Genomic DNA, 257855 nt, shown 5'->3' on the forward strand with positions numbered 1-257855 from the left:
TCATAATTCCAGCTCCAGGATCAGTTAAAAAAAAAAAGAGGTGTGGTTCAAGTGGTAGAACACCAGCCATGAGTAAGAAAGCTGAATGACAATGTTTGAGTCTGAGTTTAAGACAGAATATAATAATAATAATAAAAAACCCCAAACTAATAACAACAAAATAAAACCACACCTCTCAGAGTAAGAGAGAATATAAATGTTCACATACTTTAATCATATAAGTGAAGTGTTAACTTGTTGTGTTTTTCCAGTGTATGCTTGAAAAATCTTCTAAGAGTAAGAAAACTTAAAGACTTCTGTAAAATTCTATCCATAAGAATATAAAAATAAGGCTGAGTGTGGTGGCACATGTCAGTAATCCTAGCTACTCAGAAGGCTGAGATCAAAGCCAGCCGAGGCACCAAAGTACTTGAGACTCTAATCTCCAATTAACCACCAGAAAACCAGAAGTGCCACTGTGGCTCAGGGGTAGGGCAGTAGCCTTGAGCTGAAGAGCACAGGAACAACGCCCAAGCCCAGAGTTCAAGTCCCACAACCACCAAAATAAAAAAAAAAGATATATAAAAATAAGGTCTTTAAAGTTAAAACTGACCTTAAATGAGAGGCTCCTATGAGGAAGGAAAGATGAAAAGACACATACCTGTGGTGAAGACTGTTGAATATATCCCTGTTGTTGGAGCACAGGCTGGCTAACAGGATGAGCAGAGGCAGGATAGGCAGCTGAAGGAATTGGTTGCCCAGGAGGTAGTGGGGGAGGAGGAGGTGGAGGAGGATGTGGTGGGGGTGCTGCTGTCATGATGTAACCAGACTGTTGGGGAGACTGAAGAACAACAGTGGACTGGAACATTGTGGCATGAGGGTCAGAATTATCAGCAGATGGCTGGCGGGCAAGACTCATGTGGCTGAATTGAGAACCAAGGTTATCCTGCTAAAAAAAAAAGGGAAAAATAGTTAATCAATAAGCCTTTGAAACGTAAACCAAATTTATTAGAAAGTATTTACATATATATTTTACTGAGTTGCAATAAATAGTATCATCTGCACATATAACAGATAAGCTGTAACAGAAGACCAGGTTCAACAAAAAGTTCTAAGACAGAAAAACAGGAATATTGAATTGCTATTATAACATATTTAGAAAATATACTTAATTGAAATGATAGCATGCAGACAGATCAGGCTACATTTATATAAATATAATTAAATGTAATTATGATCTGAAAGTAAAATGGGAAATTTTTTATTCCATAATTAACTTTTTCTATAAGGATATCAAAGATTACATAATAAAAAGTGATCATTTGGGGCTGAGAGTTTTGCCTAGTGGTAGAGTGCTTGCCTATCATGCGTGAAGCCCTGGGTTCTATTCCTTGGTTACCACATATACAGAAAAGGCTGGAAGTGGTGCTGTGGCCCAAGTGGTAGAGTGCTATGCTTTGAGAAAGCTCAAGGACTGTGCCCAGGCCCTGAGTTCAAGTTCAAGGAGTGGCAAAAGAAGGTGATAATTACTCCTTAGACTATTTCTTCCCTTCCCAAAAGGTAGGATTTCATTTCTCTGCATTTCTGTATCCCTTATAATCAAAATTCAACCAAACAGTTCCTTATTCTAATCTCTCAAAGATAATGTGCCCATAAATTCTGTTTTTTCTTAATGCTACTGAGGCTGGATAAATATAATGAAAGCAATAGTTTTCCACAGCTCAATGTTGCTTTGACTCTAGGGTAAGTATAGGCTTTTATTGGTCTAGAAAAACAATACTGATCTGACAGCACAGTCATAAGACAGAAATTACCCTACTTCCAGAGACCTATAGACTGACAACATGTATGTCTTTTTGTAACAAAGGTCTACAATGAAAAGAGCAGCTTGAAAAGTTGAAATCAAGTTGTCAGATCGAAGTTGATAATGCCAGCAGTTTCTGGAATCTGTTGGTTTTACAAGTAAATTAAGGCTTTAAAAAAGTTAAAGGTCGAGCTGGGAGTTTAGCTTAGTGGTAGAGTGCCTGCCTAGCATGCACAAAGACCCGGGTTCGATTCCTCGGTACCACCTTTACATAGAAAAGGCCAGAAATGGTGCTGAGGCTCAAGTGGTAGAGGTCTAGCCTTGAGAAAGCCCAAGAACAGTGCTCAGGCCCTGAGTTCAAGGCCCAGGATTAGCAAAAAAAAAAAAAAATGTTAAATGTCTGAAAAGGTAAGCTTGACTTAATGACTTGGCTTACTTTTCCGCAAAAGACTTAGCGATATACTCCAGTATAACAAATTAACACAAATGAGTTTTAAAAGAAAAAGAAAAAAAAAACAACAACAAAGCAAAGTACCTCAAAAACAAAACAAAACAAAAAACTAAACTATTGGAAGTAGCACTGTGGCTCAAGGGGTAGGGGGGTAGCCTTGAGCTGAAGAGCTCAGGGACAATGCCCATGCCCAGAGTTCAAGTACCATGACAAAAAAAAAAAATTCTACTAGTTAACTAGTAGTTAACAGGTTACTAAGTAACATGTTCCAAAATTTTTTTAAATTCATATTTGGAAAATAGTTCAAGAGGTTCAGAATTTGCCTAGCATGTACAAAGTCCTAGCTAATAAGAAGTTGGTCAGAGGACTGAGGGGAGTAAAGTCTGTGATACTCTATCTCCAATTAACCACCAGAAAACCAGAATTTGTGCTATGGCTCACTTGAGCAAAAGAAGTCAGGGACAGTGCCCAGGCCAATTCAAGCCCCCTTCCCCCAAACAAAAAAAAACAACCAAACAAAAGACTACCTCAAGGCTGGGTGCAGTAGCTCTCGCCTGTAATCCTAGCTCCTCAGGAGGCTGAGATCTGAGGATCAAGGTTCAAAGCCAGCTAGGGCACAAATGGACCAAAAGGACCAGAGACTCTTATCTCCAATTAACCCCTAGAAAACGGGAAGTGGGGCTGTGGCTCCATGGTAGGGTGGTAGCCCAGAGCTGAAAAGCTCAGGGACAATTCCCAGGCCCAGGGGTAGGGTGGTAGCCTTGAGTTCAAGGACAGCACCCAGGCCAAGTACCCAGGCCAAGTTCAAGCCCCATGATCTATCAAAACACAACAAAACAACCCCCCCAAAACCCCAACAAAAAAACTGCTACATCAAAGCAAAAGCACAAAGAACAAAAATTATAAAAAGAGAAAGATTCTATAACCACATATTAATCCTAGAATCACCTTCATAAATTTCTTATTCCATTGGAAATTTCCAAATATATGAGATAATTTTTGCTATTCTTTGCTCAATTTTTTAAACCTTCTTCATACTGTCATAATTTCTTTTTTGTTCAGGCTGTAAGTGATTTTTGAAAATTATTTCAAGTTAAGACTGCCACAGCTGAAAAATCAAACCATTGCCAGTCCTGGAGCTTGAACTGAGGGCCTGGGCATTGTTTTGGACACTTTTTCTCAAGGTTAGCACTCTGCCACTTGAGCCACAGTGTCACTTCGTGATTTTTACTGTGTATGTGGTTCCAGGGATTCAAACCCAGGGCTTCATGCATGCTAGGTGACCACACTATTACCAGGCCACTCCCAACCCATACATTACTGTTTTTTACCACCTAGTTCAGAATGGGTACTAAGGAAAGGTATTTTATATTGTTTCGGGGTCACACAGCCAACACACGGTAGCATGACTCTGATATCCTTCTGAGTTATAACTTGGGGCATATTTTGTATGAAAGAAGGTACCACTATTTTAGCCTGAAATTCAACATCTAAAGATCTTTGAAAGTATAGCTGGAAGTATGGCCTAGTGGTAGGGTGTTTGCTTAGCACACATGAAGAACCGGGTTCGATTCCTCGGTACCACATCAATAGAAAAAAAGCAGAAATGATGCAGTGGCTCAAGTGGTAGAGCTCTAGCCTTGAGAAAGCCCAAGGAGAGTGCCAAGGCCCTGAGTTCAAGGCCCAGGACTGGCAAAAAAAAAAAAAAAGAATAAAAATAAAAATAAAGTATTATTCTACTTTGTAGATGTAAGCTACAATTTATCTAATATAACTGTTACTAAGCCTACTGGACAGAGAGAATAGAAATTTGACCCTATATGGAAGCTGCCATGGAAAAGTAGCTAAAACATCTCAAGTCAAAACAGGCAATCTGAAGGGTATCTTAGTTAGAAAAAGCAGAAAAGATTAGGGTATAAACAGTGACTATAAATAATAAGCTAATAAAACTAGCTTTATGGAAGAAAATTATTACTAATGTGGATCAGAAAACACTTCTGTTACATACGCAGCTGACTTGAAGAAAAAAAAGTCACAAAAGATCACATCACACTGATCACGTTCTTAAGCATTCATCACACATCTACCCACAAAAACAACCAGGAGGTCAATAGAGATATAGTACCACGGAGTACTGCTGGGTGGGTGAGACTGGCAGGAGCGGGGATGGGTAAGGGGCTGTAGAGCACTGAACAGGCTGAGAAGAGGACTGCAGAGGACGAACAGGCTAAGGAATAACAGGTGGGCAAACAAGTGTTAATGTCAGAATAAAATGTTAGAGAAATGCATAAATGGAAATTGACACATTTTGGGCAATAGATTAAACAACATTTTAAAAGTAATTTAAAATACAGCATTATAGAAAACGATAAAAATACCAAATGAAACTGTACACAGTAAAATGTGAAAACATACTTATGCCTAAATTCATTTCGTAGAGTATTTGTGATAAAAATGTTTAAAAAATTAGACTAATGAAAACAGGTATCTAGCCATTTCAAATTAAATTTTCTAACAAGAGCAAAACTTTATTTCCTGGTTGTTATGAAGGGGCTGCTCTATTTTGCTCTAACACTAAATCTTTATTCATTATCAGACAGTAAGAACCTACACTAATTAGCAATTTATCTATTTGATTAAGTATGATTACATATTGTTTTAGGGCTTAAGTTCCTTTGGGTACAATTAATTATTATAGCATCAAGAATAACACATATCAAAACACAGACACATGTCCATCCATAGACATTTATCTTTTATATTTTCCTTGTAACTAAAGTGTTTTTATTATTATTTTTTTAAGAATACATGTTAAAAGCTTAAATACTAGTTACTAGAAATCCTTAGCTATTAATGAAATACTTTATATATCAGAGAAAAGTTTCCATGTTTCCAAGAGGCACTCAAAAAGATGCTATATAAAAATGAGCAAGGGGCTGGGAATGTGGCGTAGTGTTAGGGTGCTTGCCTAGCATGCATGACACCCTGGGATTGATTCCTCAGCTGGAAGTGGCGCTGTGGTTCAAGTGGTAGAGTGCTAGCCTTGAGCAAAAGAAGCTCAGGGATAGTACCCAGGCTCTGAGTTCAAGCCCAGGACTGGCAAAAGCCACAATAACAACAGTAGACAAACAAAATGCAAAACAAACAGCCACAAAAAACCCTAATAAAAACTGCCTTTTTCATATATATATTAATTTACTTTATTGTTATTATAAATGTGATGTACAGATGGATTACAATTACATGAGTCAGGCAATGAGTTCTAACTCTTGGGAATATAGCTGATTGCCTGTAAGCTAACAGTGACATCTAATTTCCCAACCCTATGTATTTGGCTTAAATATTATCGTAACCAACTGTACAGATGACAATCAGATTAAGTGACTAATAGAAGGCCAGATATATAAACAGATGAGGAACCTAGAGACTCTTACCTGATGAAAATTCTTACTTTTGGTCAAAATGTATATGTGTAGCTCTTTGCTCTACCTTTTACCACGGCATTAATTTGTTTACTTGAGAAACCATGAATGGTTGTCTTAGGATACTTGTTGGCACTGTTTCTTCATTTTCTGTTTCTGTATTTGATGATGCCATACTTAAAATGGTGGCAGGAATATCAGCTAGGAGTTTAAAATAAATTTCAAGACTTCCAGTCATAGTTCATTATGGATTTTTTTTGAAATTACAATTTCTAGACCATAATTTAGGAATACCCCTATCTAACAATTTTTTGTTAAGGAGAACTCAAACAGTTCTACATAAAATTTAATATTTATTTGGGCAATCTAAATTACATTAGTGAACTTAGTCCTAAATATGTGAAGGCTGGTAACAGCATTATATAATCATGGATATGTATACCTGTGAGAAAATGTGATTAGCTGCTGGTTGTTGAGGTGGTGGGGGTGGCAGAGGTGGCTGTGGAGGTCCAGGCACTTGGGCTCTAACTGGTTGTTGAGTCATAGGAGGATTATACACAACTGGACTCCCATCTGGGTTTATGAAGGGCTGACCTGAAAAAGTAGAAAAGTCAATTTATAACAGAGATTGAAATAAGTCATTTTATTAACGATTTATAAAATACGCTCATAAATCGATCAGCTATTCCGAAACTCTCATTAAAAGAATAAAAGATTTTCTTTGATTTGGAAACTGATTTGACATGAGCTATTCAACAACCTTCATGTTTCCTAAAGTTAAATATTCAAATGCTTTACATCTATATTTTGTGATAGTGTATTTTCCCAGACAGACCCTACAAAATTAATGTTATAATCAAGGTAGCTTCTGAAGAATCTTGAGTCATAAAACAAATTTTGCCCAAGATACTCAGTTACAGGATTGTGGTCTTGTAAGGCAAGAACATTTTCAGCTCAAAAAGAAAATGCTTGTCTTTGGGATACTGGAAATTTATTCAGTAGCTTTAAGGGGGATGGAAAATGGTGTCACTTATAGACCATACTGCATATATTCCAATTAAAAATAAACACAGGATGAAAACTTTAACAGCTTCAAGCTTTGAATTGTGAATTTAAATGGCAGTGTCCTTATTTTACAAGTTTAATTTGTTAGAAATTGAAAGTAATTACTTTTGGTGGGTAAATTTGTAAAAACCACTTTGTAAAATTTCAATGAGCAAGAGATAAAACCAGGGAGATTTTTAGTACTGACTCTTTCCAGATGCTGTTCTTATTATTTGCTAAATACCAAGAGGGATAATGAATAATTTTAGAAACTGAGTACAATACTCTCCACACATATTTTAAACTTCTAATTATACAATGCAATGTTTTATTTTTGAGAACTAACCAAGAAATTGGGATCAAAACAAAATATTTTTACACAGCTTTATAGTTAACATTGTATACCTTTCTAGATTTTAAAAAACAAAATAATAGATTGAATGATTGGTATTTTTCTGTACTATGTACTGTTTATAAAAAAGTGAGACACTATGAATATCACTTAAGAGTAGGACAAATACAAAGATCTGTTTAAATAATATCTTCTTTTACATAGATAAGTATCACCAGCAGTTTCATTCATGTTGCCAGCTAAATATTGGGAACCACATAAATTCCCCTCAAGGTTGAATTACTACTTGACAATAAAAAAAGCATATTATTTAATTCAGACCTGAAACAACTAGTATGAATCACCAAATGTATCCTAAAAATGTCTTAAAACTCTATATGTGTAGTTATGACCAGAGTATGAAAAGATATCCAAAGACCTAAGACTGTTTCTGTTTCCTTGTCAAATATCATGGCTATGTTATTTTGAATAGAGTCTAAGATATTCTGTGATCTCTTTCAAAAAATTAAATTTTCTATGGCAAACTACACAGCAAAAAGTATTGATTATGGTTTCCTTCTCTTTTTGACAATCAATTGCCTTACCTGTAAATGGGGACTTCATCTACCTAATAGACTTGTTATAAAAATTATAAATACTTAATATAACACATGGTAGTTATTGTATTTAAGTGTATGGAATACCACATGGATTGTCAATATTGGTTCATAATCACCACTACCTTTTTTGGTGTCAATCCTGGGGCTTCAACTCAGGGCCAGAGCATAGTCCCTCAGGGTTTTTTTTTTTTTTTATGTTCAAGGCTAGCACTATACTATTTGAGCTACAGCTCTACTTCAGATTGAAAATTTTTTTTTTAAATTGTATTCTAAAGGTGAGGGGTTACAGTTATGTAAGTCAGGTAAGGAGTAAATTTCTTTTTCTTTTCTTTTGTTTTTTCTTTTGTCAGTCATGGAGCTTGAACTCTGTCTGGGCCTGGGTACTGACCCTGAGTTCTTCAGCTCAAGGCTAGCACTTTATCACTTGGGCACAGCGCCAACTACTTCCAGTTTTCAGGTGGTTAATTGGAGATAAGAGTCTTACAGACTTTTTGTGCCCAGGCTGGCTTTGAATCGTGATCCTCAGATCTCAGCCTCCTGAGTAGCTAGGATTTCAGGCATGAGCCACCAGCACCTGATTGTAAATTTCCTTTTGGACAATGTCCCCTTCCCTCACTGTCTCCTAGCTTTTCCCTCCTCACTTCTGATGTTTAATTGAAGATAAGTATGTGGACTTTCCTGCCTAGGGTGGCTTTGAACTGCAATCCTTACATCTCAGCCTCCTGAGTAGCTCAGGCATGAGTCACTAGTATCTGGCTACCACCTATTTTACATTAATGAAAACAGTCACTATTACATTCTGAAGGGCAATTAGTGATAGTCCATTTTTTAGACTTTATTATGATTATATAATGATCAAGAGCTGCTTACTCGATTCTGTTATTTTTTTGCCAGTCTTGGGGCTTTTTCTATGTATGTGGTACCAAGGAATAGAACTGAGGGATTCATGCTAGGCAAGCACTCTACCACTAGGCCACATTCCCAGCCCCTTAATTCTTTTTCATAAAATACATACTGTTTCTCTACAACAAAGCTGTGGTATCAAATAAAGTTTTCCTTTTCAGAAATTAATTGTTCTTAAAAATGTTTTCCAAAATAAGTCTTTTGAACATTTTCTAGCATATTTAAATTTCTCAGACAAATGCTAATCAATAACAAAACATTTAGAACACATACATAGACAATATGTTTTAAAAATTTTCAGATAATTCCTCTTATTTCTGCTGAAACAAACACTTTTTTCTGAATACCAACCTGTTTGTGGGTTGATCAGAATACTGCCAGGTGGTATGCCTGCGGCTTCCAAGGGAAGCAAAAAGAAGCTAGTGCTAGGAGATGCAACTTGCCCATTTAGGCCACCATCAAAGGAAAGAGAACTATGAGTGCTGACAGTTGGATAGATGACAGGTGCGCCATGAGAAGACTGGCTGAGAGTTGTACCTGGAAGAGGCTGCTGGATGTGAGAAAGAGAGCCCGTAGATGACCCTACACTACCAGAAGACTCAGAACCTAGGGAAGGAGTAATGAAAAATATGGATTTTTTAAACCTCATATAAAAACATATGTTTTAAAAAATTTAACAATAAAATTCACATTACATAACATGCAGTTACCACATAAAAGCAATGGCTATTTTTTATTTACTGTCCAATATTCTTACCCTCCCAAACCCAAACAAGTTTAATGCAGCAAACAAATCAGATAAATTGTCAGAAAAGTCATAGCCCAAGCATGCAACTTAAGCAAGTTTACAACACCAGCCACAAACAGCCACAAAAAAAGCATATTACCCACATTTTCAAAAGGACAAAATTATGTACATTTTACCTTTTAGATTAACACTTAGGAATATACAGATTACAATTTCCCCCAGGAAAAAGAACTTAGCACGGCAAATGCTCAAAACCTCTTGTATCAGAAACCCTGCTCTATAAGAATACAGAAAGATAGGGTAGGAAATAACACAAATGACAAATTCTCTAGAAAGAGAAATATTTGTCAAGTATCATTGTAGAATTTCATTTCTCAGTTTACAATCATAATATCCTGTAAACTCACTTTGAATTTTTTATTAAAGGCAGTAACATGAAAAATATTTCAGATACTAATATTAAAGATTAAAATTTCTCAATGAATAAATTTGACAATTAAATTTTCACTGCTTTTTTTTTTTTTTTTTTTTTTTTGCCAGTCCTGGGCTTGAGCTCAGGGCCTGAGCACTGTCCTTGGACTTTCTCAAGGCTAGAGCTCTACCACTTGAGCCTCAGCACCACTTCTGGCTTTTTTCTATGTATGTGGTACCGAGGAATCGAACCTGGGTCTTCATGCATGCTAGGCAAGCACTTTAACCACTAGGCCAAACTCCCGGCCCATTTTCACTGCTTTTATGCCAAGTCTTTTTCATTTTTTTATTATACAGGATCTAAAAGTGTTCTTAAATTTCAGCATGAAGGCTAACAGTATAAAGACGATGAGACAAGAAAGAAAAAGATTTCAACAATGTACACAGTTAATTAGTTTTTGAATCAGAGTTGACTCTGGGACAGAGAATCTTTTACATGTGAAATAAACAATTCTGGCATTCTATTACCTTCTCAAAGATAGATTCTATTTAAGTTGAAAAATCATTTTTGTTCAGAATTCTAGCCACTGACTTTCAGAATTAAACATCATTTTTCCCTGTTGAAAGGATTACAAATATTTGTTTTTTGGCTCTGAAGATAAATAATACATGTTTTAAAAATTCTTTCAAGGCCGGGAGTTTGGTCTAGTGGTAAAGTGCTTGCCTAGCATGCATGAATATCCAGGTTCAATTCCTGGCTATAAAAAAAAAAAAAAAAAGCCGGAAGTGGTGCTGTGGCTCAAGTGGTAGAACTCTAGCCTTGTGAAAGCCCAAGGGTAGTGTGCACAGGCCCTGAGCTCAAGCCCAGGACTGGCCAAAAAGCAAAAACAAACAAACAAAAAAGCCCTATACAACTTTCATTTGGCAGTGTGTCTGAATAACCTACTCATGATAAAGACATAGTACTTTTTATGCTATGATGATCAAATGGTCATACTTCTAGTTAATGTGTATTTGAGATATGATTTTTCAAGATTCCAAAAAATTTGCCTATCGTTAGCACCACCTTATCATAGCTACTAAGAAACATTTGCAATATATGCATATTTTAAGTGAAAAGGTAACAACTGCAGTTCACAAGCCACTAGCATATTAAAACACTAATTATAATCAGGTAATTAAAAATACCTTCCAAATTTTACATATAGAGTATAAAATACTATGTGTAGTCTAACGCAAATATGGCAGAAAGAAATAGCTATTTCTGACTTCTAGGCTTATTTTGGGATAAAAATAAAAATCTATAAAAGCCCTAAAGGACCCGAGATTCTTCAGTTGGTAAAAATGAAAAGAGAAACTTATTAAGAAGCAATGTAATAATCCCATTATTTTTCTTTGGTTTTTGAATTCATCAAAACTTTGTCAGTAATTTCATTGAGATTAGAATGGTCAATTATCATGGAAAATGCAATCAATGTTAAATGGATGTGCTTTCCAATCACATCTGGGCACTCAAACAAGAGACTATGAGTCATTGAACCTACCTGATTTAAGTTCATGTCAAAGACAGAAATTTTTATCTATCCCTATGACAGGACTATCAGTAAATATATTACCCTTTCAGTCATATAATGGTAGGTAGTAACTATATTTCAGGATAATTAAAAGCCATATGATCAACAGATAAGACATTAGGCAAACTAATGTTGGACAACATAATTCTAGGAAGACAATCATACCTGTTTTTGAAAGCCTGCCTATACTTTTGCTGCTTCCAGAACTATCACCTCTTGTCAGGACTGAGATTCCACTAAAGCTGCTTGCTTTGGTTACAGCAGGCTTCAAGTTTCGGAGGGAGCTATCTGAATCTGTGCTGCTCCAAGGTCGTGGTTCTGAGTATTTCAACTCATTCTCAGTGCTGCTTTGATGGCTGTTTGTTGATCTTCCTGAAGCATCTTTATTAACTCTGTAATTAAAAAAAAACAAAACTTTCAAAAGCTTATGGGGGAAGGTAGAAAGTAAAGAAATGCTTTAATTTTTCCAAGACTACTGAAAACACGTTTCCAATACCTAAATATCTGGCGCCTCTGCTGGGTGCTACTAGCATCCTCGTCTTGGATTCTGTTGGCATTGTAATAAGACATTTTTATTTTTATTAGCATCAGTTAGAAAGTCATCAAAATATATGTTAAAAATTCCCTCACCTTTTGTCAATAATATAATTCTCTTGGGAACACAGGGACTAGAAAGAAGGAAGAGATATAAAAGTTGAGCTTCTGTCAAATACATAATGCCATCTGTAAATCAATGTTTACAACAAAACTCAAATGAAGTATTTAAAAAGTACCGACACACAAACGTCCAAACTGATGACAAGATTGAAAAAAATGATAATGGAATTTATTTTTTTTTGTGCCAGTCCTAGGGCTTGAACTCTGGGACTTAGTGTTGTCTCTGAGCTTTTGTGCTCAAGGCTAGCACTCCACTTGAACCATAGCTCATTTTGGCTTTTTGGGTGGTTGGTTAACTGTAGACAAGTCTTACAGACTTTCTTGCCAGGGCTTGCTCTGAGCTGTGATTCTCAAATCTCAGCCTCCTGAGTAGCTAGGATTATAAGCATAGAGCCACTGGTGCCCAGTAATAATGGAATATTTTTTGTGATTTAGAAATATTATGGCTATTTTAAAGCATATGAAGCTATTCCTTCTATGGCCCAAATTAATTTTTTATATATTCTCTTTTTTTTCCGGCCTGTCTTGGGTTTGGGCTCAAGGCCTGTCCTTGGGTTTTCTCAAAGCTAGAAGTCTACCACTTGAGCCACAGCACCACTTCTGGCTTTTTTCTATGTATGTGGTACTGAGGAATCGAACCCAGGTCTTTGTGCATGCTGGGCAAGCACTCTACCACTAGGCCAAACTCCCGCCCTGCCCCTGCCTCTTTTGTGTTACTTCTTGGTTGAACTCAGGGTCTGGGTACTATCCTTGAGCTTCTTTTGCTCAAGTCCAGCTCTCTACTACTTAAGCCACAACTCCACATCTGGCTTTCTGGTAGTTTACTGGGGATCAAGAGTCTCAATAAGTTTTCTGGGTGGACTAGCTTTGAATCACAACCCTCAGATTTCAAGCTCCAGAGTACTAGAATTACAGGTGTGAGCCACTGTTGACCAGCTCAAATATTCTCTTTTAAACAAACAACTAATCTTTTTTATTATAGTGAAGGGATTTGTTTGCAGATTCTACTTCATTCTCTTAAATAATACATCACTAATAAGTAATGATCAATAGTCCTTAATAGACCATATAACTCCACTCATCAATAGTCCTTAATAGACCATAACTTCACTCATTTGTTTGTATTATTATCAAATTTTCTAAATGGTTTCCCAGGTACCCAAATTTCCCTCTTAATTCATTTTATAGAAAAGAAGTCAGATCTAGAAGGCTTCTCTGAGAATGTTGAAAGCGTGTCACTGTTCAAGATGTACTCACTCTATTTATAAATTGCTTTGTTAAATGGAAATTCTTGTTGAAATGAATTATACAACTTGTGGGGACAGAAGGGAAAATTATGAGGGAGGGAGAGAAGGGGTGATATTGTCCAAAAAGAAATGTACTTTTCATCTGACTTATATAACTTGTAACCCTTCTGTGTATCATTTTTTAATGATAACAAAGAATTTAAAAAGAAAAGAAGCCAGAGAAATATCTCTAAAAAGTTAATTGGGTTACACTCCTTTCACATTGTGTAACTTATGGTATTTCAGTAGAGGAAACTACAGCCTGTTTCAGGAAACAAAGTTTTAATGGAATACAGTCATGACCTTTTACCTGTGTATTATTTACTGCTGTTGTGATACTGATATGCATTGATATGCATCAGATCTGAATAAATGTGATAAAGTTTATGTAGCTCAAGATAATATAAAATATCTCTTATATGTTTTTTCTTTCTCTCTTCCCCTCCCCTCCCCTCCCCTCTCCTCTCCTTTCCTTTCTTTCTCTAACTTGGCTTTTTAGCTCAAGGCTGGCACACTTCCACTTCCAGCAATGGGAGTTAAGAGCCTCATGGACTTTCCTGCCTAGACTGGCTTTGAACTGTGATTCTCAGAACTCAAATTTCTGAGTAGTAAGGATTCAGACATGAGTCACTGACACATGGTTTGATCCTTCTATTTTATGGTTAAAAAAAAAAAGACTAAAGAAAAAAAAAGTCTAGCTTTCAGTCATCTGGTTCCTGATTATTTCTCATATCTAAACTTTCCTTTCTTGCTTCCTATACCAAGCTGTACTATGGCTATTCTAAACAATTAATTCTTCACATAAAAGTTCTCCTTTACCTCTGGCTTTATTTACTAATCCTGTACTTTGAGCTTTTTACTTGTGTAGGGAAGTTAAGTTCACTCTCCCAATCTTCCCTGATTCTGGTTTATGTTGCTTCTTTACTGTTTCCTCTAGTACACTTGAATTTCTCCCTACAAACCACATACCAGATTGCTTTTATCTGACTACTTATCAAGGACAGAGAAATTTTCTAGTTTAAAAACTAGTGACAAAAATATGAACTTAGTGTAGGCTTTGAGTTCAGAAGATGTAGGATGAAATCTCAACTGCCACTTTTAGGTGTATGTTCAAACTGATTGTTTTGCTTAGCTTCCTGGTGCTTCCATAATAGAAAATAAGATGAAATACTGACCATGTAGGGCTGTTTTTGAGACATATTATTTTTAACTGCCCATAGATATATTCTTCTGTGCCTAGCATAGTACTTTCTGTAAATTATTATTTTTGCCAGTCCTGGGCTTGAGCTCGGGGCCTGAGCACTGTCCTTGAACGATCTCAAGGCTAGAGTTCTACTTAAGCCTCAGCACCACATCTGGCTTTTTGCTATGTATGTGGTACCGAGGAATCGAACCCGAGTCTTTGTGCATGCTAGGCAAGCACTTTACCTAGTGCTTTTCTAGGCCAAACTCCCTGCCCTGCCTCCCCACTTTTAAAGTCAGTTGTGGGGCTTGATCAGGGCCTGGGCACTGTCTCTGAGGTCTTTTTGCTTAACACTCTACCACTATGAGCCAAGGCACCACTTTGTTTTTTGGTGGTTAATTGGAAATAAGAGTATTATGAACTTTCCTACTTAGCCTGGCTTTGAAGTGTGATCCTCAGATCTTAGTCTCTTAAATGGCTAAGATTAAAGGCATAAGGCACTGGCACCCAGCCAATGTTATAAACTCTTAACTGCTTTTCTAAATTTTAATGCTATTATTTTTTTTGAGTCATGGGGCTTGAACTCAGCCTGGGTGTTGTTCCTGAGCTCTTCAGCTCAAGGCTACTGACCTACCCTTGAGCCAAGCTCCCCTTCCCATTTTCTAGAGGTTAATTGGAGAGTCTCAGATCCTTTTGTGCCCAGGCTGGCTATGAACCATGATCCTCAGATCTCAGCCTCCAGAGTAGCTAGGATTATAGGCATGAGCCATTGCGCCTGGCTTCAATGCTAATTTTTTTTTAGCATAGCAAATATTTCTATCTGTGATGGCGTTAATGCATTATATACACCAATATAGTCTTGAAAATTATTGCAAGGAATAAGTGCTTAACAAATTTTGGTAAATCCAAACTGATTCTCTTCTGGCAAATAGATAGAAAATAACAAATCAGAAACCTCTCATTATCATTTATAAAATATGAATGATTGTTAACCTAAAAATTATGTACTATACACAAGCAGTTTAAGAGTATATATTCTTTAAAGCTATACATGTCTCAAAAACCTTACGCTGTCAGAAGCCGTTAAAATTATAGAAATATATACTCAGTCCACTCTTCTTTCTTGTAGTCCACCTGGATTGAACTTTTGTAAAAATTTACATTTTGTTGTAAAGTAGTATTATGGTTCTATATTATTAAGTTTTTTCAATGTGGTATTCTAACATGATTATTTTCATAATCAAGACTTAATATTTCTAAAATATGACTTCATCTGTAACAAATGTGGTTAAAAGTCAATGTGATCAACTGATTAATGGATGCTTGAGATCCTACAATGCAACTCAAGTGTATTCTAATATGAAGTCCTAAATATAAGTCAGCACATACATCTTGGGAAAATATTCGATCTCTAGCTCTCTGGTATTCTTCTTCTCTTTCTTCTATAGATTTGCTTCTTCTGTCATCTTTCAAACGTATTCTCATCTAAAGAAAAGAAAATAATTCTTGGGAAAATGAGCTATTAGTATAAGCCTTACATTATAAAAACGCCATTTGTTCTTGATTACCTGGTTATCATCTTTGTCAAAGCTAGAGTTATCTCTCTTAAGGATATATCGTTTCTGAAAGTCTTCACCTCTATCATCCTTAATATGTTCATTAAATTTCTGATCAGGTCTAAAAGAACAAAACAAAAGAAAAAATAATATATAATATTAACATCTTATGAAAAGTAATAAAAAGTACCACTTGTTAGTGTCATTAAGAAATATACTTGTTATCTTCTTTCATGCTAGCAATAATCTCATAAGAAGAAAAAAATATTCCACATAAGGACTAAGGCTACATGCAAGCAGCTCTAGAATAAGACTGTGTGGGTTTAAATATCCAGCACGAATGGCTTTAGGACTTACATTAAGATAATTAACCTTTGTAATCCTATTTTCATCAGTCAAATGGGAATTTCACTGTACTCACCTAATTGGGTTGCTATAAAGATGAATTACCATGGAAACAACACTTAAAATGGTACAGTCACACACACACAAAACATTTAACTACATCTTTTGACACTTACATTCTTGTATTGCTTGTTTTGTTTACTATGACAGACTTCCCACTCTGATCAACATTGTGGTCTAATCCAAAGTAAGCGGCTACTCTATGTAATAGCATCCTATGGTAAGATGTCATAGGGGGAAATTTTTTACGTGGAGACCTAGAAGTAAAGGAAAAAACAATTAGTAAAGTCAAAGGTAATTGTGATGGGAATTTCACTGATTTTTATTTATATTTAATTTTTGTCTGTCATGAGGCTTGAAGTCAGGGCCTGGGTGTTGTCTCTGAGCTTTTTCACTCAAGGCTAGTGCTCTACTACTTTGAGTCACAGTGCCACTTCTGGTTTTCTGGTGGTTAACTGGAGGTAAGACTCTTACAGAGGGAAGGGGTGGGAAGAGGGAAATGGGACAAAAACATGAGAAGGGTATCAATGTGTGAGAAGTAATGCACCTGCTATCTGGTGAATGTAACAGTAACCCCTCTATACATTACCCTGACAATTAAAAAAAAAAGTTATACAGGAAGTGGCACTGTGCCTTAAGTGGGTGAGTGTTAACCTGAAGCACAGAGGCTCAGGAATAGCACCCAGGCCCTGAGTTCATGCCTCACAACAGATAAAAAAAAAAAAAAGAGAGAGAAAGAAAAAGAAAACAAAAAGGCCTCATGGACTTTCTTTCCTGACCAGGCTGGCTTTGAACCACAATCCTTAGAACTCAGCTTCCTGAGTAGCTGGGATTACAAGTGTGAGCCACCAGAGCTCAGTTCTTTTATTTTTAAATGTCAGGACTTACTCATTATTACCAATGAAATCTAAAATTTCTTGTTCCAATTTCAGCAGCATCATTCTGTCCCTGAAATAAAGTATGAAAACTCGTAGGTAAAACTTAAAACTAAAGCAATCCAATGTCACTAGGTTAAATGCACAGCTACTTTGTAACTTAAAAACTGCATATACTCAAAAGTATAACAAGCTTAATGCTAGAATATCGACAGGCTTTCAAAAAAAAAGTTTTAGAAACAATTTTACCAATTTAATGTTTGTCCTCTGGAAAAAATTTCACATACAGCAATATATACAGAGAATAATGTAATGGACCCATCAATTTTAATGAGTATACTAGATTTTATTTCCCCTCTCACCCCCTGAACGTCATGAAGCTTGAAACTCAGGGCTTGGGCACTGCCCTTGAGCTTCTTTGCTCAAGGCTAATGTTCTACCTCTTGGGCCAAAGCACCACTTCTGGCTTTTTCTGTTTTTGTGGTATTGAGGAATTGAACCCAGGGTTTCATGAATGATAGGTAAGCATTCTACCTCTAAGTCACATTCCCAGCTGCTAGCTTTTCTTTCTGTATTAAATAAAGCTAAAAGGCAACAGGAAAACATTTTTAGTTAAGGATATAACTTTGTTACACTGAACTCTGTAGGAACAGTCCTCCAAAGAACTTATAATACTAGTAACAACAGAAACACTACTATGAGATTCCAATGCTAGTATACTACTATTTCAGAAAAGAACTCAAACTCATTGTAAGTTGTAATTCTGTACTCCTTCTCCTTCTGCCCCCCCCCCCACCCCGTCCATTTGTGTGTCCTGAGGCTTGAACTGAGGGAATCTTTTTTTTTTTTTTCCTTTTTAAACTCAAGGCTAGCACTCTACTGCTTGCGCCACAACTCTACTTCTGGATTTTTAGTGGTTAATTGGAGGTAAGAGTCTCACGGATTCCTGCCTGGGGTGGCTGTGAACAACAATTTTCAGGTATCAGCCTCCTGAGTAAGAGTATTTTGCATGTGCGTCTTAGGGTTCTATTTAGTATACTTAGGGTATAGCAAATTAATGATACTGCTCTGCAAAAATCCTCCTTGTAAACACCAAGAACATAACTTTGGAGCTCTATATTCATGAAAATTTTATGTGCACATAAAGTAAAATAACTTACTTGAATACTCCAAATTTTACAGGTCAAGAAAATGACTGTGATAAAAAGAAGCTCAGGAGGGAAAGTCTGTGAGACTCTCAATTCCAATTAACCATCAAATTGCTGCAAGCTGTGCTATGGCTCAAATTGTGGAGCACCTTGAGCAGAAATGGTCAGGAACAGCACTCTAGACCTGGGTTCAAGCCCCAAGACTGATACGAGCATATGCTTTTCCTCTTTCCCCCAGGGTGCATGTGCAAACATGTGCCAAAAAGGTAATGATTCTCCCAAATAAATGGTGCCTATTCTAATTTTCTTATATTATGTAGAAGTTAGTAGTTTCTGCTTAGATCATCTGAAAGTCTATGACTCAGTTTTGAGTTTGATATTCTGAATACACTTCAAAAGTTTTCATAAAATGGAGAAACACCTTTCAATCCATCCACTTAATAGAGATTCAAATGTTTTTTATACTAATTTTAAAAATTAAAAGAAAACCAAGCCAGGTGTGGTGACTCATGCCTGTAATCCTAGCTACTCAGGAGGCTGAGATCTGAGGAGCCAGGTTCAAAACCGGCCAGGGCACAAAAGGACCTGAGACTATTATCTCCAATTAACCTCTAGAAAATGGAAAGTGGGGCTTGGCTGAAGAGTAGGGCAGTAGTCTTGAGCTGAAGAGTCCAGGGATAGGGCAGCGTTCAGGCTGAGTTCAAGTTTCATGACCCCCCCACACACACAAAAAGAAAACCATAATTGTGATTTGATTTCAAATCCTAAGCTGAAAACAAGATTACACTTTCTTTCCTAACCTCAATGTGTGTGTGTGTGTGTGTGTGTGTGTGTGTGTGTGTGTGTGTGTGTGTGTGTGTGTGTGTGTGTGTGTGCGCGCGTGCGCCTGTCCTGAGGCATTAAATAAGGGGTAGGCGCACTGTCCCTTAGCTTTTTTGCAGAAAGCTAGTTTTTTACCACTCGAGCCACAGCTCTATTTCTGGCTTTTTGGTGGTTAAAGTTGAGTTTGAGACTTTCCTGAGCTGGCTTTGAATTGAGATCCTCACCCTTCTGAATAGCTGGGATCACAGAAGCCACTAGTGTCGGCCTCATCTCAATTTTTACCTCAGATCTTACTCTCCTTTAGTCCAATATTAGTAACACGCTAAATGCATAAGCAAATAATTTGTGTGTGTATGTGTGTGTGTGTGCTGGTCCTAGGGCTTGAACTAAGGGCCTGAGTATTGCCTATGAGCATTTTTTGCTCAAGGTTAACACTACCATTACAGCCACAGTTCCACTTACATTTATTTTTTTTGTTTTTGTGCCTGGCTTGGCTGGCTTTAAACTATTATCCTCAAAGTTAAGTCTCCCGAGTAGCTAGGATTACAGCTACCCTCTTTCCCTTCCTTTCAAAACAGGGTCTCACATATAGGCACCTAAAGGTTATGTTAATAAATGTAAGCCTGGCTGGTCACTAGTGGCTCATGCCTGTAATCCTAGCTCCTTAGGCAGCTGAGATTTGAGGATCGCAGGTCAAAGCCAGCCCAGTCATGAAAGTCCAGGAGACTCTTATCTCCAGTTAACCACAGAAAAAGAAACAGAAGTGGCACTGTAGTTCAAGGGGTAGGGTGAAAACCTTGAGCTGAAGAGCTCAGGGACAGTACCCAGACCAAGAGTTCAATCCCACAACCAACAATAAAATTAAAAAAAAATTAAAAAAAAATAAATGTAAGCATGGTGAAAGTTCCTAGCTCTAATTTAGTAATGACTGATGTTAATAAGGTCAATGAAAATACCTCTTGTCAACAGGAACTCCTGGTACATCATTATTTAACTTGTTAATAAGATACAGGAGGATTTAATAAGGTAAAGAACAATTTTTAAATAAAAATGACCTATAATATTCCTTTATATGCTTTATCATAAATAAATGAAAGTATGTATCTACTTTAATTCTCCAGGTAATGTTCAGTCCCAAAAACCTTACTGAAAATTTACTGAACTTAGTTCTAACTTTAATCTGCCACATCTACTTGGCATTTAGCTATCTGTTTCGTTGAGAGAATGCTGAACAATTATCAAGCAAACCTTATTTCTCATAAAATTTAACATTAGCTTCAAATTCCAAAACCCACAATATTTAGCTGTTAAGTTATATATTAGCCATTACTTGAGTTATTCTCTTGTATATTTGTTTCAGTAAAAATGTATTCACAGTAGAAACAAAGTATTAATATACAGTACAATGGGGAGGGACATTGAAACCATCACACTAAATGAGTCAGTCACAAAAGACAATATAATGTATCACTTATATGATATGTACAGAACAGGGAAATCTGTAGAAATAGAAAAGAGGGACTAATCTTCTAATTTACTATTAGCACAGTAATAACTAAAGGGTACTAGGATTGTTTTAGGAGTAATAAAGTTCAAATAGCTATCCAGCTGGGTGATAGTGGCTTGAGTCTGTAATCCTAGCTACTAAAGAGACTGAGATATAAGGATCACAGTGGGAACTCAGCCTGGGCAGGACAGTGTGTGAGATGCTTATCTACAAAAAAAGCCAGAAGCAGAGTTGTGGCTCAGTGCTACCCTTCAGCAAAATAAATTCAGGGACAACATCCAGGCCCAGAGTTCAAGCCCCAGGACTAGCAGCAGGAAAAATAAAAGTTCTAATGACAGTCATGTTAATGGATAAATATACAAATATTAAGCTGTATACTTAAAAATTGGGGCAGATACATTTAAAAAGCCATACACTTATAAAGGAAAACAGAACTGTAAAATAGAAAACTAATTTGGAATGAATAAAAATGGATTCCTAATTTTTGTCTCTTATATTTTTGTTTTTTTTTAAAGGCATAAAGATGCTAAGTCTGGATTCTTGGCACTGTGCTGGTGCTTGTAATTTCTTGCATTAAGAAACTGTCTCATTTGCATTCAAAGATTTTCTAACAGTTAATTCAGACTGCAAGAAGAAAAAAAGCTGTTTTGACAACTAATTTGGAATCCATAAAAATGAATTCCTAATTCTTGACCCTTATTAGTATTTTTCCTACATACTTAAAGGAAATGATACTTCTGCCTGTCGAAGATTCTTATTTTCTACCTAAATTATCCATACATTTCCTGGCTTCTCACTAATGTCTTTCTCGAAATAAAACGACTGTTGTAGCCAACAGCTTTCTAATTTCTAAATCTAATGGATTATTTTTGGTACTTGTATTAATCTTCCTGTTACTTCATTATTTGTGAAAAACTCCCTTTTGGTTGATTCCATATTGACAGTTTCATAACTTTTATGCTAACTTCAGGAAATCCTTTTCTTTTCACCTACCTTTTGTATGGTTTGGAGAATTTTGTCCATGTTACTTACTCTCGTTGGGCAACCCCACAGAAAACAAACTTTATCCCTGTTGATGACCCTTGAATTTATCGAGCTTAAATCATTCACTTGAAAACCAGAGCCATGTTGGGAGCCAGAGTGGAATCAAACTGTACCTTGATTTGCATCAGACAATGGCTTTATTGTCTTATTGTTTTCTGGCCTTATTCTGTTTAAATGATCTGAGATTTACCATATGAATGTAACACCTGGAAGTTCCCTGGGTCTCAAGAAGGGAAGAAGCTGGAGGGGAGCCTTTACCTGGACTGCAGACATCCCGGACCCGGTGTGTCTGTCTCTCTTCTATTTCTTCCTACTCCTTGCCCCCTATTTCAGGAACCCCAATCTGCGAACCCTGGTTTGCTGCCGGCTGGCCCCGGCAGAACCATTTAAACATCCATCTTCTTTATTGGATACTTCTAACTAATGTCACAATATATTATAATCCATTCGTGCTTGTCCATTATTTTCAAATTTATTGGGTTGTTAAACCAGCCAGAAACCTAAGGGCTACTCTCATTACTCTTCAATGTACAAATAATCATCAAGATGGATCATGTCATTTCCTAAGTATCTTTCAAATATATCTTTCTTCTCGATAAGTCATTATGGTCTCCTAACTACCCTCTAAGGGCCCAATGTCAAGACTCTTTTTTTAAATTATCAAGTGATCTTTTCTTTACTAAGATTTTTATTAGCATATATTTTACTAAGATTGTTTCATTAGTATTTATTAATTGTGCAAGGAGGTATTTCATTGTAGTATTTCCACACATATAATGTACCCCAATCAAATTAATACTTTCTATCCCTTCCCCTCTTATCCTATGCCTGCTTTTAGAAATAATTTCAACAGGTTGAACTGTCCCACTTTTATACATGCATATAAAGTAGTTAGACAATACTGATTCTCTTTTGCTGGTTTTAGTTTACTGGGATTCTAATTAATCATTCTTACAAATGTAAATCTCATTATGACATTACTATATGTAAAATCCTGAAATTACTCAGCACAGTATTTTTAATGGCACATGAGTAAGACAGTTTATCGTGAGAAAAATAGGGTTTCATTGTTCATTGATGTCATATATAGTTTTATTGTTTTTTTTTTGTTCTTTTGTTTTTAGCATTCTCTACTTCCCAATATCACTTTATCCTCAATGGAATAATAAAAAGACCCTACACATTACCATATCGTCTTATGGTGTTGGTTAAAGACAATTAAAAATGGTTTGTGCTTTATACTTTGTCAACAGCTTCCTTATCCCTTTCTAGAATATATATATATATATATATATATTACTTATTATTTTTGTTTTTGGTGGATCATGGGGCTCAAACTCGGCCTGAGTCCTGTACCTGAGCTCTTCAGTTCAAGGCTGCTGCAACCTACCCCTGGGCCTGGACTTGGGCTTTGTTCCTGAGGTCTTCTGCTCAAGGCTACAACCCTACCCTGGAGCTAAGCCCCACTTCTTGTTTCTAGAGGTTATTTGGAGATAAAGAGTCTCAGGTCCTTTTGTGCCCGGGCTGGCTTTGAACCTTGATCCTCAGATTTCAGCCACCTGAGTAGCTAGGATTACCAGTAGAATAAACTTTACATGACACCTGCTAGAGCCAGAAGGTATAATTTTGTCCTTTCTTGGACACAACACTTCTTACAGGCTGTGCCTTGGCACTGCAGTTTGAATCTAGCCCAGGCAAAAACTTAGTTATATCCCATTTAATGGGATCATCATGGTGATACTTATAGTCCTAACTATGTGGAAGGTATAGTGGGGAGGTTTAGTCAGTAGCTGGTCCTATGCAGAAATATCAGAAAGTATCTAAAGAGAACTAAAGTATAAAAAGGGCTAGAAGTTCAAGTGGTGGAATATCTGCCATGTGTTCAAATCTCAGTATTTTAAAAAAGGAAAAAGAATCTCACTATACATGAATATAGTGAGCTCTTGGTTGGGATGTATTATGCCAAGATATCATTTTATTTTTTCCTTCACAATCATGTTACATTTGAACTCGTACCAAGAATATGAATTAATTTTATATCATAAAGACATGCATAATGCAAAAGCATTTTACATGTATTGCAGACTGCAACATCTTAGCCCCCCTAAAAAACTAAAATATTTCTGGTGTACTTCAAATACCTTCAATCTTATTCTAGTACTCTGTTTTAATAATGAAAATATATATAGCAAAATTATGGAACTCTAGAGCAATGTAAGCCTTATAAATTTTAATTTTTACCTGGGATTGTTTTTTAATGTATTTACTAAAAATTCATGTAGATCTATGCCAGTTGAATCAGTGTATTCTTGACTGGAATCTAAAAAAACAACAACACAAAAACCCAGTATAAAGTTGCTTGAAAACCAATCCCTTTTCCTTTTTCACATGATATATGTCTTATATAAAATGCCACATCCTACAATGTAAAACTAAACTGACAAAGCAGCAAAAGGGAATTTATTATGAATTCAGAAGACCATAGTTTTTCATCTCTCAATGCTAATAAAATAGGTTAAAATAAATACACATATTTGTACATTCTTCAAAAGTTAATGTCTCACAATGCCAGATTAATTTATTCTGAATAATTTGAAGATCTTTTCAGAGACATATCAAACTTTCATCTTTTTCTTTTTTCTTTCTTTTTTTTTTTGCCAGTCCTGGGCTTGAGCTCAGGGCCTGAGCACTGTCCTTGGAGTTTCTCAAGGCTAGAGCTCTACCACTTGAGCCTCAGCACCACTTCCGGCTTTTTTTCTATGTATGTGGTACCAAGGAATTGAACCCGGGTCTTCATGCATGCTAGGCAAGCACTTTAACCACTAGGCCAAACTCCCGGCCCTCAAACTTTCATCTTTAAATTGCCTCCTTAGGTTTAAAAAGAAAACAAACATTCTAATGACTAAGTAACTCTATTTGTAGAAATTAAAACAACTTGGTTGACTTATAAGAATATAAGTAGAGGCAGTAATCTGGAGGCAGATGATAGAAATTTTAGTTCAGAAACATTGTACTTATTTAACTATGATTCTATCAGGTTTATTACCAAAGATTTTTATTCAAAACAGTGTCTGAATACTCTTTATTTTTCCCCTTCAAATGCAATATTCTTATGCTGTTCATAACACTGGCCAATAGGCTATTATGCTTCTAAACTTAATAGAGCATTTTTACTGTTTTCAGGGCCTGGGTGCTATCCCTGAGTTTTTCGTGGATTTTCAACTTGAGCCATAGTTCCATTTCTGGCTTTTTTAAAAGTACTTTAGTGGGAATGAGTCTCACAGACTTTCCTGCCTGGGATGGGTTACTATAATCCTTAGATCTCAGCCTCCTGAGCAGCAAGGATTACAGGTGTGAGCCATTTGCACACAGCATATTCTGTTATGTTTAATATGAAAGGCAGGTCATTAAGTAATAACCTTAGTTATTATGGCACAGCAATTTTTGTTTGAAATATCCCACTAATGTATAGCTCTATGTCAAACTGCATGAGTAAATACTATATCGTCCTTGCAGACTGTTCTGTGCTGTTCTCAATATAGATAAATTATGCATCATTATTTCAGGACTAAAAAATAGAATTATTAAGAATAAAACTAAAATTTTGCTTAAAAAATAAATTGCAAACCTCTTGATAACATTTTTCTGGGTAACTTATCACTGGCTTTTTCTTTATCTGCTTCATCTCTTGAGGGCGTCTCCTCTTTTTCAAATGATTGTGTTAACTGGATCTGAATTTTTTCCTGTTGGAAGGTAATATTAGTTACTAGATGTAAATATAAAACAATTCATTTAACATGGCATACAAATTGCCTCAATGACACAAAATGTATGAAAAAAGGGAAGATTTTTATTTTATAAAAATAGATTTCCAGAAGAAGAAAAAAATGCTTAATATTTTATTACTTTGTATCGAAGTCTTGAGAAAAAGCTTAATGTTTTCATCTATCAGTTGAAACATCCTCTCAAAATTATTTTGAAGAAAACAAATGCTTCCAATTAGTTTTAGTGCACTTTTTTTGCTAGTCCTGGGCTTGTGCTCAGGGCCTGAGAACTGTCCTTGGACTTTTTCTCAAGGCTAGAGCTTTACCACTTTAGCCTCAGCACCATTTCCAGCTTTTTTATATGTATGTAGTACCAAAGAATTGAACCTGAGTCTTGTGCATGCTAGGCAAGCACTCTACCTTTAGGCCAAATTCCCAGCCCCTAGTGCATTTATGTATAAAACCCTTGAAGGATGTAAGAGCTAGGTCTTCTTGTTTTCTCATGCAGATGCTAAACAAAAGCATGATAGTTATTAACAATCAGTAGGAATATATGAATATAAAGTAAATGTTTAATCAAACTTACACATTGCTTTCACTCTGTTACAATAAAAAATATAAGTATAAATAAGTTCCCAAACCATAGGGATGTGATTTGATTCCCTATTTGAAAATTATATGTAAAATAATTTACATATACAAATTATCTGTGCTCAATTTCATGTATATCCCACAAAGTCTTTTCAGAAAGGTTTTAAATAAGATGTATTCTTCCAGATAGGTAATGTTTGACTGTAATCACCTCTTATATGAAGAAAACAAATTATTTTAGATTTTATTTAAAAAATGTCATTACAGTCAATTACTGTCACAAATGAAAATTTAGAACCAAAAGAGATTACTGGAAATTAACGAACAGAAACTGAAAACGTAAAATTCACGTTAATGTCTGCTTATTCACACAAAATTACAAAGAAAGCTGAAATAAATTTCAGGACAGAAGTGTAGGCTATTTTAAGAATAAATTACATGTATACACATACATACATGTATAAAAAGCATTTTTTTTTTTTTGCCACTCCTGGGCTTGAGCTCAGGGCCTGAGCACTGTCCTTGGACTTTCTCAAGGCCAGATCTGTACCACTTGAGCCTCAGCACCACTTCCAGCTTTTTTCTACATCCGTGGTTCCAAGGAATCGAACCTGGGTCTTTGTGCATGCTAGGCAAGCACTCTACCACTAGGCCAAACTCCTGGCCATCTAGCAATTTTTACATTATACTACTTTTTGACCCCTACGTATTATTTTTTTCTCCATATCTCAGGACTGAACTCAGGGCCACTTGCCAGACAAGTGCTCTTGTATTGAGCTAAATATCCAACATACAATTTTTTCCCCAAAATAATCTTTAGCAGAATTTTTGTTAAATATACTTTTTTTTTTTTTTTGCCAGTCCTGGGCTTGAGCTCAGTGGCTAAGCACTGTCCTTGGACTTTCTCAAGGCTAGAGCTCTGCCACTTGAGCCTCAGCACCACTTCTGGCTTTTTTTCTATGTATGTGGTACCGAGGAATAGAACCCGGGTCTTCATCATGCTAGGCAAGTACTTTAACCACTAGGCCAAATTCCCGGCCCATTAAATACACTTTTAATTCAGTATAATTCTTACCTGTTATTTTATCTCTTCTGAATTTTTTCTTCCCAATTTACTTGAGTTGTAATTTTTACTTAAAATTATATACCTAACAAATGCTAGGTTCTGACAATTTTTACCAGAAGAATGGACACTTGTTTTATGCTCTCTCTGCTTTATCTATTATCTATCACACAGTGGCAATATTCAATTACCAGTAATTCTTCTCATTCATTTACTTTCTGAGGCTTTTTCTCGTTTCTATATACACACACACACACACACACACACACACACACACACACACACACACACACACACACATATTTTTGTGCCAGTCCTAGGGCTTGAAGCCAAGGCCTGGGCAATGTCCTTGGGCTTTTTCCTCAAGGCTAGCACTTTGCCACTTGAGCCACAGCACCATTTCTGTTTTTTTCTATATATGTGGTACTGAGGAATTGAACCCTGGCCTTCATGCATGCTAGGCAAGCACTCCACCACTAGGTCTAACTCTTGGCCCCCCCATTTTTTTTGGTGAGTCGTGGGGCTTGACCTTGACCTGGGTGCTGTCACTGAGGTCTTCAGCTCAAGGCTATCACCTTACCTTTGAGCCAAGCCCCAATTCCCATTTTCCAGAGGTTAATTGGAGATAAGAGTTTCTTCTGCCTGGGCTGGCTTTAAACCTTGATCCTCAGAACTCAACCTCCTGAGTAGCTAGGATTGAGCCACCGCACCAGGCGTGACCCACTATGCCAGCTTATTTCCATGAAAAAATTTAAAAGAGGGTTGGGAGTTCGAAGACTGGAGTTCGATTCCTCAGTATTACATACATAGAAAAAAACTGGAAGTGGTGCTGACGCTCAAGTGGTAGAGCTCTAGCCTTGAGAAATCCCAAGGACAGTGCTCAGGCCCAGAGCTCAAACCCAGGACTGGCTAAATAAATAAATAAATAAATAAATGATATTTGGAAATAAATCCTAGAATCACTTTTTTTTTTTTGCCAGTCCTGGGCTTGAGCTCAGGGCCTGGGCACTGTCCTTGGATTTTCTCAAGGCTAGAGCTCTACCACTTGAGCCTCAGCACCACTTCTGGCTTTTTTCTATGTATGTGGTACCGAGGAACTGAACCCAGGTCTTCATGCATGCTAGGCAAGCACTTTAACCACTAGGCCAAACTCTCGGCCTAGAATCACTTTTTAGACATAAAATATTTCAATTTTCTTGGACTTGAAGCTTTGTTTCTTGTTACTCAGAAAGATACCTAATAGCAGTTAGAAAGAAAAAGAAAATTCACATTACCTCTAAGACATTTATTTAAAGAAATCTCCAATGATTAGAATATCTGATTTCCATGTACTCACCTCAAATACATATGTTAATTATAGACACTAAGTTAGTTTATCATGATGAACTAAAGGGAAATCTTGGGCCTTTTCTATAATTGGCCTATTTTTAGTAGTAAATAAACAAGACTTTAAAAATGCTAAACTATTTATATGTAAATCTTTTTAATATTGAGTTTTCTTCCACATGAATTTCCCCAGAAGTGCCTCTGTAATCAAGTATTAGATGCTAGTACATTTCACTTATATTTCAATTTCCATTCAGGTGTAACTTAGTTCATTCAAGGCATGGAAAAAAACTATACTAAAAGAAGTACCTTTTTTCTAGATGGGTAAAGGAAAAAAAAACCCTCACAAAACGATATCTAAGAGAACCACTGTATTAAGTGGAATAATTAAATTCTGGCATAATCATCTCATTCATTATGAAATTCTAACCCAAATTATATGTGATGCCTAATGTATACATTAACATATAACATTTACCCTGTATGCTAAACTTTTCCTCCTATGAGTTTTCACTGGTTTGATTTATGTAGATTTCTTCCCTAACAATTTCATATAAGGTAAAATATACTGAAAAGAAAAAAGATCAAAATAGTTTTTCTAAAAAAGCACACATTTTCTGTATTAACCAACATTTACTTTTTCAACTCTCTTGATTATGTCACAAGGCTAAGATGACTGGTCAAAGAATGAAGAAACGGTTTTTCAAAATAAAAAAAAACAACAACAACCAGTCCCACCCACCATATTGATCTACAGGAATAGGCTTATTCTTCTTCTCTTTTTATTTAGTACTAGGATTTGAACTCAGGGCTGTGTACTTGTTAGACAAATTATCAACCACTTGAACCCCACCCACAGCCCATTGTGGTTTTTTTTCTGGGTATGTGGTACCAAGGAATTGAACCCGGGTCTTTGTGCATGCTAGGCAAGCACTCTACCATTAGGCCAAACTCCCAGCCCCCAAGCCCATTAATTGACTTTTTTTTTTTTTGCCAGTCCTGGGCTTGAGCTCAGGGCTTGAGCACTGTCCTTGGACTTTCTCAAGGCTAGAGCTCTACCACTTGAGCCTCAGCACCACTTCTGGCTTTTTTCTATGTATGTGGTACCAAGGAATCGAACCCGGGTCTTTGTGCATGCTAGGCAAGCACTTTAACCACTAGGCCAAACTCCCGGCCCATTAATTGACTTTTTAAACATGCTTTTGCTCAGGCTCAGCCTTATATTGCAATTCTCCTGCCTCTCTGGTAGCTGGAATTACAGATGAACACTATCAGTTGTTTCTTCTTTGTCTCCTTGAGGAAAAAAAAGCTCAGGGACGATGCCCAGTTTAAGCCCTAGGATTAACACCTCCCACAATCCCAAATAAACACACTTTCATTTTTTTCAGAGTATGTAGTAACTTTTAGCTTTTAGCTAATACTTGAAAGTATTGTCTAGATCATAATACTTAGTAGAAATATTTTAACTACAATTCTGCATCTTCCAAACAGGATATGTTTTGCTGTGGTTCAAATAGCCTTGAGCCAAAGAAGCTCAGGGACAATGTGTCCAGGCCCTGAGTTCAAGCCCCAGGACTGACAAAATAATAACAATAATAATATTTATTATTATTATGAAAATTAAGTCATGGTTTCTTAAATACACATTGCTTTGATTCTTTGGAAACCTAATGGTGGGGTTCTTATGAAGCAGGACAAGTCACTGGTGCTCAAGTTATCACATGGACTAAAAACCATTTATGTTCATATGTCCAAATTTAACATGAAACAAAGATCAATAGGAAATTATTTTATAATTATAATAATTATTTTTTGTGGTCCTGGGCCTTGAATTCAGCCTACCACCCTGCCTTTGAGCCATGCCCCATTTCCTGTTTTCTAGAGGTTAATTGCAGATAACAGTCTCAGGTTCTTTTGTGCCTGAGTTGGCTTTGAACTTTGATCCTCAGATCTCAGCTTCCTGAGTAGCTAGGATGACAGGCGTGAGCCACCACACCCGGCTTCAACAGGAAATTATTTGTCTCAGTCATTACATTAGAGTATAAAAAGCAAAATGGACTGTCTGCTTAACTCTCAAGCATTAATTTAATGAGGAGACAAGAATTAGAAATATTAGATAACTATTAAAGCATCACATGAAATGAAAACTGGCTATATATGCATTCAGATTAAGTAAAATAATATTGTACAGTAAGTCAAAATAAGTATATGACAAATTTCTACAATTCAAAAGTAAAAAGGCACATTTCATCATAATTATATCTAGAATTATTACCTTAACATTTGATTACTTTTTAATACTAATTGATTACTATTTACTTATTTTTTTGGTGGTCATGGGACTTGAACTCTGGGCCTGGGCAACGACCCTGAGCACTTCAGCTCAAGGCTACCACTCTACCTCTTGAGCTGCAGCAGCACCACTTCCGGTTTTCAGGTGGTTAATTGGAGATAACAGTCTCATGGACTTCTGTGCCCGGATTGGCTTTGAACTGCGATCCTCAGATCTCAGCCTTCTGAGTAGCTAGGATTACAGGTGTGAGCCACCATGCCTGGCTTAATTTATCACTCTCTTAAGGCCACATTGTACAATCTCAAAGTTTTTCCAAGAGTATTTTGAACTCTGTACCTGTATCTTCGTTTCCAAGTATTATCAAACCAGTTTTACTTCATAAAAATGAAACACACACTGATTTACTTATTCATTGGCAAAAAACATCTCCAGTTCCACCATGTCTCCAAACAACATTTTTGAGGGAGATTTTTTTTTTTTACCTGGTTCTCCTGTGATATCTCTGCTGCAGGAGGTGGTGGAGATTCTTCACACACTGCAAGGCTCCGAACTAGCTTTAATTTTGAGCTTGACTAGAGAGAAGTATTTAAAATTAACACTACATTTCATAAATCTAGGGCATATCTATTCAAAGTCCCATGAATAGTGTTTGCAAATTTCTTTATAGCTTTGACATATATAAAATTGGATGAAATGTACCAGATAAATATATCATTAAATACTAGTAGAAACCTTTGTTAACAGGAAAAACAACAGATGGCATCTTGAAAATTATAGCAATAAGCCAGAATGAGAATAATTCCAACTTCAAAACCAAAGAATGGTGAGAAAGCGATTACTCTACAGAAATACCAAAGATTAAAAGCAATGCATAAAAGCAACTTGGCAAGACAAAACCCCAAATAAAAAAAAAAAAACAAGCGTTTTGCTCCCCCCAAAATACAAAAAATAAAAAATAAACTAAACTGAATGTAGTGCCATATGAAAACAAGGATTCATCAAGCATGAAGGAAGGCCCTTGGCATGCCAGCACACCAAAATATTTACAATACCTTAGACCTTTTTCCTGTCTGTCCAAATGACTGCAGTGGCCGCTGAATATACAATAAGAAAGATTTTTATTAAATTCCATACTGAGACAGAAAATTGTTCTTATTTGTAAATCAAAACCACAGAAAAACTAACTTTGCACAAAGTATGCAAAATGAGGAAATCAGAGTAGGTTCTCGAGTAAGTATTGGTTCTTCCCCAAAGGACACTTGTAGATTCTTTAAAATCCTTCTGTGGGTTGACATTTTTCTTTAGGTCAGCAAATGGCCACAATTTCTGTTAACTGAACACAAGGGAACTTGTAAAGTGACTTGTAATAGCAAAATAGAACACATTTGTTCAGTCTTTTATATTAGCCAGTGTTCAGTGTGTGGAGGAACCACACTAAACAACTCAACAATTGTAAACATCTGAGTTCAGAATATTCCAGTCTTAGTAAAAAGAATGATTCAAATGTACAGTCAGAATTCTAGCAAACACATACCAACTAAGCGTTTTTGACACAATTAAATGTACTCTACCAGTTTTAGTAACAGAATCCTACTCACTGGGATAGGTCAATAAAACAGAAACAAAGGGGAAAGACAACAGAAATGTTTAAGCATGACCAACACCTAATGAGTCCCCAAATCTGGGAACCCAATAAGACATTCAGGCTATAGTTTGTGAAATCAAGTGCCTGTAACACAAAACACTCTTCCTACTTCTATCTCATTTTTCTAACTACAGCCCCAAATAGTGTAGGGTCTATCAGTTATACTCAGTAACATGAGGGAGCCAGTTTGATAATAAACATAAAATATACTCAAAGTCCTTCATCCTTAGACTAGACTACTTAAAAAAGAAAAAAAAAAAAGCCTCAGGACCAGGAGCATAGCCATAGCCCAGTGGTAATGTGCCTACTTAGCATGAACGAAGCACTGGGTTTGATTCCTAGGTACGGCATACACACAAAAAAGCTGGAAGTGGCTCTGTGGCTCAGGTGGCAAAGCACTAACCTTGAGTAAAAAGTATCCAAGGACAGTACCCAGGCCCTGATTTCAAGCCCCAGGACTGCGAGGGGGGTGTGGGAGGGAAGCCTCTATTTTAAATATACCTTAAAACCATTTCTTTGGAAGCCAATGGAAACAAAAGTCCCTAGTAACTATATCACCATCCCTATTTTGAGCATAGTAATCTGAGGATTTTGACTCTGTATCACCAAATTGATGATAAAGGCAATGAAAAGGAGGAGGGAGGGGGGAAGGGAAAAGGGGAGGGAGGAAGTGACTCATGCCTGTAATCCTAGCTACTCAGGAGGTTGAGATGATGGTGGTTCGAAGTCAGTTTGGGTAGGAAAGTCTGTGAGACTCTTATCTTCAATAAACTACTCAGAAGAAGCTGGAAGTGGCACTCTGGCTCCAGTGGCAGAGTGCTAATCTTTTATACAAAGAGGTTCAGGGACAGTGCCCAGGCCCAGGACTGCCAGGAAAAAAAAAAAAAAAAGGAAAAAAAAGTTCTGCTTCTTACAAAGAAGAAAATGATATATATATATCATATATATGATATATATATCATATATATGTATACATACATGTATACACATGTACTTTGTAGTGATGCAAAAGGGCTCTCTTCTTTAGCTATATGGAAACTTTTCACTGATTGTAAATTGCATCAATAAATAGAAGAAAAAGAAGTTGTAGTTAAGGACTAGTGACTCAGTTCTGTTAGTCTACCTTCTCAGGAGGCTGAGATCTCAGGACTGTAGATCAAAGCCAGCTCAGGCAGGAAAATCTGCAAGACTCTTAGCTCCAGTTAACCACCAGAAAACCAAATGTAGAGTTGTGGTTCAAAGTGGTACAGCATTAGCCTGAGTGAAAAAGCTCAGGGACAGGCCCTGAGTTCAAGTCCCATGACTGATAAAAAAAAAAAAAGTTATATAGTCAGAGTGAACACTCAAAAGGAAAAAAGTGGGAGAAAAGTAATTGATGAAAACTAGGAAAATGTACATTGACTAAGGAAGCAGAAGAGAAAAATAGTGAATTACCCTTTCATTTCTTTAATCTCTTATAACTCTAAATATTAATTATATAAATCTATAAACTAAAAATGCTTAAGAGATCATTAGCTGGCAGTCAATGCTGTATCCATATGCAGAACAACTAGATTTAAAATCGTAACTTTGTTTCTTAGGCAATTTATTTTTCAGTTTGCCCTTAACTGTACAAAAATTCATACTATTTGTATTTCAAGAATAGGGTTCTTGAAAATGTTCACTGAAAGGATAGGTTTTTTTTGTTGTTGTTGTATTGTTTGTTTTTTGTGGGTCATGGGGCTTGAATTTGGCCTGGGTGTTGTCCCAGAGCTCTTCAGCTCAAAGCTACTGCCCTACCCCAGAGCCAAGCCCTGCTTCTCATTGGTTAACTGGAGATAAGAGTCTCAAGTCCTTTTGTGCCCAAGCTGGCTTTGAACCTTGACCTTCAGATCTCAGCCTCCAGAGTAGCTAGGATTACAGGCTTAAGTCACTTCACTTGGTTGTTTTTTTTTTTTAAAGTGACTATAAACTCTAAATCACTAAACATGAGAAAACCAATTTTCTACATCTTTAAAGGCCAAGAAGTTTTAAATTGCTTAAGCATCAGATATTAACATTTAAAAATCTATAGAATGAAGGTAGAACTGAATGTTGTTCCTACAGCAACACAATATTCAGAGACTTACACATGTATATGCTCAGTTTTAATTCATAACAAGCCTGTGATCAAGAAGAAAAATGACATCAAGTTCTTACTGTATACCACATACTGTGCCAGTTACTAAGGAACTAAAGACAATGCCCATTCTCAAGAATATGATGTTACTAAATAGCAAACAATCAGCTGGGCACTTCAAGAGGCTGAGATCTAAGGATCTGGGTTCAAAGCCACCCTGGAAAGGAATGTCCGTGAAACTCTTTATTTCTAATTAACTACTGAAAAGCCAGAAATAATTAATTACTGGCTCATATGATAAGAGTGCCTCATGACTGATGCACGCACGCACATGCACACGCACACACACACGCACACGCGCGCGCGCGCGCGCACACACACACACACACACACACACACACACACACACACACACACACACACACACCTAAATAACTTAGGAGCCTTAGAATCTTAGTACAATGCACTTTACTCTTATTAAAAAACAAAAACAAAAACCAAAAAGCTTTCTTAGCCAGGTACCAGTGGTACATGTCTGTAACCCTGATTGTTCAGGAAACTGAAGTCTGAAATTCTAGTTCAAAGCCAACTCAGGCAGGAAAGTTTGTAAGATTCTTATGTCCAATTAACTACTCAAATGCCAGAAGTTAAGATATGGCTTAAGTGGTAGAACACTAGCCTTGAGCACAAAAGGTCAAAGCCTCAGGACCAGCACAAAACCAACGAAAGAAAGAAACAAACAAAAAAATCTTATTGTAACTTACATATTCTTGTGGTAGACAGAATTTCAAAGATGGTCCACAAGACAATACAAATTTAGGTGCACCTTGTGTATGCTGAAATTTTACAGAATTAACTAAGCCTCATGTCCACACAGAGATTTATAATGAAGGCTTCAGCCTTTTAAGACCACAAGTGTTTCTGGTTTGGAAATAGGACAAGTCAAGAGAAATTAAAAAGATTCAATATAATACTATTAGCTTTGCAGATAAGAAAGTTCCTTTTTGGTCTGTGGGTAGTTTCTTGGGGGCAAAGAGCCTGAAAGACATTCTAGAAATGCATACTCAAACAATATGGGAACAGCTGAAATGAGCCTTTAAAGTAGGGCTCAGCCTAGGTGACAGCTTTGATTTTTGTCTTGTTAATCTAAACCCTCAGTTCAGAACCCAGATGAGTCTATTGTGAGCTCATAAACAACTAGTGCTTTATGTCTCTCAATTTGTGATAACGTGTCACACAGTAAGAGAAAAGAAATATATTACTACAGAAGTAAACCATCAAGAAAATGAAATCATATAACATATACCAGAAAAATCTGGCACACACATACATATGGACATACAATAAAACAGGAAAAACTAGCTATTTATTTAATATCCTTTATTTCCTACTTTTGTTATCAGTTTGGCAACCAGATTTGGCTTTACACAGAAATTCTTTCAAATGATATAATCTTTTTCTTTGTGTATCAATCCTGCGGACATTGTCCCAAAGCTCTTTAGCTCAAGGCTACTGCCCTATGCCTAGGGCCACATCCTTACATCCCATTTTTCTAGTGATTAATTGGAGATAAGAGTCTCAAGTTCTTTAGTTCCCTGGCTGGCTTTGAACCATGATCCTCAAATCTCAGCCTCCTGAATAGCTTAGTATTACAGGTGTGAACCACAGTGCCAGGCTGTGGCTTTGTTTTAACCATTCTTAAGGTCTGAGACTTAGACCTGTGGAGTCAACCTTGTGGTGTATGGCCCACAGGTTTAATAGTGGAAAAATAAAATTAAGTACTGTGTTTTGTTGCTGTATTAATTTTTCTTTTTTAAGTCAGTTCTCTTGACTCAGGAAACTTTGTTGATGGTGATAGTTTCCCCATGACCCACAAATAAACAAACAAAAAACCTAAGCCACAGACTCTTTGGTTTAGTTATTTTGAATATTAAATAAAGATAAAGGCTAGTCCCAACCTGTTGGTTATGTGCATGAATATCACCCAAAGAAGTAAAGCTAGTATAATTATTTCAATATCAGTAATAAATAGTAGCCATCTTTTTCCATCCTATAGTAAAGTACAGTGAAAGCAAACTATATGGGCTATGTATATGATCCATGTTCAACGACAGAGTATCAAAATCTATAAGTAATTTTTAAAAATTAAAATGCATTTGGAAAGTGAATTGAAAGATTTAAACAGTTGGGCATATTGGATGTTAATAAAATAATAGAACATTATGTAGGGTTAATATACACAGTCATTCTATTGAAATCTGGTAGAACATATGGCAAGAAATAAGCTTTGCTGCTGGGTGCGGCAGCACATACCTGTAATCGTAGCTACTCTGGAGGCTGAGATATGAGATCATGGTTCAAACCCAGCCCGGCACTAAAGAACTTGTGACGCGTGACTCATATCTCCAATTAATCACTTAAAAAAAAAAAAAGGGAAGTGGGGCTGTGGCACAAGGGATAGGGGCAGTAGCTTTGAGCTGAAGAGCTCAGGGACAGCACCCAAGCCCAAAGTTCAAGCCCCATAACCCACCAAAAAAAAAAAAAAAAAAAAAAAAAAGAGAGATGGGATTATATTATGTGAACTTTCCTGAGGACTTCTTTTTTTTTTTTTTTTTGGTGATGGGGAGTGGGAACAGCTTTATTAGGTTGTCATTGCTTCATTGTTCCCTCTCCATTTATTTATTTACTTATTTTTGCCAATCCTGGGCCTTGAGTCAGGGCCTGAGCATTGTCCTTGGGCTTTCTCAAGGTGAGAGTTCTACCACTTGAGCCACAGCACCACTTTTGCCCTTTTTTCTATGTATGTGGTACCAAGGAATTGAATCCGGGTCTTCACGCATGCTAGCAAGCACTCTACCACTAAGTCAAACTCCCAGGGCCCCCCGCCCCACACAAAGCTAACTTCAGAGAAATTAGATGTAAGATTTCCATCTTAATTATCAAAAGGTTTATTATATAAATAAGAATATTCTAAACATTTTCATGAACTAATCTTGTATATAAATAATTCACATATACACGAGCAATTATTTGTGTAACTCTAGCAAACAAGGTCTACCTGTTAAACAACAACCACAAAAACAGCTCTATTATTTCCTCTAGAACACTGTTTACCAAGACAACTTACACAAATTTCATTAGCCCTGTTGTCAATAATGTGTGGTAGGAGGGGCACTGTTCTAATACAATATAGATAGCATATATATATATGTATATATATATATAAAGCCTTTGAAAAATACCTTGAAGTTACTAAAGACAAATGTCTAGTAATATGTTAGAACATGCAACTCCGTATGATTTTGACAACTGTTACTGCTTTTATTTTTTAGTGTCTCACTATGTAGTTGTTATCCTGTCAGAAGCTTCTAAGTCACTAGCTCACCATACTATACTAACCAGAATTATTATTTTTTTACACAAAACAGCACATTGATGTTCAATATTATATTGATGCAATATACCATATTCTTTGTTGATGCTAAACACAGTTGACTTTTGCATCATTTTAAATGGAAAAAAAAAAGAAAGGGAAAAATTACTTTTTAGTGTGTGCTGGTCCTGGGGTTCTCCAAACTAGGGCTTTTCACTCAAGGATGGCGTTCTACTACTTTGAGACACAGTGCCACTTCTGGTTTTCTGGTGGTTAATTGGAGATAGAATCTCGTGGTCTTTTGTGCTGGGGCTGGCTTTGAACCTTGATCCTCAGATCTTAAACTTCTGAGTAGCTAGGATTACAAGCATAAGCACTGGTACCCAGCTAGAAAAATTAACTTCATAATTTTATCTATGCCCATTCTCAATTTTCTATTACTTGAACCTGTCTAAAGAAGTTATTTCACTGCAGTAAGACCTTTACCATGCCCCTCTGATGGGGGTAGGGGGTTGGTTCTTTAAATTTCCTGTAGTCTAAACAATTGACTATCATGTGATCATAGTCATTAGAATGTTCTTATGCTAAGTATCAAGGAGCAACACAACAGACATACCAGAAAACGAAATAATGCAAGTTAAATAATGCATTTGTTCATAAGCGTGGTCTCCTATAATGTAGAAACAGATTAAAAGGAAATCTTTCATCATTTCAATCACAAATGCAATAGAATTTTAGCCAGTTTTCTCTAATGAAGTCAGGAGACTGGTATATAACAATTACTGAATAGCAATAGTTTGATGTTTTAAAAATACTAATCCCTTGGTTATCTCATATTGTTACAATATTTCACCTTGTTATTTGATATATTTTATATGTGCTTAATTGGTTATTTGAAATTGGATAGGGAAGGGGGGAAATCAAGATAAGCAGGGGGAGGGTGGGAGGGAAATGAGGACCATGTCATGAGAAAGAGTATTAATGTTTGTGAAGTTATGCACCTTTTATCTGGTGAATATAATGTAACCCTTCTATTAATCACAATAAAAAAAGAAAAAAATACTATTACTAAAAATGACTACAATATGGTTTGCTCCTAATTTCTTAGATAAATACACTTGATTGTACTTAATCAGTTGGGTCTGATAGCTACAGCTGAAAGTGGTTGAGAGCTAGCCTTGAGCAAAAAAGCTCAGGGAAGGGTCCAATGCCCTGAGTTCAAGCCTCACAACCACCTCACCTCATCATTATCACCACCAACACAGCCAACAACAGCAAAAGAATCTTACAAACTCTGTTGCCCAGGCTGGCTGTAAATCATGATCCTCAGATCTCAGCCTCCTGGGTAGCTAGAACTATAAGTATGTGCCATAAGCACAAGGTAATCTAAATACTTTTTATAGCTACAGAAATTGCTATCATTGTGCAACATGGTAACTGATACCTAATTGGGAGCTAAATAGTTTCTGAATGAAAGAATAAACTTTGAAGGTGGTTGCTTCACTTTTCATCTAAAAATAAAGTACAGCTATAATTTTTTGTTTGTTTTTTGCCAGGCCTGGGGCTTGAACTCAGGGCCTAGGTACTGTCCTTGGATACTTTTTGCTTAAGTCTAACTCTGCCACTTGAGTCACAGTACCATTTCTGTTTTTTTTCTGTGTATGTGGTACTGAGGAATCAAACCTAGCGCTTCGTGTATGCTGGGCAAGCCACTCTACCACTAGGCCAAACTCGCAGACCCTAAAAGACTTTTTAATTTGTTTTTAGTTTTCATATATACATAAAGTTCTCAGTATTTGTATGAGTCCAGTATCAAAAGCCTCTAGCAACATACCTCTGTCCTTTCCTTCCCACATCCTCAATCTTTCTACTCAGTCATGGTTGACTGAGCAGTTCTTGGGTTGTTTCTGTCAATAAGTTTTCTGAATACTTAACTATATTATTTTCTTCTCTTCTAACAGCATATATACTAACTTCTTAACTCTCAGCACTGGTAGTTAGGGGAAAGATAGAATCACAAAGCAGATAAAAATCTACTGGCTACACACAAACCAAATTATGTTACAATGATAATATACATACAAATCAATAGCTAAAACACAGGAACCAAATCCAGATGACTCAAACTTAAGAGTCCAGAAGGAAGCCGGGTGCAGTGGCTTATGCCTGTAATGCTAACTACTCAAGACACTGAGACCTGAGGATCTTGGTTCAAAGCCAGCCCGCACTAAAGTCCTGGAGACTCTTATCTCCAATGAACCTCTAGAAAACCGAAGTGGCTCAAAGGATAGGGCAGTAGCCTTGAGCTAAAGGACTCAAGGACAACACTCAAGTCTAGAGTTCAAGCCCCACAAGAGTCCAGAAGAATCAGTTTAACCCTTTGAGAATTCTGGAGTGAACTTTATATGAAAAGAACCATAATCAAGTAATATTAGTTATTTTGTAGGCATGAAGAAAATCCTATTTACCTGCAAATCAATATTGTTGTCAATACAATGTTCATTCTTCTCTGCCAAAATCTTCCCATAGTTTTCTGACTTGATAAGATTTTCAACTCTGGTGGTATCTTTCACTTCTGCCTCCAAATCCTTCATTGTTTCAGTTTCATCTTTTATAGTAACAGTATCAGACATCCTCATTAGCAAAGGTTATTTTAGAATTCTACAGGGAACTTGAAGCCTTAGTGAGAAAAGAAAAATCTTAATTAGGCTTGAAATTCTTTTACATTAAATTACTATACAATATGGACTTCTATGTACCAGGAATTGATACTAAATATATATATACAAAAGCAAGACTCCCACTTTCAAGAACTAAACTATTTCGTGCTTCATATTTAACAACAACAAAACAATCATAATGCAATGAGAAAAGAGCTCCAATAAGGATATGAACTGATTTCAACGCACAGGTGGTTTGTGAAAATTAGTAAGAGTCAGATTAAGATATAAGGTATGCCGGGAGTTTGGCCTAGTGGTAGAGTGAGTGCTTGCCTAGCATGCACGAAGACTTGGGTTTGATTCCTTAGTACCACATACACAGAAAAAAGCTGGAAATGGTGCTGTGGGTCAAGTGGCAGAGCTCTAGCCTTGAGAAAGCCCAAGGACAGTGCCCAGGCCCTGAGTTCAAGCCCCAGGACTGGCAAAAATAAATGTTAGATGAAAAATTTAAAAAAAAATGATAGAAGGTAATGATTGGATAATAATATATGTTTTTAAATGACTTTACAAGTTTTCACTAAAGAATTACATTATTCAGTTAAAACAAAATTTATAAATTTCATCTGTTTTCCCAAAATTCTAAGTACCTTAAAATTCCAGAATTTTGAAAATGGCACTCACAAGTGATCACAGAATGTCAATATATTTAATGTCATTAATAAATTTAAGAAAAACATTGGTGGGGCCAGGAGTGTGGCCCAGTGTTAGAGTGCTTGCCTAGCACGCACCAAGACCAGGATTCGATTCCTTGGGACCATATACATAGAAAAAAGCCAGAAGTGGTACTATGGCTCCAATGGTAGAGCTCTTGCCTTGAGAAAGCAGAAGGACAGTACTCAGGCCCTCAGTTCAAGGCCCAGGACTGGCAAAAAAGAAAAAAATAAAAACAAAAACAAAAAACATTGGTAACTTGAAACTAGTTACCAAATTGAAATGTAGCAGAAATTAATCCTGAAGATAGCTGTCATTTTATGGCATGTGAAAAATGTACCAAGAACTAGCAGAATTTGATGTAAACATTTTGAAACAACAACAAAGAAAGTTAATCAGTGAGTACATAAAAAGACAGATGGAAATAGGTAAAAGTACGAAAGGCAAAATGTAAACAGCAAAATCTCGGGGTGATTATATTACTGTTCATAGTAACTCCTCTGTAATTTTATTTTATTTTATTTTTTTGCTAGTCCTGGGCTTGAGCTTAGGCCCTGAGAATGGTCCTTGGGCTTTCTCAAGAATAGAGCGCTACCATTTGAGCCATAGTACCACTTGGAGCTTTTTTCTATGTATGTGATATCAAGGAATTGATCCGGGGTCATCTTTATCTTTGTACATGCTAGGCAAGGACTCTATTACTAGGCTAACCTCCAGGCCCTTAATTTTTTTTTAATTTCCAGTCCTGGAGAGTGAACTCAGGGCCTAAGCACTGTCCTTGGGCTTTCCTCAATGCTAGTGTTCTACCACTTGAGCCCCAGTACCACTTCTGGCTCTTCTATGTATGTGGTACTGAGGAATTGAACCTGGGTCTTTGTGTATGCTAGACAAGCACTCTACTACTAAATTTTTTTTTAAACCTCAGTACTGGAGCTTAATTCAGGATTTCATGATATCACTTGGATATTTTGTTCAAGTCTGGTGCTCTACTACTTGAGTTACTCCTTCACTTTTGTTATTTGTTGGTTAACTGGATATATAGAGTCTCATGGACTTTTCTGCTTTCCTTGGTATTTAGGTATCAGCTGCCTGAGCAGCTAGGATTATAGGACTGAGTCATCAATACTTACCTTTTTAAAACATTTTTTTTCATAGTACAATTTTGTTGTTGTTGGTGGTGGTGGTAATACTGGATTTGAACTCAGGAACTATACTACTTGGCTCTCAGACTTTCTTGCTTGGTTATGTTTGAGATAGGGCTTAACATTTTTACCTGTTGTCGTATAAATCACAACCCTAGCTAGCTAGCTAGCTAAGAGAGCTATAGCACACAGCAATACTACCTTTAAAAATCAAATCAATCAAATAAACAAACAAACAAAAAAAACCCCAAGGAAAACAACCAAATCATTAAATAGCTGCACAAAGGTGCTTCAATTCGTCAGTTTATGTGTATTATGCATCTTCATCAGTGTCACCCTCTCCATCACTTGCCCATCTTTTCTTCTCTATCAACTTAACCCATACCCTCATGTTTTCTGGCTTTATTTTCATACTGTAGACTGAGTACTCTGACTGTATTTCTCTCTTGACTTCCCCTGCCGCTATTTCTCTCTCTGTTCATCCTGTGCCTCAATCCTGGACTGTCCTTGGCTAAAACATAGTTCCGCTTCCTGGTAATAATTTCTTAAATTGTTAATTGTTTGAAGATGTTATACCACAGAAACCCACCATTGTGTATATCATACTTTAGTCAGTTTGATCATGTATATATGTACGTGACTTTATGTATGTTTTATATGACTATATTTTAGGTATAATTTCTACATATGAGAACATTTATGCCCTTAATCTCTTTGAGCTTGCGTTACTTCACTCAACATGATTTTTTCCAGGTCCATTCATTTGTTTACAAATGACACATTATTCTTACAAATAAATGAATTAAAAAAAATTCCATTGTGTATATGTATGTGTACGTATGTGTGTGTGTGTGTATGTGTGTGTGTATGTGTGTGTGTATTTCTTTAATAATCTACTGGTTGTAGGGCTTCTGGGTTGTTTCCATAACTAGGCTATGGTGAATAGTGCTGCAATGAAAATGTTTAGGTACCCTTATTATACCTTTTAAAAAAGTTTAAGAATTGTTTTTATTGTCAGGGTGATGTATAGAGGCGTTACAGTTACATTGGTCAGGTAGTGGGTACATTACTTCTTGAACATGGATACCCCTTTCTATGTTTTTCTTTCTTTCTTTTTTTTTTTGCCAGTCCTGGGCATGGGCTCAAGGCATGAGTACTGTCCTTAGGTTTTCTCAAGGCTAGAGCTCTACCACTTGAGCTACAGCATCCCTTCTGCCTTTTTTCTATGTATGTGGTACATACATAGAGTGCTAGGCAAACACTCTAACACTAGGCCAAAATCCCAGCCCACTTCCCATGTTTTCTTATTGTATCTTGATTTGTAGTCTTCTGGATAAACTCCCAGGAGTGGTATTGCTGAATCATACGTTAGTTTTATTTCCCATTTTTTTGGCGACATGCTGAACTGTTTTTTATAGTTTTTGCACTCATTTACCACCAATAGTGTGGTAGAGTTGCATTTTCCTTATATCCTACCTATTGTTTTTTGCTATCTGTATTCCAGATGATGGCCATTCTGATGGGAATGAGATGGACTTTCAGTGTTGTTTTGACTTTTGTTTTGGACTATAATGTTATCTTGCTAAGAAAAATAATGAGCATAATTTATCTTTTCTTTATCAATTTGGAAAATTCAAAAGATCTTTCCATAAAAGAACTTTTATAATTATGCTGACTGGCTCAGATCATCCATATATTCCTAACTACTAAAAAGCAGAGATGAGAAAATGGTGTGCCTCAAGGGGTAGGGTGGTAGCCTTGAGCTAAAGAGCTCAGAGACAGCACTCAGCCAAGAGTTCAAGTCCCACGACCGACCAAAATGGTTAATCTCCTATTGTTACTCTATTTGACTTTGTTACCTGGTCTATTATATATATGTTTATTTGTTTGATTGAAATAAGGAAGGAAACGATGATTGGGAGGGGGTGGGGAGAGGAAAATGGGGAAAAAAACATGAGAAGGGCTATCAATGTGTGAGAAGTAATACACCTACTACCCGAGAATGTAACTGTAACCCCTCTATACAGTATACAGACAATTAAAAAAAAGCAGAGATGGAAATGGAGGGACAAAGGGTGAAAAAAATGCAGCAATAGCACTTACTGGACACTATACTGAAAATGAATTATATAAAAAACATGTGGGTGGGGTATGGGAGGGAAAACCTGTGTAAAAGCAAGGAAAGGGGTTACATTTGTCCCAAAAGAAATGTACTCTTCAGACGAGGAGCTTGCCTACCATGCATGAAGTCCTGGGTTTGATTCCTTGGTACCACATACATAGAATAAGCCAGAAGTGGTGCTATGGCTCAAATATTCTAGAGTTCTAGCCTTGAGCTCAAAGACAGTGCTCAGGTCCTGAGTTCGAGCCCCAGGACTGGCAAAAAAAAAAATAAAAATAAAAAAAAAAAGAAATGTACTCATGCCTGTAATCCTAGCTACTTGGGAGGCTAAGATCTGAGGATCGCGATTCAAAGCCAGCTCGGGCATGAAAGTCTGTGAGTCTCTTATCTCCAATTAACCACCAGAAAAACTGGAAGTGGCACTGTGGCTCAAGGGGTAGGGCGGTAGCATTGAGTTAAAGAGCTCAGAAACAGCATCCAGGCTCAGAATTCAAGCCCCATGACTGACAAAAAAAAGTACCCTTTATTTATCTGACTTATGCAACTGTAAAATCCCATATATATATATATATATATATATACATATATATATACATATATATACACACACAAAGTTTGAGGCCAGCTTAGGCATAAGATTCCATTAATAGCTAGACAAGGTGGTACAAAGCTGTTACCTTGGCTATGGGGGGAAGTGTAAATAAATTGGCAACAGTCCAGGTTTGCCTGGGCACACATTCAAGACTCTATTTGAAAAAAAAAACAAGGCAAGAAGGACTGGAATCATGGTTTAAGGAATAGAAAGCCTGAATAGCAATCACAAGATTAAACTCCCAGGTCCACAAAATAAAGGGTATGTTTTAAAGTAAATATACCTTAGGAATTCATAAGTAATTTTGAAAATTGGAAAAAAAAGTCCAAACCAAAAACCCCAGTACTGGTGGCTCACATCTATAATCCTAGCTACTCAAGAGGCTAAGAGCTGAGGGTCACAGTCCAAAGCTAGCCCATACAGTGAATTATCTGAAAACATTATCTCCAATTAACCACCAAAAAACCGTAAGTTGTGCTGTGGCCCAAAGTGGTAGAATGCTAGTCTTGAGCAAAAGAGCTCAGGGACAGCATCCAGGCTCTAAAGCACCATAACTAAGTAAAAAAAAAGTAAAGAAAAATATATTCTTCAGGTCAGAAGTGTAGTTTAAATTGTAGAGTGTCAATCAATTGAATGAGCAGAGTTAGTATAAGACTCTGAGTTCAAACTCCAATACCAGACACACACAAATGTAAAATCACAGGTAGACAATTTGAGTTAAAACAAAACCAAAATTAAGTCTTCCTTATGCTGGGCTATATTTCCAGCACTTATGACAATGTAAGGGTAGGATTAGTTTCAGGAACCCAGTAGGATCTAGTCTCAAACAAGAAAGGGGGGGGAACCCCAAAACACAATTATATTTCATATCAAAAGTTGATTGGTTCATTCTGATAGCAACAAGATTGCAAAGGAGAGGGCAGAGTTTCCAAAACAAGAAATGTGTTTTGCAAGAGAGAATGAGTATTACCTGATGTGTCTTATGGATCTGGGATTGTGGTGTTCCACAAAAGTAAAATAAAATAATCCAAGGTTCCTTTTCACAGCTGTCAGCCAGGATGTCAATTGTATTGAACCACCTAAAATCTGGCAGGAGGAGTCCCATGTCCTTGTCACCACTGTAGATTCCTGGGCTGAAATGGACTGTCTTGGATCAAATATATCATATCTTCCAGTGGCCTAAAATAAAAGCAAAAGACATTTGCACAAAACAGGCAAGGGGAATAGAATAGTACCATTGGTAGTTTTATTATTTTTTTGTTCTAAACAAGAGTCAGAACACTTGCAATTAATGGACATGTGTTAGTTATGTGAACCTAAATAAGCCACTAAGGCTAATAGAGGTATCAGTAAAGGGCCAAGGAGAGGAAGAAAACCAATATGTAATCAAAAGTCAGTGTAGTAAGAGAGATAGCAGTTACTTTTATATATTTTTTTAATTAAATAATTTATTAACATTGATTTTTACATCATATTTCAAATGACATGTTTAGCAAACAGGTGTTCAAGAAGGGAATCTCTATATACAATCACTGGCACTTCGTTTTTAGAACTTAATCAAGATTAGGCTTAGGGTTTGTATATCACAGATACATATTAACTTTTGAAATAAAACATTATGCCTATAGAGTCTTAGGTTTTTATGTGATAGCAGTTACTTTTTAAAGAAAAAAAAAAACGCCTAGCGAAAACAAGCAAGAAAACTTTAACTCCGAGAAGCATAATTTCTGTAGTTTTTATTCAGAGTGACAACTCTATGGACTTAGGACAGATAGCCTGAGGTGGAGAGAACTGAGATAGACGGAGGGAAGAATGATAGAAAGGTGACATTGATCAAGATGCATTATACCCATAAACTGACATGTTGAATTCAAACTCTTATACAACTACACAAAAACTGAGCTTACATGAATAGTCATATGTATAATATTTTCAAAGAAACTCACATTGCCTGGTAAACTGTCTATAAAGACTGGAATAAATTTTAATAACATCTAAAGAAAACCCAAGTGTTTGGTCTCTCTTACACAGACACACACATACACAAATTTGTTTGTTTGTTGGTGCCAATATTGAGTTTGAACTCAGAACCTGAGGGCTATCCACTAACTTTGTCTGCATTAGGCTAGTGCTCTACCACTTAAGCCATAGCTCAACTTCTGGCTTCCTGCTGGTTAACTAGAGATAAAGAATCTCATATACTTTCCTGCCTGGGTGGCTTTGAACAACTATCCTCAGAACTCAGCCTCCTGAGTAGCTAGGATTACTGGTATAAGCCATGGTGCCTGTTTATGTAATTTTCAAAATCAGTTTCATCTTTATATTTATTTGGCATAAGTGGAAGCCTCATAACAAGTAAATAATTCTAAAAAAATCATAATTCTAAAAAACTCATATGGTTCTTCCATCTTCCTTTGATACTTCCATTTTCAATAAACAGAATAATACAATTTAAGGTTAAACAATTAAGCATAATGAGGTCTACACATCAAGGGGTCTACTAAAGAAGCTATGTACACATCACAGAATGACTCATATTTCATGTTAACTGTTTTGCAATATGGCATGGCATAACTTCACATTAGTTTTCACATCTTCGATTCCATACATTTGACTAAAGGATAATAGAACAGACATATCACAAACAAATGTTGAAGACTGCTTTTTCATATTTATCTGACCATTCTTTGTTGGCCACTAACTCAAATGATTTTTAAAGAATTAAGTAAGTTCCACTAAAACAACAACAAAAATTAAGTACTTTTAACATACTTATTCTCAATTTCAACATTTTTTTTAAATAAAACTGTAGACACAAGGTGGCAGCACTCACTAAGGAGCCAAATTCTTTCCATGGGTTTTTCCACCCCCTATAAAGTAACTGTTTGAACCATGAATATTTTAAATTTGGAATTTTATAAAAGATCCCAGTCCATTTATGATACAAATAGGGCAATGGATAGCTCAACAGCTTCAGGAAGAGAGGAAAGGAGCATTTGAAGAGGTGAATATCTTAAAATCCTCTGATGCTATGGAACCCCAGAGAATCTAGAAGGGTACCTAGTCCAAGTTAATTCACTCACAAATGATTAGAGTTCACATAACTTGTCCAAAGTTGCATAGGTAATATTTGACCAAAATTGATAACATGCTTGACCAGGAAATAAATATATCCATAATTCAGTGACCAAGGATAGTATGTGGAAAGGAGGCAATGGCATAATACAAAGCCATGTGTTTAGCTAGGTGTCTGTGGCTCCTGCCTGAAATCCTATCAATCCAGGAGGTTGACATAGAAGGATCCTAGTCCCAACCTAGCCCGTGCAGAAAAGGCAGTGAAATTCTTACCTTTAATTAACCACCAAAGAGCAGAAAGAAGAGCTTTGGCTCAGGTGGTAGAGTGCTAGCCTTGAGCAGAAGCTCAGGGACAGTCCAGACCCCAAGTTTGAGCCCCTGGACCAGCATAAAAGAAAAAACAAAAAATGAGGTTAAAACAGCCATGTCCATCAGATCCTTGGGAAATTAATCTTTGAGCTACTGTTTTCTGACCTCTGAATTGGGAAAGAGAGTATTTGGTTCACAGTTTGGTGAGGAGTAGCTGATTAAATGTAAACCACCATCATATCTTTTCCCACCATTGTGTTTGAGGTATAAACCCAGAAGAGGAGAATAAGCATTAAAATGAGTGTGGGATATGTTTATGGCAGAGAAGGCTTATTCAGGCATCCCTTTCATTTGGTATAAAGGCTACATTCTTTGGATTACCAAAGTAATAGGAAACCTCAAATTAACCAAGGCACATGTTGTTACAACTACAATATTTTGAAGTCAATTAAACAACAAATATTATAAATAGTTAAATTAATAGTTAAAGTAATTATAGAACTTACACTAAGTATCTATAATAGAAAGACAACATCTGGCTGCTGAAGAAGAGGGAATAATTGGATACTGGAGTTTTATGAGAATATGAGATAAATTACTTTTTGGGGCTGGGAGTTTGGCTTAGTGGTAGAGTACTTGCCTAGCATGCATGAAGACCCGGGTTCACTTCCTTGGTACCACATGCACAGGAAAAAAAAAAGCCGGAAGTGGTACTAAGGTTCAAGTGGCAGAGCTCTAGCCTTGAGAAAGTCCAAGGGCAGTGCTCAGGCCCTGAGCTCAGGCCTAGGACTGGCAAAAAAAAAAAAAGGGTGTTTTGTTTTGGTGGGACATGAGGTTTGAACTTGGCCTGGGCACTATCCCTGAGCTCTTCAGCTCAAGGCTATTTCCCTCCCCCTTTAGCCACAGTGCCACTTACAGTTTTCTAGAGGTTAACTGGAGATAAGAGTTTCACGGACTTTAGTGCCCAGGATGGCTTTGAACCATGATTCTCAGATCTCAGCCTCCTGAGTAGCTAGGATTACAGGCATGAGTCACTGCATCTGGCTAAAACAATTTTTTTATGGAGAGGTAAGGTGTTATATAAATATGCTATATTTTGAATGAAGAAATAGAAAAGGAAGGAAAAAGATTCAAAGAATGTGAACTACTAGGGTGAATACAAAAACTTGATAATGCCTATCCTTAATATGTGGTTATTAGATCCAAACAGTACAAAAGCGAGGACTCAATATTAGCATACCCAATGCTATGGACATGGTATTGGAAATATAAACACAACTACATAGACATAAAAAACTATGACTCTATAGACATGTTTTATTACATAAATTAATATGTATCTATGATATACAAACCCTTAGCCTAACCTTGATTAAGTTCTAAAAACTAAGTGCCAGTGATTGTATACAGAGATTCCCTTTTTGAATACTTGTTTGTTAAACATGTCATTTGAAATATGATGTAAAAATCAATGTTAATAAATTCTTCAATAAAAAAAGAGAGGGAGGCTGGGAGCATGCCCTAAGTGGTAGAGTGCCTAGTATGCATGAAGCCTTGGATTCTTGGTACCACATACACAGAAAAAGCCAGAAGTGGTGCTGTGGCTTAAGTGGTAGAGCACTAGTCTTGAGAAAGCCCTAGTACTTGCAAACAAAACAACAAACAAACCAGAGACTAGAAATTCTTGTACATTATAAATCCACTTTAGCAAAAAACATGTGGCAAATGAAGTTTCTCATATTCTGTAATTTTGCAACTCAGTATCAAATGAAATTTAAATTTCTACATTCTAAAGAAAATCATACATGCACACAAAGGGATGTGTATAAAATGATTCATTGAACTGTTTTAGGAGAAAAGTGATTTAAAGAGTAACTGTGATTCTCATGTAACACTACAATATATAATAATTAAAATAGATGAACTGAAGATAGATATAAGACCTTAAGTCTCAAGTAGAATGTCAGAATGTTTAGCAAAACAGAATGATCTTTACCATGGTTATTAAACTTTTTAAAACCAGAAGCAGGAACAGGAAGGGCCTGTGGATAATAAGTATACTTTATGCTAGTAATTATATATGATATATTTCATATACAAAATTACTAGGTCAAAGAAGATAGAAAAGAGAAAGGGCTTGAGGGTTAAGAATAAAAGAGTAAGAAGAAAATCGTAAGTGGGAAGAAGTGAGAACATGGAGAATGAGTAAGAGAACAAGAGTAAACAAATGAGAGAGACTGACTATGTAAAACAACTGGTTGTGGAGGTTCAGGCCTGTTTAATCCATCTATAGAGGAAGTACTTGTCTTCTCCACCAGAGAACCAATTTATTTTGCCATATTGTAGAGCCCAATAGGAGTATTGTAGTCCAGGCCTGCTTGGGCACAGAGTCAGATCACACCTTGAAGACAACCAATACAAGAAAGAAGTAGAGCATGGCTACTAGTGGTAAAGTGCCTAGCAAGTGACAGGCTCTGAGTTCAATCCCCAGGTCTTCTACCCTGCCCCCATCCCCCAATCAAATGAGGTGACTCATGGTAGGCCTCCACTTTCTCATTAAAGAGATGATTCTGGATGGAAACTAATAGGCTAAGCATATGATTAGAAGATTGGGCTTTGAGTCCTAGTAAATAGTCTGACTTTTGGAGACAGAATTGTGATTTGACAATGAATCTAACTGTGAAGCTAATAACCCAATCAACCATACTTATTAAAGAAATCCAACAAAAATTCTGCATACTACAGCTGAGTGAAGTTTCCTGATAGACCATATTTTGCACTTTGTCACCCACTAGTGTGTGAAAAAGATAAGGAAGTAAGAGAAGTTTTATTTAGGACCTTCTCTCCCTCCCTTCCTTTCTTCTTTTTTCTTTTTTTGGTCATGGAATTTGAACTCTGGGCCTGGGCGCTGTCCCTAAGTTCTTAGCTCAAGGCTGCTGCCCTACCCCTTGATGCACAGCACCACTTTTGGTTTTTCTGATGGTTAATTGGAGATAAAAGTCTCACAGTCCTTAGTGCCCAGACTGGCTTTGAACCGCAACCCTCAGATTTCAGCCTCCTGATTACAGGAGTAGGCAACTGTGCGCGGCTGTCTTTTCTTTTGAGTAGTTCTAATTTGCTATACAAAAACCCTAATCCTAAATTTAACACATTGCTGAGTTGAGTCATTCTAGAAAATACCAAACATGAGAAAATATGAGTATACCCAAATTTGTAACCTGCTGGTGTAAAGTGAGGATAGCTAGGTGTCTGATGTAAGAGCAATCTCAAATAGGATTTGTCTAGCTTAACACAAGGCTAGTTCACTTCAGTCATCAACTTGGGCATTGTATCCACAATTACTACTAGTGTTGTCTAGCAAAATTCCTACTATCTACAATTCATAATTTATAAATAAAGGTGAATATCCTCCTGAGCGCACAACATTCCTTTCTTCTTTCCTCCTCCCGTATGTATGTATATATATAATTTATGTTATATATTTCCAGTTTTTCTAGAGTCTCAAACTGCTGGGTGCTCACACCTGTAATCACAGCTACTAAGGAGGCTGAGATCTGTGGATTGAGGTTGAAAGCCAGCCTGGTCACAAAAGACCACCAGACTCTTATCTCCAATTCATCACCAGAAAACCAGAAGTGGCGCTGTGGCTCAGTGGTAGAGCTCTAGCCTTGAGGTGAAGAGCTGAGGGACAGTGCTCAGGCCCAGAGTTCAAGCCCCATGTCCCCCCAAAATAAAAAGAGTCTCAAAGAATCTCAAAGAACTCTTTCTCCAGACTGGCTTTAAACCTTGATTCTCATATCTCAGCTTTCTGATTACAAAAGATTATAGGCCTGATTCAATAGTGTCTGGCATATGCAACAATTTCTTATGCCATTACTGATTAGGCCTTATAAACATGAAACTATAGCTATGTCTTTATGATAATTTAGCTAGACTCTGATGTGGTATTCTCATTACACTTTCAAAATTCTTTATCACTAAATATTGTTTACTTTGAACTACTAATAAAATTAAACACATTTATCTATATTTTTTTCCCTTGGTGGTGGTCCTTGGTCTTAAACTCAGGGCCTAGGCACTGTCCCTGAACTTTTTTGCTTAAAGCTAGCATCCGACCCCTCTACCACACCTCTGCTTACAGCTTTTGGGCACTTAACTGGATGGATATAAGAGTCTCATGGACTTTCTGCTAGGGCTGGCTTTTAACCTTGGATCTTCAGATCTCAGCCTTTTGAGCAGCTAGAATTACAGGCCTGAGTCATGGATGCTGCGATATTTCCTTTTTTTTCTTTTGGCCAGTCCTGGGGCTTGAACTCAGGGCCTAGGCACTATCTTTGTGCTTTCTCAAGGCCAGCACTCTACCATTTGAGCCACAGGGACACTACTGGCTATTTCTTTTCTTTCTTTCTTTTTTTTTTTTTTGCCAGTCCTGGAGCCTGTTCTCAGAGCCTGAGCACTGTCCTTGGACTTTACTCAAGGCCAGTGCTCTACCACTTGTGCCACAGCACAACTTCTGGCTTTTTTCAGTGTTTACGATACAGAGGAATTGAACCCAGAGCATTGTACATGCTAGGCAAGCACTCTACCACTAGGTCAAACTCCGGGCCCCCACTACTGGCTATTTCTGTCTATGTGGTACTGAGAAATCAAACCCAGGGTTTTGTGCATGCTAGGCAAGCACTGTACCACAAGGCCACGCTCCCAACCCCTAGTTACATTTTAACCATCATTAGCAACCTTTCTCATCATAAGGTCCCAACAGAAATCCTTGGAAGCTTTCAAAGATAAAAAGCTCCATCACCAAAGAATCTTAGCAAAATTCATGTTGAGAATTTTTCCTCCCATGACTATGACTTAAACTCAGGGCCTATGTTCTAGCTTGGCTTTTTGCTCAAGGTAGGTGTTCTACTACTGGAATCTCTTCCTCATTCCTAGTTTTTTGCTTGTTAATTGGAAATAAGATGCTTGAGTTTGCTTAGAACCACACTCCTCAGATCTTGGACTCCTACATAACTAGGATAACAAGCAAAAGTCAACAGAGCCTGGCCTCTTGATAAATCTATCCAATACATGTAAGGTTCCTTCAGGTATTTTATCAAAATGTAGAACTTCTATTCTCTAGCATTTGAATCAGTAAATCTATCATGACCCACTTCCTTCTAAAGACGAAAAGTGGATTCCTTCATGATTTGCAGATATTGTTTCATTACTAATATGCTTGAACTGCCAACTGTATTACTTTTAACAGTATATCACAGCGTTTTCTTAAGAAAGCTCCAAGATACAAAGGTTTTTAGTTTATTTTTAATCAAAGAGAACTTTGTGATTAGTAAAAATAGCTTAAAAACAGCTTGACTTAGGACAAGTGGTTGCCATCATCTACCCTCATACATTATAAAAGGATGTATATAACAAAGTAACAACAACTTTATATCTTTTCTTTTCTTTTTGTCAGTCCTGGGGCTTTCCTCAAGGCTAGCACTCTACTACTTGAGCCACAGCACCACTTCTGGCTTTTCTATGTACATGGTACCCAGGAATGGAATCTAGGTCTCACCTAGTGCTAGTCAAGCACTCTACCACCAGGCGAAACTCCAGTGCCCAACAATTTTATAACTTTTGAGACATTACTGTTAGAATGAGTGAACACTGCTAAACAGCTATAAGTTTCCTAAAAAACCAAGTCTCTAAAATTTCACTATATGTAGAGCTAACAAATGTAATTTCTCTTCAAAGTACCTACTGTTTTGTTCAATTAACTGGCTCAACTTCCTATTATGGTTTTGCAAAGCAAATTAATGAATTCTTAATACCTAATCTGTTTTGGATTTCATTTGTTATGACTTTCCTTCAGTATTTTCTAGACTACCATGTTAAATAGCTTTAGTAATTAACAATCAATGTATTTCCTCTGCATTTGTTTACAATTGCCTCATAGAACCATGCAATTTTTTGTTGTTGTTGTTGTTGTTAGTCATTGTCTGTCTGTTAAGGGAAACCTTGGTTTAGCAACTGTTTTTATTTTGTCAGTTGGGGGCTGAACTCAGGTCCTGGGTGCTATCCCTGACCTCTTTTGCTCAAGGCTAGTGCTCTAACACTTTGAACCAGAGCTGACAAAAAAAAAAGAAAAAAAAAAATCACATAGGATACCTATGTGTTTACAGATGTACATTAGCTAAGCATATAAATACCACAATGAATATATGCACTTTATTATAAAATACATACAATATATTTATATAATCAATGGATTTTATAATATGTATAACAGAATTATATAATTCATACTATTTTATAAGCATATGTATAAAATAAGGGTTGCAGGATATATTTGAAATAATAGCACTCAGGAAGCTGAGTTAGGGAGAGTCACGATTCTAAGGACAGCCTCTCTCAAAAATCAGCCCTATCCCCAACAAACTCAAAACATATTTTTAGTGTATCATCTTCATTTTGACTGCATACTGTCACATGATATCATGTGTAAAATTTTCTGTGTTTGGTGTAATTTTGGTGCTCACAGCTTTAGATTTTGAGCATTTTACATTCTGGGATCAGAAATGGAGGAATGAAAGGATTTATAAAAGCATTAAATTTTTGTGCTTGGATTTTTTTCTCAAGGCAAGAGCTCTACCACTTGAGCCTTAGTACCACTTCCGGCTTTTTCTAAGTATGTGGTATCGAGGAATCGAACCCGGGTCTTCATGCATGCTAGACAAGCACTCTACCACTAGGCCAAACTCCTGGCCCCTTGGTCCTGTTTTATCACCATTTCATATCTTGCACAATTAAGGATCTCAGATCATATAGGTAAGACGATAAGAAAGCAGAAGAGGCATAAAAAGAATGCACATTGGTCCGGGAGTGCTTGCCTAGCATGCACGAAGACCCAGATTCAATTCCTCAGTACCACATACATAGAAAAAAAAGTTGGAAGTGATTCTATGGCTCAAGTGGTAGAGCTTTAGCCTTGAGAAAGTCAAAGGACAGTGCTCAGGCCCTGAGTTCAAGCTCCACAACTGGCACTAAATAAATAAATAAATAAATAAATGCACATGTGCTATATTTCAAAGGAGAGAAATCTGAATGTGAAAGTAGCATTTAATTTATTTCTGAAAAAATTTTCTTTTTATGTATCTTTGTTTCTTTATTTTTTTGTCAGTTCTGAGGCTTGAATTCAGGGCCTGAGTGTTATCCCTGAGCTCTTTTGCTCAAGGCTAGTGCTCTACCACTTTCAGGTACAGCTCTGCTTGTTTTTTGAGTGATTAAGTAGAGAGATATGAATCTTATGGAAATTTTTCTGCCCTGGCCAGCTCTGAACCACAATCTTCAAATCTTAACCTCCTGAATAGCTAGGATTACTGACGTGAGCCACCAATGCCCCAAGCCACCTTTGTTTCTTGAATAACTACATACAGAGCTTGTTACTTGTACATTTAATTTTCATAATATATTATCCCCTAGTGATGTTTTAGTTTTAATTTGCTTTAACAAAATAGAACAAAAATGCAAAGTCTGTGATTTTATAAACCAGTAAATCTATGTCAACTTTTGTTTTCCAGGCTACATATAAAATCTTCAAGCATTTTTTTCATATATTTTTATTGTAATTAATAGAAGGGTTACATTATATTCACCAGCTAGGAGGTGTATTACTTCACAAACATTGATACCATTGAAGCATTTTTAAAATGTTAAACTCTCCAAATAACATATCATGGAAACAAGTAGAGTGATGAACACCTGCATCAAGATGCTCAGAACCTAAGCAGATTAAATCTCAAATTTGAAACTGGCCTGGGCTACACAGTAAGACTGGGGCCAATTTTTGTCACTTAGAAAGATCCTGTCAAAAATAAAATTTAAAAAGCAATGTGCTACTTTAGGAGACTGAGATCTAGAGGGTCTCTATTAGAAACAGAAAAGTATTCAATACTCCATCTTCAATATAACTAGCAAAATGCTAACTGAGAGGCTTCGCTCAAGTAGTAGAATGCTAGTTGAGCAAGGGCAAGGCTTGGAGTTTAAACCCTGGTACTGGGAAAGACAGAAAGGCTGAGGTTGTATCTCAGTGGTATAACACTGCTTAGCATTCAAAGAAGCCCTACATTCAAATCCATAATACACACACACACACACACACACACACACACACACACACACACACACACACACACACACACACACACACACACAGAGTACATTAAAGACTACCATGAGACTTCTCTGTTATTTTTTGCTGTTGTTTTTGTTTTGGTGGGGAGGCAGTCCTGGGGCCTGTACTCAGTCCCTGGGCACTGTCCCTGAGCTTCTTTTGTTCAAGGCTAGTGCTCTACCACATGACACAGAGCTACTTCTGGATTCTTCTATTTATGTGGTACTGAGGAATTAAAACCTGGCTTCAAGAATGCCAGGCAAACACTCTACCACTAAGCCACATTAGCAGTCCCAACTCTAAGATTACCCCAAAATAAAAAGATAAAAACACCAGCATATATCCATTACAACATATTTGGAAAATATAGGGTTTTTTTTTTGAGGAGGGGGCTATCCTGGGGCTTGAACTCAGGGCCTGAGCACTGTCTTTGGGCTTTCCTTAAGGCTACTGTTCTACCAGTAGCTACAGTACCACTTCTGGCTTTTTTCTATGTATGTGGTACTGAGGAATCTAACCCAGGTCTTTGGGCATGCTAGGCAAGCACTCTACCACCAGGCCAAACTTCCAACCTGCCTCAAGCTTAATTTTACAATTTTTGTTTAATTTTCCCAACAACCGTAAAATTATCTGGTGACTATACTTAAATTTTACAGATGGAAGAGTTCATGCCCAGACTATTTGATAAGAGCACTGACACAGACTCTGTGACATTTTGTCTCAAATTTAGTGAATATCTGTCATTCACCTAGACCTATTTTTTTTTTTTGTCAGTCCTGGGTCTTGAGCTCAGGGCATTCCTCAAGTATAGCACTCTACCACTTAAGGCACAGCACCATTTCTGGCTTTTTCTGTATATGTGGTACCGAGGAATTGAACTTGGGTCTTCGTGCATGCTAGACAAGCACTCTACAACTAGGCCAAGCTCCCAGTTCTCAGAATAATTTTTTTTTTTTTGCCAATCCTGGGCCTTGAGCTCAGGGCCTGCGCATTGTCCTTGGGCTTTCTCAAGGCTAGAACCCTACTTTGAGCCATAGCACCACTTTGGGTTTCTTTTCTATGTATGTGGTACCAAGGAATCAAACCTGGGTCTTCATGCATGCTAGGCAAGCACTCTACCACTAGGCCAAACTCTCAGTTCCCAGAATAATATTTTTTAAAAAATACCAAACAGGTATTAAAAATTATAAGGTAAGCTGTAACTTGACATTCAGCTGTGAAGTGGGATATTTTCTTAAATATATAGGGAAAAGAATCAGTTTGTAATTTTTTCCCTAAAAACTTGACAAATAGAAAAGTCATTTAAGAGAAAAATACTTTGTTTTCATTATTTAACAAGTTCATCATGGGAAAAGAAAGAATTTTAAATTATGATCTTTCTCTTATATACACACTCACACACACACACGGCGCGCGCGCACTGAAATGTCTGGACAGAAAGAGACTGACTAAGTAAGAAAGCTCAACAAAGTGGGAGAGGTAAGAAGGGAAGCAAGATACAGAGAACTGCCACAAATAGAAACCTAAAGAAATGAAATAAAACAAAGATCAAGAAGGAGAAAAAATGGAATATAATGAAGTCTAAGTAAAAGTATTTGTGGGTAAGAATTGAGACCATGTACTGCTAATTTCCATTTTTTTGAAGTTCTAAATATAACACATAAAAATCTGATGTTAAAATGTTTATTTTATTTTTTATTCTCTTTATGTAGTGTACAAAGGGGTTTCAGTTTGACATTTCAGTTTGTAAGTATAGTGCTACATCTTGACCAGTATCACCCCAACTCGGATGCTTAAAAAAAGTGAGATTCTTCTGGCATTAGGCTGAAACAATCTGACAAAAATTCTTATTTTCATAATAGCTATTAACATTTTCAATTACATACACAGTTGGGAGACAAAAGAACAATGATACTAAAAGGCCATTTAGTATTATTTTTTTCCCTCTCAGCTACTCTAAAATTGATCAAAATAACTGTTTCATATGGAGAGGAGGAAAGATATATGAAAATATAGTGATTCCAAATCTTGTTATCATTTCAGCTAATTTTTGTAAATTAAAATAAGCAAAACTCAAAAAATCCTTATAAACTAATTGATTGCATATGAATCTATTACCCAGTATCATTCGTATTGTGAAATTCTAGTTTTGAGGACTTATAAAATATCCAGGTAAACATTAAAGTTTTCAACTCTGTAATTAGAAATCAGATACATCTTAAGAACTATATAGTTTGATTAGTAATCATTCTCTTTTGCAAAATTTAGCATGAATTTTAAAAAGTTAAAAGTAATTAAAAAAAACTGGATAAGCCATACAGTGTCTATTTTATGGTGTACCTACAAAAAAAGAAATCATTCCTTTTTTTCATCTGACAATTTGTTTTACTGTTAACAAATAGAAATTTGCATGCAAGTAAACTATTCTATCACCAAGATACAAAAAGTATTTAAAATAAATAAGAAGCATTTAAAATGTGAGTGTTATAAAAGAAGACTGGTGCTACAGCTGAGAAGTAAATTACTCTTTAATCTTATCAAACTAAATATATACTTTGCAAAAATAAAAATTATTTTTAAAATGCTCTCATTTTAGACAGAACTTTATTGAATATATTCTAGTAAGTCTCAGACTAACTAAATGAACATGAATAATTCTTCATATATTTCTGTATACATTAAGAAAATGAATTAAGAGTCACATACCTTCATTGTATTGGTAATTACTTCATTATACAGAATTAATGACGATGTATTTTCCATAGTGTCTGTAGATACTCTGCATTGCTCCTCTATAGAAATTCAGGAACACACATCTAGCTCATTAGTCAGGCACTGGGAGTGCCTGCTTCTGCTGTCTAAAGCACTTGCCGAGGACTCAGAGACAATGGAAAGTCAACAGCTGTATGTTGTGATGTCAGTAACACTCTAGCCAGTCACCACCCACCATATCTGAACTGCATCAGAAGCTATATTGAGCTCTTCATTAGCAATTCAGAAGCAATGATGCAAAAGCCATGAAACTGGTTTTTGAGATTTCTTACTCTTAAAATATGGTAGAATAATTCTTGACCTCAAAGAAGTTGAAACAATTATTTTCTGTAATTCTCTAAAGAATCTAGCTATTGTTAATGTATTAATTTTAAATAACTGATGCTTCTGTTATCACTAACAAAAGCTTTAAGATAATGTCTATAATGTTTGACATCTCATGAGTTTTGCACTTTGTCACAAATACAGAAAAGATATTAAGAGCACAATTCCTTATTTCTTAAGTTGATTCTGCTAACATTAAAATAGCTTGCTTTCTATGGCAAGAGTGCTACTTCTTCCCACCAACAGATGGGGATAGTGACAGGACTATGGGAGGACAATCTGCCTGCTGTCATTTTCCTCTGGGCTGTGCCAGCTCAAATTGTGGTCTTAAACGAAAAGCAGTCAACCAAAATTAAAATTTAAAATTCAATGGTCACTAACTATGGGAAGACATGATAAAACGAAGAGAGTGCATTAAAAAAAAGCAAAACAGAACCCTATGCCTGTATCCCCATTTAGCTAAACAAAGATACTGTTCATAAGCATTCAGATATGCTGGAAAGAAGTAGAGCTTTGGCTTAAGTATAGAGTGTCAGCCTAAGCAAAAAAGCTTAGCAAGAATGTTAGGTCCTGAGCTCAAGCCCCTGTACACACAGCACAGCACAAAGGATACCACACCATCATATCATACCACACAACAATAGTCTAGTTTCCCAAAGAAGCAAATATCATTTGCTAGGCCTCATGCGTATAATCTCTAGCTATTCAGGATGCTGCAATCTGAGGACTGAGAGGTTAGAAGCCAGCTTAAACAAATAAAACCAAGAAACTCTTATCTTCAGTTAACCAGAAAAAAGTGGAAGGGGTAGCTAAGTGGTAGAGGGTCAGCACCACTAATCAGAACTATAACTTTTCCCTGCCACAAAAGTGGCAGGATTTATATATCCTATAACTTACTAGATCAGTATTGCAGTTGGTATCAGTTACAACAAACACCAAAACAAAATATACAAAGACAGACAGACAGACACTATTTCCACAATCTCCAATTATTCAAATATCATAAGTAATGTTATAGCTAATATCAGCAAAGGTTTTGGCTTTTCTTTGCGGGGGGGGCCAATCCTGGGCTTGAGCTCAGGGCTGAGCACTGTCCTTGGACTTTTTCAAGGCTAGAGCTCTACCACTTGAGCCTCAGCACCACTTCCAGCTTTTTTCTATGTATGTGGTGCCGAGGAATTGAACCCGGGTCTTCGTGCATGCTAGGCAAGCACTCTACCACTAGGCCAAACTCCCGGCCCCAGGTTTTGGCTTTTTTGATCACTTTTCTTTTAAGTGAGCAAATCTTGTCTCAGAGGTTTCATACTCATTTGCCTAAAATTTCCCCAAACTCCTTTTTCCCAGGATCTTTTACACTATATATGGTCCCCTTTCTGGTACTCAAATATTTTGAAAAGAATCCCAAACAAATACTCAAACCTGACTTTCCATGGAGGTTGCTTCTACCAAAGGGTACAAATGGTTTTTCTCAGATAAAATCTGATACTTATGAGAAACATAATTTCAAGACATCTTTACTTTAAAACTGTAATAAAATGCTCTGTATGAAACAGACAAATAAGCTTAAATGCAGAATAATGAAGCAAACCACTTATGCTGTGAAGAAAAAAGAAAAAACCTTGAAAAAAACATTTCTATTTTTCAAAAGATTCTATTTCTCTTTAAGCTTTGGAAAAAAGGTCTTATAAATTCAAGTAATTCTGAATGTGTGAAAAAATTGTAATAAAGATACTTTGCAATATAACTTTATTACTTTCAAACATAGGTGCCCTCTAATTTGTAAAATAAAAGTATGTGGCTGTTAATAATAAATTGAAATGATGTAGATGGACAAGGCCCTGAGATTAACCCTTATTGGAGTGGGAGGCAATGGTGAGGTGGGGAGAGAAGGAAGAATAATTTTCACCAAGAAACCATTCACTCAAAGGAACACACAACTTTTTAATAAGGCACAGGAACCTACTTCAATTTTCAAGGGTCCTGTGAAAACAATTTTTTTCAATTTTTTGGATGTTATTACCATCTGAGTTTAGTTTATATTTACTCTATAAATGTTCAATTCAAAATAGATTTAGAAAGGTTTCTGATGATGCTTAAGGCTTAAAAATTCTATCAAGGCTAAGTAGTGGAGAAAACTTACAGGGAATAATTCCCCAATAAAAGAAACTTGATTTAATTACATTTAATTATATTTAATTTGCTGGTTTTATCTTAAATTTCATATTGTATATCTTAGTAGAGTCAGTAACTTCCTTTGAATAAACAGATGCATACTGATTCTGTCAACACATTTAATTCCCAACTGAATTACAGAAACTAGGACAACGCTATGGGATTAATAAAAGAATTTAATTGTCTAAATCTAATTACTGACATGATGATAAACGTCCTCAAATTTTATGGTCTATTTGCTCATAGAGGACTTTTAAAATATTACATCTTTATAGGTGAAGACAACATTTGAACCCAATTCTCTCACTTATTTCTTAAGGCATTCTAGAATCAAGGATCCTATGGAAACTATTTTTTTTTTTCAAATTCAAACGAATGCAATATAGTATATGAAGAGGAGCAAAGCCTTAATAGTTGACTCCAGGGGACTAGGAATAAATTCTATTTAGACTAAGTTGTAATAACACTGCAACAAAATTATTAACAAATCTCTTGTGAAGTCCTGGCAGGACAATACTCTCATGATTCTGAGTAGTGGATGAGTCAGTTTCCAGCATATATTGACTTTCACTATCTAAAGTATTTGTTTATTTGCTTCATTTTGTATGTATACATAAAAAGTACTTTCAGAGCTCCTAATTAAGGCCTTTGTGAACTACACATTTTTGTTGTTGTTGGCCTGGGTGCTGTCCCTGAGCTCTTTTGCTCAAGGCTGGTGCTCTACCACTTTCAACCACATAGCCACTTCCAATTTTTGAGTGGTTAATTGGAATTAAGAGTCTCTAGTGGACTTTTCCGATTGGGCTATTTTGAACCATGATCCTTTGATCTCAGATTCCTGAATAGCTAGGATTATAGGATACCAGCACTTGGCACATTTTTGGGGGGTTGGGGGGGAGGGAGGTTGTACCTGGAAGCCAACTAAGAGTCTTGTACTTTCCCTCAGCTTTTTCCCTCACAGCTCTACCACTTGAAATACACCTGCAGTCCAGCTTTATTGTTGGTTAATCGACTTTTCTGCTTAGGATGGCTTTGATACTCAGATCTTAGCATTTTAAACAGCTAGGATTAGAGTTTTGGACTTGGCTGTTGTTTTTTTTTTTTAATATCAAAGGAGTAATGTATGTAATCAAAGTACTGATTTACAAAATTACCTTATGAAAAGTTCTAAGACAGTTATACAAAAAAAGCATACTTGGGAAAGGGCCACTTTCTTCTCATTCCTGGTATCTTCTATCTCATTCTCATTACTCCTTTCTACTTCTCTCTCAGTTATTCCTTAGAGAGAACCTCTTAGTTTCTTATTCTTAGTGGATATTTTTTGTACAAATATAAACATTATGTAGCTTCAACAAATTTGTGCGAGTATTTTAATTCTTATATAAAAGCCAGAATACTACAGATACTTTTACTACTTTCACATAATTGCGCTGTATTATACCAGTTCAGTTATCTTTTTTTTCACACAGCAGTATAACACCCCCATAGTATAGCTACATTCTTCCTTTTTTGGGTGGGGGGGGCAAGTCCTTGAGCTTTCTCAAGGCTAGCACTCTATCACTTGAGTCATAGCACCACTTCTGGCTTTATCTATGTATGTGGTACTGAGGAATAAAAACCAGGGCTTCGTGCATGTTAGGCAAGCACTCTACACTTGACCACACTCCCAGGCAGCTATATTATTCTTTAACATTTCCCTTGTCAGGGCATTTGGACAGTTTCCCAGAATAATTTACAATTACAAAATTTCCTAAAATGATTAGGCAAGTGCATATGGAGGTATATTTTTAGACAAGATTCCTAGAAATGAAGTTGGTCAAAAGATTAAGCATGTATGTAAAGTTATGAGATAGTTTCACAGACATTAGTTTGTACCAGTATACATTTCCAATAGCAATGTATGAGGATGCCTATTCCTAAAAGTCAACAGAATATGCTGTTATTCTAATTTTTTCTAGTCTGATAGATGAGAAATGGTATCAGCTACTATTTTAGTTCGTAATTCTTTGGCTCATTTTCTCATGTGCAAAGAACTTATTTACATTGTTTGGAAGTTGTCTATTTCCTGTTACGACTTTTGTCCTTTGTTCCTCAATTTGATGTGCCCTTTAATTATTAAGAGTCTGTATGGCTTTTGTCTATGGTAAGTGTTGAAATATATATATATATATTTTACCAGTTTGCTTGCTGTTTTGACATTTTTTCATAGTAGCTCTTGTCATGTAAGATTTCCTTAATTTCCTATCACCACATCTGTCCATCTTTTCATTGTTCCAGGTTTTCTAATATATATATAAAAAAAAGCCTTTTCTATAAGCCAAAGTGCAAGAATAAAACCTCTAAACCCATGTTTTCTTCTTCTTCTTGGTGCTGGCTCTAGGCTTGAACTCAAGAGCCTGGGTTCTGTCCTTAAGCAGTTATTTTTTTCCCCTCAAAGCTAGTGTTCTGCTACTTGAGAATAGCTACACTTCTATCTTTTGGGTAGTTTCCTAAAAGATTATAAGCATGAGTCATCAGCAAACAGACTATACATACTTTCTGTGATTTTTTTTTTGTCAGTCCTGGGACTTGAACACAGGGCTTGGGCACTGTCCCTGAGCCTCTTTGTGCTCAAGGCTAGTGCTCTGCCACTTGAACCAAAGGGCTACTTCTTGATTGTTCTGAGTAGTTCACTGACGATAAAAGTCTCATGGACTTTTCTACCAGGGCTGCCTTTAAACCATTATCTTCAGATCTCAGACTTTTGGGTAGCTAAGATTATAGGCGTGAGCCACCAGTGCCCCTCCTTGTACATATTTTAAAGTGTCTGATTTATATAGTTCTTAGTCCCTATCATGATTAATTTGGATAACGTGTGAATGTGTGTGTCCCTGCTTGCACATGTGCATGTTTTTATGTGTGCACTGGGGCTTGAACTCAGGCCAGGGTGCTGGTATTTTTTTTGTTGGTGGTGGGTCATGGGGCTTGAACTCAGCCTGGGTGCTATCTCTGAGCTCTTCAGCTCAAGGCTAACACCCAACCCCTGGGCCTGCGATTGTCCCTGAGCTCTTCAGCTCAAGGCTACCACCCAACCTCTGAGCCAAGCCCCACTTCCTATTTTCTAGAGATTAACTGGAGATAAGGGTCTTAAGTCTTTTTGTGCCTGGGCCGGTTTTGAACCTGAGGAGCTAGGATAATAGGCATGAGCCACTAAGACTGGGTCAGGTGCTGTTTTTGAGCTTTTTTTTTTTTTTTTTTTTTTTTTTTTAGCTCAAGGCAACCACTCTACCACTTGAACTACAGCTCTACTTCCAGTTCTTTTGGCAGTTAACTAGATAGATATAAGTCTCATGGATTTTCCTAAGTGGGCAGGCTTTGAACTAAAATCCTCACTTCCTGAATAGCTAGGATTAGATAAACATTTGTTTTTGTTTTTGTTTGTTTGCCAGTCCTGGGGCTTGGTCTAAGCACTGTCCTTATATACTTTTTGCTCAAGGTTACTGCTTTACCACCCAACACCAGTTCTGGCTTTTTCTGTGTATGTGGTACTAAGGAATAGAACCCAGGGCTTTGCGCATGCTAGGCAAGCACCCTATCACTAGGCGAGGCTCCTGGCCCTGTGTAAACATTTAGGAAAAAAAAAAAAGAAATTTCGGACTCAGTTTACTTATTCTTTCTTACTGTTTATTAAGCTAAGTCTTATGCTTGCCACAAATTCAGGTAATACCTAGAAGCCAAATGAAAGTTTATGAGCTCACATACTAGGATGAAGCAAGTATTTTCTTCTTATTTATACTTACTATGAAGCTTCAAATTCTCTTCAGATTGTATCTTTAAACTCCATAGATTCATTTTCCCCCTTATTCTGCATTTTTGGGATGAAAAATCATGAGGTACTAGCTGGATGGCCCTTAGCTCTTTTTTTCCCTTTCCTTTTTTTGCTAGTCTTAGGGCTTGAACTCAGGGCCTGGGCACTATCCTTGGGCTTTCTCAAGGCTAGCACTTTACCACTTAAGCCACATCACCACTTCTGGTCTTTACTGTATATGTGGTACCAAGAAGTCGAATCCTGGGCTTTGTGCATGCTAGGCCAGCATTCTATCACTAGGCTACACTCCTGGCTCTGGCTCTTAGCATTTTATGTAGAAGTCATAATATAATTATAATTTTGTATGTTTCTGTGCAAACCCATGTCTGTACAGGCATTCTGCTGATATGTAATTAAAAAACCACCTGAAATATAAGGTTCAATATCTTTAGTACTTTCATAATTGTGTAAATATCATAAGCACTTTTAGAACACTGTTATCACCCTATGAAGAAGTATTCTCCTGTAATCCCTTCATCCTCCACTCAGACCTAGATAACAGTAATCAACTTCCTCTATTCTATCTGTCAAATAGCTAGTATCATATAATACATGGACTTCTTTGATTGGCACATATATAAAGATTCATCCAAATGTAGCTTGTATTACTAGAATACCACTCTTTTCTTATGGGCCTCAAATATGCCATTATGTGTATATGAAACATTTTGTTTACACATGTCAGTTGACAAACATTTGACTTGTTTCTGTTTTTTGATTATGCTATTACAGAAATAAATACATGTGTAAATTTTTATGTGGACATATGGTTTCATCTCTCTTGGTAGCATACCTAAAAAGGGGTCCTGTAACTTTATATCCCTACCAATGATGTAGGAGGATACATGCTTATCAATATTTTGGGTTTTTTTGATTAATCATCATGGTTTTGATGTATATCTCCCATGTACTTATTGGTCAGATGTGTATCTTCTTTGGAGAAATGCTTTACATAGTCAACAAACAAACAAAAAACCAGGACTATTTTCAATAACTAAAATTGAGGGGAAAACCTACGAATTGGATAAACAGATGAACTTATCTACATGACAACTAAACTACTATTAACAAAGTTCATCCAACTTCCTTTGAGAAAGCTAAGTCAGCTACACATTTCAAAAAGATAAAGGGCTAGGTCAGAGCATGCTTTAAGCATACATAAAGTCAGAGAGATACCTTGACTAGAGATAAGGGACACTAAACAACTGCCTGAAGACTGCAGATTGCAGTTTAAGTAGGAGAGCACTTAACATAGTATGCAGAATGCCTTGAGTTCAATTCTTAGTACCACAAAATAAACAAAAGTAAGCAAACCACCATTTTAAAAAAGCCTTCAGACAGTACATGGGTGAATTTTATAGGAAAACATGAAAAAGCCTGAAGAACTCAGCACAAGTATGTGACAGCACGTAATTGGGTAATGAAAGTGTACACACACACACACACACACACACACACACACACACACAAAATGGGGATGATTCTGAGAAAACTAGATATTCATATAAAGAATTAATCCAAATCCAGGTAGGGAGTCAATGAAAAGAGAACAGAGGTGGTCACCTCTGATGAACATAGATGCAAAGATCTTAAATATTAACCAAAAGAATCCAGCAACTACAAGATGAAATGTACTCATTACTATGCATGTGTAATTTGTAACCCCTCTGTACATCACCCTGACAATAAAATTAAATTTAAAAGAATTCAGCAACTTTTCAAAAGGCCATACATGACAGATGAACAGCTAACATCATACTGAACAATGAAAAACTAAAACCATTTCCTCTAAAACCACTCTCTTTACTCCTCTTCAATATAGTTCTGGAATTCCTACCTAGAACAATAGGCAAGAAAAAGACATAAAAGGGATTTGTATAAGAAAGAAGTCCCAATTATCCCTATTTGCAGATTGACAACGATCTTGTTGTATCTTAAAGGCCCCTAAAGTCTCCATCCCTAAGCTCCTAGAGCTTATCAGTAACTTTGGCAAAATAGTTGGATACAAAATTAACTCCAAAAAATCAGTAGCCTTTCTGTATACCAACAATATTCAGAGAGGTAAATCAGGAAAACAACACCGCTTTCAATAACCTCAAAAAAAAATGTTGGAATATCTAAGTAAAGAAGCAGAGACCTTTATAGAAAAAAACTATAAAAACTTGGCCTAGTGGTAGAGTGGCCTTGCATGCATGAAGACCCAGGTTCGATTCCTTAGTACCTCATACATAGAAAAAAGTGGTGCTGAGGCTCAAGTGGTAGGGTTCTAGCCTTGAGAAAGTCTAAGGACAGTGCTAAGGCTCTGAGCTCAAGCCTAGGACTGCAAAAACAAAACAAAACAAAACAAACAACAAAAAAAACTCTTAAGAAATCAAAGATGACATCAAGTAGTAGAAAAGACCTTTCATGCTCATGGATAAGTGGAATTAATATTGTAAATATTGCCATACTGCCAAAAATGATCTTCAAATACAATGTAATCCTCATTAAAATACAAATGAAATTCTTTACCAAGATGAAGAAAACAATCCAAAAACTCATATGAAACAAGAAAAGACCTCAAATAGCAATTCTCGGCCAAAAAGAAAAAAGGAATGCTGATGGTAACATATCTCTATTCTCAAGTTGTACTACAGAGGTATAATAACAAAAGCAGCTTGGTATTGGCACAAAAATAGACCCAAAGATCAATGAAACAGACTAGAAGACCCAGAAATAAAAACATTTACTTAGTTATCTGATATTTGATAAAGGAACCAAATAATATAGTGGAAAAAATAGCTTCTTCAGTAACTGGTGGTGGAAAAATGGGGCATTCATATGTACAAAGCTAAAAGTGGATCTGTTTGTCACCATGCACAAATACCAGCTCAAAGTGGATCAAAGATCTCAACGTCAGACCTGAAGCTTTGAAATTACTGCAAGAGGGAGCAGGACAAACACTAGAACTCGCAGGCACAAGTGCAAACTTTTTGAAAAGTGTCCCAGGGGCACAGCAGGTAGGAAAGAGACTTGACAAATGGGATTACTTCAAACTAAAAGTTTCTGCAGAGCAAAGGACATAGTTACTAAAGATAGCCAACAGTCTGGGAATAGATCTTTACCAGCAATGCATCAGACAAGGCCTAATATCCAAAATATATATAAAAAAACCCCAAACTCTCCCATCACTAATAAAAAGCAATTACTGATGGGCAAAGGAGCTAAGAAGACTTCCAAGAAGAGGTAAGAATAGCAAAGAAATACATAAGGCAAAACACTCACCATTCCTGGCCATAAAGTAATGCCAATCAAAACGTCTCTGAGATTTCATCTTACTCCAGTTAGACTGGCCAACATTGTGAATTCAACAACAAATATTGGTGGGGATGTGGTGAAAAAGGAACCCTATTGCACTGTTGGTGGAAATGTAAACTAGTAAAACCACTCTAGACAACAGTCTGGAGGTTCCTCAAAAAAACTAAACACAGGGCCAGGAGTTTGGCATAGTGGTAGAGTGCTTGCCTAGCATGAAGACCTAGGTTCGATTCCTCAGTACCACATATGCAGAAAAGCCTGAAGTGGTGCTGTGGCTCAAGGTAGGTCAAGTTCAGAAAGGCAAATATTGTATGTTTTTGCTTATATGTAGAAACTAAACCTAAATATATATCCACGAATATATTCATGATTCTGCAATATAATTTATATTATCTAGCTAAAAAGTTATATATGCACATAAATATAAATGCATAGAACAAGATTCTAACTATGGGACTGTAGGAGGTAGGAGGAAGGGGTGGGGGGGAGATGGAGGGTGAAATATTTTGAAATACAGCACAACTATATAAGAAGACAGCATAATGATCCTCAATTGAAGCTATTGAGTAACAGCAGATAGGAAGTAGTGGAGGATAAGAAAGCAATAGAGGGTTATTCTGAATATATACTCATGTCTAAACTACCATGGTGAAACCCTTGGTATAATTAGTACATACTTTCTATGATAAAGGAATTCTAATAAAGCAGTACTTCAAAAGGTATTTAAAGGAATCCTATCCAAAGAAAATAAAAAACAGGCTGGGAGTCTGGCCTAGTGGTTAAAGTGCTTGCCTAGCATGCACGAAGACCCGGGTTCGATTCCTTGGTACCATATACATACAAAAAAGCCGGAAGTGGTGCTGAGGCTCAAGTGGTAGAGTGCTAGCCTTGAGAAAGTCCAAGGACAGTGCTCAAGCCCTGAGCCCAAGCACAAGACTGGCCAAAAAAAAAAGAAAATAAAAAACAGGAAATTATAGGAAAGAATGGACCTAACTAAGTAGATGAGCAAAGCAGCAAAAACCAAAGTATCACAAGACAACTAAATGACAAATATGAAATACCTTTCAATATTAAAGTTAATGGTCTTAACTCTCCAGTCAAAAGATATACAATGGCAACTTGGATTATAAAGCAAGAGTCAATCACTGTTGCTCACAGAAATATATCTTGAGCTGGGCACAGTGGCTCATGCCTGTAATCCTTACTACTCAGGAGGCTGAGATCTGAGGATTGCCTGGGCACTAAAGACTGTAAGACTAAAGCAATTACTGAAACAAGTAATTTTAGTATAATTCCTATTCTTAGGTCAAAAGTTCCTGCATTGAAAACTAAAATAGTATTTTCCATGCATATCAAATAAATCAATTGCAATTTGGTAAAAGGTTAAAACACTGTTCTTATTTATAAGCATATAATTATAAATAACCAAGATATCTAAACCTAGGTTCAAATAAATTGAGCTGTGATCCAGTGAAGATAGTCACAATAAAAACATCATTAATGATGATAATGAGTTTTGCTTGATAAAAAACTAAATTACTGTATTCATTCTCAAAGAAAATCCTGGTAATTACCCAGGCTCAGGTGTTCATGCCTGTAATCCTAGCTACTCAGGAGGCTGAGATCTGAGGATCAAGGTTCAAAGCCAACCTGAGCACTAAAATCCGTAAGATTTTTATCTCCAATTAACCACCAGAAAACCAGAAGTGGCACTCTGGCTCAAGGGGTAGGGCAGTAGCCTTGAGTTGAAGAGCTCAGGGACAGTGCTCAAGCCCAGAGTTCAAGGCCCAAAACCAAGAAAAAAAAATCTCACCGAAAAAGACAGACTTAGGTTAAAAGGAAAATATCTTCCAAAGCAAATGGGACTCTGAAAGCAGGCTGAACAGTCATAGTTACATATAGATTTCTAACTACAATCAGTGAGAAGAAACAGAGGGTCACTTTATATTAATAAAGGAACAATTAATATTATGAAGGTTACCTCAATTAGTGAAGGGAACAATTGATGAAGACCAAATTACAGTCAACATATATGTACCAAATAGTGGCACACCCATGTGCATTAAGCCAACATTTCCTCTAAAATCAAGAATGAGATAATGGTCTTCACACCCTTTTTCCACATACTTGAAATATTAGCCAGATCAGTAAGGAGGAAAAACAAACAAAAAATTACAAATAGAAAAGGAAGAATTCAAATCATTATTATTTTCAGATGATATGATCCTATAATTAAAGACCCCAAAGATTCTACTAGACAACTTAAAGACCTAAGAAATATTTAGCAAATTAACAGAATACAAATTTAATATAGAAAACTCAATCGATTTTCTATAAACCAATACTGAACAGGCAGGCAATGAAATCCTCAAAACAATGGTATTCAAAACAGTCTTAAAGAAAAAAAACCCCAAACAACTAAGAATAAACCTAAGGAATGGTGATAGAGACCTGCAGTGAAAATTATAACAACTGAAAACAGAAATTGAAGATGTCACCACAAAGTGGAAATTCATCCTATGTTCATGAACAGGCAGAATGAATACTGTGAAAATGAACAGATGCCAAAATATTCTAAAGACTCCATGCAATCCTCATCAAAATTCTGATGTCATTCTTGCAAGAAACAATTCATATGTAAATCTAAAATACCCCGAATCACTAAAGTAGTCACTAGTAAGCATAAAAAGGAAAACCCAGCAGGGCTCGGTGGCTCATGCCTGTAATCCTAGCTACTCAGGAGGCTGAGATCTCCATCAACGTTCAAGGCCAGCCTGGGCACAAAAGGACCTGAGACTTTTATTTCCAGTTAACCTCTAGAAAACAGGAAATGGGGCTTGGCCTAAGGGTAGTGTGGTAGCCTTGAGCTGAAGAGCTCAAGGACAGTGCCCAGGCAGAGCTCAAGTCCCATGGCCCACCAAAAAAAAAAAAAAAAAAAAAAAAGAAAGAGGGGCCAGGAGTTTGGCCTAATGGTTTAAGTGCTTGCCTGGCATGCACAAAGACCCGGATTCGATTCCTTGGTACCACATACATAGAAAAAAGCCGGAAGTGGTGCTGAGGCTTAAGTGGTAGAGCTCTAACCTTGAGAAAATCCAAAGGACAGTGCTCAGGCCCTGAGCTCAAGCCCAGGACTGGCAAAAAAGAAAAGAAAAGAAAAGAAAATCCCCCAAAACAATGCTGGAGATATCAGAATATCAAATTATACCACAGCCATAGTTGTAACAGCATGATACTGGCATAAAACCAGACATGAGTTTCAATGGAATGCAACAGAGTACGTGTAGAAATAGGTCCCTATAAATACAGTTACATGACTTTTGAAAAAGGCCCTTTACTCCACAGAGAAAAGACAATCTATGGAATAAATAATATTGAAAAAAACCTAGCACTCATATGCTTAAAATGAAAATACTCTGAATCAACGCAAATTGGATCAAAGACCTTAACTGCAAGAAATTATATTTTGGCTAGGCACCAGTAGCTCATGCCTGTAATCCTAGCTAATTAGGAGGCTGAGATCTGGGGATCTAGGCTTGAAGCATGCCTGAACAAATTCAAGAGACTCCTTTTAATCAATGAAAAGTTGGAAGTGGAGGTGCAGTTCAAGTGGTACAGCACCAGTTTTAGATGAAAACACTAAGCAAGAATGCAAGGCCCTGAGTCCAAACTCCATATCAGCACACACATACACACTCAGTACCACATACACAGAAAAAGCCAGAAATGGTACTGTGGCCTCAGTGATAGAGCGTTAGCCTTGAGAAAGCACAAGGAGAGGGCCCAGGCCCTGAGCTCAAGTGCAGAACTGGCAAAAAGTAAAACAAAATAAAAAATAAAAAAATATATGGATACTAGTACAGGAAAATATGGAGCTTATTATTTGAGGATACAGATATAGAATATAAATAGGATTCCAATAGCTCAGGAAATGAGTAAGAAAAGACAGATAGGATTGCATGGAACTGAAGTTTCTGCATAGCAAAAAAAACAATGATCAGAATGCAATTCTTTTGTATAACTACTTAAGATAATAAATAAACATCAGAATGAAGACACAAGCCTACAGAATGGAGAAAAATTTTGGCAGCTATTTATAAGACAACAGATTAATATCTGGAATGTATAAAGAAGAAAAAAATTAAACTCCAAAAGAACATAATTTAATAATAATTCAGCATACTTCAATTCTCCAGGGAAGAAGTACAAATGATAAAAAAAACAGTCAACATTTTTGCCATCAGGGAAATGCCAATCAAAACTACTCTAATCACTGTCAGAACAGTCAACATTAAGAAAAACAGTAATAAGCACCAATGGATCATGCCTATAATTCTAGCTACTAAGGAGGATCATGAGATCTGAGGATCAAGGCTTGAAGCAGGCCAGGGCAGACAAATCCAAGAGACTCTTAGCTCTCATTAATGAGAAAACTGTAGGCATTTTTCAAGTGGAAGAGCACCAGCCATAAGTGAACAAGCCAATAAAAAGCAAGAAGTCCTCCTGTTCATGTTCCAATACCAACACAAGAAAAAGAAAGAACGAAAACTACCTAGTAACTAATACTGAAGGTACGTTTTGTAGGAATCTTCTCATCTACAGAACCGATGAGAATATAGATTAGTGCAGTCATTATGAAAGTTCCTAAAAAACTAAAAATAGAACTATCCTATGATCCAGTTATATTACTCCTGGGTAATCCAAAGGAATGCATACAACAGGAATAGCTGCACATCCATCCATATTAACTACAGAACAGTTCACCATAGCCAAAAAATGGAACTGGTTAGGTGTCCATCACCTGATGAAGGAATATAGAAATGTGGTAATTTATAGTCTATAAAATATCATTGTTAGTCATAAGGAAGAATAGAATTATGGCATTTGCAGGAAAATGAATACAACTGTGAGATCATGTTAAATAAAATGATTCAGACCTGGAGATGAACACTTCTTTTTTTGTCCCATGTGCAGAACCTGAAACGATTATGATATGAATGGCAAAAGGTGGGAGTGTTTTGAGGGAGAACCAGGGACAGGGGTACAAGGAAAGAAGCGGATTGATTAGGAGTAAACATGGACAATATACTTAACTTTATAAAATAAATATATAAAATACAATAGAGAAAGCCTTTAAAAATTGTAAAAATAATTGGGGGGAGAGGAAAATAGGGACAAAAGCATGAGAAGGGGTATCAATGTGTGAGAAGTATTGCACCCTACTACCTGGCGAATGTAACTGTAGCCCCTCTACACATTTCCCCGACAATAAAAAATAAATTAAAAAAACCTAAGATTAAAAAATTGTAAAAATAAGCTGTTAGCTCAAGCCTGTAATTGTAGGTAATCAAGAGGCTGTAATCTGAGGACTGTAGTTCAAAGCCAGCTCAGACAGGAAAAATCCATGAGACTTTTATTCTCCAGTTAATCACCAAAAAGTAGAGATGTGGCTCAAGTGATACCCTGTGTAAGGACAGAGACTAGGCCCTGAATTCAAGCCATAGGTTTGGCACAAGAACAAAAAACAGGGACAACTGATGAATATGACTGAACTACATTAAATACTTATATGGAAATATCATGAATGCTGGGAATGTGGCTTAGTGGTAGAGTGCTTGCCTAGGATGAATGACAATGAAACCTTTTTACATAGTTAATACACTCTAAACAAAATAAAAATAGACAAAGATTAAAAGGACAAGTCTCATTTTATAAAAAAGGAAACAACTACTGCATTTTCATTTTAGCAAAAAATCTAGTAAATTGTCTCTAGTTTTGATGAATTTTAGTTCAGAAAGACTGCTTCAAATATAATTTAAAAATCACCTAGGTAACATACAATAGTATATAATGAATGCATGTTAGTTAATGTTAACAATAAGGTATTACAATGTTCTACTTTACCTGAGTATAGCAGTGAACCTCTATTGTTCCAGTTCTAGGGAGACTGATGCCCAGAAGTTTAAGACAAGACTGGGGAACAAGGTGAAATTTATCTCTAAAAACAAATGTCCTATTCTCACACCTTACTCCATTTAAAAAGTATATTCTGACCAGGAGTGGTGGCTCAAGCCTATAATCCTAGCTACTCAAGAGGCTGAGATCTGCGGATCAAGGTTAAAAGCCAGCTTGAGCCCTAAAGTCTGTGCTACTTTTCTTCAATTAATCACTAGAAAACAGGAAGTGAGGCTGTGACTCAAGGGATAGGGTGGTAGCCTTGAGCTGAAGAGCTCAGGGGCAGCACCCAGGCCCAGGGGTCAAGCCCCACAACTGACAAAATATATTCTACATCATAAAATTTTCACAAACTATCTGAAACCCTTGTACAGATACTTGTTAAAATGTAAATGAGGAAGTGGCTCTGTGGCTCAAGTGGTAGAGGGTTAGCCTTGAGCTGAAGAGCTCGGGAACTCGCCCAGGCCCAGAGTACAAGCTGTACAACTGACAAAATAAAAAATAAAAATAAATAGATCACAAATTTTTAGTCTTTGGAGTCACGAGTATGGCCTAGTGGTAGAGTACTTGCCTAGCATGCACACAGCCCCAGCTTCCATTCCTTGACACCACACACACAGAAAAAAGCCAGTGGTGCTATGCTCAAGTGGTAAAGCACTAACTTTGAGAAAAACTCAAGGATAGTGCCTAGGCCTTGAGTTCAAGCCCCAGAACTAGCAATAAACAAACAAACAAACAAACAAGTGAAGCCAGGTATTAGTAGCTCTCATTTGTAATCCCAGCTACTCAGATAATAAGCTGAAATGTGATGATCGCACTTGGAAGGAAAGCAATCAGGGCAGAAAAGTCTGTGTGACTCAACTCCCAGTGGTTACTGGGAGTCAAGCTAAGGTTCAAGTGGTAGAGTACCAGCCTACTGACAGAAACACAGAAACACAGAAACACAGAAACACACACACACACACACACACACACATACTCACATACACACGTATGTGCTAATGAAGAAATAAAATTATACTCCTCCTTTTCTTCTTTTTCCCAGTCTTGGGTCTTGAATTCAGGGCCAGGGCACTTGAGCTTCTTTTGCTCAAGGCTATGGCTCTGCCATTATGCGCCATAACATCATTTCTGGCCTTTTCTGAGTAGTTTATTGGAGCTAATAGTCTCACTGGGGCTTTTCTTCAAGTGCGATCCTCAGATCTCAGCCTCCTTAGTAGCTAGCATTACAGGCATGAGCCACAGGTAGAAAGCTATACTTTTTTTAAAAACTAAGAGTTACTTTACAAGGAATGCCAAGTAACTGTGTGTGTGTGTGTGTGTGTGTGTGTGTGAGAGAGAGAGAGAGAGAGAGAGAGAGAGAGAGAGAGAGAGAGAGACAGACAGACAGACAGACAGACAGACAAGAGAGAAAAAAGGAAAAAAGGTGTTGCCATATAACTTGGTCTACTTTGAAAATTTCAATCTTCCTACCTCAGCTTCCCAAGAGCTAGAATGACAGTCCTAAGATCAAGCTGATTCTTTAAAAAAAAAAATTGTTATTTATTTTATTGTGATTCCTGGGTCTTGAACCTAGAACCTGGGCATTGTTCCTGAGCATTTCTGTTCAAGGCTAAAACTCTATTGAGCCACAGTTCAAGTTCTGGCTTTTTGAAAAAAATAGAGATAAAGCGTTTCATGGATTTTCCTGGCCCCACTGGCTCTAAATGTGGATCTCTGCCTCCTGAGTATCAAGGATCAGAAGTGTGAATCAGGAGGGCCGGCAATTGGATTATCTTTTTTTTTTTTTAAGTCAAATCTCTACCTACCTCCTTTAAGAGACATTTTGAAGAAATGTCTTTCAAAACAAAGCATTTTTAAGATGAGAAAGTATCTAGCAGCAGCAACTACACTGTCACTCTCAAGATTTTCATACATTAAATTCTTTAAAAATTGGTTAAGTCTAAAGTGGGAAGAAGCTAAAAAGAGATGCAAATATTCACAAATGACTGTTACAGTATGTAGGTAGGTAGGCAGGTATTCATAATTTCTTCTTTCCATGAGACAAGAGTTTTGCAGTATACCCCAAGCTAACTTCCAATCTGTATTCTCCTTCCTCAGCCTCCCAAGCGCTGGAATTATAGATAATGTAGCCATAATCAAGTAGGTTAGGTTTTCTCATTATTAAATATAACAATGTCGAAAGCAAAATCTCTTCTTTATACATACACAAGAAAAACTTTACTAAATAACTTGAAATCATTTTTTAGTTTTATTTAGCTATACTTTACAATCAGTACACTCAAGTAGTTCAAGTTCATTCATAATCATGTTCTTTATTTTAATAGAGAAATGGGTCACAAGGATACAAGTTGCTTGCAGTTCACTAGTAGTTCCAAGTCTGTAAGCCTTAGCTACTCAGAAGGCTGAGATCTGAGGATTATTGTTTGAAGCCAGTTTCACAGACTCGTTTGTGAGTCTCTTATTTCTAATTAATCAGCACAAAGTTTGAAGTAAAGGTGTGGTTCAAGTGGCTGAGCACCAGCTTTGAGTAAAAAAGCCAAACAGGAGTTCAAAGCCCTAAGTTCAAGCCCCAGAACTGACACACACACACACAAATACTAGTCAAAATAACTCATTTAACATTTATGTGTAGATTCTATGTATACACATTTACTTTTAAAAAAGTAATCAAATACTGGACTCTAGTTAATAATATGTAAAGTATTTAGAAGTAAAGTGTACTTTTATCTAAAAGTCAGTTTGAGATGCATTAAATATAAGATAGACGAACTGACAAAGCAAATGCAGCAAAAATGTTAGTAAATGTATAATTGAATATTATTACATTATCATCTTGAGAAATTACCATTTTCCTCCAGTCCTGAGGCCTGGGAATTGTCCTGAGATCCTTTTGTTCAAAGCTAGCACTCTATCTCTTTAGCCACAGGGAGACTTCTGGCCTTTTCTGTGATTGAATTGGCGATAAGAGCTCCATAGACTGTCCTTTCTGGACCAGCTTCAAACTGGGATCCTCAGATCTCAACCTCCTGAGTAGCTAGGATTACAACAGACATGAGCCACATGGTACCTGGCTCCAAGTTTTGTGTATGTGGAAAATGCATGGCAGATCTCTCAATAGCAATTTAAACGTTAGAACAACTATGTTGGAGATATGTCTAAGCTAAGGGAAAATGATTTTATTTTTTTATTTTATTTTTTTGCCAGAAGTAGAGTTTGAATTCAAGGTCTTGTGCTGATAGGCACTGCTTGAGCTGCACCCATAGCCCAAGCTCAAGGCTACAAGTTCAAATCTGAGTACTATCAAATGTAATAACTAATTAATTAAAACAGAATCAGTAATTTTATTTTTTGTGGGTCATGGGACTTGAACTCAGCCTGGGCACTGTCCCTGAGCTCATCAGCTCAAGCATACTGCCCTACCCTTGAGCCACACCCCACACTTCCTGTTTTGAAGAGGTTAATTAGAGATAAGAATCTCAGATATTTCCACCAAGATATAGAAACAAGAGCCATATAAGATGTGACTGTTGTTTTTAATGTATTATGTTATTTCTCATCTCTTTTGTTGTCCCTTGGTTATCTCATATTGTTACAGTATCTTACCTTGTTATGTGATATATTGTATATATGTTTGTTTATTTGAAATAGAATAGGGAAGGGGGAAAACAAGATGATAGGAGAAGGTGGGGGGAGGGAAATGGGGACAAAAACATGAGAAAGGGTAGCAATGATTGTTAAGTAATATACCTTCTATCTGGCGAATATAATGTAACCCTTCTATTAATTACAATAAAAATTATTTTTAAAAAAAGTCTCAAGTCCTTTTGTGCCAGGTTGGCTTTGAACCTTGATCTTCTGATCTCAGCCCCCTGAGTAGCTAGGATTACAGGTTGAGCCACCGTGCTGGGCCAGTAAGTTAATTTTATAAATGTAGTAAGTTCTACATTGACTGGCTCAATTTTCTATCCTATTCCCTCTTACCAACTTTCATCTTTACAATGCTAAGCATATTAAACAATAAACACAAAGTGTGGTTGATTTTAAAAGATGAAGAAGATAGGGGGAAAAAAATCACCAAGGTATGGGGTGGGAGTTTGGCTTAGTGGTAGAGTGCTTACCTAGCATGCACAAAGACCTGGGTTTGATTCCTCAGTACCACATACATAGAAGAAAGCCAAAAATTGATGCTATAGCTCAAGTGGTAGAGCTGAGCCTTGAGAAAGAAAGCCCAAGCAAGGACAGTGCTCAGGCCAGGACTGGCAAAAGAAAAAAACCCCACCAAAGTAAAAACACTTAAACCTGACCATTACTTTACATTTTTTTTTTCAAATCAACTTGAAAGTGGTACAAAATGTCCTCTAAAATTTTTCTTCTTGCCAGGCATGGTAGCTCACACCCATAATCCTAGCTACTCAGGAGGCTTAGATCTCAGGATCAAGGTTCAAAGCCAGCCTAGGCACTAAAGACTGTGAGGCTCTTATCTCCAATTAACCACTAGAAAACCGGAAGTGGCATTGTGGCTCAAGGGGTAGGGTGGTATGCTTGAGCTGAATAGCTCAGGGACAGTACTCAGGCCCAGCGGTCAAGCCCCATGACCTGCCCCCCCACAAAAAAAAGGTCAAGCTCCATGACAAGAAATTCTTCTTGTTCTCATTTCAACTTATACCAAAACTTAAAACAACAAAGATACCATTTTTGTCTGTGGTAAGATCAAATTTACTTTCAAGGACTTGATCTATCTTTTTTGTTTGTTTGTTTGCCAGTCCTGGGCTTGAGCTCAGGGCCTGACCACTGTCCTTGGACTTTCTCAAGGCTAGAGCTCTACCACTTGAGCCTCAGCACCACTTCTGGCTTTTTTCTATGTATGTGGTACCGAGGAATCGAACCCGGGTCTTCATGCATGCTAGGCAAGCACTTTAACCACTAGGCCAAACTCCCGGCCCTTGATCTACCTTTTACAGTTAGCAACAATACAGAATATAGCAAGCAAGACTAAAGAAGGTGCTAATCAGGCTGAATATAAATGGCTTAAATACTTACTAAGGACCCATGAGGAGTAACTTTTCCCTGCAGAATTGAGTCAAGGATAAAGGTTGTGGACTTAGTAAACTAAAGTCTTCTACTCTGTCCAGGCCTTCTTGTTTTTTTGTTCTCTAGTTAAGAGAGAGTGTGTAACAGTGACAATATGTAACTTGGGGGAGCCTGAGATCAGGTAGATTGTGATCTTAGGCAGGCCTAAGCAAAAACAGAACAAGTAACCATCTCAATCAATAAAAAGCTAGATACTGTGGTATATATCTATCATCCCAGCTATGTGAGAAGCATAGAGGATCAAGGTACGGGATGACCTTGCCAAAATGTGAGACCTAATTTGAGCAATAATCAACAACAACAAAAAAAGGGGTTGCCAGGTGCCAGTGGCTTACACCTTTAATCAGGAAGCTGAGATCTTGGGATCGAGGTTCAAAGCCAGCCCAGGCAGTAAAGTTACCATGAGACTTATCTGCAATAAGCTATTCAAAAAACCTGGAAGTGGTGCTATTATAGCTCAAATGTAGAGTGCTAGCCTTGAGCACAAAGAGGCTTAAGGATAGTGCCTAGGCCCTGAAATTCAAGACTCAGGACTGGCAAAAAAAAAAAAAAAAAAAAAAAAAGTGTGTGTGTGTGGGGGGGGGGAAGACTGGAGCTTTGTATCAAGTAGTTGAGTACCTGCCAGCAAGTGCAAGGCCTTGAGTAAAAACTTCAATTGAGTGGTTGATGCAGCTTATCTAGTGCAGCAAGTATGATTCCATGGGTTTAATCTCCAGAATCACACACACACACAGACAAAAAAAGTCACATAAAGGAGGAGGGAGGGAAAGTATGAAGAAGAAAAAGTAGAGGGAAGGAGTAGAAGCTGATAATCTAAAGATTGAAATAAATACAGCAACAGAAACTCCACAGGACTGTGCTTCTGTTACCAGAATAATTCAAGTAAAGGCTAAATGATCATCTATATTTTGGTATAGTGTCAGATAATCCACAGGAACTTGTGCAAAAGGAACAAGCCAGGTATTCCCCTTTCCTTTTCTTATATCACCTTAAAAAACAACAATAACAAATAAAAAACAAAACAAAAAACAAAGGAAAATCAGACTTAAGAAGTTGCCTCAGCATTGCTAGACTGATCTTACAAAACCATTAAAGTTAAATCAGATGATGTCTCACATTTCAACATAAACATTTATCAGTACATTTAAATGCAAGAACATGGGCAGTAAAGATCTGAAACAATTCTGAATTTCAGTAAATAAGCCTAGGATCACCTTTATCCACATATGCTCCCAATTCATGTACTTCACTTGGTTCGACTGTTTACTCAGTCAAAACATGCCTACTTTGCTGAAAATAAGCCCTATATTCAATTCATCACCAAACTCTCAACTTTTCCCCCACTGCAGGAATTTTTACCTTGTATGACAACAGAGATCCACAAGGGCAAAGGCTGTATACGTACATACATATACACACAAAAAGGCAAAGGCTTTATGTGTACATACATGTACATGTACACACATACACACACATTCAATACAAGACATTCAGTAAGTTTTCAATAAATATTTGGTAGATGAGGACTAAGGGTAGCGTTCAAGTGTGAGGTCATCTGTGAAATCTCCTACCAGATTAAGTATTTAACAGATTAAGTACTGATTGAATGAATGTTGAGTGAATCCATCAAATCCAGTTTAGAAACAATCATATCACTTCAGTTTTGCAGATAAAATCAGTTAAAGATAACATTATAATTATGAAGACATTTAAAGCTACAAGTTTATTTTTTAGGATTCTTCTAGTCTGTTCAGAATTAAGGGTTAATGATTAAGGATTTGAAGTCAGTAACATTTAATTTTAGCAGGAAAATATATGCTAAAACTATTGTCTAATATAAGCAGAATTTTTGCTGTTTTCTAAAGTAAGATTGGGGTGAAGTGACAAGTTGTCTAAAAGGAGATTACTTTGCATTTGGCTTTTAGTCTTTCCATAGCTTTTACAGTTAAAAATCAATGACCATAGGGCCGGGAGTTTGGCCTAGTGGTGGAGTGCTTGCCTAGCATGCACGAAGACCCGGGTTCGATTCCTCAGTACCACATACATAGCAAAAAGCTGGAAATGGTGCTGAGGCTCAAGTGGTAGAGCGCTAGCCTTGAGAAAGTCCAAGGACAGTGCTCAGGCCCTGAGCTCAAGCCCAGGACTGGACACACACACACAAAAAAATCAATGATCATAAAGGCAGTGTGGTACTGCATTAAGGAGGATGAGGCAGGCAATGAGTTAAGAGATAATCTACACATAGGGACTCTAAAAACAAAACAAAACAAAAAAATAAGCTGGCACTGGTAGCCCATGCCTACATTCCTAGCTACTGAAGATTCTGGTATCTGAAAATCAGGGCTTGAAGCCCAGGTAGGCAGACCAAGATGTGAACTCTTACCTCTAATGAACCACTCAAAAAGCTAGTACTAGAAGTACAGCTTAAGTAGTAAAGTGCAGTGATGGAGGAAAGATAATTAAGAAAGGTTGACAAGGGGTGGAAATGTGGCTCAGTGGTAGAGTGCTCACCCAGCTTTCATGAAGTCCTGAGTTTGCTTCCTCAGTACCACACACACACACACAAAGTCAGCAGTGGCACTGAGGCTCAAGTGGTAGAATGCTAGCCTTGAGCAAAAGCTCAGGGTCAATACCCAAGCCTGAGTTCAAACCCCAGAACTGGCCAAAAGAAAGGTTGACCAATGTAAATGAGAAAAAACAGCACTGTCTTCACAAGTATCATCTTGTTCCTTATTAAATAGGGGTGTCATTATCCTCATTTTACAGATGAGAAACAGGCTGAGAAGTTAATTTTAACTTGTTCAAAATCATATCAGCTCTTAAGTGGTAGTAGTTTCTTTCACCTAGGTGTTTGAATTTCCAAATATATTACTGTGTACTTCTTTCCACTGGACAAGTGGTCCCCAGAGTATGCTCTGAGTACCATTTGAGAGTAACATCCAAGGATAGATATATCTGGTGCTTTACTATTCATTACTATTATCTGCAGTACCTCAATTATGTATCCCTTTGCCTTTCCTTCTCTCCTTCCCTCACTCCTTCTCTGCCTCTCTTCCTTGTGCCAGAGGTTGGACTAAGGGCTTTGTGCTTTCACTCACCAGGTTTTGCTCACAACTGGCATCTACCTGTTAAGCCACACTTTCAATCTGACATTTTGCTGGAGATGAAGTCTCATACTTTTCTGTTTGAGTAGGCCTCAAATTGAAATTCTGAGATCTCAACCCCTTAAGTAGCAGGCATTACAGGTATGAGCCACCAATACCTGACTCATTAAATAAGAACAAACAAACAAAAAAAACCAATGATCCCAAGGTGAATGCTGGTGGCTCAATCTGCCATGCCATCCTTGCTACTCAGAAGGCTGACATGTGAAGACTACAGTTTCCCAGGTAGGGAAACTCTGTGGGACTTTTATCTTCAATTAAATACAAAGTGCTGGAAGTAGAGCAGTGGCTCAAGTGCTAGAGGGCTAGCCTTGAGAAAAGAGCTCAGGGACAGTGCTCAGACCGAGTTCAAACTTCAATACTGGCATACATATAACCTCAAACACGGTTAACATGGTAAAACTGTCAAAATGACCTATATTATTTAACACATTCTCTATAAAAATACAAGCTGATTTCTTTGGCAAAATTGCCATGTCAATTTTAAACTATATATGGTGATAAATGGCACTTAGAATAACCAAAATGAAGTTGAAAAAAAGAACAGAGTTGAAAGATTCACACATCCCAGTTACAGGTGTGAACACAGTGGCTTACACATACAATCCCAGCTTTGCAGGAGGCAGGGTTTCCAAGGATCACAATTCTAGGCAAAAGTTAGTGAGCCTCTATGCCAATAAAAACTCTGGGTATATAGGAAATGGAAACATGTTGCTGGTCAGGGGAAGGCACATGAATGAAAAAAGAGTGAACAAAAATAGTTGTTATATTCAATGTAAATTATGTAAAAATTGAACTAACTTTGAAGTCAGGAATGGGAGGGATAATGGGGGAGAACAAAAGAGGTATAACTAACATGTATTCTACTCGTAATCTGATTAATGAAATTATCACTTCCTTGTACAGCTATTTAATAATTTTTTAATGCTTGCTATAATGGCATATTCTTGTCATCTAGCTATGCAGAGACACAGGAGGATTGTGGTCTTAGCTGGCCTAAACCAAGAAGAAAAGGTACAAAGGTATATGGTAATCTTAATCTGACTTGCTGAATTGAAATCCCTTTGTACAACTAGTTTAAAAAACAAAACAAAACAAAAACCGGTATGTGGTGATAAAAATTTGATATAAAAGTTTGTAAGTAACGAAGACAAGCTATGGTAATACAGTAGTCATACTGTAACTTAATAAATAAAATTTCCATTTTCTCCAAATTAAGTTGCTGATTTAATATTTTTGTCCAAGGGTGTGTAATTATTTTTCTTCCTAAAAATAATTGGCCTAAAATAATTTTTTGATAATGCAAAGCCTCTTAAACTCTTCATTAGCAATTAACAAAAATGATGATAGGCTCTAGTTTACATGAAGCTGGGTATGTACTCAGTGGTAGAGCAGTTACTTGCTCACCATTTGTAGGTCCTCAGTGGAGTCCCCTGTATACATGCTAGAGTAGGTAACAATCTTCTTAGTTTGTATGAAAGGGGACTGGAGAGTAAAAACTCTAACAAAGAATAAGACCTGGTATTTAAAGAAAGTCAGACATATAATATGAAAACAGAAAAAAAAAATCTTACCTATGTTTGGTATAAGATTTTTCTACTATGCTCAGGCACTGATGGCTCATGCCTTTAAGTCATAGGTACTCAAGAGGCTGAGATCTGAGGATGATGGCTCAAGATTAGGGCCAGAAAGTTTGTGAGGCTCTTATCTGCAACTATCCAACAGAAAACTGGAAGTAGACCTTAAGGGACAGTGGCAGCATGCTAGCCTTGATTTAAAAAGCTCAGGAGGGGCTGGGAGTTTGGCCTAGTGGTAGAGTGCTTGCCTTGCATGCATGAAGACCTGGGTTCAATTTCTCGGTGCCACATACATAGAAAAAAAGCCAGAAGTGGTGCTGAGGCTCAAGTGGTAGAGCGTAGAGCTCTAGCCTCGAGAAAATCCAAGGAAAGTGCTCAGTTCCTGAGCTCAAACCCAGGACTGGCAAAAAAAAAAAAAAAAGAAAAAAAAAATCTCAGGAACAGCCAGGTGTGGTGGCTCACCTATAATCCAGGAGGATGAGATCTGAGGAACAAGCCAGCTCAGGTACAGAAGGACCTGAGACTCTTATCTCCAATTAACTTACAGAAAATGAAAGTGGGGCTTGACTCAAGGATCTGGCAGCAGCCTTGAACTGAAGAGCTTGGGGACAGCACCCAGGCCAAGTTCAAGCCCATAACCCACAAAACAAAACAAAACAAAACAATCACACAAAAAACAAAACAAAACTTAGGGACTGCACCCAGACCCTCAGTTCAAGCCCCAAGACTGACAAAAACAAACAAAAGGAAATTAAGTATATGAAATATATGAACAGAATTTTTTAGGTAATGTTTATTAAAAAACAAAACAAAACAGATATCTTAGAAAGGGGCTTGGCTCAAGTGATATATCAAGTTACCAGTACCAGTAAAAATAAAACAAACTCCCTCCAGTTCTATAAAGGATGTACAACAGATTGTTTCCACAAAAGATATTTACATGAGTCACTCAAACTAATGGTGGCAAACTGAATTACAGTACTTTAAATCCTTAGGTCAAACATTATCAAATTATTGTTTCTTTTTTCCTTTTTTTGCCTCTTGCCAGTCCTAGGGCTTAAACTCAGGGCATAGACACTGTCCTTAGACACTTTTTTCTCAAGGTTAGCGCCCTTCCACTTGAACCACAGGAGTACTTCCAGCTTTTTCTGAGTATGTAGTACTGAGGAATCAAACCCAGGACTTCCTGTATGTTAGGCAAGCACTCTACCACTAGGCTATGCTTCAGGTCCATCAAATTATTGTCTTTAGGAAGAAGGGTCAAGAATAAAAAATTTTCTCCCTATTTCTTCCAGAAGAAAGTAATTATAAGGGACTGTAGATGAAAACAATATTTAACAGGCCCGCAGAGTTAAACAACATTACAACTTACCTTGAGAAGTGAGCTTCAGGTAGAAAAGTTAGGAAGAAAAAGTTAGGAAGGAAAGCTAGAGAGAAAAGGTACAAATCAACACTTGAGAATGTAAAGAGAACAAAGACTCCAATTCAGTGAGACTCTTATTTCCAACGAGCCACCAAAAAGCTGTAAGTGCAGCTGTGGCTCGGGTAGGACAGCTAAAAGCTCAGGGACAGTGCCCAGGACCTGAATTTAAGCCCCAGGACTGGTACAGACACAAAGATAAATGAAGACAATATCATAGCAAAAAATTTTAAGTTAATGTGAATGTTAAGTTAATGTGAGACTAAAAACAAACAGATCATGATTTAATAACTCATCTCTTATTTCAATCCTCAGGCAAAGACAAATATAATTAAATGTTGGAAGCCAGGAGCTTCTCAGTCAGTGGCTGAGATCAAAGGTCTAAGTCTGTGAAATTCTATCTTCAAAATTACAGACAAAAAGTTGGGCTGAGTAGGGAGTGGTGGCTCACACCTGAAATCCTAGCTACTCAGGAGGCTGAGAGCTGAAGATTGAAGTTCAAAGCCAGCCCAGCACTAAAAAAATCCGTGAGACTCTTATCTCCAATGAACCACCAGAAAACTGGAAGTGTTGCTGTGGTTCAATGGGTAGGATGGTAACCTTGAGCTGCAGAGCTCAGGAACAACACCCAGGCCAAGGGGTAAGGGATAGCATTGAGCTGAAGAGCTTAGGGACAGCTCCCAGGCCTACAGTTCAAGTCTCATGACCCCCCCCCCCCACACACACACAAAAGAATTTAAGTGCAAACTTCTGTAGCAGGGAGAACAAAAAATAATTAATTAAACTTTGGAATTGATATTTATATGCGGGCTGTCATCTTATCAAATAAAATCAAATTTGTTTAATGGCATAATGCTTCCTTATTTGGGAATCAAAGTTAACCTGATAAATTTGATTTGATTCTTTATACATCTCCACATTATCTAGGGATGAAGTTAAAGATGATTTATATTTTCAAAAGTTTATCTCGTTTAGTTATTAAAGCTAAAATCTACAATGGGAACGAACTGGTGGCTTATGCCTGTAATACTGCCTACTCAAGAGGCTGAGATCTGAAGATATAGTCCCAGTGAGACTCTTATTGCCAATTTAACCACTCAAAAATGGAAGTGGTGCTATGGCTCAGTGGTAGAGTCTTGAGCAAAAAAACTCAGGGACAGCTCCCAGGCCCTGAGTTCAAGCTCCATAATTGACTCTCCCCCTCCCTGCAAAAAAAAAGAAAGAAAGAAAAAGCTGTAACTACTAAAAGTTCTCTTTGTAGCGTGACTACAAAAATAAAGCACTGATTCTGTGGCTTGGTGACACAAGAATAATAAAATTTTATCATCATTTGTAACCACACCTCTATGACACACAACTGCTGGATATATTAACAATAGATGATGGAGAGTGGTAACAGGAAAAATTCCTAATTCAAACAGCAACAATGAATTACAAATCTATCAATCTTTAAGAGTTTCTAAGAATGGAAGTGGTAAAGTGTTAATCTTGAGCTGAAGAGTTCAGGGACAGTGCCCAGGCCCAGAGTTCAAACCCCACAATGGACTAAATAAATAAATAAGTAAATAAGAGGGGGGAAAATAAAATATACCTGCTCTCACAAACTTGCTGGTTTCTGAGAATTAAAACTTAATCTTAACTCAAATGAGAATCACTCAGTATTCTAATATGCTACTTAAAAAGAAAATGTTTCATTACTTGGGAAGGGATGCCCACATATGCCTTCAGAAGACTATTTTGAAGGGCTCATTTCAATCTTATACAAATTTCTACTGCTTTCACGAGGTAAAGCCTCCTCAGAAGAGCATCCAATTGTATGGGTCAATAACTTAACAGGCTCGCCATAACTTTATTTATCTCTGCTCATTATTCAGGAGGAAGTATAGCTGTATTGAACCCTGGCTAGGTATTACTTCAGAAACACTTCATCTAAATAAAACTGTTTTCATTCTAACCTTAAATTGGTTTAGCTGTGTAAACTCAAGGACACCTTTATGTGTGAAACCCAATATATTATCAACAGTGCTTGAGAAGGGAAAATGTTTTTGGCATGGTACTTCATAGTAAAGAAACATCCAAATATTGATAATTTAAAGGGAAGATCAACAAAACCAGAGTCTGGTATGTTCTCATGAATTTAAATGAGTTAATTTTAATTTTGTATTACAATTGTTACTTGCCTACAGCCTAGTTGAATATGCTAGCAAAATAAACTAGATCTTGAAACATATATCAGCTAAATAAAACTTAAAACAGATAACAATAGTTTTCTACTACAATACAAATACTACTATTCTAGATAATCCATTTAAAATAGATTCTATAAACTCTTCCACTATAAGTCAAAGACAAAAAGAACTCTTCAATAAGATACTGAACTCTTCAGTATCTAATGAACAATTTCCCAAGTACATTTTGGGTCAAAATTGGCTAGCTACAAACTCAATTATTTATTTATTTATTTATTTTTTGCCAGTCCTGGGCTTGAGCTCAGGGCCTGAACACTGTCCTTGGACTTTCTCAAGGCTAGAGCTCTACCACTTGAGCCTCAGCACCATTCCGGCTTTTTTGTATGTATGTGGTACCGAGAAATCAAACCCGGGCCTTTGTGCATGCTAGGCAAGCACTCTACCGCTAGGACAAACTCCCGGCCCCCAAACTCAATTATTTAAGTCACTGTACAAATTAATACTTCCACAGAACTCAATTACAGAACATATTTTGTTGCAACAATACTGTGTACATGAACAACAAACTTATTCTGGAATTAGGAAAATAAACCATGAAAGATTTAACATTTAATTGCACAAACTATGTATGTATTATATGCAACATTAGGAACTTTATATACGTTAGCTTGAATCTTCACAGATCCATAAATTAATCATTAATCTCATTTTATAGATGAAGAACCTTGACTAAAGCTCTGGTAAGAGCCACATAGAAGTCTTCAGGGCCACAGCTAGTCAGAGAATGTAGAAGCCTTCTATATTTTCATAAACCTTTTTTTTTCATATAAAACACATGAGGTATCCATTGTATAATTTATCAATTCATTATCCAGTTTTGGAAAATATGCTAGGCCATATACACTATAGGTTCTTCAAGAGGTGACTGAAAAAAAAGCATACAATTGCATTTTAACATATATCCAGGTTATCTTCCTGGTTCTGTATGTATGCATCTATTTCAATTCAGAATCTCACTTGCATCAGTTAAAAAATGGGAAGATCACGGGAAGATCACTAAGACAGTAGCACAGATTCCTTCCACCATGAAGAAATGGGCTAACAGTTAAAGATATTTTTTCAGAACCCATGTACTCTGGCAACAAGTAAACCTCAGATACAGATTTCTCTATAAATGTGACTACTGCAGACTAAAATCCATTAAATTCAATTCTCCCAGGCAAAAGGGTAGAGTAGCTCCTTACTGGCAGCTCAGGCCTGTAATACTAGCTACCTAGGAAGCTGAGATCTAAGCTCTTGAGGTTCAAAGCTAGCCTTGTGGCGCTTTTTTTTTTTTTTTTTTTTTTTGCCAGTTCTGGGCTTGGGCTCAGAGCCTGAGCACTGTCTCTGGGTTTTCTCAAGGCTAGAGCTCTACCACCTGAGCCACAGCACCACTTCCAGCTTTTTTCTATGCATGTGGTACATGTGGTACTGAGGAATCAAAGCAGGGTCTTCCTGCATGCTAGGCAAGCACTCTACCAATAGGCCACACTCCTGGTCCCTAGCCTTGTGGAGATTCTAACTAGTAAGAACGCTGAAACTGTAGGTATGGCTCAACAGGTACAGCACCAACCATGAATGAAACCCCTGAGGCCCTGATAGAGTTCAAGCTTCCTAACCCCAAAGGAAAACACGAAAGGCAAAAAGTGGTATCGGAAAAGATCACTTGATCAAAATCTGATGGAGTTTATAAGAAAATGCACAAAAGTTGCACAAAAGTTATCTAAATATATCCAAATTTTTAAAAAGTGAGATGTCCAATTACTGTGAAACTGGTAGCCTACTACATCTGCCATGAATCTTATTGATTCAAATTTGATATACATGTGAACTTGAAGTTTAACTTTATCCTTTTGGATATCTGTGTGTGGTGCTGGAAGTCTGGGCCTCACACTTGCTAGGGAATGAATGTGCACCAACAACTGATCAGCAGCCCCATCATTCAAATGCTCTCGTCATCAATAAAATTTAAGATAAAAGCAACGGGTTTCTTCTAAGTTATCCTTCATATTGTAACCTTGGAGACACTGGTTTGTTTGCTTGTTTTTGCCACAGAATTTTATTAGGAAAATAATTTGCTATTTTACAAAACCCTCCTGTTTTGCTTTATACCAATTCACCTTTTACTGAGTGACTTTCACTGTCACAGAACAATTATACACGGGGCCTTACAATCCGAACAATTTAAATTCCTTTATAAACGCCAGTTACAAAGCAAAAATCGTAATATAGTAGCACTTCTTTGACCCTCAACAAAACTCCCCAAACTTTAAACATATACATTTCGGGGGGGAGGGGAGAAGGAGGACGGGGAGGGGGGGGAGGGAAGATAGCTCAACGCTTAAAACATCTCGGTGAATCTGACTGCCAGGACCCGTGGCACTAACAAGTCATGCAACTTTTTAATTTTCCCATTGTGCCTACAATGTGCCTACAACCAAAAGACCAGTTGCAAGTCTTGTACCTATAATTTCACCAAACCGGGTCGCCAAGTCCCGTTTCTTCTTTTGGAAATTCCCCGGTGCGAGGCCGGGGGACTGAGGCCCTCCAGCGGGCCGGCAGTCCGGGGCACCCGCGCCAGGCACCCTAGAGAGGACAGAACCAGGCACGCAGGGGGGCACCCGCTCCGTGCAGGCCTGCTGCGTGTGGCTGGCTCCCCAAGTCTCTGGGGCTGCAGGAGCAGCTGCAGTAAGCGGCCGCAGCAGCCATAGCAGGGACTAGCGAACCTTTCCCTCGCCTCCTGCGCTAGGCCTCGAGGGGTTTGATGTTCACTTGGCCCCCGGGTGGGGGCGGTGGGCACCAGGTAGCGGGCTGCCCCTGCGGCCGCAGTCACGGGCCCGGCGAGCCCGCTCCCCTCAGAACCCGACCTCTCGGCGGGCTGGCAGCCGCAGGCGGAGCCCCGGCTGGAGAGCTAGCTCCTCTCACACACACATCCCTCAGCCGCCGGGCTCGGGCTCCGTTAGCCCTACCGGTTGGCGGGCGGGGGAGGGGAGCGCGGCGCGTTATTCCCGTGGAGCTGAGAGAGGGGGAAGGGAGGGCATCTCTTACCCGCGTTACTGAGGAGGAGGAGGAGGCGGTTGGAGCGCGGCGCGGCGGGGCGACGGCGGGGCTGGGTGGGTGCAAGTGAGAGTCTTACGAAAGGGAATTAACCCCATCACCAGCCCGGACACCGGCTCCAGCGGCAGCCGCGGCGGCAGAATCCCGCCCCTTCCCACCGCGCACTAGTCCCGCCTCTATGTTCTCTTCGAGGGGAAGCCGGCTCCATCATAGGCTAGCCATTTGTAGAATGGCATGAGCACGGTCCAATCAGGCTTGAAGCACGGCTTTATCTCCACCCCCTTATCGCCTCCTGGGCCGCGGGAATGCTAGGCCACTCTCAAGGGAAAAAGAACCAATCTGTGGTAAGTAACCGCCCTTGAAGGACGCAAATAACAACCAATGAGAAAACTAGGAGGACAGCCATTTTGCCCACTTGTAAAAGAGCCACCTTTTCCCACGAGTTGGAGCCCGAGGTGGGGGAGTTCCGGGAGTTTTTATTAACTGGAGATATCAGAAAGACAGCGTTTTTTAGGGCGCACTTGTAATGCTTTGTATGGATAAAGGAAAATTTCCGTTCACTGTGGGGAGAAATGAGGAATACTGCTAAAGTGTCTGGATCCTTCTCCCAGCAGTAACGGGTTTCAAGCCGAACACCTGGTTTCTGAACCTCAGTGGCGGAGGGCGGGGCGAGTGGGCTTTTCGGCCTGAGCGGACTCCACTTCCCAAGGTGCCTTGCTTCCGCGCCTACCGTTTCCGGTTTAGTTCCTGTGAAGCATCCTGGGAATTGTAGTTCCGGGTAAATGTGCTGTCTATTTGGCCAAAGAATGAAATTTAAATGATTTGGAGCTAATGGTCACAAGCGAGCCTTTTTTTTCCCAATTAAAGGATGATGGAATGTATGGAGGAATGATCGGCAGTTTCCTCAGACTCTTGTAGATTAGATTGCTGGTGTTGAACTCTCTTATTTGATGTTGTTCCCCTGAAACGTCACTTCCGCTCAGGGACGGACATTTCCCAAACCGGTGGCGGGAGCTGGAGCTGCTGCAGAAAGTGGACCAGGTGTGGTGGTCTGGTAGTGGTGTTTGGAAGTAGGCAGTGTTGTTGTTGTTTTTCTTTGCGTGGGAGAGAGTATATTGAGGTGAACTGAATGCATCTTAATGAAGAACTATGGGGGTCTTTCCATATCCTCGAATTCTGTTTTCCATTCCTAATTTTCAAGTCCGGAGATCCGAGGTTAATCTCCGTTTGCTTATAATTAAATTGCAATTATGTGTAAATAATTGGAAAGGATACCTCGAATGACCTTTTGCTACTGTTTCTGAAGTCCGACTTTACGTTTTCATTGTGAATGAACTCGGAAGTTCTGGGCTAACTCCTCTGACTTTTACAAACTTTTCAACAGAATTTGAAGGAGGAAAGTTAGCTTTTGGTTGATAATCAACTGACAATCTCTGTATCCATAATGTTGATTTCACTCTCTTATTCCTTTTCTTTTATCATTATTTACTGAGACTTTATCTTTAAATCATCCAGCACATATTTACTGTGCTAGGTAAGACTTTGGAAGTGGTACCTAAGAGAAAATACCTTGTTGAAAGTAATGAAGAGAGACAATAAGCAAAACAAGTAAGGTTACTTGTTCTAATATTCTCCCTAAATTAAGTCAAATCTTCTATAGTCTTTTTTCTCTTTTGCCGGTATGTGTGTTTTATTTGGTTTCCTGTTATTTTAATTGTGTTTAGATTAATCCTATTTTTTCTTTCTATTATTCTTTCTATATCTGTCCAGTACTCATGGGTGTTTATGTATCAAGTAGATGAGAAACTTATCTGTAATTTTTCTAGATATAAAAATATAACTCCATTCGGTTGTGCAAAGCCTAGAATTATTATGTCCTCTGATTCCTCTCCTACTTTTCCTTCCTCTCTCCTTCCCTTTATTTTGTGCTTAGATCTGGACTCTATGGCTTCTACACACTAAGCAAGAGCTATATCTAATTATATTACTACCGTATTTAATTATATTACTACCTAAATTATTTTGGCTTTTTTTTTTTTTTTTTTTTTTGCTAGTCCCTGGGGCGTTGAATCAGGGCCTAAGCACTGTCCTTGGGCTTCCTCAAGACTAGCACTCTACCACAGCACCACTTCAAGCTTTTTCTGTGTTTGTGGTTCCAAGTAATTGAACACCGGTCTTCATGCATGTTAGGCAACCACTCTACCACTAAACCACGCTCCGTGGCAATGATACAGTTTTCTATTGATGCTTAGTTTTCTTTTTTTCTGTCATAAGCCTTCACAGTCAATAAACAGAAATGATGGCCATAATTTTGTTACTTATTGAGCCCTAATTCTATTGTAATAAATATATTTTCTTTGCCACAATCTGTATTATTTTACTTTTAATTTATTTTTTTTAATTTATTATTTTTGATGCAACAAATTGAACCTCACTCCTAGCCTTAGTATTGTTTTGTAGTTGAAAACACTAGCTCTCAGTACAGTTAAAAAGAGACTTTGGGCATTAAGACCCCCTAATCAACATATTTTGGAGCTGAGATTCAAATTCAAGTCTACCTGTAATGATTACCATACTTCTCAAATATTTATAAATCCCTCTGTATGTTACAGATACATAATGAAAAAGAAACAAAATTCTACCCCAAAGGGCCAGGAGTATGGCTTAGTGGTAGAGTGCTTGCCGAGCATGCATGGAAGACCCGGGTTCAATTCCTCAGTACCACATACACAGAAAAAGCTGGAAGTGGTGCTGTGGCTCAAGTGTTAGAGTGTTAGCCTTGAGGAAACCTGAAGCATGGTGCCCAGGCCCTGAGTTCATGCCCCAGGACTGTAAGGGGAAAAAAAAATCCACCCCCAGATTCCAGAAATGATGATGATAATCGATTCCTCTTATAAGTTATCATTTGTCATGTACAAATTATGTACTCAATTATTTAAAAATATTAGAAAGTATATTTTAAAAGGTAGACTCAAGTGGCTGGGAGTTTGGCCTAGTGGTAAAGTGCTTGCCTAGCATGCATGAAGACCAAGGATTAGATTCCTTGGTACATAAGTAGAAAAAGCTGGAAATTGTACTGTGGCTCAAGTGGTACAACTCTAGCCTTGAGAAAGCCCAAGGACATTACTCAGGTCTTGAATTCAAGTCCCAGAACTAGCACACACACACAAAAAAGGTGGGCTTATATATACTGTTTTTTATAGACATCTCTATTTACAAATGATATATATATAATGTTAATGGCATAATATTGCTTTGTTGTTTTATAATTTTTTACAGTTCACCAATAAGTTATAAGTTCATCTGAGTAAAGGTTAATATCATTTTTGATTGCTATCTGTATTTCATTGTGTAGCTTTAATATCAGTTCCCTACTGCTGTTTTTCAATTAAGAATTTTTCTGTACTATGGTAAAAACAGATTTATCAATCTTATCTGTTCTTAAGTATGGATATTATAGTAATGTTAACTAGATCACCTAATTGGTCTGTAGAATGTTTTGTCTTAAAAACGTAAATTTCTCAATTCATTAAAGAACCTCGCTCCTTATCACACAACTGACAGCCATTAGTCTAAGAGTCTTATCTTACTGTTTGTGAATGAGATTATACAATGTTTAACTTTTACTGCATTGACTATCACTCAACATAGGATCATTCATTCTTTATGAAGTTTTTTTAGGAAGGAATTCAGTGTGTGTATAATAATCACATTTTTCTTTTCCATTCACCTGTATTGTTTTTTACCTTGGTTTTGGCAATACTGCAGTGTACATGGGAGTGCAAATATCTATGCGAAGTTCAATTATCTGGCTATACACCCAGAAATGAAATTGCAGAATCAATTGTTAGTGTTTACAGGCAATGTTGTCCTCAGCACTCTAGTTGTGTACTTTCCTAGTTATTCCTTGAGTATACACTTTTTGAAGTAAGATTACTTAGCTGTATGGTAGCTATTCCTAAATAATTCTTCAGAAAGGATATGCCTATCTTCTTTGCTAGTAACAGTGTTTGAGGAAACCCATTTCCTATGTTTTTACTTTATACAATCCAATTTTGAAAAATAATGTGTCTTGTTGGATTCTATTATGAGTATCTTTATATTGCCTATTAGTATTTAGTCATTTTTTACTACTCATAATATCTATCATTGTCTCATTATCATTATTATTATTATTATTATTATTATTATTATTATTATTTTGGTCATTCATGGGGCTTGAACTCTGGGCCTTGGCATTGTTCTTGTTCTCTTCAGCTCAAGGCTAGCATTCTACCACTTTGAGCCACAGTGCCACTTCAGGTTTTCTGGTGGTTACTTCAAAATGAGTCTCTGGGACTTTTGTGCCCTGGCTGGCTTTCGACTGAGATTCTCAGATCTCAGCCTCCTGAGTAACTAGGATTACAAGCATGAGCCACTAGTGTCTGGTCCACATAATTTTTATTTATTTATTTATCTATCTATCTATTTATTTATTTATTGCCAGTCCTGGGCTTGAGCTCAGGGCCTGAGCATTCTCCTTGGACTTTCTCAAGGCTAGATCTCTACCACTTGAGCTTCAGCACCACTTCTGGCTTTTTTCTATGTATGTGGTACCTAGGAACTGAACCCCGGTCTTTGTGCATGCTAGGCTAGCACTCTACCACTAGGCTAAACTCCCGGCCCCCCACATAATCATTTTAAAGAAATTACTTTAGCCAGGCTCGGTGGCTCAAGCCTGTAATCTTAACTACGCAGGAGGATGAGATCTGAGGATCATGGTTCGAAGCCAGTCTGGGCACTAAAGGACTTCAGACTGCTATCTGCAATTAATCACTAGAAAATAGGAAGTGGGGCTGTGGCTCCAGAGTTAGGGCAGTAGCCTTAGTTGAAGAGCTTAGGGACAGCACCTAGACCCAGAGTTCAAGCCCCATGACCGACAAAAAAAAGAAAAAAAAAAAGAAGTTAGTTTGTAACCTGGTGCTGGTGACTCACCTCCTGTAATCCTTGCTACTCAGGCAGATGACATCTATGGATACTTTTTTTTTTTTTTGCCTGTCCTAGGCTTGAGCTCAGGGCCTGTGCACTGTCCTTGGACTTTCTCAAGGCTCGAGGTCTACCACTTGAGCCTCAGCACCATTTCTGGCTTTTTTTCTATATATATGGCACCGAGGAATTTAACCTGGTTCTTCATGCATGTTAGGCAAGCTCTCTACCATTAGGCCAAACTCCAGGCCCCTGTGGATACTTTTATCTTCAGTTAATCAACAGAAAACCCAAAGTGTAGCTGTGATTCAAGTGATAGAGTGCCATACTTGAGCAAAAAAGGCAAACTAGAGCATGAGACCATGAGTAGAGCCCCAGCACCAGCACATACACAACAACAAATTACTTTGTATTCTTATTTGTCATATATTTTTGGAGTCTTTATTCCTATTTTGGAATTTCAGATTTTGAAATCACTACTGCTTTTACTCATGAGATAAAAGTTAAATGATTTTAGTGCTATAATCTGTCATTTACTTTATAGCTTTTATTTATTTGTTCATGGCAGTACTATGGTTTAAACTCAGGACCTTATAGTTGCTTTGCAGGTTCTCTACCACTTGAGCCATTCTATCATTTCTGTTTTTTGAGGGTCAGAAATGATTTTCCTATTCCCAACATAAGAAAATGTTTTCTGTATAATTAAAAATGTTTTGCCGGGCGTGATGGCTCACACCTGTAATCCTAGCTACTCAGGAGGCTGAGATCTGAAGATCAAGGTTCAAAGCCAGCAGGGGCACCAAAGGACCTGAGACTCTTACCTCCAATTATTCCCTAGAGTAGGGTGGTAGCCTTGAGCTATAGAGCTTAGGGACAGTGCCCAGGCTTAGTTCAAGCCCCACGATGATCACCCCCCCCCCAAAAAAAAAAGTCTCATGGATTTCCTGCTCATGCTAGTTTCACATCTTTTCTTTTTTTTCTTCTTCTTCCTTTTTTTTTTTTTTTTTTTGCCAGTCCTGGGCCTTGAACTCAGGGCCTGGGCTGTGCTTGGGCTTTCTCAAGGTTAGAACTCTACCACTTGAGCCACAATGGAGCCACAGCACCATTTGTGGCTTTTTTTCTATGTATGTGGTACTGAGGAATCAAACCCATGTTTTTGTGCATACAAGGCAAGCACTCTACCACTAGCCTAAACTCCCAGCCTCGTTTCACATCTTTTTTAATTTTAATTTTAATTTTGGCCAGTCGTGGGGCTTGATCACAGGGCCTGAGCACTGTCTCTGAGCTTCTTTTGCTCAAGGCTATCACTCTACCACTTGAGACACTGCACTTCTGGCTTTTTCTGTTTATATGGTATTGAGCACTGGAATCCGGGGCTTCTTGCAGGCTAGACAAACACTGTATTACTAAGCCACATTCCCAGCCCTGTTTTTAAATCTTGATCCTCAGGCCCCAGCCTTCTGAATAGGTAGGATTAAAGGCATAAAACACTGGTTCCCAGATGTTCCATCTCTTCTTGGGCTTTTAACATATCCATTGTCCTGAGTTCTATAACTTTGTTTTGACCATAATACATTAAATATTAAGTACTCCAGTTGAACCTAATGGTTTCAGAATGCTTTGTTTAACTAATAGTATTTTAATCCAATAGTACTTCACAGCCTCTTCTAAGTACTTTGAAATTCAGCATGTCTCAAATCTTAGTCCAACTGTGTTTCCTCTCCATATTCTCTTTTTTACTTGCTTATTTGGTCCCACAATACTTAGTAAGGAGAAGTACTGGATAATCTGGAGGGTAGACCAATATATCTAGAATTCATTCCTTGTGCCATTTGGGAACCTTAGTTGAGTGTGTGTGTTTCATTTTCTATATATTTAAAATTGAGGTAATACAAACTGGTAAAATTATTTAAATGACTTAGTATATGTAAAACACTTGAAATAATTCCTGGCACATAAGATTCTTGCTTTTTATTGATACTCTATTTTTTGTTCATTTGGCTCATGACATGCTAGACCGTTGTACAAATGAAAGAACAAAATATTCTTTGTTTCCTGTATTTATGAATGCATTTCAATAAGGAAGACTCTGAAGAGACAAAAATTCAAACAAATGAGTAAAACTATTTGTCAGTTATAATTAAGAAAACCATCAGATCTTAAGGAAATGTGGCGAGTCTAGTTGAGAGATGTCACAGAGTTTCACATGAATGTGATGGTAGCTTGGAATAGGAGATAACAGGACATTCTGATAATAGGAACCATAGGAAGTTCTGATAATAGGAATAATAGGTGATAATAGGAAATTCTGAATTGTTTTAAAATATATTCTAAGAATAATAGAGGGCTAGGAGTTTGGCCTAGTGATAGAGTGCTTGCCTAGCATGCACAAGGACCCGGGTTCGATTCCTCAGTACCACATACTTAGAAAAGCTGTGACTCAAGTGGCAGAGGGCTAGCCTTGAGGAAAAAGCTCAAGGACTGGCAAAAAAAAAAAAAAAGCCAAAGAAAGAAAGAGTAAAATAATAATAAATAGACTCAATTTGGTACTTTAGAAGAGAGGTTAAGAGTGAAAGCCAGGTTTCCATTTTGAAGTTTGTGGAATTGAACCCAGGTTTTCGGGATTTAGCATTCAATCACTGGAGTCAGGTCTCTAGCTCTTTTATTATTTGTTTGTTTTTTTATTTGTTGTGTGGTTCTGGGTCTTCAATTCAGGGCTTGGGCACTGTTCCTGAACTTCTTTTGCTTACTGTACTACTTGAACCACAGGGTCACTTCTAGCTATTTTGGTACTTTATTGGAAATAGGAGTCCTGTGAATTTTAATGCCCTTGCTGACTTTGAACCTATCAGACTCAGTCTCTTGAATAGCTAGAATTACAGGCATGAGCTACCTGCACTTGGCTTCTGTTTTTTGAGATCTGGTCTAATTATGCTCATGTAGCCTCAGACCTCCTTTGTAGCTGTGATTATAGGCCTAGAATACCACCTTCCCAGCTCAGACCACTGAATTTGAGTGACTTGCATGGCCTTACTTTTTACTGAAACTCAGTAGGGTGCTTATAAGTTTGGTGAAGAAATCAGAATTTTGGTTTTGAATATTTAAGTTGTAAATATCTTATGAGGCATCTACAATGTTAAGTACGTAGTTAGATATAGAAATCTGAAGACAAGAGATGGTATGTTGTATTTTCTTTTTCCTTTTTTTTTTTTTTTGCCAGTCCTGGGCTTGAGTTCAGGGACTGAGCACTGTCCTTGGGATTTCTCAAGGCTAGAGATCTAGAGCTCTACCACTTGAGCCTCAGCACCACTTCCGACTTTTTTTTTTTTTTCCTATGTATGTGGTACCGAGGAACCGAACCCAGGTATTCGTGCATGCTAGGCAGGCACTCTACCAGTAGGCCAAACTCCAGGCCGGTATGTTGTATTTTCTATACTATTTTTGGTAGTATTCTAAAATAATATCCTTGCTTCTCACATCATTTTTTTTTTTTTTTTTTTTTTTTTTTGCGCCAGTCCTGGGCTTGAGCTCAGGGCCTGAGCACTGTCCTTGGACTTTCTCAAGGCTAGAGCTCTACCACTTGAGCCTCAGCACCACTTCCGGCTTTTTTTTTTTTTCTATGTATGTGGTACCGAGGAACCGAACCCAGGTATTCCTGCATGCTAGGCAAGCACTCTACCACTAGGCCAAACTCCCGGCCCTCACATCATTCTTTTAATCTCCACAAGGTAGTCTTTGTAAAATAGCAGTTTAATTAATCTCTGGAACTGGCTAAATGTAGTCCAAACCACATAGGAGGACATTCTTAACCTGGCCCGTTCTTCCTTCTTTAGCACTTTCGATGAGCATCTTACTCTTATCTTAGGCTGTAGCAAACTGCTTTGGATTTTCTAAAATGTTTGCCTTCTCAAATACAACAGCTATCTTCCAAGAATATTCTTTATCTTGGTTCTCTACCTACAAACTTTTACTCTTCCTTCATAATTCAGCTTTACAGATCTATGAGGGAGTTAAATAAGGTGTAATGTGAATCAAACATTTAGTTTAAGTATAGCCTTTGTTGATTGCTTTCTCCCCTTACAGAATGAACATTTTTTCACATTCATCCTAGTACTTACATTGTGTTGTGATTATTTGTAGAAAACTCTTGTTTTTATTTTTGTCTGGGATGGAGGTGCAGCTACACTGGCACAAATTAATCTTTATGTATTTAATACCTACTGCAGCACCTAGAATATAGTTAGGTATTCTGTATTTGTAGAATGAGTATTTTAGAGAGACAGTGTTGTACAGTCGTAAAAATTCAGATTTAATTTACACCAGTATGAATTCTAGGCTTAAGATCATCACCAGTCATTAGTCATTATTAAGTCTTGTATAAAGTAGTTGATGTCTTGGAAGTTCAATTTTCTTGTCTTTAACTTGAAGATAACAATACTTAGTAAGTTGTTTGGAGAATTATGAGATTTTCTAAATTTCCTTATATGTTGCCTCACAGAAAGAGGTCACCCATTGAGTGAGTTATTTTTATCATTCTGAAAACATTCGCTTGTGGGATAAAAGATTCTAGTATCCTTGCTTTTAAAGTAATTAGATATTAGATATGATCATTTAAAAGCCCCATGACAAGTGACTTAGAAAATGTTATGTAATTCTGCATTTGTTGAAGTTGATATTTTGTGATATTCAATTTGACTGATAAAAGCATGGAGTTAATTTATTAAATTTAGTTCACTGATAATCTCTAGCTATATCAAGTATGAACATTGAAATAGAATATATGCTATTATATAAGTATATACTGTTATGTAAGTATAAAGTATATCAAAGTATGAGCTACATTCCCAAATCCTGATCAAATCTACAGTGACTGTGCAGAAACACAGCATGTTATAAGAAATTGAGTTAGTAGATCTTTTCATTGACTACCCTTTCAACTTCCTTGACTACCATTTCAACAAACTGCTTGTTTTCTCTGTCAGTCTTCTTATATCCATGTACTTTAAAGGAGGGGTATCTGATAGACTTTCAAAAATGTAGAAATTGGTGACTTATTCAGGCCAAATTTGTATTTTCAGTAAGGAACTTTCGGCTGTTTATATTTTTCTTTCCAGTCTTTGGGCTTGAACTCAAGGCCTGGGCACTGTCCCTGAGCTTTTGATCAAGGCTAATACTTTACTAGAGTCATAGCAGTACTTCTGGCTTTTTCTGTGTATCTTGTACTGAGTCAAACCTAGGGCTTTGTGGATGCTAGGGAAGCACTCTACCACTAAGCCACATTCCCAGCCCTGAACTGTTGGTACTTTTACATTCTGCATTAACCATTTAACTCTGGGGAAACAGTATTGAAGCTACTTGCTTTTGGCTACTATCTCCCACCTCTATCCAGCTGCTTCCTTAATTTTCACATTTACTAGTATGTATATGTAGCTGAATTGCTATAGAGATTGATGAATTCAGATTGACAATTTTTTTATGACTAGGATACTTAAAGACCCAAACTTAACTATTACTTCTGTTACTATATAATTTCGGAATTTTACCATTTTGGATCTCATTATCCCAAACTTTCAGCATTTATTGTGTATGTTAAGACAAAATTTGTTATTGTTTTTCCTTTTCTAAAGTTTCTTATATATAACCTTGGTTGACTGATTGTTTTATGTCAACCAGCATAGCCTCACTCACTCTGTAACCCAAACAGGCCTTAAATTCTTGATTGTCCAACTTCAGTCTCCTAGTTCTGGAGTTACAGGTATCTACCACCATGCCAGGCTTGAGATTGTTTTCAGTTTACAGCTAGTTGAAAGAAATAATCAGAAAGAGTACATATATTCTTATAAAAAAAACTATACTGCATTGTTATATTCAGGGAACTGACCTAGTATGATAGATTTCCATCTATAGATATCCTTCATGTTGCCTCTTCCACTCCCTTTTTGGTGCCACTGGGATTTGAAGTTAGGACCTAGAGCTTGTTGAACTGCACAGACAATGCTTCTCTTCTCTCCACCCCCACCCCCATGGTTATTTTGGAAATGAGTCTAGGAAACCTTCCTTTCTGCCTGGACTAGTTGCAAACCACAGTCTTCCAGATCTCCAGGTCTCAGTCTCCTAAATAGCTACACTACATATCCAATCCTGAGCCACCTTCACTTTGCTTCAAGTTGCCCTTAAAAAGTCTTCTACCGCTGGAAACATGTCTTGAGCCCTTAAATCTCATATTTCTCTCATTCTCACGTGTACTCATCAACAAACCCTATTAGGTTCATTAGGTTCACCTTTGATATGATTCCTGGATCTGTAGTTTCATTGTTGGGATACTTCTTGCCTTATCTGTTGCAATGTGATAAAAGGTTTACTATTACCACACTTTTTCCTTTTGGATCATTGAATGCTCCATTGTTCACTCAGCTTCTTGTGGGTGTTGCTTTTAAGAAGGTAATGAAAAATGCTCACTCACTGGTATTTATGATTAGCTGTGATGTACTTATTCAGACAGATCTCAACCATAAATTATTTTTGAACCTACCTGCATACTGAATAGAGAGGGCTTTATTGAGTAAATTCTTGAGGCTTTCCTGTTGGTAGCTTAAAATGCTCCAGTGAGTGCTTTCCAGTAGAGCTTTCAGCGAAGGCAGAAATGTTCTTCATGTTCAGTGTTCAAAATGGGATTCAGTAGTTATTTGTAGCTACAGAGGACTGGAAACATGGTTATTGTGACTAGAAAGCTAACATTTTAGATTGATTAATTTTTTGCTGTTGTTATTGGTTATGGGGCTTGAACTCTGCCTAGGACCTGTCTCTGAGCTCTACCACTTAAGCCAAAACACCACTTTCAGTGGTGATTAAGTTTTTGAGTGGTTAAGTGGAGATAAGACTCTCAAAGACTTTCCTGGGCTGGCTTTGAAATTGTGATCCTCAGATCTCAGCTTCCTAAGTAGTTAGGATTGTAGGCGTGAACCACTGGTGAGTGATTGAATTTTGAACTCAGGACTTCAAACTCTTGCTGAGCTTTTTTGCTCACCATTGGTGCGGTGCTGTACCACTAGTTCCGACATTAGACACTTAAACCTTTTACATTTTTGAGGGGGGCAATACTGGTATTTGAATCAGGTACTCAAGCTTACTAGGCTGAGAAAAGCTCTTGCTATGTGGTCCTGGCTAGCCGCAAACTTATTGTGTGTGGTGGACTAGAATTGGCTGTGCTTCTTTCCTGCTTCCTGAATGCTGGGACTTTATTTAGATACCACTATGCTTGTACTCAGGACCTTGTGCCCTCACTGTTGATTGGCACTGCACCACTTATGCCATGTGTCCTCCTTTTGCTTTTTGCTGTTTTTTTAGAATAAGTGTTTTTAGCTTTTGACTGTCTGGGTTGGTTTCAGACTAGATCCCAGCTTCCTGAATAGCTAGCATTATAGGCTATGCTACTGAAACCTGGCTACAAAATGAATTTTTAATTTTATTTAGTTTTAACTGAATTTAGTCAGCTACACAAGGCTAATGTTATTAGTTTAACTTTATTCTTAAAGTAGAATCTTAAACTTAACAAGTTCCTAAGTGACATGAATCTTAGAGCTTTATCTTATATTATTCTGTCCAGTTGTTCTTTCTGCCTCTTAAAAACAGTAAGCCTTGCCAGGCGAGGTGGTTCATGCCTGTAATCCTAGCTACTCAGTAGGCTGAGAGCTGAGGATCACAGTTCAAAGCCAGCCTGGGCACTAACCAACTAATGATCATGAGACTCTTGTCCCCAATTAATCACTAGAAGATGGAAAATGGGGCTGAGGCTCTAGGGGTAGGTTGGTAACATTGAGCTGAACTGCTCAGGGACAACACCCAGGCCCAAGGGTAGGGCAGTGGCCTTGAGCTGAAGAGCTGTGGGACTGGACCCAGGCCCAAGAGTTCAAGCCCCATGACCCACCAAAAAAAAAAAAATAGCCTTTTCTCAATTCAGAACCTTTCCACTGATGCTATTTGCCAGGAGTACTTTTCTATTCATTTTGAATGTGATTGGCTTGTTACAGCCTTCATACTATTTCCAGATGTCATCTTCTAAAAAAGGTCTTTCACAATCAGTCTATCTAATGTGGAAGTTCCTTCATAAGTTTCTTGTAATATTTCTGTTGTGTTATAATTATTCATGTTTGTTTTCAGTATTTTTCTTAAGAATGTAAGTCCTGTGAAGATTTGGGTCTTGCTTTTTTTTTTTTAATCATGGCTTCCAGTGCCTTTTTGTTATTAATAGTGAATACTGTGTATGTCTGTGTGTGCACATGTGTGCCTGCCAATAAGGGGGCTTGAACTTAGGGCCCATACTCCTACTTTTTGCTCAAGGCTGGTGCTCTACTACTTGAACCATATCTTTGCTTCCAGGCTTTTTGCTAGTTAATTGGAGATAAGCGTCTCAAATTTGTCTGCCTGAGCTGGTTTCCAACCAAGATTCTGAGTAGCTAGGATTATAGGCCTAAGCCACTGGTACCTGACAATACTTGTTTCTTAATTTGTTTTTAGTTTTAAAAGGTGACAGGAACATTTATTAGATAGGAAATATGACAGAGAGAGAGAAAGAGAATAAAAGAGCATGTGGTATAGATATACCATAGGAAGTCATCTCAAATCAACTATTTTATACCAGTCAAATGGCTTGTTTAATTCTTTTTTTGTTGTTGTTGTGGGGCTTGAACTCTGGGCTGAGACAGTGTCCCTGAGCTCTTTAGCTCAAGGCTATCAACCTACCCTGGAGCCAAGTCCCACTTCCCATTTTCTAGAGGTTAATTGGAAAGAAGAGTCTCAGGTCCTTTTGTGCCCTGGCTGGCTTTGAACCTTAATCCTCAGATCTCAGCCTCCTGAGTAGCTAGGATTATAGGCATGGGCCTCCCTGCCTGGCCACTTGTTTAATTCTTGAGATTCTTAGTAGACAGAGGACTTGGCAACTTTCGGGGGGAGAGGACAGTATAGGGTTTTATAAATCTACAAGTTTTGTTTTGTTTGGGGTTCTGAGGATTTTACTCAGGGCGTTGAGCTTGCTAAGCAGGTGTTCCTACAGTCTTACTGCTCTGTGAGTAAATATTTAGTAGAAACCAAATTTTATTTTATTTTATTTTGGGGGGTCTTGGGGCCTGGGTGCTGTCCCTGAGCTCTTCAGCTCAAGGCTACAGCCCTAACCCTTGAGCCAAGCCCCACTTCCCATTTTCTAGAGGTTAATTGAAGATACCAGTCTCAGGTCCTTTTTTGCCTGGGTTAGCTCTTTCCTAGCTGATAAGATAATTTCTTCCTGGTCAGGTGATATGTGCATTTCTTTCCTGTTACTTAGTTTCAGCTGTTCCCTCTTTCTCTCCCATTTCTCCCTCCCCTCACTACCCTTGAGTTACTTAGTTCACTCTTCTCCATGTCTAGTGCAACTGATGGGCCTCGTTGCTGTACTTTTAAAGATATAGAATATTTCACTACCTGATGAATGTAACTGTAACCACCCCCCCCCCAAAAAAAAAAGATATGGAGGGCTGGGAGTTTAGCTTAGTGGTAGAGTGCTTGCCTAGCATGCACAAAGACCCAGGTTTGATTCCTTGGTACTACATACACAGAAAAAAACTGGAAGTGGTGCTGAGGCTCAAGTGCTAGAGCTCTAGCCTTGAGAAAACCCAAGGACAGGGACCAGGCTCTGAGTTCAAGACTCAGGACTGGCAAAAAAAAAAAAGATATAGAATGTTTTATGAATTTGTGTGTCATACTTGTGCAGGAAGCCATGCTAACCTTCTCTGTATAATTCCAATTTCAGTATATGTGCTGCTGAAGCGAGCATCCTACATTAATTTTTATATGTTAGAAAATTAAATAACAGTTGGGTGCTAGTGGCTCACACCTGTAATCCTAGCTACTTTAGGAGTTTGAGATCTAAGGATTGTGATTTGAAGCCAGGCCAGGCAGAAAAGTCTCCATGAGACTCTTATCTCCAATAAACTACTCAAAAAAGCCAGAAGTGGTGTTATGGCTCAAGTGGTAGAGCACTAACCTTGAGCACAAAGAGGCTCAGGGAGAGTGCCCAGGCCCTGAGTTCAAGCCCAACGACCAGCAAAAAAAGAACAGAAAAGAAAATACATTTATGGAAGTCTGGTATGTGAAGTAGATAGTAATCAAATATGTTTTATTTTGTGTATTTATTTGATTATAAAGAATTAATTATTGTCAGATATGGTGGCTAATTCCTGTATTCCTAGTTATTCTCAAAGATGGTGGTTGCAAGTCAGCCCAGGGAAATGGTAGTGAGACCCCTGTAAGATGGGAGTTGTAGAATATACTTGTGACTCAGATGCACAGGGAATGTTGATAGGGGAAAAGGAGATCTCAGACTGGCCTGGGCAAAAAGTGAGGCTCTAAATGAAAAGTAATCTGAAGTGAACAGGAGTAAAGGCATGGTTCAAGTAGTAGAGTGTTGCCTAGCAAGCGCATAGCCTTGAGTTTAAGTCTTATTCTGCCAAAAGAACTACTTCACTTTTTAATCATCTCTTATAGCAATATCACATCAATTTAGTTGTAATTTTAATGCATGTTTGCATTACTTTTACAAGATGTTGTATGATATGAAAATGTCTATAAAAATCAATTATAGCATATTTTCCCTTGTTTAAAAATGAATGGAATATAACAAAAAATTATTTACCTTGTAAAAATGTAGTTGACTCCTAATTTTTCATTAGTATGTTTACTATATGAAAGAAGAATATGGCTATATTGTACTTAAAAATGAAATACAAGGTATTTCTCATATATTAGCCTATATTAGTTAAACAAGTAAGGGTTTCTCGGTTACATTTTCATATATCCTGATAAAATTTATGGCCTCCATCACTTTCCCTTATCTCTCTCCCATATTTAAAAAAAATTTTTTATTAAAGAATTTATTAACATTGATTTTTACATCATATTTCAAATGACGTGTTAAACAAGTATTCAAGAAGGGAATTTCTATATACAATCACTGTCCCTCCCCTATTTTTAAAACAATTTCAACTGGTTTTATTTTTCTGTTTTCCTCCAGGCAAATAAATTTCTTCAGTCATATTCATCCTCATTCACTGTTTCCATTTACCTTTCCTCCTTTCTTCTGGTACTCACTCCCTCAGCAGAACCAGCATTGGGTAATTGTTTTTGGACTTAGCTTTTTGAATTTTTCTAGTAGTTCATTCAAGGAATATGATTTAACTAATCCGTCTATTAATAGTGTATCAAGTTATGTTACTTAATCTGGTGGATGTAATTGTAATCCCTTTATACATTATTGCCTCGATAATAAAAATAAGATGAAAGAAAGTAATGTTATTTATATGTAATTCTGTAATATTGACAATATTGAATTTCTTCACAGTTCTGGTTTTTTTTTTTTTGTTCTTCTTAATTTTTAGGATCATCATGTCTACAGTTCATAACCCAAAAAAGTCTCTTACACCTCAGATTTCTTATTTATCAAATGAATCTTCCGAACGGCTGGATTTTTTGCCTGACAAGCTAAGAACAAAGCTGCTTCCATTCCAGAGAGATGGCATCATTTTTGCTCTCAGAAGAGATGGCAGGTAAAGTACACTTACAATGCATACTAAAAATGTTAAATTCCTGGCGACTATACTAAAACAAAAACACCAGAAAAAAACCTGTTCAAATCATTTTTTAAAAATTAGTCTTTCTTTAATAGTGTTAGTTGTAACTAAACTAGCTTCATTTATTAAATGTGTTTAGCTTATGCTTCAGGCAGAAATATATTGAACAAATTCTAATTTTTTTTTGCCACTCCTGGGCTTGAGCTCAGGGCCTGAGCACTGTCCTTGGACTTTCTCAAGGCTACAGCTCTACTACTTGAGCCTCAGCACCACTTCTGGCTTTTTTCTATGTATGTGGTACCGAGGAATTGAACCCGGGTCTTGGAGCTCTCCCGGAGGTATTCTTTGCCTAAGGCTGTCATGGCTTAAGTGTACTATGCATGCAATAAGCCAGATGTAAAAGAAATAATTTATATATGCATATCAATTGAATATGTCCATTTTATCTCACATATAAAATACTAATTTATGTACAATACTTACATTAATTGCATATTATAGCATACTAACATATAGTATTAGTCAACTGTAGTCCAACTTTTGATCAGGGTTCGGTGTTGGGAAATGAAGAGGCTACAAGGGAGGGTTCTGGGTGTGTCGGTAACATTGTTTTTTGAACTTGATGTTGTTTACATAGCTATGTTCATTTTCTGATAATTGCCCTCAACTTGAGATTTGTGAAATTTTCTATAGTTTTATACTTCAGCAAAAGTTTTTTAAACTAGGGGCTGGGAGTTTGGCCTAGTGGTAGAGTGCTTGCCTAGCATGCATGAAGGCCCAGGTTCAATTCCTCAGTACCACATACATAGAAAAAAGCTGGAAGTGGTGCTAAGGCTCAAGTGGTAGAGCTCTAGCCTCAAGAAAGTCCAAGAACAGTGCTCAGACCCTGAGCTCAAGCCCAGGACTAGCAAAAAAAAAAAAAAAGTTTATTAAATTAGTAAATGTACTTTGGTTTTTTTAGTCTTTGCATATCTATGTGTATTTTATATACATATGAATTTGTGCTTGTAAGTAATGTGGTAATGTGTGTGTGTGTGTGTGTGTGTGTGTGTGTGTGTGTGTGTATGTGTACCTGTGTCTGGCTATCTGTCTGTCCTGGACCTTGTACTCAGGGTCTGGGCACTGTCCCTGACCTTGACCTTTTTTTTTTTTTTTTTTTTTTTTTGGCTCAAGGGTAGCTCTTTACCACTTGAACCACAGTTCCACTCTCAGTTTGGCCTGGGCACTTAAGGCTAGCACTCTACCACTTGAGCCACAACACCACTTCCAGCTTTTTCTGTGTATGTGGTACTGAGGAATCTAATCCAGGGCTTTATTCATGCTAGACTAGCACTCTACTACTGTCCATACTCCCAGCTTTTTGGTGGCTAATTGGAGGTAAGAGTCTCAGGCACTTTGAACTACCCAGACTGTCTTGGAACCACCATCCTCAGATCTTAGCCCTCTAAGTAGCTAGTACTACAGGTGTGAGCCAGAGGTACCTAGCTTGTACATATAATACTTTCAGAACAGATGTCTATTGAAATAGTTGTATTTTAGCCACTCTATCAGAAAGAAAATCATAATAAAAGTGCATGTAAATGTACATATATCACACTTATATGCCACATTTACATGTATTTCTTATCTGAACTTCCTATTATCTATCTGTTTATGTACCTACCATCTATTTGTTTATATATTTGGTGCTATTCGGAGATCAAATTAAAACTCTTGCCTATACCCAGACAAGCACTATACTACTGAATTACACCCTTAACCACTAGCACTTTTTAAATTTTCTACTTCATCAGTCAATTCTGACAAGAAATAGAATAGAATTTTATTCAAGTGGTTCAACTTGAATGATTTTTGTAAGAGATTGTTAAGAGAGCCAAGAATTAGTGTGTGCTGCCACAAACTCCTTGGAGTATTCGTAAGCCTGAGAGAATAGACTAGCACAGAGTAATGGAGTAGCAAAGATAGGCTCAAGCATAAAACTGTGATTCTAAAAGAACTCAATTATTATCAGACCATCTCCCATTCTGACCTTCTACCCTATGATCTCTAGTTATTCCATTAATAAACCTGTTTGAATCCAATCCTTCAGCGATGAAGTAATTTCCTTAGAAGGGAGCAAATGCAGAAAAATCAGTGTAACCACTTGGACCTCCAGAGGATTTTTATAGAATATGATTCCTATTCATGTTACCCACCTTGCTGTGTCTGTATAAATATAGTTACATGTCATACATGTCATAACAAATAAAATGGAAATTAATATTAGGCATAAAAAGCAGTGATTATTTATAAGCAAATATGAGATCTTAAAACAATATAGTGAATTTCTTATTAGAAGTATTTATTTATTTATTTTTTATTTTTTTGCCAGTCCTGGGCTTGAGCTCAGGGCCTGCGCACTGTCCTTGGACTTTCTCAAGGCTAGAGCTCTACCACTTGTGCCTCAGCATCACTTCCAGCTTTTTTCTATGTATGTGGTACCGAGGAATCGAACCTAGGCCTTCATGCATGCTAGGCAAGCACTTTAACCACTAGTGCCAAACTCCCGGCCCCTAGAAGTATTTAATCTCAACTAAATCCTAGAGTTTTTTGTTGTTGTTGTTTTGTTTCTTGTGGGTCAGGAAGCTTGAATTTGGCCTGGGTGCTGTCCCTGAGCTCTTCAGCTCAAGGCTACTACCCTACTCTTGAGCCAAGCCCTATTTCCCATTTTCTACAGGTTAATTGGAGATAAGAGTCTCAGTTCCTTTTGTGCCATGCTGGCTTTGAATCTTGATCCTCAGATCTGTCTTCTGAGTAGCTAGGATTACAGGCGTGAGCCATCACAGCTAATCTTAGGTTTTTTATTCTGTCTTTCAGCTACGTTTTGTGACACATTTATTCAGTGTTGTATATTTGGAAATTTATAAAACAGAGTATTGCCTTAAAAAATTTTATTTTGGAAATTGTATAATGCCTCTGAGCAAGGCAGTACAGAAAGAAGCAAAATGAACCTCTGTGTACTTCTCATTTGCCTTTAATAACTATGAACATTTTGTCGATCATTGGCTTTTCTTGTCTCTTCCCCTACTTACATACTTCTCTTTCCCTGGAGTATTTACAAATAAATTCAAGAATTTGTATATTACTTATAAATATCTAACCATTAAGTATTTTTTCATGATCATAATGCCATTATCACCACTAGAAATATTTAATGTTTCAGTATATCTGATATTTGGCCCATATTTCTACATTTAAAAAATTTGTCTTTAAACTTACATTTTTCAAGATCCAAACAAGAGCCACATATTGAATTTTGTTATCATTTTAGCTTATTTCTGTATAAATTATGTCCACCAGTATTTTATTAGGATTCCCTTCATCCCTCCCTTCCTTTCTTTCTTTGTTGTTTTTTCTTTTCCTTCTACCTTCCTTTTCTTTTCTTTCCTTTTTCCTTTCTTTCTCTTTCTTTTTTTTTTTTTTTTCTAAGTTATGGGTCTTGAACTCTGGGTGTGAGCGCTGTCTCTGAGCTCTTCAGCTCAAGGCTAGTGCTCCACCACTTTGAGCCTGTGCTCCACTTCCAGTTTTCTGGTGGTTAATTGGAGATAAGAGTCTCCTTGACTTTCATCTGTGCCTTGAACTGTGATTCTCAGATTTCAGACTCCTAGTTAGCCAGGATTACAGGCGTGAGCCACTAGCACCCTGCTCTCTCCCTTTTTTGTTTTTCTTTTTTCTCTTCCCTTTCCTGCCCTTTTTTGCCCCTTTCCATCCCACCTTCCCTTTCTTCCTCCTCCTAGCCCCTCCTTTTCCCTTTCCTTTTTCCTCTCTCTTCCTTTCTCCTCTCCTCCCTTTCCCTCTTAATCTTCCTTAAGAGGGTACAAATAATCAGTGCAACAACTTGGACTCACAGATAATTTGTGTAGAATAATGATTCTCTATACATATTATACACTTATGCTTCCTCTTTATAAATATACACATGCATACCATACCATACTTCAAAGACAAAATTGGATGACAAGAAATACCCTTTCTAGCAATAAAGACATAGTAACTTTTAAAATACTTTCAGTGAATGATTTATGTGTAAGGACTAACCATACATAAAAGGTCTTTTTTTTCTATCTAGAATCTAGAGTTGGGAATGGCCATAAAATACAGGACAATGTGTTGCTGTTTCCAGCAGTTACTACACAGATCATTGGGTATGGTCCATTCTATTCTTAGAAATTGAGGAAGTTGGGCTAGGAGTTTGGCCTAGTGGTAGAGTGCTTGCCTAGCATTCACAAAGACCCGGGTTCGATTCCTCGGTACCACATAAGAATAGAAAAAGCCAGAAATGGTGCTTTGGCTTAAGTGGCAGAGCGCCTTGAGAAAGCCCAATGACAGTGGTCAGGCCCTGAGTCAAGGCCCAGGACGGGCAAAAAAAAAGAAAAAAAGAAAAGAAAAAGAAAAGAAAAGAAAAGAAAAAGAAAGTGAGGAAGACAACAAATAAAGTACAAGGTAGAATACTTCTTAGGTCTGCAGAATGAAATACAGTTCTTATTTGCTCATCAAGGAAATAGTCATTATTGTCTACAGTTTATCGTATGTAAATTGGAATATGGGAACGGTTGGTTTGGGGACCAGGTTAGTGCTTTTAATTATGTAACTTCATTTAGTAGTTTTGTAGGCGTATTTTTTATTGTGGTGGTTGTGGGGCTTGAACTCTGGCCCTGGGCCCTATCCCTGAGGTCTTCAGCTCCAGGCTAGTGCTCTACATCTATAGCCACAGTGCCACTTATGATTTTCTGTTGGTTAATTGGCGATAAGAGTCTCATGGCGTTTTGTGCCCAGGCTGGCTTTGAACCTTGATCCTTAGATCTCAGCCTCCTGAGTAGCTAGGATTACAGGCTTGAGCCACCAGTGCTCTGCTGTAGGTGTATTTGTTAAGTAAGGTGAAATTCTATTATGAAAAAAAGAATATATTTGTATTATGTTGGTCAGGAGCTCTGGACCTGAGAAGTGACATCTACTGCTATGGGTCACACTGCCACCTGGGGGCCAACAGAAAAGTCTCCATGGTGTCATACCAGAGTCAGAAATCTTTGATAAGGATCTTGGTATTATTACGACAAATACCAGAATAATGCTGTTGATTTACTTAATGGTGTAGAATGATGTAATATAAAAATGTTAAATAATGTAACATAGTTTCATACTATCCCCCCCTTTTATCTTTTTACTGCCAGGCTTGGTACTTGAACTTATATTCTGACACTGTTCTGAGCTTTGTTGCATACAGCTAGTGTTTACCACTTGAGCCACAACTCTACTGGTTGTTTGTTTGTTTGTTTGTTTTGGTGATTTATTGGGGATAATTGTCTCCTGGACTTTCATGACTCAGCTAGCTTTGACCTGCGATCCTCAGATCTTAGCCTCCTGAGTAGCTAGAATTATAGGCATTAGTCCCTGGCACTCAGATCTTCCCCCACTTTTAAAGAGTATTACCATCTATTATAAAATAAATGTAATATATATTACCATAGTTATTTTATATGTATACTACTATTTAGAGTACTTTATAGGCATTAGTAATAGTTTATGGTTTACCATAAAAAGACTAGTATATCAGCATCAATTTCAAGCCCAGATACTTAGAACATATGTATATATGTATGTATATAGATAGATACACACACATACATATATACATACAATGTACACATTTCTTTTTCTTTTTGGAATGGCTTTAGAGCTTGAATTCAGAGCTTAGGTACTGTCTTTGACTTTTTTTGCTGAAGGGTGGCACTCTACCACTTGAGCCACAGTTCTACTTAATGCTTTTTTGTAGATAATTGAAAATAAAATTCTTAGACTTTTCTGCCTAAGCTGGCTTTGAACTGTGATCCTCAGAGCTTAGCCTCCTGAGTCCCTAGGATTATAGGCATGAGCTACTAGTGCCCACCTAATATATATATAATTTTTTTTCCAGTCCTAGGCCTTGGACTCAGGGCGTGGGTGCTGTCCTTGGGCTTTCTCAAGGCTAGAACTCTGCTACTTGAGCCACAGCACCATTTCTGCCTTTTTTCTATGTATGTGTACTGAGGAATTGAACCCGGGTCCTTGTGCATGCTAGGCAAGCACTCTACCACTAGGCTAAACTCCAGGCCAGAACATATATATATTTTATGCTGTGTATCTGTACATATTTGTATTAGTTTTTTGGATGGAAGATAATGTGATTAGATAATTCAACAATATGTAAATGAAGGGCAAACAATATATGATTCTCTTTAATGAAGTACCTAAAAATATTTATCTGCTTATTTTTTCATATATTTTTATTGTAATTAATAGAACGGTTACATTATATTCACCAGATAGAAGGTGCATTACTTCACAAACATTGATACAATAACATTTATAATTATTTTATTATTACTGTACTAGAGTTTGACCTCAGGGCTTCAAGCTTGCTAGGCTGATTCACTACCACTTGAGCCACACTTTAGGCCTCACTTTTTCCTGGTTATTTCTTTTGTGTGTGCTGTTTCTGTGGCTTGAACTCAGGACCTCACACTGTGGTTGCTTGATAATAACTGGTGCTCTACTACTTGAACTATCCTCCCATCTAGCATTTTGTTAGTTAATTGGAGATGAAGTCTCTCGGACTTCTCTGATTGGCTGGCTTCAAGCTTTGATCCTTTTTATTTCAACATCCTGTATAGCAGCACCCAGCATTTTTCTGGTTATTTTTGAGATAAGTGCCAAAGTCTTCCACTCCCATTTTCCTGAGTACTTGGGATTACAGACATTATCCAGCTTCTACAACATTTGTTTCTTGTAGGTAAAGTAGGTGCATTTTTTCTAAATAGCATGAGTTTGTAGAGTCTCTAAAGAATGAATCCCATTTTTGTTATCTGTTGTTCTAAATTATATTCATTCATTTCTGTGTGCTTTCCTTTCTTTGGGGGACTTTTTCCTTCTAATGCAAGAAAAGATTTTCTCCTTATGATAAGTAATTAAAGCCTGGTGCTGATGGCTCATGCCTATAATCCTAGCTATTCATGAGGCTGAGATCTGAGGATTATGGTTGGAAGCCAGCCCAGGCAGGAAAGTCTACAAGACTCTTACCTTCAAATAACCCAAGAAAGCTAAAAGTGGTGCTGTGGTTCAGAGCACTAGCGTTGAATTAAAACCTCAGGGACAGTGCCCAGGCCCTTAGTTTAAATCCTACAATCAACCACTAATGATGCTGGTATTGATTTTTAATAGAAAGTAATGATTTCCACAGTTGAATCATGGAATGACTGATTTCTAATATATAAGCAAGATAATTTTAGTATAAACAAGAAAAGTGTACAGAATCACTTTGCATTTGTAACAATTTTTGTGTGTGGCAATTCTGTTGTCTGAGCACTGTCTCTCAGCTGTTTTGTTCACTTGAGCAACAGCTCCACTTACAGCTTTTTGGTGGCTAACTGGAGTTGAGAGTCTCAGGAATTTATCACTTGGGCTGGTTCTGAATAGTGATCCTCAGTTTTCAGCCTCTTGAGTAGCTAGAATTACAGGAGTAAAGCTGGTGCCTGGCTCTGTAACTTAATTTATATGTATATCTTTTAAGTTACTTTTCAAAATTGGGTCATTTGGAAAAATCAAATCAGGTCTACTTTCCTTGAAATTCATTACTTGTCTTTAATAACTACAGTAGTAATAATCCAGTAAATTATGCTATTACTAAGTTATTACCTATTTATATTATATTCTGTATGTACAAATGATTAATATTTGGCAAAATACCTAGACTTTCAAATAAATTTGTAATATTTGGTTACAATGAAATAATTACCATATTTTTAAAAACATCTTTCCTTCTATTATTACAATACTGCAGCATACTGTAATGTATCCTTGGAAGCCAGAGAACGTGTCCGTGAAGGGGTAATAATTTGTATGTTTGCACATTCTGTGAAATATGAAAATGTTCCAAGTTACCATGTTCCTTAAATAACTCAGGGTAAAATGTTATCTCTGAAGTGTTGGCTTGTGAGTAGGAGGGAAATTATACATTGCTGTGTTATATAAAACTGACTCATACCAGTGGGTGAAAGATCCCAAGAATACCAGGACACCCACACTAGGAAAAACCAATATGTGTCATTTAACATGATGTTCCAGGAGTCTGCTTAATGGGACTGTATTCATTAAAGAAATTCTGTAATTTCTTTCATTGACTTGGTGAATATCTCACTCTTAAAAAAGTAAAACACTTGTTTATTTTCATAGGAGTATTGCTTGATTCAGTATTTAAAGTTATTTTGTATGTTTTAAGTTTTTGGGGGTCTTTTTTGTGCCAGTCCTGGGCTTGAACGCAGGGCCTGGGCACTGTCCCGAGTTTCTTTTGCTCAAGGCTAGTTAGTACTCTACCATTTGAGCCACAGCTCTACTTCTGGCTTTTTCTGGGTAATGGGGTATTGAGGAATTGAACCCAGGGCTTTGTACATGCTAGGCAAACACTACTACTAAGCCACATTCTCAGCCCTGTTTTAAGTTTTCTTTTTTTTTTTTAAGAATTTATTAACGTTGATTTTTACATCATATTTTAAATGACAAATTTAACAAATAAGTGTTCAAGGGGGGAATCTCTATTTACAATCACTGGGACTTAGTATTTAGAACTTAATCAAAATTAGCTAAGGGTTTGTCATAGAAACAATTTATGAAATAAAACATTATGTCTATAGAGTCATAGGTTTTTATGTCTATATAGTTATGTTTATATTTCCATTACCATGTCCATAGCTTTGGGTGTGCAGTTATTGAGTCCTCGCTCTTGTACTCTTTGGATTTAATAGCCACATATTAAGGATACCTAAGGATCCTTAGGTCTTGACTTGTCTCACTCAACATGATTCGCTCTAGATTCATCCACTTCCCTGTGAATGCCATTATTTTATCTTGTCTGTTGGCTATGTAGAATTCCATTGTGTATATATATCACATTTTCTGTATATTCATCTGCAGTAGGGCATCTGGATTGTTTCCATCACCTGGCTATTGTGAATGGTGCAGAGATGAACATAGCTGAGCAGGTGTCCTTATAATATCTTGGGTCATGATGTTTAGGATAGATGCCCAGAAGTGGTATGGCGTTAAGTTTTTATATTTAAATTAAATTAATATTTTGTAACAGTAGGGATTCAAATAGGATTCCGTAATTAAGAGCTCTACTACTTGAACACAACCCCAGCCCTATTTCAGATTAATTTGAAGAGAATAAAAGCACCAACATCAAGAATATTTTAGATGAGTGGGGCAACGGGCTCACACCTCTAATCCTAGCTACTCAGGAGGTTGAGATCTGAGGATCGCTGTTCAAAGCCAGCCTAGGCACTAAGTCCCTGAGAGGCTCTTATTTCCAATTAACCACTAGAAAAGCAGAAGTAGTGCTGTGGCTCAAGAGGTAGGGTGGTAGCCTTGAGCTGAAGAGCTCAGGGTCTGCATCCAGGCCCAGAGTTCAAGCCCTACAACTGACACACACACACACACACACACACACACACACACACACACACACACACACACACACACACACACACATATATTTTTAAGAGGGGCCAGGAGCATGTGCCTAGCATGCACAAAGCCCTGGGTTCAATACCTTGATACTGCATACACAGAAAAGGCCAGAAGTGGTGCTCTGGCTCAAGTGGTAGACTACTAGTCTTGACAAAGCCCAAGGACAGTGCCCAGTACCCAGAACCTAGTGCCTGAGTTCTAGCCCCAGGACTGTCCAAAAAAAAAAAAAGAAGAATATTTTAGAATGTTTGTTAAATCGTATATAAGTACAAATACTCTTTTAGCAGATTATATTGCAGGACTTAATACTGTTTACTAATAAAAATTATGTGTTATGTGGGGCTATTCTCATCTCAGGTTTGTATATTTAATAGTTGAATTTTAATGAAGGTAATCTTACTCATCATAATACTAACCTTAACTATATCTGTTCTATCATCCAAAATACTTTGTTTGGATTTCACAAATTAGCTTAGGTTTGGAAGGATTATTTTTGTGATTTTCATTTTTATTTGTGAAGCAAAGGTAAATTGAAGGTTTATTATAGAAAAGAAGTATGATAAGGTACTATGTAAGCAAAACAGCCATGAAAAGAAGCACAGCTAACTACTCCATAGGCAGAATTGCCCGGAACAAAGATGTACATTCTGTTTTATGGTGAAATATCTGAATATTCATACCCTTTCCAAAAAAGATCTTGAATATTCATGCTCTTTCTGAGAAAGGGAGGAGACTTTTAGTGTGCATGCTCTGTATTGCACAGTATTGAATGCTATGCTAATTGATTACAATATAGATAAAATGAGGTTTCTGATAGTAGTTCATCAGACTTATTTCCATCTTGGTGGTCACTTGTCTTAACTAGTTTGCCTGTAGTTGCTTATTTTTCTCCTCCTATAACTCGAAGTGAAACTGCTTGACTGTTATCCTAGGGAATCCAGCAGCCTGCCTGTTATTTTGGTTCCTTCTGCCTTGATTTGCTTCAGCCAGATTTACTGCTTCCTTTTATATCATCCCCCACACTGAAGAATTTCCATCCTCCTTAAGCACTGGGCACTCACTGAGCTCTTCAGCTTAAGGCTACTAGACTACCACTTGACCCACAAAGCCACTTCCGGTTTTCTGGTGGTTAATTGTAGATTAAAAGTCTCTAGGACTTTTGTGCCCTGGCTGGCTTTGGACCATGATCCTCAGATCAGTGCCTGGCCTATTTTTATTAAGTAATTGTACCTGGATACAAAGGGATTTCAGTTTCAGAAGTCAGGTTATAAGTGCAATGTACATTTGTCAGTGTGACCCTGGGAAGAAAACTTTTATGAATTCATTTCCGGAAAAAGGAACACAGTGTGAAATATTATTTAAAAGAAGAAAACACATATTATTCCAGAAAGTGTTGACTAAAATTTTGGAACAGTTAGGGACTGGATAAGATAGTAGTTTAACTTATCTATATTTCTAAATGTGTCTAATCATTATTAAGCATTAATGGTGTTACTAGAAAATGATATCATAGAAAAATGATAGAATGCCTGGCTCATTTACCAAGTTTAAATAAGTATTTTTAGATGTAAATTCTGAACAAAATTAATTTATTCAACATATTGCTGATATTCTTCACAAATCTGAAACTAAGGCACAAAGTTGAATTAATTTGCCTCAGCTTACCAGTATTCTTGTTGATTACAGAATAATGCAATAACATACAAAAAGATCAGACAGGTCTGGAGTACTAAGAGTGAGAGAAGAGCAAAACAAGCATGAAATCTTGACTCCCACTGGAAGCTAGAAAGGCAAAAGGACATGGAAGAGATTTCTATATATTTTCACTGTGATGATGCTTAGCATGTTTAAATGCTAATAAATATAATCTAGCGGGGCCAGGAGTTTGACCTAGAGGTAGAATGCTTGCCTGGCATGCATGAAGATCCAGGTTTGATTCCTTGGTAAGCACATACATTGAAAAAGCTGGAAGTGGTGCTGTAGTTCAAGCGGTAGAGTTTTAGCCTTGAGAAAACCCCAGGACAGTGCTTTAGGCCCTGAATTCAAGCTCTGGGACTGGCAAAAATAAAGAATTATCGAGCAACAAGAGAATAATTAGATATAGGTGACAGAAGAGATGGCAAATACTAAACTCTGCATAATGTGAGAGTTTGAGCTACAGAATGCTCATATAGAGTCTGCCAGAATGATAAAGTGCAGATGAAGAACTAAGGTTGGAATTGAGAATTACAGTTATGTCATGTGTCAGTCTATTGAGTTACTTTGCCTATGCCTTTTTTTTTTTTTTTGGCTGTTCTGGGGCTTGAACTCAGGGCGTGGGCATTGCTACTGAGCCTCTGTACTCTATCTAGTGCTCTACAGCTTCAGGCACAGCACCATTTCCAGCTTTTTTGAGTAGTTTATTGGAGATGAGAATCCCGTGGGGACATTTCTGCCCAGGCTGGCTTCAAAGCACCATCCTCAGATCTCAGACTACTGAGTAGCTAGAATTACCAGTGGGAGCCACTGGTGCCTGGCTATAGTGTCCTATAGTCCCATAACCCTAGTCAACTGTGGCCTGAAAAAATTAAATCTAGTCACATCTGAGAATATGGACAGGAAGGAAAGTATTTGGAGTCTTAAGGGAAAATGTGGTGACTGCAAAGTGCCAGAGAAGAAATGAAATAATGCTTTCCTGAGTTGTTTAAATTTAAGCAGATAGTGAAACCCAATTGGTACAAATTCAAGCCTGGAACCAAGAGAAGGTATAGAAAGACTTAAAAACTGACTCACAGAAAGAGGAATTGGATAGAGAGAGACATAGTTCCCACAGCTCTTTCACATTAAAGAAAATGAAAATATGCAACTTAAAAAAATAGTAATAACATCATACTTGAAAAATATAAACTTGAACTGAATACTGATAGCTAATGCTTGTAATTATAGCTATTTAAAAAGGGGAGATCTGAGGATATAAATTTAAAGTCAACCAGGACAAAAAAACTATAAACTCATTTTCAATTAATCAGGAAAAAATACTGGACTGGAGGTGTGACTTAAGTGGTAGAATGCCAGCCATAAGTGAAAAAACAAGCAAGAACTACAAGTTCAAGCCCTGATACTAACACACATAAAAAAAAAGAATATAAAATTGTTCTATATCGGGCCGGGAGTTTGGCCTAGTGGTAGAGTGCCTGCCTAGCATGCACGAATACCCGGGTTCGATTCCTCGGCACCACAGACATAGAAAAATGCCGGAAGTGGTGCTGAGGCTCAAGTGGTTGAGCTCTAGCCTTGAGAAAGTCCAAGGACAGTGCTCAGGCCCTGAGCTCAAGCCCAGGACTGGCGCAAAAAAAAAAATAAATAAATAAAAAAAATTGTTCTATGTGCTTGCATTTGCAGTGATTTTTCAGATTGCTTACTCATTGAATTCTAAGTCCAAAAGAGCCTTATATATTTTCATTGATACTCTAATAAGGAGAAATCAAACTCCAGAGCACAACTTTTAGTAGTATGGTCAAAACTCAAAATGCAGGTTATTTACATCATAATTTATTGTTCATTCAATAACACCATGCTTAAATATTGTGATCATGTAAGACCTTCACCTCATTCGTTCTTATGTTGTTCATTTCATTTCACTTTTTGGGCTAATACTGGGGCTTGAATCTAGGGCCTTGGCTTCATCCTTCAAGGCTGGAGCTCTACCACTTGAGCCACACCTCTACTTCCACTTTTCTTATAATGTGCATTCATCCATTTTACTTAAGTAGTCATTTTCAGATTTTTCGCTATCCTAGTGACTCTTACTAATCCTCAGCATTTAATTGTTTTTTTTTGGGGGGGGGGGAGTTGTCCATTGTGGGACTTGAACGCTGGTCCCTGAGCTCTTCAGCTCAAGGCTACTGCCTTGAGCCACAATGCCACTTCTGGTTTTCTGGTGGTTAATTGGAGATAATAGTCTCACTATTTTAGTGTCTCGGCTGGCTTTGAACTGCTATCCTCAGATCTCAGCCTCCTAAGTAGTTAGAATTATAGGAGTGAGGGGCGGGGAGTTTGGCCTAGTGGTTAAAGTGCTTGCCTGGCATGCACGAAGACCCGGGTTCTATTCCTTGGTACCACATACATAGACAAAAGCTGGAAATGGTGCTGAGGCTCAAGTGGTAGAGCTCTAACCTTGAGAAAGTCCAAGGACAGTGCTCAGTCCCTGAGCTAAAGCCCAAGACTGGCAAAAATAAATAAAGATATTTAATCTAAATTTTTTGTCTGATTTAAATGTAGACTGTTAGCTACATGGTCTGCAAAATATGTTAAGGTGAATCTACCAACTATGTTACTTTGTTTTAATAAATATTAATGATAAAGGGGTATGATAAATAGTTTGATTTAAGATTATATAGGAACTGCCTTTAAATTTCTTTATTTAATTTTTCTTCATTTAGAATGTTTTAATGAAACCTTTTAAAGTCTAAAAATTCAGGTCAAGTGATAGTTCATCATCATTCTCAGGATGTAACTTTGGCCAGTTGAATCCATTTTCAAATATGAAATTGAAACTGAATTGTGTATGAAGTTAAAAATAAATATTTAATAATTCAGTGTTGTACTTCTGGGTATAGATTTTATTAAGTTATCAAAGGAAACAATGGTAGAATGAGGACAGAATTGGGCAACTGTCAGTTAAGAGGGAAATGTGTACCTGACTTTCAAGACAGAACTAGATTGAAGATTTCTGAGTCTAAGACTTTTGCCTAGGTATCCTATGATAAATTTGCTTAGGATTGATTTTCTTTATTAATAGAATAAAAGATTTATGCATGCAGGAATGGCTTACAGAATAACTACCATGTGTTCTTATTCCAGATCAAAACCTCTTTAAGCCTTTTATGCTCTTCTCTATTGTATACTTAGTTTTTCTTAGAGACAATATACACTGTATACTTCATGGTAAGGCTTTTTTTTAGTTTATCTTGTCTATGCAAACCATGCACACACACACACACACACACACACAGAGACAGAGACAGAGAGAGAGCCAGAGAGAGATACAGAGAGAGAAGTGAGGCTGATATCCTAACACATCTACACAGATTTCCATTTGATAACTTATCAGCTATTAAAATATGAAATGAAAAAGATCTTTAGAACACACTAATTAAATAGCTGGTATGTCTAAGCTATGAAATCAGTACATTATCTAGTTATCTCTCCTACTGTAGGTATTCTTCAGAACCACCTGTCAACTTCTCTTCAAATCAGTTTGCTTATGCCAAACTGTAACAACACATTCCAGTTAGGGAGTTACATTTCAAAATAGTCCATCCATCATATCCTTGGCCTTCGATAAATATTGCTATACCAGAAGACCCATTCATGTCACCAGATTTCTCAATTTTTTAATTTTTATTTTTTAATATATTCTGCTTTTCAAATGTTGGCAACTATTATGAGTTTGTAAGAACACTCTGAAGTCTAAGAAAATCATTCTGTAAATCAGACTGCTAATTTGCAAACCTCTACTCTAAGAAGTGCAAGCATATCTAGAATAGAAAACAAATTTTTAGGCTCACAATATTATAGATGAACAATTTGAAACTTCTTCCTTTAAGATCAACATACAAGAATGTTTATCACTGAACTTAGTCTCCAAGTTAATAACTCTTAAGTCCATTTCTTTGGCCATTTCCCCATCAAGAATACCTAAAGGTTGTGCTGACTAGCCATTGGAAGTAGAACTTGATGTTGGGTATGCTGGTTTATGTCTATAATCCCAACTACTTAGGAGATTAGTAGAATTGCTGTTCCAGGCTAGCTAGGAAAAATATTAATAGGACCCTGTCTCAACAAATAATCTGGTGTACTAGTGTTCACTGGTGATTCTACCTATGAGTGGGATCTCATGGCAAAAATGCAAGATGCTACTTGAAGAAGAGAGAGGGGGGGAAGAAGGTAGGAAGGAAGGAAAAAGAAAAAGAGATGGAAGGAAGGGAAAAAAGAGAATAAGAAAAACTTGATGATTGCTGGGGGCTGGGTGGCTCACACCTGTAATCCTAGCTACTCAGGAGGCTGCGATCTGAGATTATGGTTTAAAACCAAACCTAGCATGAAAGTCCATGACACTCTTATCCCCAATTAACAACCAGAAAACCTGAAGTGGTGCTGTGGCTGTACTTCTGGTAGGGTGATAGCCTTGAGCCAAAGAGCTCAGGGACAGCTCCCATGCCCAGAGTTCAAGTCCTGTGGCAAAGAAAGGGAGGGAGGGAGGGAGGGAAGGAGAGAGAGAGAGAGAGAGAGAGAGAGAGAGAGAGAGAGAGAGAGAGAGAGAGAGAGAGAGAGAGAGAGAGAGAGAGAAGAGGAGAGGAGAGGAGAGGAGAGGAGAGGAGAGGAGAGGAGAGGAGAGGAGAGGAGAGAGGCTGAGACTTGATGTACTTGGGGAAATAGCATTGTTATAAGTAGAGAGAGAGAGAGAGAGAGAGAGAGAGAGAGAAGAGGAGAGGAGAGGAGAGGAGAGGAGAGGAGAGGAGAGGAGAGGAGAGGAGAGGAGAGGAGAGGAGAGGAGAGAGGCTGAGACTTGATGTACTTGGGGAAATAGCATTGTTATAAGTGACCCAATAAACATTTTAAGCTACTACACTACTCTCTTAAGACCTTGTTTAAAAAATGTTTTATTTGTATATATGAAGAATATAATGAGCTTCTTAATTAAAGTCACTTCTCATCCTCAGCAGTTCCTAACACAAATAGATTCCTTATCTCAAACTCTATCCCCTACTTTATATATACAAATTGCAGGCTTCTGTTCTGAAAAATCTATTTGTGCAAGAAGCATAATTTATTTAGATTTAGTACCTTATAGAAAGGAAAACTAAAGATTATCATTTTAGTAGAGTTTTATTTTTGTGGCTGCATATATGAAATTGTGATGTACCAATTTTGACCCAAATCAGGAAGAGACATTTAAAATTCATTACTCTCCTCACACCTTGGCCGGCTTCCTACCTTCTGAATATTTTGATTCTTTGTCCTTTCTGTATCAAGTTACTTAGTACTGTCAGAAGTGTTATGTTAGTGATGAGGTGCTTATGAATGAGGAAGGCAGAAAAAAACCTTGAGAGCATAGACAATGTTTGGGGAGACTCAAAAAAATTAGTTAGAATTGTATTTTTTTGTAAAATGTTTTATATATGCAGACAAATTAGTGTGAAGTAAATCAACCTTAAATCAACCTTAAAATTTCCTTTTTTTTTTTTTTTTTTTTTTGCCAGTCCTGGCTTGAATTTAGGGCCTGAGCACTGTCCTTGGGCTTTCTCAATGCTAGAGCTCTACCACTTGACCCACAGAACCACTTCCAGCTTTTTTCTATGTGTGTGGTACCGAGAAAACAAACTGAGTCTTCATGCATACTAGGCAAGCACTCTACCACTAGGCCAGACTCCCGGCCACAAGATTTCCTTTATACATTGTTTTCAAAGACAGTAGGCCAGAAATTTTTGTTGCCATTGTGAATAAATCCCTATTCTTTTTTTTTAAAGAATTTATTAACATTGATTTTTACATCCTATTTTAAATGACAAATTTAACATACAAGTGTTCAAGGAGGGAATCTATTTACAATCACTGGGACTTAGTATTTAGAACTTAATCAAAATTAGCTAAGGGTTTGTATGTCATTGAAACATATAAATTTATGAAATAAAACATTATGTCTATAGAGTCATAGGTTTTTATGTCTATATAGTTATGTTTATATTTCCATTACCATGTCCATAGCTTTGGGTATGCAGTTATTGAGTCCTCGCTCTTGTACTCTTTGGATTTAATAGCCACATATTAAGGATACCATGCGCCTTTTGATCCTTAGGTCTTGACTTGTCTCACTCAACATGATTTGCTCTAGGTTCATCCACTTCCCTGTGAATGCCATTATTTTATCTTGTCTGTTGGCTATGTAGAATTCCATTGTGTATATATACCACATTTTCTGTATCTATTCATCTGCAGTAGGGCATCTGGATTGTTTCCATTGCCTGGCTATTGTGAATAGTGCAGAGATGAACATAGCTGAGCAGGTGTCCTTATAATATCTTGGGTCATGATGTTCAGGATAAATGCCCAGAAGTGGTATGGCAGGATTGTAGGGAAGGTCTATTTTCAGTTCTTTAAGAAACCTCCACACTGCTTTCCAGAGTGGCTGACCTAGTCTGCATTCCCACCAGCAGTGTAGTAGGGTTCCTTTTTCTCCACAACCCCGCCAGCAACTGTCATTGTCTGAGTTCAAAATCTTGGCCATTCTTGTTGGGGTAAGGTGGTATCTTAGGGTTGTTTTTATTTGCATTTCCTTTATGACCATAGATGATGAACATTTTCCATATGCTTTTCTGCCATTTTAATCTCTTCTTCTGATAAGTCTCTCTTTAGTTCCCTTACCCATTTAGTGAATGGTTTATTGGGTTTTGGGGGGATTAGTTTCTTGAGTTCCCTGTAGGTACTGGATATTAAGCATTTGTCAGATGTATTGTTGGTGAATATCTTTTCCCAGTTGATTGGCTGTCTCTCTACTTTTGCGACTATGTGTTTATCTGTACAGAACCTTTTTATTTTTAGGTAGTCCCATTTATCGAGTCTCTCTCCAATTTGTTGTGACCCTGGGATTCTGTTGAGGAATCTTTTGCCTGTGCCTATGAGTTCCATTGTCTCTCCTACTTTATCATGTAGCAGTTTCACGGTTTCCAGTCTGACGTTGAGGTCTTTGATCCACTTTGAGTTAATGCTTGTGCATGGCGAAAGGCTAGGGTCAATTTTTAGTTTTCTGCATGTGGCTGCCCAGTTTTGCCAGCACCAAAATTGAATAGACTGTATTTGTTCCACTGTATATCTTTGGCTCCTTTGTCAAGTACAGGTTGCCTATAGGTATGTGGTTCTATTTCTGGGTCTTCTATTCTGTTCCACTGATCTTCTGTTCTGTTTTTGTGCCAATACCAAGCAGTTTTTGTTATTATGGCTCTATAGTAGAGTTTGAAGTCTGGTATTGTAATACCACCAGCATTGCTCTTTTTGCCTAGAATTGTTTTGGCTATTCTAGGTCTTGTTCCATATGAATCTTTGGATTATATCTTCTATTTCCGTAAAGAACGTCTTTGGGATTTTGATGGGGATTGCATTGAATTTGTATATCAATTTTGGCAGTGTAGCCATTTTCACGATGTTGGTTAAATCCCTATTCTTAAGGAGAATTTATGGACATATTGAGCCCTAGAACTAGATGGAAACTTTTTTGTTGATTAGAAAAACATTCCTGTTTTTTTTTCCCTGTTGGAACCTTTTTTTTAACATAATAAAAATGCATCATTAATAGCAAGAGGAAATTAAACTAATGAAATATTTATTCCTTTCTGGGCAGGGTATGCTTTGTTCTCCTTTTCTTTTCTTGCTTTCTTTCATTTGCCAGTCCTGGAGCTAAAACTTAGGGCCTGGGCACTGTCTTCAGGCTTTCTCAAGGCTAGTGCTCTACCACTTGTACCTCAGCATCACTTTTTTTCTGTGTATGTGGTACTGAGGAATAGAATCCTGGGCTTTGTGCATGCTAGATGAGCACTGTGCCACTAGGCCATGCTCCTGGCACAGTTTCTTTTTCTTTGATTTTTGGATAAATTCGACACTATCTGAATAAGACAAATGTATTAAAACTAGATAGAGGGTGAATTTTATTTACATATTGATGTCACTATAGCTTAAATATTTATATGAGAATGCTGTAAGAAACAAATGCAAAATTCTTCAATAAGTAAAAATGATTTTCTTTCTGCATAACTATTGATTACATTATTAAAATGTTAGTACTTTCTGAAGTGTGAAAATATGAGAATCTTAAATATACACATAAATGCATACACTTAAGAGAGGTAGCTATGATTGCTTTCATTTTGAGTTACAGTTTACTAAAGATTGTAAGAAATGTCATTGTTGGGCTAGAGCCAAGGTAATGTGGTAAAGGTAATGAAGTCAAACTCCAGTTTTGTCAAAAACAAAAAGGAATAAACTTTAAAATATCAAACACATTAAATAATTAACATACAAAAATATTTGTTATGTCTGGCTTACTTCATTTAATATGTTTTTTTCCAAGTCTTTCCATTACCTTAAGAATGGTACAATATCATTCTTTCAGATGAAAGTATGGAATTCCATTATGTATATATGCCACATTTTTTTGACCCATTTATCCACTGAGAGGCATCTGAGTTGATTCCATGTCTTGACTCTTTCCTCCAGTTAATTACCAAAAAAGCCAGAAATAGAGCTGTGACTCAGTAGAAGAGTACTAGTCTTGAGCAGAAAAGCTCTGAGACAGCATGTAGGCTCCTGAGTTTAAGCTTCAGAATCAGCACACACATGCAAAAAGATGCTCCAATATAGGCTTTGAGGTATATAGAACATATGCTAGCAGCCTTATTAGCACTTGTATATAAATGGTACTTAAAATATGAAATTATATGATAATTTTAGGACTTTACGTGATACAAAAAGTGAAAATTTTTTAAAAAGTGAAAATTACTATGGAATGAGGTTCTGATGAGTGGATAGAGAAAGAGGAACTAGAGACAAAGATAGAACTGAGAGCTAAAAGGAAAATCAGTAGCTTCTAGAAGTTCTACTGAAGCTTTTCTAGGGAGTGGTAGTTTTGGCAGTTTTATTTGAGATCCTAAAAAGAATTAAATCCAGTCAAGAGCTGAAATTGAAAAGTACCTCACTATAGTCTACTTTCCACTTGACAATGCATTAGAAAAGCAAAAGTTTTTTTTTAATCATTAGTCTTTTTATTTGATAACACTACATCCTTTTGTATTTTATACAAGATTAGGAAATATGTTTCTTTTTTTTGAAAACGTATGTTTCTATATAAAGGAATTGATCAAAATCTTTGGGTTACATGCAAATTTTCTATTCTGTAAGCCTTTGAATAGAAATTTAACTCGTGTGTAAAGTGATTTTTAGAAAAGTACAATGCTCTTCAGTTTTCTATTTTCAGTTGAAAATCATAATTTGGATTAAAAATAGCAAACCCCTGGGCCGGGAGTTTGGCCTAGTGGTAGAGTGCTTGCCTAGCATGCACGGAAGACCCGGGTTCGATTCCTTGGTACCATATAAATAGAAAAAAAAGCCGGAAATGGTGCTGAGGCTCAAGTGGTAGAGCTGTAACCTTGGGAAAGTCCAAGGACAGTGCTCAGGCCCAGAGCTCAAGCCAAGGACTGGCAAAAAAAAAAAAAAAAAAAGAAAGAAAAAAAGATAGTGAACCCTGAACTTGTGCATCCAAAGATATGGATGCAGCCAAAATTGGAATATGTGAGTGGATGCTTAATGAGGGAGCCTCAGGATTTGAAAACAATTCAGAGAAATGGAACTTTGCTTTTTGATGTCTTCAGCAAAGCTGGATAAATTATTTTAGCTTCCTTAGCTAGGATTATGGGCACAAGCCACCAGTGCTCAGGTCTTTACCTAGCTGTTTTGAATCTTTGTACTAAGATTCCTCCCTAATTTTGTTTATTGCCTCTATTTTCCCTGTCTACAAACTGTTTGACCACTTTTGTGTTATGCTTACAAATTTCCTGCTAGTAAGCTAGTATAGTGATATCTCTCATTCTGTGCAACAGTATCTCATTGTGTGCAACATCTTTGTGATATTTGTCACTGTCAACCCTATACTCTGTAAAAGGACATTTAATTTAAGGATAAATCAGTCTTGCTGGAGATATATAAAAGAAGCCTAATGCTGTCTTATCTACTTAAACTCATTCAGTGTCTAAACTAGGAAATCGCTACAGGGCTCATTTTAGAAAAATCTAGCACATTTAGATGGCTATAGATTGATTGTGACCTGTATGGTCTTTGAATACCTGAAGACCAAACTATTCCAGTTTTGTAGTTGTTTTTTTTTTCCCCCCTCAGTTATTCTACACTGGTTCAATAGGCTGCCACAATGCATTTTAGCTGCATATCAGCCTACTCTGAAGGTACCTACCCATCTGAGCTCTTAGTATTACTAGTATTACTAGCCTGTTGTTATCAGCAAGTACTCAGGTTTAAAAAGTTAAGGAACTTGAAGGGCTGGGAGTTTGGCCTAGTGATAGAGTGCTTGCCTAGCATGCTTGAAGACCCAGGTTTGATTCCTCTGTACTACATACATAGAAAAAGCTGGAAGTGGTGCTGCTACTCAAATGGTAGAGCTCTAGCCTTGAGAAAGTCCAAGTACAGTGCTTAGGCCCTGAGCTCAAGCCCAGGACTGGCAATAAATAAATAAAGTAAGTAAGTAAGTAAGTAAGTAAGTAAGTAAGTAAGTAAGTAAAGGATCTTGGAGTTGAGCACAGGGAAGATTAAGTTCCAGTGAAGCTGGCATGTTTCAAAATAGCCCAAATTCTTCTCATTCCATTATGAATGCATTGATGACTCTAAAATTCTCTCTCTAATCCTTAACACTACTCTGACTCATATAACCAGTGCTGTACTCAATAATGTGACTTGGTTATCTTTTAGCTATCTGAAACAGAAACTGAATTGATTGCCATCCTGGACCTGTTCCTCTTCCAATCTTTTCTGTTAATGGTGCTACCAATCCTTTTTTGCAGTGAATTGCCTTAATCTTGAGTTACTCCTGATTTATTTCTCTTTTATAATACTTCTGAACTCATATCCAATTGATTTATGGCTCATCAATTGAATAACCAAGACTACTTTCAAAATATTCCTTAAACAAAGTACTTCCTAACCCACTTCCACCTATATCAGTCATCATATATCATTGCTTCATTTCTCATGACTCCTTGACTACTTTCTTTGATTCTGCAAACTATTTTTTTGAAAGGTAACATATTCAAAAGATCCCAAGAAAATTCATCTGCATAGCATTATTTGTAAATTCTTCATGATTGCGAGCCCAGCTCTTTCCATCTGTATTTCCTTCCCTTCTCCTTGTGCACTGAGCTATAACTTCCTTGCCCTTTTAAATTACATTAACAACTATCTCAAGGTCTGTGTACTTGCTCATCACTTTATTGAAAATATTATTCCTTCAGATTTTCTCATGAAATTTGTCCTAATCAGATTCGTTCAGATTGCCTATTAGAGAAGCTGTTCCTTATCACTAACCTAGCACCTTCCTTTCTATCCCTATTCTGCCTTGTTTCCACTAAATTCATATTTATTTATATTTCCCCTTTTTCTTTCAGTCCATCTTCCATGAGAGAAAGGGCTTCTAAATTCATTGCTATATCTGTAGTACCTAGAAAACTGCTAGTTATATAGTAAGACCCCAATAAATAATATACAAATAATGTTAAAGAGTGATCCTTTTGCAAGTTTAACTTAGATTTTAATGTGAAACTAGAAATTCATGTGAATTTTATATTTTCCAGGTATTACTTTTTATTTCCATTCTCTAGAATTGTTCTACAACTAAGACCATAGACCTATTTATATGTGTATGTATAAACACACACACACATACACACACACACACGCGCACATAATTTTTTGTAGCATTGGGGGGTTTAACTCAGTGTCTTAGCTTTCTACAAAGTCACTGAAGTCACTCTACCACTTGAGCCACCTTTCCAGTGTCACAGAGTTTATCTTTCACCTAAAATATTTGTGTTTTAGCCAGTGATTGTATATAGAGATTCCCTTCTTGAACACTTGTTTGTTAAACATGTCATTTGAAATATGATGTAAAAATCAATGTTAATAAATTCTTTAATAAAAAAGGAAAAAATATTTGTGTTTTATTATTTTCAATATTATTATCCAGGTATGTTATCTAATAATTAGTCTAGAAGTATTTTCTATAGTCCTAGTACTAGAGAGGGGAAAGCAGGAGAACTACAAGTTCAAGGTTAGCTTTAGCTACATAATAAAATCTTGTCTGAGAAACAGAAGCAAACACCTTCCCCCTTTCCTCTCTGCTCCCCAGTTGGTCATAGTATTTGAACTTTGAGCCTGAGTGCTGTGCCTGAGCTGTTCAGCTCTTCAGCTCCTGGCTGCTGCTCTACCATTTGAGCCACAGTGCCACTTCTGGTTTTCTGGTAGTTGATTAGAGATAAGAGTCTCATGGATTTTCATGCCCAAGCTGGATCTAGGATTACAGGCATGAGTCACTGGCACCCAGCAAACAGAAGCAATTTTAAAAACCTAATGGACAGGGATATAGTTCAGTGATGCAGCATTTACTTAGCATGCACAGGGTTTATTAGGGAAACTGACATGCCTTTTCTTTTTAAGAACTGAAATCCACCTTACCTAAAACTTATTCCTTGACAATATATTTACTATATCTTTTTTCTTTTTGTCCGTCATAAGGCTGGACTCAATGCTAGGGCACTGTCCCTGAGCTCAGACTAGTGATCTGCCACTCAGAGCCACAGCTTCACTTCTGGTTGCCTGGTGGTTAATTGGAGATAAGAGTCTCACCAACTTCCCTGCCTGGGCTGGCTTTGAACCTTGATCCTCAGATCGCAACCTCCTAAGAAGTTAGGATTGCAGGTGTGAGCCACTAATGCCCAGCTACTGTAGCTTTTTCATTTGTATTTTATAGTAAAAAAAAAAAAAATCTTGGGGCTGGGAGTTTGGCCTAGTGGTAGAGCGCCTGCCTAGTATGCACAAAGACCCACGTTTGATTCCTCAGTACCACATACATAGAAAAAGCCAGAAGTGGTCCGGTGGCTCAAGGTAGAATTCTAGCCTTGAGGAAAGCCCAAGGACAGTGCTCAGACCCTGAGCTCAAGCCCAGTACTTAAAAAAAAAAATCTTTTAGGAGTGTACAATGTCAAGATCAATGTTGATAAAGAAATAGTAAAATGGAAATAGGGACTTTATTCCTTGTTAGTTTTGGTAACATTCTTGTGATTTTTTTTTTTAATGTTGCTTAGAAATCTCCTCTGTTGAGACTGATGCTTTTTCCTGATAATGTGCTCACTCTCCTAGGATCCAGTAGTCAACCCAACCATACTAAGTGGTCTTTCTCTTTCTCTGCTTTTTCTTCTACTTAGGACCTGAGATTTCATATACTTCTACAAGTAAATTAGTAAGAATGGAGAAAAGAACATTTAACAAAATAATATTAATCAAAAGTCAGCTTGAGTTTTGCACATATCCGGTAGCATATATAATTAGATGTTTGATTTGTGCCAAAATGTGTTTGGCATTTTATTTCTTGGATTTTAATCTGACATTCTTCGCTTCCTTACGCAGGACCAATCTTAAGGTTTAGCATGTGGGTGGAAGTCATTGGAATAGTGACTTGCCATTTTGCTAAAAGTTTTACAGTTCTCTCCATGTGTACATCTAAAGCTCTAACTTTCCCATATAGACATTCTAATTGGAGACATATAAAATCAGCACAGGCCAATTTTCTTTCATACATTCTCTTTTTTAAAAAAATTTATTGTCAGCGTGTTACAGTTACATTCATAAGGTAGTGAGTACATTATTTCTTGAACATTGTCACTCTTCCCATGTTTTTTCCTCATACATTCTTATAACACTTTTTTCTGACTTTAGTATTCTAGTATTTGTAAACTATTTTGTGGTAGGTTACTTCATCACAAATTTTAAGTTAGTTGCCATTAATAAGTAAGAAATTAATTTTTGTTTTTGTTCTTTCCAGGTGTATGGTGGCTGATGAAGTAAGTATTTTCATGTCTTTTTACAATTTTACTAGTTTTTAGTATCTTCTGTTTTTTATATTCCACTTTTTTTCCTGTTTTTTCATGTGATTATATGGCTATCTGTACAGGATATAGGAAGAAATAGGATTATGGGAAGACAGATTAAGAAAGAAAAGAATGTCGGATTTCAAAGGGGATGTAATGTTTTGGGAGTATGAATGTGTGTTTTCAAGTTGGATTTGTGGAATTTTAGTTAATGTTTACCTTATCCAAAATGTAGTAATGTTGCTTAGGATGCCCAAGCATTCTTTGACTATCCTGCAAATAACAGACCCCTTTTCTACTATTGCTTCCTTTTAAAGATTTTTAATTTTTTAATTTTTTTCTATGAATATGAAACTAAATGGCATTTTATAAGTAAACAATCTTATGCATTAAAATGGTATGTACTTAGATTTATATCCATATTAGTGCTTTCTCATTGAAATTGAAACTATGATGTTCTTTCCAGACTTTTTTTGTACATATCAATGAATTCTATTTTTCATGATAATTTGAGAAATGTATTGGTGTTGTTCATGGTACTTTTATGAGTAATAGCAAAACATACTTTTCAAAACTTAGTAGAAGCAAAGAACCAGAATCTCAATTTTATCATTGCTGTAGACTCATTACAAAAATCTTTGAATTGTGGTTTTAGTTACATATAGACTTCCACCAGTAACTCCTCTCTACAGCTTCTTCTTTAACAACTCTTCTTGAAATTGGAAAGGTGACTCAGTTAGTAGAGGACTAGCCAATGAGCAAAAGTAGTTATAGATATCAAGTTTGAGTCTTGGTCTCAGACTAAGAGGAAAAGGAAAAGAATTTTCTTCATTAATAACTCTGCTCCTTGGTTTCTGTGTAGAAAAATTAGCATAGTTTCTCAGTTCATGCTAAGTTTTTGGTTTGAATTCTTCATTCTATAGACACTTCTTTTAGTTAGATGTTATAACTAAATATAATCATGTAATCATTGGCTCTGAATATTTTTATTTTATTTTATTTATTTTTTTTTTTTGTGTGAGTCATGGGGCTTGAACTGGGCCTGGGCACTGTCCCTGAGCTCTTCAGCTCAAGGCCACCACCCTACCCTTGAGCCAAGCCTCACTTCCTGTTTTCTAGGGGTTAATTGGAAGTAAGAGTCTTAGGTCCTTTGGTGCCCTAGTTGGCTTTGAACCTTGATCCTCAGATCTCCTGAGTAGCTAGGATTACAGGTGTGAGCCACCGTGCCTGGTCTCTGGACCTTTTCGGTAATAGAATTTGGAAATAAAACATGGAAATTGAGGAAACTACAACCAGAAATTTCTCTTTTACAGAATGATGTGTTCTAGAAGATTGTTCATGAATTAGTACATTTGAAAGTAAAAAATAACCGCATAAGACTTTTTCAGTCCTCAAACATGTTTTCGTTAAAGAGAAATACAGACTGATTTTTAAAACTTCAAGCTAGGTATAATCATTTCAATTATATATAATATGTCAATTATATATAATATGTAGTATGTATATATATGTAATATATACAATACATGTGTATATAAACGGTCAGACAGATCTTTTTTTTTTTGTCAGTCATGGGGCTTGTACTCTGGGCCTGGGAGCTGCCCCTGAGCTCTTCAGCTCAAGGCTACCAACCTACCCTTGAGCCACAGTGCCACTTCCTATTTTCTGTTGGAGATAAGAGTCTCTCAGACTTTAGTGCCTGGGCTGGCTTTGAACCTTGATCCTCAGATCTCAGCCTTCTGAGATCCTTAATCCTAGCTAGGATTAAGGGCATGAGCCACCGCTCCCGACCATAACAGATCAGTTTTCTGTCCACAGAAAATATATTACAGAAGCTTATACTGTTCTTAATGCTCTCCATAAGTAAACCAGAGGCAAAGCCTTAACAATCTTGATGTCCACTTTTGATGTTATAGAGATTTGAATAGGCTTTTTCTTTTTCTTTTTGCCAGTCCTGGGCTTGAACTCAGAGCCTTGTCACTGTTCTTGGGCTTTCTCAATGCTGGCATTCTTCCACTTGAGCCACAGCACCACTTCTGGCTTTTTCTGTAGATGAGGTACCAAGGAATCAAATCCAGGGCTTTGTGCATGCTAGGCAAGCACTCTATCACTAGGCCGTGCTCTTGGCCCTGAATAGGCTTTTAATCAAGAGAAATCTTAATTGACTGATACAAAGATTGATTAAAATTAACATTTTATCAACCCTAAACCTGTGTTGACTGGTTACATTGTCGAGCAACCTCTATTCTCAGTAAATAGATGAACCATTATACAGAGTTCATGGTCAACTCTTACTTAATAAGTCTTTTTATTATACCAGGTGCTTTTCATCATCTCTTCTTATTTTCAGTTACTTAACACTTCTTATATGTTGAATGATTTATCATCATCTTTTAAAATCTTTTAATTTTTAAAATTTAGTTAGTTTGGGGCTGGAAATTTGGCCTAGTGGTAGAGTGCTTGCCTAGCATGCACAAAGACCCGGGTTTGATTCCTTGGTACTACATACTTAGAAAAAGCCAGAAGTGGTGCTGAGGCTCAAGTGGTAGAGTTCTAGCCTTGAGAAAAATACAGGTCCTCAGGCCCTAAGCTTAAGCCCAGGACTGCCCCCCCCAAAAAAAATTAGTTAGTTTAAAGAGCCATTTAGAATACTTCTCATTTTTTGTGCCGATCTTGGTGAACTCAGGCTTATGCATTGTCTCTGAATCTCAAGGCTAGTAGCTGTACCAATTGAGACACAACTGAATTTTCAGCTTTTGGGTGGTCAATTGAAGAGTCTCAAGAACTTTTGTGCATGGCTGGCTTTGAACCTTGTACCTCAGAGCTCAGCCTCGTGAACAGCTAGGATTACAGGTGTGAGCTATCATACTCTGCATCAATAGATTTTTGAAGATGAATTCTTTTATTTCTATTTGACTTGTGGTTTGTAATGTTAAATCCTACTAATAATGTCAGTTAACAAGAAAAGTCTTGTCTTGGGCTGGGAGTTTGGCCTAGTGGTAGAGTGCTTTTCTAGCATACATGAAGTCCCGGGTTCAATTCCTTGGTACCACATACATAGAAAAGGCAGAAGTGGTGCAGTGGTGCTCTGGCTCCAATGGTAGAGCACTAGACATGAAGAAAACCCAAGGATAGTGCTCAGGCCCAGAGTTCAAGCCCCAGGACTGGCAAAAAATAAATAAAAAAAAAATAAAAGCCTTGTCTTCACAAATAAATACAAAAACAAACTATCGAAATAAATAGGATGATAAAAGATAACAGCTCATTACTACTCCTATACTATTATATTGGTGATGTTGAAATGCTATTTTCAAGGAATATTATTGAGCTGCTGCAGATGAAAGCGAGTAAATTAAAAGTTCTGAAGTAGAAAGAACTTGTATATATGTAAATTATGAACTCTAATTTGACCTTCATTCTCTTTTCTAATGATGTTGGTTTTCTCTTATCACAAAATGGTATTGAAGTTAGAGATGGAAATGAAAATTTTAATTTGGAGGTCAACTATTTTTTGATTGTTAAATTTAATAGTATATTTTGATAATGATGATCATTCAACTCTTTAATAGCTAAAACCTTAAAGGAACGATTTTACTTTTGTGTTATTGAACCTCATATTTTAGAGACACTTGAATATACACTTGGAGTATTGTATAATTTGGCTGTCTGCTGTCCTCTTCCCTCTATATCTTTAGAAACAAATGACTTATTTCACTGATATTCATCCCTCCTTCTTTTAGTATTTTCCCAGTTACTTTATTCTAATGCATTCAGACTTTATTTAATCCATCTACTCTATATAAAGGACAGTCATTCACTTAAATTACAATTTTAATTACAATTTTTTAAAAAGTATAAAAAAGTAAAAAACAAAACCCTGTATATATATATGAGTAGGTATTACTGTATCATAATTGACATAGTATATAAATTTAGTATATAGATTCTGACTTTTATTGTCTGTAGTATCTAATATTGAACCCACAATATTTTCATTTATCCCTTTGACATTCTTTTCATAAGTCCCCTCCCAGACACTTATACACACACACACACACACACAAACACACACACACACACACACACACACACACAGAGGCATGCACACGCACACATGCACTCATGCACATATATATATATATGCACATGTACACACAGACAGAGTTCTCTTTCATTTTTGTCAGTCCTGGGGCTTGAATTCAGGGCCTAGATGTTGTCCCTGAGCTTTTCTGCGTAAGGCTAGTGCTCTAGCACACTTTATAGTTTTACTTGAGGTTTTCTGGTGGTTAGTTGTAGGAAAGAATCCCATGGACTTTCCTGTCTGGTCTTGCTTTTTGTGTTGTTGTTTGTTTGTTTGTTTTTTCCCTAGTCTTGAGGCTTGAACTCAGAGCCTGGGCATTGTCCCTGAGCTTCCTTTGTTCAATGCTAGCACTCTACCACTTGAATCACAACACCACTTCTGGCTTTTTCTGATCATGTGTTACTGAGGAATCAAACCCAAGGCTCATAGTAGGCACACACTCAACCACTAAGCCACATTCCCAGTTCCCTGGTCTGGCTTTGAACCACAGTCCTCAGTTCTCAGCCTCCTAAGTTGTTAGGATTATATGTGTGAGCCATTAGCTCTGGCTTTCTTTAGTTTACTTCCTATAACATTTTGCAGAGAGGAGGGCTTCATGCATGCTAAGCAAGCATAATATCACTAAGTCAAATCCTCAGCACCAAATATACCATTTCTGTCATTCCTTTTTTCAAAAGAAAAGGGAACTGCTTGTCAAGGTGGAAATAATTCATGGTTTGACTTGTTTGGTGACTATTTTGAAACAAATTAATAAGTGAATATTTGTGATTAGAGATTGTATATATATCATACAGGGAGTAGAGATTAGGCAACATGTTCAATGCTGTTAAAAGTACTTAAGTACAAGTACTTCTGCACATAAAAGCCAAACTTTATCAGTTACTCTATAGCTAGAAGTCTGTGGATGTTCATAGAAACAAAAGAGAATCTCCTTAGAAGGAGGTTGTGTTCAGGAGACCTGAAAATCAATGTGATGATACAAATTCTCCCAACATCACCTTTATCAATTTAAAAATGGACAGATAGAGAACCTCAAGCATGTGTTCTATGACTTGAACCATTCCCCACCTCTTTTCTGTTTTTAGTTTAGTTAATTTTTCAGATAGATTCTTAGGGTCTTTTTTGCCACAATCAGCCTTGGACCATGATCTTTCTACCTGACTTCCAGATCTGGGTTTATAGGTGTAAGCCATTTGTATTTGTAAATAAAAAATACTTAGAAATGTTTTTCCAGTCAGTTCCCTTCCTCTTTCCTTTACTTGCTAGTCCTGGTGCTTGAACTCAGGGCCTGGGAGCTGTCTCTGAGGTTGTTTTGGTTTACCACTTAAACCACAGCTCACTTTGGTTTTTTGGTGGTTAATGGGAGATAAGAGTCTCAAGGTATTTGCTGCTCAATCTGGCTTTGAAATGTGATCCTCAAACCTCAGCCTCCTGAGTAACTAATATTCCAAGCCTGAGCTATCTTGTCTGGCAATTCTTCAAACAATGTATTTCATAGAGTACTAGATGAAGTATAGACTTGATATAGGTGATTTTGATATAGGTGAAGTATACGTTACCAGTTTTGTTTTTTTGTTGTTGTTGTTTTTGTTTTTTGCCAGACCTGGGCTTGAGTTCAGGGCCTGAGCACTGTCCTTGTACTTTCTCAAGGCTAGCACTCTACCACTAGGCCAAACTCCTGGCCCATAAGTTACCAGTTTTTTGAAATATAGATTTGATGTTGATGATTTTGATGTAAGTGAAGTATAGATTACCAGTTTTTTTCTTTCATTGTCCTTTGACAGCTTATTGATAAACCCAAAGTCATCTAGATTTTTCTCGTTATCTTCTATGTATTGTATGTTTTCTAGTATGTATTAATATTTGTGAAAATTATCCATATCTAATTTTAATTTTACAGATGGATACCTTATTTTCCATTGTTCTAGTACCATTTATTGATCAGACTATCCTTTCACCATCTAATTGCTTTTCTTTCTTTGTCAACTATCAAAGAAGAAAAAAAGATCAATTGATTATATTTGTAGTTCTATATATATATCCTGCCAGTAGAATTATGTTTCTTAAACTTGCCCTGTTGCCTACAGAATCAAGCACTTCATAAGCCTGCCAATTCTCTTACATTTTTATTTTATACCATTTTCTGGCAGAAATTCTAATAATACTTCCATTTTCCATTTAATAATTTCTATCAACAACTATCAAAACCAATTAAGCCAGGTGTGGTGGCTCACATGTTTAATCCTAGCTACTAAGGAGGCTGAGATCTGATGATCAAAGTTCAAAGCCAGCCTAGGCACAAAAGGACCTAAGACTCTTATCTCCAATTAACTCCTAGAAAATGGGAAGTGGGGCTTGGCTCAAGGGTAGGAAGGCAACCTTGAGCTGAAGAGCTCAGGGATGGCGCCCAGGCCATTTCAAGCCTCGTGACCAACCAACCAACAAACAAACAAATTAAACAGATCTCTAATGCTCAATAATGTCAGATTTAAAGGAGATAATAATACTTTTCTTGTGATATTTCTTTATAAAGAATAGTATCTCAATTATTAGACATTTAAATTTATTCCCATTTTATTCTATTCCAAAATACTGTGTTTAAAAAAATATGGTCTGGGGCCGGGAGTTTGGCCTAGTGGTAGAGTGCTTGCCTAGCATGCACGAAGACCCGGGTTCGATTCCTCAGTACCCCACATACATAGCAAAAAGCTGGAAGTGGTGCTGAGGCTCAAGGGGTAGAGTGCTGGCCTTGAGAAAGTCCCAGGACTGGCAAAAAAAAAATATGATTTATGCCATTCTTGGTTAATGAGTTACTTTCTCTGTATCCCTTCAGTTTAAGCCCATCATTTTTGTCCTTTTTCCCGTAGCACTATGTCTGTACCTCATGACCTGTTAGTACCTCTGTGTACTCTTATTTTCTGATGTAATTTGAATAGTGTTCTGATGTTGCCTGCCTTTTTTTTTTTTCCTTTTCCACAGATTGTAACTCCTAGGGTTGGGACCGTGTCTATAGTTGTCTGTGGAATTGTAGATCGCAGGTTAATGCTTACTGAATGAACATGTCAGTGACTAAGAGAAAACCTTTTTCTAATCCATTGTGGTGATTGTTGACTTGATAATTTAAGATAGTTAAGAAAGATCTCTTAGCCAGTCATAAGTGGCTCATGCCTGTAATCCTGGTTACTCAGAGGCGGCTAAAATTTGGTGATTAAAATTTGAAATTAGCCTAGGCAGACAAATCTGAGAGACTTTTATCTCTAATTAACTAGCCAAAAGCTGAGTGGTTGTATACCTCAAGTGGAAGACCACTAGCCTGAGTGAAAAAGGTAAGACAGGACCCATAAAAATAGAAAAAAACAAAAACACAAAACCTCTTCACCTGGACAAGACGCATTATGGCTTATTACTCTTTTCCATTCGTCACCACTGCTCTAAGTCAGCTCCACAACCACTACCACCCTCCCTCCCATGACTTCAGGGATGGAAGTAATTATGAAAAAAATTATTTTAAGTGGGTTTGGGAGTTTGAGAATTATCTAGTCCCTTTAGCTGCTGTAATAAAAGTGTGTACTAGGGTACTTCTGCAACAAATATTGATTACTTTCAGTTCTGCTAGCTATGAAATATTAAAGCAAGATGTTTGGTAGAGAGCGCTTCCTACTTCACACACCTTTTTTCATTTGTCCTCACATAGGAGGAGCAGCAAGAGAACTCCTTGAAAATTTTTTCAAAAGGACACTAATACCATTTCAGGGATTAGTATAGTTTACAGTTTCACCTTCCTAGCCTAATCACTCCTTGAATATTTAACTCCTAAAATCATTGTCTCAGGAGTTAGGATTTTTAAACTTTATTAAAATGGCTGCCCTTAAGTCTTTCTAATTTCTTGAATAAGTTCAAGCTTTCTTTCAAACTGAATTTTTTTTTTGCCAGTACCGGGCCTTGAACTCAGGGCCTGAGCACTGTCTTTGGGCTTTCTCAAGGCTAGAACTTTACCACTTGAGCCAAAGCACCACTTCTGGCTCTTTTTCTATGTATGTGGTACCAAGGAATTGAACCCAGGCCTTCGTGCATGCTAGGCAAGCACTCTACCACTAGACCAAACTCCTGGCCCTCAAACTGAAATTTTATCTTGAACATTAACTAGCAAAGTACAAATTCACTTGATTACATTTTCAACATTAAAGAACTCTTTTCTGAATTACTTGGAGGCTGAGGATATTTTAGCGCAGAGATCCTGCTGTTATGTGTAGCTGGATTATTATAATGTTCTCTCAATAGCCTTGGACAAGAGTCAAAGTGAAGATCAGAAGTGGCGCTGATGCTGAGTTAAATCCTACCCAGAATGAGACAAAAACCATCTTCCTGTAATATAGCTTATAGTTCACAAAAGCATTTGAAAGGCACAAAAAATTGAATACTATTCCCTCATCATCTGAAGCCCTATTATTATGCACTAATGCTTCTGAATGCATCATAAGGAGAATGTTTTAAACTGTCTTGCCTTGCCCATATTTACAGAATGAGATTCCTTAATGAACTAAAGTTCTTTAAAATTGCATAGTAAAATTGAATATCACCATATTATATAATATCACCTTTTGGAGTAATAGGTTTAACTTTCCACAACTTAAAACCCAAAAGGTCTACAACTATTGGCCTCTTTCCACTGCTTTATTAGGAATTGGAAAACATTGTGAACGTATATAAAGGCTCCATACTTTTTATTTACAGCAACTAGAAAGTATTATCAACAAAAGCTTGCATCTTTACACTAAAACTTTTCTGGTGAATATGTTGACATTTTTATAATAAACAACATTCCTGAAAATATTCTGTTTAATAAGTTCTTAGGAATATGAACCAAGAAATGTACCTTCCTTTTTCTTGATTCAAATGAACACAGTGAGGGTGTATAATCCTATGTAGTATATATGAAATATAGATTTAGCCCAGTGCTAGTGGCTCACACTTGTAATCCTTGCTACACAAGAGGCTGAGATCTGAAGATGGAGGTTCAAAGCCAGCCTCAGCAGAGAAGTCCTTGAAGTTCTTAAACTACTCAGAAAAGGACTTAAGTGGTGCTGTGGTCAAACCATTTGACCATTTGAACCTTAAGCCAAAGAAGCTCAGGGACAGTGCCCAGACCTTAATTTTCAGCCTCCAGGACTGGCACCAAAAAAAAAGAAAAGAAAGAAAAAGAAAAAGAAAAAAAGACTTCAAATCAGAAATCAGCAAGTCAAGCTTCACATATAAGTTTTTGTGCAGTATTGTGGGAAGAACTATTCATTCCATCTTGACCAGTTTGGACGATTTGTAACAAGGTAGTTGTAACAAGATAGATTTGAAACAAAGGTTATAAGAGAAATAAATAACCAGCATTGAGTAAAGAAACATTGAAAGTCTTATTGACCAGGCAGCTTTATCTGGCTTGCAAACTTTTTTTTTTTTTTTTGTCTTGGTACTGTCCTGGAGCTCTTCACTCAAGGCTACTACCCTACCCTTGGGCCTGGGCATTGTCTCTGAGCTATAGCTCAAGGCTATTGCCCTACCCTTGAGTGAGGCCCCACTTCCCTTTTATTTCCTAGGGGTTAATTGGAGATAAAGAGTTTCAGGTCCTTTTGTTTTTTTGGTTTTTGTTTTTTAAATATATTTTTATTGTAATTAATAGAAGGGTTACATTATATTCACCACATAGAAGGTGCATTACTTAACAAATATTGCTACCCCTTCTCATGTTTTTGTTCCCATTTCCCTCCCCGCTTTCAATTCCTTTTGTGCCCAGGGCTGGCTTTGAACCTTGATCCTCAGATCTCAGCCTCCTGAGTAGCTAGGATTATAGGCGTGAATAACCGCCCGGCTGCAAACATTTTTTTCAAGCACTTTTCAACCAAACTAAATTTGAGAGTAGGAGTTGGGGGCTGTGAATTTCCCACGTCAGCCTTAGTTGCCTCAACTGTTTTTGTTTTTGACAAATTTTGGTTTCTGTGTGACACTGTACTTGAAGAATGTTTTTTCTTCTTTGGAAAAGTTTAAACATTGGTCATTTTTACATTACTGACTTATTACAATAATATGAAATATGTAAATCTTTTAAGCTCTTATCTAATTTTTCTCATCAATGGTCCAGAAGTTTTAGTAGAATGCTTCTCTTTTTTCTTTTGTATTTTTCCACAAGTTCTAATCTCATATTTCTTGTTCCAAAATTTGTAAAGCAGATTTACAGAGTTGGGTTAAAACATACATTTAGAAGTTTTATGCGTCTACGCCTAAAACAGTGAGATATTTCTAGGGAGTCAAAAATTTTAGAAAACTCAGGCATGCTTTGATTTGGGGGTGGACACACTACTGAGACTTACATTCAGGGTCTCATAACTATGCCACCAGCCTTCCCTTCTCCCGCTGGTTTTTTTAGGATGTCATCTTGCTTCTATCTAGAGCATTCCTAAGCTTCACCTACTTTATCATTCCATCATTGCTGGGATCATAGTTCCAGCATGCCGTGATGTCCAGCTTCCTTCTGTGGAGGTGGAGTTCTGCAGACTTTTCTGCAGAACTTTGCTCCTCCCATTCTCTTTACACTAGGTTGACATGACAAGCATCTGCCTGTCACCAAGCTATGGGTTGAAGTTGAAGGTTTCTTCCCCAGGATGGTTTAGAACTGTGATCATCTCAATACCTCTTTTAAAAAATTATTATTGTAAAGGTGCTATACAGAAGGGTTATAGTTACATAAGTCATATAGTTCATTTTCAATCTAGTGTTTAGTGAGTATCACTGCTGCCTTTATTCACTCTACCACACCATTTTGATGCTCCCTTGTAACTTCCCCCAGTTAGGTAAACTTACATACAAGACAAATGACATGGAAAACAATAACAGCAGCAAAAGGAAGGGAAAACGAACAAAATAACAAAAACACTTCATTTCCATTTCTTGTATTTCAATTCCATAAACATCATTTTATATGATCATATGCCCGTAACTATTGAACTTTTGTGATCTTCTAAGAATATCCTCCTTTAGTCTCACTCTGGGTCTAGAGTCATGTTTAATTTATCATGTCCAAGTGTTATCTTTTGCCTTTTACCATCCATTGTGTTTACTTGTAGATTTATAAGCATTTTCTAGTTACAACAAATGATGAAAACCGTCCAATCTATGTTTCTTTGTGTCTGGCTTATTTTGCCTAATATATTTTCCCCATGTCTTTCTTGGCACAATATCACTCTTTCTGATGGAAGCATAGAATCCATTGTTTATATGTACCACCATTTCTTGATCTGTTCATCCACAACCCTCAATATCAGACTCCCAAGTAGCTAAAATTACTGGTGTGAACCACGAGTACCTGCCTACCTTTTTGTTTTGAACCATGATGATTCTTTTTTTGTTTTGTTTTGTTTTGGTCAGTTGTGGAGCTTGAACTCTGGGTCTGGGCACTGTCCCTGAGCTCTTCAGCTCAAGTATACTGCCCTACCTCTTGAGCCACAGCACCACTTCTGGTTTTCTGGTGGTTAATTGAAGATAAGAGTCTCATGGTCTTTTGTGCCCAGGCTGGCTTTGAACATCAATTCTCTGATCTCAGTCTCTTGAGTAGCTAGGATTACAGGAGTGAGCCACCGGTGCCCAGCTAACCATGATGATTTTTACAAGGAAGATTTTTTCACACAAATTCTTTCTATACATTTCTGCTTCTTTCAACAATGTAGACTGAGTATAATTTAACCTTTTTATTACTTAAGTTTATCAACTACTCAGATAAATTAAGCCCTTTACTTAATTTCTTAGGCTGTTTTAAGTTGTGTCTGTTTCTTAATTCACTTCTACTGTTGCCAAGGTATTTTTTCTTCCTAGTTTAAAGTGACTTGCCAAGCAAAAGAAAATTACCCCTTTATCTATTGTCATTAATGGTCCAAAGGCCATTAGTGTTAAATAATATTAAAATAGATAAGTAGATGGATACTATCTGCCAAATAGTCCTCTCAATTCTTAGTATATTTATATTTGAAATCTACATTCTAGGTTATTTAATAATATATCATTCATCATGTTGAATTATCTTACTTTTTTATTCTAAAGCTAATTCCTTTTATTACCTAAGCTTTCATTAACTTATTATGTATGACATTGCATCAAGTGACTTTAATAAACTACTTTTACAATTTAGAATGTCACTAACATTTTAGTAAAATAAACCAAGCACAGATTAGATCTTAACATGTATTTCCCCATAAAAGCTTTTATTATTGTTTACTGTTACAATGATTCACTCAAGTAACATCTATTTGATTTGTACTCCTATGTTAAATTATTTCTTAGGCATATTTTGAAAATTGTCTTGAAGTTTAGATTTATTGCTTTGTCTAGTCAACTTTTCCACAAAACTGGAGTCAATTTTTTATTTTGACATGGATAATATTTAATAAATGAAGAGACTGTAGCTAGAAAATGATGATCTTTTAATTTTGATATAACTCATTCTTTTTATAGATTATATTTAAATTCCCTAAGTAATAATTGATGGGCTGTGCAATTTTTAGCCTATTTGGAATATAGGCTTAAAGAATTTTAAAGCCATCAGTATTCATTCTACCAGAAGACAAGGGAAAAGAAAAAAACAGATAAGTTATAAAGAATATATTTAGTTATTTTGTGAAAACCAAAAGAGATATCCTACCTAATAAAAGTGTCAGAAACTAAATTGTTTGATCTGGGAAAATCTACCCTGTTATGAGCTGCTTTATTTTTTAGAAAAAAAAATGTCATCTCGGCGTAAAATATGATTTCTAACTAATAAGTATGGTAAAAATATTAAAGATTGATTTTTTAGTCTTTTTTATTAAAGAATTTATTAACATTGATTTTTACATTGTATTTCAAATGACATGTTTAACAAACAAGTATTCAAGAAAGGAATCTATATACAATCACTGGCACTTAGATTTTAGAACATAATCAAAATTAGGCTGAGGGTTTATATGTCATAGATACATATTAATCTATGTAATAAAAACATTATGTCTATAGAGTCATAAGTTTTTATATCTATGTAGTTGTGTTTATATTTCCAGTACCATGTCCATAGCATTGGGTATGCAAATATTGAGTCCTTGCTCTTGCACTCTTTGGATCTAATAGCCACATATTAAGGATACCGTGCGTCTTTTGTCCCTTTGGTCTTGACTTGTCTCACTCAACATGATTTGCTCTAGATTCATCCACTTCCCTGCAAATGCCATTATTTTATCTTGTCTATTGGCTATGTAGAATTCCATTGTATATATCTACTACATTTTTAAAATAATTTTTATTGTGATTAATAGAAGAGAAGGGTTACATTATATTCACCAGATAGAAGGTGCATAACTTCACAAACATTGATACCCTTTCTCATGACATGTCCCCATTTCTCTCCCACCCTCCCCCCACCCACCCCCGCTCATCTTGATTTCCCCCCTTCCCTATGCAATTTCAAATAACCAATTAAGCACATATAAAATATATGTGATAACAAGGTGAAATATTATAAAAATATGAGATAACTAAAGGATGGCAAAAGAGATGAGTGATAACATAGTACATTAAGGACAACAGTCACTCATTATATGGCTTTTGTTTCCTTATCCTGGAGGTCCTTACATTTAGTGTCATACTATTTGGCCTAATGTCTCTAGATTTTGTTCTGTTGTAAATCTCTGCTAGGAGAGCCCAAGGTTTCTACTGATTATAACAAATGAGGGAGACTATTGGGCCTATGTTCCTTTGAATCTGGCTTACTTCACTTAATATGATTTTTTCTAAGTGTTTCCATTTCCTCACAAATGGGGCGATGTCATTCTTTCTAACAGCAGCATAGAATTCCATTGTGTACAAATACCACATCTTGTTGATCCACTCATCAACTGAGGGACATCTGGGTTGGTTCCATATCTTTGCTATGGTAAATAGTGCTGCAATGAACACCATTGTGCTAGGGGATTTAGTATGCCATTATTTCATCTTGTCTGTTGGCTATGTAAAATTCCATTGTATATATATATACCACATTTTTTGTATCCATTCATCTGCAGTATGGCATCTGGATTTTTTCCATCTTAACCGCCCTGGTCTTTTCTATATTTAAGCCAAGTTAAACAGAAAATTTTACTGTTGATGTTCTATATCTTTTGTTTTGTAGAGAAATTACTTTTTCAGCCCTATTTTTTATTTCCTTATATTACTTATTTTCTACCAATAATAATACTCCATCTGTCATTATTCATGATATTTTTTATTTTTTTCTGCTTTTTTGCTAACTTGGACATTTATATTACTTATTTTCTACCAATAATAATACTCCATCTGTCATTATTCATGATATTTTTTATTTTTTCTGCTTTTTGCTAACTTGGACATTTTATAATAGTAATTATACAGTTATGTCTATTTAAATACCTCTTTTCTGGAATCTGTAAATGTTTCATGAATAAATGACTTGAACATTTTACAGTGATCTGTAGTACAAAACATCTTTTTTGCTATTAAAATCAACTTAAAAGTTTAGTGAGTTTAGTACTGATGCTCAATTAAAATTTTTACAAGTTTAAGATAAGGATAGAAATTGTTTTCACAGGGGACGGGAGTTTGGCCCAGTATATAGTGCTTGCCTAGCATGCTGAAGCCCTGGGTTCTATTCCTTAGTTATCACATACACAGAGAAAGGGGGAAGTGGTACTGTGGCTCAGGTGGTAGAACACTAGCCTTGAGAAAGCCGAAGGGCAGTGCTTAGGCTCTGAGTTCAAGCCCCATGACTGGCAAAAAAAAAAAAAAAAAAAAAAAGAAAGAGAAAGAAAGATTGATGAGACTGTCATTTTTAGTGATGATGGGTATAATACATTGATGGAGTAAGAAATTTATTCTTTTTCAGTGATGCCCAATTGATCAAATTCTCATATTCTTTTTTCCCACTTCAGCTAACAAAGCCTAAGGAGATCTTTTCATAAAAGTCATACTGCCAGTTTATTAACTGATATTGAAAAGTGACTTTTCCCATACCACATTCACCTTGAAGAGATTCATTAGACCCTTCCATCTAGAATCTGGTTCCAGTGTCAAGATTGATGATGTTACACAGACACTGAGAGGGCATTAAAATTTTTTCATTATTCATATAAGTCTTAGTGGAGAGAGCAAAGAAGGCTCCAAATCAGGAATAAAGGTGACTTGAAAGAAACAACATGGGAGACTGACTTGGTTTGTTATTAGATTATGGAGCGAAGCTAGAGTGAAGGGTCTCACCTTGTGGACTAGAGGTTATATGGTTTCAATTTCTTACCAGTGCCAAAAAAGTAGCATGGTGGGGCAAGGAGCATGTTCTAGTTGTAGCATGCTCACCTAGCATGCATGAAGCCCTGGGTTTGATTCCCCAGAACCACATACACAGAAAAAGCCCCAAGTGGCATTGTGGCTCAAGTGGCAGAGTGCCAGCCTTAGACAAAATGTGTCTAAGAACAGTGCCCAGGCCCTAAGTTCAAGCTCCAGGACTGACAACAACAAAAATGTAACTCTCACTCTTTTCTTAGCATCATGCCTGGGTTTTGTTAAAGGATAAGAGCATTGGACATTTATCAGCATTCAGTTTTTTTTTTTTAATTTACAGAGTGGGCTATTTGGTGTGGGGGGGGGTTGGAAAAGTGGTGGCCATATGGAGTTGATCCCATGTTTGCTACCCTAGCATGCTATGACTTGAGCTATACCTTAAGTCTTGAAGATGGATTCTTTATTATGTCCTTCTGTTTGCTTCCATTGCCAAGTCTACTACTTGAGTACTCAATTCTTTTTAAAAGTTCAAAGCAGTGTAGATGAAACTGACTGCTTATATCTTGTTTGTATAAGAGACTACTGTGTCTAGCTCTTAACTGCGCACTGCCACATAGACATGTAGATAAAATCTCAGAGAAGCAAACCAGAAAGAAAGGCCCAGAATATCTATGAAAACATTACCCTCACATCTTTAGTCATCTCCTAAATTGTACATTCAGAAGATGAATATCCAGGAAACCCAGCAAAAATCTGGGATTCAGAAGACAACTAATAACAAGAATTGGGGAAGTAGCTTAGTGGTAGAGTGCTTACCTGGCATTTGTAAAGTTCTGTATTTGATTCCAACTACACAACTTAAAAATAAAAAAAAAATAAAACTTTTAAGTAGGATATGAGGTTTGAATTAAATTGGTGAGTTTAATAGTTTACTACCAGGAGATAGGATCATAGAATTAGAAGATAAAATAAGACCTGTTAAATTTCTAATCAAACTAGCTTTCCATCATATCAGGATAATTCACCATTTATTTTCCTATTCTCAGCCCATAGATTCTCTTTTTAATGTACTTATGAGCTAGGTGCTATGATTCCTGTCTATAATGTAACTCCTTAGGAGGCTGGGCTCTGATGACCGAGGTCAAAGCCAACTTGAACAGGAAAGCCAGTGAAACACTTACCTCCAACTAACCAATAAAAAAGCAGACATGGAGCCATGCCTCAAGTGGTAGAGTGCCAGCCTTAGGAAAAAAAGTTAAGGAACATTGTCAAACTCCAATACCAGCACAAAGAATAATTGTTGTCAAAATTTGTAGACATTTATGGTATACAATATATTGTTTTCAAATATATATGCATGGAATAAAAGTGTACACCATAGCTCCTATCCCTCCCACTTAACAGACATTTGTTGTCTTCTTTGCCTTCCCATTGTCTCAAGTCCCATTTCCATATATGAAGACATACATCCTTGATCTCAGCAGTGTTAGGAAATTTTGATAATTGGGGAGGTGCTTTGCAAGTCAGAAGACAGTGGACAATCCTGAACTAAAAAGATAATTGTTAAAATTACTAACAAATAGTAAGGTGGACCTTGTAATAAAATCTAGGCTTCAAATTCTAGGCAGAGCAAATTCTACCTTCCAGAAAGTTAGAGAAGAGAAACAGACTGATATTCCGAGATAATAAAGCAAATGGGTTATGAAACAAAACCAGGGATTAATGAGCGTAGCACAGATGTGTTGGTATGGCCCACAGACAAAATAATCAAAAGCATATCTCGGTTTCTGGAAGCATGTTTATGATCAGAGTTGTTTGGAGTAGGGAAAACAACATAAACTCAAACCAGACAAAACACTGTAGTTATTAAATTTCTGATGCGTTGGATACAGTGATGTTTGAGTGGTTTGGGGTATGAGAATTGGAAGGCTTTAAGGATAGGAAAACACAAATAACAATAAAATATTGATGTGTCCTTCTAGTTATTAGAGTTAACTTTTTTGCTCTTCTAGGTGCTTTAATTGCTGCTTTAGGTTATTTACATGAATTTCTTCTTTCTAATATGGGCTCCTAGGGTGATAAATTTGCCCCTTAGGATTGCTTTTGCTGTGCCCTCTAAGTTCCTTTGTGATATATTTTCATTTTCATTGCACTGTAGAAAGTATCCAATTTCTTCTTTGATTTGTTCTGTAACCCAGGTTACAGAAGTATGTTATTCAACTTCCATGTGTTGAGTGTACTATGTTGTTCAGAACTAGTCTGATTCTACTGTGGTCAGGTAGAATGCAGGAGATTGTACCAGTCCTCTTGTATCTTCTTGGGTTCTTTGATATGATCTATTTTGGAGAATGTTCCATGGGCAGCAGAAAAAAAATGTATAGTGTTTTGCTGTTAGTTGGAAAACTGTGGATTTCTGCTAAGCCCAGCTAGGCTACAGTGTCATTTAACTCAGAGATGTCTTTGCTTATCTTTTGCTTGGCTGCTCTGTCCTTTGATGAGAGAGGCATATTGAAATTTCCCACTATGACAGTATTTGAGTCTATCTTGTCCTGTAGCTCTATGAGACTTTGTTTGACATACTTAGGTGCTCCCATATTGGGAGAGTAAATGTTTATAACTGTAATATTCTGGTTATGAATTGATACTTTTATTAATATGTAGTGGCCATCTTAATCTTGGTATACTGATTTTACTGAGAGGTTAATTTTGTCAGAGATTGAGATTGCTATTCTTGCTTTTCTGAGCGATGCACTGGAATGAAAAATTCTTTTCCATCCCTTCACATGGAGTTTGTTTCTGTCTTTGGCAGTGAGGTGGGTCTCTTGGAGACAGCATATTGATGGATCTTGTTTTCGAATAATCTGCTGTTCTTGTTTTTTTAATAAAAAATTGATATGTAATTGCTCTTTGGTTTAGTTATAAAAGTTGTATGAAAGTTTTTTATTTCTCCTTTAGAGCTGTGTGTCTCCTACCATAAATTAAATCTTAAATTTGGTTGTATCGTGTGATTTACTCTTTGGCAAGCTGTATAAAATATTCAGATATTAATTTACATTAATATCAATGGATTCTATATGCATGTCCTCTCCTTGTCTCTCTGTCTCTGTCTCTCTGTCTGTCTGTCTCTCTCTGTCTTCCTTCTTTTCTTCCCTCCCTCCCTCCCCCTTTCAGACAGGATCTTGCTCTGTGATTCAGACTGTCCTTGAATTTGCAGTGTAGCTACAGTTGAGCTTGACCTCAAAATTCTCCTGCCTCAGCCCCTCAAGTACTGGGATTATGGAATTTTGATGTGTACCATCTCACTAATTGAACCACAGCACCATTTCTGGCTTTTTCTATGTATATGTGGTACTGAGGAATTAAACCGAGATCTTTGTGCATGCTAGACAGGCACAAGCACTCTACCAATGGGCCAAAGTCTGGGCCCACTACTTCAGTTTTATACTTTATCTGAGACTGGTTAGAATGCACTATTTATCTTCAGCTGATCTTGTTTTAATATTAGAAGCTGTGAGACTGATATACTGGTCCATACCTGTAATCCTAGCTACTTTTCAGTCCTAAAAAGTTGGTAAAATTAGTGATTTACTATCTAAAAAGTAAACTACAAAGAGAAGTTGGGGAAATATCTCAGGTAGCAGAACTTCCACTTAGTATGGGCAATAAAAACTGTTAGACTTGGGGCTGGGAGTTTGGTAGCGTGCTTGCCTAGCATGCACAAGACTAGGGCTTGATTCCTCAGTACCACATACATAGAAAAAAGCCAGAGGTGGTGCTGTGGCTCAAGTGGTAGGACTCTAGCCTTGAGAATGCCCAAGGACAATGCTCAGGCCCTGAGCACAAGCCCAGGACTGGCAAAACAAACAAACAAACAACAACAACAAAAAAAAACAGCAACAACAAAAAACAACTTAGGGGCATGACCTAATAGTAGAATACTCACCTACCATACATGAAGCCTTGGGTTTGATTCCCCGGTACCACCCACACAGAAAAAGCTGAAAGTGGTGCAGTGGCTCAGGTGGTAGAACACTAGCCTTGAGGAAAACCCAAGGACAGTGCCCAAGCCTTAAGTTCAAGCCAGGGTCTGGGGAGGGGGGGTAGCTAGACTTTAGTACTGACTCTATATATGCAAGTTGTGTGGCTCAAATCACTGATCTTGTAACTAACATTACTGTTCTCCTATGATTCAAAGGAGGGACTCCCTCCCTCCTTTCAAACTGCAAAAACTTAGTCTGGCTCTGGGTCTTACGTATTCCAGGTCTATGATCTTCGTTATTATGTAAGGTATATCATCTTTCTTTGGTTATTGGTTTACTCATGGATTTAAATAATATCTAGGCAACCAGGGTGCCAGTATTTCATACCTGTAACCATAAGCTCTTGAGATCTAAGGATCACTTTTTTTTTTTTTTTTTTTTTTTGTCAGATATGGGTCTTGATTTCTGGGCATGGGCGCTGTCCTTGAGCTCTTCAGCTCAAAGCTACCACCCTACCTCTTGAGCCACAGGGCCACTTTTGGCTTTCTGGTGGTTAATTGGCAATAAGAGTCTCATGGATTTTTCATTCCCAGGCTGGCTTTGAACCATGATCCTCAGATCTCATCGTCCTGCGTAGCTAGGATTTCAGGCATGAGCCACCTGCACCCAGCTTGAGGATCATTTTTTGAAGCCGGCCCAGGCTGAAAAGTCCCCATGAGACATGCACCTTCAATTAACCACTCAAAAACCCAAAGTGGAACTGTGGTTGAAAATAATAGTCTTGAGGAAGAGAGGTCAGGAATAGCATCTAGACTATGAGTTCAGGCCCCTAATAACCAAAAACTAATAAAGAAATAAAGTCAGGCAGTCAGGCAGTCAGTCTAGGCATTTACTGTAAGCCAGGTTTAAAAAAATCACATTCACTTTCTATCCTCTGTACCATGTTTCCCTTTGGAGTATTATACCATGCAAAAGAAGATTTTTCCATTACTAATATTCAGTCATACAACTCCTGATGAATTAATACAGCTATGTCATTACCATTGCAAGCAAAATATGAGCAAATTTATCCTAAATATTCCTTTTACAGCTTTCCTCCTTCAGTGTCATACCGTGGTAGCCACTGAATCTTTATCCTTGTTTTTTGCCTTTCCCATGGTAACCTATGATATATAATCATTTATGATGGGTTCATATAGTAGGAGGTAATGCTTTGCTTCTTTTGTTTGTTCAGAAGGATTAAATGCAGACATACTGAACATGTGCTACACCCATACACCCCCATAGTTCCATTTGCTCCTTTTTATTTCTGTGTAGCATTGCATTGTATGAATTTACCAGAATTTGATTAGCCATGCACCAAAATTAAACCATATTAAAGTTGTGCTCATTTCCTGGCTATTATGAGTAAAAACTGTTAAAAACTTAATTTAGGAACTACCTTTTAAGATGAGAATAGTGTAAAGATGGGACAGTGTTTAGTATGAAAATTGTTGAGTAGAAAGGCACTATACATGGGGCCGGGAGTTTGGCCTAGTGGTTAAAGTGCTTGCCTAGCATGCATGAAGACCCGGGTTCGATTCCTCGGTACCACATACATAGAAAAAAGCCGGAAGTGGTGCTGAGGCTCAAGTGGTAGAGCTCTAGCCTTGAGAAAGTCCAAGGACAGTGCTCAGGCCCTGAGCTCAAGCCCAGGACTAGCAAAAAAAAAAAAAAGAAAGGCACTATACATCCCGAAGCTCATATTAATTTTGTATGTTAGCTATGATATAAATAATTTAATTCTTGATACCTACTTCTTTTGCATAATGTATATGACTCAGGGCTTATAATAGTTTTAAAATAATAGGAATGTTCTGCTGTTTGGGTAAGGTATTTGCTGTTGTCAAAGAAGAGAAATGATAAATCATCACATTATAAAACTTAAGTTTTGTGAAATCATTGTAATTCTTTATAGGAGCCATTTTGTCTTTAAATCTGATTGCAAATGTTTTTAAAATAATATAATTTACTCAATGAATTTTAAAGATGTTTATAATTATTGACTTTTATAGCCATATAATCCAACTGATTATATATTGGAAAATTATTTTGAAAATAATGGTCTTAAATACTTCATACTTTCTCTCAAAATATTTTAGACTTCATTTTCTTTCTTTCTTTTTTTTTTCCAGTCCTGGGGCTTGGACTCAGGGCCTGAGCTCTGTCCTTGGGCTTTCTTCAAGGCTAGCACTCTACCACTTGAGCTGAAGCACCATTTCTGGCTTTTTCTACACACGTGGTACCGAGGAATCAAACCCAGGTCTTCGTGCATGCTAGGCAAATACCCTACCACTAGGCCAAACTCTCGGCTGCTAGACTGCATTTTCTAACATGTACTTTCTTTTTTAATTTAGATGGGCCTAGGAAAAACAATCCAGGCTATTGCAATTGCTTACTTCTATAAAGAAGAATGGCCTCTTTTAATAGTGGTCCCTTCATCTCTGAGGTATCCTTGGACAGAAGAAATAGAGAAATGGATCCCAGAGGTAGAGCCTGAGGAAATCAATGTTATTCAGAATAAAACTGATGTTGGGTAAGAACAAATTTTTAATCTTTAAGGAAAAAAAACAGTCTTTAATCTTTAAGAAAAAACAATCTATGTATACTCGGGTTTTATTTTTTTTCTTTCTTGGTGATTGGGGCCAACCCTGAACTTCATGCATTATAATCATGTTTTAATTAAAATATTACCACTATATAATTTAGAAATAAGAGAGCTATCCATGGGGCCAGGAGTTTGGCCTAGTGGTAGAGTGCTTGTCTAGCATGCACAAAGACCCAGGTTCAATTCCTCAGTACCACATACACAGAAAAAAGCCAAAAGTGGTGTTGAGGCTCATGTGGTAGAGCTCTAGCCTTGAGAAAGTCCAAGGACAGAGCTCTGGCCCTGAGCTCAAGCCCAGGACTGGCAAAAAAAAAAAAAGAGTTAGCCATGTCCTAGTTGCTTACTGCTACTGCTCATAAGGCTAAGAGCTGGAGATTACAATTTGAAGCTAGCCCAGGTAGAAAAGGTCTAGGAAGCTTTAAAATAACTAGCAAAAAACCAAACAAGTCAGACAAGGCTCTTAGTTCAAACCCAGTACTAGAAAAATAAAATAATAAAATTTTATTTTATATTTTCAAATATGAATTATTTACCTAAAACACAGTAATTTATTTAGCCTTCATATTCTTTTATGAAATACTTTAAAAGTAAGTGTAAAAAATGTATATTTTAAAGATAATTTCACACATCCCTCACATGTACTAAAAATGAATTGTTTTAAGGTTCAAAAATTAATTGTAGCTAAAGCTGGTGGATTATATCTGTAATCCTACTCAATGGGCCAAGATCTGAGAATGACACCAGACTAACCCTCTTGTATTTTTTTCTTTAGTGATAATAGAAAATGGAAAAGTGGCATGTTTCATTGTTCATGAATTTGTTCATCTACTTAATTCTACAAGCATTTACTTTGAACATATCACTATATATATATATATAAAGATGAATAAGCTGTATGATGTATAAATGTGAAATGTATAAAAACAGTTATGTGTATATAATTTCATAATTATATATGAAGCATAAAGAATATTACAGGGCTGTGAAATACAGAGATTAAAAAGATAAAGGGTGTATGTGTGTGTTTGTGTGTGTGGATCGTGGGGCTTGAACTCAGCTTGAGCACTGTCCCTGGGCTCTTCAGCTCAAGGCTACCACCCTATCCTTGAGCCACTTCCCCATTTTCTAGAGGTTACTTGGAGATAAGAGTCTCAGATCCTTTTGTGCCTAGACTGGCTTTGAACCTTGATCCTCAGATCTCAGCCTCCTGAGTAGCTAGAATTACTGATATCAGCCACCAAGCTCAGCAAGATCTAGAACGTCTTTACTTTAGCTCAGTGGTTCTCCATCTCAGGTGATAAACCCTTCTCTATCCACATTTTCTCACCACATGGCTAGGTGTTGTTTTGTTGTCACAGTGAATTGGGACCTCTGTTTGCCTTCAGTTGGTTGAAAATGTCCTGCATTTAAATGTCTTGAATTTTACTAGACAGACCACTTATAGTATTGGTGGATCAAAAGACCAGTAACAGCTAGGTTAAAAATGTGGTATGTGTGTGTCCTTTATATGTAAATGTTTCCCTGCATAGTCAACTAATGTTTGAGTATCCACTTTATGAATAATCTTAAATACTTAGAAGTAAATACTGTCAGAAAGTAATGTCCTTATCCTAGTAATGTTGTTTCTTAGGTTTGCAAATTTTCCAAAGACCACTTAACCAAGATTTTGGATCCCATTTTATCGTATATGAGGAATGTAAAAATTTAAGACAAATTGAATTTCAACAATAGTGCCTCTTCCTATGTTTTTCTTTTTCTTCTATTTGTTCCCTCCCCCTCCAAAATTATATTGATTATATAATGGTTTAAAATTATATTGTTTATCATATATATATTACTGAGGTATTTTTAAAGTACATACTTCCTTTTCTAGGAGAATATCAACCAGCAAAGTGACAATTCTGGGTTATGGTCTTTTGACCACAGATGCAGAGATTTTGATAGATGCCCTGAAAAATCAGAGATTCAAAGTCATTATAGTGGATGAATCACACTACATGAAGTCTAGAACTGCAACCCGCAGCAAGATTTTATTACCAATAGTGCAGAAAGCCCAAAGAGCCATTCTTCTTACGGGAACTCCAGCTTTGGGAAGGCCTGAAGAGGTATTAAAATTTTTATACTTTGGAGTTTTAAAGGATAAAAAGGAAAAATGTATCAGTCATCTGCTTTACAGTTTTTATTTTTAGATTCTTCATATGACAAAAGAATACATTAGAATTTCTAGACAGCTGTTAATAATTAAATACATCTTTTAAATGACTTTTTTTTGTCTTTTTACATTGAAACCATAGAGGTGCTTGTAGGTATTTATAAAATAGTTTTTACCTTTATTTCAATGTTTCTATAGTTAGTGTTGTAATATTATTCTCCACATCTGCTCTTCACATTTTTCCATAGCCTCAATTTTCACTTACCCTATTGGTTTTATAATAAAAGCACCTTACTGTTAGGTTATCTACTTTATTTCTTTTATATGGCATTATAGAACTTGTCTATGCTTTTCTTTCACTTCAAGACACACATTTGAAAAAGTAGAGAGAAACTAGAGCTTATATGTCGACAAAATGAGATACATAGTTATAATGGAAGAATAAGATATTTGTTTCATACCCCACTTAGCTTTGTCACTCTAGCAGATAGATTAAATATGGATTATAGAAATGATAGGTGAACCTTGCAAAAGGATATAAGGGTTAGCCTTCCCTAATAAAGCCCTGTCTACTAATAAACACTGACCTATATTAAAACAACAACAATAACAACAACAGTGGACTTGTTGTATTGTAGAGTTGCCAGGAGAATTGAAGGAAATAATTGTTTCAAAAATGCCTAGCCCTGGGGCAGGGAGTTTAGCCCTGTGGCAGAGTGCTTGCCTAGCACGCACAAAGACCCGTGTTCTATTCCTTGGTACCACATACATAGAAAAAACCGGAAGTGATGCTATAACTCAAGTAGTAGAGCATTAGCCTTGAAGAAAGCCCAAGGACAGTGCTCAGGCCTTGGGTCCAAGCCCCAGGATGGAGGGGTAGCCATTTGTCTTATCTGTCAACATAGGGTACCCATTCTTGATTATTAAGCCAGATCTGAATAACAGCTATTAGGAAAAGGGGTGGGGCTGCAATCTAGTCTCTTCACTCTTTCTCCAGAGCTGTCTGTTTAAACCCTTTCTATCATGACCAGCTCTAAGCATTCTCAATGTTGTAACCTCTCAAACCTTTCTAGATTTCACAGCTTAGCTTCAGAGTTGCCTACAATTCTATTTATATGAAATATCAGATCAGGTCCAGACACACTTATGAAAATGGAAAGTAGATTAACGCTTACCATGTATGGATGAACAGAAATATGGCACTTGACTGCTAATGAAGATAGATTGTTTTTTGGAGGTAATGAAAATATTCTAAAAGGAACGCTGTGCACCAGTGGCTCACATCTGTAATCCTAGCTGAGATCTAAGGATCACTGTTCAAAACCAGTTTGGGCAGGAAAGTATGATAATCTTATCTCCAATCAACTATCAAAACACTGGAAGTAGAGCTATGGCTCAAGTGGTAAAGCGTTAGCCTTGAGTGCAAAGAAGCTCAGGAACAGTACCCAGGCCCTGAGTTCAATCCTCAGGACTTGGGGAAATAATTCTAAAAACAGATAGGGATAACTGAGGAACAACTATATAAATACATTAAAAACCACTGACTTCTGTACTTTGAGAGCATGGACTTTATATAGTACCTGAATTATACCTCAATAAAACTGTTAGTTTTAGAAGGCCTATTGAAATAACAATGGAGAACTACTATATACTGCTTATCAGAGTTGTAAAAATGAAAACAAAATCATGCTATTGATGAAAGTGGAAAGTATGACAGCTATTTTTGTTGGCCAATGTGGTAATGCCCATCAAACTTTAAAAAGCATTTTATTTAAGGGTTTTACTAGGCTCAGTGCTCAATGGTTCAACACATGTATAGTATGCCATACATGCTGGTATATGTGAGTTGATTCTCCAGTGTCATTAAAAAAAAGAAAGATTTATATATACTTTAAACTCAACTGTTCTTTTTGTTTTGTGCTAGGCAAGCACTCTACCACTAGGCCGAACTCCTGGCCCATTTACCCTGAATTATATGAAATTACTTTTATAACTGCATAAATACTATAAACAACTATATATCCAGAATCAAAGTTTTAAGAAACTTACATCTTTCCAGTGCCAGTGTCACATACCTGTAATCATAGCTACTTAGGAGCCTGAGATCTGAAGATTATGGTTTGAAGCTTGTGTGGACAGTAAAATCCGTGGAGATTCTTCTCTCCAATTAATTAGCAAAAGACCAGAAGTAGAGCTGTGGCTCTTACGTCAGGATTCCACCTTTAAATGAAAAAGCTAAGGGACAGTGCTCAGGGTTTGAGTTCAAGCCCTAGTACCTGCTCAAAAGGAGAAAGAGGAGGAAGAAAGAAAGAGAGAGAAAGAGAGAGAGAGAGAGAGAAAGAGAGAGAGAGAGAAAGAGAGAGAGAGAGAAAGAAAGAAAGAAAGAAAGAAAGAAAGAAAAAAAGAAAGAAAGAAAGAAAGAAAGAGAAAGAAAGAAAGAAAGAAAGATTACTCTTATTCTTGAAGGATGCTTGGCAGTGGGGTGGAGAGGAAGCCTGGGTTTTGGAGGAGTATATTTTCTTTTATACTTTCTGTTATGTATTGATTTGTTTTATCATCATAATTGACTTGAAAAATGTTAAAATATATTGAAAACATATGTATTATTACAGCTTTTCATGCAGATTGAAGCTCTCTTTCCACAGAAGTTTGGAACATGGACTGAGTATGCTAAAAGATACTGCAATGCACATGTCAGGTATGTCAGACTATTTTTTATTAGTTCACATATTTACTACTAAGATTAAGCTTTATTAGTCATTCTTTACTCCAGCAATTTTCAGACTTATGATAACTCTGCATTGAAAGTTTGTGTGGATGAACTACATATAAAATCAGGAAAAATGCCCAGTGCTAGTTGCTCATGACTGTAATCCTAACTACTCAGGAGACTGAGATGTGAGGATTGCTGTTCAAAGCCAGCCCCCTAGTTGCTCATGACTGTAATCCCAACTACTCAGGAGACTGACATGTGAGGATTGCTGTTCAAAGCCAGCCCCCTCAGCAAAGTCTCTGTGAGGCTCTTATCTCCAGTTAACCACCAGAAAACCAAAAGTGGTGCTGTGGCTCAACAAGGTAGAGCTTCATCCTTGAGCTAAAGAGCTCAAGGACAGTGCACTGGCCCAGCTTTCAAGCCCCAGAGCCAACCAAAAAGAAAAAAAAAATTATTATAAAGAATACTTATGGGGCTAGGAGTTTGTCTTAGTGGTAAGAGTGCTTGCCTAGCATGCGCAAAGATCTGAGTTTGATTCTTTACCACATACATAGAAAAAGCCGAAAGTGGTGCTGTGGCTTGAGTTGTAGAGCTCTAGCCTTGAAAAAGCTGAAGGACAGTGTTCAGGCCCTGAGTTCTAGCCTCAGGACTGGCCAAAACAAAACAAAACAAAAAAAAGAATACCTATGAGAAGTGAGGCTGTGACTCAAGGGGTAGGATGGTAGCCTTGAATTGAAGATCTCAGGGACAATGCCCAGGCCAGAGTTCAAGTTCCATGACCGACAGGAAAAATAAAAATACCTATGCATGGTATTGTATGCCTGTACTTAAGAGGCTCAGTCAGGAGGACTAACTTTGAGGACAGCCAGGGATTATGTAGTAAAGTCCAGCCTCATAATTTTTTTAAAAAATTTTTAATTAAAAAAGAAATAAGGGCCAGCAGCATAGCCTAGTGGTAGAGTGCTTGCCTAGCATGCATAAAGCACTGGGTTCAATTCTTCAGTACCACATACACAGAAAAGCCCTAAGTCGGAAGTAGTGCTGTGGCTCATTGTGGTAGAGAGGTAGCCTTGAGCTGAAGAACTCAGGGACAGTGCCCAGGCTGAAGGAAAGGAAGAAAGAGGGGGGGGGGGTAAGAGAGAGGGGGAGAGAGAGAGAAAGAGGGGTTAAGCTTTTCTTTGTTTTTACTTTTAATTTTTGCTATTTCTTTGAAATTGTGTATTTTTGTTAATTATAACTATACAAAATTGAAAAACATTTCCTTTTTAGTTACCACTATTGACAGTTTCTTGTCTGTCTTTCTGGATATATGTTAAGCCTGAACAATCATGTATGATTATATAGGTAGAATGTTATTCTGTTGTATTTCCACCTAGAAATATCACAATAGATTTTGGAAGTCTTTCTATAACAATTCCCAAAGAGCATTTCTTTTTTTCTTATCAATACTAGGATTTGAATTCAGAGCCTTGTGCTTGCTCAGCTTGCTAACTCAGCTGGCACTCTACAGCTTGAGGCACATATCTCACCCTGTTCTCTGCTGATTATATTGGAGATGGAGCTAAAGGACTTTTCTGCCTGGGCTTCCTTTGAGTCACAATTTTCCAGATTTCGGACTCCTGAGTAGCTTGAATTATGGCACCCGGCTTCTTGAAGTTTTAACATTCATTTTAAAGGCTGCTTGTGTGTATTCGTGTTTGGAGTTTGGAGTTTATTGATTCAGTTCACTCTTTTATTATTAAAGAATTTATTAACACTGATTTTTACATCATGTTTCAAATGTGATTCAGTTTACTTTTTTTTTTTTTTTTTTTTGCCAGTCCTGGGCTTCAGCTCAGGGCCTGAGCACTGTCCTTGGACTTTCTCAAGGCTAGAGCTCTACCACTTGGGTCACAGCACCACTTCCAGCTTTTTTCTATGTATGTGGTACCGAGGAATTGAACCCAGGTCTTCGTGCATGCTAGGCAAGCACGCTACCACCTACACTCAGATTGCTTATGTTTTATTTTCGCATCTAATGTTTCTTGGATCTTTTCTTTGAGGAAAATGACTTTTTTTTTTTTTTAAACTGGTCCTAGGGATTGAACTCTGTGCCTGGGCCCTTTCCCTGGTCCTCTTTGTGCTCTACAACTTGAGCCACAGCACCACTTCTTGTGGTAGTTCACTGGAGATAAGAGTCTCACATGGACTCTTCTGCCTGGCCTGGCTTGGATCCTCAATCCTCAGCCTCCTTAGTAGGTAGGATTACTGGTGTAAGCCACCAGTACCTGGCTTAAGGAAAATAATTTCAGCTTTCCATTCTTGAGTGTCCTTATCTCTAAAAACAGAGTATAATTGTTCCTACTTCAGTTATTAGACTTATATAACTTTATACTTATATTTAACTCATATTTATAAAGGAGTTAAAAGGTGACTTCAAGTGAGCACTTGTTAGCTATTATAATCTTTCATATTATACATATGGGAATAAATTTAAGATAGCTTTAGAATTGCTAGTTCAAAAGCATAAACATTCTAGGTCTTCCCAAGTCATGCTCCACAGAAGTTATAAGCCTACCTGCTGTGTATGTAAGTTTGTCTCTTTTTCCACAACTTAAAAGCATGGTGAAATATCTTTTGTTTTAAAGTTTAGCCCCTTCTCTGGTATTAGTTTTAATATATATTTGTTTTATGTTATTAAATAACAGTTAAATATTTTTCTCATGTGTATATAAATCATTTATATACTTCCTGCTATTGATTGTGTTCTTTGCCTTTCTCTCTAATAAGGGCATATACTTTTATTATTGATAGTTTGGAAATATTTACATGTAAAAGTCATCTCCTTTATGTGATATGAGTCTTTCATATCATTATTTACAATTGTATACGTATATTTTTTTCCTCTGTTCAGTTTCTTCAAATAACTTGGTGTGATCATTGTATTCTCATGATTTTTAAAGAACTTCCAAGTACAGGCATAGCAAGAATACTCCCAAGGTTGGGAATTTGGCCTGGTGGGAAAAGTGCTTGCCTAGCATTCTTGAAGCCCAGGTTCGATTCCTTGGTACCACATACATAGCAAAAAAACAAAACAAAACAAAAAAACAGCTGGAAGTGATACTGAGGCTCACTCGGTAGAACACTAGACCTTGAGAAAGCCCAAGGACTGTGCTCAGGCCCTGGGTTCAAGTCCCAGGACTGGCAAAAAAAAAGAAAGAATATTCCCATATGTTTTATACAAAGCCAGTCTAGCATTGATACCAGTATCAACCAACTAAAGTAATTTCCCTAAACAAAGAAAAGATGAGACTTTTCTACTAGGAATATAAATACAAAAAACCCTTAATTTTAATAATTTAGTAGAGTCTGGAAACCCAAAAATTCTAGTATATTACTCTTGTACAAATATAGTTTATGTCAGAAATGCAAGGATTATTTATTTATATCTGTTTATATTCTTCTGTCTGTCTGTCTGTCTATTTATGTATTTTGCCAGTCCTGGGGCCTGAACTCAGGGCCAGGACACTGTCCTTGAGCTCTCTCAAGGCTAGCACTCTCCCACTTGAGCCACAACACCACTTCTGGCTTTTTCTGTGTATGTGGTACTGAAGAATTGAACAGAGGGTTTCTTGTATGCTAGGGAAGCGCTCTGTACTAGGTCATGCTTCAAGTACCTCTTCTATTTATTTTTTTTTAATTTTTTTTTTGGTGGCTCATGGGGCTTGAACAGGGCCTGGGTGCTATTCCTGAGCTCTTCAGCTCAAGGCTACTGCTTACCCCTGGGCCTCTGGGTGTTGTCCCTGAGCTCTTCAACTACCACCTTACCCTTGAGCCAAGTCCCACTTCCCATTTTCTGGAGGTTAATTGGAGATAAGAGTCTCAGGTGCCAAGACATGAGAAAGCGTATCAATGTTTGTGAAGTAATGCACCTTCTATCTGGTGAATATAATGTAAACCTTCTATTAATTACAATAAAAAAATATGTAAAAAAAGAGTCTCAAGTGCTTTTGTGCTCTGGCTGGCTTTGAATCTTGATCTTCAGATCTCAGCCTCCTGAGTAGCTAGGTTTACAGACATGAGTCACCATGCTCTGTTGGCTTTCTTCTATTTATTTTTGAGATCCCACCCATGTTGGCTGTAAACATCTGAGCTCTTCAGCTTCCCTATTTTCCAAAACTTTAACCACCCGTATCCTATGCATATTTATGCATGTTATTCTCATCTATGTTTATATACATGTATATGTTTGTATTATTGTTCATATATAAAACATACTATGTATACAAAAGCATGTCATGTACACATAATATATGTATACTTAAAATATTTAGTAAATAGTAAATTAATGGTAATATATTGGTTACTAATAAGTGAACTGGTTAATAAATCATTATATCTAATACAGTGAAATATTATGCAGTTTTATAAAGAATAATGCAACTCTACATGTAGTATTAAATTAATTCTAAGCTATTATTATTGAAGGAAAGGAAATTTCAAAAAAATGTTTACTGTCTTTTCTTTTTAAGAAGTTTTTGTACACAGAAATATGTTAACAGGTTTTCTCTGGATATTCCAGATTGGTCAACATGTAAAATGATGGCTTTTGTCTTATCTAACAACTGTTAGGCCTCTTTGTGGAAGCCATGGATTACTGTGGAATCTCCTTTGCATGCTGTTATTTCAACTGTTCAGCCTTAGTGATTCTTGCACTGTAGATGCCAAAAGTTAGTCTATGCAAAACATAATTACTGAAATGACTTAGGCAACTTGGGCAGCCTGAGTGCTCAGTACACTTACACTTGTTCATTTATTTTGATTTGGTCTGGTTTTGGTTTGTACTGTGGCATGAACTCTGCTGCATCACACTTGCCTGGATGGTGCTGTACTATTTGATCTATGGCTCCAATCCCTCATTGTGGTAGTTAATTGGAGATGGTGTCTCATGGAATTTTCTGCTTGGGCTAGCTTTGACTACAGTCCTTTACATCTGTCATGTTGAGTGTCTAGGATTACAGCTGTGAGCCACTGGAACCTAGCTTGCTTGGTTAGTATTATGGTTTGTCATAGTCATATGACAACAGAAGTATATACTTGTCCTTTTCTTACTTACAAATGCAAACACTATTCTGAAGAAAGATTCATCTGTCTAAAATGCTATGTGATAGTAGACATTGTGTTCTTTATTCTGTTTTCTAGAGAAAGCTATTTCAAAGATTAATTGTTTGCTTCTCAGGAGGCATTTTCTTCCACATGACATATCAAAAGTTTTATTTTTTTCTTTACTTCTTTATTTTGAAAGCACTGTAGTTCCAGACACTCAATTTCAGATCAGGAAATTTTCTGACATTTTAAGTTAGTCTGTGGAATGCTATATTTTTTTCCAACAATGTTTTTATTCTGTGAAGTTGCCATTTTCACACTATAATTTTGTCGAGTGCAAATTATGGTTAGTTATTCTGCTCTAGACCCATATTTTATATTTCAACATCATAGCTGTATTCAAAATAAAATTAAGTGAAGCTTGAGCAAAAATATGTTACTTTGCCTTCATTAAGTTTATTAAATACTTTAGTAGTGACAACCAGAAGCATACTAATGAAAATGTAGTCTATGTATCTGATTTGATTTGAGGTCCCCAGAGAAAAGGATTACTCAGCCAAGAGCATTCTTTATCCAAAAATGCCTGATGTCAATCATTTTATTGCATCATATCTCAGGAAGTTATAAATACAAAAATGCTTTGGGGAAAGAAGCACACTGAATGATCAGTTGTTAGAGCTAGAAAAGACTTGTAGAGTTCATGCATTCATCCTCTTTTTTTTTTTTTTTAAACCAGTCTTGGGGCTTGAACTCAGGGCTGAGCACTGTCCTTGAGCTTTCTCAAGGCTAGAGCTCTACCACTTGAGCCACAGCGCCACTTCCAACTTTTTGTATGTGTGTGGTACCGAGGAATTCAATCGCGGTCTTCGTGCATGCTAGGCAAGCACTCTACCACTAGGCCACACTCTTGGCTCCTGAAGAATTCTTAATAAAATAAACTCTGCTCCTATACTTGAAAAATCAGCTTTGTGGACAAAAGGTTTGAATTCAAAGACGTTATCAGTTTTGAGTAATGCAAGATAAGTTGGAATAAGAGATGGTTCCTCTCCAGTTATTACTTATGGGTTATATGAATTAATCAATTCATTCAAAAATTATACTCAGCCGGCAGCCAGTGGCTCACAGCTGTAATCCTAGCTACTCAGGTGGCTGAGATCTGGGGATCACATTTTAAAACTAGCCGGGACCAAAAGTTTGTGAGACTCTTATTCCCAATTAACCACCAGAAAACTAGATTTGGCACTGAGGCTCAAAGGGTAGAGCACTAGCCTTGAGCTGAAGAGCTCAGGGACAATGTTCAGGCCCAGAGTTCAAGCCCCACAACCAACCAAAAATAAAATTATGCTTAGAGTATATGTCAGGCTAAGTTTAATCATCAGATATGCCAGGCTACTAGACCTTCAGGCCCCAGTCTTCACTGGGTTTTCAAGTCAAACACTAACCAAATAATTAATATTGTGATGAGTGTCATAAAAAAACTAGCTACAATGGCAGAACGTATCAGAGTAAATTAATCAAGTTCAGGACATTCAGAGTGAATTAATCAAGTTAGAAAGGATAGAAGCATCTTGGAAGTAAACAATGACTATTTGCTTTTCAGTAAGACAGAATTTAATTGCTAAGGCCCAAAGCAATAGAAATTCCTATACATTTGAGTAACTAAAGACAGTTACTTGACATTGTAGAGCTAAATAAAAAGGAGTTCAAACAATGAGAGATAATTGGAGGTCATGTTTTAAACTTTTATTCATCATATTCACAATAGGAAGGCTTTGTAGGATGTTTTCTGATTGTTTTTATTGTGTTTTGTTTTGAGTAAAAAACGCTAATGGAGAACATGAGACCCTGAGCTCAAGTCCCAGGACTGACACCAAAAAAGAAAAAAAAAAGAAGGAAGGAAAGAATAAAGGAAGGACGGGAGAGGGACAGAGGGAAGGAGAGGGTGGAGACAGAAAAGAAAAATGTGTGGAAGAAAAAAACATGATTAGAGTTAAAGTTTTCTTTGTTATTTTTATGACAATATTTTTACATCACCAAGATTATGAGCCAGTAAAAGCATATACAATGAAAAATCCCTTTACTTATCTTCTCTTTGTACAAGCAATTTGTATATGTCTCTTCATAGAAACTGTGCAAATTCATATTTCTAAAATACTAGTATATTAATACATAGTATTTTATTTTTTATTTTGTCCTTTTGTTGTCTATCTAAATAACTTCACTTTTATGATTGCATGATATTGTATTATTGGGGAATATACACATTTGTGAGAGTGTCAGGGAATTGAAGGAGTCATTTTCATTATGAAAGGAAAAGAAAGTTATGTTCAGAGAAATGAAAAAATAGTGTGAAAGTAGACATGATCTGAAATTTTGCTCAGTGGGGATTGAGATAATGGCATTCATATAGGACTGTGAACTATACTAAAAGACCATTTGGGATTCTTAATACTAAATTCATAGTAGAAAGTCTAACCTAAGTTATAATTTCTCCTGCAATACCCAGCAGTCAAATGCAGTCCTGAAACATACATACTGATAGATCCATTTAATAGTGGATTTTTATACCAGCTTCTGGTTGGTTTATGGACAAGGAAAAATTTAGTCGACCTTGATAAGACCAAAGTTAATATGTAGGCTTCAGAATGACAAGGAAGTAAGGAAATGGAAGATACCAAGCTCTGTAGAAAGTACAGCACTTTGTTTCCTGCAATTTCCTGATGAGATAGGAAAGATATAGTGGATTAAAATGAAAAAGTAACTTAGGGGCTGGGAGTTTGGCCTAGTGGTTCAATTCCTCTGTACCACATACTTAGAAAAAAAATGGAAGTTGTGTTATGGCTCAAGTGGTAGAGCTCTAGCCTTGAGAAAGTCCAAGGACCGTGCTCACACCCTCAGTTCAAACCCCAGGACTGGCAAAAAAAAAAAAAAAAAAAAAAAAAAACTGAAAGAAAGAACCTTAGAAGGATGGCGTAAGTAGAAGACAGACTTTTTAGTTTATTTTTGTTGTGTTGGTACTGGTGCTTGTAACAATGAAAATGAAATACTTGAAGTAGAATTTAGTTATGAGTAGAAGGTCTGCATGGAGTAGAAGTCATCTTCAGTGACCTTCTAAACTAAGGGAATTAAATACCATTTTTATGAAGCATTTTAACAAATGAAAATCTATCTGGGAAAGGGTTCAGAATTATGAGAAAATTTCAATAAATACCATTTTTATGAAGCATTTTAACAAATGAAAACCTGTCTGGGAAAGGGTTCAGAATTATGAGAAAATTTCATATTCAGCTTCACAAATGTCTAAGATTATTGATTGCCTACTATGTGTAGGACAGTTTTTCATAGCTGCTGGCAGTATGAAGATGAGTAAGGCATAGTGCTTGATTTTGTGAAACTTACAGGACTTTGAATAAAAGACCTTAGGAGAACAAGTCCTTAAATGTTTAAAGTCCTGTCATGTTTTAAAGGAATTAAACGTTTTGTCTTTAAGGCCTTTGAGGCCAAAACTAGTATCAAAGGGTGGAACTTATTAGGGAACTCAATGTTTGATGAAAGTAAGAACTTTTAAAATGTACACACTCATATATGTAGAACTATAACATAAGAGCAAAATGAAAAAAGTACCATAATCCTACTATACAATGGTTATTTTTACTGTTATTTTTCTCCATATAGCTAATACTTTTTGTGTGTCCTTTTTTTTTCCCCCTAGGGGTTAATTGGAGATAAGAGTCTCAGGTTCTTTTGTGCCCAGGCTGGCTTTGAACCTTGATCCTCAGATCTCCGCCTCCTGAGTAGTTAGGATTAAGACGTGAGCCCCTGGGCCTGGCTTTTGTGTCCTTTTGATAGGGTATGAACTCAGGACCCCCTGCTTACTAGATAGGTACTCTTCTAGTTGAGCTATACCCTCAGCCTTTGTGCTTTAATTATTTTCTAGATACTATCTCACGTTTAACCCAACCTTGGATGGCATTCTCCCTACCTGTGTCTCCTGTTAGCGATGATTACAGCTGTGCCTCACCACAGCTTAAACACATTATTTTGTATTTTGTACTTGTATTCATTTGTAATTACTTTGAGCTTAAACCCTTTTTTTGTGATATTTAAACTTAAGAGGTTGCAACTTTATCACTTGAGGCATGCCTGCCTCCAATGTTGTTTTTTGCTTGTGATTTGTAGATGGAGTCTAGCACTTTTCTTCACAAATTCACCTCTAACTATATCCCTCACAACTCAGCCTTCTGAGAAACTAGAATTATATGATGAGGCTCAAGTACCCGGCTAGCTTTTTGGTTTTTTGTTTTTCTAGTCCTGGATGTTGAACTTAGGGCCTGGGCACTGTCCTTGAGTTTTTGTGATTTATAACTAGTACTCCATCACTCCCACCAGACCCACTTCCAGCTTTTAGGGTAGTTTATTGAGAGATAGGAGCCTCACAGACGTTCCTTGATTTGTTTTTTTTTTTTAATTTTTGAGTACCAAGGTTTGAATTCAGGGTCTTATGCCAGCCTGGGCTGGCTTTAAATTAGGATTCTCAGATCTCAGCCTCCTGCAAAGATAGGATTTTGACCATGATCCGTCTATGCCTGGTTCAGTTAAATATTTTTTATTAAAGAACTGCAACAGATCTGTTAACTTCCAGCAGGTCTTTTACAAGTATATAAAATAAAATCATCTTTTTTTCTTTTTTTGGAGTCTCCCTCCCACAACCTTCTGTTATACCTCAGTCTAGATTGGATTTTCTTTAGGAATAATGCAAAGCTGTCATCCTGAGTTTTCCTGTGTAGTTATAGTCTGTTAGATCTTCATATTCTTGGACTCCTTAACATTTGTTTCTTTATTCACTGATATTTTTTTAAATTGGTGGAAAAAGTCCAATATATATAGAAGTAGATGCCATAGTATAGTGATCTTTTCTTCCTCCATGTATTTATCATCTAGTTTCCACAGTTATTACCTGGTAGAATTTCTTCTTTAAATATTTAGTGGGACTTAATCTTGAGTCTACTTGATACTGTTTCTGTTCTGAAACCTTATTACTTACAGATTGAATTTCTTTAATCAATATAGATCTATTTATTTGTCTTTTTTCTTCTATTTCTGGAAGATGGTGATTTTTCAAGTAATTGATCTGTTTCCTTCTAACTTATCAACCTTTACCACAGTGATTCACAATAGTGTTTTATTATCCTCTTAATGTCTATGTCCTGTAATTTTGTCATCACTCAGTTACTGTGGCTTTTAGAAGCCTGTTGACTTTATTTTTCTTTTAAAAGTATCATCTTTTTGTTTTATATTTTGTATTGATTTTCTGTTTTCAGTTGTATTGATTTTAGCTCTCATTTTTTTCCCTAGTATTTCTTTCTTTCTTTTTATTGTATTTTACAATGGAGTAACAGAGGAGTTACAATTAACATTCCTCAGGTAGTGGGTGTAAGGTCTGTCCAAAGGAAACTCCATGCAGTTCAGGAGAAGAGGGTTTATTGCATGAAGAAAGAGCAGACTCCTGCCACCCAAGATGGAGTCAGGCGAGAAAGAGGTCTTAGGGCGGGAAGTGAGAGATTATATAGGGGGTGGGGTATAGCCACAGCAGAAGTGGATGTGATCTCAGAGGATGGGGAAATACCTCAGTGGGGACCTCCCACTGCCCCCAGGCATGCCAGTTGCCAGGGTTACAGGTACTGGGCGGGGATTTCCATGGTGCAGGGGGAGAGCCAAGGGAAGAATTCATTTCTTCCAGTCGGACCTAACAGTGGGTAAATTAGCTCTCATTTTTGTCCCTTTTGTTTAGAATTTAATTTGCTCTCTTGTCTCTAATTTCCTGAGTAGAAAGTTTAGGTTACTTTTAAATTTTCTGTGCCAATATCAATGCTTGAACTTTGGGCCTCACATTCTTGCTCAGCTTTCCACCTGAAACACACTTCTAGTCCTAAATTATTGCTTCTCTAGCTTCCTTTTTTTTTTTTTTTTTTGCCAGTACCAGATGTGAACATAGTCTTGTGCCTATTTGGCTTGTTTGCTCCACTGGAACTCTCCTACTTGAGCCAGCCTCACCTTCAGCCTTCTTCATCCTTTTTCTTAAAATAAGTTCATTCAGTGCCATAAAGTTCTAAGTATAGTGCTTGTGATGTGTCCTACACTTTTTGGAAAGGCATATTTCACTTTAATTCATTTGCAAGTATTTTTAAATTCTTAAGATTTTTCTTTTGGCTGGGCACCAGTGGCTCACGCCTGTAATCCTACCTACACAGAAGGCTGAGATCTGAGGATCTCAGATCAAAGCCAGCCCCAGCATGAAAGTCCATGAAACACTTATCTCCAGTTAATCACTAGAAAACCAAAAGTGATGCTGTGGCTCAAGTAATAGGGCACTAGCCTTGAGCTGAAGAACTTAGGGCTTGAGCACTGTCTTTGGGCTTTCTCAAGATTAAGGGCTCTACCACTTGAGCCACAGCACCACTTCTGGTTGGTACTGAGGAATCAAACCTAGATCTTCCTGCATGTTAGGCAAGCACTCTACCACTAGGCTAAACTCCTGGCCCACAAATGTGTTTTTTAAATCTTCAATAATTTAGAATTTCCCAGCTCTTTTTCTATTAGTAACTTCAACTAAATTCCTTCATAGTTTGAGAATAAAACTATACGGCTGCTATTCTTTTTTTGGGGAGGGGTAGGTGTTGTCGGTCATGAGTGAACTCTGGGTCTGAACACTGTCCCTGAGCTCTTCAGCTCAAGTCTAGCACTCTACCACTTGAGCCACAGTGCCACTTCTGGTTTTCTGGTAGTCTGGTAGTTAATTGGAGATAAGAGTCTCAGGGACATTTAGTATCCAGGTTTGATCCTTGATCCTCAGATCTCACCCTCCTGAGTAGCTAGGATTACAGGCATGAATCACCAACATGCCTGGCTGATTGCTATTCCTTTAAACTTATTACAGTATGTTTCATGACCCAGAATGTGGTCATCTTGGTGATTAACTTTTTGTGTGAACTTGAGAAGAATGTATTACCTGCTGTTGTTACATGAAGACTGGAATGAATTTAACTGATAGTAAGACTAGAATGGCAAGAAATGGAGTAGTTCATATTTTGGTATTATAACCTTTTAACTGAATAGATTTTGACTTTTTGAAGAACTCAGTATTGTTAGCTTATGACTTTTATTTCTTCAACTTTATTTGCATATCTTTGTGGCTATGTGATGTTGAATTTTGTGTTTTTGTTTTTTTTTCCCAGAGCCGGGGACCGAACTCAGGGCCTTGCACTTGCCAGGCAAAGGCTCTTCCACTGAACTAAATCCCCAACCCCGATTTTGTGTTATGGTTACCTCAAGATACTTTAAGGGTTTTTTAGTTTAAGTGAGTTAGGAGGACATGGGGTATATCTCAGTGTTTGAGAGCAACAAAACAAAAAATGCTAGCAGTTAAGACCCTGTGCACATTCTTGTATAATATACAGTAGGAGTTGTAGTATTTATTGCTCTTTGGGTCTTTTTTTTTTTCTTTTGTCAGTGGTGGGGCTTGAACTCAGGCCCTGAGCTTTTGTGCTCAAGTAGCACTCTACCACTTTGAGCCACAGCCCTGCTTCTGGTTTTTCTGTTGGTTAACTAGCAAAATTCTCATGGACTTTTCCTGCCCAACCTGACTTTGAATCATAAGCCTCACATCTCAATCTTTTCAGTAGCTAGGATTATAGGCATGGACCTTTTTTTATTTGCTTTGTATTTAAGATTGAATTATGAGCCTGGTGCAGTGGCTCATGCCTAGGATCCTAGCTACTCTGGAGGCTGAGATCTTGAGAATCTCAGTTCAAAGCCAGCCTGGGCATTAAAGTCTATGAGACTCTTATCTCCAATTAACCACCAGTAAATGGGAAGTGGTGCTGTGGCTCAAGGGGTAGGATGGTAGCCTTGAGCTGAAGAGCTCAAAGACAGCACCCAGGCCTAGAGTTCAAGTCCCACAATTGACCAAAAAAAATTGAATTATGTATATATTAAATATTTGCCTCAGAACTTAGTCATATGTGTACACATATAATTCATAGTAGCTATGATATATATCTATTTGAAAAGTGGTCATATGTTTTATTTCTCTACCCTGTCCATTTTTAAAATAAATCTATGATGACTTTTTTATACTGAAATGAAATTCATGGGCATAATGATGTATATCTATACATAATTTTTTAAACCCTCAGAGTAAGCCTATACAGGAGTATGTTTTGTCCCTACAACCTTTAATTCTTGATTGTTACTACCTATTTTTATACATAAAAGAACAGATTTGGGGCCAGGAGTTTGGCCTAGTGGTAAGAGTGCTTGCCCCAGCATGCACAAAGACCTGGGTTTGATTCCTTGGTACCACAACATAGAAACAGCAGAAAGTGGTGCTGTGGCTCAAGTGGTAAAGCTCTAGCCCAAGGACAGTGCTCAGGCCCTGCTTCAAACCTAAAAACTAGCAAAACAAAACAAAACAGAAAGCAGATTTATGCCTTGAAACTACTTCTTTTTCATTATTCTTCTGTCTCTGGGCTACGGAAGCATTTGTCTTGCCGTTAAGCTCCAATGTGAATTTTTGTTTTCTTTTTATATTTTATCTACTCTAAATTTAAGGCAGGGAGCATATATCAAAGTCTGAAGTCACCGATGTGAAAGTATATTCATTTTCTTAAGTGTATGTATTCCTTTGATATAACTATTTTTTAAAAATATAGTTCTCCAGGAAATTGAAACACAAGTTTTTTCCTTTGTTGCTGTTTTTGTTCTCTTCCTTTTTTTTTTTGTCTTGTTTTTTCATTTATCAATCTTTGTGAGAGCAAGGAGGGGTATAGAAATGGAAGGATAAAGGATGAACAAATGCAATTGAGGTACTTACTAGATACTACATTGAAAATGAACTATACAACTTGTGGATGGGTCAGGAGGGAAAAACTGAAGCAAGCAACGGAAGGGGTGACACTGTCCAAAAAGAAATGTACTTATTATGCCTTCTGCATATCACCTTTACAGTAACAATTAAAAATTAACTTGCCAGGCACGGTGGCTTATGCCTGTAATCCCAGCTACTCAGGATCTGAGGATCTGAGGATCGTAGTTCAAAGCCAGCCCAAGCAGTAAAGTCCATGAGACTCTTGTCTCCAATTAACCACTAGAAAACTGGAAGTGGTGCTGTAGATCAAGGGGTAGGGGTGCTAGCCTTGAGCTGAAGACCTCAGGAACAGCGTCCAGACTCAGAGTTCAAGTCCCATGACCAAAAAAGTATATAAATAAATAAATATTAATAATTAAAACATAGTTCTAAAACTTAAGCACAGCTAATCAAAAGCACGCTCTTGCTGGGAACCAGTGGCTCACACCTACAATCCTAGCTACTCTGGAGGCTAAGATCAGAGGATCATGGTTTGAATTCAACCCAGGCAGGTAAGTCCATGAAATTCTTATCTCTAATTGATCACAGAAAATCTGCAAGTGGCCTATGGCTCAAATGGTAGAAAATTAGCATTAACCAAAGAGGCATTCAGGGTTAGCACCCAGGTCTAGAGTTCAAGCCTCAGGACCAGCAAAAAGAGAAAAGGAAGCTCTGAGCTGGGTGATATGCTCAAGCCTGCAATCCTAGTTACTTGCCAGCCCAGGCATAAAAGTTCAAGAGATTATATCAACCCATAGCTGAGTAAAGTGCTGTAAGCTAGTCATCTCAAGCAACAAAGACAGCACAATGGCTGGATATAGTAATATGCACTTGTTGTCCCATTGACAAATGGAAGCACAGAAAGGAGGATCGCAGGCCAGTCTGGGCAGAACACTCACCTGAAAACAACCAACACAAAAGATACTGGTGGATTAATTCAAGTGGTACAGTGTCTTCTTATTAAAGCACAAGGCCTTGGGTCAAAAACCCCAATACTGCCAGAAAAAAAAAAAAGCAAGCTCTGTTAGCTACAAAAGAAAGTCTTATTTTTATGTCTTTTTGTTAGTACTATATACACTAATTCTCCAAAATAATGTGCTCCATTATGACATTTTATACATATATATGTATATATAATATACTTGGATCTTATTCACCTCCTGTACTACCTTCCCCCCCCCTCCTCTATACTCTAGTTTCTTTCCTCTCCAAGCACTCCCCCTCTCAATCTCCATGACTTTTAAAAATATTCCATCTGTGAGATGAACTGTGATCTCTGTTCCTTGCATCTGTTATTTTGCTTTGTGTGAGGGTCTATAATTCCATCCGTTTTCCTGCAAATGAAATATTTATTTAAATGACTTTTGACTGATAAAATCCAATTATATATATAGACACATTTTCTATATCCATTTATGTGTTGATAGGCATCTAAGCTGATTCCCTAACTTAGCTGTTGTGAATAGTACCTCAGTAAGCACAGTGTTTTCAGATATCTCTGTTGTATATTGACTTAGATTCCTTTGGATATATGCCTAAAGAATTGTATAGCTGATGATTTTCTGGTAGTTCTGTATGTACTTTCTTGATTTCCATGGTCGCTACACTATTTACATTTCTACCAATAATATATAATGGTTCATGATCAGCACTACCTAACAAGAAATTTTCCTTTGATATTTATTCCCTAATAGTTTCAATAATGAACAATATAAATCCTTATAAAATGATTAAGAATTTCGTGGTCATTGTAATAATAAGGATGTTTTTAGAACCATAGTCCTGATGTGTAAATTCAGATTTTTCACTTCATTGTCTTGTAACACTCACATTACTTGTTTTGATCCTTGATCTTCTTAGGCATCAACTGATTGGACAAGGGAGCTATTTCTTAAAGTAACTTATCTTCTGATATCTTTTGTCCCATTCTCTATTCTGGTGGATTTGTGTGTGGTGAATCTGGTGGTTTCAAATCTGCTATGCTGAAATGACAGTTTAAAAAAAAAAAGTCCAGCTACTTCAATATAACTTCTAGAAGGCTTTGGGCATGCATTTGCTTTGGATTGGGATCTGGCTGGTTTGGTGTATTAACCTTGGGATCATATATACATGTGTTATCTTAGGTAACCTTCAAGATACACTTGGCCAAGTACCACTTTTGTCTATAACAGTGTTTGGGGCTGGGAGTTCGGTCTAGTGGTAAGAGTGCTTGCCTAGCATGCACAAAGACCTGGGTTTGATTCCTTGGTATCACATACATAGAAAAAACCAGAAGTGGTGTTGTGGCTCACTTGAGCTCTAACCTTGAGAAAGCCCAAGGACAGTGTTCAGGCCCTGAGTTCAAGCCCCAGGACTGGCAAAAAAAAAAAAAAAAAAAAAAGTGGCATGACCCACTGCTGGACAGTGGATAGCCGCTGCTAGGTCTATAGACAGAGCTCTGAATAAATTTCTATTGTGCCTTACTTTTCCTTTGGCCTATCTGATTCACATTTTAATCTATCAGAAGTGGAAGACCTATAGAAGAACTTGTATATCACATGCTTAACTTAAGCATAAGTCAATTAAAGATATCTTCTCCTATAGGATATATAAGTGTTTCAGGTAGTTTTAGTTACAAGCAAGTATCCTGGCAATCAATAGGACTAAATATTGGAAACACATTTCCATGTGAGAACTCACCCAAGAGCCAGTAGCATCCCCATTTAGAAACAGTGACTTAGTCCAATCCAGAGCCATTGGCTCATTCTAGCCTTGCTTAATTCAACAGGAGTGTATCTAATTTTTAAACCTTGCTATTTTTCAGGATAAGCTTTTTTGAGACTGATTTTATTCAGTAGTGACAACAGAAACAGTATGATGCCTCTTTATTATTATAAGGAACATACTAGGAAAATTATTTTCTTTATAATCAACTTTGTTATATGTTTTTATTCTTTCTATTAATAGATATTTTGGTAAAAGAACTCAATGGGATTGTAGAGGAGCATCAAATCTTAATGAACTTCACCAATTATTAAGTGGCATAATGATTAGACGATTAAAATCTGAAGTTTTAACCCAGCTGCCCCCTAAAATCAGACAAAGAATTCCATTTGACCTTCCATCAGCAGCAGCCAAGGTGAGAACTTATATTTGCTTATATGTCTAAGAAAGATTATACATATCTCAAAAAAGGAAGTCTGCTTTCTTAAAATAGGTGTAATTAATGTAGCATATGAGTTGAGTTTATATCATTTTAGGAAGAGACCAAGAATTTAGCTCTAGTTATCACAAATGAACATAATGTATCAGTTCATAATAATGTATCTTTATAGCCAGGAGCGGTGTCTCACACCTGTAATCCTAGCTACTTAGGAGGCTAAGATTTGAGGATCGCAGTTCAAAGCTAGCCCAGGCACTAAAGACCCTGAGACTCTTATCTCCAATTAATCACTAAAAAATGGAAAGTGGGGTTGTTGCTCAAAGGGTAGAATAGTTACCTTGAGCTGAAGAGCTCAGGGACAAAGCCCACGCACAGGGGTAGGGTGGTAACCTTGAGCTAAAGAGCTCAGGGGCAGTGCCCGGGGCCCAGAGTCCAAGCCCCATGACCAACAAAAAAAACAAAACAGAAAACAAAAGTATATTCTACCAAATCCTTATCTGTATTTACTTTTAAAGAGTACAGTACTTACAGTGTAGTCTGAAGTTTCTTCAAATGTGACCCATGACTTTCTGGACAAGGAATTTTTATTGTTATATTTTCAAATCGTAAAACATTGAGCAGCATTGTTCATAAAATAAGAATGACTTGATTTTCTTAATTTAACATTTTAGCATTAGAGAGAAAAATAAAATAGTCAATATATGAATTGTATGATTTTTTAGCTACCATTCCTCTAGTCTTCATGTTTAAGTAAAATCATCTTTTTCATAAAAGTATTTCACTACCATATACATTCTTAACTGACTTGATTTCTGAGATTTAAATTTTTCTTTTCACTTTAAATAGTATTTCTCCTTAAAAGAAAGCTAGAATTGTTTGATTCATGATGCTAGCTAAGGACTTTCTTTTTTTTTTTTTTTTTTTTTTTTTTTGCAACCCTCCCGGGAAGCCATAGCCCTGCATAGTCTTAGTGGTGCAATGGCTAGTATAAGCATGCGTTCGAGTACCCCAGGCTCTCCTACACATGTAAGCAGTGGATCGAGTGCTAGTTGAAGGAGAAATGGACTCCATGATGTCGATTTGAACACTTTCATATCAGAAGAAATGGCACTCCACTTGGACAATGGTGGAACTAGAAAGCGTACCTCAGCCCAGTGTGGCGATGTCATTACAGACTCACCAACCCATAAACGCGACAGAATGATCTAATCCGCAGACATTTTCACACCTACCATGCTGCTTGAGAGCCACTTGATCCCCAACATATACTATTATTGCAAAGGAAACACGAGGCCATCTTCCCTTGTTCACTGTTTAAGACAAGTGAATTCTATAGTGGTTGCCTTAAAAGGAAGTTCTAGGTATTTACAGTAGATGCCTCTTGTAACTATGGCTTTCTCTCAAAACTATAACCCTAGCAGAGGACATCAGATATTGTATAATCATTAGCAAGATCATCATAGGCAAACATGGCTAAAAGTGACCTTAACTGTGGTTATTCTCAAAGGGAAAGGAAATGTCAGATGTTTATTTGGCTATAGAATGCTTTTCTCCCCCCCTCCTCTATTTTCCTTTTCTCCTTTTTTGGGGGGTCCATTTCCTGCTGTGTTATTTTGTTTCAGCAGTATTGCCAGGTTCTTATAATCGTCTACAAACAAGATTTGGCTTCCTTGTCAAATCCACAGGCTTCCTTTTTTTTTTTTTTTTTTTTTTTTTTGCTAGTCCTAGGCTTGAGCTCAGGGCCTGAGCACTGTCCTTGGGCTTTCTCAAGGCTAGAGCTCTACCACTTGAGCCTCAACATCACTTCCAGCTTTTTTCTATGTATGTAGTACCGAGGAATCGAACCCGGATCTTTGTGCATGCTAGGCAAGCACTCTACCACTAGGCCAAACTCCCGGCCCACAGGCTTCCATTTTTGCATCTGGCACTGTACCATGCACCTGGTTTTAGTCCTCCCTCCTCCCCCCCCCCAGCAGTTTCTAATTCTGGTAATTGTGTGATGTAAAGAGGTGCTATGATGGTCATGCAATTAATACTTAATACTGAATCAATACACAGAACTCTATTGGGAAAAATAGAATTTATCAATGTTGATTTTTACATCATATTTTAAATGACAAGTTTAACAAACAAGTGTTCAAAGAGGGAATCTCTATTTACAATCACTGGGACTTAGTAATTAGAACTTAATCAAAATTAGGCTAAGGGTTTGTATGTCATAGAAACATATTAATTTAAGAAATAAAACATGTCTATAGAGTCATAGGAGGACTTTCTTTTCACCACAGTTTGTCATTAGCTTCTGTAATTGGCATGAACATGTAATTGACCTCAGCACTGGTGTTTTTAAGTGTATATGTTGATATCTATAGGAACTTTCTTTTTATATTTTTGTAAGAAAAGAAAAAAGTAGGACATGATTCATGATTGCATTAATTGTTCTATTACTTATATTATATTCTTAACAAAATTACTTTATCCTGCATAGGAGTTGAATGCCAGCTTTGAAGAATGGCAAAATTTAATGAGAGCTCCAAATTCAGGTGCCACGGAGACTGTAATGGGGTTGATTACTCGCATGTTTAAACAAACTGCTATTGCCAAGGTACTCATTGTTGAGCCACACATACCTATCTTTATATAAAGTATTAAGTATATATTAATATTTTAATGAGATTCAAATTTTAAAATACATTGTGATTAAAAATGTAGAAATGTGAAAGACACCCATGAAAATGAAAATAGAAAACTTAGACTGATGAAATATTGACAGAGCACTCCTTGCTCAATTTTCCCATATCATAACTTTTAGTTATAATTTTCGTGTTGATCAGTGTTCACTGTTTACAATAAAATGACTAAGCAGTTTGAATCTGAGCTATAATTACATTTCTTTTCTTAACAAGTATTGTTTTTTCTTGGAGTTAATGACTACCTTTTTTTCAGTTTTCTTTTTTTTGTTGTTTTCTTGTTTACTTAGCTTCCTTGATACTTAATCTTGAGTTAGAAATGTGTCCTTTAAGGAAAATAGATAATTGTTAGAGTGTTTCTCCCTGTGTTTAGAAATAATTGCTGCAAATTATAAATGTTGGCAATCAAATAGCAATTTGGTATCTAATTCCTAAGATCCTTAAAACAAAAGAAGTCAGATATACACCGAAGTGTTTCATGTTCTCAAATATTAAGGACAGCAAGGCTGGGAATGTGGCTTAGTAGAGTGCTTGTCTAGTATGCATGAAGCCCTGGGTTGGATTACTCAGTACCATATAAATAGGAAAGACTGGAAATGGCGCTGTGGCTCAAGTGGTAGAGTGCAAGCCTTGATCACCCTGAGTTCAAGCCCCAGAACTGGCAAAAAAAAAAAGTGTGTGTGTGTGTGTGTGTGTGTGTGTGTGTGTGTGTGTGTGTGTGTAGAGGGTGGGGGGGTCAGTTGCTGATACCTAGTTCCGTAGAGTTTTTCAAACACCAATGCAGATTGGAACTGTGTTTTCTATTCTTGATACATTTTACCCTCAGATATTACTGAATTCTGGAGTTAGAGTACATAGTAACTGCAAATAATATAGTTTACCTATTTTGTAGGTTAAATAGGCTTCAGAGGAGGCTACATTCAATGTTATTTCTATGACAAAATGTGATTTTTTTAGTTCACACAGCCAGTTTGTAAGTGAACTTAAAGTGAGGCAGATTAATGCACTACTGGTATAGGCAAAATGGATGTATCTATCTAGTGGCAGAGTCTACTTGGCAAGCCAGCCCTAAAATACTTGGTCAACTCCTCTTACAGATTCTTGTGGGAGCAGCAAAAGGCAGAACTGTAGAACTTAATGTGAGGACAAGTAAACTGCTTTCAGCTATGATGTACAGGAGAGGCTCAGCCTCTGCAAAAATAGTTTCTGGGTGCTGTGAATGAGGGTGTGGCCTGTTTGTGATGAGCTTTTCAGCCATTTACAACAACACTTGTGCTTTTATATCACTTGAAGTCTTACTTCCTACAATGACTTTAAAAGATTCCGAACTATCTGTAAATAGAGAAAAACTACTACACTCCTATTCTGAATTGGATAGGTGTTGAGGAAGATATAAATGGGTCCTAATGATCAGTCTACACAGTGGTGGTAGCAAAGTGTGGGCTACCACTATTACTTGAATATGCTTTAAAATGAGTGAATCTCTCTATCATGGGTGGTAGTGTCACTATACCCAGACTCCTAAAGGGCCTATCTGTATCAGGCTCAGAGTTTATCCTGCAGAATGCCAATATTGAAAGCAGTACTAGCAGTGAGAAGTTGTGTTAGTTGGGCAGTGAATAGGATCTCAAAAAGAAGGTTTAGGGACTGGGAGTTTGGCCTAGAGGTAGAGTGCTTGCCTAGCATGCACGAAGACCCGGGTTCAATTCCTCAGTACCACATACATAGAAAAAAGCCGGAAGTGGTGCTGAGGCTCAAGTGGTAGAGTTCTAGCCTTGAGAAAGTCCAAGGACAGTACTCAGGCCCTGAGCTCAAGCCCAGGACTGGCAAAAAAAAAAAAAAAAAAAAAAAAAAAAAGAAGGCTTAAATGGTTCCTTAGCTATGTTCTTGTTATAATGACATGGGAGCTTTGCAACTTAAACCATTATCCTCCACCAGTCCTCCTTGCACACCATAAGGAGGCAGAGGAAATGGGCAGTTTTTTTATACTCAATGGCTTTGAAAAGGTTATTAAATGCTTATCATGCCTTAGAGAAAGTTCCCCATTGCAAAGTTGAGACCATCAAAGCAAAGGCCCTGGCTATCTTCAGTTTGGAGTTGCAGTTCATAGCATGAGACCAGAACATTGTGCTGTGACCATGAAAATAACACAGTATATTTAACTTTACTGGATAAAATTGTTTTTTTCTTCCTTTGAGATTTGCACTTAATGCACTTGTCAGCTTTTATCATTGTCAGATTTTTCCGGAGCTCATCAAAAGAAAAGAGGAAGAGCTACTCTTTCCTTAAGAAATTTGTTTCTTGGATGGTACAGATAATGAAGGAAGGTTGTTCAGCTGAAAGCAAGTATTTAACTATGTAGAAGAGTCTTCCTTCACAATAAAACTTAATCTTCCTATAATGAAGTCTGCAATTTCTCTTTAGCCAGTGCATCTGCATCCACTGAACTCAACCCAGAAAACTTTTTTGCACTTTGTCTCATGCCTTGGAAGTGCTTTGTTTTTAGCTAGAGGAGAGTGCATGGAGAATTCTGATAGTGTAGTATATCAATATGTCCTTATACTAGTGAGATAGCTCTTCCTTATGTTTCTAAATAAAGTAGAAATATAATTAGTATCTATTATAACAGCTTCAGAAAAACCAATGTGTTCATAAACACAGAAAATTTTAAGGTGTTTAGCATGGGAACTGGCCTACTGAACTATTGGGTTAGACAAATAAAGGAGCTCATTCTTGGCATTGTAGATTCTCTCATATGTGTTCATGTGCAGGCAGTTGGAGCATACACTTGCTTAGCTTTTTACGTTCAAGGAGCACTCCACCTATGTTTAGACTTAATCACATTTTTGTATGTGTAGTCTACTCAAGATCCTTCACTTATTGTGGTTTAGGGACCATTGGTTCTCTGCCAGTCATGTTTTTAGTAGGTTTGTTATTATGTGCTTAATGGTGTGTGTGTGTGTGTGTGTGTGTGTGTCCACATGCAGGTGTGCCTCTTGCAGGGCCTAGGCACAGTTCCATTGCTTTTTTTCTGGACTAGTGCTCTCCTACTTGAGCCACAGCCCCACTTCTGGCTTTTATTTTATCTATTTATTTATTTATTTTTGCCAGTGCTGGGCTTGAGCTAAGGACCAGAGCACTGTCCTTGGGCTTTCTCAAGACTAGAGCTCTACCACTTGAGCCTCAGCACCACTTCCAGTTTGCATGCTAGGTAAGTACTCTACCACTAGGTCAAACTTCCGGCCTCACTTCTGGCTGTTTTGGTGGCTAATTGGAGATGAGTCTTCCAGCCTACTTCAAACTGTAGTTCTTAGATCTCAGCCTCCTTAATAGCTAGGTTTAGAGGTATGATTCACTGCTACCTGCCTTTTCGTTTTGTTTCTACCCATCTCGCGTTGAGTGCCCTAAGTAGTCAAGGTCAGTGCTTAGCATTTGTGCCACTTCCTGATTTTTAGTCATTAATTTACGTTAAAAGTTTCATGGACTATGAAGAAAATCCTATATAATCTGAAAGGAAACTACAAAAATTAGAAATTGATGCTAGAAATATTACAAAATAAAAAACTAACTTACAAAAACAAAAAGTTTCATGGACTTTCCTACCTAACTGAAGTGTGACCCTCAGATCTCAGTCTCCTGAGTAGCTAGGATTACAGGTGTGAGACACCTTCTCCTGGCTTACTATTGTTATTAATATCTCTTTAAAAAAATATTTCCTGGGGCCTGGGAGTTTGGCCTGCTTGTTTAGCGTGCATGAAGACCTGGATTGAATTCCTTAGTACCACATACATAGAAAAGACCTGAAGTGGCACTGTGGCTCAAGTGATAGAGCTCTAGCCTTGAAAAGTATCTTCACTGTTGGAAATGACCTTTATAACTTGGAGGAGAAGAGTCAGGGGGAGGGAAAGCAGGAGAAAACAAAGGAGGGTGTACCATTATTGAAGAAAAATATATTCATCAAGCCGGATTCGGTGGCTCACACCTGTAATTCTAGCTACTTTAGGAGGCCGAGATCTGAGAATCTTGGTTCAAAGCCAGCCCCAACACTAAAGTAGTGAGACTCATCTCCAATTAACCACCAGAAAAACCAGAAGTGGCACTGTGTGGCTCAAGGGTAGGGCAGTAGCCTTGAGCTGAAGAGCACAGGGACAACGCCCAGGCCTCGAGATAGGGTGGTAGCCTTAAGCTGAAGAGCTCAGGGACAGCACTCCAGCTGAGTTCAAGCCCCATGACCCACAAATAAATAAATTAAAAAAATAAGAGAAAACCTAGGTCTTTCTCCTTTAGTTGCCCTAAGCCACTGCTTTCTCCCTTTGTCCACTCCAGATAACAGATGTAATAATTCTAGGATGTCATATATCAAGTGCAGACTATGAAATACAAAACTTGAAGAACAGTTTCTAGAATTTCTTTGAAACCTGTTTTTTTTGAAATCTGGAAGCATATCCCTTACCGTGTGTGTGTGCGTGTGTGTGTGTGTGTGTGTGTGTGTGTGTGTGTGTGTGTCTGCACATGCTTGAGCACATATGCCAGTATTGGTGCTTGAACTAAGGCCTGGGCTCTGCCCCTTTGCTTTTTTGCTCAAGGCTTGAGCCATGGCTCCACTTCTGGCTATTTTAGTGGCTTATTTGAAATAAGAGTATCACAGACTTTCCTGCCCAGGCTGGTTTCAGACTGCAATCCTCAGATTTCAGCCTCCTTACTAGCTGGTGCCTAGCCCTCACAAGGATTTTGTTAGTTAGAATCACTTGCACAAAATTAAGAGGACTAGTTCAGACTACTCTTAGTCAGAAGGACTTGAAGAGCTTTTCTTGCCATAGGCTACCAGATAGCTGAACAAAACTTTCAGTTAATCTGAGGTTTGATAACTTTAGGACTTGAGAAAAGATTATTTGGTGCTCATATTCTCTTAGCTACAAGTTGTAGCTGTTAAAAATTATTCTGACACTTGTTAGAACATGAAGGAAGATGTTAAGATTTTGCAGTGTGAGCCACCTTTATTGTAATAGGGAAGAAAAGTTAGACACAATTCCAAATATAACTAAGATTTTTGAGATATATAGCCATTGGGTAGATTGAAGGGGTTAGTGGATCCAAAAATTACCAAAAAGACTTGTCAAGGATGATGGAATCCTTACATATTAAGAAAACATATCAAAAACAGGGTCTGAGGAACTTGATCCCATATAAAGGGTGATTTTCTATTAATCATGAGGGAGTCTTAGGAACTTGGCTGAGACTGAGTGGTGCAAGCTCTGGCAGGGACAGGAAGAGCACAGAAGGCCAAGGTCAAGCCTTTATTGATTAAAGAGTTAAAAAGAGTATGACTTGTTTGGTCAAAAGATGTTTCTCCATTCTTTTACTCTCTTTGGATTAAAAACTGATCATTTACAATCAAATAGGTTTTCATTCACAACTCTTACTTCAGGAAGTTACTGTGTACTATGTACTTCTTCATTTAAAAAAAAAACACACACAAATATGGTGGATACTCCTAACATCCCTGCTTTGTCTGAGGCAGGAGGAACTGGAAATTTTAGGCCAGCTTGGGCTACATAGTGAGTCTGTGTCTCAAGAAAGATTAACGAATGCTATAACATATTTGCTTTATTTATAAATTTAAATAAAATTAAGTACATCATTTTTATTAATTAAATTAATCATACAACTAAAACACATTATTAATTTCAGTAAAATGAAATAGTTGGAAACATGCATTATCTACAACCAGCATAATCAAGATGCTGATCATTATCAGAACCTGTCATTATAGCTACTAGGACTTTAAGGTTAATTAGATTATTTACATCTAACAATACAGTGACACTATTAAGTAGAGTAAATCTGAAATGGGTAGGGTGGTAGCCTTGAGCTGAAAAGCTCAGGGACAGCGCCCAGGCTGAATTCAATTCCCACAACCGACCAAAAAAAAAAAAATGAAGTAGTATATTAAGTAGAGTAAGATATTTAAAAGGCAAAACTATGCAATCCCTAACTTCAGAACCTTAAGGAAATCCTAAAAGTTCTTTTGTTGTTACTCTGAACACATTTGACATCACAACTGATAAATTGTGGGGTTAGTCCCAAGAGACTAGATGGCCAACTATGCAATTAAAGTTTACAGTTTGGTAATTCTGAGCCTTTCTAAGAGGATGATTGGAGAAGAAAATGTAGACTCTAGCACAGACATCATATGTTCATAGGTGATGGGGCTATCAGTGGAAGAGGACCATGGCAGAGATAACTTACTTGCAAAGAGGAGGGGGGATGCATTTGAAGCTAGTTTAACAATCATATAATTTGTAAATCTGCACCAGATAGTTATGAATGTACCTTTTAAATACTCCAACTTGATATGTACTTTTTGAAAGGATTATCACAGTAAATATAGCTCTTTAGGCAAACATGCATATTATGAAAGTGATTCAGTTGCCATGACAACATATCCAGACTATATAGTTCCTGATTTGAGAGGGTTTCATTTCTGCTTTCTGAGGCACTGAAATTCAAGGCTAAAATTCTTAACAGCCTCCACTCTCATTGTGTGTGGGCTGGGATGTAGCTCAGTGGCAAAGCATTTGCCTAACAAGTACAATGTCCTGGGTTCGATCCCCAGTACCAAAAACCAAAAGACTCCCCCCCCAAAAGAAAACAGTTAAAAAAATTTAGACATGCAGAATGTAGCTTGCAAAATAAATTGTGGCACTTTACAGTCAATATGCATGGGCTTTAAATAAGTGTTTCTCGATTTTGAAATTCCCACACTTATAAAAATTACCAATTATATGTACTGTCATAGTTTAACAACTGGAAAATCTTTCTATCTCTCTCCCCCAAATACTAATAGTCTTTTAATCTTGTTTTTCAGTGGGACTTTCTATTCTTTTAAAAGACTGGTTTTTATTTTGTTTCAATTTTTTTGTTTTGTCTTGTTTTGCCAGTCCTAGGGCTTGAACTCAAGACCTAGGCACTGTACTTGAGCTTCTTTGTGCTCAAGGCTAGCACTACTACTTAAGTCACAGTACTTTTCTGAATAGTTAGATAGGACTTTTCTCCTTGGGCTGGCTTTGAACCACAATCCTCAGATCTCAGCTTCTTGAGTAGCTAGAATTACAGATGTGAGCCACGAGCACCCAGTTTTATTTTTGTATTTAACTCAGTCTTTTTTTGTTGTTGTTTGCCAACCCTGGGACTTGAAATCAGGCCCTGGGTACTGTCCTTAGACTCTTTTTGCTCAAGGCTAGTGCTCTGCCACTTGAGTCACAGTGCCATATATATTTCTTTAACTAGTTGTACAAAGGAGCTTCCATTTAACAAAGTAATTCATGACTATATTGTGACCAATGTCACTCCTGTCAGCATTCTCACATATATGAATTTTTAATCACATAGTATTTCAATATATTATACAATGTTTAAGAATGAGTAAACATATTTAGCTCCCCAAACATTGCCATTTCTTTAAGAAGAAAAATTCAAAATGTCTCTTTTTTTAGCTTTTTGAAGTATATGGTACATTATCATAAAACTATAGCCAGACCACTGTGCAATAAGGCACCAGAATGTCTCCTAACACACTTCTTACCCACTGATCACATTTTCTTCCTTCCACAACTCATTCTTCTTGGAGGTTGGCAGTTAAGATTGCCTTCTGTTTCTTCTTTTTCTTTTTCTTCTTCTGCTTAGTTGTCCATGTATCTACCACTAACTTATCTTCAAAGTATTCTACTTATTTAATCTCATCTTGCTATCTTTAAGTATTAGATACGCTATAAGAGAAATTTTCCCTGGAACCTCTAAACAACTCTGATCTAGACTGTTGTTTAGGTATGTTGCAGAGCACTCATTCTGGAGAGGTTATTTATTTATTCATTGTTCTAAATCATCTTTCCTTGATATTTTTTTTTCTTGGTTTATTCCCCTGTATTGCCAGACTTTCTCCAGTAGCCTCCCAAGAAACAATTCACTGGAAATAAGTTATTTGAATCACATATTTGAAATTGTCTGTGTTTTTTTATACCTGATTTCTAATTTGTCTCAATATAAAATTCTTAGAAATCATTTTGTCTAAGATTTTTTTACTAGAATTGCTGAGGAATTCAATGCAGTTCAATTTCTGTTGTTGTTTTGTTTGTTTGTGACAGGGTCTCAGTATGTAGTTCACATTAGCCTCAAACTTAGGATCTCAGATGCTAAGCATGTTACCACCATTTCAGTAACTTGATTTCTAACAGTTGAAAAATAATATATTCATGTTTTATGTTTAATTCATGCTGTGTACTTTAATTTTTAACTATTTAAAATCATCTTATTTTTATTTCTCTCTGTGTAACTCAGAAAGCCTATTCAATTTGAATTTTCTTTATTTTTTCCTTCCTTCCTCATAATTACCCCAACTGCCCCTGTACTCTCACAACTCTTCCTATGCTCTTGATCTGAACTCATTCCTCTGGAATTTTCCGTATCTCACAGATAAAGAAAATGAGATGCCTTCATTTTTCCTCTTTTCTAGTCCATCTACTTCTTTAATTGCCTATTTACAAATATCCTTATTTCTTTTCTCCTTTTTTAAAAAAGCTTTTTCTTCTTTGATACTATAGCTTAAACTCACTCTTGCTCCAGGCTGGCTCTCTACCACTTGAGCCACATCTCCATCTTTGGCCTTTTTCTATTTAATTAGAGATAAGAATATCTCCAATTTGTCTTCCCTGGGCTAGCTTTGAACTACCATCTTCAGGTCTGAGCCACTATCCCTTGACTCAGACCTGTTTCTTATTAAAATTTGAGATTTGAATTCAGGCCCCAGGGTTCTGTCTCTGAGCTTTTGTGTTCAAGGCTAGTACTCTACTCCTTGAGCCACAGTTCTACCTCTGGTGATTAATTGGATATGGGTCTCACAGACTTTCCTGCCTGGACTTGCTTGAGGATTAGGGTTCAACCTAATCCTAGATTTCAGTCTCCTGAGTATCTAGGATTACAAATGCGTCACTGGCACCAAGCTAATTTTATTTTTTTGGTGGTGGGTTTTGAACTCAGGACTTGTGCACTATCCTTGAGGTTTTTTTGCTCTCTATCACTTTGAGCCACAGCTCCACTTCTGGTTTGTTGGTGGTTAATTGAACTTAAAAGTCTCACATGCTTTCCTCCCCAAGCAGTTCCCACATGCTCTTCAAATCTCAGCCTCCTGTGTAGCTAGGATTATAGGTATGAGCCACCATTCCCTGCTGATTTTTGTGGTTTTGTTTTTTTGTTTTTCACCCTTCTATTTCCTCCTTAACTATATTCTGCTTAGTCTTCTATAAAACTTTTTTGGAGATCATCTTCTAAACAAAATACTTAATCATACCTTCCTTGATATTCCTTTCCAGGGAAACCTTGTTTCATTTATTTTTCTGCCTTCTTTTTTTGTTCTTGTTTTACTTTTCATTTACTCCCCCCCTCTGTTGTAGTTTGTCAGTGAATGTGGTTTATGGAAATGATTGAACATTGAGATGGTTTACCTAATCCCATTGATTAATATATTAATGGATTTATATATTTTTTTTAATTGTAGTACTAGGGATTGAATGAACTGCCTTGTATGTTCTAGGCAAGTGTTTTACCTTAGGTTCATAATTTGCACCTAGAAGTGGTAAGAATTAGGAGGTGGGGACTAATTAGAGGAAGTAAGTCACTGAGGGCATGCTCTGAGTAAGTACAACTCCTCTCCAACTCCTTCACTATCCCTTTGCTTCCTGCTTGTTACAAAATCAGCAGCCTCTTCTGCCATATGCTTCCTGCCTCCTAATGTTCTTTCTGCCCCACCACTGCCAGAATTAACAGAGCCGAATAACTGTGGACTGAAATATCTGAAATGAAGCCAAAGTATATCTTTTCTTCTTTAAGTTGATTTCTCCCAAGTATTTTTACAAACACACAAACTAATGTGCCTTCTTATTTTCATTTTCTGTATGCTTCTACTTCCTTAGGCTGACTAGTGAAAAAAAGCAGCTAAAAGTTTACAGAGACATAATGTTCATAGAGAGACTGAGTGTTGTCAAGACATTTCTCTTGCCTTGCTAGAAGTGTTCTGGTTTTTAATAAAAATGTTATAACATTAATAAATTTTAACTTTTAATATTAAGGCAGGTGCAGTAAAGGATTATATTAAGATGATGCTTCAGAATGAATCACTTAAATTTCTGATTTTCGCTCATCATTTAAGTATGCTCCAAGCTTGCACAGAAGCAGTCATTGAGAACAAGGTACTTTGACATTGTTCTATAAAATAATACTCAAATGTAGATTTTTATTGTGCTGAATATCACTGAAAATCTTATACTTTATGTAGGAATTTTTGCCTTCTTTAGATGACATCTTAGATATTAATTTATTTTAGTAGTGTTGGGGTTTCCACTCAGGGTTTTGTACTTTCTACAAATGTGATCTACTACATTATTAAATATGTTCTTGGGGCCGGGAGTTTGGCCTAGTGGTTAAAGTGCTTGCCTAGCACGCGTGAAGACCCGGGTTCGATTCCTCGATACCACATACATAGAAAAAAGCTTGAAGTGGTGCTGAGGCTCAAGTGGTAGAGCTCTAACCTTGAGAAAGTTCAAGGACAGTGCTCAGGCCCTGAGCTCAAGCCCAGGACTGGCAAAAAAAAAAAAAATGTATGTTCTTGCAAATTTTAGCCTTCTATTATTATGATGATGTACTGTTTTCTCTTTTTGTCCTTTATTCATTGTATCTGAATTAGCTGTCTTGATAGCCATCATGCCAATTCCTTGTACATGCTACTTGAGAGTAGTCTAGTTTCAAACTCAATTTGAAGTTAAAAGTTTTGGTTACCTTCATTGTCACTTTTCCAGAGGGAAGAATAAATTCAGGCATTATTAGTGCTCTACTATAGTCATACCTTCTAAACTTTCAAGCAGTATGTTCTATAGAAAATTATTGTTAGAGTTAGTGTTAGATTAATTTGTGTTGTATTGCCCACATGATTTATCAAATTACACCAAATTAGCTTACCTACTTCACTTTCTTAAATCCAGCTTTATTTTCAATAATTATAACAGTAACATCATTATCTTCTTTTTTTTCTAATTCTCTGTAAATGCTTAGGGCTTTCAAGGTATGCTCAGAAGCAGTCAAAAGCAGTCTTTAAACAAATAATGTGAGCTTGATATACTTGTAGCAACATACCAGTTGCTTACCAGTATAGATCAATTATTAAAAACCAAGAATAAATCAGTGTTTTGAAAAACTTGTACACATGTTAAAAACATTTGCAAATATGTTAATTAATATTAAAGAAGCAATTGTAGGTTTCTTAAAAGGATTATGGCAACACTATAGTTAGTCCTTTAATATTTTAAGGTGCTTTGTCATATTATACAATATTTGCAAAACACTAACTGAAAAGAGTTAATTAACCTTATAAATTCTAAATGATAGAACAATAAAATCATATTCATAATATCTTTCTCATTCTTATTTTATCTTTCTGTAAAACTACTGGAGTCTATTCTATGCACAATAATCTATCCTTTTACTGATGTGTGTAGAGTTTTATTTAGAATTAGTTACAAATATTGGTGACCCTGGAGTGAGATATTTTTCCCAAACTTTCTCTAACATGACCATCTATTTTTTTTTAATGACTGTCACAGGATTTTACAGTCTGCCGTAATGGATATTGACTAGCTCCTTGGTCCACTTATATTTGACTTGTGAAGGTAGAAAATGATAGAAAATAATTCTGTTTAATAATTTACTTGGACATTCTTTTTTCTTGTTTCTATTTTATTGTTATTATAAAGGTGATGTACAAAGAGGGCTTACAGTTTCATAAGTCAGATATGGGTATTAAGTGAATATTCATGTCTGAAGTATTTAAAGATGTTTTTCCATGAAAGTGCATTTTTGAATGAGATTATTTAAAATTTAGGATTTACACTTGTTTTATGACATTGAGATTTAAGTTCTTTTTAGCTTTTTTTTTTCCTGTGGGTCATGGGGCTTGAACTCGGCCTGGCACTGTCTCTGAGCTCTTCAGCTCAAGGCTACCGTGCTACCCCTGGGTCTGGGCACTATCCCTGAGCTCTTCAGCCCAAGGATACCACCCTATCCTTGAGCCAAGCCCCACTTCTATTTTCTAGAAGTTAATTGGAGATAAGAGTCTCAGGTCCTTTTGTGCCCCGTTGGCTTTAAACCTTGATCCTCAGATATCAGCCTCTAGGATTACAGGTATGAGCCACTTTTTTTTTTTTAAACACACTTCTGTCTTTATAACTCTATTCTTAAAGACAGTACTCTTCTGCTTTTTTTTTTTTTTTTTTTGCTAACCCTGGAGCTTGAACTCAGGGCCTAGGCACTGTTCTTAGACACTTTTGCTCAAGTGCTCTGCCACTTGAACTACTTCGTTGGAATTCTTTTTACAGAATATTTGGTGCCTTGTTGTCTTAAATAATTTTTTATTTTTATATGATCATAAATATAAGCTTTAAAATATATGAAGTGAGATGGTCTATGGGGCCTTTTCTGATTTTACCATTCCCTTGTTGATGCTAGACTCGTTACATTAGGATAGATGGAAGTGTTCCATCTTCAGAAAGAATTCATCTGGTTAATCAGTTTCAAAAGGATCCTGATACTCGTGTGGCTATCCTGAGCATTCAGGCTGCTGGCCAGGTAAGAAATTTCATGTCTTGATTTTCATAAGAAAATATCATTGAGGGGCCGGGAGTTTGGCCTAGTGGTTAAAGTGCTTGCCTAGCATGCATGAAGACCCGGGTTCGATTCCTCGGTACCACATACATAGAAAAAAGCCAGAAGTGGTGCTGAGGCTCAAGTGGTAGAGCTCTAGCCTTGAGAAGGTCCAAGGACAGTGCTCAGGCCCTGTGCCCAAGCCCAGGACTGGCAAAAAAAAAAAAAAAGAAAAAAAAGAAAATATCATTGAATAATAAAAAGATATTAACCATAATCTTTGTTCTTAAATTTGGATTTTATATTTAAATATCTACTGTAGCAAATATTCATTATTCTTCTGTATAGAATGCTAGAAAGTAAAACAAAAAAAACTCAAAATCTTTATTTCAAATTTTTACTACCTTTTCAAAGAATTTCTCAGAATAATATAATTTGGTTGTAATACTTTCTTTTGCCCTTTTCTCTTCTAAACTTACATAGAATTTTCTCATGCCTTTGTTATATCGCTGATCTTTCCTGGTTGTGTTTCACTAGTGTCTGGGAGGCAATGTGGCTGAAGTCCAGCCAAGGAGGGAAACTCTCCTGCCTCAGAACTTGTTACAGACTGCCTGTGGTTTGTCCCTTAACATATGATTTAGTGAAAATAAGTGAATACTCAAATAAGAGTGACTGAAATATACAAAATTTCATTGTCTCATGTGAGTAGTTCAAACCAAGCATACTAGTTCCACAAAATGCTTACTTAGGACCATGCTCATGGTGACTTTCTGCTTTCCTCTCCAGGCAATTGTCTCTTGTCTAAGAGGACTCTGCAGGACCTCCCTCTCATCTATAGTCCAGGCAATTGACTGAGAGGAATTAATCCCATAACTACACTTAATACAAGGAAAACAAGCCATTTTTTCCAGATAGCTTCCCTAAATATCAAGTGTTGTCTTATGCTATATAAGAATAAGAGATAAAAAATATATTAGGTTAACACAATTACAAACTTAACCATACTATATAATAGTGGATCTCTTTGGACTTATTTTGTCAGTCATGAGGCTTGTATTGTGGGCCTGGTCCTGGGCGTTGTCTCTGAGCTCTTCCGCTCAACACTACCTCCCTACCCTTTGAGCTACAGCACCACTTCCGGTGTTCTAATGGTTAATTGGAGATAAGAGTCTCGGGGTCTGTAGTGCCGGCCTGCATATGAACATTGATCCTCAAATCTCAGCCTCCTGAGTAGCTATGATTACAGTCATAAGCCACCTCCCTTGGTTCAGGACTTTATTATTTTTTTTTTCAAGTACTGGGCTTGAGCTCAGGGCCTGAGCACTGTCCTTGGACTTTCTCAAGGCTAGAGTTCTACCACTTGAGCCTCAGCACCACTTCTGGCTTTTTTTCTATGTATGTGGTACCGAGAAATCGAACCCAGGTCTTCGTGCATGCAAGGCAAGCAGTCTACCACTGGGCCAAACTCCTGGCCCAGGACTTTATTCTTTTATCTTTTATTCTAAAATATTCTGATATACATGTCTGAAGCTAGAACATTTATCAGAAGGAAAAGCAATTGAACAAAATTCTGTCGTATTAATCTGGTATATATATGCCAAAGATCTACTTTTACTCAGCTAACTGATGTACTCAAAATTGTATGTATAGGGAAACTGTGAGAGTGAAGCAGTTCTAGGTTTCAACAAAACTTCTAACCTGCCCTGTTAAAATTCAACTTCCAGCCATAAAGAATATCATCAAGGAGAACTTAAAATTAGGAATGGAATATTTATATCAGAGGAGGTGATAAGCAAAAGAAAACTAGATGAGAATCTAAGCTATTAAATATTTAAAATATAATTTAAAAATTACTATTGGAATTAAGATTTTACAGCCATCTTCCCTTTTATTCAAGGCTGTATTCCTAAAGTGCTTGTATCATTTAAGATTTGAAGATTGATATCTTTACAAAAATAACATAGGGCTGGGAGTTTAGCCTAGTGGTAGAGTGCTTGCCTAGCATGCACGAAGACCTGCCTTCAATTCCTTGGTACCACATACACGGAAATAGCTGGAAGTGGTGATGTGGCTCTAGTGGTAGAGCTCTAGCCTTGAGAAAATCAAGGACAATGCTCAGGCCCTGAGCCTGAGCCCCAGGACTGGCTAAATAAATAAATAAGAATAGCATAAAATAGGAACAGCTTTGTTTTTGTTGCTATGAATTTTATATTATAGTTTAGTAGCTTCTTAGAGTGATCTTAATCTTGCCAGAATATTTAACCTTTATTTTTGTACAGTCATATGATGCTTTTCCAAGCTTAAAGATGTCTTTTTAAATTACCACTGCTTACTAATTCTCCTATTATCTCGTGTAATTTTTTGGTCCTAAATAACAACGTAGTTTAACATTGTGTTTGTTTAGCTCTGTCTGTATTTGTATTACTCCTTGCCTATTTTATAAAATGACTAATTTTCAAATGACTTTCAGCTTAACAACTATGCTTCATTTAATGAATGGTAATGTGACCTTGTGTGATACAAGCTAATTAACATTTATAAAAGTCTCTGTTTTGTACTAATGCATTCAGAAAAGTTCTAGTGCATATGAACAACAGCATGAACTGGACTGTACTGCTAACAGATGGTAGATTTTCTACCCTATACTATCATCACTTATTAACATATATGATATGCTATAGGATGTATATTATAGGATAAACATGTTTCACAGTTATTCAATCTGCCAGCTATAAAATTATATACATATTTTAAACATTCTTATCTGAGCATATTAGCATTATTTCATACATTTGTTTATAGAAAAAGACAATATTGTCATACTACTTCAAATTTATACAAGATGCAGTTGTACTAAAAATGCAATTATGTCGTCTATACATTGAGATATAAAGTAGTAAGCTTCAGGTCTTTAGAATCTAACATGTGAAATTATACAGGAAGGACATATCATCACTGAAGACATGATTTTCTTATTTTAAGCAGTTTGAATTAAAGAGAATGTCAATGCTCTCTGCCTAGTTGCTATGGATACCATGTGTTTGAAATTATATTCTCTTTTATAATGTATTTTATTAGATTTTCCAGTGGTAAAGTGGATCCAGCTTTCATCAAAGGATAAAGTGATTTTGTTTATATGTATCCATCAGCCTGACATTTGAAATATTGAAGTGCCTATTGAATGTCTTTTTTTTTTTACTTCACCTGGCTAGCTTGCAATAACCAATCTGTATTTGCCTTTCATGAGATAAATTCTGTTCATTTTTCTTAAAATGAATAACTGATTTGTTTTTAAGTCCCTTTGAGTTTTCTCTACATTCAAAAAGACTTTATTATGTACGACTCTTAGCTTATATTCTCAATTTATTTGCATCTCAGTTTCTTTGTTTTGCTTAGGGTTTAACATTTACTGCTGCAAGTCATGTTGTATTTGCTGAGTTGTATTGGGACCCTGGACATATAAAACAAGCAGAAGACCGTGCCCACCGAATTGGACAGTGCAGTTCTGTGAATATTCACTACCTCATTGCGAATGGTACCCTAGATGCTCTTATGTGGGGAATGTTGAACCGAAAGGTAAAGTTTGAGTTTCAGGAACAAAGTTACCAACATCCTTATTAATGATCCAAAGTCTACTTGAGTTAAGAGGTTGAGTTTTAATGTTTAGACAAAGGATAATTCACTATACAAAATAATGATGATAGTAGAGTTCAGAAAAGACTTGTAATTAGTAGTACCTTATCTGCTATCCTGTATAATAGGAGATAATAAATTTTCATGCATCCTTATTATTTTCCAAGTTCTTCTAGTTTGTTTTTGCTAAGTGTGTGTGTGTGTGTGTGTGTGTGTTGAATCCAAGGGCCTCATACTTGTTTGCCAAATGCTCTACCACTGTGTTTCTATTATTTTAGGGGTCATAAAGATAAGATCAGTTAGCAAGAAACCACATTATTTGAAGCTGCAGTTCCTTTTTGTATTCTAAGAATGAGCTTTTTCTAAAAATATTTTTAAGTTTTTAATATTTAATATTAGACAAAAGACAGCTTTACCTCATCTCTACAAAAAGTAGGAGTGACAGTTTGCTCTGTTCTCATACCTATCTCTTCTCTCCAACTCCAACCTTTTATAGAAAGGATTTGATGAAAGAGTCAAGGGTTTCTTTTTTTTTTTTTTTTTTTGGCTAGGGCTTGAGCACTGTCCTTGGGCTTTCTCAAGGTTAGAACTCTACCACTTGAGCCATAGCACCACTTCCAGCTTTTTCTATGTATGTGGTACTGAGGAATTGAACCTGCATCTTCGTGCATGCTAGGCAAGCATTCTACTACTAAGCCAAACTCCCAGCCTCATGATTCAAGGATTTCTGTCTTGAGCACCATTCCTGGGTGGCATATAAAGAACAGATACTTATTTCTCACAGTTCTGAAAGATGAAAGGATGATATTAAGGGTATGAGCAAGGTCAAGTTCTAATGAGTGCCTCTTCCCAATCACAGACTGCTGATTTCCTACTGCATCCTCACTCACTTGGTAGAAAGAAGACAAAAGAAAGTACTGTGGTCTTTCATAAGGACACTAAGTTCATTCATAAGGAGTCCACTCTCATGACCTTATCACCTTGGTGATTAAGGATACTATCATGTCAATAGTAAGGATTTCAGCAAGGACACAAACATTTATCCTGTTGCACTGTAAGGTATCAGATACTCAAAATGGCCATTCATGTGTAGGTTAGATTTTTAAAGTATATAAATTGTAAAAGTTTTTATGAGGAAATAAAATAAGTTGCAATTTAGTATAATTATATTATCAAAGTCCATGATAGATTTAAATACTAAGGTTTCCTTAGGGCCTTAGGGGGTAGCTTGTGATTTAATTGCAAAATTAGTGAATGTCAGTTGTGAAGTGAACTGTTATGAAATGTATGTGTTTTACCATCTTACAGGCTCAGGTCACAGGGAGTACACTAAATGGTAGGAAGGAAAAACTTCAGGCTGAGGAAGATGATAAAGAAAAATGGGATTTTCTGCAGTTTGCTGAAGCATGGACTCCAAATGACAGTTCTGAAGAATTCAAAAAGGAAATTTTATTCACTCATGTAAGATGATATGACTTATTCTTGACTGTTTTTAATATACTGAAACTATAACTTTATCATGTGTTCATATCAATTCAAGTATTTGTGCTTTTTATATGGAGGATGAAAGAGTGGGAATATGCTTCTGGTAGAACATGTCTGAAAATAGTATGAAATTTATTAAAGTTGTTTTAGGAAGTGGAGAAGGGAGAATGATAAAAGGGTGAAATTGAAGTAGATTGTAAACAGGTATAGAAATATCACAATGGGCAGGGCATGTGACTCACAACTGTAATCCCAGCTACTCAGGAGGCTGAGATCTGAGGATCACAGTTTAAAGCAAGCCGGGACACTAAAGTCTGTGAGACTCTTATCTCTAATTAACCACTAGAAAACCCAAAGTGGTGCTGTGGCACAAGGGGTAGAGGAGGTTAGCCTTGAGCTGAAAAGCTCAGGGACAATGCCCAGGCCCAGAGTTACAAGCCCCAGGACTGACCAAAACAAAACAAAACAAAACATTCACAATGAAATTCCCTCCTATATAACTAATGTATGCTAAATTAAAGATCCTCCCTACCAAAGCAGTTATACTTGTATCGTTCATAGTTTACTTACACAGATTTTCCACTGCATGTCTTTATACATAGGCAGTTTTGTATAAGTGATATCTTATAGTATACAAACCTTCCTTTGAAATTGTTCCACATTCTTATTGTTTGGTTGTTCTTTGGCTAGCCTGTGAAATATGTTTTGGTTGGCATTAGATACCACATAACATGGCCTTCTCCATTCAGTGTTTACACCCTCTCACCTCTTCTTTCTTTTTTGGGTGTTGGTCCTGGGGTTTGAACTCAGGGCCTGGGTGCTGACCTTTACTCAAGATTAGTGCTCTGGCACTTTGAGCTACAGTGCCACCTCCAGTTTTCCAGTGATTATTTGGACATAAGGATCTCATGGACTTTATTGCCTAGGCTGGCTTCAAACTGTGGCCTCTTTATTTTAAGAAATGCTCAGGTTTTTTTTTTTAAAGATCCTAAGGAAATTTAGTTTGTCATCAACAAATAGTATTGAGAGTTACCAGAATTTCTGCAGTTCTTACAGAAATTTTTTGTTTAAATTGATTTTTTTCTTAAAAATTTTTTTCTAGGGCCGGGAGTTTGGCCTAGTGGTAGAGTGCTTGCCTAGCATGTACGAAGACCCGGGTTCGATTCCTTGGTGCCACATACTTAGAAAAAGCCAGAAGTGGTGCTGAGGCTCAAGTGGTAGAGCTCTAGCCTTGAGAAAAATCCAAGGACAGTCCTCAGGCCCTGAGCTTAAGCCCAGGACTGGCAAAAAAAAAAAAAAATTTCTAAAAGCCTGTAATTTTTTCCACATAACACTTTTAGGATACTTTTGCTGTCCATTAAACTTGCCAAGTGTTATTAAAAACTACTTAGTCTTTTTTTTTCTTTATTGTCGGTCATGGGGCTTGAACTCTGGACCTAGAAGCTTTACCTGAGCTCTTCAGCTCAAGGTTACCACTCTACCACTTGAACCACAGCACCACTTCCAGTTTTCTAGTAGTTAATTGAAAATAAAGAATCTCATGGACTTCATGCCTGGGCTGGCTTCGAACCTCAGTCCTCAGATCTCAGCCTCCTAAAGTAGCTAGGATCATAGGTGTGAGTCACCTGCACCAGGCCTTCTTAGTTTCTAGTTGGGAGAGACACTTGAAAACAAACTAATTTAATGTAAGATGAAAAATATAAAAATAGAGGCAGGGGCCAGGAGTTTGGCCTAGTGGTAGAGTGCTTGCCTTGCATGCACAAAGACCTGGGTTCAATTCCTCGGTACCACATACATAGAAAAAAAAAAAAATAAAGGCAAATAAACCAGGCTGTGGGAACACAGTACAGATTAAATAACCACCTGTAGTATTTGGGAAATTTTCCTTTAGGAAACATGGGAACTGAATTTACAGAGTAGGTATGTCCTTACATATGACTTCATGTCACAAGTTAATGAAGAAGAGGAGACTAAAACTTTGACATTAACCAGAGAGGAGCTCATACCTGCCAGGCCAAGTATGACTTTATCCTGGAAGCAAGTATTATCGGTAGAAAGTTTTGTAAGCAGATCAGTGACATGATCAGACTGTCAGTGCTAGTGACAGTGTAGGTAAAGAATGAAAAAGAGGGGATTGGGAGTATGGCCTAGTGGTAGAGTGCTTGCCTAGCATTCATGAATCCCTGGGTTCGATTCCCTAGTACCACATATGTAGAAAAAACTGGAAGTGGTGGCTCAACTTGTAGAGTACTAGCCTTGAGAAAGCCCAGGGACAATGCTCAGATCTTGAGTTCAAGCCCCAGGACTAGCAAAAAAAAAAAAAAGAAAAAGAAGAAGAAGAGGCAGGAGTTCTAAGAGTCAATCCCATATATATATATAGTTATTGTTGTTGTTGTTGTTGTTGTTGTTGTTGCTGCTGCTGCTGTTGCTGCTGCTGCTGCTGTTGGTCATGGGACTTAAATAGCCTGTGTACTGCCCCTGAGCTTTTCTGTTCAAGGCTACTGCTCGATTACTTTGAGCCACAGCTCCACTTCTGATTTGCTAGTGGTTAGTTGGAGATCAGAGACTCCCAGACTTTCCTGCCCTAATTGGTTTTGAACTGCAGTCCTCCATCCTCGTGGGTAGCTAGAATTACAGGTGTGAGCCCCTAGTGCCAAGCTAAATTTTTTTTGACCTGAAAACTTGTTCATGGCAAAATTCAAGGTGGTAGGATAACTATGATCCCCAATGATGGTCCTGTCCTGTGCTTGCAGCTTCTACCATGAGCAGAATAAAAGAACCTGCCATGGCAGGCCCTCCCACCTCTGCTGCTAGATTTGGAGTGAGAAGAAGCATCCTCATATGGGCCGTGATGTCTGACAGGATTCTTTAATGTCCCTTTTGCCAAATTGCTTGCTACTAGGCACTTACAAGGCTAATAATAAAGCTTGTTCCTTTTTAGTTATGAGAATATTAGTACGTACAAAGCTTCTTTACCAGTACGCGGATGCGATTTGGGGTCTTGTACTGCTAACAGCAGAAATGATAATAGAGTGAAAAAAAGGGGCTGAGGATCATTGGCCTAGCACGTACAAGGCCCTAGTAGATCAAGGGTTGGGGATGGGAGAAGTGAGGAAAATAATTCCATATATTCCAGAGCCACATCATTTAAATGAAGCTAAGTTAGAATTCTATTGATAAAATTCTATGTGCAGAATTCTTATATTTGTACTTATTACTATTATTACTTATATTTATCCTAATTCTTATTATTATACTTATTCTGTGTGCAGAATAAGTCCAAAGTACTGAAGTGATATTTAAGGGAAATGCCTCAGCAGAAGATTTGCAAATATATTAGGAGAATGCTGATTGAAAGTAAAGGGTCATACTAAAGGATTTTGTAGTAATATGGTAAAACAGTGAAAATGGCAAAGATTGTGTCAGTGGGAAAGGAGTGCCTTAGGGACAGAGATGAAGAATTCTTTCAGGAATTGATGAATTAAAAGTGACTCTAAACCTCACCTGATATGAGGATCAGGCCTGGAGCTTAAAAGAGAAATTATGGGGGCTGGGAGTTTGGCCTAGTGGTAGAGTGCTTGCCTTGCATGCACGAAGACCCAGGTTCGATTCCCCGGTACCACATACATAGCAAAAAGCCGGAAGTGGTGCTGAGGCTCAAGTGGTAGAGTGCTAGCCTTGAGAAAGCCCAAGGACAGTGCTCACGCCCTGAGCCCAAGCCCAGGACTGGGGGGAAAAAAAAGAGAGAAATTATGGCACATAAACACACTAGATAACTAATATAGGTTAATCCTAGTGATCTGTAGGTCATATGACATATTTTACTATAAATTCAATTTTACTTATTAGAATAAATGGCCATAATGAAGTCATTTGCATGTAGTCATTAAAAACAATTCATAATGTTTTTAAATCACTTTGGGTTTTTGTGGGGTTTTTTAGCTAACATGACATTTCAGTTGATTTGTTTCCTTCTATTTGCTCTGTGCCTCTGGAGAAAACTGGATATTACCTAAGGGCAAATCACTGTCAGTTTGTTTTTGTTTTTATTGTATTTTTTTCAACAACAGGGGATGGTCTTTTTGGAAAAAGCAGACAGACATTTCCTTGCTGGAATAATTTAAATGCATTTTTAGTCAGATGATTAAAACTCTACTGCTGTCACTCCATATCCTTTGAAACGACTCTTTTTGGCCTGTTTACGATTGTTAATGAGTACTCCTTAGTTGCAGTTCCAATCATCTAACCACTATTCTTCAGTAGATCAGTATGATGTCCCAATCATCATTTGTGAAAAAGAGGTTTATTAATTCTTTTAGGAGCAGGAGCTGAAAGACATGAGGCAGTAATGGCTTCTGCCAAAGCTGCCCTTTGATCAAAGTCAAACCTGACATCTGTGCTCTTGCTGATGGCCTGTGCCTTTCCGAAATAGCACCAGGTTTATTGTTTTTTATGCGTTTTACTGGATTTCCTTTTTCTTTCTTTCAGTTCTAATAACTAACTTTTAATCCTATCATCTTTACCAGGAGATTTATTCCAAAGTACCACTAGTTCACTCAGGTACAAACAGCAATAAATCAGGTCCCTGAGCCTTTGAGATACAAACATCATCTTAAGAAATTTGATACTTTATTCCCAGCAGTTCTCTCCAAAGGCAATATTTTTCTTGTTTTTCTTTTGCTTTCTTTTATTTTTGGCCAGTCCTTGGGCTTTTGTACTCAAGGCTTGTGGACTACCATTCTGAGCCACAGCTTCACTTCTGGATTTTTGGTAGTTAATTGTAGATAAGAACCTTATGGACCTTCCTGCTAGGGCTCGCTTTGAACAGAGATTCTCAGATGTCAGCCTCCTAAGTAGCTACAATAACAGGTGTAAGCCACCAGCATCCAGCCCTCTTGTTTTTCATGAATAGTAATTGAATAAAAGACATGAAGGACATAACTGAATATAGTATATAACTGAAGAGAGGAATATTTTTTACTGGACTTTGATGATATGGGTATGTTGACTTTACTACATTGTCCTACAGACTTTATGATGAAAATTACTGTAGATTCAGCTCTCATCTCTTTTTTTTTGCATTTTTTTTTGCATTTTTTATTGTAATTAGTAAAAGGGTTACATGATATTTGCCAAATAGAAGGTGCATTAATTCACGTACATTGATACCCTTTCACATGTCTTGGTACCCATTTCCCTCCTCCCCCCACACCCCGACCCGTCTTGGTTTTCCCCCCTTCCCTATCAAATTTCAAATAACCAAATACAAATAAATTCAATATATCAGATAACAAAGTGAGATACTATAACAATATGAGATAACCAAGGGACAGCAAAGGAGATGAGAGACAACATAGTACATTAAGAACAACAATCATTCGTTCTATCTCATCTCCTTTTTACAAATACCTATATTTAAGTCTTTATCACACATTATAAATATAATTTACTGGAACTATCTCTTTGTAAGAACAGTCTTGTGTTAAGACATTTGTTGTTAACATTACTATGTGTTGTCTTTTCTTTGTTTTTCTTTTTTGTTGTTGGTTATGGAGCTTGAACTCAGGGTCTGGGAGGTGTCCTTGCCTTGTGCTGCTTTGTGCTCATGGCTAGTGTTCTATCACTTGCTCCACAGTGCCACTTCTGGTTTTTAAATGGTTAATTGGAGATAAAAGTATCATAGACTTTCCTACTAGGACTGGCTTTGAACTGCAATCCTCAGGTCTCAGCCTCTTGAGTAGCTAGGATTATAGGCGTGAGCCATCTATGCTCACTGGTTGTATAATCTTATTTCAAGCCTTAAACTATTTTTACTCAGTTGTTGTTGAATGTTCCCCAATCACGAGTCTGAGCACATTCAGTACTAGTTTGATACTTCTATGGATTAAAGGAATACTTACTTCTCATAGTAAATGCAGGATGAAGATTTATATAACCAAAGAGCTAGATAGCAAGCAGCACATCAAAGTGAACTTTTTTTATTGTAATATATAGAGGGGTTATATTTGCCAGAGAGTAGGTGCATTACTTCTTACACATTGATACCCTTTCTCATGTTTTTGTCCCCATTTCCCTCCCCCTATCAAAATGAACTCTTAAGAATTAGAAACAACATCAGGACAAAGATTGAGCTAATTCAACAATTATACTAGATACTATGTTGGAAATGAACTTTACAACTTGGGGGAAGGGGAGTGAGGAGTGGTAAGTAGGGAAAAATAAGGGACGGGGTAACAGTGTTTAAAAAGAAATGTATTCATTACTTTACTTTTATAACTCTAACCCTCTGTTCTTCACCTTTACAACAAAAAATTTTTTAAAACAACAAAAAATAGATTTCCTCACTTGTTTTCCTATCAATCATAGGTTGTGAATCTTAAGGAAATTTATCAAATTTCCTGTCAAATTGCCCTGAGGCTACAATCAGAAAATATGCTAAAGATAGGGATTAGGTTTCTAACTGATAACCTCAGAGTAAATCTTTCTTCCTGGTAGATCTTCTAGCTGCTAGGAGCCCTGTGGCCAAAATGCCACAGTAAAGTTCACTAACCTGTGACATGTTATTTATTGTCCAGCTTAGTCATCATAAAATGAACTAAAGTCATTATTAATTTCCTAAAATTGTATTCCTAGTATATCCTCTGGTTTGAGAAATGTTTAAATGATTTCTACTTGCTTTCTTCTATTCTGGATTTTATGTGCTAAAGTCTTAACTTATTACTTCTCAGTGTTATGTGATTTAGAGCAGTCTTAGACCCCTCACCCCTGTGCATTGTCAGTAACCTCCCATGGAGGCAGGATTATGCATCAGTTTCTCAATTCTGTCAAGTCACTGCTGACCTTTTTTCTCTACTTGCCTCTATCAAATAATGAGAAGGTTTCAACTGCTCTTTCACAAATGGGCTGGATCTGACTAGACAATTGTAACTTTTCCCAGCATCCCTTGGATGGATTGTCATACCTCCTGTTGGGTTACCTACAGGCCTGTCATGGTATAGTTGCAGCTGAGACTTCAAGTCCGCAATAGGTTAAGACACACATCTGTGACTTTTACTCCAAAATCAGCCAGTCAGGGCAAAAGTCTTCCTATGTTCAGTTCAGATTGACTGCAGTAGAAAATAAGACCATAAAAGCCTCTATGTCAGAGTTATGTTAGGTGGCCACAGGTTTGCATTGGCTTAGCACTGGTGTCCTCCTCCTCCACATCTCAGAAACTGCCTTGACTGATGCAGAAAGCAGACTCGGCAGGTTGGCCTTTGCTCTGTGTGGATTTTGTGACTTGTCACACTTTTCCTCTTACCTCCTGGAACTTTATAGTTGAAATTTGTAGGGCCACACTGGGACATAGTTGGGAACACTTGGTAGCCTGCAGTGACTGGTTTTGTGGACGAATTGCCCTGATGCTTGCTGTTTACCTGCCCCTGATGAGGGGCTGCCTCCTCCCCTTCCACCTGCCGTAAATTTGCCACCCTTCCTGGCTTCCGTGCCATGCCCTCTGTTTATGTGTCCATGACAACTACCTTAATTCTAGACTGCACTTATAAGAGGTTACAGACTCAATCCTAGAAAATGAAATATTCTATTAAGATCTTTTCATTTAGGAAGAACAATTGCTTCTTAATGTAATAACTATTTGCTTGTCCTAGTTTGAAAAAGAAAAGCAGCATGATATCCGGTCGTTCTTTTCACCAAAACCTACAAAGAAACATTTGGAGATAACCTGTGACAAATCAAGAATATTCCCAGATAAAAACATTATAGTGGCATCAGAACCTAGAAAAGTAGCTCCTCGAGATACCATGACTTGTGGATGTGATTTTGAACCTGAAGCTAAAAGATTGAAAGTGACTACTACCAATGATCACAATAGTCCTCCTGAGGAGAAACCATCATGCTCCAAACCAACCAAAACTATACTCATGGAAAATGTCCCTGAGGCTAAGCCCCTGCCAGCCAGTCCCACCCTTCCTGGAAAGAACTGGCAGTGTGCCTTCTGTACCTTTATCAATGAGTCAGTGCTTCCTTATTGTGAAATGTGTGAGAACCCAAAAGGCAATTCTGGTGAGTACACAGAAGGTAACATTGGAGTGGGGGACTGGCAGTGGTGTCTGGAGATACACCTGTGTTTTAGACTCTGCTTTAGAAGTGTAATGTGACTCAGCACTTAGTTCAGCTTTTAAAATGGAGTACAAATATCACAGGGGGAAGGCTGAAACTGTCCCTGGTGGAATGTGGAAAGCTTCTGCTTCTGGCCGATTGTATATCCCCAAGTGTCTGTGATATGGCATTCATTTGGCAAAAATGGACATTTCTGATTAATGTCAGCAGGATGTGAATTCAGTGTCTTAATAGAAGCTCTGTTGCTATGGTAGCAAATGTGCCTTACAGTCATAGACCTGCAGTTTTCTTTTCTCTATACATACACTTATTTTTTAAGGAAATTATAGATTATTTTTGTATTTGTGTAGGGAAGCAATCCACTATAACTTCTTTGACTGCTTAGTATAAATTGTGCTGTATTTATGACAAGTCATAAAAACTCTTCTATATGTCTGCTCTAAAGAACCAATTTGGTAGCTTTTTTATGAATTCTTTTCTAAAACATTTTACTTAGAAATCATTAACATACTTCAAGTAGGCTTTCATAGCATGATATCGCATTTCCTGATGTTAAGTTTCTGAAATCATTATTAATATCCTTGATTGTCATAATTTTAAAAATAGTATTCTTTTATGTTTCTAATTTTTTTCCAATTTTAGAGGACATTCATATGCCAGTGAAAAATACCAAGTTGACAATTTTAGAAACTGGAAATCCTCATTTTATCAATAACATTTGTTCATGCTTAATTTTCCATTACATATTAATTCTTCCAACTAGTGATATTCACGACTCCTCTAAGATATAAACTCTGATATTGCAATTCCTCTTTCTCTGCCTTGTGCTCTGCTCTTAGTTTTGATCCAAAGGAAAAGTAATCATTAACTAAGTCTTTCTTCTTTCACTTCTGTATGTTCCTATCCAAATTAGCAAGTCTGTCATCTAGCTGGTTATATTTGTAATATGGGCAGTTGTGCTCTGTGAACTAAATTGGAGCTACAAGTTTATTCCATATCATATACCATGATTAGCATAACTCCTATGTAACTAACTCCCATTACAGATAATAAAAATATATATAATATATATAATGTCAGCTCAAATTAAGTATAGAAGGTAACTGATTTCGGAAAAAAAATACATAGTTTATTAGGCGTTTTTTATTTTTCCTTTGTGATGCCAAGAGAAAACTATAAATTCCTAGACCCTTGACTCAATAAACAAAATTGATGCTAAATTAATAGTGTCTTCCATATAATTTTTTTTAATTTTTATTTTTTTGCCAGTCCTGGGGCTTGAACTCAGGGCCTGACCACAGTCTTTGGACTTTTCCTCAAGGCTAGTGCTCTACCACTTGAGCCATAGCACCACTTCCAGCTTTTTACTCTGTGTATTGTACCATTGAATTGAACCCTGGCCTTCATACACGCTAGGCAAGCACTCTACCACTAGGCCAAACTCCAGCCCTTCCATATAATTTTTTGAGAAAGAACAGAATCCAAAAAATTGAATCCAGTATAGAATATAGAATATATATATATATATATATACTATAGAATATAGTCATCTATGAAAGTTACAAGTTCAGTCTGTGGTGATTTAGAGAAAAGTGACATAGAATACATTGAGTGCTTTGTTCTTAACATTTGTGGCTTAACTTATAGCTAAAATCACCCAGCTTTATATCTCCCATTTGAATTTGAGACTAGATATGTTCAAATGATCATGTAATATCACCTGGATATCTAATGGGAGACCTACCTTAACATATCCATGGCAATATTGGGGCTTGAACTCAGGGCCTTGAGCTCTTTGCTTGTTTTAGGGAAGGGGGGAGTACAGTCCTGGGACTTGAACTCAGGACCGGGGCATTGTTCCTGAGCATTTTTGTTCAAGGCTAGTGCTCTACCACTTGAGATAAAACCTCATTTGTGGTTAACTGGAGATAAATGTCTCACCGACTGTCCTTTCTAAACTGAATTTGAACCACATTCCTCAGATTTCAGCCTCCAGCCCAGTCTCTAAGGATCATAATGGAATTCATTTTTTTTTTTTCTTTTTTGGCTGTAAGACTTGAATGCTAGGCCTGGGTCTTGTCTTGTGCTCTTCAACTCAGGGCTACCATCCTATCCCTTGAGCCATAGTGCCAGTTCCAGTTTTCTGGTAGTTAACTGGAGTGCCCAGACTGGCTTTGAACCATGATCCTCACATCCACCTCCAAGAAGCTAGGATTACAGGCTAGAATTCCATTGTGCCTGGCTGGAATTCTTTCTTTGTTTTTCTAGACCTGGAGCTTGAACTTGGGGCCTGTGCACTTTCCCTGAGCTTTTGCTGAAGGTTAGCACTCTACCTCTTGAGCCACTGCTAGTAAAGCAGTCTAGCATTAAGCCATCTTCCTGCACCATAATGGAATTCTTTTTTTCTTTTTTTTTTGCCAGTACCAGTGCTTGAACTCAGGGCCAGAGCACTGTCCTTGGGCTTTTTCAAGGCTAGAGCTCTACCATGTGAGCCACAGCACCACTTCTGGCTTTTTTTTTTTATGTGGGTGCTACTGAGGAATTGACCCCCAGTCTTCATGCATGCTAGGCAAGCACTCTACCAATTATGCCAAACTCCCAGCCCATAATGGAATTCCTGATTCATCCCTACCATGTCATTTAACATGGATATGTCCTCCCCTCTCTTCCCTGCATCAGGCTAAAATCCTCAGCCATATCTTTGATCCCTTTATTTTCTCTCCTGTTCTATCCATTAAGTAACTTCCAAAATTAATCTTGACTCTAGCTACTCTTGTTTTAAGTTTTTAAAGGCCTTTATTATGCAAAATATTTGGAAATTACTCTCTATCATTGCTAACCTACTTGAAAGACATCTTTCTTCCAAATGAGTCACTTCCAATTTAATTTTCTCTGCTGTGATCCTTCTTTCTACAGTAGCCAAAGTGATTCTTGAAAAAACTTAGACCATTCTTATTTCTCTGTCTAAAACTCAGTTTTTTTCCAGTTGCATTTAGAATCTTACCCAGAATGTAAGCTCCCAGGCCAGGTTTCTACCTTCATAAACATCTCTGTGCTTAGATGAGACTCAGTGAGAGCATAATGCTGACAACCTCCATGTCATATTCTAATTTTTTGGATTTCATCCTTTTTACACCATTCTCTCTACCCCCAATTCTTTTATTCACAAAAACCTAGATTGAGTCTATTTGTCTATGTTCTTGTCTGTTTCTGCCATTCAGAAGGGAATCTTCAAGAAAAAGGGGAAATAATTAACTATTAATAAATGCTTTTAAAAGAATGAACAAACAATAACTTATTTTCTTTTTATAAGATTTATCTATTGCATTTTCAGTGTTTTATAGTGAAAGTTATGTTTTATAATTCTACAAATAGGCAACCTCAACTGTATTCAGAAAAAAAACAAAAATGAGGAAGATAATGCTCAAAAAGATATCTCTAAAAAAGTTCAAGCTAGCTCAGACTATGAAAAACAAGTCCTTGTACAGTCAGCTCCAGACCCATTGATGGAGAACAAAGAAGAAACTATGGAAGGTAAGAGGGAGACATACCCACACCCTAGACAGGTAGGTCTTGTTCCCATTTTTGGTGTCTTCATAATAACCATAATGATGTCACTACATTATGATCAATATGTGAATGATGCTGTAAGTATCTTCTATTTCCTTCTATAAAAATACTAAGGCAACTGGTTCATGCTTGTAATTCTTGCTACTCAGGAGGCTGAGATCTGAGGATCAAAGCTCAAAGCCAGCCCAGGCAGCAAAGTCAATTAGACTCTTATTTCTAACAAACTATTCAAAAGAATTGGAAGTGGCACTGTGGCTCAAGCGGTAGAGCACTTGCTTTGAGCAAAAGAAGTTTAGGGTCTGCACCCAGGCCCAGAGTTCAAGCCCCAGGAATGGCAAAAAAAAAAAAAAAAAAAAAAACCACAAAACTCTACTACCAACCACTTTCAACCACAACATATTTGTATGTCTGTTAGCATTCAGATACTATCAAGGGAATAAAGCCCATTATAGCTGCATGTGCCACCACCAAACATGACCTATTATACTTCAAGGGTATTGCTTAATTTCTGGAAGGTACTTTTCGCTACAGTGGTAAAACTGCCGAACTGGGGGGTGGGGGGGAAAGCAAGTCATTAATCCTTTACACATGATTTTTTTTTGTCTATCATGGGACTTGAACTCTGGGCCCAGGCACTGTCCCTGAGCTCTTCAGCTCAAGGCTACCATCCTACTCCTGGGCCTGGGCACAGTCCCTGAGCTCTTCAGGGATCCTACCCCTGAGCCAAGCCCCACTTCCCGTTTTCTAGAGGTTAATTGGAGATAAGAGTCTCAGGTCCTTTTGTGCCCAGGCTGGCTGGCTTTGAACCTGATCCTCAGATCTCAGCCTCCTGAGTAGCTAGGCATGAGCCACCATGCCTGGCTTGCAGAGTTATTCCTTTCCAAGAAAGTAAGAAATTTGATTATTCCTTCAATAATAGGTATTTGCTTTTATAATATAAAAATCTGTGCTCTCTTGTTGTGTTCCCAAGTTTTTGATATATGTACCTTTTCCCTTTAGTACTTAACCATAGTAAAAAGATAAATCTGGGGGCCGGGAGTTTGGCCTAGTTGTTAAAGTACTTGCCTAGCATGCACGAAGACCCGGGTTCGATTCCTCAGTACCACATATAGAAAAAAGCCGGAAGTGGTGCTGAGGCTCAAGTGGTAGAGCTATAGCCTTGAGAAAGTCCAAGGACAGTGCTCAGGCCCTGAGCTCAAGCCCAGGACTGGCAAAAAAAAAAAAAAAGATAAATCTGATGACATCTTAAAGTTAACTTAATCAAAATAAACTGTTTCTGGTAGAGGGAAGATGAATCTTTGCTCTTTTTTGTCTTCTAGAGCAGTTGAAGCATTCAGATACTCTGCCAGTGTACAGTACCTTAATGTTTTGTGCAAGTAAGAATACTGACCGGATTCACCTCTACACTGAGGTACGCATCATGTAGATTCTGTAGCTTGAAACATTAAAAAGGATTCCTTTTCTTATTTTTCAATGGAAGTATTAAACAGTGAGATAGACTTCTAATCTAGTTTTTTCCTTCTTAAAGCTGAATTATCCAGTTCCTGTGTTAAATCTAAAGATAATGAAAAGCAAAACATATTCATTAAGAGTACAGACTTCAGGGCAAGACTGCCTTCATTTAAACCTATTATCAAGTGTATAATCTTAGACACTGTAAGGTCTGCTGAAAGGAAACTCCACGCAGTTCAGGAGAAGAGGGTTTATTGTGTGAGGAAAGAGCAAACTCCTGCTGCCCAAGATGGAGTCAGTGGAGCAAGAGAGGAAGCGCAGGAAGTGAAAGATTATATAGGGGGAGGAGTATAGACACAGCGGAAGTGGATGTGATCTCAGAGGATGGGGAAATACCTCAGTGGAGACCTTCCACTGCCCCCAGGCATGCCAGTTGCCAGGGTTACAGATTCTGGGTGGGGATTTCCACTGTGAAGGGGGAGAGAGCCAAGGGAAGAAGTCATTTCTTCCATTCGGACCTAACAGATACATTACCTAACTTCTCTGTGCTTCCATTTCCTCAACTGCAAATATGTAAAATATGTAGGGATTTGTTAGAAAAATAAAGTAAGCTTATTCCAGTACAGTGCTCAGCAGAGTACCTAGCCCTCGTGAATTCTCACTGTGTTAGTTCTGACACTTGGTAGTTGAAAGCAGCAGGAGATAACACATTTTTAGTCACCTAACTCATCTCCATACTGAATAAAGGTAGGAAGCTTTTGTGATGTGATCACTCAGATTCCTATGATATTCTGATTTAGTGATGCTCAGTTTTTGTCTCGGCACCCCTCTGGGTCACTAAAATATTTCATGAATTTTAAGGAACCATTGTTTGTATAATCTTTATATCTACTCCATTCACTTTTGCCAGTCCTGGGGCTTGAACTCAGGGCCTGAAGACTGTCTTCACTTTCCTCAAGGCTAGTGCTCTACCACTTGAGCCACAGCATCACCTCCAGCTTTTTCTATGTATGTGGTACTGAGGAATTGAACCTGGGTCTTCATGCATGCTAGGCAAGCACTCTCCCACTAGGCCAAACTTCCTGTACATTATCCCATTTTTAATAATGGTATAAACTCATTATTTTTTTTTCTTTTTCTTTTTTCTTTTTTGCCAGTCCTGGGCTTGAGCTCAGGGCCTGAGCACTGTCCTTGGACTTTCTCAAGGCTAGAGCTCTACTACTTGAGCCTCAGCACCACTTCCGGCATTTTTCTATTTATGTGGTACTGAGGAATCGAACCCGGGTCTTCATGCATGCTAGGCAAGCACTTTAACCACTAGGCCAAACTCCCGGCCCCATAAACTCATTATATATTTAGTAAAAATCATATTTTCATGAAAAATAATTATGTTTTTCAAAGTATAATAATGAGAGGAATTAAGCTATTTATCTTTTTTTTTGGTAATACAACACAATGGGATTCTTTTATTTCCCTCAAGATAATACAATGGGATTCTTGTATCTCCTTCAATATTCATTTTGTTATAATGTGCCCTGTGGCTGCTGGAAAATTTTACCATGCATTCATGAGAGAATGATAATTTGAAAGGCAATAATGATGTCATATTATTATTGAAAGAATACTGGTATTTTCATGTACCCCCTGAAAGGTATCATGTAGAATTGTTACCTTCATTAAACTAGTAGATTCTTTTTTTTTTTTTCCCCAGTCCTAGGGCTTGAACTCAGAGCCTGGGCACTGTCCTTGAACTCTTTTTGCTCAAGGCTAGGGCTCTGCCACTTGAGCCACTACACCACTTCTGGCTTTTTCTGTATATGTGGTACTGAGAAGTCACGCCCAGGGCTTTGTGCCTGCTAGGTGAATAGTCTACCACTAGGCTATGCTCCCAGCCCTAAACTAGTAGATTCTATCCTTATTAAACTAGTATAAATATTTATACTAAAATTTGCAGGGATATTAATTTTGTTGGGTATAAAATTTCAAATTTCTGCATAAATATAAAATAATCATAACTTTTAATGCCATGGTTCATTATTGAAAGAAAAGCTGTGTGTGTGTGTGTGTGTGTGTGTGTGTGTGTGTGTGTGTGTGTGTGTGTGTGTGTGTGTGTGTGTGTACGTGCATGCATTATCAGTTCTCAGACTTGAACTCAAGGTCCACACACTATCCCTGAGCTTTTACTCAAAGCTAGGACTCTGTTGCTTGAGCCATAGCCCCACTTCTGAATTTTTAGTGATTAATTGGAAATGAGAGCATCACAGACACTCCTACCAAGGCAGACTTGAACCATGATCGTCAAATCTCAGCCTCCTGAGTAACTAGGATTACAGGCATGAGCCACTGGAGCAGGCTAGTAATCTTCAGTTAAAAGGAAATGTCTAGTACATGAATTTCTAAAACTCCTAAGCAGTATGCAGCATGGTTCCACAGCAAGATAGTGATTAAGAATGAAGCGATGCTCCTGTTGATATAGTGAGCTACCTGGGGAGTCTCTGGATGTACTGAAAGAGACTGGGGAGCACCAGGGACTCCTTCACTCTTCTTCAGGTAGGTTTCAATGTCTCTTTCCCAGAAGGCCTGGAATTCAAGACTGTTTCGCGAACCCTCACATGAGAAGAATAGAAAAGTGATCCAGAAGAGGCTGAAAAGTTGAAAACCTAAGTGGTAGACACCAATCAAAGCACACCAGGAATTCAGAATCCCTTAAAGTCTTTAAACATTTCATTCTATATAGGGACTATGTGGTCACCATTTTCCCCCTTGGAGTGGAAACAGAGAAAACTTACAAACTGTAGCAACTCATTTCTGGCTCTTCCATTTGGCCTGTGTAGCATAAGCTGCCTCTCATTCTTGATATATCTGTCAATAATCTCAAATGTAAACTTTACTGTGACTTTTCTTTTTATTTTATTTATTTATTTATTTTGTGGGACATGGGGCTTGAACTTGGCCTGGGCACTGTCCCTGAGCTCTTCAGCTCAAGGCCACCACCCTACCCTTGAGCCAAGCCCCATTTCCCGTTTTCTAGAGGTTAATTCAATTTAAGATTCTCAGGTCCTTTTGTGCCTGGGCTCGCTTTGAACCTTGATCCTTAGATCTCAGCTTCCTGACTTACTGTGATTTTCTAAAAACAAGATACTAGACAAATGAAATGTTAGCTGTCTTTTCAAAGCTACAGTAAAGTCAGATGAAACCTTTCCTTTGTACCTTAAAATAGGTCTGGGAGTTTGGCCTAGTGGTAGAGTGCTTGCCTAGCATGCATGAAGTCTAGGGTTCGATTCCTAGGGACCACATACATAGAAAAAAGCTGGAAGTAGTGCTGAGGCTCAAGTGGTAGAGCTCTATCGTTGAGAAAGTCCAAGGACAGTGCTCAGGCTCAGAGCTCAAACCCAGGACTAGCAAAAAAATAAATAAATAAATAATAACATCTACAAATCTACAAGTGGTAGTATGGCTCAAGTAGTAGAGCACCAAACTTGAACAGAAAGTGAGAATGTGCGACCATGAATTCAAACCCTAATACTAGCAAATGCATAAGAGAAAGAGAAAGAAGATGGGAAGAAGAGAAAGAGAGAGAGAGAGAGAGGATGGAGCAAAGGAGGGAAACAGAATCATATCATAATTAGAACTGTCTGTTTCAACTAAAATCTAAGGTTTAAAATTACATTTTATATTTACATCTCTAAGCTTTAAAACTACATACATTTACAATTATATACCACAGTTACAAGTCTAAGTTTTAAGTATTTTTGTGGAGGTTTTTTGTTTGATTGGTTGAGTTTTTGTTTTTTTGCTTTTTGCCAATCCTTGAACTCTGGGCTTGGGCACTGTCCCTAAGCTCCTTTTGCTCAGAGTTAGCACTTTACCACTTGAACCACATTTCCAGCTTTTTCTGAGTAGTTTATTGGAGATAAGAATCACATAGACTTTCTTTCCCGGGCTGGCATTGAACTCTGATCCTCAGATCTCAACCTCGTGTAGCTAGGATTACAGACATGAGTGGTTTTGTTGTTGTTTTGTTTTGTTTTGTTTTTCCCTCAGTGTTTTCCCCCTGAGAGTGGGTTCTGTATCATTTCTTTTTTTGGCTTAAATAGAATTAGAATATGAGTTGAAATATTGTTGATGTTGTTAGATTTTCTTATGAAACATTCTTCTTCCCCATTGTAAAAGAAATGACTTCTAGATCTATTTAATTGACTGCAACCCTATACATGGTTACATTTTATCCTCAAGATTTCAAGATGATGGATAGTGATTAATGAGACTTAAATGTAATTCTGCTTATTCCTCATGTGGTGAGAATTCAGTTCTTGTGTGCTGATGTGAATTTATGGTAGGAAAGCAAGAATGCTAAATAATTTCTCTAGAATTACCCTATGATCTCTTTACTTTCTTGTGCCTGTAACAATGACAGATATACTAACCCATTTGGGGAGGACTATTAAGACGATTTCCTGATGACCTTTGTTTAAATAGTTTACAAGGGGACTCACTTCAAAGTGTTGAGTGACAAATATACAGCATCTAGATCAGTGTTGCCATTCAACCTTCTTTGATATGACATATATTTTCAGAAATTATAAAGTTTACTTCTTGATCTGAGGATGATCATTCTGCTAACCTCAAAGACATTAAATTATTTGCAGCTTACAAATCTTAGTTTTTAATATGTTTTAGCATTATTTGTACAAGTGAGTTTCATTGTGATGTTTTCCAAATGCAAACAGTATATCCTTTCTTCTTTCACCGCCCCTTCTTAAAACAATTTAAACAGATTTCATATATGCATATAAGAATACAAACTGTAGGTCATTGTTTTGATACATATTTCCAAGATTGGGGACTAAAGGAATGTGAAAAATGTCTGCATCCTGGCTGACAACAAAAGACTTGGGGCTAAATGTAGACAATGCAAGTCTATATTGAGCAATAGAGAACCTACTTCCCCTTCTCACCTTTAGTCCTTTAGGGGAGATGTCTGTGTTGGTTAGACCCTTACTAACAATGTGCCATCCAGTGTATCTTTTAGGAGACCAGACATATTATGCCATAATTATTTTGTTTTAAAGTAGTTACTAGTGCTTGAAGACATAAAACAAGGATTGACAATGTCTTCCTAATTTAAAATCAGGATGGAAAACACATGAATTGTAATTTCATTCCTTTGGATATAAAATTAGACCTTTGGGACGACTTGCCAGCAAGTTTTCAACTGAAACACAATCGTTCGTTGGTAAGACTACTTTCAAGTAAAACAGTTGTATTTGGTTTAAGTAAAATCGGTAACATAATTTTAATGATCATTTTGAGTTTAATAAAATAGTGTTATGTGGCCTATTGCAGAATCAAGTCATTTTCTACATTATTTATCAATCTAAGCAGTGTCTATTTATTACCTTAGTGCTAAGAATAAATGTGAAGTCTGTCTTCTTGGCAAATGATCACACCTAGAGCTGCTGTTTCTGTGTATAGAATCATCCTCACATTTAATTTCTCATTCACTGAATTAGCAACTGTGAAATTTGTATCTGTCAGAATCACATTTTTATCCCTAAGGTTAAGTTCTAAGAGTGACAAATTCTGGGAGCAGGGATAATACCATGTTGGGTGACTATGGAGTCATTATCAGAATCACTAGTGTGCAGCTCCAGGCTAGATACCTGGCAGGGAGGATTAAATTCTGTTCTGTGGCTGACTTTCACTCATTGCTAAGAATGATCTTCATGTACAGGGATTGACCCAGCATACGGTGTGCATTTTTAAAAAGAAAAACAACAACAACAACAAAACAAACAGTGGCTTAAAACACACACACACAATCTTTTAGTAGAAATGGGGCGTTTCCTAGGAGATCTGCTGAATCTAGCTCAAAAAAAAAAAAAGATAGCAGCATCAACTAATAATGACTCTCAAATCCCAGTCCCCCAAAACAGCCAGTATCTATAACTGACTATGAAAATAACCCTAACAAAAATGATCCAAATTTATTGCTGGTTTTTTCTTCCTATGATAACAGACATTAAATTATTCTTGATGTTATTTTGTTGTTTGGTCATCCTTGCCAGACCTGCTGTTTCCCCCCTTCACCCCAGCCCACTCCACTCTGAGCTTGAGCTTAGGGTCTGGGCACTGTCCTGGAGCTTTCTCAAGGTCAGTGCTCTACCACTTGAGCCACAGCACCACTTCCAGCTATTTCTGTGTATGTGAAACTGGGGAATCGAACCCAGGGCTTCATACATGCTAAGCAAACCACTCTACCAATAGTCTATACTCCCAGCCTGCTGTTCTTGAGGAAAGTTTACCTTGTCTGCTGCTAGTCTATGTGTTTTCAATCCTCTTTTCATTTCATCTAGCATATTTATTAGTTTGCCCTTTTGTGTGTTTAGGGCATAAAGTCAATGTCCTGAAATATGCCTTTACAAGATCTTCAGATTGAAAGAATCTTTTTACAGTTAGCCACAGATAATTTACAGTAGAGATATGAAAATGTCATCAAATTGAAGAAAGCCTTAAATTGTGTGACTCAAAAACTTGTTTGGGGTGGGGGATTAAAAAGAAAACTGAAGTTTTCTCATTTTGTAAATAACTTCACTTTCATAGAAAGGTACATAATGAGCCGTTAACTCCTTTTATTATCTTTTTTCCTGTCAGATATTGAGGTTTGTTCGAGAGTGGAGTAGTCTGACTGCCATGAAGCAAAGGGTAATTAGGAAAAGTGGGCAGCTATTCCATAGCCCGATCCTTGTATTGGAAGAGATCACAAAGCAACAAACCAAACAACATAGTACCAGAAGGTATGAATTGTGAATTGTCTTTCTTTTTTATTTTGTATTGTATTACTTTTCTTGGTTATTCCTATAGAAAATATAATCTTATGGATCCAATAAGAAAATCATGACAAATTAAGAGAAAAATATTCATAAAATCACAGTTCTGTTATTTCAGAGCAACATAATTAGATATTAAGTAATTTCCATCAAATCTGCTGGAAAACATCAGGTTGTTGGGATCTTGATCACCACAAGTTGAGCTTATCAGGAGAAAAGCCAGAGTTATGGCTCTGTGCAAGCTAAGATACTTATTAAATACAGTTAGTTTGCTCTAAGAATCTCTGAACATGTCCTGACATGACCTCCCATGGCATGAATTTCAGGTGTCCTGCAGCCAGGGAACTGCATCATCCCCATTCAATAAAAGAAAAGTACCTATCATGTCCATGTTTGAAAAGTAGATAAAAGGAAACTTCAATTGTGACACATTTGTCACTATAACTGCTTACTGTGGGTAGATATTTTTATGATATCACAATTTGTCTCAACCAAGTACACTTTTTTTTTTGTCAGTCATGGGGCTTGAACTCTGGGTCTGGGTGCTGTCCCTTAACTCTTCAACTCAAGGCTACTGCCCTACCCCTGGAGCCACAGCCCCACTTCTAGTTTTCTAGTGGTTAATTGGAGATAAAAGTCTCACATACTTTAGTGCCAGGGCTAGCTTTGAACCATGAGCCTCAGATCTCCTCAGTAGCTAGGATTACAGGTGTGAGCCACTGTACCTGGCTCCAAGTACACTTTTTAAAAATTGCTTTATTGTTTTAATGGTGATATATAGAGGGATTACCTTTTCAGGTGAAAAGTACATTTCTTTCCTTGTGCTTATTATCATCAGTTTCCTCAATCTCTCTCATTCCCTCCCATCTCTGCACATGAGTTGCTTGGCTCACTTTCATTAATGTCCAGTGCAGCCCATGGGCCTCACTTCTGCACATTTCACCCATTTTCTACTGATTCTGTGCCCTCCCCCACTTCCTCAGATGTGCACGTGTATACGCCATATATGAGCTAAAGAATACAGAGTCATCTAAAAACGATATGACAGATTAAGAAAAGGACTCATCTCTAATTAGCCACCAGAAGACCAGAAGTAGAGGTGTGGCCCAAAGTAATAGAGCACTAGCCTTGAGCTGAAGAGCTCAGGGACTTCACCCAGGCCCAGAGTTCAAGTCTCAGAACCTTAAAAAATTAAATTAAATTGGGCCGGGAACGCAGCCTAGTGGTAGAGTGCTCGACTAGCATGCATAAAACCCTAGGTTCAATTCCTTGGTACCACATACTCAGAAAAGGCTGGAAGTGGCTCTGTGGCTCAAGTGGAAGAGCACTAGCCTTGAGCAAAGGTGTCCAAGGACAGTGCGCAGGCCCTGAGTTCAAGCTGCTGGACTAGTAAATTCATTCTTCATTCATTCAATTAAAGTGAATTATAGATCAGAGATAGATACATAGATAGGAATATAGACAGATAAGGAGAGAGGAAGGGAGGGAGAGAGGGAAGGAGATACAACAGGCAGATTTTGGAATTTTTTGGAAAGTAATGGTCTCTGACAAGATTGTCCTTCTGCGACTCCACGTTTACAAGTTGAGATCTTTGCATCCATCTTTCAGGTAGCTTACTCTTAAATCAGAATGAAAGCCCAAGCTGGGTATGCCAGTAATCCTAGTTATACTAAGAGGCTAGATCTGAGCATCACATTTCACAGCCTGTCCAGGCAGTCCATGAGACTCTTACCTTCTATTAATAACAGAAAAAGCTGGAAATGGAGCTGTAGCCCAAGTGATAAAGCACTAGTCTTGAACAAAAGGAACCTAGGGATAGTACCCATGCTAGAGTTTAAGCCCCAGGACTAGTTGTCCCTGAACCAAGAAAGAAAGAAAGAAAGAAAGAAAGAAAGAAAGAAAGAAAGAAAGAAAGAAAGAAAGAAAGAAAGAAAGAAAGAAAGAAAGAAAGAAAGAAAGAAAGAAAGGAAGAAAGAAAGGAAGAAAGAAAAAGAATGAGCTGAACACAGTGACTCAGGCCTGTAATCCTAGCTACTCAAGAGTCTGAGATCTGAGGATTAAGGTTCAAAGCCAGCCCAAGCACTAAATAAAGTCCATGAGACTCTTATCTTCAATTAAAATCAGGAAATCAGAAGTGGCACTGTGGCTCCAACGGTAGGGCCATAGCCTTGAGCTAAAGAACTCAGGGACAGCACCCTGCCCCCCCCCAAAAAAAAAAATGAAAGCCAAGATCTCAGGCCACAGTTTTTTCCTGAATGAGTTTCATTTCTGATTAGTAAAAGTAGGTTTGATTTAGCAGAAACCCTGTTACTCTGTTTATCCTCTAGCAATAACTCATCTCTAAAAGGTGACCCCCAAGCCCAGAATTGTATTCATTAGAATGGGCCACTCTACAACATACACTAATTGCAATTGCCCTCTAAAACTCTTACTCCTATGAAGGAATTAGTTAGTAACCAACTTTTTTCCCTCTCTATATGCCATAGTTAGGCTTTACCACATCTCTTTAGGACTTGAAAACTTGTCACCACTCTTTTTTGGAGTGGTTCCATGTGCGTGTGTGTGTGTGTGTGTGTGTGTGTGTGTGTGTGTGTGTGTGTGTGTGTGTGTGTTTCAAAAATGTATGTTTAAGCCTCATGTGAGAGCAAGAGGTTATTTTTAGTTCCTAAATCACTGACTTGATTTCTCAGCATCTAGTCACTGTATTAAGTTTCTAAGCATTCATTCACACACTGAAAAATACCAGAGGCAAGTCTTAATATTCAATTTCCCTCAAAGTCAGGAAGATTTTTAGTTTATTTAGAAACTTCAAGGACACTTTAGCAAGTGATTTTACCAAGGGAATAAAATGGCTGAAGAAATGTGAAGTTTAGGGGACGTTTAGGAACTCAGTTGAAGAACTCAAGAAAAGAAAATTCAAAAAGAACTGTGATTTAAAAAAAATGTTATTAAGTAGTAGTACAAAGAGATTACAATTTTATGTTCCAGGTTATGAGTACACTACCTTTTGATCAATAGAAGCACTATGATTCTCAAAAATGAATTTAGTTTGTTTTTGTTTTGTTCTTGTCACTTTAAGGAAGGCACACAAATCGAAATGCAAATATGAAAAGATACCTATCTGTACTTTTATAGGAAACATGAAATTCTAAAATAATCAAAATGTCTACCACATTAGCAGAGAACTTGTTTGTTTAGTTGGCAGGGTTTTGCCTAGCATTGTCTTGAACTCCTAAGTCCTCCTGCCTCTGCCTGCCAAGTGCTGAGATTCTAACTTGTAGCACTGTGCCAGGTCACTAAAGACTTTTTTAATGTCATGTGTTGTGGTAGTGCAAATACCACAACATTGCTGATAGAGACATGCACTGCTTTGACTCAGCAGAAATCAGTTGTTAAAATCCACCCACTCAACACTTTGTATATCAGAAATTGTTTTTTTTGTTGTTTTATGTTTTGTTTGTTTTGTGTTTTTTTTGGTATACTTAATGTGTAACTACTGACTGTAACATGGTTTGTGATAGCAAAGACTAGGAATGATATTCAGTCCCATTAATCAGAGACAAGTTAAATAGATTACAAGAGTTATACACATAATTAAATGACATTACCAATAAAAAGAACAGTAGCTTTGTGTATACTATTATAGGAAAGTCTCTGAAATCCAAGTTCATACAAAAACAGCAAGGTGATGATTGTGTCTATATGACATTACCATCAAATTTTCTAAAAATAAAAGTGTAAGAGTGAGGACTGATAGGTATAATTTTCTTTTGCATTCAGGGAATTGGATGAAAATGTTGTGAAATCAGATATGGTGGTTGTTACATAGCCTTGTAAAAGTACTGGGATGCACTGATTTTTAAGTTTCAAAGTGGCATATTTTATGGTAGTAAACTATATGTCAATAAAAAAAAGTACATAAAAGGTACATAAAAGATATGTAACTGTGTGCAGAAAAAAAATTTAATTTCCGTAAAAAAAGAAAAAAACTAGCAACAAGGTCTCCTCTGGGAAAGAACAAAACATGGATTAGAAAGGAAGGGAAGCTTAACTCTTCACTATCTAAACTGTTGTAGCCTTTTGAATCTAGAACCATGGGCAGGTATCACCTAATCAAAAATGAATAAAATAGTTTATCAAAAGAAGGAAAACCTGCCAGGCATGGTAGCTCACACCTGTAATCATAGCTACACAGGAGGCTGAAATCTGAGGTTCAAAGCCAGCCCGGGCACTAAAGTACATGAGACTCTTATCTCCAATTAATCACTAGAAAATGGGAAGTGAAGCTGTGGCTCAAAGGGTAGGGCGGTAGCCTTGAGCTGAAGAGCTCAGGAACAGCGCCCTGGCCCAGCGTTCAAACACCACAACTGACACCCCCCGCCCCCCCCAAAAAAGGCAAACTGGTTGCTAAATATACCTTAGTAGCATAAAAGCAAATGTTACTTAAAATTGTGCAGTTCTGGTTTGTGAGTGCATTCCAGTCCTGGAGCTTGGACTCAGATCCTGGATCTATCCTCCTTGTACTTTTGTGTTCAAGGCTACTGGTCTACCACTGAGCCACAGCTCCACTTCCAGCATTTTGATGGTTGATTGGAGATAAGCATCTCACAGACTTTCCTGACCAAGCTGGTCTTAAGTAGCAATCCTTAGATCTCAGCCTCCAGAATAGCTAGGATTACAGGTGTGAGCCATTCTTGGGGCCTGAACTCAGGGCTTGGGTACTATCCCTGAGCCTCTTTTGTGCCTGAGGCTAGCACTGTACCACTTGAGCCACAGCGACACTTCTAGCTCTTATGGACTTTCCTGCAATCCTCAGATCTCAGCCTCCTTAATAGCAAGGATTCATGAGAACCACTGATGCCTAAGCTTAATTTTTTTAATAGAGAAAGCATGTTCAATTATTGACAGTCATCAAATAGAATGCATTCTATTTTTATTGAGCTCTTACTCTGTTGTCAAGCTATCAAATAAAAATACTCAAAATATGAAAAAATTCAAGTTTAAACTAATTTTTTAATCCAACAAAAGGTGTAAACTATCAGAGAAAGTGGGCCATCCTAATTAGAAGGAATTAATTGGGTAATTGCACTTTACCTACTTAAATTCCCCTGTCACATTTAATTAGAATTACTTTCCTCTTTACTTGCAGTCCCTAAACCATTGTGTGGTATTGATAGTGTTGTATAAAAAGGTTCTGAATCCCATATCAAGAGTAGCTTTGTTTCAGTGGAAGATTTCATAAACCTTGTATGGGCTGATACTAATGAGAACAGCTTTCAGGTTATAGGAGATGTGATTGAACCTGGTTAACTAAAATGAGAATCACTTTATACAAAACACTGCTACAGTATTGCAGCTGAGTAAGATAATTTGAAGGGGCCTTGGAGAGAAGGTCAAGTGGGAGCTAAGATACTGGGAAAGTCTCTACACAGCTTAACAGGTAGTTTCTATAAGGCTGTTTACTTGTGTTCAGTTTTTCTTTATTCCCACATCCACTTTTTTTTCCTTTTGAAAATTGGTCCAATGTATTGAATTTCTTAGAAAAATAAATCTTGAGGGAACAAATTAGAACAAAGATCAATCTTCCTTAGTAAAACAAGTTTGGGATGAGAAAGAAGTCACCAGCAGAAGAGGAGAGGGCTAATGAAGAGCATGAACATAGTCAAGGTATTTGTTAGTATGAAAATGGAACTGTTGAGACTGCTTTTAGAAGCTAGGATTGTAATAAAGAAGAGTGATTGAGAGAATGAGTTTGATTGAGATACATTGTAATATGTATGAACCACCTCCTTGAACAACTAATATATATTAATTTTAACAATAAGGAAAAAGAGATGTGTTTCCTACATAATGAATACCCATGCAATGGACAAACAGTTCTTAATATTAGTATTAACACAATAATAGAATTATATCTTGCTTTTACACATAGTACTCTTGAACTATAAACAATGTAAACTATCATATGAGGGGAAAATGTACTGAATATATGTAAATTCTTCTAGATATATAACCAAAGAAGATGTTGCCGTTGCCTCAGTGAACAAGGTAAAGAATGATGGTGGCTACATTCGTCTGATCACGAAGGAGTCCAGGTCCCAGGATCCTTCCACTAAGTAAGGACACAGTAGTACTGAAAATAAGCTTTTTAAAGTATACGTTCGTTTTTATAATAGTACTTCACCTTCGTGTGTCATGTTAGAGGTTACAAAGAGCTTTCATGACTTCATAGCTCTTTAGTCCTTCTAGCAATTTTGTGAACATGTGATCTTATCATTCCTGGAAATAAGAAATGATGGAAGCTATTAAAATTTAAGCTATTTCCCAACCATGAACTGTTCTAACCAGAGAAAGATTTTCCTTTAACTTTAACCAACCAGAGAAAATAAGCAAATCAAGCCAGGCATGGTGGCTTACGCCTGTAATCCTAGCTTTTCAGGAGGCTGAGACATAAGAATCGAGATTCAAAGCCAGCCTGGGCACTAAAGTCCATGAAACTTGTATCTCCAATTAACCACCAGAAAACTGGAAGTGGCACTGGGGTAGGGCAGTAGCCTTGAGCTGAAGAGCTCAGAAACAGCACCCAGACCCAGAGTTCAAGTCCCATGACCAACAAAAAAAAAAAAAAAAAAAGAAAGAAAAGAAAAGTAACTGTTATTTCTAGAATTTTTTTTTTTCCAATTTGGGGCTTGAGCTCAAGGCCTGAGTGCTGAGCTATTCTGCTCAGGGTAGCACTCAACCAGTTTGAGCCACAGCTCCACTTCAGGCTTTTTAGTGGTTAGAGATAAAAGTTTCATGGAAACTTTTCTGCCAGGGCTGGCTTTGAACTGTGATCCACAGATCCCACCCTCTTATGTAGCTAGGTTTATAGGCATGAGCCACCAGCACCCGGCTGTTGTAGGACTTTTTAATCAGTTAAGTAATACACCTTTTTCTGATTCTAAAAAATTGAGTACAGGTAATTATGTTTCATTTCTAATTTTAATTTTACCAGTTCTGAATTTGCCTGTAGGACACATAATATTTAGCAGGGTTTCTCTTGTCATTCCTATCAGCATTGTCAGCTACTTTACTGTCACCTTATGTTTATGAAGACTTCCCATATGTATCTTGTAAGCCAGAAGATGCTGAAAGAGTTTGTACTCACCTCTCTGAGCCACTATGATTAGAAAAAAAGCAGCTGATAAACTTTAGTTGGGATTTGACATTAGCCACTTCCTGCATAAAGAAATATTTTATAAAGAAACATCTTATGTTCCCACTTTTCCAGATGTTTGAAAGTCTAATTGCTTAATATAGAAACATAAAATCACAAGAGAGGCAGCATATATCACAATAATTTTTGTAACATGATTCTTTTCTTTACTTGTCAAGGAATACAAAATGCCAGCCTCAGCCATCTCATGTTCATACTGAATCACAAAATCTGTGGACCCTGTGTATACTGTTTATCCATATAGAAACTTTAGAGACCGTTCAATAGGAAGCATTGATTATAGTCATCACTTTCTCATTACCTATTTCACATTTCATTTTATTATAGAGAGCTTCTGAAAGATGGAAATTCTTACACATCTCAAGATGGTCTCATTGTGAATCCTACATCTAAAGGGTATTTGCAAGCTGTAGATAATGAAGGAAATCCACTCTGCCTTCGCTGTCAGCATCCCACTCAGCAAGAGTGCAAGGCAAATGCTTGGGATTCACGGTTTTGTTCTCTGAAATGTCAGGAGGAATTTTGGATTCGATCAAATAATGGTTACCTTCGAGCCCGGGTATTTGAAACTGAACACGGTGTATGTCAGTTATGTCATATGAATGCCCAGGAACTCTTTTTATGTGTTAGAGATGCCTCTAAAAGTCAGCGGAAGAATCTCCTGGATGCTGCTTGGACTTCAAAGCTCCCATTAGAACAGGTAAATTATATCTTGTAACAGAAAGAAAACAATATTGTACTGAGTAATGAATATTGACTCCCTAATATTTTTAGCTTTATTTTACTTGGCTTTTTCACTCATAGCTGGCTCCCTTGCATTTGAACCACAGCACTACTTCTGGCTCTCTGCTATTTTGTTGTAGGTTTAGGCTGGTTCCAAACCTCAAGCCTCAGATTTCATCCTACTGAGTTGCTCGGATGTTAGGCAAGAGAAAAAGAAAGCAGGTGCCTTTTTAACATTTTTTAGTGTGGGAATTTTTGAATATATATGTACAAATTAGAGATAATAATGAACCCATATGCCTAACATCCAGCTTTAGTTTTAACCACGATTTGCCATTTGTTTCTGTGTTACCCTTGCCTCACTTTTCTTTCCCTCTTAAACTATTTTAAAGCAAATTCTAAACAACAGTCCATTATTTTCATTAGGTATTCCAAAGGTAGACTTACTTTTTTTTCTTCCTACCTCCTTTCTTTTCTCCCTCTCTCAATCTCTTCCTTCATCCTCTCCCCTTTCTTTTAAGTATATCATAATTTGAATTACAATTTCTTAAATATAATAAGTTCATACTTAATTTCCAAGATTGTCTCAGAAATGTTTTTCAGAAGTTAACTTTGTCCTGAGTCTGGCACATACACAAGTTAATTTTGTTTGATTTAGAATAAGAATATGATGTAGTTATTATTTTTGGTATTATGCCTTTTAAATTTTATCTAATCTCTAATAGTATCCAACCCCTTTTTAAAAACATTAATAGTTGATGAAATTGGATTCTTTGCCTACAGATTTATAGTCTATAATTGCATATAGTCTCAATTTATCTCCATGTATTTTTTTTGTATATTTTGGCATGTTCTTCTATCTCCTCTAATTTCTTGAATATCTATAATAACATGTGGACGCTTGATTAGATTTTGATTTCTTTATTTTGGGGAAAGATCTTAACAAGTGATGCTTTGCCTCTAGAGACACAAAGTCTGGTAGTTCCTCTTTTCATGATGCTAATAGTGACTGGGAAGGGTCAATAAATAATTCATTAAATATAGTTCATTATGATGAGAAACCTGTGTGTCTGTAGGTGCATACTTGTGCAGGCAGATCAACATGTATATTCATTCTATTGTAAGATATAAGTTTAAGGATTTGTAACAAAATATTACTTACAGCTCATAGGCACCAATATTCACTAGGAGTTCCAAAATTCAGCTGGAATTCTGATCTTGTTATCTGAACAATTGTTAAGTTTTAAACTAAAGCAGAATATGTAATTTTATAGTGGCTTTAAGTGAATTTGATTTTAACTGGATAAAAAAAGATATTCCTCTGCCATGCAAATTACTAGCAAATTTAAGACCTATTACTTTCAAAATGCTACTAGAATGTTAGATGAATTCTTGCCAGCTAAACAAATTGCATATTTTTATTTACCTATCATTGTGGAATTATAGATTAATAAATGCTGTATAGAAAGAAATTTATCTGCCTTTGAGAACTATAAAAATGTGCTATTTCTGCAATGATGAGAGCTGTATTGTACTCTTCTGAAGGCTTTCCACCACACTCCAGACACTGACCACTGCTTCAGCAGACAGGCTTCCTGGAGATACACAATGCAATGAATGAAGGTCAGCTTGAAATCAGTCATTAGGAATGTAGAAGTCACACGGTAAATATCCCAAACCAGAGTGCCATAAGAATAAGGAGCCTAGACTGAAGAAAAACCATTTGTGAGATATTGTTGAGATGTGGCCCAGATCTGGCCCAAGTTGATTTGCTATAATGCAGCTTCAGGATCACTCATTCTGTCAGGATGAAAGTTGTTCAGACAGAAAGAATTGGTTACAAAAGGCAGACCAAAGTAGATTTCTTTTTTCTAAGAATGTTCCATTTCGACTATTATTTCTAGTTTCTTCTAATAATGCCAACCTCAAAATCAAATCAATGTGTGTCTCCTAACAGCTGTTACGAAGTTTAGTACAGAAGGGGATAAAAAGCAGGCTGTGACAAAGGTCAGCTAGGCAAAATTTACTGCTTCACCTTATTGCCTCTTGAGGTCCTTCACAGGTCAACAGTATTGATCAGGTCACTATGCCTAGGAGAGGCTGGCAAGATTTAAGTGCCTTAGAAATGACTTTGGGGGGCCAGGAGTTTGGTCTAGTGGTAGAGAGCTTGCCTAGCATGCACGAAGACCCCCTGGTTCGATTCCTCGGTACCACATACTTAGAAAAAGCCGGAAGTGGTGCTGAGGCTCAAGTTGTAGAGCTCTAGCCTTGAGAAAAATCCAAGGACAGTGCTCAGGCCCAGGTCTGGCAAAAAAAAAAAAAAATGACTTTGGGGCCCCATGGCTAGTATACATGAAGGTGATTATAATTTCTACCTACCCAAGACCAAGAAAATAAAAATAAGTGGCACAGTCATCTTTGTAATATAACTGCACTGCCGTTATACACATTGGTTTTACTGCCATTGGCCAAAAGGCCAATTTATTTATTTGTTTGTTTGTTTGTTTTGCCAGTCCTGGGCTTGAGCTCAGGGCCTGAGCACTGTCCTTGGACTTTCTCAAGGCTAGAGCTCTACCACTTGAGCCTCAGCACCACTTCCAGCTTTTTTCGATGTATGTGGTACTGAGGAATCGAACCCGGGTCTTCGTGCATGCTAGGCAAGCACTCTACCACTAGGCCAAATCCCCGGCCCCAAAAGGCCAATTTTTAATGTAGGTCATCATTGACTACAAAGTATGCATATATGGGCTTTTCCTATAAAATGGCTATTTTAAGTGGATGTCTGTGTTCATTTCAAGTATACACTTTACAAAAGGTTCATGAACTTAGAAAGTTCTCAGGCAAATAATGTAAAATTTCTGGATATTATTTTTTACTATTACATTGCCACTGATACAGTGCTAAATATGTTTAAGTCTGCAGTTGGTTTGTGTTCTTTGTTTTATTTTGTGATGATCCTAAGGCTTAAACTTGGGGCCTAGCTGCTGTCTCTGAACTTTTTTTTTTCTTCCTCAAGGCTAGTGCTCTACCACTTCAGGCACAGCTTCACTTCTGGCTTTTTGGTAATTAATTGGAGATCAGAGTCTCACTGATTTTCCTGCCTGGGCTAGCTTCAAGCTGCAGTAGTCAGATCTTAGCCTCCTGAATAGCTAGGATTATAGACAAGAAACACCTGTGCCTGGCTATGAGACACCGACATTCCACTTGAGTTTTAGGGGTCCACTTGTGCCTATTCTTTTCTCACTTTTGGATTAGTGAACTAACTCAAAGGTTAAGAAATAACCAATTTTCCCAAGTTGTGAGGAGTCTTGATAATTTGCTTATAAATTTCTAAAAATGAAAGAGGTAAGGAGAAAAGAATCATTTCAGGTACACATTTTATTGCTTTTAAATTGCAAACCTAGAGAGTTGTTTTTTGTTTTTGTTTTCACAAAGCTATAAAAAGCTATCCTAATGTATTTTTTCCATGATTTTGCTGTAAAAACCCGATTTCATAGTGCAGAACTAACAGTTTCTCTGGCATCTGTTGAGAATTGCTGATCTTGTGTTTTTACTGCAGCTGAATGAAATGATAAGAAACCCAGTAGAAGGACATTTCTGGCAGGTGGATCATGTGAAACCAGTGTATGAGGGAGGCGGGCAGTGTTCCCTGGACAACCTACAGACACTCTGCACAGTCTGTCATAAGGAGGTCAGTGATGCTCACAGATATTGTGGACTCCATTCTGAGCATATCCATGGAAAACTGAATTGGGGTGTGTGAAATTATGTGGAAGGGCTTAGACCTCTGGTCTTACCTCTCAAGGCTCAAGTAGTAGAGTACCTCCCTAGCAAATGCAAGCTTCTGAGTTCAAACTCAGTACCACAAAATAAATTAATTCATTAACTCAGTTGAAAATTTAAAAGCATGTATTCTGTTTTACTTTTTTATTCATTTTTATTGTCCGGGTAATATATAGAGGGGTTACAGTTACATTCATCAGCCATTGGGTGCATTACTTCTCGAACATTGATAGCCCTTCTCATGTTTTTGTCTCCATTTCCCTATCCCCACCCCTTCCCAATCATCTTGTTTCCCCCCCCTTCCCTATCATCTTATTTTCCCCCCTTCCCTTTCCTATTTCAAATAAACAAAGATACATACAATATACCAGGTAACAAAGTCGGATACAGTAACCACATGAGATTAACCATAGGTGGAAAAAAGAGAAAAGAAATAACATAGTACATTAAGAACAACAATCACAAAGATAAACCTCTTGCTTCCATATTCTAGAGTTCATTTTGTCTAATCTCATCCAATATGACCATATGTACCTTGGTTTTCAGCTATTGTGATCCTCTGCTGGGAGAGTCCTAGATGTATACTAATTATTACAAATGAGGGAAACCGTGGAGCCTATGTTCTTTTGGGTCTGGGTTACTTCACTTAATATGATTTTTTTCCTAAGCCTTTCCATTTTCTTATGAATGGGGCGATGTCATTCTTTCTGATGGCAGCATAGAATTCCACTGTGTATACATACCACATCTTCTTGATCCATTCATCTACTTAGTGGCATCTGGGTTGGTTCCATATCTTAGCTATGGTAAATAATACTGCAAAGAACATCTTTGTGCTAGTAAGTTTAATATGCCCTTGTTTCTGGACATATGGATAAATGCCCAGGAGTGGGATTGCTGAGTCATAGGGGGGCTCTATGTTTAGTCTTTTGAGGAATGGACATAATGCTTTCCACAGTGGTTGAACAAGTTTACACTCCCACCAACAGAGTAGTAGTGTAGTAGCTACACCTTCTGGCCACATCCCTGCCAGCATCTGTTGTTATTAGATTTCTTGATAATGGCTATTCTAACAGGCATTGTTTGAAAGAAAAAAAAGGTCTAATCAGTTATGTTTCGAGTTTTGAAAACTTCACAGCCTTTGCTAATGTTTGTAATGTATGACACCTTTGAGCCTTTAAATTTTAGCCACAGTATCTTCACAAGCATAGTTTTATTTTTTGCCAGTCCTGGGGCTTGAACCAGGGCCTGAGCACTGTCCTTGGGCTTTTTCCTCAAGGCTAGCACTCTGCCACTTGAGCCACAGCAACATTTTTCTATGCATGTGGTACCAAGGAATCGGACCCAAGTCTTCGTACATGCTAGACAAGCACTCTACCACTAGGCCAAACTCCCAGCCCCTTAATTTTTTTTATTAAAAAATTATTAACATTGATTTTCACATCATATTTCATATGATGTATTTAACAAACAAGTATTCAAGAAGGGAATCTATATACAATCACTGCCAGCCCCATAATTTTTATGTATATAAGATAATATACTTTTATTTTGGTTTTATTTTTATTTTTTGTCTTCACACTTTGTACCTGGCCATTTCCCATGAACATGAACTTCACTTTGGGAAAAAGCTATCAGATTTCTCAACTAGTATGATAAAATCCAAGACCTATATGAGAATTAAGAAACAGCTGAAGAAAATTTAGTCCTTTCTGTATTTTTTCAGATTACCATGAAAAATTTTATTTGTGAGATTAGAAGAAAAACCTAGATCCAGCCTATGTCACTTCTATGTTGTCTTATCTGTTCAACTGGGAATAGATTCTGGGTTCAGAGATCAGGAAGATGAAGGCAGATTCTGGGAAATCCCACGATATCACTTGTACACCTTCCTAAACAAGGTGCTTTACTGCTAATTTTACAATGTGCATTTTAGCCAGTGTTTCTAATATTTACAATGTGCATTTGTTAACTTCCAGAGAACTTCCAGACAAGCCAAAGAAAGAAGCCAAATGAAGAAACAATCTCTAGCATTAAAGCATGGATCAGACATCACACGATTTTTGATAAAGAAGTAGAATAGAAGATACATAAACAAATGGCATGGTTTGCACATGGAAGAACTAAACACAATATTAAACACAGTAATATTTGAAGAGTGAAATTTTTAGAACATAAATCAAGAATTCAAATTCAGACTTTGTGCTAAGTATTTTTTACTGTGAAATAATTTCTGAAAGTATTTCTATGATCTAATTGATTTCAAGCAGAATCTCAATTATGTTTCAGAAATATTTTTTTCAACCTTTTATATTGCCTCGTATGCCTTAATTACTATATTATACATACATATTACTTGAAGAATATACTGCAAATTACCTGAAAAATGCTTCTAGATTAGTATTGGTTCAGAACTGTTGTTGGTATAAATGGAACATTGAGAAACAATAAGAAAAATTGCAGTGGTGAATCATCATTATTTAGGAATTCTGGGCCAAGCATGACTAGTCTGCTCAGTATACAAGGGAGATTTGTTCATTGACTGCCCCTAAAATAGGCTTGGGTTACTTATTTGGAATATAAACTTTTTTGCTTTGTTTCTCTGCCAGTAATCTATTGAAGCTAAATTGTTCCTGTGGTATTCATGGATAATTCGGGTGTTCTGGATAATTATTAAAGCTTTTAAGTAACTGAAAACATCAAATATAAATGCCACATGAGAGTCATTTTTGAGAGTTTTTCTTTTGTCTTTTCAATATGTAAAACTAGGGTAGACATGCTTTGTCAGCTGGTTGTCATATTTTGTTTTAAAAATCTTATTTTAGAATTAATTTCTCATAACTCTTAAAAAGAATGATGGTGGCAAAATATTGTGTAGAAAAGCAGAATCAGATGGAATATAAATTAAAAAAACAATGGTAATATTAAAATGTAATTGCATTTTAGAGTGTTAATAAAACAAACTGAGTAACTATGTTCCCCAAAATACATTCTTATAAATACCATTTGGATGTAAACTTCATTAGTGTGAGCATTTCCTTATTTTAATTAGTACTTGGCATTTTACCACTTTTTAGAAAGAGTATTCAATCATGAATACTCCTTCCAGAGTTGTTATTAAGTTTGTAAGCATTTCTTGTATGAGATCAAATAATGCTATTTCTTTCATAAATGAGGTTGGGATTTCTTTGGCCTCTTTTCTGCTTTGCTGCCAAAGCTCTTTGCAGGTTTATGCCTCATTTCCAGGGTAACCAAGGATTTGTCAAGGCTGAAAGCCTAGAAGCCCAAAGCCTGGTACACTGCCTTTCTTCCAGCATGTGGTGTTTGCAAGGCAGAGTATAGTCTAAGTAGGTCAAATGTGATTTGCACTTGTTCTTTAGATCATACTAAGGTAGTAATTATAGGGATAAAGTATTCAATTGTAAAAATCTGTATCATAGCATGTGGAAAGATGATTCATGAAAATAGTTTCCCTCTATTCTAGGTTTCAAAATTCTTTTCTTTTCTTTTTCTTTTTCTTTTTCTTTTTGCCAGTCCTAGTGTCTGAACTCATGGTCTGAAGTGGGCTTTCCTCAAGGCCAGTGCTCTACCACTTACGCCACAGCACCACTCCCAGCTTTTCTATGTATATGGTACCAAGGAATTGAACCCAGGTCTTCATGCAGGCTAGGCAAACACTCTACCACTAGGCCAAACTCCTGGCCCTCAGTTGTTTGTTTGTTTTATAATTTGTATTATCTCTGAGTACAAAGGAAATGCAATTTAACAAAGCAGTTTAAGAATACAATATATTTCAAGCAATGTCACCCCTTTCAACATTCTCATCCATCCTTCCCATACCCAGCTCTTCTATCAATCTTTTTTTTTTTTTTTTTTTTTTTTTTTTTTTTTTTTTTTGCCAGTCCTGGACTTGAGCTCAGAGCTTGAGCACTGTCCTTGGACTTTCTCAAGGCTAGCACTCTACCACTTGAGCCTCAGCACCACTTCCGGCTTTTTGCTATGTATGTGAGGTACCAAGGAATCGAACCCGGGTCTTCGTGCGTGCTAGGCAAGCACTCTACCACTAGGCCAAACTCCCAGCCCCTTCTACCACTCTTTATTACCTGTTAAAAATGTTGTCATGATCTGGGTTCCAGTGATTCAGACCTGTAATCCAGCAACTCAGGAGGCTAGATTTGAGGATTGTGCTTTGGAGCTCCCCAAGTGTCATGAGACCTTTACCTCAGGACAGTGGGAAGTGGGTGTATTTCAAATGGTAGAGCATTAGCCTTGAGCAAAAAAGCTAAGGGACAGCACCAAGGTCTTGATTTCAAGCCCCATCCCCCTCTCCCTTTCCCTCCCTCCCCCTCTCCCTCTCTCTCCCCCTCTCCCTCTCCCTCCCTCCCCCTCTCCCTCTCCCTCTCCCTCCCTCTCCCTCCCTCCCTCTCTCCTTCTCCCTCCCTCCCTCTCTCCTTCTCCCTTCCCCCCTCTTCTTCTTCCTCCCTCCCTCCCTCTCTCTCTCCTTCTCCCTCCCTCCCCCTCTTCCTCTCCCTCCCTCCCTCCTGCCCTTCCTCCACACACACACACACACACACAAACACACACACACAGCTTTATGAAACAACAAGCATTACCACATTTGGCATTTCCCAGCTTATCTCCTTCCCTTCCCTTCAAGCTCACATAGAGCTGCTCTGCTTTCCTTTGATTTGATCTGCTTTATATGTAGGTGGGGCACAATGGGATGAAGGGCTGCAGGACTGGCAATGAAAGCAGAGATGTTGGTCTAATGGCCAAGACCTCAAGGGAATCTTAAGGAGGCTGTCCTTTGATCCTTAGCCTAAAAGAGAAGCTGCTTCTATGGATTACAAATGGGAAGATTCAACAGGTGCACAGAAAGTGTCAGGGTAAACAGCTCCTCTGTGCACAGAAAAAAACAGAGTGCACCAACTGAAGAAGATAGCTGCCAATGCAGAGGAAATGGGCAAAATGAAAGAATGAAAGACACGGTGTCACCAGTGAAGGCTGGGCCAACCTCCCAAAAAATCAGAGAAATGCTAAGTTCTGGAACCAGGGTAAAGACTGAATCATAGTAGCTGGGAATTGAACCAGTTTTTAACACAGATCTGCCTAAAACTTCTGCCTATGCTGAGAAATCTGGCTGGATCTTTGTCTGGCTCAGGGCACAACCGATTTGAGCACCCCTTGGGCTGGGGCGCTGGGTTGGAGACTTGTTGAGCCAGGTAGGTTCAGATACCCAGTGTCAGACAAGTCTACTTTCCTGTTCCCATCACTTAGTAACACTGACCCTAGACATTTTACCTGCTATTAGTAGGTACAGACCATAGAAGGAATTCATATGGCATTTTTAAAGAAGCCCACTCTCAGTTAATTACAGCTTAATGTATATTTCTTGGTGCGATTTTCCTGTGACAAATGAATACCTCCCACATTTGCTTAACTGTGGATGGGAAAAGGATTTTCTACCCACATATGTTGGTAATGAATCACCTCTCTTTTTCAGATACTTGAATGAAGTGTTTAAAATATAGTTTCTTTAGAAATAAAAGTATGAAGCACTTGAAATTATGTGTCAACATTGTTGAGAGTAAAATGAAAAGATTCCTTTTTCTTAGTGGTAATGAATCATCAAAATCAAAGCCCAAAAGATTGTGAAAAATAATATCTCATTTGCTCTTATATATTATTCACCTGTTCTTCATTTCTGCCTTTTATTCTTTTGAACAGGAAAATTGTGAGCTTCTAGTCTGTATACCAATCTACTTGAATACTCAACTACCAGAAAAATATCCAACCTTCACCTCAAGGTGAATGATTCTTTTCTGTTTTTAAGGGTGTTCTGCTGTCATAGCTCAGCTCTTACTTAGCATCCAGAAATATCACTAGAAAAGCTGGAGGCACAGATGGAGTGGTAGGTAGCCTGCCAGCCTAGGAAGTGAGAGGCACTCAGGGCACACCTGTGGTGACCATAGGAGCTGCCACAGTCTCCATCTTCCAAAGGTTCCATAATCTCCCAATAACCATTTTATAGACCAATCCTGTCTATGTGTCCTGCAATATGTATCTTTGGGGGACGTTTAGATTTGAAACCTTAGCAATTGCCAGAAGGCAGATGTCCTCATTTTGACCCTAGAAGACTGAAGTCTTAGTGTTTAGCAAATGGCATGATAAATCTCACAAAATTCAGTCTCCCTGGCAGAACAGGTTTCTGGGCTTGTTGGGGGCTTCTTCTGGAGCTGATCCCATTATACTATTGGTAACTTTTCATCAGTGTCCAGCTCCCATATACTAAATTCTGATTCTGACCAAACCCTTGCACCTAACAGAAAACACCTTGATAGTTAGAAAGTTCCTGAGTATATGGATCTTGAAAAGGAAGTCGATGGGATAATTGAAAAACAAAACAGTAAAAATTAGTGCTTAGCAAATGGAATCTATTAAAATTCCTAGTGAGGCATCTGTTCCACCAATCTAAAATAACAGTGACTGTGAATTATCAATTTTAATTGTCAAGATTTGTGCTCTCAGATGTTGTTATTCTATTTTTATCATTATTTTATTAGAGAGGAGTGTTGTTTCTAGTAAACTGAAGATAGATGGTAAACATCAAAAAATGTAAAATGTTTTCCCAGAGTCTTCCCATTGTTTCTCTGAAAAATTAGTGGGCGCGGTGGCTCACACCTGTAATTCTAGCTGCTCAGGAGGCTGAAATCTGAAGGTCATGGTTCAAAGCCAACCCAGGCACTAAAGTCCATGAGACTCTTATCTCCAATTAACCACTAGAAAACCAGAAGTGGCGCTTTGGCTCCAGGGATAGGGCGGTAGCCTTGAGCTGAAGAGCTCAGGTACAGCACCCAGGTCCGGAGTTCAAGCCCATGACACATACACACACACACAAATAGTGTGCATTTAATTCCTGCCCCACTTCTTTGTCCTGGTATGAACACCTTTCAGGGCCGGGGGTTTGGCCTAGTGGTAGAGTGCTTGCCTAGCATGCACGAAGACCCGGGTTCGATTCCTCAGTACCACATATATAGAAAAAAGCCGAAAGTGGTGCTGAGGCTCAAGTGGTAGAGCTCTCACCTTGAGAAAGTCCAAGGACAGTGCTCATGCCCTGAGCTCAAGCCCAGGACTGGCAAAAAAACAAAACAAAACAAAACACCTTTCAGCCAATTAAATGGTATCCTGAAAAAAAAAAGGTGATTTGTTGAGTTTAATTTCTTAGAAACTCATCTGAAGGAGAATGGTTTTTCTCCTCAGAGGACTTACAGAAACCCAATGACTTTTCCATCCTTTTAGAAGGAGGTAACAAAGGAATTAGTTTCCTGCTGAAATCGGAAAGTTGAATGGTAGAGAACTGGCCTAAGGCTCTGGGAAGGAAACTGGGGAGCAGAAGGGAAGGGAAGACAAAGGAATCCAGGGAGAGAAAGAGAGAAGGGAAGGGAAAGGAGAGTCTACAGAGTCCTCAGCTGTCCATAACCCTAAACGAATTTTCCACTTCTCTGGAGCCATCTACCCCAACAGGAGAGATCACCGTCACAATGCAACCTTCAGAACAAAGACCTGTATCTGAAGCTATTCCTTTTGGAGAAAGGATTTTCTCCAAAGGTGTCTGTAAAATCACTACACATTTCAAAGCTAGTTTTGAACAAACTGATCTTTGTTTATTGCCTACCTAGCACATTCCCACTGCTAGGTGCTATGGCTTTTTTTTTTTTCCAGTCCTGGGGCTTGAACTCAGGGCCTAAGCTCTGTCCGTGGGCTTTTTCAAAGCTAGTACTCTACCACTTGAGCCACAGCACCTCTTCCAGTTTTTTTTCTATGTATGTGGTACCGTGGCATCAAACCCTGGTCTTTGTGTATGCTAGGTAAGCACTCTACCACTAGGCCAAACTCCCAGCCTGCCTCTGGCTCTTCTGAGTGGTCTGCTTCCCATCCTGACCCGGCCTCAGGTTTTTGTTCAGAGAATTAACATAAGCTTTTGTGGAAACTTGGCTGAATTATTTTTTCCGCTAAGAAACTACTGTCTAGCCCAGTGCAGCCACCAGACCTGAGACAGACACTGAGATCAGAAGGCCAGATGGTAGGTCTGTGACCAACCTGACATGGAGCACACTAGAGAAAGTTTATTCACTGGGAGTGTCCATCCAATCCTCAGGCCAGCCAGTCTGCAATGCTCACATTAATAACTTCCCTTGTGTGTTGTCTCTGAAAGACAGACTTCAGCCCTAAAGGAGAGTAGCCCTTCCTAAGCTCAAAAATAAGGTCAAACTATTTTGCAAGTTGTGTATAGCAAGAACCTAAACTGCAAGCAACTCAATGATGTATATGAGAAATAACTTACATGCAGTAGAATGGGGATTTTTCTGGGCTTGAGCTCAGGGCCTGAGCACTCTACCACTTGAGCCTCAGCACCACTTCCAGCTTTTTTCTATGTATGTGGTACCAAGGAATCAAACCTGGGTCCAAGGACAGTGTTCAGGCTTTGAGCTCAAGCCCAGAACTGGCAAAAAAAAAAAAAAAAAAAATCACCTAGACCTGGGTGGCTCACACCTGTAATCCTAGCTACTCAAGGAGGCTGAGATCTGAGGATTGCAGTTTGAACCCAGACCAGGCAGGAAAGACCATGAGACTCTTATCTCCAATAAACAATTACAAAAAAGCCACAAATGGTGCTGTGGCTCAAGTGGTAGAGAGCCAGCCTTCAGCACAGGCCAGCTCAGGGATAATGCACAGGCCCTGAGTTCAAGCACCAGGACCAGAAAAAAAAAAATCCAGTATCTGATATGATGCAAACTTTTGGTTTCTGCTTTAGTATGTAAAATTTAAGCTACATTTTTTTAAAAAGCAGGAATATACTCACCACCTTTTAATTCCCTCTCCTTTTGATGTTGCTATGCTGCTTCTCAAATACATCCTTTTCTTGTCCATAAACAACCATTCTCAATTATTTATAAAGCTTCCTTTGTTTTGTTTTTTTTTTTCAGAAAAATGTTGACTACTGGTACCAGGGGGCTCAAACTCAAGTCCCTAAGCTCTTGCTCAGCTTTATTGCCCACAGTTGGTGCTCTATCACTTAAGGCACACCTCCAGTCCAGTATTTCCCTGGTTAATTGGAGATGGAATATCTTGGCTTTTTTTGCATGGGCTGGCTGTGATCTGGATCATGAGTGGCTAGGATTACAGGCATGAACCACCAGTACCCCACTCCCAGGAGGTTACATTTTGTGGGAGGCCATGGAGTTAGGTGGGCACCAAAACAAAGCAGTTAAATCACAGTAACAACTTTGGTCTGTAGCAGAGGCCCTGTGGCCAGGGAACCATATTGCAGCTTAACCATATCTAAAGCTGTAACTAATTGACTGATTGGCTAAGCTGTGGCCCATTAAGGTGTTGTTTTGTTTTTTTTTTTTTCCAGTCCTGGTCTTGAGCTCAGGGCCTGAGCACTGTTCTTGGACTTTCTTAAGGTTAGAGCTCTACCACTTGAGCCTCAGCACCACTTCCAGCTTTTTTCTATGTATGTGGTACCAAGGAATCAAACCCAGGTCTTCGTGCATGCTAGGCAAGCACTCCACCACTAGGCCAAACTCCCGGCCCCCATTAAGGTGTTTTTTAAGTCACTTGTTTTTCCATACATGCCTACAGACAGTAGTGGCGGTGCTTAGAGCCTGCTCCACTCTGGACACTGCTGTTTTTTGTTCTGTTCACTCTACTAATTAGTCCAAGGAGCTTCCTCTCATCAGTTTTATCGTCAGACTCTCAAGCAGAGTATTAGCAAACCTGAGAAGCAGAAAGGAACCACGTGGACTCTTGGCGGCTGTTCTCGGGAAATCACCGGTAAGTTCTCTTTCTAGTATTGAGTTTTTTGAGCTTGTTTGAGAAAGCTTGATCTGGACTGGGTTTGGATGCTGTGACAGAAACAGAACGGCTTCCTGTTAGATAATCTGTGTGCAGCAGGAACTGGCCAGTGACCTGCTTGAGATGTTGATCTGGGTTTGGCAAGAAGGTACAGCTGCTACAAAATGGAATTGTTATGTTTGGAACTCTAGTGTCTGGTCTTCTATCCACGCTTACAAAATTAGAGACACTCCGGATATATAACTTCAGGTTGGCATTGGGGGCCAGTCTGTGGCATGTGACCATTTGAAAGTTAGCGAGAGTTACCTGGATTGAACAGGAGAAACTCAGACCCTGGCTTGGAACATGTTTATTTGGAACTCCTCTGTTTTGTGTGTAAGTCCCAGAACCTGTGCTTGTTTTAGAGAAATGGCAAAATGTTACCAGATATAGCTGGGAATTTGAACTGATTTTTTTCCAGGGAGCATTAGGAAAAGATGAAATCTCCATATATACTACGGGTATATTAAATCGACTATGAGGCTTTTATAATCCTAAATGAGAAATAGTTGCTCATGAAAGTCAACCTTAGACTGGAAGGTTTGCTGCTTTGCCTCAGTTTCAAAATCTTAACCTCAGTGAGTATAATGGGGCATGAGGCAAGAATAAGCTCAGAAGTTGGGGCAGGGAGACCCTGTCGCAAACAACAACAAAACCTATACACTCAGAATAATTAAGGAAGATATTTCGGTCGCACATGGTGAATGTTCTCTGGTGTGATTGAAAAACTCTCTTTGTTATTTTGAGCCTTGGCTTTGGTGAAGGAAATTTTCATCTTCTGTGGAGAAAGCCTTCCTTGGTAAGGTCACCTCCCTCTATATTGGGAGAGAGGCCAAGGGAGTTGCTTTATAGGGAAGCAGAGACTTTGGTACAAGCCTCACCTGGAGCTGTTCTCTTTTTTTTTTTTTTTTTTTTTTGGCCAGTCCTAGGGCTTGAACTCAGGACCTGGGCATGGCCCTTGGGCCTTCTCAAGGCTAGCATTCTACCACTTGAGCCACAGCGCCAGTTCTGACTTTTTCTGTATATGTGGTACCGAGGAATCAAACCCAGGACTTAGTACATGCTAGGCCAGCATGCTTCAGTAGGCCAGGCTCCTCACTCCTGTTCTGTGTCAAGTAAGCTTCCCAAATATGCTCTTTTCCTGTCTGTGATGGTGCTTAGTCTTTGAATCTCAGAGCAACTTTAGGTCAAGAAAGAAAAGAGCAAGTGTCTTGACTGGGCTCTCTTGCTGAAATGGGGAAGATGATTGTAACAAGGTTGGCCCAGCTGTGGTGGACCTTGATAAGAAAAATTTACAGGAAATTGGAAATACTTAGGAAGTAAATGGAGGACACTTCATGCCTTGGATTTGGGTGTTTTCCATGCATTTTCATACATTTTCAGCCTAATGTAATAAAGCAACATATTTGCGGGTGGTATTTCCCAGACGCTTGCAATGTCTACTCTTTTGTGTTTGTTTGAGATAGGGTCACATAGCCAGACTATTCTAGATCTTATACCCCAAGCCTCAAACTTAAGGCCATCCTCCTGCCTTCTTCTCCTGAGTGCTGGAATGGCATGTGTCAATCTCCACGCAGCACTTCAGTGCTTGTTTCTGTATGGCAGGCATCAACCTATGGCTTTGCGCTTGCCAAATAGAAGTTCTCACACTGAACTATACCTCACTCTCAACATCTGATTTATGCTATGAGCAATTTAAGCACAATAAGTAATACGGGCCTGGTAGTGCATATCTGCAATCCCTGATACTCTAGAGGTAAAACCGGAGGTCAGCTCAGGCAAAATTAGCAAGGGCTTGTCTTGGAAAAGAGGTATACAAGTTGGTAGAGTATTTGGCTAGTAAGTCAGAACTTGAGTTTAAGTTCTAGTACCATGCCAAAAAAATGACATTAGGTGAATATTAAATGAGCATTTGGTTAAGCTAATAGTTTAGGGAATCTCAGTAGCTTGAGATTTCAAAGTTCGGTTGTATTAAGTGGTAGATACTTACGAACTTTATTTGTTATTTTTAAGTAATTCGAAATACTAAAGCTTCTTAGAGGACAAGTATAATTTTGATGAATGGGGATTTTTTTCTAAATTTCTATGTCTAGGATGAACTCTTAAGAAACCATTGGAAAGAAAGACATCTGTTGATACTTTTCAATGAGGAAGTGTCTAGACAGCTGGAGTAATAACCAGCTTGACTGAAGCTGGTAGTTTTGCAGGCATTTGAGAGATAGTTGGCCATCTTCTTGCAATGCATTCTAACACAGCCATAGACTCCGGGACCGATGAAGTTGATGTCACTCTCCTCATGGAGTGTCAGAGAATCAAGATGCGTACACTCAGTGGAAATACAGAAGACTGGTAATTGTGTTATGTGCTATGAAGCAGTTTCTTCTTTTTTTTTGCCCGTCCTGGGCTTGAGCTCAGGGCCTGAGCACTGTCCTTGGACTTTCTCAAGGCTAGAGCTCTACCACTTTAGCCTCAGCACCATTTCTGGCTTTTTTTCTATGTATGTGGTACTGAGGAATCGAACCCGAGTCTTTATGCATGCTAGGCAAGCACTCCACCAGTAGGCCAAACTCCCAGCCAAAGCAGTTTCTTCTATGCACCTATGCTTGTAGATGAATTAGTTATCATGAATTCCCTATGTCATCCATTATGTTGCTATTTATTTAATATCAAATATGGTGCTATTCCCACAGTTGATGTTTGGCAATGAATAAATTAAGTAGAACCTCTTGTTTGCAATGCAAGATGAATCTGCTAATGATAGAATGAGGAGGGGAGTCCCAGGATTGTGTTCGCATATCCGTGACAGCATGACCGAAGGGGAAGAATTGCTCAATAAATTTTGCACCAAGTTATGGACTGGGCCCAGGCACCTGCGTTGAGTTCAACCGAAGTGATGCAGAGTTTTTAATGTTCTTAACTGAGCTTCAGTTGGCTGTGAGAAGCTCTGCACTCAGTTAACTAATTGAAGAAAAGCAATGTACTAGAAAAACTGCAACCAGTCGATAGTAGATTAAGCAACCAATGAAGTTCTCGGGTTTTACTTGTATATTGATGTTTTTATGAGTTGGCATATCTGCTCTGGTTCTGGCATTTGGTAGTTTGTGATTTGGTTTTGTTTTATTCACACACTGATCAGAAGGATTTTCGCATTTAGCATTTCTTTTATTTTCTGTTTGATTCTTTTATTATTGTAAAGGTGAACAGAGGGGTTACAGTTACCTAAGTCAGGTAAAGTACATTTCTTTTTGGACAGTGTCAATCCTTCCCTCTTTCTCAGGTAAGCATTCCTGAACAATTTATTGTTGAGAGTTGCCTGTTGCATTTTAAGTAAGTTAAATCGTATGGAATGGTTCGCTGTGACAGAATTCACCCATTCACTTGTTTGTTCTTAATACTCCTCTATGTTAAAGGTGGCACAATGATTTCATCCATTTTTATTGCTGTATAGATATACCATAATCTTGCTTCCTACCTTCAAAATTTTTCAGCGTTTCTAGTCTGTGGGTTTTGCAAGAACCATTATGAAGCTTGCTGCTGGTCATGCTGGAGGGAACCCTGAGCCTTCCTCTCATGTGATGGTTCTGGAGGCATGTGCAAACCATATGAGGTAAAACAGGTGACTGGGCTTCACTCCAGAGTGTCTGGCTCATTTGGCCTGTGGCTGGGGAATTTGCATTATATCAAGTTACCACATAATTTCATTTTTCCTGTTGGATGAATAAAATTTATCACACTATCTTGACCTGTTTATCACATTGTATCCTAGGCTGTTTCTATGAAACTATTGTGAATAGTGCTGTGATGAACATGTAAGTACAGATGCCTTTATTGTAGCCTAACTTTATTCTTCAGATAAATGCCTAAGAGTGGTATCATAGAACCAGTGGTATCACTGGCTCAGAGTAGTTGTGTTTATTTTTTTGAGGACTCTCCATAATGCCTTCCATAGTGACTGCACTAATTTACATCCTCACTAACAGTATATCTCTTTTCCCCATATCCTTGACAACATTCATTGTTCATATTCTTGATAATGGCCATTCTCATAGAGTGGAATGGAATCTCAATGTTTTGTTGTTGTTCTCGGTTGTTTGAAGCTTGGACTCGGGGCTTCAGCCACAGCTCCACTTTGGCTGTGTTGGTGGTTAATTAAGAGATAAGAGGGATACCCAAGGTTATGGACATGGTCTTGGAGATGTAAACATAACTACATAGACATAAAAATCTATAATGGGCTATATACTCTATAGACAAAATGTTTTATTACATATATTAATATGTATCTATGATGTATAAACCCTAAGCTTAATTTTTTTGGACAGTTTTGGGCCTTGAATTCAGGGCCTGAGCACTGTCCTTGGACTTTTTTTCAAGGACAGAGCTCTACCACTTGAGCCTCAGCACCACTTGTGGCTTTTTTCTATGTATGTAGTACCGAGGAATTGAACCCAGGCCTTTGTGCATGCTAGGCAAGCACTCTACCACTAGGCCAAACTCCTGGCCCCTCAAGCTTAATTTTAATTATGTTCTAAAATCTGTGTCAGTGATTATATCTAGAGATTCCCTTCTTGAATACTTGTTAAACATGACATTAGAAATATTGTGTAAAATAAATGTTAATTCTTAAAAAAAAAAATAAGAGTATCATGGACTTTTCCACTCTGCTTAGCCTCAAACCATGAGTCTCATCCTCCTGAGTAGCTAGGATTACAGGAGTGAGCCACCAGTGCCAGGCTTTATTTTATGTTATTGACAGTCCTGGGCTTGTACTCGGGGCCCACACACCGTCACTAGGCTTTCTCCAGCCTAGTGCCTTACCACTAGAGCCATAACACCACTTCCAGCTTTTTCTGTGTATGTGGTGCCAAGGCATCGAACCCAGGCTTCAGGCATGCTAGGCAAGCGTTCTACCACTTGTCTGCGCTTGCAGGCCCTATTTTTTATTTTAAACTAAACAGGATGAGGGCCGGGAGTTTGGCCTAGTGGTTAAAGTGCTTGCCTAGCATGCATGAAGACCCGGGTTCGATTCCTCGCTACCACATACATAGAAAAAAGCCAGAAGTGGTGCTGAGGCTCAAGTGGTAGAGCTCTAGCCTTGAGAAAGTCCAAGGACAGTGCTCAGGCCCTGAGCTCAAGCCCAGGACTGGCAAAAAAAAAAAAAATAAATAAATAAACAGGATGAGTTTATTTAGGAGTAAAAAGAAAGGGCTAATATGAGAGCAGATTCTCCAAAAAGACAGGAATTCTAAGTTGAGTATCCCCGTTCCAACTTGTAGTAAATACATTTCTTTACTCATTGGCATTTGTACTTCCTCTGAAAAGTGTTTATTTAGCTCCTTTGCCCGTGTTTTAATTAGGGTTGTTGACTCTTTTGGGGGTTAGTTTTTTTTTTTAATATCCTTATATATCCTGGTTATTAGACCCTTGTCAGAAACATAGCTTGCAAGGATCTTCTCCCATTCTGTAGACTGACTCTTTAGTGACTCCCTCCTTTGCTGTAAAGAAACATTTTAGATTGATGCAATGTCATTTGCAATCCTCTCTTAACTGAGCCCAGAGTTCTAATGAGGAAGTTCCTGCCTATGCCAAGGAGTTCTAGTGTTTGCCCTACTCTTTCTTGTAGTAGCCTTAAGTTTTCTGATCTTGTGTTAAAATCCTTGATCCACTTGGAATTGATTTATTGATACAGGGTGAGAGATTAGGATCAAAGTTGTGAATGTCCAGTTCTCTCAGCAACATTTGTTAATGAAGCTATCCTCTTTCTAATTTATATATTTTGGGTTTCTTTGTCAAAACTCAGTCAGTTATATTGTGTGTGTGTGTGTGTGTGTGTGTGTGTGTGTGTGTGTGTGTGTGTGTTTCTGGATCTTTGGTCTGTTTCATTTATCTCTAGCTCTGTTCATGTGCTAATACAAAGCTCATTTTATTATTATGGCTTTGTAGTATAATTTGTGAAGTTTTATATTGTGATACCTCTACAATTTTCGTGTGTGTGTGTTTTGTGGGTCTTGGGGCTTGAATTCAGCCTGGGCACTGTCCCTGAGGTTTCTAGAGGTTAATTGGAGATAAGAGTCTAAGGTCCTTTTGTGCCTGAGCTGGCTTTTGAACCTTGATCCTCAGATCTCAGCCTCCTGAGTATATAAAATTACAGGTATTAGCTGCTGCACCTGGCTTGTTTGTTTTTATGTTTTTATCTATGCTCTTTCAGGCCTTTGTGCTTCCAGATGGATTTTAAGCTTGTTTCTTCTATCTCTGTGAAGAATAACATGTGGATTTCCATGGATATTTGATATTGCATTAAGTTTTTAGATTGTCTTTGGCAGTATGCACATCTCCATGATACTGATTTTTGACAATTCAGGAATATGGATGATCTTTCTGTCTTCAGGGTTCTATTGTTTTCATTACTGAAATGCTTCAAGTCCTTAATTTTATTCCTAGATTTTTTTGTTTGTGGGTTTTTTGGGGTTTTTTTTTTGTTGTTTTTTTGCAGCTATTGTGAATACAATTTTTGTTGTTAGTTGTAGGGCTTGAACACTGGTGGGCCTGGGTGCTGTCTCTGAGCTATTCAGCTCGAGGCTATTGCCCTACCCTTTGAAGCACAGCACCAGTTTCAGATATCTAGTTGTTAATTGGATATAGACTTTCTGGGTGGTCTTTAGTGCCCGGGCTAGCTTTGAACTGTGATCCTCAGATCTCAGCCTCTTGAGTAGCTAGGATTACAGGCGTGAGCTAAACTGGCCTAGCTGAATACAATTGTTTTACTGATTTTTCTCCCATCCTGTTCTGTGCAATACTGGTGTACAGAAAAGTGACTGAGTTTTTACATATTGTTTTTGTATCTTGCTACATTGCCAAAGCTCATTTAGGTATAAAATCTGTGGAGAGCCGTGCAGTGGCTCATGCCTGTAATCCTAGCTACTCAAGAGGCTGAGATCTGAGGATCCAGATTCAAAGCTAGACTGGCACTAATGGAGACTATTATTTCCAATTAACCTCTAGAAAACAGGAAGTGGGGCTATGGCTCAAGGGTAGGGCGGTAGCCTTGAGTTGAAGAGCTCAGGGACAATGCCCAGGCCAAGGAACGGAAGGAGCCTTGAGCTGAAGAGCTCAAGGACAGAAGCCCCATGACCCACACACACACACACAAATTTGTGGAGAGTTTGACTTCTTTTGTCTTTATTTTGAGGTCTTATTTCTTCTTATTGCTGTGGCTAGAAATTCTGGTACTATTTTAAATATTTGGATGCCTTTGCTTAGTCCTGATTTTTAAAATATGGTTTTAATTTTTCCCCATTCACTGTCATGTTGGCTATAGGTTTGTCAAATAGCCTTAACTATGTACATTTCTTGTAGTCCTTTTTAGCATAAATGGATGTGGAAGTTTGTCAAAAGTTTTTTTCCACATTGGTTGAGATCATCATATGATTCTTTGTCTTGATTCTATTTATGTGGTGTAACTTAGATTTATTGATTATGCATGTTGAAGCCTTGCATATCTAGAATGAAACCCACTTAATGATGATCTATCATCTTTTAATTGTTGAATTCTCTTAACATTTTAGATAATATCCTGACTTGTGGGAGGGACTGAGAAATTGTCTAAACATTATAATGGGTGTATATGTACTAGTATGTTCTATCTGAAGCCTCTCTCTCCATTTTATGGTGTGGATTAGAAATTCTTAATGCTGATATCATCAGTATTTCCTTTCAGTTCCTATCCTTTTAAGGTTCTTTGTGTCTTATTTAAGAAGTTGTTCTTATTGTGACACTTTAGAGCTACTTCCCCACATAGTATTCTAAATGCTTTCTGTACTTTTAGGTCAGCAAATTTAATCTGCTCCTTTTGCGGGGTGGGGGGGATTGGAGGGGTGGGGCATGTCATGGGGCTTGAACTCAGCCTGGGCACTGTCCCTGAGCTCTTCCGCACAAGGCTACCGCCCTACATTTGAGCCTCAACCCCATTCCCTGTCTTCTAGTGATTAATTGGAGATAAGAGTCTATTGGCTTTGTCTGGCTTTGAACCTTGATCCTCAGATCTCAGACTCCTGAGTAGCTAGGATAACAGGCATGAGCCCCCACACTGGGCTCTGGCCTCTACTTCTTAGACGTAGTTTGCATCCAAGAGTCTGGATTTCCTTTTCACTTACTTCAAAGAAGGTACCAGTGCTAAAAACATTTCCAGCCAGAGTCCCTGCTTGGCCATCGCCTGCAGTGAACTCCTCCAGACATCCTTGACAATGGCAAATCTTCATCCTCTGAGGATGGATTTGTTGAGGAAACAGGCATAACTTCTTCACTGCTGGGTGAAACAAGATACTGAGATCTCACCCCAGATCAAATGTGAGGCTCTACGTTAAAACTTTGAGCCAGTTTTCTTGTATAGCTGGGAAGAGTTTGGCAGTGCTGATGGAGAAAGTACAGATTCCCATTCACTGGGGACTGATAGGCAACACTCAGATTTGTGTGGTTATTTAGCATTTGTAAAATTGGCCTTTCCATTGTCTCTCACATAGACTTCAGCGTTCCTCTTCAGTTTCACTCCCTATTGCTTTCTTATGGATTGCCTGACTAACGCTGGCAGGCAGGGACCCCTGTCATGAAGCCGTAGCTTGCTGCCAGGAAAGCCCTTCTGAGACGGATGGCAGCACATTCAGCACCAGGGCCCATAGGGCAATGCCTGATAGTAGAGCACAGAGACACATCCCCTCCATGTAGTTCTCTTGCACTGCTTCAGCCCAACAAGAATAAGCTCACCTAATGTTGTTGTATTCCATGATAAATTTGAAATAGTAGCAGGTACACTGATGAGCCAAAAACTTTGGGCCAACATTTGTCCAAGAGCTCCAAGACCAATTCCCTGTCTCTCAGTGACAGAGTATAAAGGGTGTTCTAAGGTTGGGCAGAGCCAGTGCTGGTTCCTGACAAAGTGCCTGTTTCAGTACTTTAAATAGGGAGTTAATGGGATTTATATGGTCCAGTAGCTCTTGTCGAGAGTCCTTGGCTGCCTCAAAGTGATTTGGCCAAGGTAGCAAAGCCAGGTATCCAAATATGAAGAAAGCTTGTCAGTCCCAGGAAGGAAAGAATGTCCTCCTTGGTTTGAGCAACCGAGAGAGACTCAATGTAGGCTTTTCTGTCAAGAGTAATTCTTCTCTCTGTGGGAGTTATGGACAGACCCAGATATGTTACCTCTGACTTCATTATCTGGGCCTTGGAAGAGGAGACTCTGTATCTTTTGGACAGTAGAAAGTTAAGGAGGTCAGTTGTGCGTTGATGAGCCAGCTCAAAGGCGGGGCTGCAGAGCAAGAGGCCATCCACATACTGAAGGATGACACTAGGAGACACATGAAGAGAAAGGAGATCACTTGCTAATGCTTGTCCAAAAAAGTGGGGCCTATCACTCTCTCCACTCCTCTTTAACAGTATTAGAATTCCTCGCCAGAGCAATAAGGCAAGAAGCAAGCATAAAGGGAATCCAAATAGGGAAAGAAGTGAAACTTTCTCTCTTTGCAGATGACATGATTCGGTACTTAAAGAACCCTATAGACTCCACTCCCAAGCTCCTTGAGCTGACTCAAAACTTTGGCAAGGTAGCAGGGTATAAAATTAACCCTCAAAAATCAACCGCCTTCCTCTATGCCAACAGTGAGAGGAATGAGGCAACAATCAGGAAAGCAACTCCTTTTGCAATAGCCTCAAAGAAAATAAAGTACCTAGGAATTAACTAAGAATGTAAAGGACCTTTTTGATGAAAACTTTAAAACCCTGAAAAAAGGAAATTAAAGCAAAACTGAGGAAAGGGAAAAACCTCCCATGCTTCTGGATTGGAAGAATCAACATCGTGAAAATGACAATCTTGCCAAGGGCTATCTACAAATTCAATGCAATACCCATCAATATCCCAATGTCATTCTTTAAAGAAATAGAAGAAATAATCCAAAATTTCATATGGAACAATAAAAGACCCCGTATAGCAAAAACACTTCTTAGCAGAGAGAACAGTGCAGGAGGAATTTCAATACCAAACTTTAGACTTTATTATAGAGCTATAGTGACCAAAACAGCTTGGTACTGGCACAAGAACAGGCCTGAAGACCAATGGAATAGAACTGAAGACCCAGATATTAACCCACAGACCTATGGTCACCTAATCTTTGATAAGGGAGCCAAAAAATAGAAGTGGAAGAGACTGTCTTTCTTTCAAAGTGTTGCTGGCAGTACTGGTTAAACCTGCAGAAAACTAAAATTGGATCCTTCTTTGTCATCCTACACTAGGATTAACTCCAGATGGATCAAAAACCTCGAAGTAAAAGCCAATACAGTGAAAACTTTACAAGAAGGAATTGGAGATACTCTAGATCTCCTTGACACACGTTGAAACTTTCTTAATAAGGACCAAGAAACAACAAATCAGAGAAAGTCTGAATAAGTGGAACTGCATTAAACTGCAGAGCTTCTGTATGGCAAAGGACATAGCTAGCAAATTAACTAGAAAGCCTACAGAGTGGGAGATCTTCACTAACCATACAACAGACAAAGGCCTCATATCTAAAGTATATCAACAGCTCAAAAAATTGAATCACCCCAAAACTAATTTCCAAAGGAACAACCATCCCATTAAAAGATGGTTCAAAGACTTAAAGAGAGTCTTCTCTGAAGAAGAAATTAGAATGGCCTATAGGCACATGAAGAAATGAAATGCTCAACATCTCTTGTCATAAAAGAAATACAAATCAAAACAATTCTAAAATTCCACTTCCAATTAGAATGGCCAGTATCAAGAAATCTAATAACAGATGCTGGAGGGGATGTGGCCAGGAGGGATCACTACTACACTGTTAATGGGACGAGTGCAAACTCGTTCAACCACTATGGAAAGCAGTATGGCAGTTCCTCAAAAGACTAAATATAGAACTCCCTTATTGTCAGGGTCCTTCGTCCCAGGGCCCTTTCGACTAGTAGGACGGATGGTGAAAAACACGCCCTGACCAGGACAAGCTGAGAGAGGAAAGACCCACTGTCCTCCTGCACTCAGTCTTCCTTCCCTGGAGCACGAACAGAGATGCCACACAGCTTCATCAAGGCAGGAAGATCTCTCTCTCCAAAAATACCCCCTCCTGAGGAAGTCCCTCCAGCTAACATCCCCTCACTCTAGGTCTCCGCAGAGAGTGATAAACAATAACACATCTGTAACCAATGGTAATCAAGTCTTGTGCCCTGCCTCTTGTGCCTTGCCTTGTCTCAGGAGAAAGTTATTAGACATGGCATTACTCTGCCCCCAACACCCTATGACCCAGCAATTCTACTACTTGGCATTTACCCAATCCTCCAAAAACAAAGACATACTAAATCCACTAGCACAACTATGTTCATTGCAGCACTATTTACCATAACAAATGGAACCAACCCAGATGTCCCTCAGTTGATGACTGGACCAACAAGTTGTGGTATTTATACACAATGGAATTCTATGCTGCTGTCAGAAAGAATGACATCGTCCCATTTGTAAGGAAATAGAAGCACTTAGAAAAAATCATTAAGTGAAGCCAGACTCAAAGGAACATAGACCCAATAGTCTCCCTCATTTGTCATAATCAGTAGGAAGCTTGGGCTCTCCTAGCAGAGATTCACAACAGAACAAAATCTAGATACATAAGACCATATAGTATGACGCTAAATGTAAGGACCTCCAGGATATTGAAACAAAAGCCATATAATAAGTGATTTTTTGCTGTACTCTGTTATCTCTCATCTCTTTTACTGTCTCTTGGATATCTCATATTGTTACAATATTTCACCTTGTTATCTGATATATTTTATATATGCTAAATTGGTTGTTTGAAATAGGATAGGGAAGGGGGGAAATCAAGTTGTGAGGGGGGAGGAGGGAAGGAAATGGAAACAGGCCATGAGAAAGGGTATCAATATTTGTGAAGTAATGTACCTTCTATCTGATGAATATAATTTAACCCTTCTATTAATTACGATAAAAAACATATGAAAAAAAGTGGGGGCTGTCCCGAAACCCCTGAGGGAGGACGGTCCAGGTCAGCTGTTGTGCCTTAGATGTGTCCAGATCTACCCAGGTAAAAGCAAAGAGGTCCTGGCAGTCAGGTGTAAGGGGATTGTAAAGAAGAAATCTTTCAAATCCAGTACTAAGAAGTGGGTGGTACCAGTGGTATTTGTGAAAGGAGAGTATATGGGTTAGGACTACTGGATGGATAGGAAGGACTAGAGCTTGATAATGCGAGGCTCCTGTACCAGACAATAGGTTCCAGTGGGCTTAATCACTGGTAAGATAGGAGTATTGAAGGAGGAGTTAGCAGGTCTGAGAAGTCCTTATTTAAGAAGACGAGGGATGATGGGTTTTAAACCTTGCCTATGTTGAAGGGAAGTGGGGTATTGGGGTATGTTGGGGAAACGATTAGGATCCTTAAGTTTAATGAGGACAGGAGTATGGTGTTGAGCAATGGTAGGTGTAGAGGTATCCCAGGTGAGAGGCTTGACAAGATCAGGAGGCAGAGGAAAAGGGTCTTGTTGGAAGGCCATGCATGAGTGACGATTCATACAAGGACAAGAGTGGAATGGTTGTTGGCTGTCTTGGAATATGGAATGAGAGGGAGACATGGAATGAGAGGGAGACTTGGAATTGAGAGAGTAAGTCCCTCCCCAGAAGGGGTGTGGGATGATGGGGCAAGATTAGAAAGGAATGTGAAAACGGAAACTCATCTATTCTACAGAAAGTAGCATGAAGATTTATACCATAATGGCTGCAGACATGCCATGTATTCCTGTGGCCCCAGAAAATGCTGGATTTAAAACCTGGTCTCCAGAAAGTCATGAGACACCTGGATACCACAAGCACGGGTACTGTACTTTTCACCGCAGAGGCTGGTGATTTGAAGGACTCCACTGATTTTTCACCTTTCAGAGCAGCACCAGCAGGGCCTCTGAAGACTCTCGTGCTGTGTTTTCATTGACCTGGGAACAGTACAGCTGGTGCTGACCAGGCGGCAAAAAACTAAAAACCCCAACCTCCCTGGAAATGGTTCTTCCTAAGGGTTAAAAAGAGAAGGCTGATCTTTCTTCTCCTTGGGCACAGTTGTTAGTTTGTTGTTTTGGCCTTGTTCATTCTTGGACCATAATCCACCTACCTCTGCCTCTTGAGTAACTGGAATTACAGGCATGACTCACCACCTCTGTGCTCCCCCCCTCCCATTTTGTTTCACTTCAAACTTAAATAGCACTGCTTTTTATTGTGCAATAAACAGTAGCTCTCTATGTATGGTAGAGAACTCAAATATGAAAATAATTTCTTAAATGGGCTCCACGGCTATTTTGGTAATTTGACAATTGACCCAACAAACTTTTTTTGTGTGTGTCAGAACACAGGAGAAATTAAAAGTTTTCTTTTTTTTTTTTTTTTTTTTTTGTGGGTCATGGGGTTTGAACTCGGCCTCGGTTGCTGTCCCTGAGCTCTTCAGCTCAAGGCTACCACCCTACCCTTGAGCCAAGCCCCACTTCTCATTTTCTAGAGGTTAATTGGAGAGAAGAGTCTCAGGTTATTCTGTGCCTGGGCTGGCTTTGAACCTTGATCCTCAGATCTCAGCCTCCTGAGTAGCTAGGATTACAGGTGTGAGCCACTGCACCCAACTAAAGTTTCTATTCAGGGGCTGGCAAAGTGGCCTAGTGGTAGAGTGCTTGGCTAGTATGCATGTAGCCCTGGGTTCAATTCCTCATTACCACATACACAGAAAAAGCCAAAAGTGGAGCTGTGGTTCAAGAGCTAGAATGTTATCCTTGAGCAAAAAGAAGCTCAGAGACAGTACCCAGGTCCTGAGTTCAGGTCCCAGGACTGGCCAAAAAAAAAAAAAACCTTTGTATTTAATGCATATTAATTAAAAAGATCTAGAAAACAAAAGTGGCCAAATATTACTATTTTGAGTGAATATTGGCAGTTTATAGGACTCCTTGTACTGTATAGCAACTTCCTAAGTTTGAAAAAACTTCCACATAGAAATTTTAGGAATAACTGAAGTGAATAGGCACCAGTGGTTCATACCTGTATTCCTGGTAACAGAGGAGGCTGAGATCTGAGGGTCCAGATTCAGAGTTAGCCTGGGCAGGAAAGTCCATGAAACTTATCTCTAATTGACCTCCAAAAATCTGGAAATAGAGCTGTGGTTCAAGTGGTAGAATGCCATCCTTGACCCCCCCCCCCCCCCGCAAAGACAAGGAACAACACCCAGGTCCTAAGTTTAAGCCCCATCCATAATAAAATTGGTAGTGGGGACAGAAGCTAAAAATGTGGTACCAAGTTGTATCCCCAGTCACATGCTGGGATAAGAACCATGAGTTCCTGGAGCTTAAGTTCTCTAATGCTGATTCAACATCATCACCTCCAGATTTCAGGCTCTTATGAGGCTAGGTCTATTCATCATGAGCTAGCTGGCTTTTATTAACAGATTCTTCTAAACGAGTCGATTTTCTCATAAAGTTAAAAACTGCATTCGAGGGCCCAGGAGTTTGCCCTAGTGGTAGACTGCTTGCCTAGCATGCATGAAGACCCAGGTTCAATTCCTCCGTACCACATACATAGAAAAAGCTGGAAGTGGTGCCGTGGCTCAAGTGGTAGAGCGCTAGCCTTGAGGAAAGCCCAAGGACAGTGTTCAGGCCCTGAATTCAAGCCTTAGGACTGGCAAAAAAAAAACTGCATTCAATCTTTCATTATTTTATAATCAGAAAATTTTTGCTTTAAGTACTATGTATATTCATAATATCTTGCTAGATTGTCAGCCAGTCCCAATTGAAACTATTCTTTAAAGCCATTGCCTTTCTCTTTTGCACCTTTCAACTTCCTTTACAGGGCCAATTTTCACAAAGAAACTAGAGTTCCCACGAGAAAGGCAGATGTGGAGTCATGTAAGCTAAGTTCACTGGTTAGCCCTTCCTCCTCCACGCATGATCCAAACTTCTTGTTAGCCAAATGGCTGAGGCCACCTGTCATGGTACTGTGCCTTTCTGCCTTAGTCCTGGCTCTTCTCCAGCTGTGACCTCTCAGCAGGGATTCAGCGCCACTTAGGGCCAGCAATGCCTTTCTTAGGCACACTATCTCCCCCAGAGTAACCATAGGAGTAAAGAAGTGGAATTCAAGCCACAGTAATGGCACCTGTGGACCCAGATGTCAGGGAGGCTGCAGTGAGATCACCTGGAATAGCCTGGATAGTAGGCTTTGAAATGGAAAAAAGGAGAGAAAGGCATAATAAAAGTCACCAAACAGTGCATGGCTTAGGTAGTAGAGCATCAACCTTGAACAGGGACAAAAGCAAGAATAAAAAACCTAGTTCAAGTCTCAATATGGGCACCAAAGGGGAAGCAGAGAACAGAAATACAGAAAAGAGGAGGTCAATGTTCTCAAAGTATACAATTAATGTACTATTAATGTATAGTAATTTAAGAAATACTTTTAAAAGAGCACCAGGTGCTGATGGCTTGTATCTGTAATTCTAGCTACTGAAGAGACTGAGATATAAGGATTATGGTTCAAAGCCAGTCTGGGCAGGCCAAATTGTGTGTGTGTGTGGAGGGGGGGGGGTGTGTTTAGGTCTGAAAATGGGACTAGAACTTGGTAGCTGACCCATTTGCTCACTGGCTAGCTTTCTACCAACTTAGCCTCACCTCCCACCTTAACTTTGAGAAATCCTTATCTCCAATTAGTTGGAGAAAAGTCAGAAGTGGAAGGGTAGCTCAGATGGTAGAATGCCTTAAGTAAAAAGCCAAGCATGTAACAGCTACTCAGGAGGCTAAGATCTGAGGATTGAGGTTCAAAGCAACCCTGAATGACTCTTTATCTCCAGTTAACTACCCCTTTTTCCTTCCCCACTCCATCCCTCCAAAAAAGCTAGAAATGGAGCTGTGGTTCAACTGGTAGAATGCTAGTTTTGAATACAAAAGCTCAGGGACAATATTCAGGCCCTGAGTTTAAGCTCTGGTACTGTTATACAGACACACAAAGTTCACAACCAAATACAAAAGAGTGGGGACAAAATTCCAAGCACCAGGATTCAGCAGCTAATATCAAACTCTGTTCAAAGCAGAGCTTTGCCCAGTTCTGGGCTCAGCTTCTGAGCCTTTGGGACAGAGCTGGGCTACAGAGAGTAGATCCCCTAATACCCTCCTTCCCCCAGCCTTGGGCTTCAGTCCCAAAATAGTTGAGAACACTTGGGAAATTCACACTCTAAAAATACTTCCTCCCTTCATGTAGGCAAGATAAGACCGGAATGAGAGTGGGTTGCTAAGAATGTGGTTCGCTCCTTATGTAATTCCCACAGAAATAAGGAGTATGCTGGGCTAAAAATAGGGTTGAAAGGAAAGGGAATAAATAGCACTGGAAAGTCACTGTTTACTCAAACTGTCTTGGGGTTTGGAGAACTTAGTTTCCATGTCCTGTCACTTTTTAGGCCCCACTTAGGTTCTAAGGTGGGCCTTGGAACCCAGACTGTCATCTCATAGCAGCTGTCCTCCAGTCTCAGAGGGCAGCCAGGGCCTCCCCTTCACTGCCCATTCCAGTGCTCAGTATTCTAGGTCAGTGGCCCCACTTGCTGGGACCACCAGGGCTTCTCAGTGTTGCAGTCTAGCCTGGCAACACCGCCAACATGTGCTCTAGATCATGTGCAGAGCCTCACCCAGCCTCCGAGTCCTGATCACTGTAATGCCTCTGGTCCAGAGCAGACTCCCCGTTTGAGGGTAATGTCTAGTAATTCCTCTCCATGACTTCCCCTCCACGCCAGGACTGAGTTTTGAACCTAGGGCCTTCAGCTTGCTTGGCAGACATTCTTCCACTTGAACCATGTTTGTAGTCCCTATTTTTCGAAAGAGTCCGCCATTTATACTTCGTTTGCTCTTTGAGATCTCAAAGTTTGGTCTCAAACTTCATCTTTTTTTTTTATTTAAACTGTATTTTTAAAATTTTTTTTGTCTTTTTTGGCACTGGGGATTGAACCCTGGACGTTGCACTTCCTAGGCAAGCGCTTTGCCACTGAGCTACATCCCAGCCCAAACTTCATCTTTTTGTCCCCTCTTGAGTCAATGACATTCTAGGTATAAACAAACATCCCCGCTCCCAAAGCCTTCTGTTAGCCAGGAAAAGAGATGTGATGGTTCATGTCAAGTTCATTAGGTTGGTAAAGCACTCCTCTGGGTGTGTTGGAGAGTTTCCAGAGATTAATAATGGGGAAGACCCATCCTAAATGTGGGGGATACCATCTGAGGGCCCAGATGGCACAAAAGGGGAAAAAGGAGGACACTGCCAGCCACAGACATTCTCTGCTTCCTGTCTGCCACCATGTGAACCTATCTACTCTGCTGCACTTATCTCTGCCTGGATGGACGGAAGCCTCTAAACCATGACCCCAATTAGGATTTCTGACTTTGTCAGGTATTTTGTCATAACGTCAGGTATTTTGGCATAACAATACAAATTGTGACTAAAAAGGGATAAAAAGAAGACTGCTAATTTAATATGCTGATAGATCCAGGCAGTCACATTTACAAATGGTATAGTCTTCATATTAAAATGGACCTTGTATCCAACAGCTATCATTTCTTCACCTGTATCATTCAGTATTGTGGGATCAAAGCACTGGTCTCACACATGCCAGGGAAGAGCTGTCACTTAGCAATACCCTTAAGTCTGTAGTTTAGTAATGAAAAAAAGTTGTTTTAAATGTACTTAGTGCCCCCTTGATATTTCTCAATTATTTTTTCTTGTGCTGTTGCTCGGGATTGAATGCAGGACCTAGGCACTGTCTCTTGCTCAAGGCTAGTACTCTACATTTGAGCCACGGCTCTACTTGGGGCTTAAGGGATAGCTTATTGGACATACGCATCTCACTGACTTTCCTGCTTGGCTCCAAACAGCACAGCATTCCAGCATTCCTCAGATCTCAGCCTCCTGTGAGTAGCTAGGATTAGAGCTATCAGCCACTGGCACATGGCTTATTTTTGTTGAGCTTAAGTCTGTGATGTAGGCTATCCTGGAAGTCCTGGGCTCAAGTGCTCATGCCTCAAGCCTCCAGAGTGGATAGTACCAAAAGTCTATGCCCCTCTCAACCCACCTCTCCCCCCTCCCTAGGGCTTGAGCTCTAGGCCTGGGCACTGTCCCTGAGCTCTTCAGCTCAAGGCTGCTGCTCTACCCCTTGAGCCATAGCACCACTTCTGGTTTTCTGGTGGTTAATTGGAGATGAGTCTCATGGACTTTAGTGCCTGGGCTGGCTTTGAACTGAGGTCCTTGGATATCAGCTCCCCAGAGTAGCTAGGATTACAGGTGTGAGCCACAAATACTTTGCTTCACTCACCTTTTTAAAACAGCATGTTAGACATTTA

At 37.7% G+C, this 257855-nt stretch overlaps 2 protein-coding genes and 1 non-coding gene across 16 annotated transcripts in view; 1 reads left to right on the forward strand and 2 right to left on the reverse strand.

Annotated features, from left to right (window-relative positions):
* The window catches only part of R3hdm1 (R3H domain containing 1), a 91967-nt gene extending 45759 nt beyond the window's left edge, over positions 1-46208 (reverse strand). For 2 of the 13 annotated variants that reach the window (XM_090342877.1, XM_090342880.1), the window contains exons 1-17: positions 46121-46208; positions 40392-40602; positions 31860-31901; positions 31290-31379; positions 25399-25513; positions 24012-24090; positions 17263-17322; positions 16491-16631; positions 15982-16090; positions 15803-15898; positions 11918-11955; positions 11784-11834; positions 11453-11679; positions 8906-9160; positions 6099-6250; positions 4360-4461; positions 641-928 (exon numbers count right to left, since the gene is read on the reverse strand). In XM_090342877.1, the coding sequence (XP_090199003.1) occupies positions 641-928; positions 4360-4461; positions 6099-6250; positions 8906-9160; positions 11453-11679; positions 11784-11834; positions 11918-11955; positions 15803-15898; positions 15982-16090; positions 16491-16631; positions 17263-17322; positions 24012-24090; positions 25399-25513; positions 31290-31379; positions 31860-31901; positions 40392-40562 (2016 nt within the window). In that variant the 5' untranslated portion in view covers positions 40563-40602; positions 46121-46208. The remainder of the gene's footprint in view (positions 1-640; positions 929-4359; positions 4462-6098; positions 6251-8905; positions 9161-11452; positions 11680-11783; positions 11835-11917; positions 11956-15802; positions 15899-15981; positions 16091-16490; positions 16632-17262; positions 17323-24011; positions 24091-25398; positions 25514-31289; positions 31380-31859; positions 31902-40391; positions 40603-46120) is intronic. The other 11 variants (XM_090342882.1, XM_090342887.1, XM_090342881.1 and 8 more) reach the window with 8 other exon arrangements.
* Positions 46209-91731: 45523 nt separating this feature from the next.
* Positions 91732-232547, forward strand: Zranb3 (zinc finger RANBP2-type containing 3). Of its 2 annotated transcripts, none has more exons than XM_090342891.1 (21): positions 91732-91937; positions 107967-108134; positions 133333-133351; positions 155137-155315; positions 157261-157492; positions 160152-160237; positions 177189-177360; positions 179873-179989; positions 190199-190318; positions 192627-192746; positions 196158-196337; positions 197703-197855; positions 205526-205940; positions 209373-209531; positions 210887-210978; positions 216154-216255; positions 217674-217816; positions 223855-223965; positions 225393-225765; positions 229348-229479; positions 231551-232547. In XM_090342891.1, exons 2-21 carry the CDS (start codon positions 107974-107976, stop codon positions 231647-231649), a joined length of 3165 nt encoding a protein of 1054 aa, XP_090199017.1. In that variant the 5' UTR covers positions 91732-91937; positions 107967-107973; the 3' UTR covers positions 231650-232547. The 2 variants fall into 2 exon arrangements, with proteins under 2 accessions (XP_090199017.1, XP_090199018.1); XM_090342892.1 differs by lacking the exon at positions 91732-91937 and adding an exon at positions 92585-92634.
* On the reverse strand, positions 106259-106366 carry LOC150056451 (U6 spliceosomal RNA). The gene has a single exon (XR_016537352.1). It is a non-coding gene; the product is annotated as a U6 spliceosomal RNA (small nuclear RNA).
* Positions 232548-257855: the final 25308 nt, after the last annotated feature.

Source organism: Megascapheus bottae, chromosome 12 (genome assembly GCF_031878675.1).
Source record: "Megascapheus bottae isolate mThoBot1 chromosome 12, mThoBot2.hap1, whole genome shotgun sequence".
Lineage (NCBI taxonomy): Eukaryota > Metazoa > Chordata > Mammalia > Rodentia > Geomyidae > Megascapheus > Megascapheus bottae.

Bases quoted from the DNA above. Each gene is read 5' to 3' on its own strand.
- Zranb3 (XM_090342891.1), top strand. From the start codon at position 107,974: ATGTCTACAGTTCATAACCCAAAAAAGTCTCTTACACCTCAGATTTCT. The intron at 190,319-192,626 runs GTACTTTGACAT...TGTTGATGCTAG, and splicing joins AAGCAGTCATTGAGAACAAG to ACTCGTTACATTAGGATAGA. The intron at 229,480-231,550 runs GTCAGTGATGCT...GTTAACTTCCAG, and splicing joins GCACAGTCTGTCATAAGGAG to AGAACTTCCAGACAAGCCAA.